Here is a 288,358-nt window from a genome sequence, read left to right as displayed (position 1 = left end):
GCAGAGCAAAACCAGCAGGTGCGGTAGACAAGCAGAGCAGAGCAATACCCGCAGACGCGGTGAGCAAGCAGAGCAGAGCAAAACCACAGGTGCGGTGAACAAGCAGAGCAGAGCAAAACCGCAGGTGCGGTGAACAAGCAGAGCAGAGAAAATCCACAGGTACGGTGAACAAGCAGAGCAGAGCAAAACCGCAGGTACGGTGAACAAGCAGAGCAGAGTGAAACCGCAGGTGCAGTAAACAAGCAAAGCAGAGCAAAACCGCAGGTACGGTGAACAAACAGAACTAGATACCCACACAATGAAGTAGCGAGTGCACACAAAACTCACAAACAGAAGTTCAGAGACAATGAGATGGAGTTAGGTGCAGGTTCAGACACTGCAGGAAAAGGGAAGGTTCGGACATAGAGACAAACAGGTAACGGGCTAGGACACAGTTCAGACAGGGACTGAACCAGGAACAAGATACAGGAATGAGCCTGGGAACTCAGCCCCCAGGGTGGCAGAGACAGACTAGAAGTCACAGATACAGGTAACAGTCCTGGGTATACAGCCCCCAGGGGTGGAACAGACAAGATACAGGACAGGACCTGGCAACTCAGTTGCAAGGAACACACTGAAGAAAAGTGTTGCTCAGGCACCCCCAACTGGGTGGAGGGGGGTTAAGTATCCAGTGACTCACAGCAATAGGCTGCGGAGGCATTAGGAGTGCGCACACAGTAACTATAAGAATCAGGCAGTAGCCGCGCTGCCGCCCTAAGCAATCAGACAAGAGACACAGCAGATACTGGAGCAAAGTGTGCAGCCTGGATTGATAGGTAAGATGGTGGTCTTGCATGGTGGGAGGTGGTAAGCCATGCCAGCACGCCGCCAGGGATGTTACATATTGCAGTTGCTATGCGCTGTAGTGGTGAGTGGTGATAGCAGTAGTGTTGATATCTTTTCAGGGGTTTTCTCATTTTCTCTTCTGGCTTCACTTCCTGGGGTTCTTGCAGAGATACTCAACTGGATCTCAACAGTATTCCTGGCCCTCAAGGGCTCGCCTAGTTGGGCAGCTTGTGCCAAGTGCGTCTGTGGCTGCGCCTTCGCTGGTTTGGTGCCAGTCTTGCTGGGTCCCTCTGAAAAGAGCATAACAGCCAGCCCTGACCTTTACCTGTCTACTATTGTGACTATTTATGGCCAGCCCTGACCTCTGCCTGTCTACCATTGTAATTGAACAAGGCCATTCCTGACCTCTGACTGGTTACCATTGTGATTAAACTTCATTATGACCTTTGTCTACAACTGTGATTGTGACGCGCCCCCAGGGCCGTGGGGTACTCAGCAGCCAGGCCTCCAATAGCCGGGGAATATCACGGTGGCTCAGGGCCATGGCCCAGGGTGGTCACTCAAAAGGGGAAATATATAGGGGATTTGGGAAAGTTCGTGACGCCACCCGTGGTGTCTGGTGAGGATCACCAACGCTGCAACAGTCCTCTGAGGCAGATGTTAGGGCAGCTTGTGATGGAATGGCTCCCCACAGGTGGAGCAGGCCTAAGGGCAGTGAAGTGAGGGAGAGTGGGTTGCGCTGGGCGTTGTAGTGTGTAACGGGTCTGGGAGGCGGAACCTCTGGGCTACTATACAAGGGAGCGGTCCTTGTAAGGGAGCGGGTGGCGACCAGGCAGGCAGTCACAGCAGGTGACCGGGACAGTCTCTGGGTGTACGGGCAGGAGGTCACGGCAAGTGATCAGGGCAGTCTCTGGAAGAACGGGCAGGAGGTCACGGCAAGTGACCGGGGCAGTCTCTAGGTAAAGGGTAGGTACGACCTGTGATGGCTGAACCTCCAGGTAGGCTAGCAAGGCAGATGGAGGATGTGTGCTCCCAGGTGAGCAAGCGAGAGTCTCAGGAATAGCAGGTGGTCACAGCACGTGACGGCGGAGCCTCCAGGTAGGCAAGCAGGCAGGTAGCGGAGAAGCGCTCCCAGGTGAGCGGGCAAGAGTCTCTGGAATAGCTGGTGGTCCCAGCACGTGACAGCGGAGCCCCCGGGCAGGCAAGCAGGCAGGTAGCGGAGAAGTGCTTCCAGGTGAGCGGGCAAGAGTCTCTGGAATAGCTGGTGGTCACAGCACGTGACAGCGGAGCCTCCGGGCAGGCAAGCAGGCAGGTAGCGGAGAAGCGCTCCCAGGTGAGCGGGCAAGCTGGTCCATAGACAGACTGACCGGAGTTGTGAGGCAGACCGTCGGACCTCAGGCAAGCTGGCAGGTAGCTGATGTGCGCTCCCAGGTGAGCGGGCAAGTTGGTCCTTAGACAGACTGACCGGAGTTGTAAGGCAGACCGTCGGACCTCAGGCAAGCTGGCAGGTAGCTGATGTGCGCTCCCAGGTGAGCGGGCAAGTTGGTCCTTAGACAGACTGACCGGAGTTGTAAGGCAGACCGTCGGACCTCAGGCAGGCAGGCAGGTAACAGGAAATCAGGCAGGATTAGGACAGCAAGCTGGCAGGAATCTGGCAGGTAACTGGCAGGTAACTGGCAACGGGACCTGAGGGCTGAAGCAGAGTAGAACGGTGCAACAACATTGCTCGGGCACCTCCATTTTGGAGGAGGTGCCTTATATATCGTAAAGTCCTCCGGCCATTGGCCGGGGACTCTTTAGGACGGCGCGCGCGGCCCCTTTAAGAGGGAGGGAGGGCGCGCGCGCGCGCCCTAAGCACAGTGGCCGGGAAGGAGCGCGCGCTGCCAGCAGAGCGGGAGAGGGACTCCGGGCACGGAGCAGAGCGGTGAGGGGAATAGCGTCCCTGCCTAGCAGAGGGCAGGGACGCCGGCACTACATAGTGCAGGGGGAACAATGGCGCCGATGAAACAATGGACAGAGGCAATACAGTGCAGTCATCCAAGGTTTTACTCACAATTCTTCAGACAGTCCACAGGTGCACCGTACAGGTGCAGGCCTCCCACGTCGCGCTGCGTTCACCGGGCAGGGGTTCAATCCTTCCTCAGGCAATTTGGGAATACCTGGCAGAACCCCACTTTCTCGTGTTCCTATTTTGACCGTCTTCACACTAGGTCCTTCTCCCTCCTGCTCTGCACTGCCCACTCTCAATCCTGGTCGGGTGCTCTGAAGTCCTTCCTGTACGTCGGATCCGGGACCTACTTGACCCTCCTGGGGATTAGAATGCTACGGGTGCCGTCCTGCACGCGCCGTACCCCCTGGGATCCTTTCTAGAATGGAGCCTACTCCCTGCTCCCATCCTGGGCCTCCTGACTTGGCCCTACTTGCGGAACAGATCTCCTAATGAGACTCTGCTCCCAGACTGTTCTTCTGAACTGTCCCGAGCTGTTCTTCTGAACTGCTCCCTACTACTGAACTGCCACCCTAAGATGGCTTCCCTATTTTATACTCCTACTAAAGTGCTCCCTCTAACTACTTCCTCCACCCACACCCACTACTGGTTCCCCCTACCTTTGGGTCCCCCCCCACTCCAGCCAGGGTCAGGGCTCAGCAGCTGCGCTCTGCATGTTGCCCCTCCAGCCAGCCTGGAGTAGTGTAGTGTTGGATGCAGGTGTTTGGGGTTCCGTGCAGCACTCCCATCTTACCTGAGAGAAGGGAGACACCACACCTCTGGGTGAGGTGCAGTACCTCTGTGGTGACTGAACTCTCAGGGGCGCCACAATTGTTTTCTGCCAGCTCTGACTCCTGCCTGTGTGGCGCCCCTGCGGGTCCAGTTGCCACAGAGGTAATGCATCTCACCCAGAGGTGTGGTACCCCACTCTCAGGTAAGGAGGGAGTACTACCCGGGACCCACACACCCACATCCAATACACTCCACTTCAGTAGGGAAGGGTGAGATTGCTCCTAAGGGAGAGTACAGTCCCTTTTCCCTAGCTGGAGGGTGGAACTAGGTAGAGGAGGTAGGTGGAGGAAGAAGTTCAGTGGAGCACAGAGGGTAGGAGTATAAAAGAGAGTGTGGAAGGTTCTAGAGTCAGTCAGAGTTCTGAGTTCTGAGGAGTTAGAGTTCAGAGAGAGAGCGGGGAGCAGGAGCTCAGGAGGAGCTCTGCTCAGGAGGAGTGGAGGAAGGAGCAGGGCCCAGTGAGAGAGGCTTAGGAGAAGGAAAGAGAGAAGAGAGGAGCCGTGAGAAGGGCTCCAGGAGGAACAGAGGGGATCCCAAGGGCACGGTGAGTGCAGAGGTCACCCGTGCACCCAAATTCACGGTGACGTGGAGGGATCAGGCCGCAGAAGGGTACCGGCCGCTAACTAGTGGAGAACAACCAGGCTCAGCTAGACAACCGGAGGCTGCTGCATTTTCAATTCGCTGCAGCCAACATCCACAATTACATCGCCGAAAAGGTGGCCGCATAGGGTCCAGGGGACGGTACGTCGCCCGACAAGGCCCGAGGCCATTGGCTTGGGGCACTGATTGTGAGGCGCAGGGCAGGAGGGTGAGAGCCAGTGCAGTGAGACGACCGGGAAAGGTACATAGAACGGGGTCCCGTTTAAGTACTCCTGAGATCTTGTGCATACCCAGGATCAAAACTAGAGGGGGGCAAGCCATGGTCACAGATACCGAAGAGAAATATATATATAGTACAATGCAAAGATTTCACTTCTTACATTACATGAGTGATATCTATTGTAAATTCCACAATAACTCAGAAACCGGCGAACCGCTCCACACAGTATACTGGCCGACATAAAATGCCCCATACAGGATACTGGTCCCCATATAACGCTCCATACAGGATACTGGCCCCCATATAACGCTCCATACAGAATACTGGCCCCCATATAACGCTCCATACAGAATACTGGCTCCCATATAACGCTCCATACAGGATACTGGCCCCCATATAACGCTCCATACAGAATACTGGCTCCCATATAACGCTCCATACAGGATACTGGCTCCCATATAACGCTCCATGCAGGATACTGGCCCCCATATAACGCTCCATGCAGGATACTGGCCCCCATATAACGCTCCATACAGAATACTGGCCCCCATATAACGCTCCATACAGGATACTGGCCCCATATAATGCTCCATACAGAATGCTGGCCCCCATATAACGCTCCATACAGGATACTGGCCCCCATATAACGCTCCATACAGAATACTGGCTCCCATATAACGCTCCATACAGGATACTGGCTCCCATATAACGCTCCATGCAGGATACTGGCCCCCATATAACGCTCCATGCAGGATACTGGCCCCCATATAACGCTCCATACAGAATACTGGCCCCCATATAACGCTCCATACGGAATACTGGCCCCCATATAACATTCCATACAGGATACTAGCCCCCATATAACGCTCCATACGGAATACTGGCCCCCATATAACAATCCATACAGGATACTGGCCCCCATATAATGCTCCATGCAGGATATTGGCCCCCATATAACGCTCCATACAGAATACTGGCCCCCATATAACGCTCCATACAGAATACTGGCCCCCATATAACGCTCCATGCCGGCTGTTCCCCACACATAATGCCTCATGCAGGCTGTCCCCCCCCACATAATGCCCCACACAGGCTGTTCCCCCCACATAATGCCCCACGCAGGCTGTTCCCCCCACATAATGCCCCATGCAGGCTGTTCCCCCCCATATAATGCCCCATGTAGGATGTCACCCCACCTTATAATGCCCCATGCAGGATGACACACACACACCCTCCCTTATAATGCCCCATGCAGGATGTCACCCCTCCCCTTATAATGCCCCATGCAGGATGTCACACACACACCCTCCCTTATAATGCCCCATGCAGAATGTCACACACCCCCTCCCTTATAATGCCCCATGCAGGATGTCACCCCCCCTTATAATGCCCCATGCAGGATGTCACACCCCCCCTCCATTATAATGCCCCATGCTGGATGTCACACACCCCCTCCCTTATAATGCCCCATGCAGGATGTCACATGCCCCCCTCCCTTATAATGCCCCATGCAGGATGTCACACACCCTCCTCCCTTATAATGCCCCATGCAGGATGTCACGCACCCCTCCTCCCTTATAATTCCCTATGCAGGATGTCACACCCCCCCTCCCTTATAATGCCCTATACAGGATGTCACCCCCCCCCTTATAATGCCCCATGCAGGTTGTCACACACCCCCACCTCACCCCCCTCCCTTATACTGCCACAGACCTCCATACAATAAAAAAAAATCAAATACTCACCTCACATTTCACCTGCTGCCGCTGCTCCGGACTCCAGCATCTTTGGTCTCATCCCGCTTTGCGCTGTGACTGCTCAGGAGAGAGCGCGGTGTAAAGACGTCACCGTGCCCTCTGACCTGAGACGTCACAGTGCAGTAGCCGCGGAGGATGCAGGAGCTGCTGCGGAGGCACGGGGAGAGGTAAGTATTGTGCAGGTGCCGGGGCCCTGAGCAAGCGGGGGGTAGCGGGCGCCGACGGTGAGGGGCCCCCCCGCCTGCTCAGGGCCCCGGCATTTGCCCGGGTGCGCCGGGTGCTGACGCCTGCCCTGTTGTGCGGCTTGCATGCCTGTTTCTAGGGGGGGGCAGCTGCCCCACGGTGGGTATGCCCATGCCTGAGATACTTGAGAGACTGCTGAACCCCTACCCCGGAGGATACAGGACGACGTGGGAGGTTACACACTGGCGCTGGTAACCTGGAGTCTGAACAACTGTGAGTAAAACCTGAAGACTTCACCCCACCGTGTCATGGAATTATTGCTGCACCATCACCAGCCCTGCACTACACCGCACCAGCAACATCTACCTCATAAAACCCCTATATCCTTCCCTGGAGCTTAGTTCTGCCTGTGGAGAGCTGAACCAACTCTGCTGCGTCACCATCAGCTCCAGTGGATCTGCACCGCAACGGTGGCCCCATATAGCCGCATACCACAGGTGGCGTCACGTACATTATCTCTAAAAACGTTATTCCCTTTTACTTAACCCCTTTAATTGACCGTCCTGGGTCACGGACCGGGTCACGGCCACCGTGACATCCCCCAGCACCGACCGGCCCGGCACCGAGTACCCCACGGCCCAGGGGGCACGTCACTTGCCTTATATTGTCACTGACTTCTGCCTGTCTACCATTGTAAATGAATCTGGCCAGCCATGACATCTGACTGGTTACCATTGTGACTGAACGCCACCCTGACCTCTGCCTATCTACTAATGTGACTGTTCTCTGCCAGCCCTGACCCCTGCCTACCTTATATTGTGACTGGTGTTTGCCAGCCATAACCTCTACCGGTCTATTGGACTCATCTAGACTTGGCTTTTGCCTGTCTATCATTGTAATTTAATGTGGCCAGACCAGACCTCTGTCTGTCTACCATTGTAATTGAACTTCACCCTCACCTCTGTGATCTCACTTGGTTAGTCCTTATCTCTACTTTCCCAAGTACGATTTTTTTGCCTACAGATTTAATATCACAAATCTTGGTCTCCAGTCCATGACTGTCAGTAATTGCTAACAGAGAGATTTGTGGGAATCCCAACCTGGGGATAACTCTGTGGCAAAGTCCATACCTCATTGTGGTGGCTCAAGGGGTGGTTCGAAACTGACTCATTGATGACTCATGAGATCGGTGGTACACGGACACTCAGCACCCCCCATTGATTAGCTGAAATGATGGTGTATGGGGAGCTAAGCAAAGCTCAGGTGTGTCCCGTCCTGGACATCATTTATATTTGGCCACTGCTGGAATGAATTTCAGCTAACAGATCATGAATAGTGATGAGCGAGTATGTTCTGTTAACCCTTTCGGCGAGCATGCTCGGGTGTTCGCCGAGTATCTTCAGCGTGCTCGGGTGTTATGTTTTAGTCGTGCGGTGTGCATGATTTGCGACTGTTTGACAGCTTTAATACATGTGAGGAATGCCTAAGAAATAGGCATTCCTCACATGTATTAAAGCTGTCAAACAGTCGCAAATCATGCACATAGCGCGACTCAAAAATAACATCCAAGCATGCTGAAGATACTCGGGAAATACCCGAGCATGCTCGTAAATCTCGAGTAATGAGCATGCTCGCTCATCACTAATCATGAATCCTGGATTACCCCTTTAAGGGTAAAGTTTACACATTTATGTGTTGCATTTTATTAACCTGTTTGCAATGGTTGTGGCTGAAACACCTGCACTCAATAACCAGCAGGAATAGTTGAATACTTTTAGTCATATAGAGTAAATGCTTAGGCAGCAATATGCCACATCCTGCAGCCAACGAGATATTACGGGAACTTGGCTGCCCACTGTTGATTTACACAGCACGCCAGGCAGCGCCTATTGGACACGTGCATATAAAATCCTAAACGTCTACAATGTAAAGGATTCATGCGCTGGAGGCGGCGGCGCTTTATGCATTAAAATGTAAAATGTATCCTCTGTATTCGCATTTTAACATTTCAAATATTATCTTTCCATGGTCATAGATGAGCAGAGTGCAGTGTAATATATCATCTCAGATAGACGAAAGGTTAAGTCAACCTTGCCAAAATTGTATTACGCCGCACTTTCCTGGGCTTCAATGGACACAAGCTGCATTGTGCATTCCTATCTGGGATCTTATTGTAAAGTTTTAATGCCTTCAAGCTTTCAACTCTTCACATACAGATTCAAGTAAAGAGTGGAAAATTAATTTTTGCTGCATTTTCTCAGTTCAAAGTATAGGTATACGAAGAACGTAATGTTCATTATGTAAAAGAGGAATATTCTGCCGGGCATTGAATTTTTACTTTTTTTTTTTTGGACTGGTTGTGATTATAGATGGAAGTTTCTGAGTTAAAGAACTTCTGCTACAATTATTTTTGTGTCCAAGATATTCTCCATTGGACCAATTAACATCAACTGCCTTGAGTATACTATTTTAATTAAAAAGTATTTGGAATACACCAGACACTATTATTGTTACAATTTGTATTTTGTATGGGTGATTGACTAAAAAGCTAATTACCACTAGTCTAATCAGTAAAACCTAAAGTGATCATAGCTAATCACTGAAGAAAGTAGCACAGTTTTTCTGCAGTGGCCACTGCTGGAGAAAAGTGGTATTGCATGGCACTTATACAAATAACTGGGCAACCATGGTCACCATGAGTCCTATTTTCAAGGCTCCCTTCCACAAAAAGAATTACTCAATCAGGAGAACACAGAATTTTCAGCCTTTACATGAACGGTCTATTGATCTCAATGCAAAGTGTGTAATACTTAATTTTCACTCTTTGGGTGCTGTAGGGAATTGATCATGCAGCCATGGACCTTCACAGATTACAGATCAGCTCTGGTGATCACGTTATTGGAGGATAGAGATGACCGAATCAATCCAAGGCAAATCAAACTCACTTTGAATTTCACTAAAATTGGATTCGCTTAAAGGGGTTGTCCACTACTTTTACATTGACCCCCGCCGATCAGCTGTTATGGGTGCCGGCGGCGGCGGCCACCAGCCGGAAGTGCTCACCTGTGGCGCTCCACCGTCAAGTGGTAGTGGCCGCCACGGTGTACTACACATCCGCCTCCTATTCAATTGAATGGGAGGCATATGTGCAGTACACCGCGGAGGCCACTACCACTTGACGGCGTAGCCCCGCAGGTGAGCACTTCCGGCCGCCGGAACCGATAACAGCTGATCGGCGGGGGTACCGCCTGCGGGACCCCAGCCGATCATACATTGATGCCCTATCCCATGGATAGAGCATCAATGTAAAAGTAGTGGACAACTTCTTTAAATCAATATTTGCCTTCTCCTCTGCCCTCATTTCCTCCACAAAGCTCTCTATCCGGTCCTCATAGTTCTTTAACATCTACAGGTCTTCTGTATTCTTCATAAGTCCGTCCGGTCTTTGGGGCTTCAGAAGACCTCACAACAACATGATGACATGACATTTCAAGGTCTAGCCATCACTGAAGACAAGGAAAAATCATATGGGACCTGTGAAGAAGACCACAAACCAGTCCTTAACTGTGAGGACCAGGAGAGAAGATGCACCGAGAAGGTGAGCACACAGTATCTTTATTATTTTTAACATTTTTTTACTCTACATTTATTATGCTCGAGAAGCCGCAGAACATACTAAGGTAAATTCAGAATAAATTGACACTGGGATTTACTATTCCCTTGTCAAAAGGCTGTGTCCCGATACAGTCTGGCACTGATAGTGCTGATTGGACAAGGTCAGAAGGTGTAGGAACACAGCCTTAAAAAAAATTCCAGGAGGAATAACATAGGAAAGACACAATGTAGAGTTCTACGAAAATATGTTCCAGGGTTGTTTCATGCAGAATACTTATCCAGAGAGCACAGAGATGATTTTGGTCTTCAGTCCTAAATAAGAACACACGTTAATGGTGGAAAATGTTACAAGACGCTCCACTCGGTACTTGTTCTTACATAAAAAGTATCACCCCGTCCCCAAACCTTGATCATTTCCAGTTAACTATTGCCCAAAGGTTCCTTAATGCTTTGCAGAGCTTAGTAATACACCTGGCTCCATTGGGGCTCCGATACCTTCTACCCTGATAGTTATGTCCAAACTCATGCACTATTGTTGTCGGAGGGATATCTTTCCATGGGCACAATAAATTATAGGATTTCTGGCACTTTCACTGCGATTAGTCCAAAAGACTAGAATGGGGGATTTGTCCTTAGAGAATAACAAAGTCTTCTAACTTTAAAAAAATATTGAAAAACAATCAATAGTCTTGAAAGAAAAATCACCAAACCCAAAACGGTTATTGAGAAGTCAGCATTCAATAACTGTTAAATCCATAGCACCAACAACTTACTGGCTCTAAAATTACCGCGGGGAGATAAGATAGCAGTCCCGTTACCTTATCTCTCCACCAGTACATTTTTATACAGATGATGAATGATCGAGATCGTGACCTGCCAAGCTAGTGTCCAAGAAATGTAGTGAGTTACGAGAAATTTCCCAAGCAAGTGCAATGTATCAAACCTACAGTGCCGTAAGATATAAAAATCTCAGCAGATAGCATGGCCGAAATTTAAGACTTTTAGCATTGGTTATTGTTGTCGTGATCGGATAACATGAGGTTCAGCTTAAAGGAGAGAAAAAAATCCATAGAGAAGTAACGCTAAAAGTATACTGGGCGATAAAAAAAAAGCAGCCGGAACAGCAGTATACCTTCCAATATTTACATAGCAAAACTTAAAATTGAAATAGCAAGGAACGCCCCCAATACTCCCACTTATGGGTATGGTTTTGTGAAGCCACTTTTATTTCTGGCCCGGTTCAGAGGAGCAAAATCGTAATTGTTGACAATTATGCAACAATACAGTACAGGTCGTGTGTTTGGTAATGGGTAGCGAAGAGCAAATTGACTTAAAAATAATTCATTTTGAATTTCGCAAAATTAGTGTATTCAGGCATATACATATTTTTGACCGAAAATGGAGGGAAAGAGGGTTAAAAAAAAATCTAAAAAATGTATACTCACCTTGCCCTAGCCCTCATCTGTCCAGCCACGAAGCCCCTCTCTGCTCCAGTCCAATCTTCAGGCATGCATTCCGGTTTGGCGTGCTACATCCCGGCATCTTTGGCCCCATTCGTACTTATATAGTCACTGAGTAGTTCCTCACACAATGTTTTGAAAAGTCGAAGATGCCAGGACGTGGCAGTCTAGACTGGAGATTGGGAACAGGTGAGATCTGGGCTGAGATGTGTATAATTTTTTTTCAACCTATACTACTAATAATGTATAATATGTCATATTCAATTGGCAGCAAATTTGATGCAAAACTAATTTTCTGGTCAAATTTGAGTGGATTTGTTGATTTGAAACTTGGCCTCTACTTCAATTTTCCTTGATTCTTCTTTCCACGGCATAGAAGTATTGCCACAAAGGAAGAAGGACTCTTATTTATAGGCAACAACAACTTTCCACATACAAGAGATGAACTCTGCCGACAAAAATATAGAGGGTGTCTTGTTGGTTTTAAGTTTTTTGCCCCCTTTTCTTTATGTAATATTCTGTTATTTTTGCTAATTGTTCCTAAAGTTCTTGACCAGAAGCCTTGACTCAAGTCCACTTAAACATAACTGCCAATAGTCCCAATATTACAATGTCCAAAAGTTTTATGAGGGCATTCTTGAGCAATGGGGGGGGGGATGCGATTGTGGGTGAAGCTTAATTTTCCCGAATTATGACGTGTAATTGTTGTAAGTATATCTAAGGCATAGCTGAAAAGAAAAGGAAACTTTACAATGCTAAAAGCCCAAGTTTATAATTTTTGAAGGTCCTAAGTAGAAATTAACAAATTGATGCAATGTGAGTCAAATCTGTGTCAATTTTTAAGGAATTTGCAGAACCCATTGGAACAATTTGTATGACACATTAAAAATGCTGCTGCAGTTTTACACATTGCAGAAGATTAATCAGCTATAGAAGGCTCACATGACCTCAGATGTGGCCATGCTGGCTTCTCCATAATGCCTCGCAGCTCTCATATCACAGCACATAGCACAACCAATAAAGACGGAATATCAGAGCCAGTAAAAAAGCCAAGGCAGGGAGTGCATCAGCCATTTTGTGGTGAATCTGGATAGTGAAAGTGCGTCACAACTCAAAGCTTAGCCATAAAGAGAAGGAAAGAAAGCCATAAAACACTGAAGAAACATTACATATAGTGTGTGACAGCACAGCAGTGATAAGTGACTACCATGGATACAATGGATATGTGGAGGTAAATTAGAGCACTTGCAATTCACAGCAAATCGAGCCAATGCAAATCAACATTTAAAAATGTGAAAAATTAGCTGGAACCTGGCAAATTCAGATTTCCAAAGACGCGCTCACCTCTAGTACTAAGCAACAATAAATTCCAAATACTGAATTTCCAGATACCAGAAAAAAATTTGCAAAAAATTTTGATTGACACAAGTGCTACCTGTTTATAAAAAAATAAAAAGCTATGAACACATACAGCATTTGTCAGGAGCGTAAAAATTTTTTGGCTAATCCGACTGACAACAGCAGCTGGTCCCTATTGTACGAGTGTCAGGATAAGAGCAGTTTTTACAAATGTTCCTCATTGTTTACCCAACACGTTATTATACCTTATGCCTCATTAATATCTTTTCTACGAGGCTGCAAATTTATTACATATAATGCTAGAGGGAATAACATCAAGAAAAGGACATGAGTAAACTTGTTACTAGCAAACTACGGAGCGCTCAATGTCAAGCAGCAGCTGTTAAAGCCAACATGATTATTAGGTAGTCTGAAAACAAAATAAAACCCTAAGGCTCAAATTCAACAAGACTGGCATTTTGTACTTTAATTTTCATAAAAGGTTTGCTACAGTAAGATGCACCAAATTTATTAACAGTCGTGCGCCTCTTTGGGAATTTGGTGCATTATTCAGCTCCCATGTGCCATCACCAGTAATGTTACTCTAGTCAGAGACAGGAGTACGTGGAGTTTGTGTAATAATTTATGTAATGTTTTTGGCATAATTAAAATGAATTTGTTGAGTCGGCTTCTAAACTTTGCCCATTTTTCAAAAACTTAGCAGAGCTGGCCAATACTGGCATAAAAATGTCAAAATTCACAATGTTTTTTAAGTAATTATGAGTTGTACAAAAAAAAAAAAATTGACATTTTACATTGTTTCACGTCAGAATTCTGGAAAACCTGTTTGATGAATTGGCCGCTAAATCGCCAAATTCAAAATTTGAGGTTCATCTTATTCTTCACTGTTTTTGGAGAAAATTTTGGCAAGTTGGAGGGATTTCAAAGTCAAAATGAAACAATGGATTTCACTATTTTGAGCTTGAAGGCTGCCAAAAAAAAAAATAACGCTTAGGGTGATTTTTACAGATAAGCGAATGCAAATCAAATTTGGGTCAAATTTTTAGGAATTCTCTGAATCCAGCAAATTCAAACAAATTGCAATTGGCTTCACATGATTCACCTGAAATGGCCACCACTATTTTACCCATTGGAGAAGATTACATCAGCCAGGTAAAAGTCACATGACATCAAGTGCTGCCAGCCAGGGTTCAAGCATGGCCGGACATGGTTCCCCATAATGCCTTGCAGCTATCACAGCACATGAAGGAGCTCAGCCAATGAGGAGGGACTATAACAGCCTGTATAAAAGCCGAGGCAGGGAAAGCAGAGGCTATTTTGACGTAAATTTGGATAGTGAGAGAATGTCACGACTTAGCAATATAGATAAGGAGAATAAGCCTTAAAACACTGAATAAACTGTACAGATAGTGTGTGACAGCGCAACAGTAAAGACGATTTGTGTATAGTATGTGGGTTTGCTTCTCTTTGTCTTGGAAAAATTGTACTTGAAAGACGTGTTTCCAGTGATGTGTCACTTACTGGGCTGCTTGCTGTCATTTCGATACAATGACAGTTTTCTCTGCTGCAGATCTTGGAATGCTGAGCCCTATATAACTCCGCCCACACCACTGATTGGCAGCTTTCTGTGAACACTGCATATTGACAACAAGTTCTTAACCAGTAGTGGGGGCGTGGCTACACAGAGCAGGAGGACCAGGAGGCACGAGACACCTAGTCCTATAGTGATAATCTCCTGCTAATAAAACACTGATTTATTTAAACAGCAAAACACAGCTCAGTAAGTGACACATCACTGGAATCAGGGTCTCAGCCCCTACATCATGCGGCTGTCACATTACTTAGTAAATACCTTCAGACAGATTTCCTTTAAAAATTCCAAAATAGGGTTACTTATGTGTCCAGGGAGACCTGCCACATTCTCCTTTACTGTCTGTGACTGTACGACACATATAGAGCTCAATTCAGTGAGCTCCCCCTAGTGGCGTCTTTAGACAGCAAGAATAGGGGATAACTTCCTAATCGCTGGGACATCATCAATATGGACAATTTGAGGGCTCTGGAATTACTTGTGTGAATGGAGCAGTGATCGATTATGCCATTTCATTCATCCTAATAGCAGTGCCAAAGACTAGCCGAGTATAGTGGTCCCATTGAGAAAGAATGGAGCGGATGAACGCATGATTGACCTTCGTTCCATTCACACGGGGTTCTTCAGAGCCCCAGTTCTCTGAATCTGTGGATGGTCCCAGCAATCGGACCCCCAGCGATCAGGAAGTTATCCCCTGTTCTAAGAATATAGGATAACTTCCATTCTCGAGAATACCCCTTTAAGTGTGTAGGAGCTCTATTTAATTTTAGATGTAAAAATGAGTGACCCCCTTCATTGACAGCAAGTGTAGCTCTTGAATATGTCAAGATATAGTGATTAGTGGTGAGCGAGTATGTCTCATTAACCCTTTCGGTGAGCATGCTCTGGTGCTCGCCGAGTATTTTGGCGTGCTCTGCATTTTTTTTTCTGACGCCGAGGCTGCAAGTGTCAGGGGGCTGTTAGACAGCTGTTACACATGCAGGGATTGCATGTCAGGCAATCCCTGCATGTGTCACAGCTGTCTAACAGCCGTGACAATTGCAGCCTCGGCGACAGTAAAAGAAATGCCGAGAACGCCAAAATACTGCTCGCCGAAAGGGTTAATGAGAAATACTCGCTCAACACTAACAGTGATGCAAAAAGTTAAATAACTTTTCAAATAAACTTCATTTAAAGAGAAAAAAAATGGTTTTGCCACAAGGAGAAGTAATTATTATTAGTCTGTGTCATCACATTGATAGTCAACTGCGGGGATCCCAATTAAATAAAGTGGTTGCACCCGGTGTTGCAAGGGGGTCTCCTGGCTAGGGAACCCCATCATATATGGAGAGTTGTCTCTTCGATCAGATGGTCTGCCGTGGTCCTATAGGTCAATCGATGACCTGTAAAGTCGTACCCGTAATCTGTCATGTAAACACTCTCACTTATTTATTATCCCTCACACTCTTATTCTTCATGTCTCGCCCAATATATCGCTGCACCGTCGGGTGGTTTTTCCTTGTCTACTTGATATAATAAGTTTTTCTATTTACCGACGCCTCGAAACAAATGTTGTTTTTGTGATCCCATAACAAATGCAGGCGACTTAGAGGGAAAACGTCTTGTGTTGCCACTTCCGTAAGTCTTCGCTACATTAATCAGTCGCCAATGGAAGCTGACGGCGAGCGACTTCCTGCAAATGCTGATGAATCCTTTTGTATTTCTATATCCAGGCATAATGCCGGCAATAAGAGCGTGTGCGCTGGAACCAGTCTGTCATCGCAAGCCGTTAGTTTTAAAATACTATACAGGGGAGTCCATATTTTCTGTCTTCCGCAGACGGAACGCGCAGTTCTGGGCACGATACTCTGCGTATATTAACATTGCTTATATACTGTAACTATATCTCCAGTAGTTACCGGGACCCCAGCAAATAATGTGCTGCAGTAGTGACGGCCATTTACAAAGGGGTGCTGACAAGGGTTGATGGGAAGCCGTTTAAAAAGTAAATTAGAAGTTTTGCGCCTCCGGTCACCGTCCATTTTCCTATAAAATTCTGTACAAACCTTTATTCTAATGAGACGGAACTTTCCAGGGAAAATATCTGCACCGATAAAGATCTTACTGTGACTTCATCTACAGCTGCGGTTCCCCATTATACCACTCACTGCTGTGTTTTATTTGTTTTGTTTTTTTAAATATTCGATTTATTATTTCTGTGTTTTATTTATTTTATTTTTTTTAAATATTCGATTTATTTATTTTTTTTCTTTACATTTTTTTTTTTTTTTTTACTTTATTATTTTATCTTTAGTGCTACTTTATTCATTAGTTCATACTTTATTATTGCGTGTTGATGTGTCAATAAAATTAATGTTTTATCACTAGATTATCAATACATGACTAGGTGTCTGGTGCCTCCTAGTTCAACCCAATGTCCAATTTCCACCACAGATTAACAGCTCTCTGACAATATACATTGTACGCAGAAAGCTGCCAATCAGTGGTGTGAGCGGGATTATACTCAGCATTTTAAGCACTGCTACATCTGCAACAGAGAAAACTATGATTGTATCAAAATGACAGCAAGCAGCCCACTAAGTGATACATCGCTAGAATCCGGGTCTATGTCCCTATATTATGCTGCTCTCAAATTATTCTGCTGACAGATCCCTTTATAACTGCTCTTTAGAGGAATAGGATATGATTTGTATTTACAGAGAAGCTGGAAAATATTCACCTGTGCAATATCTGTACATGACTAACCTTATTCTTAATAATATTTTTTTTACTTAATTTTAATTATTTTTTTATTAATATGATTTTTTAAGTTATTGTAAAATGTTATCTATATTTTTTTTTGTGTATTAGTTTTTCATTATTAAACTTTTTACTCTTTGTTTATTTCATTTTTTTTATATATTTTATGTATAATAGTAATATAATAATTGCAAAGGTGTGAAATTGCACAAACTGTGTTACTTTTTTGAGGATTGGAAGTGGTCTAGGGGAAAGCTTTTAAAAAGATTATCTTGTACAATGCATGTACATGATTGTGAAGAATATTCTAGAATAATCACATGTGCCCTGGTTGTCAGGTTTCCAGGCACAGCGTAACCCGACTCCCAGCTGTAAGAGAGAAGGGAGGGGGGACTTCAGTGCAAGTGTCCCTCTGCAGCTGTGAGCTGAGCTGACCGGCAGGCCCCCCGCAGTGATCCTTTCCTTTGTTCAGTAACATGTGCTGTTTTGTTAAGGTACTATATTTCAATACCGAGTTGTGGGAGAACTATATGTCCCAGCTCTTCCCAAAATGGATTTTCTAGCTCAGGAGGACATAGCGAATGCCAGACTGCATCCTAGCCCAATCTAGCGTGTAGTGATGAGGAGATACATGTCCTAGCCTTTTGGAACCTCGTAGGACAAGTGTGTTTGGTATCAACACGTAGCAGGGGCCCGGCTGGGTCCGTTGACACCAGAATCGGTTCCCTGGGACCTTCCAGTAAAGAGGTATGGCCCACTTTAGTTCTTGGAGTCTCTTAGCTAAGAAAGAACAGGGGTGGAGATTTGGGCTTGAGCCGGGGGCCGGTAGTGGGAGTTCCCAGAGAGTTTGATGGTCTCTGTAGCTAAAGCCAATTGTCTTTTCCCTGGAAAGCTAGTGACATCAAGACGTGTGGGAGAAGTCCAGCAACCAAGCAGGGCCCAAAACCTTTCCCATGTGGCTGCCCATCCCCCGAGACATGCTTTCCATCTACTCATAACTGACTTTAAGATCTGTTATGCTTGATGTACCATGCTTTTGTATTTGTAACTTTGACCACTGTATATGTATAACCTTGTGTATATAGTAGATTGTTTAGTGAGCCCTTATGGCGATTAAATATATCATTTTATCTTGGGCTGTTCTTGTATCACGATCCGCGAACCCTACGTCTGTTGTTCAGTCCAACGAATGCGCTACCGGGCTGGTTTCTAATCAAAAAAAGTATACAAGCCGTCCCACCAGCGGCAAGGTGACCCTAAATTGGGACGGTACCTATACTGCCTATATTAAAAACCTTACTGTATATCAAAGTTGAAGTAATGCATATAAAAGGGTAGACAAATAGGACCGGGTCCCAACTCCAGACCACCTAGGGCCGTGGTAAGCTACATATATACCAATCAGCTCAACAAAGGGCATGCCACACCCTTAAATTGCACAGAATGCAAACAAGTCAAAAAACCAGACAATGTGAACTGAGGTCTAAGATGGCAGACATACAAGAAACAGAGGCATGTTCACACTAGCAAAAAAGAAGCAAGACAAAAATATATCTCATACCCTACCATAATTATATATAAATGTAAAGCAAAGTTGCATAATAAATATAGGGTACTTAGTGAACTATTTTTGATCAAAAAAAGTATACAAGCCGTCCCACCAGCGGCAAGGTGACCCTAAATTGGGACGCTACCTATACTGCCTATATTAAAAACCTTACTGTATATCAAAGTTGAAGTAATGCATATAAAAGGGTAGACAAATAGGACCGGGTCCCAACTCCAGACCACCTAGGGCCGTGGTAAGCTACATATATACCAATCAGCTCAACAAAGGGCATGCCACACCCTTAAATTGCACAGAATGCAAACAAGTCAAAAAACCAGACAATGTGAACTGAGGTCTAAGATGGCAGACATACAAGAAACAGAGGCATGTTCACACTAGCAAAAAAGAAGCAAGACAAAAATATATCTCATACCCTACCATAATTATATATAAATGTAAAGCAAAGTTGCATAATAAATATAGGGTACTTAGTGAACTATTTTTGATCAAAAAAAGTATACAAGCCGTCCCACCAGCGGCAAGGTGACCCTAAATTGGGACGGTACCTATACTGCCTATATTAAAAACCTTACTGTATATCAAAGTTGAAGTAATGCATATAAAAGGGTAGACAAATAGGACCGGGTCCCAACTCCAGACCACCTAGGGCCGTGGTAAGCTACATATATACCAATCAGCTCAACAAAGGGCATGCCACACCCTTAAATTGCACAGAATGCAAACAAGTCAAAAAACCAGACAATGTGAACTGAGGTCTAAGATGGCAGACATACAAGAAACAGAGGCATGTTCACACTAGCAAAAAAGAAGCAAGACAAAAATATATCTCATACCCTACCATAATTATATATAAATGTAAAGCAAAGTTGCATAATAAATATAGGGTACTTAGTGAACTATTTTTGATCAAAAAAAGTATACAAGCCGTCCCACCAGCGGCAAGGTGACCCTAAATTGGGACGGTACCTATACTGCCTATATTAAAAACCTTACTGTATATCAAAGTTGAAGTAATGCATATAAAAGGGTAGACAAATAGGACCGGGTCCCAACTCCAGACCACCTAGGGCCGTGGTAAGCTACATATATACCAATCAGCTCAACAAAGGGCATGCCACACCCTTAAATTGCACAGAATGCAAACAAGTCAAAAAACCAGACAATGTGAACTGAGGTCTAAGATGGCAGACATACAAGAAACAGAGGCATGTTCACACTAGCAAAAAAGAAGCAAGACAAAAATATATCTCATACCCTACCATAATTATATATAAATGTAAAGCAAAGTTGCATAATAAATATAGGGTACTTAGTGAACTATTTTTGATCAAAAAAAGTATACAAGCCGTCCCACCAGCGGCAAGGTGACCCTAAATTGGGACGGTACCTATACTGCCTATATTAAAAACCTTACTGTATATCAAAGTTGAAGTAATGCATATAAAAGGGTAGACAAATCTGACCGGGTCCCAACTCCAGACCACCTAGGGCCGTGGTAAGCTACATATATACCAATCAGCTCAACAAAGGGCATGCCACACCCTTAAATTGCACAGAATGCAAACAAGTCAAAAAACCAGACAATGTGAACTGAGGTCTAAGATGGCAGACATACAAGAAACAGAGGCATGTTCACACTAGCAAAAAAGAAGCAAGACAAAAATATATCTCATACCCTACCATAATTATATATAAATGTAAAGCAAAGTTGCATAATAAATATAGGGTACTTAGTGAACTATTTTTGATCAAAAAAAGTATACAAGCCGTCCCACCAGCGGCAAGGTGACCCTAAATTGGGACGGTACCTATACTGCCTATATTAAAAACCTTACTGTATATCAAAGTTGAAGTAATGCATATAAAAGGGTAGACAAATAGGACCGGGTCCCAACTCCAGACCACCTAGGGCCGTGGTAAGCTACATATATACCAATCAGCTCAACAAAGGGCATGCCACACCCTTAAATTGCACAGAATGCAAACAAGTCAAAAAACCAGACAATGTGAACTGAGGTCTAAGATGGCAGACATACAAGAAACAGAGGCATGTTCACACTAGCAAAAAAGAAGCAAGACAAAAATATATCTCATACCCTACCATAATTATATATAAATGTAAAGCAAAGTTGCATAATAAATATAGGGTACTTAGTGAACTATTTTTGATCAAAAAAAGTATACAAGCCGTCCCACCAGCGGCAAGGTGACCCTAAATTGGGACGGTACCTATACTGCCTATATTAAAAACCTTACTGTATATCAAAGTTGAAGTAATGCATATAAAAGGGTAGACAAATAGGACCGGGTCCCAACTCCAGACCACCTAGGGCCGTGGTAAGCTACATATATACCAATCAGCTCAACAAAGGGCATGCCACACCCTTAAATTGCACAGAATGCAAACAAGTAAAAAAACCAGACAATGTGAACTGAGGTCTAAGATGGCAGACATACAAGAAACAGAGGCATGTTCACACTAGCAAAAAAGAAGCAAGACAAAAATATATCTCATACCCTACCATAATTATATATAAATGTAAAGCAAAGTTGCATAATAAATATAGGGTACTTAGTGAACTATTTTTGATCAAAAAAAGTATACAAGCCGTCCCACCAGCGGCAAGGTGACCCTAAATTGGGACGGTACCTATACTGCCTATATTAAAAACCTTACTGTATATCAAAGTTGAAGTAATGCATATAAAAGGGTAGACAAATAGGACCGGGTCCCAACTCCAGACCACCTAGGGCCGTGGTAAGCTACATATATACCAATCAGCTCAACAAAGGGCATGCCACACCCTTAAATTGCACAGAATGCAAACAAGTCAAAAAACCAGACAATGTGAACTGAGGTCTAAGATGGCAGACATACAAGAAACAGAGGCATGTTCACACTAGCAAAAAAGAAGCAAGACAAAAATATATCTCATACCCTACCATAATTATATATAAATGTAAAGCAAAGTTGCATAATAAATATAGGGTACTTAGTGAACTATTTTTGATCAAAAAAAGTATACAAGCCGTCCCACCAGCGGCAAGGTGACCCTAAATTGGGACGGTACCTATACTGCCTATATTAAAAACCTTACTGTATATCAAAGTTGAAGTAATGCATATAAAAGGGTAGACAAATAGGACCGGGTCCCAACTCCAGACCACCTAGGGCCGTGGTAAGCTACATATATACCAATCAGCTCAACAAAGGGCATGCCACACCCTTAAATTGCACAGAATGCAAACAAGTCAAAAAACCAGACAATGTGAACTGAGGTCTAAGATGGCAGACATACAAGAAACAGAGGCATGTTCACACTAGCAAAAAAGAAGCAAGACAAAAATATATCTCATACCCTACCATAATTATATATAAATGTAAAGCAAAGTTGCATAATAAATATAGGGTACTTAGTGAACTATTTTTGATCAAAAAAAGTATACAAGCCGTCCCACCAGCGGCAAGGTGACCCTAAATTGGGACTGTACCTATACTGCCTATATTAAAAACCTTACTGTACATCAAAGTTGAAGTAATGCATATAAAAGGGTAGACAAATAGGACCGGGTCCCAACTCCAGACCACCTAGGGCCGTGGTAAGCTACATATATACCAATCAGCTCAACAAAGGGCATGCCACACCCTTAAATTGCACAGAATGCAAACAAGTCAAAAAACCAGACAATGTGAACTGAGGTCTAAGATGGCAGACATACAAGAAACAGAGGCATGTTCACACTAGCAAAAAAGAAGCAAGACAAAAATATATCTCATACCCTACCATAATTATATATAAATGTAAAGCAAAGTTGCATAATAAATATAGGGTACTTAGTGAACTATTTTTGATCAAAAAAAGTATACAAGCCGTCCCACCAGCGGCAAGGTGACCCTAAATTGGGACGGTACCTATACTGCCTATATTAAAAACCTTACTGTATATCAAAGTTGAAGTAATGCATATAAAAGGGTAGACAAATAGGACCGGGTCCCAACTCCAGACCACCTAGGGCCGTGGTAAGCTACATATATACCAATCAGCTCAACAAAGGGCATGCCACACCCTTAAATTGCACAGAATGCAAACAAGTCAAAAAACCAGACAATGTGAACTGAGGTCTAAGATGGCAGACATACAAGAAACAGAGGCATGTTCACACTAGCAAAAAAGAAGCAAGACAAAAATATATCTCATACCCTACCATAATTATATATAAATGTAAAGCAAAGTTGCATAATAAATATAGGGTACTTAGTGAACTATTTTTGATCAAAAAAAGTATACAAGCCGTCCCACCAGCGGCAAGGTGACCCTAAATTGGGACGGTACCTATACTGCCTATATTAAAAACCTTACTGTATATCAAAGTTGAAGTAATGCATATAAAAGGGTAGACAAATAGGACCGGGTCCCAACTCCAGACCACCTAGGGCCGTGGTAAGCTACATATATACCAATCAGCTCAACAAAGGGCATGCCACACCCTTAAATTGCACAGAATGCAAACAAGTCAAAAAACCAGACAATGTGAACTGAGGTCTAAGATGGCAGACATACAAGAAACAGAGGCATGTTCACACTAGCAAAAAAGAAGCAAGACAAAAATATATCTCATACCCTACCATAATTATATATAAATGTAAAGCAAAGTTGCATAATAAATATAGGGTACTTAGTGAACTATTTTTGATCAAAAAAAGTATACAAGCCGTCCCACCAGCGGAAAGGTGACCCTAAATTGGGACGGTACCTATACTGCCTATATTAAAAACCTTACTGTATATCAAAGTTGAAGTAATGCATATAAAAGGGTAGACAAATAGGACCGGGTCCCAACTCCAGACCACCTAGGGCCGTGGTAAGCTACATATATACCAATCAGCTCAACAAAGGGCATGCCACACCCTTAAATTGCACAGAATGCAAACAAGTCAAAAAACCAGACAATGTGAACTGAGGTCTAAGATGGCAGACATACAAGAAACAGAGGCATGTTCACACTAGCAAAAAAGAAGCAAGACAAAAATATATCTCATACCCTACCATAATTATATATAAATGTAAAGCAAAGTTGCATAATAAATATAGGGTACTTAGTGAACTATTTTTGATCAAAAAAAGTATACAAGCCATCCCACCAGCGGCAAGGTGACCCTAAATTGGGACGGTACCTATACTGCCTATATTAAAAACCTTACTGTATATCAAAGTTGAAGTAATGCATATAAAAGGGTAGACAAATAGGACCGGGTCCCAACTCCAGACCACCTAGGGCCGTGGTAAGCTACATATATACCAATCAGCTCAACAAAGGGCATGCCACACCCTTAAATTGCACAGAATGCAAACAAGTCAAAAAACCAGACAATGTGAACTGAGGTCTAAGATGGCAGACATACAAGAAACAGAGGCATGTTCACACTAGCAAAAAAGAAGCAAGACAAAAATATATCTCATACCCTACCATAATTATATATAAATGTAAAGCAAAGTTGCATAATAAATATAGGGTACTTAGTGAACTATTTTTGATCAAAAAAAGTATACAAGCCGTCCCACCAGCGGCAAGGTGACCCTAAATTGGGACGGTACCTATACTGCCTATATTAAAAACCTTACTGTATATCAAAGTTGAAGTAATGCATATAAAAGGGTAGACAAATAGGACCGGGTCCCAACTCCAGACCACCTAGGGCCGTGGTAAGCTATATATATACCAATCAGCTCAACAAAGGGCATGCCACACCCTTAAATTGCACAGAATGCAAACAAGTCAAAAAACCAGACAATGTGAACTGAGGTCTAAGATGGCAGACATACAAGAAACAGAGGCATGTTCACACTAGCAAAAAAGAAGCAAGACAAAAATATATCTCATACCCTACCATAATTATATATAAATGTAAAGCAAAGTTGCATAATAAATATAGGGTACTTAGTGAACTATTTTTGATCAAAAAAAGTATACAAGCCGTCCCACCAGCGGCAAGGTGACCCTAAATTGGGACGGTACCTATACTGCCTATATTAAAAACCTTACTGTATATCAAAGTTGAAGTAATGCATATAAAAGGGTAGACAAATAGGACCGGGTCCCAACTCCAGACCACCTAGGGCCGTGGTAAGCTACATATATACCAATCAGCTCAACAAAGGGCATGCCACACCCTTAAATTGCACAGAATGCAAACAAGTCAAAAAACCAGACAATGTGAACTGAGGTCTAAGATGGCAGACATACAAGAAACAGAGGCATGTTCACACTAGCAAAAAAGAAGCAAGACAAAAATATATCTCATACCCTACCATAATTATATATAAATGTAAAGCAAAGTTGCATAATAAATATAGGGTACTTAGTGAACTATTTTTGATCAAAAAAAGTATACAAGCCGTCCCACCAGCGGCAAGGTGACCCTAAATTGGGACGGTACCTATACTGCCTATATTAAAAACCTTACTGTATATCAAAGTTGAAGTAATGCATATAAAAGGGTAGACAAATAGGACCGGGTCCCAACTCCAGACCACCTAGGGCCGTGGTAAGCTACATATATACCAATCAGCTCAACAAAGGGCATGCCACACCCTTAAATTGCACAGAATGCAAACAAGTCAAAAAACCAGACAATGTGAACTGAGGTCTAAGATGGCAGACATACAAGAAACAGAGGCATGTTCACACTAGCAAAAAAGAAGCAAGACAAAAATATATCTCATACCCTACCATAATTATATATAAATGTAAAGCAAAGTTGCATAATAAATATAGGGTACTTAGTGAACTATTTTTGATCAAAAAAAGTATACAAGCCGTCCCACCAGCGGCAAGGTGACCCTAAATTGGGACGGTACCTATACTGCCTATATTAAAAACCTTACTGTATATCAAAGTTGAAGTAATGCATATAAAAGGGTAGACAAATAGGACCGGGTCCCAACTCCAGACCACCTAGGGCCGTGGTAAGCTACATATATACCAATCAGCTCAACAAAGGGCATGCCACACCCTTAAATTGCACAGAATGCAAACAAGTCAAAAAACCAGACAATGTGAACTGAGGTCTAAGATGGCAGACATACAAGAAACAGAGGCATGTTCACACTAGCAAAAAAGAAGCAAGACAAAAATATATCTCATACCCTACCATAATTATATATAAATGTAAAGCAAAGTTGCATAATAAATATAGGGTACTTAGTGAACTATTTTTGATCAAAAAAAGTATACAAGCCGTCCCACCAGCGGCAAGGTGACCCTAAATTGGGACGGTACCTATACTGCCTATATTAAAAACCTTACTGTATATCAAAGTTGAAGTAATGCATATAAAAGGGTAGACAAATAGGACCGGGTCCCAACTCCAGACCACCTAGGGCCGTGGTAAGCTACATATATACCAATCAGCTCAACAAAGGGCCCGATATAAGTCTGTTATATCAAATAGAAACTGGTGGCAGCTCTATGAAGGCCAACAAGGCTCTGCTTCACTGGAGTAGTGAAAGAGCCGCTCAGCATGTCAGGAGTGTGGGAGAGTGTGGGGCCACGTCAGTGACGCGCCCCCTGGGCCAGTGCTGTAGTGCGGCGCACGTGTGCGCAGGGGAATACCCGGATCCGGATCCGATGGGGGTAGTAGTCTCCGAGTGGCGGGGACCCGGTCCGTGCCCAGGGTGGTCAAACTAAGTGTGTGGCAGTCTTTGTAGATGTTGTTTAAGTGTCGACTACGCCACCCGTTGATTTGCGGTCGCAAGGCCGCCGCTGCAGAACAGTCCGCTGAGGCCGGTGGTATGTGTGCAGCAATGGTGGTATAACCCCCAACGGGAGAGGTATGGCCTCAGGGCAGCTGGTGCGGGTGAAGGGAGTGATAGAAAGGGCGTCCCGGTACCTTTATTGCTGGTAGTGCGATGGAACACAGAGACTGATTGCAGTTTTCAATGCTTTACTCACAGATGTTATCAGTGTCAGTCCTGCAGGTGATGACGACCCGAGCCGTGCTGCGTCCACCAGGTACGGGGCTCGACCAACCCCCAGGCAGTTCCAGAGTGTGACCTTGAACTCCTTTCTCCGTTCCTTTCTCTGGCCGTCCCCACTAGGGACCCACCCATGTCCAGCTTCCTCGGGCCTTCTGGTGGCGAAACCTATCTCCGGTTTCCCTGACCCTATGTGGCGTGCCTTCGTGGTGAGTGTAGTGAGTGGTCGCGCCAAGACGTGGCCACGACCTCCGGTTCCTGGCTGAGGATAAGTGGCCTCCACCAGTTCGGGATCCGGTACCCTGATCTGCCAACCCTTCACCCGCTGACTCCTAGCGTGTTCGGGTTCCCTCTTCCTTCATGTCTCTGGGCCTTTCTCCAGGTTCCATTCTTTCCTTGTTCCTTGTTCCTTTCCTCTTGTCTTTCTCTCTCTTGCTCCCTTCAGGAGCAGCACCCAGACAGGGCTGCTGCTCCCTGTCACTACTCTTCTCCTCTTCTTCTGTCTGACTGAACTCCTAAGATGGTGCCCACCTTTTATACTCCCTCTGACACCCGAGCCCAGGTGACTAGCCACCAATTGGCTCCTTCCTATGCCCAGAGTCCCTCCCCTCTCTGCTCCTGCACCACTGGGATATTCCTCCCCCCCTCCCACTCCAGCAAGGGACAGACGCTGTCGTACCTGCACATCTATCTGGTGGGAGTACCGTTGATCTGTCCCCCGGAAATGGGATGTATGTGGTGCATGCAGCTAACTGAGTTCTAGTCCACACTCCATCCTTACCCGGGAGTGGAATACCACACCTCTGGTTCGAGGTGCAATACCCCTGTAGCAGCCGAGCCCTCGGGGTGCTACATTCCCCCCTGGTAAACCACAGCACGTCCTCGGGCTGAAATAGAGTAAAAACAATTTTTAAAGTGTACGTACACATAAAACACTATGTAAAACTTTGGCATCATATCAAATTTCACATTAAGGCATTCTCAAATAAAACATTCTTGAATTCTCGGGTTCTTGGGATCTTGGGATCTGGCCACTCTCAGTCTTCGGCCAGGTAGAGGGAAGGGATGACCGCTCTCAGTCCTCGGTCAGGTTAGGGATTAGGGCAAAAATAGGCAACAGTTCTCTTTCTGTCCCAACGGGGACCACACTCTTAGTGGAACAGTCCCACAACAGTCCTTATACCCGGTCGGGTAACTATTTACATCTCCTCTTTTACCGTTTACGATTAACGGTGTGCTCCACATGCTCCTTTCTCTTCCTCAGGTTCAGACCCGTCCGGGCCCTCTTTCTCCTCCTCCTCCTGGTACGATTGCTCCTCTTCTTCCTTGACCCGGTGGATATGAAGGGCGTACCACCCCTTCACTCCCTTATGCCTGGTATAGGTGACGGTATCTCCAGGCACCAGGTCCCGTCCACTGTGCCCCTCCGGTAGGTGGGACTCTACGTCGCTCCTGTTTACAAACACCTGGCTTATGGTCTTCGGGTTTTGGATGATGCCCCAGCCACATGCCATGTGAAACTTAACAACAGTCCCGGTGACTCGGGGACCGTGAACTGTACGGGGGGGGTCTTGACGGGTCCTTGTCTTCTGCTCCACGTTTTTAATGTGGAGCCACTCCTCCTTCACTTTCCTCTCTCTCCGCTCCCGCTCAAACGTTGCCAGTTGTTGGCGGCAGGTCTCATAGCGCCAGGCGGCGCCCGCCCGGGTCTCCTGAGTGAACCCCATCAGGTCTTCTCCAGTGGGGTCCCCCTCGAATTGGCGTCTTCCAGCGGGGGTGAAGAGAGGTCCACGGGCTCCGGAGCTGGGATTAATGGTTCATCTGAGGCCCTTGCTCCTACGGGGTGACTCTTCCTGGAGCGGGGGTTGGTGTACTCAGGCGGCCAGACGAATGGTGTCCCATCCGGGCAGGTGTGCTGCCATACAGGTCTTTCCCCAATGATGGCACGACTGGGGGCCCCGGCTGGGGTGCAGCGCCCGCGGGCACTCGGCCTTTTAACCAGGCCGGTGACTTTCTGATCGTGCCCGGTGTTGGGGAGCACGGTTCAGGGCGAGGCTCCGCTGCAGAGCTTGCTGCTGGAGGGCTGACTACTGGTGGTGGAGGTACGGTGGGCGGTGCGGCACCCAGAGCTTCGGGTCCCGCAGCGGGAGGTAGGGGCAGGTCCGCGGCCTCAGGGCCCGGAGTAACGGCGTTCCCCTTACTTGTCGTTGCGGCCTCCCCCGCGGCGTCGTCCCCGGCCTCCGGTCCGCTTCTGCTGCCTCTCGGGATCGACGCGGTGCTGGATGGTGGCTGCACCTCCGGTTGGCAGGTCAGCGTGCGCCGGGTCAACTCCTCCTTCCACCAGGCGAGCACGTCTCGTTGCGCCCAGATCATCCTCCTGTTCAGCTCTTCCAGCGCGGCCTGCGCGTACTCCGGTTCTTCCTTCTGGAGCACCTCTAGCAGCTCTGCAATCTGGTATGGCGGCTGTGGCGGTGAAGCTCTCCTCCGTATCCGACATCCTCCTCCCCCCTAGTGGACCGTGGCCTACCTTGTGATGATCCTCTTCCGTAGGCCGCGGCTCCGCAGTGGATCGTCAGGGTTGAGGACCTTCCGTCGCGCTCCTGTGACGTCGGCGTCACTGGGCTCCTTCCAGGACCTTACGCAACGTCCGGACGTGAGGCGGGGCTTCAGTTCTCGCGGGCTTTCTGAGTCCACACCCCTCTTCTTCCCGCGCGGCGTCCTCAAGATGGCGCATAATGGCGGGAAAACTCCACGGATGGCGGGAAGAAGGCAGAAGATGGCGTCGGATGGCGGGAATCGGCTCCGGATGGCGGGAAACGACTCCGGACGGCGGGAAACTTCACCACAGGTAAGTAAAAAGTCTCTTTTTCAGGCACGCAGTACCCGGTGGTTACGGGCACGAGATCCTGCCGACTACGCCAAAGTTGACGCGCCCCCTGGGCCAGTGCTGTAGTGCGGCGCACGTGTGCGCGGGGGAATACCCGGAGCCGGATCCGATGGGGGTAGTAGTCTCCGAGTGGCGGGGACCCGGTCCGTGCCCAGGGTGGTCAAACTAAGTGTGTGGCAGTCTTTGTAGATGTTGTTTAAGTGTCGACTACACCACCCGTTGATTTGCGGTCGCAAGGCCACCGCTGCAGAACAGTCCGCTGAGGCCGGTGGTATGTGTGCAGCAATGGTGGTATAACCCCCAACGGGAGAGGTATGGCCTCAGGGCAGCTGGTGCGGGTGAAGGGAGTGATAGAAAGGGCGTCCCGGTACCTTTAGTGCTGGTAGTGCGATGGAACACAGAGACTGATTGCAGTTTTCAATGCTTTACTCACAGATGTTATCAGTGTCAGTCCTGCAGGTGATGACGACCCGAGCCGTGCTGCGTCCACCAGGTACGGGGCTCGACCAACCCCCAGGCAGTTCCAGAGTGTGACCTTGAACTCCTTTCTCCGTTCCTTTCTCTGGCCGTCCCTACTGGGGACCCACCCATGTCCAGCTTCCTCGGGCCTTCTGGTGGCGAAACCTATCTCCGGTTTCCCTGACCCTATGTGGCGTGCCTTCGTGGTGAGTGTAGTGAGTGGTCGCGCCAAGACGTGGCCACGACCTCCGGTTCCTGGCTGAGGATAAGTGGCCTCCACCAGTTCGGGATCCGGTACCCTGATCTGCCAACCCTTCACCCGCTGACTCCTAGCGTGTTCGGGTTCCCTCTTCCTTCATGTCTCTGGGCCTTTCTCCAGGTTCCATTCTTTCCTTGTTCCTTGTTCCTTTCCTCTTGTCTTTCTCTCTCTTGCTCCCTTCAGGAGCAGCACCCAGACAGGGCTGCTGCTCCCTGTCACTACTCTTCTCCTCTTCTTCTGTCTGACTGAACTCCTAAGATGGTGCCCACCTTTTATACTCCCTCTGACACCCGAGCCCAGGTGACTAGCCACCAATGGGCTCCTTCCTATGCCCAGAGTCCCTCCCCTCTCTGCTCCTGCACCACTGGGATATTTCTCCCCCCCTCCCACTCCAGCCAGGGACAGACGCTGTCGTACCTGCACATCTATCTGGTGGGAGTACCGTTGATCTGTCCCCCGGAAATGGGATGTATGTGGTGCATGCAGCTAACTGAGTTCTAGTCCACACTCCATCCTTACCCGGGAGTGGAATACCACATCTCTGGTTCGAGGTGCAATACCCCTGTAGCAGCCGAGCCCTCGGGGTGCTACATTAGCATCTGAGTTGACCACCTAGTCCCACTCCCTGGTGCCTCTCTGTACTCGTGTGGACAGGAGGTGACGGTGTAGAACTGTGCTGTTCTGACCTTATGCGTCCTTGAGGGGGTGCGGAATGTCACGTTGGTGCAAAGGGTAGATCCGTATCACGTGCTTCGTCTGGCGTAGTGTGACATCAGGCGAAAGGCGGGGTGTGGATCCACTGGAAGCAGCGACGAAAGCTGGATTCTGTGGGGTCCCCCTGGTCTTCACAATGATTATTCTGTGTTTTACTTTTTTTTCATTGCTTCTTTATTTTATAGCTTTACAATATCTAAGCAGTTTCCTATTTTATATGATATGCTTCTTTTTTTAGAGATATGATCTAGGCGGTAACTTTAAAAAGATCACAGTGTATAACAAATGCAGATTACTGTTTATCATTTTTTTACCTTTTTTATTGATACTTTACTCTATATTAATACAACCTTTACAAAGTTACATATTTCACAAAATGCATCTTTTTCAAGGTTTGATCTGGTCTAGGAGGACGTGTTAGTAGATTGCCCCGTGACTGATTTACAATAGGGTAAATTTAAGCAGCGGTGTGACGTAGGAGTTAACTATGTGTCTCTGGGACCTGGTGGTGGAATGGTGGTGCCAAAAAGACCAGGCTAAGGTATTTACAGATGTGAAAAAAAAGGTTAAAGTAATGTTTGTCTGCAAATGTGAATAGTGCAACAGAAGAATCCTGGTTATTTTTCAAGATGATTAAGTTTTTCAGGGCAGATTTTCACCCCCCTTAAATAGACTAAAATGATAACTAAACATGATAGTAGCTAGCTCATGCTTGCTGCCATTAACAAATAATAGATAATTTAAGATTCCACCAAAGGAAAAGGATAAGTAGCAAGCGACTGAACTTTAGGATACTGCTAGCAAGAATGGATAATTAGCAAGTGACTGTAATGTAAGAAGCCAATATTAGGAATGGATAATTATTAAATTGTTGTTCTATCGGATGGCACCAACAACACTGTTGGATTCAAGTTTGTCCTGTGATTCTGTGGAAACCTGCTTTAAGCGCTGCCAGCATGCTGTCTTATTATATTAAGTAAATAGCGGCCAATGTGTCTGGTATTTATATAAAGATTAAGGTATTTATATAAGGATTATATGAGGACACTCACTGGTACTAATAATAAGTAGAGATGAGTGAATCCAGTCAATGAAAATCAAATTTGTGTTGATTTTTATGAAAGTCAAATGTCCTGGAGAATAAGAACAATTTTGCGATTTGTTTTGTGGAAATCACCGAAAAAAATATGTTTCCATTTTACACATGACAGAAGATCGCATCAGCTACAGAAGGCTGACATAACCTTAGGCTCAACCGTGTGGAGTTCCCCATAATGCTTTGCATCATATCACATGGTATAGCACAGCCAATCAGGAGAAACTATCATAGCCTGTATAATAACCGAGGTAGGGAATGCAGCAGCCATTTTAGGGTGAATTAGGATAGTGCAAGGACGTCAGCTCAGAAATAGAGATAGAAAGAGAAAGTCTTAAAACATTGAATGAGTACTCCAGACAGTAATTTTGTGTGCAATGGTAACAGTGAAGAAGATGAGAGTAATAGCCTTTGAATAATACAAAGATTCAATTGATAGGGGGAGAGAGAGATAGAAGAGGTGCCAGCAGCAGAAGCAGATCTGTCCTGCTGCATGTGAATTATAATTGCACATTTTTTAATTCTTCATGGACTAGAAAGCAGCAGCAAGTCACAAAAAAAAATAATCTGAAATTAGTATCAGTCAGAAACAGTTTACTTGCTTGTTCAAAGAACTGTACTGAATTTTTGCATTTCTTGTGCAATCCGCTTTCTGAGAGAGCAAATAATTAGTTTTTTAAAAATTCTAAAGAAAATTCCACAAACTCAAGATAATTTACTGTGAAAAAATCTACGCGTTACAAACAAATCTTTTTTTGCACTTCTGTTATACTAGTCAAATTTTAAATCCATAAACACCACAACAATACGGCATACCAAACAGCGTCCTGTTGCAGGTGTTAGCTTTTTTGTACATGTATCTAACTAGCATTTCTTGTTATGTTCTTTTTGGCAAGTGTTGAATAATAGGTTGAAAAGATTGTCAAAATGTACAAAATGGATGGCAAAAGAAAAAGCTAAGAATGTGGGGGCCGATAGGAGCAGCAGAAGCAGTGGCACCAACTGTCCGGGCAATAGTGCTACCAAACACAGGTCCGAATTTGTCTCTTTTGCAAAATTTGGAATATTTTGTGAATCAATTCTCTGCAAGTCAAATTTTTTTTGAAAAATTTGTGCAGACGTCTTAAACCTGAATTTTGCTCGTCTATAGTAGTAAGTAATAATGCATTATCTGTTTCTAGGACTGCGATTGCTGCCTTGTAGTGATGATCGAGCATGCTCGTTGCTCGAGATTTACGAGCATGCTCAGGTGATTACCTAATATCTTCAGCATGCTCGGGCTTTAAGTTTTCGTCGCTCCGTGAACATGATTTGTGACTGTTTGACAGCTTTAATACATGTGAGGAATGCCTGTTTTTCCACCATTCCTCACATGTATTAAAGCTGTCAAACAGTCGCAAATCATGTTCATGGAGCGTCGAAAACTTAAAGCCCGAGCACGCTGAAGATAATAGGTACTCGCCCGAGCATGCTCGTAAATCTCGAGCAACGAGCATGCTTGATCATAACTACTGCCTTGTCAAAACTTTGCTCAGTCAGCTTTATCAGTCAAGTTTCTTAACAGAAAGAAAAGCAGACAAACTTGCTTTCTATACTAAATTGCCTAAAGATTGCTTTATACTGTTCACACAGTGCCAAAGTGTCCTGAAAATGTTGTGCTTCCACTACATCAAGTGCACATAACAAAAAGGAACCCATAATGTGGCCACAATAAACAAAATAGTGCCATACATTACCTAAAGATTGAGGAGCATAGCCCGGATAAGTAGTACAGGACAAACTTGAATTCATCAGTTTTGTTGGTGCTATCTTATAGAACAGTAGTTTAACAATTATCCATTCCTGTTAGTGGCATCTTACATTCGCTTGCTAATTATCCATTCCTGCTAGTGGTATCTTACATTTCAGTCACTTGCTAATTATCCCTTTCTATTGATGATATCTTATATTATCTATTATTTCCATTGGCAACTTCCTTTACTGTAGCTTGTTAATTATAAATTCCTATTAGTAGTATATGATAAGCCACTTGCTAATTATCCATTCATGTTCGTGGTATCTTGTAGGTAGCAGCTTACACGACAGTCACTTACTAATTATCTATTCCTGTTAATGTTAACTAATGAATAATTAACAAGTTATAGTCACTTGCCAATCAGCTATTCTTGCTAGTGGTATGTTACATTTCAGTCACTTACTAATTATTATTTTTTATTGATGGAATCTTACGATATCTGCTATTTTTAGTGGCAACGTCCATTACAGTAACTTGTTAATTATCCATTTATGTTAGTAGTAGTTTACATTACAGTCACTTGCTAATTATGTATTCTTATCAGTGGAGACTTATATTACAGTCACTTACTAATTATTCATCTTTTTTTATATTATAGATAGGGATGAGAAGTTCGAGTTCTTCGGATTCGACCACCGAACTTTAGTCCACAGTTCGATTCGGCTACCAGAACTGTACCCGAACTTGAATCCAAACCCGAACCCCATAGAAAACAATTAGTACCCATACTTTGGAGCTGGAAAACCACTCTCTCTCCTCCCCAAACTGTAAAACAGACTTCCTAGAGAAGTCCTTGTTCAGAGTTCAGCATTGGATACTAGGTGTCCAGTACGAACCCCGAACTTTACAGTTTCGATCATCTCTAATTACCGACTCTTGTTAAATATTGTTTCCTGTTATAGTTAACTTTTATTGAAATCACTTGCTAATTATCCATTCTTGTTAGTGTCAGCTTACATTACAGTCATTTATCATTTATACATTCTTGCTAGGATAGCTTATATTGCAGTCTTATTAATTATCCATTACTGTTAGTGGCAGCTTTCTTTATAGTGAACTACTAATTATTTATTCCTGTTTGTGGTAGTTTACTTTACAGTCACTTGATTATTATCTATGCCTATTAGTGGCAGTTTTTATTATGATTACTTAATAATTAACCTTATTATTATTGCATTAGTGTCACTTGCTAACTACCCATTCCTGTTAGTGGCAGAGTACATTTTCTATTCTTTTTTAGTGGTAGCTTACGTTACAGTCACACAGAGAGATGAGCTTGATTCCAATTTGCTTCGAATTTGATAAAAAAATCTGATTCAACATTTTGCTTAATTCTTTTTAGGGTCGAGTATGGGTTAAAAAAAAAGAAACATTATACTTACTTTGCCTCAACTGTATTTGTGCCTCAGCTCCCCACCTAGTTCTCTGCCAGCTCGCTTCCTTCTCACTTTTTTAACTTCACTCTTTGGAGGCTCTGGTTCTCACTATGCCTTATGTCACGGCATGACGTCATATGAGTACTAGTGACCGCCATAGGCTCCAAAGAGTGAAAAAGACTGAAGGCAGAAGAGAAGATGGAAGCTAGAGGGAAGAAGCAAGATGGCAGAGGACTATGTGGGGAGCTGCAGTGCCAGGAGAGGTAAGGAGCAAAGTGAGTATTATATTTTTTGCTTTTTTAATCCCTCGTTAATTATGCTCTTGGGTCTCGAGAAACCTCAGAGCTTAATAAATGATTATTACAAGTAATTCTATTCATTCATCTCCAGTCACTTGCTAATTATCCTTTGATGTTTCTGGCAATCTGTTACAGTCAATCTCTAATTTTTTTTCACATGAAACCGTTCATCATCCAAAACTATTGTGTGAATAAATCAAACTATATTATACAGTGCTTTGAGAAAATATTCACCCTCTTGCCGTTTTTTGTGTTTGCTACCTCACAACCTGGAATTTCACTATTTTTCTGAGGGTTGCATTAGTTCCATGTAAATCCCACATCCTGCCACTGGGATTTTTGCCCAATCCTCAAGCCAAAACTGCTCCAGCTACTTCAAGCTAGATGGTTTCCTCTGGTGAACAGCAATCTTTAAGTCTGACCACAAATTCTCAATTGGATTAAGGTCTGGACTTTGAATAGGCCACGCCAAAACATTTACACATTTCCCCTTAAACCACTTAAGTGTTGCTTTAGCAGTATGCTTTGGGTCATTGTCTTGTTGGAAGATGAACCTCCATCCCAGTCTGACATTACTGTCAAACTGAAACAGATTTTGCTCAAGAATATCCCTGTATTTCGCATCATCCATCTTCCCCTCAACTCAAACCATTTTCCCTGTTCCTGCTGCCGAAAAACATCCCCACAACATGATGCTGTCACCACCATGTTTCACTGTGGGGATTGTGTTTTTGGGGTGATGATGACCTGGATGGCCAACGGTTCAATTTTGGTCTCATCTGACTACAGCACCTTCCTCCATACATTTACGGAGTTTCCCACATGTCTTTTGGCAAACTCAAAACGAGCCTTACAATTTTTGTGTGTAAGTAAAAGTTTTTTTCTGCCCACTCTTCCATAAAGGCCATTTATATGGAGTGTACGGCATATTGTGGTCGTATGGACAGATACTCCAGTCCCTGTTTGGAAACTCTGCAGCTCCTTCAGGGTTACCTTTGGTCTCTGTGTTGCCTCTCTGATTAATACTTTCCTTGCCCGGGCTGAGAATTTTCATGGGCGCCCTCTCTTGGCAGGTTGTTGTGGTACCATGTTCTTTCAATTTGATGATAATGGATTTGATGGTGCTCTGGGGGATCATCAGAAATTGGGATTTTTTTTATAACCCAACCCTGACTTGTGCTTCTCAACAACTTAGTCCCTGACTTGTTTGGCAATCTCCTTGGTCTTCATGGTGTTATTTAGAGATCACCTTGGTCTTCATGGTGCTGTTTGGAGATCTGCTTGGTCTTCATGGTGTTGTTTGGAGATCTCTTTGGTCTTCATGGTGTTGTTTGCAGATCTCCTTGGTCTTCATGGTGCTGTTTGGAGATCTGCTTGGTCTTCATGGTGTTGTTTGGAGATCTCCTTGATCTTCATGGTGTTGTTGGCAGATATCCTTGATCTTCATGGTGTTGTTTGGATAGCCGTGCCTCTTGTTTAATAGGTGTTGCAGCCTCTGTGACCTTTCAGAAAAGGTAAAGTGTGTATACTGGCAGCCATGTGACACTTAGATTGCACACAGGGGGACATCCTGTCACTAAGCATGGGATTTATGAAGGGAATTACTTGCACCAGAAATTTTTAGGGGCTTCATAGCAAAATGGGTGAAGACATATGCACATGCCAATTTTTAGTTATTTGATCCCATAAATTTAATTTATGCCTATATTTTTCTCACTTCACCAACTTAGACTATTCAGTGCTGATTAGTGTTGAGCGAGCACTAAAATGCTCAGGTGCTCGAAGCTCGGGCTGAGCTCACCGTGATACTCGGGTGCTCGACCCGAGCAACGAGCCCAATGTTAGTCTATGGGAGACCCGAGCATTTTTGTGGCGGCATCCCCGGAAGGCTGTAGAAAGTCTAAAAAGTGCCCAAAACGATAGTGACAGTGCTCAAATGACATGGGGACAGCATGGGGATCGCCCCAGGAAGCATAACTGACCCCCAGGTCACTGCTGTCAACAACGTGGTCAGAGGTATTAAGCCACTTTTACGGGCTCACAATAAAACGTTCAAAAACGAAACTGAAACTGCTTTCCTGTGAAATATGTTAAGGAACATCCTTTCCAGGGTAAAGACTTGTGCATAAGGTAAAAACAAAAATACTCCTCCACACCTTGGGCTATGTTCACAAGTAGCATTTTTTATGCGTTTTTGCACTTTTGTATTGCTTTCAACCGTGACAAATGCAGTCACCGGAAAATGTCATTTTAACATTTTACAACCTTATCTGCCCATGTGCTGTGTGACACATGCATACAGTGCTGAAAAGACATGGGAACAGCATGGGGAAGACCCCTGGAAGCATCTCTGACACCCAGGTCACTGCCTAAAAGTGTGCCCATCAGAAGTGATTCTTGCCGCATCAGACTTGCAAGTCCTTGTCCCAGGGCAGTGTTCAATTGTACCTCCCCCATTCCTTGCAATGCAAGCGCAAGTATGCAGCCTGCCACCCACCCACCCACAGGCTGCAATACCATACTGCTTGCTTGCACTTGAAATTGGGCCTTTTAGGCATGTGGAGGCGGAATCTGGCCATGGGGTGGCCGGGTGTCCATAAACGGTCCCCAGCCGCCCCTATTTGTCCCGGTAATCTTCCCCACACTTTTCTTAGACTGGCCTGCTTTAGGGCAGCATTGGCCGAGCCCACCAGACAACCAGACTCCTCCGATGGGCCCTGGCTTATCCATCAGGGGAGTTGAGAGTGCCAAGGTGAGGAGCATGATGATAATGATAGAAGTTAGCATCTGCTTTGTTTTCTTTGAATGCAAGAGTAAATGTGCAGCCTAAGACCCACCCACCCCCAGGCTGCAATACCATACTGCTAGCTTGCTTGCACTTGAAATTGGGCCTTTTAGGCACGTGGAGGCGGAATCTGGCCACCAAGTCATGGCTGCGTCGACGGCCTGGTATCCATACTCAGTCCCCAGCCGCCAGGCGACCGGGTGTCCACGCTTGGTCCCCAGCCGCCAGGGGGCGGCCGGGTGTCCATACTCGGTCCCCAGCCGCCAGGGGGCCGGGCGTCCACGCTTGTTCCCCAGCCGCTAGAGGGAGGCCGGGTGTCCATAAACGGTCCCCAGGCACTCCTATTTGTCCCGGTAACCTTCCCCACACTTTTCTTAGCCTTGCCTGCTTTAGGGCAGCATTGGCCGAGCCCACCAGACAACCAGACTCCTCCGGTGGGCCCTGGCTTCTACATCAGGGGAGTTGAGAGTGCCAAGGTGAGGAGCATGATGATAATGATAGAAGTTAGCATCTGCTTTGTTTTCTTTGAATGCAAGAGTAAATGTGCAGCCTAAGACCCACCCACCCCCAGGCTGCAATACCATACTGCTAGCTTGCTTGCACTTGAAATTGGGCCTTTTAGGCATGTGGAGGCGGAATCTGGCCACCACGTCATGGCTGTGTCGGCGGCCTGGTATGCATACTCAGTCCCCAGCGGCCCGGCGGCCGGGTATCCACGCTTGGTCCCCAGCCGCCAGGGGGTGGCCGGGTGCCCATACTCGGTCCCCAGCCGCCCCGCGGCCGGGTGTCCACACTCGGTCCCCAGCCGCCAGGGGGCCGTGTGTGCACGCTTGGTCCCCAGTCGCCAGCGGGCGGCCGGGTGTCCATAAATGGTCCCCAGCCGCCCCTATTTGAAGGACAGCCTAACCACAAACACGTGGACAAGTGAATGCGGCCAGGGATGGTCCATCTCACTGACGCCTTCACACTGGGTTAATATTGTGAAAGCCGGGACACAGTTGGACACTGGGATGCAACACGTCTTCCAGACATAGAGGATTACGGGTCCTGGGTCAATCAGGCTTCAACACAAAGTTCAGAAGGTAGACAGCAGCAGTGGTCGGCCTCCTACACAACGAGTAAATTATTCATGATCATGAGACCATCCATCTCCTTAGCTTTCTGTTCCTTGGAATGCAAGCACATGTATGTAGTAGCGGCTAAGCCTGAGGTGTTCAGCGTTTTGGCGCATATCCTACCTCCTCCGAGGATTGCTGGATGTTTTCCTGCTACTATCCCAGTTCTATGACTCCCGTTAAAACAAAGCTTCAGGTGATGAATGATGGATGAGGTGGTGGCAAAGGAGAAAGACCAGGAGGAACAGGGACCATTCACATCAATATCAGGCCAGTAAACCACACATGTCTTGTAGGATTTGTTTCTGTACCAAAAGGAGCGGTTCGGCTACACAGTTATAGGGCGTACAGTGAGTGCAATGCCTACCAAAAATTTCGAGGCACTCCAATGCCCCTTGGAAGTGACATGGAGGTCAGAGGGCCTTAACTAAACCATTTTTTCCCTTTATAGCAACTGGGTCTCCTGTACACTGTTGGCCTAAGCAGTGAATGGAAGGCTTTCCAAAAATTATGAGGAACTGCAATGCCCCTTGAAACAGTCGTGGATTACAGCGTACTAAAAACCTTCTACCCATTATTGGGGAGTGGGTCTCCCTTTGTGTTCGCCTATGCATTGAAAAGCAAAAGCTGACTATAATTAGGAGGAAATGCAATGCCCGTTGGAAGAGTCGTGGAGGTTAGAGTTAATTAAAAACAACATTTCAATGCCCGTTGGAAGAGCTGTGGAGTTCAGAGTAGTTTAACAAGACGGTTTTAATGCCCCTTGGAAGAGTGGTGGAGGTCACAGTAGCTTAACAAGACGGTTTTAATGCCCCTTGGAAGAGTGGTGGAGGTCGCAGTAGCTTAACAAGATGATTTTAACGCCCCTTGGAAGAGTGGTGGATGTCGCAGTAGCTTAACAAGATGATTTTAATGCCCCTTGGAAGAGTGGTGGAGGTCGCAGTAGCTTAACAAGACAATTTTAATGCCCCTTGGAAGAGTGGTGGAGGTCGCAGTAGCTTAACAAGACGGTTTTCATGCCCCTTGGAAGAGTGGTGGAGGTCGCAGTAGCTTAACAAGACTATTTTAATGCCCCTTGGAAGAGTGGTGGAGGTCGCAGTAGCTTAACAAGACGATTTTAATGCCCCTTGGAAGAGTGGTGGAGGTTGCAGTAGCTAAACAAGACGATTTTAATACCCCTTGGAAGAGTGGTGGAGGTCGCAGTAGCTTAATAAGACGATTTTAATGCCCCTTGAAAGAGTGGTGGAGGTCGCAGTAGCTTAACAAGATGATTTTAATGCCCCTTGGAAGAGCGGTGGAGGTCGCAGTAGCTTAACAAGACGGTTATAATGCCCCTTGGAAGTGTGGTGGAGGACGCAGAAGCTTTACAAGACGGTTTTAATGCCCCTTGGGAAAGTGGTGGAGGTCGCAGTGGAATAAAAAGACAATATCATTGCCCCTTGGTAGAGTGGTGGAGGTCGCAGTAGCTTAACAAGACGGTTTTAATACCCCTTGGAAGAATGGTGGAGGTCGCAGTAGCTTAACAAGACGATTTTAATGCCCCTTGGAAGAGTGATGGAGGTCGCAGTAGCTTAACAAGACGGTTTTAATGCCCCTTGGAAAAGTGGTGGAGGTCGCAGTGGAATAAAAAGACAATATCAATGCCCCTTGGAAGAGTGGTGGAGGTCGCAGTAGCTTAACAAGATGATTTTAATGCACATTGGAAGAGTGGTGGAGGTCGCAGTAGCTTAACAAGACAGTTTTAATGCCCCTTGGAAAAGTGGTGGAGGTCGCAGTGGAATAAAAAGACAATCTCAGTGCCCCTTGGAAGAGTGGTGGAGGTCGCAGTAGCTTAACAAGACGGTTTTAACGCCCCTTGGAAGAGTGGTGGAGGTCGCAGTAGCTTAACAAGACGGTTTTAATGCCCCTTGGAAGAGTGGTGGAGGTCGCAGTAGCTTAACAAGACGGTTTTAATGCCCCTTGGAAGAGTGATGGAGGTCGCAGTAGCTTAACAAGACGATTTTATTGCCCCTTACAAGAGCCATGCAGTACATCATATTAAAAACATTATTCCCATTATTGGGGAGTGGGTCTCCCATAGTCTTTGCCTATGCCTTCGAAGCAAAAGCTGCCAAATATTAGGAAGGAGGAACTTGCAATGCCCCTTACAAGAGCCATGCAGTACAGCATTTTAAAAACATTATTCCATTATTGGGGTGTGGGTCTCCCATAGTCTTTGCCTATGCCTTCCAAGCAAAAGCTGCCAAAAATTAGGATGGAGGAACTTGCAATGCTGGCAACACGGACCACGGTCACCCTGGTGGTATAGTGGTGGTGGAGGCTGAGTATAAGGAGAAGAGCAAAAAACAGCCGATATGAGGAAGCGTATACCCATGTGTGGGTGTGAAGCTGTACATGGGAATATACCTTCCGAAATAACACAGTGGATTTGACTTTATGTTACTCTGCTGTCATTTGGTGGTGATGAGAAGTCTGGCCCAACCCAGCCCTTGTTCATTTTGATAAGGGTCAGCTTGTCAGCATTGTCAGTTGACAGGCGAGTGCACTTATCAGTTATAATTCCCCCAGCGGCACTATAAACACGCTCCGATAACACGCTAGCGGCAGGGCAGGCCAGGACCTCCAAGGTGTACAGAGCGAGTTCATTCCAAGTGTCCAGCTTGGATACCCAATAATTAAAAGGCACAGAAGAATCACGGAGGACGCTGGTACGGTCAGCAAGGTACTCCCTCACCATCTTTTGAAACTTTCCACTCCTTGTGAGAGTACCCCGCGCCTCAGGGCCTGTAAGCTGGGCGGGTCTCAGAAAACTGTCCCAGAATGTTGACAGTGTTCCCCTGCCTCTGCTGGATTGGAGTTGCGTCTATCTCGCATGTAGGCCTTGGTTGGTCAACGAACTGTGACCTCTGCCGCTAGGGTGTTCAGATGGGAATTTCTTTAACAGTTCTGCAGCAAGGGCCTTCTGGTACTGCCACATTTTTGTAGACCTCTCCACCTCAGGAATAAGAGAGTGAAAGTTCTCCTTGTAGCGGGGGTCTAAAAGTGTCACCAACCAGTAATGACTGTCACCCAACATTTTGACAACGTGAGGGTCACGGTTAAGGCAGCGTAACATAAAGTCAGCCATGCGTGCCAGCCTGGTAATGGGCAAGACTTCCGTGTCCTCACCAAGATGACGACTGTTAGGCGTCAGTCTGTGGCTGGATTCAAAATGGGTACAGGATATTGTGTGGTCTTCCATTTCAGTCCAGCCAGGGCTGATGCTGCTCAGCATACTCGTCAGCCCCAACGCCTAGCTGGTCCACAAGACATACAGATTGTCTACTGTGTATTGGTACCTAGCAATGTTAAGCATGGGTTGCAGAGGGAGATAGGGCGTTTGGAGTCTAAGTCCAGGATTCGCCGCACTGAGCATGCCCGTGACCTGGCGGATCGTGATTGGTGGCTTGGCACCCACCTGACTCGGTGACCTGGCACCGCCTGATTGGTCCACGGGTAGCGTCACCAATGGCGCGTCGGTGGGCAGGGCTTAGTCTTTAAAAGGCCCGCCCACAAACATTGCGGCGCGCTCTGATCATTGAGCAAGTGTTGCTGTGTGTGGACGACTGTGATCCACGTAGTTTCTATCAGGCAGGCTAGTTCCATAGAGGCAGGCTAGTTCCATAGAGGCAGGTAGTTTCGTCTAGCAGTCTAGCTCTGCCAAAGGGGTCGTCTAACACCCCGAGCAGCCTGCAGACTTCCTATCCACGGCTATCGCCTGTCAGCCACGTGGAGTTGTACCCTTCAGTCCGGTAGCACGACGGCTGGATGCACGTGCACCCGTCGGTGTAGTCACACACGCATCCTAGCGCCGCCACTGTAGTCCCTGTGAGGTAACAGGAGTACAGATAGTTTTTCTCCGCCTATCTCTCGTGCTGCTAACAGAGATAGAGCGAACCGCTATACCCGTTCCTATGTGCAGTAACACGGAAGGGTTTACCATTTAAGTTGGTTGCTTTACTTTGCACCCAGAAAGTGTTCGGCAGCAGTCCTCCAGGCTGCATCGCGGACCCCGGGGTCGGTTGCGTTCCATTATAATAAAGTTGTCTGCAACCGCCCTCCTAACAGTATCAGAGCGCCAGGGTCTTGCCGAACATGGCCGACAACCAGCAATTGCTGCAGTATATACGGCGAATTGAGGCCAGACTTAAGTCTCTGGAACAGGCTGTCCCGATCGCTGATATCACTGCAGTAGCTACCCAGGCGGCTTCTTTAGCAGCCAATATTATTAACTCGGCTGTGGTGAATACTGCAACCACTGCAAGTGCGCCATTACCCCGTTTTGCTCTCCCGGAAAAATTTTCTGGGGACAGTAAATTTTGCAGGGGTTTTATTAATTTATGCTCCATTCACTTGGAGATGATGGAAGCACGGTTCCCCTCCGAAAGAGCCAAAGTGGGTTATGTCATCTCATTACTCTCCCACAGGGCTCTGGAGTGGGCTACTCCTCTATGGGAGCGGAATGATCTGGTTGTAGCAAATGCGGGTCTTTTCCTTAAGACCCTAAAAAGTATATTCCTTGGTCCTCAGGTCACGCATGATACAGCTCTTAAGCTTCTTACGTTGATTCAGGGTTCGGCCATCGCCAGCCACTATGCCATCCAGTTTAGAACCCTAGCGGCTGAACTGGATTGGTCTGAGAGGTCGCTTATCCCGGTGTTCTGGAGGGCTCTGGCTAGTCATGTTAAAAATGCTCTATCTACCAGAGAGATCCCAACCTCCCTGGAGGAGTTAATAGCTCTCGCTAGCCGTAGAGACTTGCGTCATGCAGAACACAAGTTAGAGCTGGAGGTCGCCAGACCTCAGTATCGGTTGGCACCATCCTTCTCTAGACCCATTTCCAAACCCGAGACTCCCGACCAAGAGCCTGAGGCTATGGATATATCTCGAACTGAGTCTAACTCTTCTCGTTCCCGACCTATTCATCTCTTGGGAGTCCCCCGTTAATAAGGGTTCCAAGCAGTCGGGTAAACGAGTTGGTCTTACCACCGTTGGAGGAGGTGTATTAAATTCTGGGACTTCTTCCTCCAAATTATTATATAATGTGTCATTGTCCTTTGGTACATCTGCAGTTACTGCCAAGGCGTGGGTGGACTCTGGTGCTGATGGCAATTTTTTATCTTCTACGTTTGCCCAGAGGCATGCCATCCCTTTAGAGTTACTGTCAAGACCCATGAACATTTATGTTGTCAATGGTTCATTCCTGGACGCGCAAATCACCCACCAGTCGATTCCCCTCATCTTCAGGGCCACTGGGAGGTCATCTCATTTCCTATTATTCCTGGTGGATTAGACGAGGTGTTATTGGGTCTCCCCTGATTACGTTGTCATACTCCACACATTGACTGGCATACGGGGGAGATTTCTTCCTGGAGTGAGAATTGTGCGTCTCAGTGTATTGTCGCAGTTGCAGTCACCCGGAGGGTAGTCTCTGATCCCTCTACCGTTGTGGCTTCCGGTACAGATTCTTTGTCTGTTCCCGGGACCCGGGTCTTGTCAGACTATGTCAAAAGGAACTCTCAGGTAGAGAGGGTGGCTGCTATGTCCTCTAACCAGGTTCCATCGGGGAGGACGTTTGTTTCCTCTAATCTACAGAATATGGTGCTCTCCTGGGCTCATGGCCCTAAGATCGGAGCTCATCTGGGGGTCAAATGTACCACTAAGTCCCTTCAACGGTCCTATTGGTGGCACCGGTGGCGCCAGGACGTTAAGGACTTTGTCCTCGCGTGTTCCGTCAGTGCGGGAGATAAATCTTTCTGCCAAAGTACGGCGGGTCAACCCCATCTGTCATCTGTGACGGATTCCACACAGAGAGAGTCGGTTGTCACCTCTCGTCGTCCTGCACCCCGCTTTAAAAAAGGGTATCCTGTACACCGGAGGGGTCACGGTTCTGTGAATCCCCTCTGTGACCCAGTGGACCATATTTTTGCCCCCCTGCTCATGGAGGAAAATGAGCGTCAAGTGGAGGGGCAATAATGTTAGGCGTCGGTCTGTGGCTGGATTCGAAATGGGTCCAGGATCTTCTGTGGTCTCCCATTTTGGTCTAGCCAGGGCTGATGCTGCACAGCATCATCATCAGCCCCAACGCCTAGCTGGTCCATGAGACGTACAGATTGTCTCCTGGGTATTGGTACCTAGCAATGTTAAGCATGGGTTGCAGAGGGAGACAGGGCGTTTGGAGTCTAAGTCCAGGATTTGCCGCACTGAGCATGCCCGTGACCTGGCGGATCGTGATTGGTGGTTTGGCACCCACCTGTCTCGGTGACCTGGCATCGCCTGATTGGTCCACGGGTGGCGTCACCAATGGCGCGTCGGTGGGCAGAGCTTTGTCTTTAAAAGGCCCACCCACAAACATGGCAGCGTGCTCTGATCATTGAGCAAGTGTTGCTGTGTGTGGACGACTGTGATCCACGTAGTTTCTGTCAGGCAGGCTAGTTCCATAGAGGCAGGCTAGTTCCATAGAGGCAGGTAGTTTCGTCTAGCAGTCTGGCTCTGCCAAAGGGGTCGTCTAACACCCCGAGCAGCCTGCAGACGTCCTATCCACGGCTATCGCCTGTCAGCCACGTGGAGTTGTACCCTTCAGTCCGGTAGTACGCCGGCTGGAGACACGTGTACCCGTCGGCGTAGTCACACACGCATCCTAGCGCTGCCACTGTAGTCCCTGTGAGGTAACAGGACTATAGATAGTTTTTCTCCGCCTATCTCTCGTGCTGCTAATGGAGATAGAGCGAACCGCTATACCCGTTCCTGTGTGCAGTAACACGGAAGGGTTTACCATTTAAGTTGGTTGCTTTACTTTCCACCCGGAAAGTGTTCAGCAGCAGTCCTCCAGGCTGCATCGCGGACCCCGGGGTCGGTTGCGTTCCATTATAATAAAGTTGTCTGCAACCGCCCTCCTAACAACGAGTGACCATGCTCTCCTCCTCCTCCTCCCCCCTGTCCTCTGGCCACCAACGCTGAACCGGCGGTATGACAGTTGTACAGGTACTACCGTCTACAGCGTATGATACCAGCTCCTGTACTTCCTCCTCCTCCTCCTCCTTTCCCTCATTTTCCCCCAATGCACGTTGGGATGAGATGAGGCTGGGCTGTGTGTAATCGCCCATTACGGCTTCTTGATCCATCTCATCATACTCTGGCTGCAATGCCTCCTCTTTAATTCTCTGCAGAGAGCGTTGCAAAAGACAGACAAGTGGGATGCTGACTAGAGATGAGCGTTGTTCTACTCGAACTGTTCGCCAATTTCAAATTCGAGCTGTTTTGGGCGGTGTTCGAGCCGTTCGGCGAACACGAACAATTTGAGAAAAATTCGGCTGTTCGAGGTTATGTTCGATAACTGTTCGTGCACCAAAATCATAACTGGATTTTTTCTCAGTAATGATGAAAATTAATGTTAATACGCAGTTTGAGTGTACAGCGGGGCGGGGGGAGGGGCAGGGGATGGATCTCTGCAGGAACAATGAAGATCTCCATTTTTTTTTCTCTTTCCCGCATTTGCAGTGGGGAGGTGCAATCTGTCAGCCTATCAGCAGCGCACACACGGAGCGAAGTGCTTTTTTTCACACAAGCAAGGGCATGTGTCATTGGCAGTGTATGTCACATGTCCTTGCCCTATAAGACCAAGCCATTTTCCCCGTCGCCCCCATTTTCTCACTGCTGCAGCTGCGTGTTAGACGGCACCGCTGTTGCTGTGTGCGCTATACCTTGTTAATTTCAAGCCAATTTTCGCACAAATATACAGATAGCTTGGGAGTAGGGAATAGTTGTGATTGCAGTCCTTTTAAGGACTAGGTTACAGCATTTCCTACGACTTTTATCAGGGAGGTCTGTGCTCTTAAATAGATAGGTTGTGGGAGTAAAGACTAATTGTAATTGGAGTCCTTTTCAGGACTAGGTTACATGAGTTCCTATCAGTTTTTGCCAGGCAGGTCTGTGCCAGTGCTGTGCAAGTTTTTTTCACAACATTTGGCTGAATCTAGCAAAGCTAATCCTTTTTGGCCTATTGCAGAGTGTGTTAGTCAGTGGAGTAGCCTATCTGTGTTGCAAGATATAACACCTGTGTATAGAATACCAATTTTTTTACTGCACCTAGTGAAGTAAAATCTTTTGGGCATAGCATCATTCTATTAGTCCATCTATACTGACCTCCATCAGGTTGCAAACTGAATATAATTTTTTTCTGCATCTAGCTCTGAAAAAATAGTTGGGCTTCTAGCGGTGTGTGTGACTTGGTCTATTAGTCCATCTATACTGACCTCCATCAGGTTGCAAATTAAAAATAATTTTTTTCTGCATCTAGCTCTGAAAAAATATTTGGGCTTCTAGCAGTGTGTGGGACTTGGTCTATTAGTCCATCTATACTGACCTCCATCAGGTTGCAAATTAAAAATAATTTTTTTCTTCATTTAGCTCTGAAAAAATATTTGGGCTTCTAGCAGTGTGTGGGACTATTTGTATTAGTCCATCTATACTGACCTCCATCAGGCTGCAAATTCAAAATAATTTTTTTCTGCATCTAACCCAGCCAATAGTTTTGGCCTAATACCACAGTTTGGCCACTCAGCTCTGCTCGGTTACCATCCATTGTTTTTTTGTGCAAACAACTCCAGAGTTGTGAATTAGTTAACCACCAAAATGAGTGGAAAAAGGCCTGCTGCTGGTGGAAAGGGGAATAGGCGTGTTGGGAAGGGGAAAAAAGGTTGTGTCCGTGGGGTAGGTGCAGAAGAAAGACCATCTTCCAGCCAAACTAAAATGTCTACTTCTTTTAGCGGACAATGTGATAAGATCCCTTTCTTACGGCCACGCCAATCGCTACAAATTCCAGATGAGGCACAAAAACAGCAGGTGCTTCAACGGATATCAAGTGCTCCTTTAAGTGGGCTCTCCTCCACATCAACTTCAACATCACAAATACTCCAGTCCTCAAAGGTGTCACCCAAATCGCACTTGCTTCCTCACAGCTCCCAAATCTCCAGCTGCCCGTCTGAGTATGAGGTAGAACAGATGGTTGAGTCTGCAGAGCTGTTTACTCATACTATAGCCTGGGAATCAGAGGTCGACTCCAGCGCTTCTGTGAATCCAGACGAGGAAATGATCTGCACTGATGCCCAGAATCTTTATGAGTCGGATCCAGGACCAGACGCAGAAGGTTCTGACCATAATGTAGACCCTCATTCCCAAACTGTAACTCCTGTTGGTGGAGACAATGAGGAAGACGATGATAAGACTCAAATACCTGATTGGAGCGACAACTTTAGTTTTTTGTCAGGGCAGGAACAGGTTGGCTCTGAGGACGACGGGTGTGATAACGCACAGGGTGATGATGATGAGGTCGGAGATCCCACTTACTGTCAACCCACAGTCAGCCAAGAGATGAGGTCAGCAGAGGAGGTGGAGGAAGATGCTAGTGACGACGAGGTCAGGTTGCGCCTTCCTGGACAGAGACGTAGTACTGGAAGCACGTCAACAACTGCATCCTCAAACACAACTCTGCCTCTCACCACAAGTCGTGGTGGCTCTTCAGGTCGCATGGGTGCTAAGCCTTGCATAGCCTGGGCATTTTTTCAGATCCATAAAGATGACCCAACTCGTGTTATCTGTAATATTTGTCAGCAAAAGCTAAGTAGAGGCCAAAAAATACATAGTTTGAGTACTTCATGCATGAACCGGCACATGGACATGAAGCATAAGTTGCAGTGGGAAGCTCAGTGTGCTACAATGCGGCCTAGCCGGCAGGGCCAATCACCGTCTGCCATATCTTGTGCATCCGCGGCCTCTTCATCCTCTGTGACTGGGGGGACAGCAGTCACACCTGTTTTGGGGCGCAGACCTGCCACCTCTTTACCCGCAACAGCCAGCGTGATTGGCAGGTCATCATTTTCTTTGGAGGTGGTAACACCAGCTGGTGTTGAGCGCTGTCCGACATCGATAGCACCACCTTTGGATCAAGGCAACCTAACATGTCCGCCTGCATCTTCCTCACAGACCGGCAGTTTGCCGGGGACACCCTTATCAACCCCGTCTAAGCACAATAGCCAGCCCTCGGTCCCTCAGATGTGGACAAGTAAAAGACCATTTCCTCCTAGCCATGAGAAAGCTAAGAGGTTGAATTTCACCATCTGCAAGCTCTTGGCTACAGAAATGCTGCCTTTCCGCCTGGTGGACACAGAGGATTTTCGAGACCTTATGTCCGTCGCAGTGCCTGAGTACCAGATGCCCAGTCGGCACTACTTCTCAAAGAAAGGTGTGCCTGCGCTCCACCAGCATGTCGCACACAACATCACCGCTTCTTTGAGAAACTCTGTGTGTGACAGGGTGCATTTCACCACAGACACTTGGACGAGTAGGCATGGACAGGGGCGTTACATGTCGCTGACTGGGCACTGGGTAACTATGGTGACAGCAGGACAAGGGGCTGCTGTCCAAGTCTTGCCGTCCCCACGAGTTGTGCGTCAATCCTCTTTATGTCAAAGTTCCTCCACTGCTTCTGCCTCCTCAACCTCCTCTCGGTCTTCCACCTGCACCCAAAGCCTGTCTGGTCATGCCACAAGCTTTCTAACTGCGCAGAAGGGATCCTGCACACCTCCTTACTATGCTGGCAGTAGGGCTCAACGTCATCAGGCGGTTTTTACATTGAAATGTCTGGGAAATGTGAGTCACACAGCTGAGGAGTTGTGGTCAGCTCTGGAGAACCAATTTCATGAATGGTTGTCTCCACTGGACCTGAAACCAGGGAAGGCCGTGTGCGACAATGCTGCAAACCTGGGTGCGGCCCTTCGCCGGGGCAATGTCACACACGTGCCTTGTATGGCTCACGTGTTGAACCTGGTTGTCCAGCAATTTTTAGCCCACTATCCCAGACTAGGTGGCCTTCTGCAGAGGGCACGGTCGCTGTGTGCTCACTTCTGCCGTTCGCATCCCGCAGCTCAGCGACTTACATCTCTACAGAAGTCGTTGGGCCTGCCACTTCACCGGCTAAAATGCGATGTGCCTACCCGGTGGAATTCAACTCTGCACATGTTGCAGCGACTGTGGCAGCACCGACAAGCCCTGGTGCAATACGTTCTGACGTATAGCCTGGGCCAACGAGATTCAGAGGTGGGGCAAATCACGCTGGAGGAGTGGTCTCAGATCAGGGACCTATTCACCCTTCTGCACAGTTTTGAAATGGCGACGAAGATGTTTAGTGCTGACGATGCCATTATCAGCATGACTATTCCGGTGATTTACATGCTGGAGCACATGTTAAACAGAATTCAGAGTCAGGTGGTGGCACAAGAGGAGGTGGAGGAAGTAGAGGAGGAGGAGTTGTATGCGGAAGGGCTAACATCTGCAAGGTCCAGACGGTCGGCAGCACCAAGGCGGCAGGCATGTGAGGGTGGGGGAGATGGTTTTACCAGGGCGCATGGTAGCAGCCAAACTAGTGAGGAAGGTGCAGGAGCCCAGGAAGAAGTGGAGGACGAACTGATGGAAGACTCATCAGATGAGGGAGACCTTGATCACATTTCTGTTCTGCGAGGTTGGGGGGAGAGGACAGAGGAAGGAAGCATGATTGTTACCTCGCCACCAACACAACAGGGACTTGGTGCTCCTGGATGCGCAACACACATGAGTGCCTTCTTGCTGCACTACCTGCAACATGACCCTCGAATTGTGAGAATTAGAAATAATCCTGACTACTGGGTTGCCACACTGTTAGATCCCCGGTACAAAAGTAAATTTGCAGAAATTATTCCTGCCATAGAAAGGGATGCACGCATGCAGGAGTATCAGCAGAGACTGTTGCAGAATCTTACATGTGCTTTTCCACAAAATACCAGTGGTGCACGTAGTGAATCTCACAGTTCCAACTTGCCAACCGTGGGACCGTCAAGTGTTCAGCACTCAAACCGTAACAGAACCACAGTATCTGCTGGTAACATCAATTTTGCGGAATCATTTCACCACTTTTTTAGCCCATCCTTTGCAAGGCCACAGGAGACAAGAAGTCTGACACATAGTCAACGCCTAGAGACGATGGTACAGGAGTATCTCCAAGTAAACATTGAAGCCACGACTGTGTCACTGGACCCTTGCTCTTTTTGGGCTTCCAATCTGGATAAATGGCCGGAGCTAGCCACTTACGCCTTGGAGATCTTGTCATGCCCCGCAGCCAGCGTTCTGTCTGAACGTGTGTTCAGCGCTGCTGGTGGTGTGCTGACAGATAAGCGCACGCGGCTCTCCACTGATAATGTAGACAGACTCACGTTCATAAAGATGAACAAATCATGGATCCGAAACGACTTTTCTACCCCTGTGTCATCCTGGGGAGAGTAAAAGCTTGATGATTGGTTAAAATCACCCTACCAACCGTTTTAAGCTTTCAAATTACTAATCATGTTTATCTGTATCTTGACTGGAAAATAATTTGGGCTTTGTAGCAGTGTGCAGCACTGATCCTATTAGGCCATCTATACTAAAGCTTCACCAGATTTAAAATTAAAAATAATTTTTAGCTGCATCTAGCCCGGAAAATAATTTTGGGGCTCCGAGATGCGCAAGACACATAAGTGCCTTCTTGCTGCACTACCTGCAGCATGACCCTCATATTGTCAGAATTCGAAGTAATCATGACTACTGGGTTGCCACACTCTTAGATCCCCCAAACTTTTCGATCAACCTTTTCATTTTAATAAAGACCAAAAAAATGGTCATTTTTGAAATTATAAGCATTAGCAGGTTGTTAGAAACTGAAATCAAACAGTTTTCAACTCAAAACTTTATTCTAGGTGATGTTACATTTTCACATAGGACCCCTTGTTCGAAAGGAGCTTCTGAACTCTCTTGTCCATTGAATTTGTCAGGTTTTGGATGGTTTCTGCTTCAATTGTTTTGCATGAGGACAGAATACCCTCCCAGAGCTGTTGCTTAGATGTGAACTGCCTCCCGCCATCATAGACACTCCTTTTAATGATGCTCCAAAGGTTCTGAATGGGGTAGAGGTCAGGGGAGCATGGGGGTCACACCATAAGTTTGTCCCCTTTTATGCCCATATCAGCCAGAGATGCAGATGTTTTATGTGCAGCATGAGATGGTGCATTATCATGCAGAAAAATGATCTTGCTGTGAAATACACGGTTCTTCTTCTTGAACCATGGCAGGAAGTGCTGTTTGAGAAAATCCACATACATTATGGAGTTCATCTTTAGCGCCTTCAGGGATCCTAAAGGGGCCGACAATCTCTCTCCCCATGATTCCAGCCCAAAACATTACTCCACCTCCTCCTTGTTGGCGCTGTAGCCGTGTTTGCGTGGGGTGTCCATCAACCAGCCATCCTCCACTCCATCCATCTGGACCATCGAGCGCTGCACGGCACTCATCCGTGAACAAAACAGTTTTGAAATCAGTCTTCATGTAATGTTTGGCCCACTGGAGCCGTTTCTGCTTGTGTGAAGTGGATAGAGGAGGTCGACAGGATGGCGCATGCACAGCTGCAAACCTCTGAAGGACCCTGCATCTTGTTGTTCGGGGGACGTTGGAGGCACAAGCAGCTTCAAAAACTTGTCTGCTGCTATGACAAGGCTTTTTTGCCGCTGCTCTTTCAACCTGACGTAATTGCCTGTAGGAAAGAGTCCTCAATTTGCCCTTATCAGCACGCACACGTGTGTACTGTGAATCAGCAACATACTTCTTGATTGCCAAGACACTTCATCCTGATGATCGCACAATGTTGATTGTAGTCATGCCTTGACCTAAACACTCCACAATTTGTTGCTTCTCAGCAGCCGACACATCCTTTTTCTTTCCCATTTTGGCAGAAAATGTAGGCTGCTTAATAAGGTGAGAGAGCCTTCTTAAGTAGTCTTGCCTTTCATTGGACACACCTGCCAAACTAATTAGCACAGGTGTCTGCAATTGCTTACAGTGATATAAAGAGCCCTGACACACATCACCATCAATGAGTTTAACTGACAAACAAACAAATTCTTCCCTTATCACTCCTAAACACTTTTTGTATAATAATTTGGAACGCAGTGTACATGTGCTTTTCCACAAAACACCAGTGGTTCACGTAGTGAATCTTACTTACAGTTCTAACTTGCCAACCGTGGTCTGTATGGAGTTGTTCAATAAAGGGCCCAAAATTAAGATAACATAGATGGGAGAGGTCTCTATGAATAGGAATTCCTAAGTATTTGATACCATGTGAGGGCCAGGCAAAGGGAAAGTTGGACTGGATGGAATCCTATATGGATTTGGGGAGGGAGACATCGAGGGCCTCAGACTTCGCTGCATTGATTTTAAAATTTGACCATGTAACAAAGTGATCTATTTCAGCCATAACAGCAGGGATGGATATATGTGATTGAGTGATATATACTAGGACATCATCAGCAAATAGAGAGCACTTGTACTCGGTGCCTCCCACCTCAATCCACCTAATATTGGGGTTATGGCGAATTGATGAGAGCAGGTGCTCCATCACTAGGATGTATAAGAGAGGGGACAGAGGACATCCCTGCCTTGTCCCATTGGTGATTGTGAAAGGTGATGAAAATGTTCTGACGCACCCCCTGGGCCTTGGGACACCCGGAGCCGGACCCTTTTTGGTGGATGCTGGTGGTTGTAGTCTTCGTGGCGGCGACCCAGTTCCGTGGCTCAGGGCGGTCAAACCAGTGGCGGAACTATTTATGTGGTTTTGATGTTTAAATGTCCGACTACGCCACCCGTGGATTGCGGTCAGAGTGAACCGCCGCTACAGGGCAAACCACTGAGGCTGGTGTTGTGGGTGCAGCAGAGCGTAGCATAACTCCCCACGGGAGGAGTATAGCCTCAGGGCAGTGTATGCGGAGGATGGGGGTGATGGTGCAGGGCAGCAGCAGTAACAACACGGAGTCAGTGATGCAGTTCAGGGCCTTTACTCACAGTTCTTATTATCCAGACCACGTCTGCAGGTAACGGCTGCCCACGTCGTACTGTGCTCACCAGGTGAGGGGCTCAGACAACTCCCAGATAACTTTGGAGCACTTCACAGGACCCCTTTGTGTGTCCTTTGTCTGGCCTTTCTTACCAACACTTCTGTCCGGCTGCCTCGGGCCTCCTCTTGGTAAACTTGGCGCCAGTTTCCCTGACCCTATGTGGTGCCTTCCTAGCGGGTGTAGCGAGGGGCTGCGCCACATAAAATGTCACAGCCTCCTGTTTCTAGCTGAGGGTCGTTTCCTGCCACGACTAGTTTCGGGGACCGGTCTCCCCCTTTGGCCTGACCCCTCCACGCAGGTGGATTCGGGCGTGCGGTGGCGACTCGCCCGTCCGCACCCCTGAGATCCCTTCGTTCCTCGTTCCTGGAGCCTTCTCCGCTCCTCTTCCTTCCTTCTCCCTCTTCCAGGCCTGGGCCTCTGTTACTAGGCCCGCCTCCGGAGCAGAGCTCATGCAGAGCCCCTGCTCCCTGCCACTTCTGCTCAGACTTCTCTGCACTGAACTAAGATGGTGCCCACCTTTTATACTCCCTTCTCAATGCACCCAGGAACTGCTTCCTCCCTGCTCCTGCACTACAGGGTTCCCCTTCCTCAGTGTTCCCTCCCCCCACTCCAGCCAGGGACAGGGACTGTCGTGCCCATCTCAGGGGCATATTGGTCGCCCTGCCCCACGGCAATGTGGTGTAATGCATGCAGGTGTCGGGTCCTGATCCACACTACATCCTTACCTGAGAGTGAGATATCACACCTCTGGGTGAGGTGCAATACCTCTGTAGCAACCGAGCCCTCAGGGTGCTACAGTTCCATTTATCTTCAGCCTAGGTGACGTATTGCGATACAGGGCCGTGATTTTGGCTATCAAAGGGTCCCCTAGACCCCTACCCCAAGCTTTTTAAGAGAATCATATATGGCGTGCCAGGAGACTCTATGGAATGCTTTCTCAGCATCCAACAAGAGTATCTAATTACAAATTTTTAACTGCATCTAGCCCAGGAAATACTTTGTGCCTAGTAGCAGGGTCTGCTAGTCAGCGGATTATCCCGGCTGTTAAGCAAGCTACACCACCTGTAGTTTGGACACTTCATTTTTTCAAAGGAAATGCTTCGGGACCACGGGATACTCAGTGAAGAGCATCAGGAGGCACCCCAAGGCATAGGGGCTGGGACTGGCAGTAGGATGCCTTGCGGTGGACAGCCGAGCTCGATCCTTATAAAAGCTTTTTAACTGCAGCAGCTTTAGTGGACGCTACTGGAGCTGGAATTACGCGGCTGCTGGCATGAGACTTGCCCTCCAATAGATCCTTGTAAATGGATTTAAAGTGTATTCATTCAAATTAGAGAGACAATTTAAATTAAAAAGCTTAGAGCTGCCTCCACCACAGGGGGGCTCGCTCGACCCACCAGCGGACAGGCACCAGTATTGGGAGAGGGGGGCTGGCCATCAGGGTTCACCGCGGCTCTGGCACAAACCCGGCGACACGGAGGTGGCACGGGCAGGAGCGGACTGGCCGTGTCGGCTTCTCACTTTTTGGATTTTAGAAGGGCATGACATGCCTATATCTGTGTCTCCCCCTCCTTTTACTCCTCCACCTCTTTTATTTTCGCATGACTATATGTACTTGTCACTTTTCCATGTGTTAGTTATGTCTTCTGAGCAGTTTGTCAGCTTTTGGACACCTTTGAAGGTGTTTTCTATGTGTTTCTATGTGTTTTTGTTTGCCTGCCATTGGTTTTAACGGTGTTCGAAGGTGTTCGACGAACAGTTCGACGAACAGTTCGGCGAACACACGGGTGTTCGACGAACCGAACCGAACTCGAACACTACGGGGGTGGCTCAACACTAATGCTGACACTAATGATGGCGTCATCGCCACTCACCATCTTGGTGGACTCCTCAAAGTTTGTCAGGATGGTACATATGTCAGACATCCAGGTCCACTCCTGCGGTCTTATGTGTGGAGTCTGACCTGAATATCGATGGCCTTGTTGCAGCTGGTACTCCACAACTGCTCTCTTCTTCTCACAAATCCTTTGCAACATATGGAGGGTTGAGTTCCAATGTGTGGGGACATCACACACCAGTCGGTGTGCCGGAAGCTGCAAACACTGCTGCAACACAGCAAGGGTGGCGGAAGCTGTAGCCGACTTCCGAAAGTGAGCTGACTGGCGGCGTACTTTGACGAGCAGATCTGGCAACTCGGGGTACGGTTTAAGAAACAGCTGAACCACGAGGTTAAGCACATGAGCCACGCATGGTACGTGTGTGATCTCGCCTCGCCTCAGAGCTGCCACCAGGTTACGAACATTGTTAAACACGACCATGCCTGGATGTAGGTTCAGCGGTCTCAGTCACAGATCTGCCTGCTCTTTCACAGCTGTCCACAACTCACAAGCAGTGTGAGGTTTATCACCTAAGCTTATGAGTTTCAGCACAGCCTGTTGCCGCTTGGCTGAGGCAGTACTGCTATGCTTCCAGCTTGTAACTGATGTGGTGATATCTGAGATGGAGGCTGAACATGAGGAGGAGGAGGAGGATGATGCGCAGGAGCTGTACACTGTGGGGGCAACTCTGACTGACATAGGGCCCGCAATCCTCGGTGTGGGGAGGATGTGTTCCGTCCCAAGTTCCGACTGGGTCCCGGCTTCCACTATGTTTGCCCAGTGTGCCGTCAGGGAGATGTACCGTCCCTGGCCACAAGCACTTGTCCACATGTCCGTTGTCAGGTGGACTCTCCCAATTACTGCGTTGTTGAGGGCACGGCAGATGTTTTGGGACACGTGCTTGTGTAGTGCGGGGATGGCACACCGGGCAAAATAGTGTCGGCTGGGGACCTAGTACCGAGGGACGGCCACCGCCATAAGGTTGCGGAAGGATTCCGTCTCCACCAGCCTAAAAAGCAGTCATGAAATATGCGAATTTAGGACTGTGGCCTGTGGGGCGTTGGCTGCGAATTTGCGCTTTCGTTCAAAGGCCTGGGATATGGACAATTGAACGCTGTGGTGGGACGTGGACGTGGACGTTGATGCTGTTTCTTGAGAAACTGCCATAACAAGTGAAGACTGAGAGGAGGGGTCGTCTTTGCATGCAGTATGGACAGGAGATTGCCTTGCACGCACAACAGGGGGTTCTCTTACATGCACAACAGCGGAAGAAGCAGTGGTGACACCCGTTGACACTGGTCGCGGACCCTGGGGTTCGCCCTACAAAGTCGGGTGCTTTGCTGACATGTGCCTGATCATGCTGGTGGTGGTCAGGCTGGTAGTTTTGTCACCCCTGCTGATGCTGGCATGGCAGGTGGTACAAATGCCCTTTTTGTGGTTATCAGCAGAGTCTTTAAAAAAATTCCAGACTCTGGAAGACAAACCGGTTGTACTGGCAACGTCCCTCGTGTTGGTGTTACGGGGAACTGTTGCCCGGCTTCTGTGTGCGGCCACCACACTGCTTCTTCCTGCCTGTTGGGGTACTCTGCCTCCCTCCTCCTGTGTGCTGCTGGCCTCGCTCTGCGTGTCCTCCTGCCACATTGGGTCAGTTACTAGATCATACACCACCTCCTCCTCTTCCACTTGCGCACCACGATCCTCCTCCTCACTTCATGGCAATTGTGTCTCGTCATCGTCCACCTTTTGTGACAAATTGCCAGCGTCGACTTCCTGTGGCCATGGCTGTTCAAATATTTGGGCATCGCTACATGGGATTTCCTCTTCCACCACTTCAAACGGAGCAGGCGAGGGGCACAAATATGGAAATGGACCAGTGAACAGCTCTTCAGAGTGTCCAACTGTGGAATCAGTTGCTGTCTGACGACACTCGGCATGGTGGGAGGAAGGAGCATCAGGGTGAGGAGGAGTATGCGGTCGAGACTCACGGCTACTAAAACTTGACCGTGTGGAAGACAGACCAGAGGTGGTGGTGCCCAGGTAACTGGAAGTATTATCTGCTAACCAATTAATAACCTGTTCACACTGATCATTTCGCAATACTGGTGTTGCAGTGTGCTTCCCTAGTAATTTGGTCAAGAAGTGGGAGCGAGAAGATGTGGCTGTTGGTTGTGGCACATTTTCACCTTGGCCACTGCCCCGTCCTCTACACGCACCATCACCAGAACGTCCTGTTCCACGTCCCTTGCCATGTGCCTTGCCCATTGCAAATGAAGTAAAATAGCTTACACTCGCACTATCAATGGAAAAAGGGTAATAAAAAGGAGATTAGAACCATGGAAGATGAAAACCACAGTTCTATTTTTCTGGCCTACACCAGAATCTTTTAAACAGATATATTTGTGTCTGAACAGTCAGGGATCAAATTGAATAAAATAAAAAAGCGGTCTATAGGGCGCTAAAAGAATGAACACTAGAGGTGAAAAAAATTTTAGGGCTAAAATATAAATTTAATGAGCCCTTTCCTTTAATGGAAAGGGATTCATTAAATTTATTTTTTAGCCCTAAAAAAAAATTTTCACCTCTAGTATTCATTCTTTTAGCGCCCTATAGACCGCTTTTTTATTTTATTCAATTTGGACCATTTTCAGTCCCCCTTTGGGGGTTAGCGGCAGGAGCAGCTTCTAGTTAATCATTCTCAAATCCCCCCACTATAAAATTCCCCTTTGGCTCCTCAACTCAGGACCTGCGGTTGGGGGCTGCACTCTCCTACCTTTCAGGACCTGCGGTGATGCACATCTGATCCTGAGTCACGTGATCTGTGGGCGGACACGTGGCCTGCAATTTTGGAACCTGGAAGTGGTGAGCTCGAGCGGCGGTCTGCAGCACACGGCACGTGGTGTGCCAAGCTACCTATACCTTGCGGTGAGACGTGCCTGCTCATTCCATCCTCACACTAACACCGGAGTTGTGCAGGAGTGCACAACTCCAATAGGTGAGTGGCCTTTTGGCTTTTTCCGTCACATCTACCTATCAGGTCCTTCACATAGCGAGCTTTTTCTCCCTTTCTCTTCCTGAACAGTCAGGGAGACACTATTACTGTTTTTATAATGTAAAAAAGGCCAAAAGCAGGATAATACAGGGATTTGAACCGTGGAACTGCAAAACCAAACTTCTAGTTATCTGGCCTACACCAGAATATTTTAAACAGATATATTTGTGTCTGAACAGTCAGGGAGACACTATTACTGTTTTTTTTATGTAAAAAAGGCCAAAAGCTGGATAATACAGAGATTTGAACTGTGGAACTGCAAAACCATAGTTATAGTTATGTGGCCTACACCAGAATATTTTAAACAGATATATTGGTGTCTGAACAGTCACAGACACACTCAATTTTTTTTTTGGGGGCGGGGGATACCAAAAGGTTAATAAGACGCGTATTTGTACAATCTGACTGAGGAAAAAAAATAAATACAGGATTTAGATGAAAAAAAATGGATTTTTCCTGGCCCCTGAGACCGAGGGATAAGTCTAGCAATTTGACCAGCAGGAGCACACAGGACTGTAATGCACTGTTTGTTGGTATAACCACTGCGTCTCCTATACAGTCTGCCTGCCTGCCTGATATCTGGGATGGATATTAGTCCTGAGAAGGACTGTTTGTTTGATTTGGCAACCTTTAGAGACCCTACACTAACTATTTCGCACTATATATCTCTCCCTAACTCAGCAGCACTCTCCCTACATTGTCTGATCCCGGGCGACTGTGTCCAAGATGGCGGCGCCCAGTTTTAAATACTCGAGGTGACGCTGTGCGGCCAGCCAATCACTGCAATGCCCACAAACAACATGGCTGCAGCATTCCAGTGACTGGCTGGCAATCCCTGCATGTTCATTGGCTCTGTAAAGAGCGCCAAACATGCAGGGCGGAGACCCGAGCTCCCACCCAAGTAACCCGGAAATGCTCGGTGCTCACCGAACATCCCGAGTAGTGAGATGCTCGGGCGAGCACCGAGCAGTGTCGAGCATGCTCGCTCAACACTTGTGCTGATGCATCACACACACATCGGATTACAAAAATATTTACACACAGGTTGTAATGTAACTAAACAGGTAAAAAGCCAAGGGGGTGAATACTTTCGCAAGCCACTGTGTATCAAACTAGACCATATAGTTCCTCCATTCTATTATTCACCTAAAACCTAATATCATACAATGTTTTTGCAGCTTTTCCAATATCAAAGTTAAAATAAAATCCATCTGACCTGCATATTGATTCATTATATTTGTTCTTCTTTTTCTTAAGTTTCATAGTTTTTGTGCTAAGTAGTCCAAAATTAGGTAGAATTACCCAATTGAAGAAATGATAGAAATTGTTGTGCTGGTATATGAGACACATGACAAGAGAGGTCATCAATGCATATGCCAGAGAATTTATCTCCTATTTATGTTATTAGTTTTCCTTATAAGACAGATGGATATTACAGATGAGAAAATCTTTTCAAGGAGAACTGAATTTGCAGCAAATTTTACAAAAAAGAATAAAATTCTCCAGAATTCATTTTTTTAGCGATTTGCTTTGTGCAAATTCAGCACAATATCTGCCACTGCAGCCAGTCCTCTGGTACTTTTGCACCTCTTCTAGCACTCTTTTTCCTAATCTTCACTCAGCGCTGTGTTTCTGGCACCAAGTAGGTATCAGACGTCATGATCCACGTCATTTAAGGGATAACGTTTCTTCTTGTGGAGACTGACATGCCTGGCATGCCAATGTAAGGAGGCTTATAAGCCATATAATGCTCTTTTGGGAAGTTAAGTAAGTAAATTGCCTCTTTGTAACATCCCTGGTGGCGTGCTGGCATGGCTTACCACCTCCCACCATGCAAGACCGCCATCTTACCTATCAATCCAGGCTGCACACTTTGCTCCAGTACCTGCTGTGTCTCTTGTCTGATTACTTAGGGCGGCGGCGCGGCTACTGCCTGATTCTTATAGTTACTGTGTGCGCACTCCTAATGCCTCCCCAGCCTATTGCTGTGAGTCACTGGATACTTAAACCCCCTCCACCCAGTAGGCGGTGCCTGAGCAACACTTGCAATTAGTGTGTTCTGTGCAACTGAGTTGCCAGGTCCTGTCCTGTATCTTGTCTGTTCCGCCACCCTGGGGGCTGTATACCCAGGCCTGTTGCCTGTATCTGTTACTTCTAGTCTGTTTCCGCCACCCTGGGGGCTGAGTTCCCAGGCTCGTTCCTGTATCTTGTTCCTGGTTCAGTTCCTGTCTGAACAGTTTCCTAGCCCGTTACCTGTTTGTCTCTATGTCCGAACCATCCCTTTTCCTGCAGTGTCTGAACCTGCACCTAACTCCAACTCGTTGTCTCTGTACTTCTGTTTGTGAGTTTTGTGTCCACTCGCTACTTCATTGTAAGTACCTTGTGTGTATCTGGTTCTGCTTGTCTCATTTCCCTGCCTCCGTATCTACCTCCTGAGTTCTAACTATCTTCCTGTATTTTCCAGTCTGTTCCATGTGAACAGAGCCCTGTCCTGTCTGCCTGCACCTTCTGCTCTGTTCTGCTCTGCTTGTTCACCGCACCTGTGGGTTTTGTTCTGCTATGCTCTGCTTGTTCACCACACCTGCGGTTCCGCTCTGCTCTGCTTGTTCACCGCACCTGCGGTTCCGCTCTGCTCTGCTTGTTCACCGCACCTGCGGTTCCGCTCTGCTCTGCTTATTCACCGCACCTGCGGTTCCGCTCTGCTCTGCTTGTTCACCGCACCTGCGGTTCCGCTCTGCTCTGCTTGTTCACCGCACATGCAGTTCCGCTCTGCTCTGCTAGTTCACCGCACCTGCGGTTCCGCTCTGCTCTGCTAGTTCACTGCACCTGCAGTTCCGCTCTGCTAGTTCACCGCACCTGCGGTTCCGCTCTGCTCTGCTAGTTCACCGCACCTGCGGTTTTGCTCCGCTCTGCTTGTTCACTGCACCTGCAGTTTTGCTCCGCTCTGCTTGTTCACCGTACCTTTAGTTTTGCTCCGCTCTGCTTGTTCACCGTACCTTTGGTTTTGCTCCGCTCTGCTTGTTCACCGTACCTTTGGTTTTGCTCCGCTCTGCTTGTTCACCGCACCTGCGGTTTTGCTCCGCTCTGCTTGTTCACCGCACTTGCGGTTTTGCTCCGCTCTGCTTGTTCACCGCACCTGCGGTTTTGCTCTGCTCTGCTTGTTCACCGCACCTGTGGTTCCGCTCTGCTCTGCTTGTTCACCGCACCTGCGGTTCCGCTCTGCTCTGCTTGTTCACCGCACCTGCAGTTCCGCTCTGCTCTGCTAGTTCACTGCACCTGCAGTTCCGCTCTGCTCTGCTAGTTCACCGCACCTGCAGTTCCGCTCTGCTAGTTCACCGTACCTGCGGTTCCGCTCTGCTCTGCTAGTTCACAGCACCTGCGGTTTTGCTCCGCTCTGCTTGTTCACTGCACCTGCAGTTTTGCTCCTCTCTGCTTGTTCACCGTACCTTTAGTTTTGCTCCGCTCTGCTTGTTCACCGTACCTTTGGTTTTGCTCCGCTCTGCTTGTTCACCGTACCTTTGGTTTTGCTCCGCTCTGCTTGTTCACCGCACCTTTGGTTTTGCTCCACTCTGCTTGTTCACCGCACTTGCGGTTTTGCTCTGCTCTGCTTGTTCACCGCACCTGCGGTTTTGCTCTGCTCTGCTTGTTCACCGCACCTGCGGTTTTGCTCCGCTCTGCTTGTTCACCGCACCTGCGGTTTTGCTCCGCTCTGCTTGTTCAGCGCACCTGCGGTTTTGCTCCGCTCTGCTTGTTCACCGCACCTGTGGTTTTGCTCTGCTCTTCTTGTTCACCGCACCTGCGGTTTTGCTCCGCTCTGCTTGTTCACCGCACCGGCGGTTTCGCTCCGCTCTGCTTGCTCACCGCACCGGCGGTTTCGCTCTGCTCTGCTTCTTCACCGCATTGGTGGTTTTGCTCTGCTATGCTTGTTCACCGCATCTGTGGTTTCGCCCTGCTCTGCTTGTTCACTGCATCTGCGGCTCCATTCCTGTGTCCCAGTCTGTACTGGTCCCTATCCTGCCTGCATTCCTACCTGCCAGTGCCCGCCTGTCTGCATGCCAGCTGTGCCTGCCAGTGGCCACCTGTCTGCATGCCAGCCGTGCCTGCCAGTGCCCACCTGTCTGCATACCAGTCGTGCCTGCCAATACCCACCTGTCTTCATACCAGCCGTGCCTGCCAGTACCCACCTGTCTGTATGCCAGCCTAACCTACCTGTTCCTGCATTCCCCGGTGTGGGTCAACAGCTGTGACCGGGGTCTGACCGCACTTGCGGTTTTGCTCCGCTCTGCTTGTTCAACACACCTGCGGTTTTGCTCTGCTCTGCTTGTTCACCGCACCTGCGGTTTTGCTGCGCTCTGCTTGTTCACCGCACCTGCGGTTTTGCTCCGCTCTGCTTGTTCACCGCACCGGCGGTTTCGCTCCGCTCTGCTTGGTCACCACACCGGCGGTTTCGCTCTGCTCTGCTTCTTCACCGCATTGGTAGTTTTGCTCTGCTATGCTTGTTCACCGCATCTGTGGTTTCGCCCTGCTCTGCTTGTTCACTGCATCTGCGGCTCCATTCCTGTGTCCCAGTCTGTACTGGTCCCTATCCTGCCTGCGTTCCTACCTGCCAGTGCCCGCCTGTCTGCATGCCAGCCGTGCCTGCCAGTGGCCACCTGTCTGCATGCCAGCCGTGCCTGCCAGTGCCCACCTGTCTGCATACCAGTCGTGCCTGCCAATACCCACCTGTCTTCATAGCAGCCGTGCCTGCCAGTACCCACCTGTCTGTATGCCAGCCTAACCTGCCTGTTCCTGCATTCCCCGGTGTGGGTCAACAGCTGTGACCGGGGTCTGACCTGGAGTAGCACCTGGTCCCTCTGCTCGGTTCCTCCCTGGTTCACGGAGTCAACTGAGCCGCCGTGTGACCTTGGTCGGACCGAGTTGATACTAAATTACGCCCCTCCAGGCACTCCTCGGTTCATGGTCCAGTGGGATCACTAACCACGCTCACGCCAGTTAGTCCGGGCGTGAGCGTAACAATCTTCAGAGAGGAAGTGGACATGAACTCTAGTGCCACCTATTGGAATTAGCAATCATAAAAGTCAATATTGACATAGGTTTCTGACAGGGATCTAAGGGATAACGTTTCTCCTTGTGGAGAGTGATGTTCCTAGCATGCCAGTATAAGGAGACATATAAGCCACTCTCATACAGCCAAATCACATCTCATGCTTTGCACTGACATTCCAAAACACTGTGTCTGCAAATTGAGATTCTGGCTTGGCTATTATCCTAAATCATCTGCCAAGGCTCGATAAAGGGTCAATAATGACTTTTAGGATTGATATTTCCAAAAACTGAAAGTAGAGTTCAAGTCCTCCTCCTTTCCGAAGAGGCAATTTGCAGAATCACATCATGACACATGTCACCGGAGGCCTAGTCAGCCCCCTCGGAGAATTCATTGCATGACATCACGATGTAAGTCACCCAATGCGGTGGCAAGGCTTTGGGCAGCGTACACAACATTATGATATAATGCCATTGTGGAGTCGGAGGTGGACTTGGCACCGGAAGCCCCGTGGAAGAAGATGTGAGAGGATGCATGGACACCTGATGGTGAGTTGTGGCGGTGGGACATAAGCAGCAAGGTATTTTTTTTTCAACCCTTTGTTTATTATGTTGTGTTGTCCGGAAAGACCTCAGAGTATAATAAGAAACATCCAAATTACTTAAAATACCTTTGACGTGAATCAAATTTCCCTGCCAGATTCGAACGATCTGCAAAATTCGACTCTCAACAAATTCGCTAAACCCTAATGGATATTCTATACTTTACAAAAAAAAAGCCTCGTTCAATTGACCTGCACATTAAAAGTATATGACTTTTTCGAGATTTCTAGTTACTTGTTTCCTTGTTAGTTCACACATCAGCTTAGTCGGCAATCTTCGTAATAAGTATCCAAAAAGCTGCATTAGCAGGAAAACATTTATGTAATGAAGAAGGGTGGTTTGTGCGAGGATTGAGCGCTAATGGCCGGGATCCATCTGCGTTAAGCTAATAAGTATAAGACAACAGCAGGGGAGGGCACACAGACATCGTGATGAATCACCTTCTACTTCCTTATCTTTTGAGTTCTCCATCTGAGACGATGGCCTGTTTTGCTTAATCAACATATTTTTGCCTATTAGACTTACCTGTGCTGACGTTTCGATCTTTATGATTTTCTTGCTTAATAGAACAGAGACTGACTTTTATGCTCTGTTTTTTTTTTATGGCTGGTCTGAGAAAGCTCTTAATTTTGTTAAGTTGCAGAGGAATTACCAGGTTCACCTTGTGAAGTGGACAATACTAAGCCCCAGATGCAGGTAGGAACACGTACCCCGGGCGTTGGTGTAGCGGGCAGGATGGCAGGTGGGGAGCGAGGACGTGGCACATTCAGGAATCTTGGAAGCAGCAGAACGGATAAAGTTGAAGTCACCAAGGATTGAAGCAAGATGGTGTGCACAGAAGGTGGAGTACACCGAACTAAAGTTTTAAATCTCAATCCTAAGACACAGGTGAGTGACCTAATGGGCCTTAGATAGGATCATGGAGATGACGTCACAGAGCCTGCAAAACCTGATGTGGAGCACAACAGTGGGCAGCGGCTGAGGTGAAGGAAGCAGAGCCTGGGATACCTGAGACAGGTGTGTAATAGGAATCAATAAGTGTTAATATTATGTTATTATTAATATTATGGTGCTCCAAAAAGTTTATTTGATAGTTTTTGTTCGCCTCTGAATTGTCCAAGATCCTCATCATGAGTGATATGTAAAACTATCTGCCATTTTTTTTAACTTAAAGAGGTGGTCCACAACTTTTACATTGATGGCCTATCCTTAGGATAAGTCATCAATGTCTGATCTGCCGGGGTCCGACACCCGGCACCCCGCCGATCAGCTGTTATCGGTGTCAGCGGTGGCCGCTGCCCGGAAGTATTTACTTGCAGTGCTGGCCATCTACTTGTAGTGGCTGCCGCAGGGTACTGCACATCCGCCTCCTATTGATTTGAATGGGGGGTGGATGTGCAGTACAAAGGCCAGGAAACTACAAGTAGATGGCCAGCTCCTCAAGTTAGTACTTCCGGAGAGCGGCTGCCGATGCAGACACCGGTAACATCCCATCGGTGGGGGTGCTGGACCCCGGCCAATCAAACATTGATGACCTATCCTAAGGATAAGCCATCAATGTAAAAGTTGTGGACAACCTCTTTAAGTCAAATGGTGAAAACTTGTACAAATTTATCCTTTACCACTTTTTTTTTTCTACACATATTCAAGATGACCAACTTGATTTCTCGATAATCTGTCAGGAGATGTTTATGCTATAGACTTTTATATGTGGTGAACCTTGTGGTTGTGGGTTTTGTCACCATGTCATGATGATAATGCCTTTTTTTTACTTGTAAGAAACTGAAGTCCTTCACAGAAATTCAAAGAAAAGGTAAGAGTGGACACATCTGTCCTAGACAAGAAAATAATCTAATTAGTAGTTCATCTATGTCTTTGTTGCCTTTTGGACTAATATTCTATGTTGATCCGATTGGTGTAGATAATTTTATATTGGAACAAAGCTGTGCATTGACTTCTGTCAATCTATTGTAGCACCCTGAGGATTCGGCTGCTACAGGGGTATTGCACCTCAACCCAGAGGTGTGATATTCCACTCCCGGGTAAGGATGGAGTGTGGAACTGAGCTCAGAAAGCTGCATGCACTACACACATCCCATTTCCGAGGAGCAGGCCGACGGTACTCCCACTTAGAAATGTGCAGGTACGACCGAGTCTGTTCCTGGCTGGAGTGGGAGGGGGGTGGTACATCCCAGTGGTGTAGGGGCAGATAGGGGGAGCAGCCTGGGTAAAGTTAGGAGCTCATTGGGTGCTGGTCACCTGAGCTCACACATAGAGGGAGTACATAAGGTGGGCACCATCTAAGAACAGGGTCAGTCTGTGAGAAAGCAGTCAGAGGAAGAGAGCAGAGCAGCCCCAGAGAGAGTGAGAGTGGAGCAAGAAAGACCCAGAGGGGAAAACAAGAAGGAACTCTGAGAACCCACATACAAACCCAGGGTGAAGAGTTGGCAAAAGGGTACCGGATCCCAAACTGGTAGGGGCTAAAGCACACCTCAGCCAGAGACCGGAGGCCGTGGGCAGGATCTGCCACGGCCACCCACCACATCTACCCTGAAGGCAAACCACATGTAGGGTCAGGGAACCCAAGGCCAAGGGTCTCCCAACAGAAGGCCCGAGGGAGCTGGACCTAGGTGGATCCCTGGTGGGGACGGCCAGAAGAAAGGACAAGAAAGAGGGCTCAGGGACACGCTCCGGACTTGCTTGGGGGTTGGCTGAATCCAGGACCTGGTGGACGCAGCACGGCTCGGGTGGTCACTTGAAGCTGGAGTGACCGGAACATCAGCAGTAAGTAAATACCCTAAACTGCACAACCCGACTCTGTCTTTAATTACCATCTATGCTGCACCACCACAACCCCCATCCTCTGCACCTGACCCCCTGAGGCCATACCCCTCCCGTTGGGGGTTATACTATCAAAAGCTGCACCAACACCATCAGCCTCAGCGGACCCTGCTGCAGCGGCGGCCGTAGTGACCGCAATACAACGGGTGGCGTAGTCGACATAAAGAACTTTATAACATCTGTAGGACTGCCACATACTCTGAGCTTGACACCCTGGGCACGGACCGGGTCACAGCCACTCGGAGACTACAACCCCCATCTGATCCGGCTCCGGGTATTCCCCTAAAGAATATGGCCCAGGGGGCGCGTCACTATCAGTGAGGGTTATGGTTATGACGCGCCCCCTGGGACATATTCCTTTTTGAGGGGAATACCCGGCACCGGATCAGATGGGGGGTTGTAGTCTCCGAGCGGCTGTGACCCGGCCCGTGCCCAGGGCGTCAAACTCAGTGTTGTGGCAGTCCTACAGATGTTATTAAGAGTTCTTTGGTGTCGACTACGCCACCCGTTGTGATGCGGTCACTGTGGCCGCCGCTGCAGCAGGGTCCGCTGAGGCTGATGGTGGGTGCGCAGCTTGGTGGGATAACCCCCAACGGGAGGGGTATAGCCTCAGGGAGGACAGGTGCAGAGGATGGGGGTTGTGGTGGTGCAGTGCAGACGGCAATGAAGACAGAGTCGGGTTGTGCAGTTAAGGGTGTTTACTTACTGCAGATGTAGTACTGGTCACTCCAGCTTCAAGTGACCACCCGAGCCGTGCTGCGTCCACCAGGTCCTGGATCCAGCCAACCCCCAAACAAGTCCGGAGCGTGGCCCTGAGCTCTCCTTCTGTCCCGTTCTCTGGCCGTCCCCACCAGTGATCCACCTAGGTCCAGCTCCCTCGGGCCTTCTGTTGGGACACCCTTGGCCTTGGGTTCCCTGACCCTTCATGTGGTGTGCCTTCGGGGTGGATGTGATGGGTGACCGTGACAAACGCTGCCCACGGTCTCCGGTCTCTGGCTGGGGAGTGTTTTTACCCCCACCAGCTTGGGTTCCGGTACCCTGTGCCGACTCCTCACCCGGTGCTTTAATTTGGGTTCTTGGGTCCTCTCTGTTTTCCCCTCTGGGTACTCCTTCTCTTCTCCTCTCTCACTCTGGGTCTCTCTCTTGCTGCAGGCTGACTTCCTCTCTCTGCTTGCTGTCTGCTCCTCTGCAGCTGTCTTGCTGTCTCCAACTGACTTGTTCTCTGCATCTGACCCTGTTCTTAGTTGGTGCCCACCTTATATACACCCTCTATGTGTGAGCTCAGGTGACCAGCACCCAATGAGCTCCTATCTTTACCCAGGCTGCTCCCCCTATCTGCCCCTACACTACATGGGATGTACCACCCCCCTCCCACTCCAGCCAGGAACAGACTCGGTTGTACCTGCACATTTCTAAGTGGGAGTACCGTCGGTCTGCTCCTCGGAAATGGGATGTGTGTAGTGCATGCAGCCTACCGAGCTCAGTTCCACTCTCCATCCTTATCCGGGAGTGGAATATCACACCTCTGGGTTGAGGTGCAATACCCCTGTAGCAGCCGAATCCTCAGGGTGCTACATTCCCCCCTGGTAAATCACAGCACGTCCTCGGGCTGTAAGACATAAAACAACACCAAAACATACAAAATTTTCATATAAACATATAAAACATATAAAACATTATATATATATAAAACTTTTCATATAAACATTCTCGTCGTCTCTTGTTTCAGGTTCCTCCTCCGAACACTATGCAACGTGTGTCCGGGAAAAGTGCGACAGTCTCTTAGAAAAACTGGTTTTCCTATAAAACCGGTAGGGGGCGCTTTAGGAAGCGCAACTATATACAGGGGAGTTGGCCGCTCTCAGTCCTCGGCCAGGTAGAGGGAAGGGAATGGCTGCTCACAGTCCTCAGCCTGGTAAAGGATTAAGGGGTTAACGGGTAAACAGTTCACTCAGCTGGTCCCAACGGGGACTATATATATGTATCAACAGTCTCTTTGGTACCCGGTCGGGTAACTATTTACATCAACTGCTCTGCCGCACTCAACGGCGTCTTCCTCCTGCTCTTTGCTTATAGCTGGTTGTTACTTCAGACCCGTCCGGGTCCTCTTGCTCCTCCTCTTCGCACCGCAGCTCCTCCTCCGTCAGGCGGTGTACGTGGAGGGCGTAAGGTCCTTTGGCACACTTGTGCCGGGTGAAGGTGACCTCGTCTCCTACGTAGAGGTCACGGCCTTTGTGACCTTCCGGCAGGTGGGACTCGACGTCTCTGCGGGTCACAAAAACGTCACCGCGGTTGTTACGGTCCCGAATAAAGCCCCACCCATGCTGCGGGTTGAACTTTATCACCGTCCCGATGGTGCGGGGACAGTGTGCTGCACGGGGGTTCCTCCTAGTCCGGCTCTTCTGCTCCGCGCTCCGGATTTGGGCCTGTTGTTCTCTGACCCGCCTCTCCTCCCGTTCTCTGGCAAACTCTGCTAGCTGCTGACGACAGCACTCAGTACGCTCAGCGGCGACTGCCCGAGTTTCTCCGGTGAACCCCATCAAATCTTCTCCCGTGGGGTCCCACTCGAATTGGGCTTCTTCTAAAGGAGGCGAGACCCGTGCCACTGGCTTCGGAGCCGGAATCAGGGGTTCATCCAGGGGTCTTAGTCTCTGCTGCCGTTCCAGCTCATGGTATCCTTCGGGCCAGATGAAGGGCCGCCCGTCCGGCCATGTGAGCTGGCTGAACAAGTCCTCCCCCAGGTGTGGCACCCTTGGTTTTACGGGCGCGGGCGCGGTGGTGGTGGCGCCCGGGTTGCCCAGGCCTTGCGGCCAGGCCTGGGGCACCTGGAAGGTGAAGGGCACCGTTAATACGGCGGCGCCCTGGGCTACCTGGCCTTGCGACCAGGCCGGAGGCTCCGCGGAGGTAGGGGGCGCTGTTGGTGATGCGGCGCCCGGGGGTACTAGGCCTTGCGACCAGGCTGGTGGTATTTCCTGCTTTGTCACGCTCCGGGTCGAGGCGCGTGACGTCACAGGGGTCGCTGCGGCGGCTTCCGGTCGGGGCCTAGTCCATAGCGGTGACATGGCGGCTACGGGCACGGCAGGGGGACTTTCGGGCTCTGCGACGGGGAGCTGGGGCAGGTGGGCGGTTTCACGGCTTGGGGTATAGGCGTCCCCTTTACCTGCCTCCACTCGTTCGGCTCCCTTTTCAGCGCCGTCTCCGGCCTTGGGTCCTCCCGCGCCATCCTCAGAGGCGGTCTGTTTCCTCTTCCAGGGTAGCGTGCTCCGTTGACTGGTCTCAGCTTGCTGGGCCATCTCTCGGCTCCATTCCGCCAATATCTCGCGCTGTACCCGGGCCATCCTCCGTGCGAGGCCCTCCAGGGCAGTCTGTGCACACTCCCGGTCTCGGGGGAGCTGTGCAAGGACCTCCACTAGGCCTAGTGGGGTCGTGGTGTCTAGCAGGCTCCTGACCAACGGGTCGGTGCTGCTCTGCTCTCCCTCCAGCAGGCTCCTGGCCAGCGGGCCGGTGCTGCTCTGCTCTCCTTCCTCGATCTTTAGCAGACTCCTGGCCAGCGGGCCGGTGCTGTTCTGCTTTCTCTCCATATCCGGGTAAGCTCCTCCGCTACTCCTCGTTAGACTTCTTGCCTCCGGGTGCGCTCGCTCCAGACTGCTCCAGGCGGCACCCATCTTCGTTCTTTTCTTTCGTCCCCTCCCACTTAGAGGGCGGTCCCGGGGCAACTCGGTGACTGTCAGCTCCAGGGGGAGTTCTTTCACGCTGACAGACACCTCCAGCATCACAGTCTCTGTTGGTGGGGGCGGTTTCCACTTTTGGCGCCATTTTCTGTCCTGGCCCACGATGGGAGGCGGCCTCCTGCCCTCCTTTGGCACGCCCATAATGGCGTCCGCTGCTCTTCCAAGGCGGGAAATCTTCGGATTTGGCGGGAAGCGTCGCCCAGTGGCGGGAAACTCTGCAGATGGCGGGAACAAGCTGGAAATGGCGGACAATCGGCGGGAAACGACCTGTGATGGGGTCCGATGGCGTGGACCCTCCGGAACCGGCGGGAGACTTCTTTCTGAGGTAAACTTGCACTTTTCTTCAGGCACGCAGTACCCGGGTGTTGCGGGCACGTAATCCTGCCGACTACGCCAAAGTTGACGCGCCCCCTGGGACATATTCCTTTTTGAGGGGAATACCCGGCACCGGATCAGATGGGGGGTTGTAGTCTCCGAGCGGCTGTGACCCGGCCCGTGCCCAGGGCGTCAAACTCAGTGTTGTGGCAGTCCTACAGATGTTATTAAGAGTTCTTTGGTGTCGACTACGCCACCCGTTGTGATGCGGTCACTGTGGCCGCCGCTGCAGCAGGGTCCGCTGAGGCTGATGGTGGGTGCGCAGCTTGGTGGGATAACCCCCAACGGGAGGGGTATAGCCTCAGGGAGGACAGGTGCAGAGGATGGGGGTTGTGGTGGTGCAGTGCAGACGGCAATGAAGACAGAGTCGGGTTGTGCAGTTAAGGGTGTTTACTTACTGCAGATGTAGTACTGGTCACTCCAGCTTCAAGTGACCACCTGAGCCGTGCTGCGTCCACCAGGTCCTGGATCCAGCCAACCCCCAAACAAGTCCGGAGCGTGGCCCTGAGCTCTCCTTCTGTCCCGTTCTCTGGCCGTCCCCACCAGTGATCCACCTAGGTCCAGCTCCCTCGGGCCTTCTGTTGGGACACCCTTGGCCTTGGGTTCCCTGACCCTTCATGTGGTGTGCCTTCGGGGTGGATGTGATGGGTGACCGTGACAAACGCTGCCCACGGTCTCCGGTCTCTGGCTGGGGAGTGTTTTTACCCCCACCAGCTTGGGTTCCGGTACCCTGTGCCGACTCCTCACCCGGTGCTTTAATTTGGGTTCTTGGGTCCTCTCTGTTTTCCCCTCTGGGTACTCCTTCTCTTCTCCTCTCTCACTCTGGGTCTCTCTCTTGCTGCAGGCTGACTTCCTCTCTCTGCTTGCTGTCTGCTCCTCTGCAGCTGTCTTGCTGTCTCCAACTGACTTGTTCTCTGCATCTGACCCTGTTCTTAGTTGGTGCCCACCTTATATACACCCTCTATGTGTGAGCTCAGGTGACCAGCACCCAATGAGCTCCTATCTTTACCCAGGCTGCTCCCCCTATCTGCCCCTACACTACATGGGATGTACCACCCCCCTCCCACTCCAGCCAGGAACAGACTCGGTTGTACCTGCACATTTCTAAGTGGGAGTACCGTCGGTCTGCTCCTCGGAAATGGGATGTGTGTAGTGCATGCAGCCTACCGAGCTCAGTTCCACTCTCCATCCTTATCCGGGAGTGGAATATCACACCTCTGGGTTGAGGTGCAATACCCCTGTAGCAGCCGAATCCTCAGGGTGCTACAGTTACATGGAAAGAAAAAAATGGGATTTGAACAGAAGCTAATCTCAAAATGGACGAATTTGTAGAAGCACTTGTAAGAGTCAATCAGAAGTTTTCACACCATCCATCTTCCATACCTCTAAATGCCCCTTCAAGCATATTGTTGCTGGGACTCTGTCTAATGATGAAGCACCCCAGAATCACACAAAAGATCTTCTACAAGTTCTAGGTTCCAGCAATACTTTGACAATTTGCCATCTCTGCTGGTAGCCACCCCTTTGGCATGTCTAATATCTAATCTACATATATATTCTCTTTTCCTCTCCATTTCTGTATATATTATTTTTTCCTTTATAACTATACTGAGTGGGTGAGTTCTTTCTGGAATGGACCTGGAGAGCTGTGATCACCCAACCAGATGGCTCCTGCTTGCTGATCCTCCCTTCTCATTGCGCAGCATCACACCTAAAAATTGCAGCTAAAATAAGATCACCTGGTTAAGTGGATTCACTAAGTGTTTGCAGCATGGATTGGAGGAGTTGATGTGGTGGAGCTGGACTAGACTGCATGTTGAACAGCAAGAGTAGAGATGAATATGCAGGTTGGTGTGTCTTGGTATTAAGACTTTTATTGTCCCTGTGCACTGTCTGCCCGCAGCTTCCAGTACCTCTGCTATCTACTTCCCAGTTTCCTGTGTGCCTGCAGCCTCCAGTACCTCTGCTATCTACTTCCCAGTTACCTGTCTGCCCGCAGCCTCCAGTACCTCTGCCATCTACTTCCCGGTTTCCTGTCTGCCCGAAGCTTCCAGTACCTCTGCTATCTACTTCCCGGTTTGCTGTCTGCCCACAGCCTCCAGTACTTCTGCTATCTACTTCCCGGTTTCCAGTCTGCCCGCAGCCTCCAGTACCTCTGCTATCCACTTCCCAGTTTCCTGTCTGCTCGCAGCTTCCAGTACCTCTGCTATCTACTTCCCGGTTTCCTGTCTGCCCGCAGCCTCAAGTACCTCTGCTATCTACTTCTCGGTTTCCTGTCTGCCCGCAGCCTCCAGTACTTCTGCTATCTACTTGACTGTTTCCTGTCTGCCTGCAGCCTCCAGTACCTCTGCTATCTACTTCCTGGTTTCCTGTTTGCTCGCAGCTTCCAGTACCTCTGCTATCTACTTCCTGGTTTCCTGTCTGCCTGCAGCCTCCAGTACCTCTGCTACCTACTTCCCAGTTTCCTGCCTGCCGCAGCCTCAGGTACTTCTGCTATCTACTTCCCGGTTTCCTGTCTGACTGCAGTCTCCAGTACATCTGCTACCTACTTACCAGTTTCCTGTGTGCCTGCAGCCTCCAGTACCTCTGCTACCTACTTCCCGGTTTCCTGTCTGCCCGCAGCCTCCAGTACCTCAGCTATCTAATAGTGTTGAGCCACCCCCGTAGTGTTCGGGTTTGGTTCGGTTCGTCAAACGCCGGCATGTTCGTCGAACACTGTCGAACACCATTAAAACCAATGGCAGGCAAGCAAAAACACATTGAAACACATAGAAAACACCTTCAAAGGTGTCCAAAAGCTGACAAACTGCTCAGAATAGAATAGAAAAGAAAAGAGCATCACGCATAGATTAGATAGATAGAAACATGTCAGTCACATATATAAGAAGTACAGTGATAGTGTTGATTACTGTACTTGTCATTTAGTGTTAAAATAAAGGATTTATTAAAAAAAAATTGGCGTGGGGTTCCCCGTAATTTTAGTCTCTAGCGGAGGTTAAGCAGACGGCTGGGGCAGATGTTTGAAGCCTGTGAAGGGGGTAATACCCACGGAGCTTCCCAGGCTACTAATATCAGCCCCCAGCTGAATACCTAGCTTTTACTAGCTATTAAAATGGGGGACCCCCCAAAAAATGACGTGGGGTCCCCCCTATTTTAATAGCTAGAAAAGGCTAGGCAGACAGCTGGGGGCTGATATTAAGAGCCCAGGAAGGGTGCCATGAATATTGGCCCCCTACCAGGCTAGAAACACCAGCCGTCAGCCGCCCCAGAAATGGCGCATCCATAGGATGCGCCAATTCTGTCACTTAGCCTCGCTCTTCCCACTGCCCTGTAGCGGTGGTAGTGGGGTAATAGGGCTGGGGTTGATGTCAGCTTATAATGCCAGCTGACATCAAGCCCAGGTTAGTAATGGAGAGGCGTCTATAAGACACCCCCATTACTAACCCCATAGTCAAAGTTAAAAAAAACACACAAACACCCAGAATAAAGTCCTTTAATTGAAATAAAGACACAATTTTTTATTGTTCTAAATTAAACTTTACTTACCATCACGCCCATTCCAGCTGAAGCCAACGATCTCCTGCAATAAAAGTAAAATAATAAAGCAACATCATCCTTACCTTCCCATGGTTCCCAGGACGGCTTCAGCTCTGCTACATTCACATGACAGGCTGGATCGCAGCAGAACGCTGCCATCCAGCCTGTCATGCCGCAGACACTGAGAAGCACAGGCATGCTTGCGCTCCTCAGTGTCTCGCTGTGACCGCATCCAGATGAGCCGAGTTCATGTCCAATGAACTCAGCTCACCTCATGCACTTCACTGACAGCATGAGAGAATTCTCCTGCGCATGCGGTGCCAGCAAATGACGTCACCGCTTGAGCAGGAGAATTCTCCCATGCTGGGACGGCATTGAGATGGCAGGCTGGACAGTAGCAGAACGGTAGCCAATTCATGGCACCCTTCCTTGGTTATTAATATCAGCCCCCAGCTGTCTGCCTAGCCTTTGCTAGCTATTAAAATAGGGGGTACCCCACGTCATTTTTTTTAATAGCTAGTAAAGGCTAGGTATTCAGCTGGGGGCTGATATTAGTAGCATGGGAAGCTCCGTGGGTATTACCCCCTTCCCAGGCTTCAAACATCTGCCCCAGCTGTCTGCTTAACCTCCGCTAGAGACTAAAATTACGGGGAACCCTACGCCAATTTTTTTTTTAATAAATTCTTTATTTTAACACTAAATGACAAGTACAGTAATCAACACTGTCACTGTACTTCATATATATGTGACTGACATGTTTCTATCTATCTAATCTATGTGTGATGCTCTATTCTTTCTGTTCTAAATTGTCAGGTACCGGTGTATGCCGCTGATGAATTGCCGGCTTTTCATGTTTCACTGTGAGCACTGTTCCCATCGATTTGGGCAATCACTGTAATGCCACAACCACCATGCCTGTGACATTACAGTGAGTGGCAGACAATCCCTGCATGATTGGTGCTCTAAATAGCGCCAAACATGCAGGATGGGGACCCGAGCTCCCGCCCGAGCATCGCGCAAGTACTCGGCGAGCTCCGAGCATCTCGAGTACTGAGATGCTCGGGCGAGTACCGAGCAGTGGCGAGCATGCTCGCTCATCACTAATTTACAGTATTACTGTGAAAAAATCCAGTTACGCTTTTGGTGCACGAACAGTTATCGAACATAACCTCGAGCAGCCGAATTTTTTGCAAATTGTTCGAGTTCGTCGAATGACTCGAACACCGCCCAAAACAGCTCGAATTTGAGATTGGCGAACAGTTCGAGGCGAACACCGCTCATGTCTACTATCTACTTCCCGGTTTGCTGTCTGCCCGCAGCCTCCAGTACTTCTGCTATCTACTTCCCGGTTTCCTGTCTGCCTGCGGTCTCCAGTACCTCTGCTATCCACTTCCCGGTTTCCTGTCTGCCTGCGGTCTCCAGTACATCTGTTACCTACTTCCCAGTTTCCTGTGTGCCTGCAGCCTCCAGTACCTCTGCTACCTACTTCCCGGTTTCCGGTCTGCCCGCAGCCTCCAGTACCTCTGCTATCTACTTCCCGGTTTCCGGTCTGCCCGCAGCCTCCAGTACCTCTGCTATCTACTTCCCGGTTTCCTGTCTGCCCGCAGCCTCCAGTACCTCTGCTATCTACTTCCCGGTTTCCTGTCTGCCTGCGGTCTCCAGTACATCTGTTACCTACTTCCCAGTTTCCTGTGTGCCTGCAGCCTCCAGTACCTCTGCTATCTACTTCCCGGTTTCCTGTCTGCCCGCAGCCTCCAGTACCTCTGCTATCTACTTCCCGGTTTCCTGTCTGCCTGCAGCCTCCAGTACCTCTGCTATCTACTTCCCGGTTTCCTGTCTGCCCGCAGCCTCCAGTACCTCTGCTACCTACTTCCCGGTTTCCTGTCTGCCTGCGGTCTCCAGTACCTCTGCTATCTGCTTCCCAGTTTCCTGTCTGCCCGTAGCTTCTAGTACCTCTGCCATCTGCTAGCCGGTCTCCTGTCTCTTTGCGGTCTCCAGTACCTCTGCTATCTGCTTCCCGGTCTCCTTTCTGCCTGAGGTTTCCAGTATCTATGCTACCTGCTTTCCAGTCTCCTGTTTGCCTGCAGCCTCCAGTGCTTCTACAACATGTTTCTCATATGCCTGCTGCACTGATACCTGTGTGCCCACCTGGCTTTGATGATTCACCTTGTCAGGTGAGCCAAAACATGACACATAGGTCAGCAGAGATGAGTGTGTGGACAATAGTTAGAATCATTAGAGACGAGTGGACAGGAAGGTACCTTTTTGCAGTAGAGATGAGTGTGTGGACAGAACATTGGGTTAGCAGAGATGGCAGCTGGTTGTAGTAGAGCTGGATAGGCCTACAGTACTCAGGAATAGCAGAGCTGAGACAGTAGTCAGGCACCTGGTAATAGTAGAGCCAAACCTGTGTTTAGCACTCATGAGCAGCTTATCTGAATAAACAATTGGGTACCTGACTGGAGCAGAGCTGAGTGAGAAAAGTGGCTAGACTCCTGGAAACACAAGGTAGCAGCGGACACTTGCTTCCTTAATAGCGAGGAGGGGAATAGTTGCCTGAGCTAGCATTAAAAGTCCTTTAGATGATGACATCAAAAGGGCGTGCCAAGTTACTATAAAATCCCAATGTGCACTAGCACTGAGGAAGCTGGCTGTAGGGGGAAGAGAAAGCAGAGCCCAGTAGTGAAGTTGGGACAGGTGAGGAACAGCAGCTTTAAAAACTTTTTTTTTTCTTGAAGAGTCTTCAAAATCAATGGAGTTAGGTGGGTTACCATCTCATCAACCTATATTGGGTGTCTTGGCAAAGAAACTTTTTTCCACTGAGGAGTTAAGGTAATTGCAAGGTCCTTCAAATGACATCATTATGAAATTAATTGCAAGCTACAATAAATAAACAGGAACGTCTCCATTCAAAAATGGTCACTTTCAAAAGAAGATCATGCAGGCCAAGTGAGAATATCACAGAGGGGAAAAAAAAATCTCTAAAAAGCTGGCTTTATTGAATGGCCGTTTATTGCATATACTGTTCTTTTTTTCTTTTAGTCAAGCTATCCATTATCATCTCTTCTGCAAGCAGAAAATTGTATGTTGTGCACCTTTTATTTCTACCTCCTGTTTTCTAATAGCCTTCTCGATTGAGTCAGTACATAAAGTATTTTTCTCTAAGCAGAAATGTCAAGGATATCGTGAACATGGGTGAAGTGGTGACATTTGCTGGCAGTAAATGTATCAGCTCAAGTTGAGAACTTGTAAGGTTTTGTATTGTAAATATCCAAAATTATTCTCTGAGAATAATGTTTTTCTCGTAGATGTTTGATCATTGAATTATGTCGCTAGGATCGTCCCTTCCAAATAGAATCATTACAAGAGCAGACAATGTTCTCCTTGCATTTTTTTTTAGTTGACCTTTCCAATAAATTAGGTTAGAATAAGATACTTTTGCTTAAAAAAAAAAAGTTTACTTATACCAATATTGGTCTAAAAATAAATTTTTTGAAACTTTTGCAATAGTCTTTAACCTATGATTGTAAAGCTTTAGCAAAACCAGAACTTCCAGAATCCATGAACTTTGGTATCTCTGGCATGACACATCTAGTTGATGGCTCTTCCATTAGCCTGGAATCCATCAACCTCCACTCCAACCAACCGGCATAACGTACTGTGAAATTATATCAAAGTATTTGGCATATACGGCTGTCTTTTTTTTCTGTGATGTTTTTTGAATTTTAGGTCCTTTTTGGTGAGTTGATTTTGATTTTAGTGCAGGGACTCGCAAGACAATGAGAACCCTTGACGTAGGTTTCACGCTTGCCTATTTTGGCCAAACTGTCGAATGGAACTTGGTGCATTTTTTGTTTCATCTTTTTATTGCGCTTTTTTTTTTTTTTTTTCATTTTTATGAAAGCTGTAGCCAGGCCTTTTAGTATTTGGAAGAATTTGGCGTGACCATCTCTGCGGAATGTACTTCCATAGTGCTAGCCAGCCCACCTTATCTAGTAGTATGGGCATCACTAATAGGCTGTCACCCAGACACTCTGCATTACACTTATCTGTGTGACAGGCGTCCTATACAAGTCTTATCCACGTGTATGTATAACACCATACACCTACCCGTCCAAGAATGGTCAGTGGGTGAGTGGTTGTGTCTAGATATGAGCGAACCCAACCCAAACTGTTAAGGTTGGGATCCGTACTGGACATAGTGTCTGGTGCTGATCTCCGAACACGGACTTCTCCTGGAGGTCCGTCTTACAGTTCGTGAGTTCAGGGAGGAGAGAGAGATTTTCCAGCTCCAAAGTTTGGGTCCCCATTGATTTCTATGGGTTCCGATTCAAGTTCAGATACAGTTCCGGTACCCGAACCGAACTTTGGACTAAAGTTCAGTCTAACCTGACGAACCCTAACTTACACGAGTCAGCTCATCCCTAGTTGGGTCATCAGTATTATCCACATGTGCTGCCTCCATTTTTATCATGGGGGTCTGCTTCTTATTGCAGTGCATTAGTATTATAACCTGGTGTTGGAAAATACGACGCCTTTTATTCTCTTATATTTTTACATATTTTGAAATTAAGCCTTAAAGGGTCATTCTCATCTGCTATTTACAAGCTCATATAGAAGGGATGGTCAGAGACCCCCACACTTTGCTGAAGACATTTATTTTCTTGGATTTTCCCTTGAATGGTGACAAAAGTCACTTCTCTTTAAAAACTGTCAATAAGTTTTCATACCTCCACCTGTCTTTTATCATTTTTATAGTGCTAAGATAAAGGGTTTACTTGATTCTACATCTCCTCCCTGCTGTTTCCCTCTGCTTTTGTATACCTCATGGTAGCCTGGCATGCACCTATGATGTCACACACTAAGGCCCTATTGGCAAGCTCAGTTGGCGATGTAGTTAAGTATTCAGGTAGGTTGACATCTATCCCACTACTTCACCACTGGTCTCTGCTTTTCTTTACAAGTGTACGACGGGATATACCCAGCTCTGCTACACCCCCCTGGACTCTGCTATTTTCCTATAAGTGTGCCATCTGAGAAACCAAGCTTTGCTACATCACTGGGCTCTGCTACATTACCATGAATGTGTCTTAACATAGCTAGCTCTGCATACTGCGGTAATCAGCTAGATTACCACAATTGTATTTCCTGAAATATTCAGCTCTGCTGTATTGCTGACGTCTGCTACATCACCACAAGCGTGTTTCCTGATAAACTCAGCTCTGTTACATGACTGGGCTCTGCTACATTACAATGAATGTGTTTTAATATACCTAGCTCTGCATACTTCGGTAATCTGCTACATGACCACAAGCGTGTTTATTTATTTACCGGTATTTTTTATTTTACTCACTTATATAGCGCCATTAATTGCACAACGCTTTGCAGACATTATGGGAACTGTTCCCATTGGCGGTCAGAATCTAAATTCCCTATCATTATGTCTTTGGAATGTTTTTCTGATAAACTCAGCTCTGCTACATCGCTGGGCTCTGCTACTTCACTACAGATGAGCATCCAGTCATCTAAAGCTTTGCTGTTCTGCTTCTCAACTACTTCACTGAGTCTAATTCACTGTCCGCAACTTAAGCCTCCATTGCTCCAGAGGCCATCCAGCCTCTACAGCCTCCATTGCTCTGGCTGGTTCTCCTCGCTGCATGAATATAGTCTGTCAGTGCTGCATCATTCCAGCGGACCAAAGGATTAACCTTACTTGGTGAGTTATTATTGACTTCATAGGTGTAGTGCCATTTCCTGAGAAAACGAGCACTCAACAGCCTCCTATCTCAAGCAATAACCCTTTCGCTCTCCAAGATTGTCCTTCCTTATCTTTACTTTTGGCTAGACATATCTCGAGTTGTAGTAAAAGACGACCCATCTTTAATAAATATTTAGTGATACTCAGTCAGGAGACGTTTATGCCTATTGAAGGTTTTGCAAACTAGTTGCAACATTGTGTTGAAACCGTATAGTAAAAAATTAGACAGTAGGAAAGAATTGTCTAACCTTGACCCCCTTTTATTATCTGCCTACTCTTTATAACATACTGTCTGCAACATGTACTTTCACCCAGCGCACAAACCCTGCCAAACATTCCCAGTGACCGGAGGAGGAATAATAAAGATTTACTGCTGCAATATTAAAATAAGCAGAGGCCATAACATCGATGCCTCCGAGTTACTAGTTTCATCATGTGCTGAGTGAAGGCTGCCGGTAAATCTATATGTGACAGTTCACGGCCGCGCGTTACATGTCTATATGTAAAACATCGCATAGAAATAGGCCTGGGGTGCAAAGCAAAATAATCAGCAAGGTTGGATATTCAAAGTCTGACTTTCCGTGATGGATCTGTTTCCTGGCTGTTGTGTGGAAAACGCTAAATGAAATGTAGTCACACGCCATTAATCTGCAGCTTCACGTGCGCCCTGATGGCACGGATAGGATACCATGTTTCTTTATTCGGGACCTCACTTCCAACTTAAGATCACCGATAAAATAAACATTCACATAAATAGTCCATCGACTGATTGTTCTCCTTGATTTACACGTAAAAAACCCCAAAAAAACAAAGTGCATTTTCATCCATAATTTCTCTTAAATTTTGGAAAAAAATTGTAATAAAAAAAATGCACACTCCTCGCAATGTTCAACCAAGATATTTGGGTATGACAAAGGAAGAAACTGTATCCTCAATACAAAGACAATCAAAAGTGCAAAATGGAGATCTGTCAGTCACATGGATCTTTCTGCGACAGACAAGCCAAGTTTTGGCACCGATCGTCGCCTATAATTTTCTGTTTTAGATAATAATTTGACAAATTGTGGCACGAGAAAGCGCTGCAATGTGCTGCAAAAAAAAAAAGAAGAAAAGTGGCACAAAGAAGAGCAAACAAAAAAAAAGGTGCTGTAAAGTTTGACAAAGTTTGACAACAGTGAAAGGTACAAGAACTGTATTGTCCACTATCAACCACTTTGATAAATTTGATACATGTTCCCCCAAAATTTGATTCCCCGTTTATAACAATACTGCAAAGCCCACAAGTGCTCTGAAAAGATGATGCTGTGCGCCTCCTTTCAACAAAAACAAAACAGCCTTTCCAATGTTAAAGTGACCACACTTATGGCTAGGGGTAAACGGATGTTAGCTATTTACTACTGATGTGCCGTCACTCACTCTCTGTTCAATTTATTCAGTGTTTTATAGCTCTCTCCTATCTCAAAGCTGTGAGCAGTGATGTTCTCTCACTATCCAGATTCACTACAAAATGACTGCTGCATTCCCTACTTGTGCTTTTATACCGGCTTTGATAGTCCCTCTTGATCGCCTATGCCATGTGGTAGCTGCAAAGCATTATAAGAAAGCCTGCCCCGCCACACATGAGATGTGTGGCTGATGTAATCTTCTTTAATGTCTAAAAGGGCAGTAGCAATTTTCTTTAGCAAGTTGCGCAAAGTGAAATTTTTAAAATTTGCTGGGTTAAAAGATTCCTAAAAACACCACATGGAATCGATGTGTTCTAGTGATAATAACTAGTGATGAGCGAGCACTAAAATACTCGGGTACTCGTTGCTCGAGTTCAGCAAATTGGAAATCTTGAATGCTCAACCAGATCAACGAGCCCCATTTTTACGGCAGCCCCTCTCCCCCCAGCGGTCTGCAGAGTCCTAAAAACTGCCAAATCGATGGGAACAGTGCTCAAATGACATGGGGACAGCATGGGGAAGACCCCTGGAAGCATTTCTGACTCCCAGGTCACTGCTGTCAACAATGTTGTCAGAGTATTGCGCCACTTTTACGGACTCACAATAAAACATACAAAATCAAAATCAAAATGGATTTTCCTGGGAAAAATGTAAAGGAACATCCTTTCCAAGGTAATGACTTATATATAAGGCAAAATAAATAACCAAAAACAAAAATGCTCCTCCACACCTTGGGCTATGTTTACACGTAGCGTTTTTGATGCGTTTTTGCATTGCTTTCAACTGTGAAAAATACATATACCGGTAAATGTCATTTTAACATTTTACAACCTTATCTTCCCATGTTGTGTGTGAGACATCATCAGACACATCTAGTAATGAGCACGCATACTCGCAAGTACTCGCCCGAGCATCTCAGTACTCAAGGAAGGAAATTGCCAGTACAACTGTTAGGTCTTCCCAAGTCTGGTTGTTTTTTAAAGGCTCTGCCAATAACCCCAAAAAGGCCATTTGCACCACCTGCCAGGCTAGCATCAGCAGGGGTGGCAAAACGACCAGCCTGACCACCACCAGCATGATCAGGCACATGGCAGCAAAGCACCTGACTTTGTGGGCAGAACCACAGGGTTCAGGAACAGTGTCTGCAGGTGGCACCACTGCTTATTCTGCTGTTGAGCATGCAAGCCAATCCCCTGTCCATGGTGCATGCAAAGATGCCTCCTGCCCTGCACCTGTCGTTGCACACTCTCAAGAAGCAGCATCAGGAAGCACGTCCACGTCCTTGCACAGTGCAGCGTTCAGTTGTCCATACCCCAGTCCCTGGAATGCAAGTGCAAATACGCAGCCAATGCCTCACAGGCCACACTACTAAACTCCTACATTTCACGACTGCTTGTGCTCGAAATGTTGGCTTTTAGGCTCGCGGAGACCGAAGCATTCCGCAACCTGATGGCGGCGGCCATCCCTAGATACTCGGTCCCCACCCGCCACTATTTCTCTCGGTGTGCCATCCCCGCATTACACAAGCACATGTCCCAAAACATTAGCCGTGCCCTCAACAAAGCAGTTACTGGGAAAGTCCACCTAACCACCAACACGTGGACAAGTGCTTGTTGGCAGGGACGGTACATCTCGCTGACGGCACACTGGGTTAACATAGTGGAAGCCCGAACCCAGTCGGACCTTGGGACGGAACACTTCCTCCTGACGCCAAGCATTGCAAGCCCTAGGTCAATCATGGTTGCCCCCACAGTCTATAGCTCCTGCACCTCATCCTCCTCAGCCTCGTCCTCCTCTTCAGCCTCATCTCTGAGCTGACCACATCAGTCACAAGCTGGAAGCACTGCAGCACTACCCCGGCCAAGTGGCAACAGGCTGTGCTGAAGCTAATATGCTTAGGTGACAAACCGCACAATGCTGAAGAGTTGTGGACAGATCTGAAAGCCAGGCATGGTCATGTGTGCCAATGGCCGGAACCTGGTGGCGTCTCTGAGGCGAGGCGAGCTCACACACGTACTATGCCTGGCCCATGTGCTTAACCTCGTGGTTCAGCGGTTTCTCAAATCCTACCCAGAGCTGCCAGATCTGCTTGTTAAAGTACACTGCCTGTGTGCCCATTTTAGAAAGTCACCTACAGCTTCCGCCGCCCTTGCCATGTTTCTGCAGCGTTTGCATCTTCCGGCTCACAGACTGGTGTGTGATGTCCCCACGCATTGGAACTCTACACTGCAGATGTTGGGAAGGATTTGTGACCAGAAGAGGGCAGTTGTTGACTACCAGCATCAACAAGCCTTCGGTATTCAGTTCAGACTCCACACATAAGACCTCAGGAGTGGACATGGATGTCAGACATATGTACCATCCTCCAAAACTTTGGGGACTCCGCGAAGATGGTGAGCGGCGATGACACCATAATTAGCATCACCATCCCGCTTCTCTGTCTTCTGAGCATGATGAGATGAAGCAAGTAACCGTACAGGGTGATTACACACAGCCCAGGCTCATCTCATCCCAACATGGATTGGGTGGCAATGAGGAAGAGGAGGAGGAAGAGGAAGAACAGGAGCTAGTTTCATGCACTATAGACGGTACTACCTGCACAACTGTCATACTGTCTTTTCAGCGTGGATGGCCAGAGGACAGAGAGGAGGAGGAGGAGAGCATGGTCAGTCATCCTCTTGGTGAGGACATGGAAGTCTTGCCTGTTAACAGTCTGGCACGCATGGCTCAGTTTATGTTATGCTGCATTTCCCATGACCCTCGCCTTCTCAAAATTTTGTGACAGGTCTGCAAAAATGGGGCTATACCAGAAGGCCCTTGTTGCGTAACTAAAAAAAAAAAAAAATCCCATCTGAAAATGCTGGTGGCAGAGGACACTGTTCGTTGGACAACCAGGGAGTACAGGCGAGAGAGACACAACTTCAATCCAGCAGACAGGGGACCAATCAGGCGGTGTCATGTCACCGGATCAGCTGACACCAAATCACCAATCACGGTCCGCCATGTCACGGGCATGCTCAGCGCAGTGCACCCTGGACTTAGGCTGTAACAGCCCTGTTCCTTCCCGCAGCCGATGCTTAGTGCTACTAGGAACAAAGACCCAAGAGACAGCATGTACATCTTGTGCACTAGTTAGGCAATGGAACTGATGGTGATGCTGAGCAGTGTCTGCCCTGGCTGTAGCTGAATGGGAGACCAAAGAATCCACTGATGATTCTAACCCAATTTCAGATCCAGCACATGCCTGATGCCTAACACCCATGTGTGGGTGTGAAGAGGTGCATGGGAATACACCTCCCAAAAAAAGACACTGTATTTGAGTTTATGTTATGCTGCTATCATTCGGTGGTGTTGAGAAGTCTGTCCCAATCCAGCCCTTGTTCATTTTTATAAGAGTCAGCCTGTCAGCATTTTCAGTTGACAGGTGGAAGCGCCTATCGGTTATAATTCCCCCTGCGGGACTAAAAACCCACTCTGACAAAATGCTAGAGGCAGAGCAGGCCAGGACCTCCAAGGCATAGAGAGCCAGTTCATGCCATGTGTCCAGCTTGGATACCCAATAATTATAGGGCACAGAGGATGTTTGTACTCCTTCAGCATCCTCGTAAAATTATCCATCCTTGTGTGACTACCCTGCACATCAGGGCCTGTGCGATGGGAGGGTCTGAAAAAACTGTTCCAGAACCTTGACAGTGTTCCCCTGCCTCTGCTGGATTGTATTTGTGTCTCTACCACCTGTACTCCTTGGTTTTCAAAGGAGGTGCAACCACTGCCATCAGCATTTCAGATGGGATTTTTTTTAATAATTCCGCAACAAGTGCCTTCTGTTACTGCCCCATTTTATTAGACCTGTCCGCTGCAGGAATAAGAGATAGAATGTTCTCTTAGTAGCATGAGTCTACAAGTGTCACCAACCAGTAATGACTGTCACCCAAAATTTTGAGAACATGAAGGTTACGGGAAAGGCAGCGTAACATAAACTCCTCACCAAGAGGAAGACTGACCATGCTCTCCTCCTCATCCTCCTCCTCCCTCTCCTCAAGCCATCCACGCTGAACAGACGATGTGACAGTTGTGTGGGTAGTACCGGCTATAGCGCAGGAAACTAGCTGTTGTTCTTCCTCCTCCTCTTCCTCGTTGTCACCCAATCCATGTTGGGATGAGATGAGGCTGGGCTGTGTGGAATCACCCTGTATAGTTCCTTGCTCCATCTCATCGTGCTCCGCCTGCAAAGCATTCTCTTTAATTGTGAGCAGCGATCGTTTCAGAAGACAGAGAAGCGGGATGGTGACACTAATTATGGTGTCATCTTGGTGGAGTCCTCAAATCTTTAGAGGATGGCACAGATGTCTGACGGCTCTTATGTATGGAGGCTGACCTGAATACCGACGGACGTATTGAAGATGGTACTGAACAACTGCCCTGTGCTGCTCACAAATCCTTCCCAACATCTTCAAGGTTGAGTTTCAATGCGTGGGGACATCGCACACCAGTCAGTGAGCTGGAAGCTGCAAATGCTGCTGAATCATGACAAGGGTGGCTGAAGCTGGAGCTGAATTTCTAAAATGGGCACACACGCGGCGTACTTTGACAAGCAAATCGGGCAGATCTGGGTAGATTTTGAGAAACCGCGGAACCACGAGGTTAAGCACATGGGCCAGGCATGGTACATGTGTGAGCCCGACTTGCTTCAAAGCGGCTACCAGGTTCTGGCCATTGTCACACATGGCCATGCCTGGCTATAGGTTCAGCGGTGTGAGCCACAGATCTGCCTGCTCTTTCAGAGCTGTCCACAACTCTTCAGTGGTATGCGTTTTGTCACCTAAGCATATTAGCTTCAGCACAGCCTGTTGCCGCTTGGCCGAGGCAGTGCTGCAGTGCTTCCAGCTTCTGATTGATGTGGGCATTTCGAATATGGAGGCTGAAGTGGAGGAGGTGGAGGAGGAGGTGCAGGAGCAGGACCTGTAGAATGTGGGGGAAACCCTGATTGACCCAGGGCCAGCTATCCTCGGTGTCAGGAGGACATTTTTCGTCCCAAGGTCTGACTGATTCCCGGCTTCCACTATATTAACCCAGTGTGCCGTCAGCAAGATGTACCATCCCAGTCCACAAGCATTTGTCAACGTGTCCATGGTTAGGTGGACCTTCTCAGTAACTGCGTTGTTGAGTGCACGGGTAATGTACTGGGACACTTGCTTGTGTAATACGGAGACGGCACACCGGGAGAAATAGTGGCGGCTGTGGACAAAGCACCGAGGGATGGCCACCGCCATCAGGTTGCAGAAAACTTCCATCTCAACGAACCTAAAAGGCAATATTTCGAACACAAGCATTTGCGAAATGTGTGAATTTAGTAGTGTGGCCTGTGGGTCTTTGGCTGCGTATTTGCGCTTGTATTCCAAGGACTGGGGTAGAGACAACTGAATGCTGCGCTGGGACAAGGACGTATACATGGTTGCTGATGGTGCTAGTTGAGAGTGTGCAACAACAGGTGCAGGGCAGGAGGCATCTTTCCATGCACCGTGGACAGGGGATTGGTGTGCACGCCTAACAGCGGAACAAGCAGTGGTGTCACCCGCAGACACCCTTTCTGGACCCTGGCGTTCAGCCCACTTAGTCGGGTGCTTTGTTGTCATGTGCCTGATCATGCTGGTGGTGGTCAGACTGCTAGTTTTGCTATCCCTGCTGATGCTGGCCTGGCAGAGGGTGCAAATGACCTTTTTGGGGTTATCTGCAGAGTCTTCAATAAAAGAACTAGACTCAGGAAGACCTAACAGTTATACTGGCAACTAGAGATGAGCGTTGTTCTACTCGAACTGTTCGCCAATCTCAAATTCGAGCTGTTTTGGGCGGTGTTCGAGCCGTTCGGCGAACACGAACAATTTGAGAAAAATTCGGCAGTTCGAGGTTATGTTCGATAACTGTTCGTGCACCAAAATCATAACTGGATTTTTTCTCAGTAATGATGAAAATTAATGTTAATACGCAGTTTGAGTGTACAGCGGGGCGGGGGGAGGGGCAGGGGATGGATCTCTGCAGGAACAATGAAGATCTCCATTTTTTTTTCTCTTTCCCGCATTTACAGTGGGGAGGTGCAATCTGTCAGCCTATCAGCAGCGCACACACGGAGCGAAGTGCTTTTTTTCACACAAGCAAGGGCATGTGTCATTGGCAGTGTATGTCACATGTCCTTGCCCTATAAGACCAAGCCATTTTCCCCGTCGCCACCATTTTCTCACTGCTGCAGCTGCGTGTTAGACGGCACCGCTGTTGCTGTGTGCGCTATACCTTGTTAATTTCAAGCCAATTTTCGCACAAATATACAGATAGCTTGGGAGTAGGGAATAGTTGTGATTGCAGTCCTTTTAAGGACTAGGTTACAGCATTTCCTACGACTTTTATCAGGCAGGTCTGTGCTCTTAAATAGATAGGTTGTGGGAGTAAAGACTAATTGTAATTGGAGTCCTTTTCAGGACTAGGTTACATCAGTTCCTATCAGTTTTTGCCAGGCAGGTCTGTGCCAGTGCTGTGCAAGTTTTTTTCACAGCATTTGGCTGAATCTAGCAAAGCTAATCCTTTTTGGCCTATTGCAGAGTGTGTTAGTCAGTGGAGTAGCCTATCTGTGTTGCAAGATATACCACCTGTGTATAGAATACCAATTTTTTTACTGCACCTAGTGAAGTAAAATCTTTTGGGCATAGCATCATTCTATTAGTCCATCTATACTGACCTCCATCAGGTTGCAAACTGAATCTAATTTTTTTCTGCATCTAGCTCTGAAAAAATATTGGGCTTCTAGCTGTGTGTGGGTCTTGTTTTATTAATCCATCTATACTGACCTCCATCAGGTTGCAAACTGAATCTAATTTTTTTCTGCATCTAGCTCTGAAAAAATATTGGGCTTCTAGCTGTGTGTGGGTCTTGTTTTATTAATCCATCTATACTGACCTCCATCAGGTTGCAAACTGAATCTAATTTTTTTCTGCATCTAGCTCTGAAAAAATATTGGGCTTCTAGCTGTGTGTGGGTCTTGTTCTATTAATCCATCTATACTGACCTCCATCAGGTTGCAAACTGAATATAATTTTTTTCTGCATCTAGCTCTGAAAAAATATTGGGCCTTCTAGCAGTGTGTGGGACTTGTTCTATTAGTCCACCTATACTGACCTCCATCAGGTTGCAAACTGAATATATTTTTTTCTGCATCTACCTCTGAAAAAATATTGGGCTTCTAGCTGTATGTGGGTCTTGTTCTATTAATCCATCTATACTGACCTCCATCAGGTTGCAAACTGAATATAATTTTTTTCTGCATCTAGCTCTGAAAAAATATTGGGCCTTCTAGCAGTGTGTGGGACTTGTTCTATTAGTCCACCTATACTGACCTCCATCAGGTTGCAAACTGAATATATTTTTTTCTGCATCTACCTCTGAAAAAATATTGGGCTTCTAGCTGTGTGTGGGTCTTGTTCTATTAATCCATCTATACTGACCTCCATCAGGTTGCAAACTGAATATAATTTTTTTCTGCATCTAGCTCTGAAAAAATATTGGGCCTTCTAGCAGTGTGTGGGACTTGTTCTATTAGTCCACCTATACTGACCTCCATCAGGTTGCAAACTGAATATATTTTTTTCTGCATCTACCTCTGAAAAAATATTGGGCTTCTAGCTGTGTGTGGGACTTGTTGTATTAGTCCATCTATACTGACCTCCATCAGGTTGCAAACTGAATCTAATTTTTTTCTGCATCTAGCTCTGAAAAAATATTGGGCTTCTAGCTGTGTGTGGGTCTTGTTCTATTAATCCATCTATACTGACCTCCATCAGGTTGCAAACTGAATCTAATTTTTTTCTGCATCTAGCTCTGAAAAAATATTGGGCTTCTAGCTGTGTGTGGGTCTTGTTCTATTAATCCATCTATACTGACCTCCATCAGGTTGCAAACTGAATCTAATTTTTTTCTGCATCTAGCTCTGAAAAAATATTGGGCTTCTAGCTGTGTGTGGGTCTTGTTCTATTAATCCATCTATACTGACCTCCATCAGGTTGCAAACTGAATCTAATTTTTTTCTGCATCTAGCTCTGAAAAAATATTGGGCTTCTAGCTGTGTGTGGGTCTTGTTTTATTAATCCATCTATACTGACCTCCATCAGGTTGCAAACTGAATCTAATTTTTTTCTGCATCTAGCTCTGAAAAAATATTGGGCTTCTAGCTGTGTGTGGGTCTTGTTCTATTAATCCATCTATACTGACCTCCATCAGGTTGCAAACTGAATATAATTTTTTTCTGCATCTAGCTCTGAAAAAATATTGGGCCTTCTAGCAGTGTGTGGGACTTGTTCTATTAGTCCACCTATACTGACCTCCATCAGGTTGCAAACTGAATATATTTTTTTCTGCATCTACCTCTGAAAAAATATTGGGCTTCTAGCTGTATGTGGGTCTTGTTCTATTAATCCATCTATACTGACCTCAATCAGGTTGCAAACTGAATATAATTTTTTTCTGCATCTAGCTCTGAAAAAATATTGGGCCTTCTAGCAGTGTGTGGGACTTGTTCTATTAGTCCACCTATACTGACCTCCATCAGGTTGCAAACTGAATATATTTTTTTCTGCATCTACCTCTGAAAAAATATTGGGCTTCTAGCTGTGTGTGGGTCTTGTTCTATTAATCCATCTATACTGACCTCCATCAGGTTGCAAACTGAATATAATTTTTTTCTGCATCTAGCTCTGAAAAAATATTGGGCCTTCTAGCAGTGTGTGGGACTTGTTCTATTAGTCCACCTATACTGACCTCCATCAGGTTGCAAACTGAATATATTTTTTTCTGCATCTACCTCTGAAAAAATATTGGGCTTCTAGCTGTGTGTGGGACTTGTTGTATTAGTCCATCTATACTGACCTCCATCAGGTTGCAAACTGAATCTAATTTTTTTCTGCATCTAGCTCTGAAAAAATATTGGGCTTCTAGCTGTGTGTGGGTCTTGTTCTATTAATCCATCTATACTGACCTCCATCAGGTTGCAAACTGAATCTAATTTTTTTCTGCATCTAGCTCTGAAAAAATATTGGGCTTCTAGCTGTGTGTGGGTCTTGTTCTATTAATCCATCTATACTGACCTCCATCAGGTTGCAAACTGAATCTAATTTTTTTCTGCATCTAGCTCTGAAAAAATATTGGGCTTCTAGCTGTGTGTGGGTCTTGTTCTATTAATCCATCTATACTGACCTCCATCAGGTTGCAAACTGAATCTAATTTTTTTCTGCATCTAGCTCTGAAAAAATATTGGGCTTCTAGCTGTGTGTGGGTCTTGTTCTATTAATCCATCTATACTGACCTCCATCAGGTTGCAAACTGAATATAATTTTTTTCTGCATCTAGCTCTGAAAAAATATTGGGCCTTCTAGCAGTGTGTGGGACTTGTTCTATTAGTCCACCTATACTGACCTCCATCAGGTTGCAAACTGAATATATTTTTTTCTGCATCTACCTCTGAAAAAATATTGGGCTTCTAGCTGTATGTGGGTCTTGTTCTATTAATCCATCTATACTGACCTCCATCAGGTTGCAAACTGAATATAATTTTTTTCTGCATCTAGCTCTGAAAAAATATTGGGCCTTCTAGCAGTGTGTGGGACTTGTTCTATTAGTCCACCTATACTGACCTCCATCAGGTTGCAAACTGAATATATTTTTTTCTGCATCTACCTCTGAAAAAATATTGGGCTTCTAGCTGTGTGTGGGTCTTGTTCTATTAATCCATCTATGCTGACCTCCATCAGGTTGCAAACTGAATATAATTTTTTTCTGCATCTAGCTCTGAAAAAATATTGGGCCTTCTAGCAGTGTGTGGGACTTGTTCTATTAGTCCACCTATACTGACCTCCATCAGGTTGCAAACTGAATATATTTTTTTCTGCATCTACCTCTGAAAAAATATTGGGCTTCTAGCTGTGTGTGGGACTTGTTGTATTAGTCCATCTATACTGACCTCCATCAGGTTGCAAACTGAATCTAATTTTTTTCTGCATCTAGCTCTGAAAAAATATTGGGCTTCTAGCTGTGTGTGGGTCTTGTTCTATTAATCCATCTATACTGACCTCCATCAGGTTGCAAACTGAATCTAATTTTTTTCTGCATCTAGCTCTGAAAAAATATTGGGCTTCTAGCTGTGTGTGGGTCTTGTTCTATTAATCCATCTATACTGACCTCCATCAGGTTGCAAACTGAATCTAATTTTTTTCTGCATCTAGCTCTGAAAAAATATTGGGCTTCTAGCTGTGTGTGGGTCTTGTTCTATTAATCCATCTATACTGACCTCCATCAGGTTGCAAACTGAATATAATTTTTTTCTGCATCTAGCTCTGAAAACATATTGGGCCTTCTAGCAGTGTGTGGGACTTGTTCTATTAGTCCACCTATACTGACCTCCATCAGGTTGCAAACTGAATATATTTTTTTCTGCATCTACCTCTGAAAAAATATTGGGCTTCTAGCTGTGTGTGGGACTTGTTGTATTAGTCCATCTATACTGACCTCCATCAGGTTGCAAACTGAATCTAATTTTTTTCTGCATCTAGCTCTGAAAAAATATTGGGCTTCTAGCTGTGTGTGGGTCTTGTTCTATTAATCCATCTATACTGACCTCCATCAGGTTGCAAATTGAATATAATTTTTTCTGCATCTAACCTAGCCAATAGTTTTGGCCTAATACCACAGTTTGGCCACTCAGCTCTGCTCGGTTACCATCCATTGTTTTTTTGTGCAAACAACTCCAGAGTTGTGAATTAGTTAACCACCAAAATGAGTGGAAAAAGGCCTGCTGCTGGTGGAAAGGGGAATAGGCGTGTTGGGAAGGGGAAAAAAGTTGTGTCCGTGGGGTAGGTGTTAAAGCAACAGTAACATCTGCAGAAGAAAGACCATCTTCCAGCCAAACTAAAATGTCTACTTCTTTTAGCGGACAATGTGATAAGATCCCTTTCTTACGGCCACGCCAATCGCTACAAATTCCAGATGAGGCACAAAAACAGCAGGTGCTTCAACGGATATCAAGTGCTCCTTTAAGTGTGCTCTCCTCCACATCAACTTCAACATCACAAATACTCCAGTCCTCAAATGTGTCACCCAAATCGCACTTGCTTCCTCACAGCTCCCAAATCTCCAGCTGCCCGTCTGAGTATGAGGTAGAACAGATGGTTGAGTCTGCAGTGCTGTTTACTCATACTATAGCCTGGGAATCAGAGGTCGACTCCAGCGCTTCTGTGAATCCAGACGAGGAAATGATCTGCACTGATGCCCAGAATCTTTATGAGTCGGATCCAGGACCAGACGCAGAAGGTTCTGACCATAATGTAGACCCTCATTCCCAAACTGTAACTCCTGTTGGTGGAGACAATGAGGAAGACGATGATAAGACTCAAATACCTGATTGGAGCGACAACTTTAGTTTTTTGTCAGGGCAGGAACAGGTTGGCTCTGAGGACGACGGGTGTGATAACACACAGGGTGATGATGATGAGGTTGGAGATCCCACTTACTGTCAACCCACAGTCAGCCAAGAGATGAGGTCAGCAGAGGAGGTGGAGGAAGATGCTAGTGACGACAAGGTCAGGTTGCGCCTTCCTGGACAGAGACGTAGTACTGGAAGCACGTCAACAACTGCATCCTCAAACACAACTCTGCCTCTCACCACAAGTCGTGGTGGCTCTTCAGGTCGCATGGGTGCTAAGCCTTGCATAGCCTGGGCATTTTTTCAGATCGATAAAGATGACCCAACTCGTGTTATCTGTAACATTTGTCAGCAAAAACTAAGTAGAGGCCAAAAAATACAGAGTTTGAGTACTTCATGCATGAACCGGCACATGGACATGAAGTATAAGTTGCAGTGGGAAGCTCAGTGTGCTACAATGCGGCCTAGCCGGCCGGGCCAACCACCGTCTGCCATATCTTGTGCATCCGCGGCCTCTTCATCCTCTGTGACTGGGGGGACAGCAGTCACACCTGTTTTGGGGCGCAGACCTGCCACCTCTTTACCCGCAACAGCCAGCGTGATTGGCAGGTCATCATTTTCTTTGGAGGTGGTAACACCAGCTGGTGTTGAGCGCTGTCCGACATCGATAGCACCACCTTTGGATCAAGGCAACCTAACATGTCCGCCTGCATCTTCCTCACAGACCGGCAGTTTGCCGGGGACACCCTTATCAACCCCGTCTAAGCACAATAGCCAGCCCTCGGTCCCTCAGATGTGGACAAGTAAAAGACAATTTCCTCCTAGCCATGAGAAAGCTAAGAGGTTGAATTTCACCATCTGCAAGCTCTTGGCTACAGAAATGCTGCCTTTCTGCCTGGTGGACACAGAGGATTTTCGAGACCTTATGTCCGTCGCAGTGCCCCAGTACCAGATGCCCAGTCGGCACTACTTCTCAAAGAAAGGTGTGCCTGCGCTCCACCAGCATGTCGCACACAACATCACCGCTTCTTTGAGAAACTCTGTGTGTGACAGGGTGCATTTCACCACAGACACTTGGACGAGTAGGCATGGACAGGGGCGTTACATGTCGCTGACTGGGCACTGGGTAACTATGGTGACAGCAGGACAAGGGGCTGCTGTCCAAGTCTTGCCGTCCCCACGAGTTGTGCGTCAATCCTCTTTATGTCAAAGTTCCTCCACTGCTTCTGCCTCCTCAACCTCCTCTCGGTCTTCCACCTGCACCCAAAGCCTGTCTGGTCATGCCACAAGCTTTCTAACTGCGCAGAAGGGATCCTGCACACCTCCTTACTATGCTGGCAGTAGGGCTCAACGTCATCAGGCGGTTTTTACATTGAAATGTCTGGGAAATGTGAGTCACACAGCTGAGGAGTTGTGGTCAGCTCTGGAGAACCAATTTCATGAATGGTTGTCTCCACTGGACCTGAAACCAGGGAAGGCCGTGTGCGACAATGCTGCAAACCTGGGTGCGGCCCTTCGCCGGGGCAATGTCACACACGTGCCTTGTATGGCTCACGTGTTGAACCTGGTTGTCCAGCAATTTTTAGCCCACTATCCCAGACTAGATGGCCTTCTGCAGAGGGCACGGTCGCTGTGTGCTCACTTCCGCCGTTCGCATCCCGCAGCTCAGCGACTTACATCTCTACAGAAGTCGTTGGGCCTGTCACTTCACCGGCTAAAATACGATGTGCCTACCCGGTGGAATTCAACTCTGCACATGTTGCAGCGACTGTGGCAGCACCGACAAGCCCTGGTGCAATACGTTCTGACGTATAGCCTGGGCCAACGAGATTCAGAGGTGGGGCAAATCACGCTGGAGGAGTGGTCTCAGATCAGGGACCTATGCACCCTTCTGCACAGTTTTGAAATGGCGACGAAGATGTTTAGTGCTGACGATGCCATTATCAGCATGACTATTCCGGTGATTTACATGCTGGAGCACATGTTAAACAGAATTCGGAGTCAGGTGGTGGCACAAGAGGAGGTGGAGGAAGTAGAGGAGGAGGAGTTGTATGCGGAAGGGCTAACATCTGCAAGGTCCAGACGGTCGGCAGCACCAAGGCGGCAGGCATGTGAGGGTGGGGGAGATGGTTTTACCAGGGCGCATGGTAGCAGCCAAACTAGTGAGGAAGGTGCAGGTGTGACACCCCAGGGGTCTGGTTGCCACAGTGATAGAGATATTATGTCTGAGAGCAGGTGGGAGGTCCTTTGGTCAGGGATCCTGTGCATGCCACACCTCCTGCCCAGTCTTGGGAGGGGAAGAACTTCCCCTGTATAAACCCGGGGCTGAGGCAGGGTGAGTCAGACAAGGAGAGTGGAGAAAAGAAGCAGCATAGGAAACAGCAGAGTTACAAGGAGTCAGGGGCTGGCAGCTACAGAGCTCGCCCTGACTAAGAAGATTCTTTACCGGACCCGGAGTCCGAGGCTGTGGGGACTAAATCCTCCCCAGCAGCAGAATCCGTCGGGCAGGGGATTTCAGGTCCTCTGGCCCAGAAGCCTGAAGGCACGGTCACACGCGTGGGACCAGCACCGCCATCGTGGAGCGGAAGCCATTAGAAGGCCCCGAGTCACCGGCCATACGGGTGAGCACCACACGGTACACTCAGGGACGTGGGCTACTTACATCAGCTTCTAGCAAGGTAGCCAGAAGAGTACAGTCAGTTTGGGAGGCCTACAACTACGCCTGGCCAGGGGAGATCCCATCTGCTCAAAGACTGACCAGGCCCCGTTTGCTAGCAAGTACTCCGGGAGGGTCTGTCGTTGTTACCAGTAAAGACCCTGAACTACACCGTACCGTCTCTGAGTGGTTCCTGCTACCCCCATCATCCACGTCGGCTGCCCTGAGGCCATACCCCTCCCGTTGGGGGTTATACTATCACGCTGCACAATCCTACCACCGGCCTCAGCGGTCTGCCCTGCAGCAGCAGCTTCCTGGCTGCACTCAACGGGTGGCGTAGTCATCAACTATTTACTACTAATAGACTGCCGTCTAGTTTGACTCCCTGGGCACGGACCGGGTCACCGCCACGAGATTACAACCCTCCACGGATCCGGCTCCGGGTAAGCTCCCGCGTGCGCACCGCAGCGCGACACAGGCCCAGGGGCGCGTCAACTTTGGCGTAGTCGGCAGGATTTCGTGCCCGCAACCACCGGGTACTGCGTGCCTGAAAAGCAAAGACTGTTCAAACTTACCAGTGGTGAAGGTTTCCCGCCATCTGGCGCCATCTTCTACCTTCTTCCCGCCATCTGCGAAGTTTTCCCGCCATCCGGCACCATCTTCGACCTTCTTCCCGCCATCCGTGGAGTTTTCCCGCCATTGGACGCCATCTTGAGGACGCCGCGCGGGAAGAAGAGGGGCGTGGACTCCGAAAGCGCGCGAGAACTGAAGCCCCGCCTCACGTCCGGACGTTGCGTAAGGTCCTGGAAGGAGCCCAGCAGACGCCGACGTCACAGGAGCGCGACGGAAGGTCCTCAACCCTGACGATCCACTGCGGAGCCGCGGCCTACGGAAGAGGATCATCGCAAGGTAGGCCACGGTCCACTAGGGGGGAGGAAGATGTCGGATACGGAGGAGAGCTTCACTGCCTCAACCCCCGCCAGCGCTACCGCTGCTGCAGTTATGCCCTTCACCATGCCCTATATCCCGGGAGCAGCTTGGCTACCCCAGTACTCAGGGGAGTCACATACCCTGCATGACTTTAGAGAAAAGCTGGATAGCCTCTTCCAGGTGTACCCCCTCACAGAAGAGCAAAAAGTGAGCATCCTGGTGGCCCAACTAACCGGGGCAGCCAAAAGGGAAGTAAAATCCTGGCCACCTGGGAGGAAGACTGTCGCAGGGATACTAACCCGGCTGAAGGACACCTTTGATACCCGCACCTCAGCCGAGATTAAGCTTAGATTCTACGGGTGCAAGCAGCGAGCGCATGAGAGTATAAGGGACTATGCACTAAACCTACAAGAGGCCCTGAGGGCCATAAAGCAGACCGACCCTGATGGGGTGGGAAACGAGGACAGGCTGTTGACTGAACAATTTATAGAGGGTTTATATTGCAATGCCCACCGAACCCAGTTGCGGGCAATGGCCTTACAGGATCCCCATCTGGACTTTGCACAGTTCAAGGACAGAGCCATCCGGGTGCTCCGAGAACTGGCACCAGGTGGCGTTGTGACCCACAGACGCCCCACTACCACTTACTACCAGGAGGCGGCGCCCTTGTCAGCAGGGCCTGTGGGAGCTGATGCGCAGGCTTTGGACAATGACCCGGCTCCAGACCTACACCATCAGGTCCAAGAGCTAGCTAAGAGCGTTGCTGCGCTAACCCGAACTGTGCAGTCTTTACAGGTTTCCACCCCAGGGAAGATCCAGCTGGCATCCGGACCGGAGGACATCCCGTGGCGTCGACCAAGGAGGACCCCACCGGCCAGAGGAAGACCCAGTGACCGATACAGTGAGGACGGACGACCCATCTGCCGCCGCTGCAATCAACCCGGACATATGGCAAGGTACTGTTCTTTAAACGGGCACAACCTGGGGTAGAGGGCCAACCCCCAGGAAAAAGATCACCAGGCCCATCGAACTGGCGCGACAGATATGTGGGAGGACGTCCAGTCTTGCCTGTGGTACTGGATGGCATTCCCATGAGTGCCCTACTGGACACCGGGTCACAGGTCACCACCATCCCGTACGTGCTCTTCAAGCAGTACTGGAATGACTCGGATATTACCCGCTACCCCGACGACGACTTGAGTATCATCGCCAGCAATGGTCAGCCCGTGCCACAGATCGGATTTAAAGAGGTGACCATCAAAATTGGTAGAGTCGAACTGGCCGCACAGGGACTGATCATTGTAGATATCGATAAACATGAGAGTCACCCAAAAATAACTCTAGGAACTAATGTAATTGAAAATTGTCTTGCAGAGGTGATTTTCCTTTTACAGCAGGTTGCCAAGAATGCCAGCTCCGGCGAGCAGCGGGTGCTCCAGAAAGAGATCCGGGCACTGATGCAACGGCAACAAGTGGAACTCTCCGGCGGTGAGATTGGTAGCGTAAGAATGTGTGACCCTTTTCCTATTGCCATGCCCCCAAAAAGTGAAATGATGATTTGGTGCCGGGCAGCTATTGGTCTGAGAGGTAGAGATTACCAGGCAATGGTAGAACCAGTTTACTCAGACAGTAGGCCCACCATTTTGACAGCACGGGGGGTGGTCAATGTACGCCATGGGAGGGTGCCCATTCGCATAATAAATATCGGGGAGAGGGAAGTGTACCTGCCCCGGTATGCCACGCTAGCCAAATTATATACCACTAATCAAAGTTCTATACAATCTGTGGAACCCTTGCCTCCATCTCACCCGGAGGAAGGTAACGGCTCTAAGAAAGACATGGAGGACTGGTGTCAGCAACTACATTTGGGTACTGACTCCACTCCCTCACATCAGAAACAAGGAGTCTATCGGGTGGTTCAAGAGTATGAGAGAGTGTTTAGTAAACACCCGTTAGACTTCGGGCGAGTCAAGGGGGTAGAACATCGCATCCCCACGGGAGATCATCCTCCCATAAAAGAGAGGTATCGACCCGTACCCCCTGCACATTACCAACACGCCAAGGGGATGCTTAGAGATATGAAGGAGGCTGGGGTAATCCGGGATAGTTGTAGCCCCTGGGCAGCCCCATTAGTTTTAGTCAAAAAGAAAGACAACACCATGAGGATGTGTGTAGATTACCGGAAAATCAACCGTATCACACACAAGGATGCGTACCCCTTACCAAGGATAGAGGAGTCATTGGCTGCTTTAAGATCTGCTAACTTCTTCTCTACCTTGGATCTCACTAGCGGGTACTGGCAGGTTCCTGTAGCAGAGGCGGACCGGGAGAAGACCGCATTCACCACCCCGATGGGACTTAGCGAGTTCACCTGCATGCCGTTCGGACTCTGCAACGCACCAGGAACCTTCCAACGCCTAATGGAGTGTTGTCTGGGCCACAGAAACTTCGAGACGGTCCTGTTGTACCTGGACGATGTCATCGTATATTCCAAGACGTATGAGGACCACCTGAAACACCTGGCGGAAGTGTTCGAGGCTCTGGCGAGTTACGGCCTAAAGGTGAAACCCTCCAAGTGTCACCTCCTGAAACCAAAGGTGCAGTACCTGGGACACGTGGTGAGCGCTGACGGAGTGGCTCCCGACCCCGATAAGATCACCGCAATTAAGGGATGGCCAAGCCCCTCCAGCGTAAAAGAAGTGCGGCAGTTCCTCGGGTTGGTAGGCTACTACCGAAGGTTTATTCCCGGTTTCACCAAAAAGGCATCACCTATGCAGGACCTCCTGATAGGCCAGTCCCGGAAGGCCAAGAACCAGAAGCCGCCCTTCAAATGGGAAGAGCTGGAAGAAGAGTCCTTCCGCCAGCTGAAGATGGCCCTCACGGGGGACGAAATCCTGGCGTACCCGGATTATAGCCAGCCCTTTATCCTCTACACCGACGCCAGTAACATCGGGCTAGGAGCCGTACTGTCCCAGATCCAGCAGGGGAAGGAACGAGTAATCGCCTACGCCAGCCGAAAACTGCGACCCACCGAAAGGAACCCCGAGAATTACAGCTCATTTAAGTTAGAGTTCCTGGCCGTAGTATGGGCAATCACTGAGCGCTTTAAGCATTACCTCGCTTCTTCCCGGTTCACCGTGTACACGGATAACAACCCGCTGACACACCTGGACACGGCAAGACTCGGTGCCCTGGAGCAGAGGTGGATGGCCCGTCTGTCCAACTACGAGTTCACAATTAAATACCGGGCAGGACGCTCCAATACCAACGCGGACGCCCTGTCCAGGATGCCCAACCTGCCGGACGGAGGAGAAGATCCGGAGGGACTGGAAGAAGTTGAACTCCCTGCGTTCCACCGTCATGGGACTATTCAGTATTCCCACCAGGTAAGGAGTAAGCAGGCTGCTACGTTGAACCCCTTACCCCACTACAACTGGGCGGAAACGCAAGACAGCGACCCTGCCGTCCGACTGGTGAAGGAGATGCTGACTCGGCCGGAGGCTCGCCTTGAACCAGACGCTCCGGAGGAAGCCAAACAACTATGGGCAGAGAAGAGTCGACTGTTCCTTTACAAAGGGAAGTTGTGCCGCAGAATGGTTAACTCCCGGACGCATGAATTACTCTGGCAAGTAGTGGTGCCACGAAGAGACGCAGCCATGGTGATGGAGGCATACCACGACGGAGCTGGACACTTTGGGTGGAAAAAGCTGGAGTTCCTGCTGCGCGAGCGGTTCCACTGGGTAGGCATGAGGGGAACCATCGAGAAGTGGTGCAGAGATTGTGGCCCGTGCAACCTGAGAAGGAAGGACCGAGCCAGCCAGAAGACTCCCCTGCAGTCCATCGTCACCCGGCAACCGTTGGAACTGGTAGCCTTGGATCATGTAAAACTGACCCCAAGCAGAAGTGGCTACGTCTACGCGTTAACCATCGTGGATCATTACTCCCGGTTCTTGGTTGTCGTCCCCGTCAAGGACTTAACGGCTCAAACAGCAGCTAGAGCCTTCCAGCAGCACTTCTGCCGTCCACACGGGTACCCGGACCAAGTGCTGACGGACCAGGGACCTGCCTTTGAAGCGGAGGTCTTTCAGGAATTCTGCAATCTGTATGGCTGCCGGAAGATAAGGACGACACCCTACCATCCGCAGACTAATGGACTTTGTGAAAAAATGAACCAGGTGGTAATGGATCTTCTAAGAACGTTGCCCCTGGAAGAACGCAGTCTGTGGCCTGAAAAGTTGCCCGATCTGGTGGACCTATACAACCACATCCCGGTAGGTTCCACCAACTGTACCCCGGCTTACCTAATGAGGGCAAGACCTGGTAAGTTACCTGTTGACCTGGAAATGGGAGTCCTGACCCCCGAGGACACTTCACCAGAAACAGACTGGGACACCGAGAGGCAGCAGCAGTACCGGAGAGTACAGGAGAGCGTGGAGCGAAGTCTCTGTCAGGCTAGGGAAAGACAAGAGAAAACTTACAACCAGTATGCTCCCGCTGTTCCCCTGGTACCCGGAGAGCAGGTCTTGAAGAGGCAGAGACGGCTCCACAAGTTGGACGACCAGTGGGAGAAGGACCCGTACACCGTACTGCCCTCAAGCCACGAGAACCCGAAGGTCTGTACCATCAGTAAAGACGGAGGGGAAACCACAGCCATTGTATCCCGGGACCACCTGAAGAAGTGTCCCGAACAACTGAGGAACCCTGAAGAGGAACAAGAAGACCATCGACCCGTGGAAGAAAGGGAAGATATGGTTAGTACCGTGCTCGGGGACTTTCCTCAGTCTTGGACTCAAGTCAATGGTGCAGTTGTGGTACCCGTACTCACCTTCCTCCAACCATCATCCCAAGAACCTACGGAGCAACGGGTAGAGCTGGAAGAACAGCCGGTCCAGGAGGCAGAAGACTCCACACAAGCAGAACAGGAGAATCAACCCTCTGCTTATAGTGAGCCTGCCGTACCCCTAGTGAGACAAAGAGCGGGTAGACAGCTGCCCAGTTTACCCTTGACAGCTCCTACACCCTGTAGTTCAGGGCCAGACAGTCAGCTCCGTAGGTCCACTCGGGCCACTAGAGGCCAGTTACCCGCACGCTGGAGAATTTAAAGTGTATAAATTGTTTTATCTATGTTTTTCTGTGTCTTGTTGCTTGTGTATAATTTTGTGTTTCTAGTTATTTTTAGGAAACCTTGGTGGATTTACCGGGAATCCTTGTATATAGTTGGAGCGTAACCCAGGATGGACTAGAGACTGTTAAGGACTCGGGGTAGGACAGACCCCTACCTGGTTACGTCTCCCTGTGTTGGTGAAATGGACACCTTTGCTTTTCTTCAAAGACTGCATCCGGTTGCGGACACGCCGTAACCATCTTACGTGTTTTTCTTATAGTATTGTTATTGTTATACTTTGTTATGTTTTTCTAAATGTGTTTAGTCCCGGAGTACTAAATTTCACTAGGGGGGAATGTGACACCCCAGGGGTCTGGTTGCCACAGTGATAGAGATATTATGTCTGAGAGCAGGTGGGAGGTCCTTTGGTCAGGGATCCTGTGCATGCCACACCTCCTGCCCAGTCTTGGGAGGGGAAGAACTTCCCCTGTATAAACCCGGGGCTGAGGCAGGGTGAGTCAGACAAGGAGAGTGGAGAAGAGAAGCAGCATAGGAAACAGCAGAGTTACAAGGAGTCAGGGGCTGGCAGCTACAGAGCTCGCCCTGACTAAGAAGATTCTTTACCGGACCCGGAGTCCGAGGCTGTGGGGACTAAATCCTCCCCAGCAGCAGAATCCGTCGGGCAGGGGATTTCAGGTCCTCTGGCCCAGAAGCCTGAAGGCACGGTCACACGCGTGGGACCAGCACCGCCATCGTGGAGCGGAAGCCATTAGAAGGCCCCGAGTCACCGGCCATACGGGTGAGCACCACACGGTACACTCAGGGACGTGGGCTACTTACATCAGCTTCTAGCAAGGTAGCCAGAAGAGTACAGTCAGTTTGGGAGGCCTACAACTACGCCTGGCCAGGGGAGATCCCATCTGCTCAAAGACTGACCAGGCCCCGTTTGCTAGCAAGTACTCCGGGAGGGTCTGTCGTTGTTACCAGTAAAGACCCTGAACTACACCGTACCGTCTCTGAGTGGTTCCTGCTACCCCCATCATCCACGTCGGCTGCCCTGAGGCCATACCCCTCCCGTTGGGGGTTATACTATCACGCTGCACAATCCTACCACCGGCCTCAGCGGTCTGCCCTGCAGCAGCAGCTTCCTGTCTGCACTCAACGGGTGGCGTAGTCATCAACTATTTACTACTAATAGACTGCCGTCTAGTTTGACTCCCTGGGCACGGACCGGGTCACCGCCACGAGATTACAACCCTCCACGGATCCGGCTCCGGGTAAGCTCCCGCGTGCACACCGCAGCGCGACACAGGCCCAGGGGCGCGTCACAGGAGCCCAGGAAGAAGTGGAGGACGAACTGATGGAAGACTCATCAGATGAGGGAGACCTTGATCACATTTCTGTTGTGCGAGGTTGGGGGGAGAGGACAGAGGAAGGAAGCATGATTGTTACCTCGCCACCAACACAACAGGGACTTGGTGCTCCTGGATGCGCAACACACATGAGTGCCTTCTTGCTGCACTACCTGCAACATGACCCTCGAATTGTGAGAATTAGAAATAATCCTGACTACTGGGTTGCCACACTGTTAGATCCCCGGTACAAAAGTAAATTTGCAAAAATTATTCCTGCCATAGAAAGGGATGCACGCATGCAGGAGTATCAGCAGAGACTGTTGCAGAATCTTACATGTGCTTTTCCACAAAATACCAGTGGTGCACGTAGTGAATCTCACAGTTCCAACTTGCCAACCGTGGGACCGTCAAGTGTTCAGCACTCAAACCGTAACAGAACCACAGTATCTGCTGGTAACATCAATTTTGCGGAAACATTTCACCACTTTTTTAGCCCATCCTTTGCAAGGCCACAGGAGACAAGAAGTCTGACACATAGTCAACGCCTAGAGACGATGGTACAGGAGTATCTCCAAGTAAACATTGAAGCCACGACTGTGTCACTGGACCCTTGCTCTTTTTGGGCTTCCAATCTGGATAAATGGCCGGAGCTAGCCACTTACGCCTTGGAGATCTTGTCATGCCCCGCAGCCAGCGTTCTGTCTGAACGTGTGTTCAGCGCTGCTGGTGGTGTGCTGACAGATAAGCGCACGCGGCTCTCCACTGATAATGTAGACAGACTCACGTTCATAAAGATGAACAAATCATGGATCCGAAACGACTTTTCTACCCCTGTGTCATCCTGGGGAGAGTAAAAGCTTGATGATTGGTTAAAATCACCCTACCAACCGTTTTAAGCTTTCAAATTACTAATCATGTTTATCTGTATCTTGACTGGAAAATAATTTGGGCTTTGTAGCAGTGTGCAGCACTGATCCTATTAGGCCATCTATACTAAAGCTTCACCAGATTTAAAATTAAAAATAATTTTTAGCTGCATCTAGCCCGGAAAATAATTTTGGGTCTCCGAGATGCGCAAGACACATAAGTGCCTTCTTGCTGCACTACCTGCAGCATGACCCTCATATTGTCAGAATTCGAAGTAATCATGACTACTGGGTTGCCACACTCTTAGATCCCCCAAACTTTTCGATCAACCTTTTCATTTTAATAAAGACCAAAAAAATGGTCATTTTTGAAATTATAAGCATTAGCAGGTTGTTAGAAACTGAAATCAAACAGTTTTCAACTCAAAACTTTATTCTAGGTGATGTTACATTTTCACATAGGACCCCTTGTTCGAAAGGAGCTTCTGAACTCTCTCGTCCATTGAATTTGTCAGGTTTTGGATGGTTTCTGCTTCAATTGTTTTGCATGAGGACAGAATACCCTCCCAGAGCTGTTGCTTAGATGTGAACTGCCTCCCGCCATCATAGACACTCCTTTTAATGATGCTCCAAAGGTTCTGAATGGGGTAGAGGTCAGGGGAGCATGGGGGTCACACCATAAGTTTGTCCCCTTTTATGCCCATATCAGCCAGAGATGCAGATGTTTTATGTGCAGCATGAGATGGTGCATTATCATGCAGAAAAATGATCTTGCTGTGAAATACACGGTTCTTCTTCTTGAACCATGGCAGGAAGTGCTGTTTGAGAAAATCCACATACATTATGGAGTTCATCTTTAGCGCCTTCAGGGATCCTAAAGGGGCCGACAATCTCTCTCCCCATGATTCCAGCCCAAAACATTACTCCACCTACTCCTTGTTGGCGCTGTAGCCGTGTTTGCGTGGGGTGTCCATCAACCAGCCATCCTCCACTCCATCCATCTGGACCATCGAGCGCTGCACGGCACTCATCCGTGAACAAAACTGTTTTGAAATCAGTCTTCATGTAATGTTTGGCCCACTGGAGCCGTTTCTGCTTGTGTGAAGTGGATAGAGGAGGTCGACAGGATGGCGTATGCACAGCTGCAAACCTCTGAAGGACCCTGCATCTTGTTGTTGGGGGGACGTTGGAGGCACAAGCAGCTTCAAAAACTTGTCTGCTGCTATGACAAGGCTTTTTGGCCGCTGCTCTTTCAACCTGACGTAATTGCCTGTAGGAAAGAGTCCTCAATTTGCCCTTATCAGCACGCACACGTGTGTACTGTGAATCAGCTACATACTTCTTGATTGCCAAGACACTTCATCCTGATCATCGCACAATGTTGATTGTAGTCATGCCTTGACCTAAACACTCCACAATTTGTTGCTTCTCAGCAGCCGACACATCCTTTTTCTTTCCCATTTTGGCAGAAAATGTAGGCTGCTTAATAATGTGAGAGAGCCTTCTTAAGTAGTCTTGCCTTTCATTGGACACACCTGCCAAACTAATTAGCACAGGTGTCTGCAATTGCTTACAGTGATATAAAGAGCCCTGACACACATCACCATCAATGAGTTTAACTGACAAACAAACAAATTCTTCCCTTATCACTCCTAAACACTTTTTGTATAATAATTTTGAACGCAGTGTACATGTGCTTTTCCACAAAACACCAGTGGTTCACGTAGTGAATCTTACAGTTCTAACTTGCCAACCGTGGTCTGTATGGAGTTGTTCAATAAAGGGCCCAAAATTAAGATAACATAGATGGGAGAGGTCTCTATGAATAGGAATTCCTAAGTATTTGATACCCTGTGAGGGCCAGGCAAAGGGAAAGTTGGACTGGATGGAATCCTATATGGATTTGGGGAGGGAGACATCGAGGGCCTCAGACTTCGCTGCATTGATTTTAAAATTTTACCATGTAACAAAGTGATCTATTTCAGCCATAACAGCAGGGATGGATATATGTGATTGAGTGATATATACTAGAACATCATCAGCAAATAGAGAGCACTTGTACTCGGTGCCTCCCACCTCAATCCACCTAATATTGGGGTTATGGCGAATTGATGAGAGCAGGTGCTCCGTCACTAGGATGTATAAGAGAGGGGACAGAGGACATCCCTGTCTTGTCCCATTGGTGATTGTGAAAGGTGATGAAAATGTTCTGACGCACCCCCTGGGCCTTGGGACACCCGGAGCCGGACCCTTTTTGGTGGATGCTGGTGGTTGTAGTCTTCGTGGCGGTGACCCGGTTCCGTGGCTCAGGGCGGTCAAACCAGTGGCGGAACTATTTATGTGGTTTTGATGTTTAAATGTCCGACTACGCCACCCGTGGATTGCGGTCAGAGTGAACCGCCGCTACAGGGCAGACCGCTGAGGCTGGTGTTGTGGGTGCAGCAGAGCGTAGCATAACTCGCCCGTCCGCACCCCTGGGATCCCTTCATTCCTCGTTCCTGGAGCCTTCTCCGCTCCTCTTCCTTCCTTCTCCCTCTTCCAGGCCTGGGCCTCTGTTACTAGGCCCGCCTCCGGAGCAGAGCTCATGCAGAGCCCCTGCTCCCTGCCACTTCTGCTCAGACTTCTCTGCACTGAACTAAGATGGTGCCCACCTTTTATACTCCCTTCTCAATGCACCCAGGAACTGCTTCCTCCCTGCTCCTGCACTACAGGGTTCCCCTTCCTCAGTGTTCCCTCCCCCCACTCCAGCCAGGGACAGGGACTGTCGTGCCCATCTCAGGGGCATATTGGTCGCCCTGCCCCACGGCAATGTGGTGTAATGCATGCAGGTGTCGGGTCCTGATCCACACTCCATCCTTACCTGAGAGTGAGATATCACACCTCTGGGTGAGGTGCAATACGTCTGTAGCAACCGAGCCCTCAGGGTGCTACAGTTCCATTTATCTTCAGCCTAGGTGACGTATTGCGATACAGGGCCATGATTTTGGCTATAAAAGGGTCCCCTAGACCCCTACCCCAAGCTTTTTAAGAGAATCATATATGGCGTGCCAGGAGACTCTATGGAATGCTTTCTCAGCATCCAACGAGAGTATCTAATTACAAATTTTTAACTGCATCTAGCCCAGGAAATACTTTGTGCCTAGTAGCAGTGTCTGCTAGTCAGCGGATTATCCCGGCTGTTAAGCAAGCTGCACCACCTGTAGTTTAGACACTTAATTTTTTCAAAGGAAATGCTTCGGGACCATGGGATACTTAGTGAAGAGCATCAGGAGGCACCCCAAGGCATAGGGGCTGGGACTGGCAGTAGGATGCCTTGCGGTGGACAGCCGAGCTCGATCCTTATAAAAGCTTTTTAACTGCAGCAGCTTTAGTGGACGCTACTGGAGCTGGAATTACCGCGGCTGCTGGCATGAGACTTGCCCTCCAATAGATCCTTGTAAATGGATTTAAAGTGTATTCATTCAAATTAGAGAGACAATTTAAATTAAAAAGCTTAGAGCTGCCTCCACCACAGGGGGGCTCGCTCGACCCACCAGCGGACAGGCACCAGTATTGGGAGAGGGGGGCTGGCCGTCAGGGTTCACCGCGGCTCTGGCACAAACCCGGCGACACGGAGGTGGCACGGGCAGGAGCGGACTGGCCGTGTCGGCTTCTCACTTTTTGGATTTTAGAAGGGCATGACATGCCTATATCTGTTTCTCCCCCTCCTTTTACTCCTCCACCTCTTTTATTTTCGCATGACTATATGTACTTGTCACTTTTCCATGTGTTAGTTATGTCTTCTGAGCAGTTTGTCAGCTTTTGGACACCTTTGAAGGTGTTTTCTATGTGTTTCTATGTGTTTTTGTTTGCCTGCCATTGCTTTTAACGGTGTTCGAAGGTGTTCGACAAACAGTTCGACGAACAGTTCGGCGAACACACGGGTGTTCGACGAACCGAACCGAACTCGAACACTACGGTGGTGGCTCAACACTACTGGCAACTTCCGTCGTGTTGGTGTTCCGGGGAGAGGTTGCCCTCCTCTTGTCTGTGGCCACCACACTGCTTGTTCCTGCCAGTTGTGGTGCTCTGCCTCCGTCCCCCTGTGCGCTGCTGTCCTTGCTGTGCAGGTTGGGTCAGTGACTTCAACGTTCACCACCTCGTCTTACACTTCCGCACCCTGGTCCTCTTCCTGACTTTCTGGCAATTGTGTCTCATCATCATCATCCACCTCTTGTGACAGTAATTGCACTTTCCCATCATCGCCTTCATGTGGCTGCTCAAATATCTGGGCATCGCTACACGTGTTCTCCTCTTGCCCCGCTTGAAGCTGGCTGGGCGAGAGGCCCAAATCTATAAATGGAAAAGTGAACAGCTCTTCTGAGTGTCCAAGTGTAGGATCAGTTGTCTCTGGGTACTCGGCATGGTAGGAGGAAGGAGGATCAGGGTGAGGAATATGCGGTCCAGACTCATTGCTACTGAGATTTGACCGTGTGGAAGACAGGGTGGTGGTGGTAGTGGCAACGTGACTGGAAGCATTATCTGCTATCCAACCAACAACCTTGACACTGCTCTAGGTTAGATAGTGTTTTTCTGTGGTCCCCTATTAATTGGGACAGGAAGGTCGAGCGAGAAGATGTGAGTGTTTGTTGTGGCACAAATTCAGATTGCCCACGGCCTCAGCCTCTGCATGCACCATCAGCATCACATCCACTTCCTCGTCCCTTGCCACGCGCCTTGCCCGTCCCTTGCCACGCGTCTTGCCCATTTTAAATTGAAGACAATATTTTCCACGGTCGCTACAAATGGTTGGATTTGCACCGCAGTTATGTGTTATACGTCTGACGGACGCTAACGGCTTTAAAAACAGGCTTGTAGTTTCCTATTATTCACAGCGATCACGTGTGAATAGCTTCGCTGGCACACTGCTACAAACTTTAAATGGAAGACGATATTTTCCACGCTCGCTACAAATCGCTGGTTTTGTACCGCAGGTTTATGCGATATGTCTGACGGACGCCCACGGCTTTAAATAGCGGGCTTGTAGTTTCCTATTATTTACAGCGACCACGTGTGAATAGCTTCACTGACACACTGCAACAAACTGTAAATGAAGGATAATATTTTTCACATTCACTACAAATTTCTAGATTTTTATCCCTCTAATATGGGATCACGTCTGATGATGGAAATGATCTGGCTATATTCTGCAGTACTAACAAGCAAATGAAGCAGCAAAATGGTGTACTCTGGATTGCTTTTTAAGCAAATAATCAGGATTAAGATAAAAAAAAATTAGCCCTGGCCCCTGATATCTGGGGCTATGCCTACGGATGTCTGTAACAGCAGCAGACAGAACATGTAATGGACCCTCTTGTGCTATATATGACGCGCCCCCTGGGTCGTGGGGTACTCGGTGCCGGGCCAGCCGTTGCTTAGGGAGATGTCACAGTGGCGGTGACCCGGTTCGTGACCCAGGGCGGTCAATCAAAAGGGAATATTTACAGGGGATTATAGTTTATATACAAAGTTCATGACGCCACCTGTGGAATGCGGCTAAAGGGAGCCGCCGCTGCGGAGCAGGTCCTCTGGAGCTGATGTTAGTGCAGCAAAGCTGGTGTGGCTCTCCACAGGAAGAGCTTAGCTCCAGGGCAGTGTAGATGTTAAAGATGGTATAGGTGATGCTGGGCGTTGTAGTGCAGGGGTGATGGCGCAGATACTGTATTAATCACAGAGACCGTGGGGTGCAGTCTTCCGAGTTTACTCACAGTTATTAAGTTTCTCAGGTTACAGGTTCCGGACTACAACCTCCCACGTTGTGCTGCGTTCACCAGGCCGGGGTTCAGCAATCCCCTCAGGTGGTTCAAGAGTGCCTGACAGGACCCTTTTCTGTGTGCCTTCCTCAGTCGTCTTCCTGCGCTGGCTCTCGCCCTCCTGCCCTGTGCCTCGCATTCAGTGTCCCAATCCGGTAGCCTGCAGTCCCCTGGACCCTCTGTAGCCACCTTCTCAGCGATATAATTGCGGATGTGGCCACTGCACCTTACAAGTACAGCAGCCTCCGGCTCCTAACTGAGCCTTGTAGTTCTCCACTAGTTTAGGGGCCGGTCCCCTCTGCAGCTCGATCGCTCCACCGCCTGGCAGATTCGGGCGTACGGGTGGCCTCCAGCACTGCCCGTACCCCTGGGATCCCTTCTGTTCCTGGAGCCTTTCTCCTGCTCCCTCTCCTCTCTCAGTCCTGGGCCTCTCACTAGGCCCGCCTCCGGAGCAGAGCTCCTGCAGAGCCTCTGCTCCCCTCACTTTCCTCCTCTGACTGGCTTGTCTTTCTAAGATGGCGCCCCTTTTTATACAGCTTCCTTTCATGTGCTCCCCTGAACTACGTCCTCCACCCACACCCACTACATGGTTCACCCTCACTTAGTTCCCCTCCACTCCAGCCAGGGACCAGGGACTGTGCTCTACCTTAGGAGCAATCTCACCCTGCCCTGCTGAAGTGGACGTGTTGGATGCAGGTGTTAGGGTCCCGGGGCACACTCTATCCTTACCTGAGAGTGGGATACCACACCTCTGGGTGAGATGCAGTACCTCTGCGGCGACTGAACCTGCAGGGGCGCCACAAACCCCCTTGGTAAAACACAGCACGTCTGCGGGCGGGAACAGAGTAAAAACAGGGTATATTACAGACATGCAAATTTTAGAATGCATTCACTTAGAAGACATTAAACAAACTTTTTCTTCCCTTTATGGGAGGCACATTACTTGAACATTACTGGTTTATTTATCAAAACATTATAAGAATTTTTAAATAACATTTTTTTCTTCACTTATAAAACATTTTTAAACAGGTTACAGCACGATCTGCAACCAGGTGTTCTTTTTCTTTATTAAGGTGCAAACTAGCAAACTTGAGTATGAGGTACCCGCCCGAAAGCCCTCAACGTAGGCCCTGGGCATGGCTGCAGGGCATAGATGATCCAGGTGTGGACCACGTCTTCGGCCACGCCAAACGGGTTTTTGTTCTGAGGTCTGCTTTGTATATATAAAACCAATAAGGGGCACTTTAAGAAGCGCAACTATTTACAATGGAGAGTTTTTAGCTGCTCACCGTTCACAGGCTATATGTCCTTGTACCTTTACCGGGTACACTAAACAAATAAGCAAAAACTCTTTAAACACACAAAAGGATTATTTCTATACCCTTCTGGGTAACTTATATACAGTTCCATCTACTATGCTTTAGTAGTGGTGTCCCCGCCGGGGAAACACCTCATTTTTGCGGGCTGACCCAGCCGGGTCATCAGCCCTTGACTGCGGGGCCAGGTCCTCTTCCTCCTCGACCACTCTGTACACCTGGAGGGCGTACCACCCGCGCTCCCCCTTGTGTCGAGTGAAAGTGACACGATCACCGGGGTAGAGGTTCCTGTCGGGATGTCCTTGCTCAAGATGGGACTTGACATCACGCCGGTTCACAAATACATCCCGGGCTATATGTGGATCTCTTATGAAGCCCCATCCGGTTTCCAGGTCAAACTTGACTATAAGCCCCTCCACACGGGGACTGGGCTTGACAGATCCTGTCTTCCGGGCTTGAGCTTTGGCTGACATATTCAGAGCCTCCATTTGCTCCCAGCGCACCCGCCGGGTGTGCCGCTCCCTTTCCAGCTGCAGGAGTATACCTCCCTACTGATGGCTTGGGCCTTGGTCTCCCACGGGAACCCCATAAGATTCCCCTCCCGGTTGTCCCACCGATATTCTTCTCCTCTTTGGCAGGCAACCGGGGGTGCTGGTGTAGGTATTATAGGGGGTCCCTGCTGGTCCTCGACTTTGTCGGACCAGTTGTAGGTGGTCCAGTGCAGTATAGATGTTAAAGATGGTATAGGTGATGCTGGGTGTTGTAGTGCAGGGTTGATGGCGCAGATATTAATCACAGAGACCGTGGGGTGCAGTCTTCCGAGTTTACTCACAGTTATTAAGTTTCTCAGGTTACAGGTTCCGGACTACAACCTCCCACGTTGTGCTGCGTTCACCAGGCAGGGGTTCAGCAATCCCTCAGGTGGTTCAAGAGTGCCTGACAGGACCCTTTTCTGTGTGCCTTCCTCAGTCGTCTTCCTGCGCTGGCTCTCACCCTTCTGCCCTGCGCCTCACAGTCAGTGTCCCAATCCGGTAGCCTCGGGTCTTTTCGGGCGACCTGCAGTCCCCTGGACCCTCTGTGGCCACCTTCTCAGCGATATAATTGCGGATGTGGCCACTGCACCTTACAGGTACAGCAGCCTCCGGTTCAAGCTGAGCCTTGTAGTTCTCCACTAGCTTAGGGACCAGTCCCCTTTGCAGCTCGATCCCTCCACCGCCTGGCGGATTCGGGCGTACGGGTGGCCTCTAGCACTGCCCGTACCCCTGGGATCCCTTCTGTTCCTGGAGCCTTTCTCCTGCTCCCTCTCCTCTCTCAGTCCAGGGCCTCTCACTAGACCCGCCTCCGGAGCAGAGATCCTGCAGAGCCTCTGCTCCCCTCACTTTCCTCCTCTGACTGGCTTGTCTTTCAAAGATGGCTCCCCTTTTTTTACAGCTTCCTTTCATGTGCTCCCCTGAACTTCGTCCTCCACCCACACCCACTACATGGTTCCCCCTCACTTGGTTCCCCTCCACTCCAGCCAGGGACCAGGGACTGTGCTCTCCCTTAGGAGCAATCTCACCCTGCCCTGCTGAAGTGGACGTGTTGGATGTAGGTGTTAGGGTCCCGGGCAGTACTCTATCCTTACCTGAGAGGGGGATACCACACCTCTGGGGGAGATGCAGTACCTCTGTGGCGACTGAACCCGCAGGGGCGCCATATATACACTGCCACAAACCCTGCCTGCCTGCCTGCCTAACTCCTGCTATCAGGATTAATATATGCAGCTTGATTACTCCTCAAAAGGACTGTTAGTTCAGATCGATATATATAGGTGCATCTCACTAAATTAGAATATCATCAAAAAGTTAATTTATTTCAGTTCTTAAATACAAAAAGTGAAACTCATATATTATATAGAGTCATTACACACAGAGTGATCGATTTCAAGTGTTTATTTCTGTTAATGTCGATGATTATGGCTTACAGCCAATGAAAACACAAAAGTCATTATCTCATAAAATTAAAATAATTAACAAAAAACACCTGTAAAGGCTTCCAAAGCATTTAAAAAGGTCCCTTAGTCTGTTTCAGTAGGCTCCACAATCATAGGGAAGACTGCTGACTTGACAGATGTCCAGAAGACAGTCATTGACACGCTCCACAAGGTCCCAGAGCTCCAATTTTCATTTGGAAATCAAGGTCCCCGAGTCTGGAGGAAGAGTGGAGAGGCCACAATCCAAGCTGCTTGAGGTCTAGTGTGAAGTCTCCACAATCAGAGATGGTTTGGGGAGCCATGTCAACTGCTGGTGTAGGTCCACTGTGTTTTATCAAGACCAAAGTCAGCGCAGCCGTCTACCAAGAAATTTTAGAGCACTTCATGCTTCCAGCAGGACTTGGCCCCTGTCCACACGGCCAAAAGTACCAATACCTAGTTTACACACAACAGTATCACTGTGCTTGATTGCCAGTGTGGCACCCTGCTGTTCACAGGTACCACAGGACCCAAAAGGGTTCATGGATGGACTTCTCCACAAGAGGCCCTCACTACATGCAGACACCTCCATGCTTCCACCTCATACCACCAGAGGGAGCCCGGATAGGGATATATATACTGGAGAGTGGAGTTAGGCAGTCAGTTTAGTCAGTGTGCTGCCACTGAGAGAAGTGAAGACTCAGCACATCTGCTGCTGAATTGAGGGCCCTGAGTTTGGCCAGAGGCAAAGAGGAGAGGAGAGAGGAGTTGAGGGGGCAGAGGAGCATCATAGGCTTACCCCAAGACACAAACCGGATACCGGGTCCGCACCTACAGGGTCCTTTATACCCAGTAGGGATCACCGGCATACCAGGAGGACTACAAGTCCCTGGTCGACCTGAAGCTAAACCAGGGATAGTGGTTGCCAGAAAAAGATCCTACTACCAAGCGACAGGTGAAGGAACAGCACAACACAGAAGCTAGGCCCAGTTGCCGGCTGGCCAGGAGCTTAGAGAGAGGGAGACATGGACCAGGAGGCCTTATACCCGCTCACTGGGGTGAAGTCCTGAAGTGTACCCTTCCTACCGAGTACCCTGAACCGTACCTGACATCCGCACCAGTAAAGGTACTGAAGTGAATCCCCTGTCTCTGTCAGTTACTCCTGCTGCGCCATCTCTCCTGCATACAAGCCCCAGCATCACCACCATTTGCACCTACACTGCCCCGGGGGCCTGCTCCGCCTGTGGGGAGCAGAAACATGCCAGCTGCCATCCCATCACCCCCCGGAGGTCTGCAGCAGCGCCGGTAACCATTACCGGAAACCACTGGTGGCGTCACGATACAAACTGTACACTAAAACCCCTTTGTAAAGAGAGACCCAGAGTACGGGCCCGGGAGCCGACTGCCGTGACCTCCTAAACAAGGTAAAAGGCCCGGTTACCGAGTCCCCTATATTCCCCTGGGTGACACAGCAGCAAACTCGCCTGACCTTAACCCCATAGAGAATCTATTATAGAGAATCTATGGGGTATTGTCAAGAGGAAGATGAGGGACCCCAGACCCAACAATGCAGACGAGCTGAAGGCTGCTATCAAAGCAACCTGGGCTTCCATAACACCTCAGCAGGGCCACAGGCTGATCCCTCCATGCCACATTGCCGCTTTGATGCAGTAACTGATGCAAAGGAGCCCGACTAAGTATTGAGGGCATTTACTGAACAGACATTTCAGTAGGCCAACATTTCTGATTATAAAATCATTTTTCAAGCTGTTGTTATAAAGTACTAGCTATTGAACCCGTTCTACGCCCAGGTGGTGAACATTTTTATTGGTATATGGTCTCCCATGTTGGTATGTGCTGCCCCCTTCCTGGTATTTGTGCTGCCCCCACCATCCTATCCCAGTATGCGTGGCACCCCTCATCCCCAATCCCAGTATGCGTGGCTCCCCTCATCCCCAATCCCGGTATGCGTGGCTCCCCTCATCCCCAATCCCGGTATGCGTGCCAATCCTCATCCCCAATCCCGGTATGCGTGGCTCCCCTCATCCCCAATCCCGGTATGCATGGCACCCCTCATACCCAATCCTGGTATGCATGACTCCCTCATCCCCAATCCTGGTATGCATGACTCCCTCATCCCTATTCTGGTATGCGTGGCACCCCTCATCCACAATCCCGGCATGCGTGGCACCCCTCATCCCCAATCCCGGTATGTGTGGCACCCCTCATCCCTATTCTGGTATGCGTGGCACCCCTCATCCCTATTCTGGTATGCGTGGCACCCCTCATCCACAATCCCGGTATGCATGGCACCCCTCATCCACAATCCCAGTATGCATGGCACCCCTCATCCCCAATCCCGGTATGCGTGGCACCCCTCATCCCCAATCCCGGTATGCGTGGCACCCCTCATCCCCAATCCCGGTATGTGTGGCACCCCTCATCCCCAATCCTGGTATGTGTGGCACCCCTCATCCCCAATCCCGGTATGCGTGGCACCCCTCATCCCCAATCCCGGTAGGCGTGGCACCCCTCATCCCCAATCCTGGTATGCGTGGCCCCCCCTCATCCCTATTCTGGTATGCGTGGCACCTTTCATCCCCATTATGGTATGCGTGGCCCCCCTCATCCCTATCCTGGTATGCGTGGCACCACTCATCCCCAATCCTGGTATGCATGGCACCCCTCATCCCCAATCCTGGTATGCGTGGCACCCCTCATCCCCAATCCTGGCATGCGTGGCACACCTCATCCCCAATCCTGGTATGCGTGGCACCCCTCATCCCTATTCTGGTATGCATCGCACCCCTCATCCCCAATCCTGGTATGCATGGCACCCCTCATCCCCAATCCTTGTATGCGTGTCACCCCTCATCCCCAATCCCGGTATGCGTGGCACCCCTCATCCCCATTCTGGTATGCATGGCTCCCCTCATCCCTATTCTGGTATGAATGGCTCCCCTCATCCCGGTATGCGTGGCACCCCTCACCCCCCCACTATACACACATCCCCCAAAAAATAAACAGTTATACTCACCTTTCTTCTCTGTACTCCAGCGCTGCAGCGTCCTGTTCTGCCGGAGGCCGGGGGAGGAGTGCGGCGACAGAGCACCGCGCTGTCCGGCGCCATTTTGCTGAAGACACACTGTAAATGTGTCTTCAGTAAAATGGCGCCGGATAGCGCTATGCGCACGCGCTGATCCGACGTCTCACTCCGCCCCCGGTCTCCGCTGAAGAGAGGCGCCGCGGCAACTCTCTTCCCGGTCAGGCAAGTATGTAAGTATGGCGCCGGAGAACGCAGTGTGCGTTGAGTGCCTGCACATACCGCGATCTCCGACGCCATACACCTCCTCTTACCTGTAACGGCTGGATGCGGTCTTCTGTCTGCATGCGCAGTCTATCGAGGCTTCGGACAGAGACCCGCATCCCCGCTTATATTATAGATTCTAATTTACTGAGATAATGACTTTTGTGTTTTCATTGGCTGTAAGCCATAATCATCAACATTAACAGAAATAAACACGTGAAATAGATCACTCTGTGTGTAATGACTCTATATAATAGATCCCTCTGCGTGTAATGACTCTATATAATAGATCCCTCTGTGTGTAATGACTCTATATAATAGATCACTCTGTGTGTAATGACTCTATATAATAGATCCCTCTGTGTGTAATGACTCTATATAATAGATCCCTCTGTGTGTAATGACTCTATATAATAGATCCCTCTGTGTGTAATGACTCTATATAATAGATCCCTCTGTGTGTAATGACTCTATATAATAGATCCCTCTGTATGTAACGACTCTATATAATAGATCCCTCTGTGTGTAATGACTCTATATAATAGATCACTCTGTGTGTAACGACTCTATATAATAGATCCATCTGCGTGTAATGACTCTATATAATAGATCCCTCTGTGTGTAATGACTCTATATAATAGATCACTCTGCGTGTAATGACTGTATATAATAGATCCCTCTGTGTGTAATGACTCTATATAATAGATCACTCTGCGTGTAATGACTCTATATAATAGATCACTCTGTGTGTAATGACTCTATATAATAGATCACTCTGTGTGTAATGACTCTATATAATAGATCACTCTGTGTGTAATGACTCTATATAATAGATCACTCTGTGTGTAATGACTCTATATAATAGATCACTCTGTGTGTAATGACTCTATATAATAGATCACTCTGTGTGTAATGACTCTATATAATAGATCACTCTGTGTGTAATGACTCTATATAATAGATCCCTCTGCGTGTAATGACTCTATATAATAGATCCCTCTGTGTGTAATGACTCTATATAATAGATCACTCTGTGTGTAATGACTCTATATAATAGATCACTCTGTGTGTAATGACTCTATATAATAGATCACTCTGTGTGTAATGACTCTACATAATAGATCACTCTGTGTGTAATGACTCTATATAATAGATCACTCTGTGTGTAATGACTCTATATAATAGATCACTCTGTGTGTAATGACTCTATATAATAGATCCCTCTGCGTGTAATGACTCTATATAATAGATCCCTCTGTGTGTAATGACTCTATATAATAGATCCATCTGCGTGTAATGACTCTATATAATAGATCCCTCTGTGTGTAACGACTCTATATAATAGATCACTCTGCGTGTAATGACTGTATATAATAGATCCCTCTGTGTGTAATGACTCTATATAATAGATCACTCTGCGTGTAATGACTCTATATAATAGATCACTCTGTGTGTAATGACTCTATATAATAGATCACTCTGTGTGTAATGACTCTATATAATAGATCCCTCTGTGTGTAATGACTCTATATAATAGATCCCTCTGTGTGTAATGACTCTATATAATAGATCCCTCTGTGTGTAATGACTCTATATAATAGATCCCTCTGTGTGTAATGACTCTATATAATAGATCCCTCTGTGTGTAATGACTCTATATAATAGATCACTCTGTGTGTAATGACTCTATATAATAGATCCCTCTGTGTGTAATGACTCTACATAATAGATCCCTCTGTGTGTAATGACTCTATATAATAGATCCCTCTGTGTGTAATGAATCTATATAATAGATCCCTCTGCGTGTAATGAATGTATATAACAGATCCCTCTGTGTGTAATGACTCTATATAATAGATCCCTCTGCGTGTAATGACTCTATATAATAGATCCCTCTGTGTGTAATAACTCTATATAATAGATCCCTCTGTGTGTAATGACTCTATATAATAGATCACTCTATGTGTAATGACTCTATATAATAGATCCCTCTGTGTAATGACTCTATATAATATAAGAGCTTCACTTTTTGTATTGAATAACTGAAATAAATTAACTTTTAGATGATATTCTAATTTAGTGAGATGCAGCTGTATATACTCCTGGAATACCACTACCTATACGTAACTATTACACCTCCAATTCGGTCCCTCACACAGCAGCACCTCTCTCTACTCTGCCTGTTTCCGGAGTGACTGTGATGAGCATGGCGGTGCCAGGTCTGATATAGAGCTGATGATGCTGTGCGGCCAGCCAATCACTGTAATGCCACAACCAACATGGCTACGGCATTACAGTGAGTGGCAGGCAATCCCTGCATGTTTATTGGCTCTCTAAAGAGCGCCAAACATGCAGGGAGGAGATCGGAGCTCCCGCCGATCAACCCCGGAAATACTTGCCGAGCGCTGAGTATGTTGAGCACAGTGATGCTCGGACGAGTACCGAGCAGTGGCGAGCACGCTCGCTCATCACTAATAATAACCCCTTTCAAAAAACATTTTAAAAGAGTATCCTTCTCTCTGGAGGACTCGGCTTGACTATACATTTCATGGAAAGATCTGTAATCGTCATTGAAACTGAGTAATACCTTGTGTGTCCTGTGGTGGTGCTGTAGGGAAATTGTCCCACACTGATTAGAACAGATCACTAGGGATGCCAGTAGCAGGACACTCTGTGATCTGATAATATATTCAGGGGACCCTTCTGCTCAAAGTGAACAACCATTTTAACATTGCTGATATTTTTTGTTGGTTTCTCTTTAAGGGTATGTGCACACGATGCAGAAATGCTCAGGATTTTTTCCTGAGCGTTTCTGCATCTCTCTGGCAGGAAAAAACGCATGCGGATTGTACATGCGGTTTCCTGCCAGGGACATGCGGAAATGAAGCGGTCTTCACTTTCATTTCCGCATGCGGGTTGACAAGCGCTTCCCAAGCGATTTTAGCATCACTTGGAAAGTGCTTGTCAACTTCACACTATATAAATCCATGCAACCGGCATGGATTTATATAGTGTGTGAATGTCAAAAAATAAAAAATAAATCTATACGTTACCATCTGATGGCCCCCGGTGTCCTGCTTCATCGGTCCCGGCTGCCGGCAGTGAAGACTGTAGGACCTTCCGACGTCAGCGTCACGTGACCCGTCACATGACTCTGGCCTCAGCGAAGGTCCTTCATTCAACCGCGAAGTGCGCGGGAAGCCGGCAGGACGCAGCGCGGGCCGTCAGAAGGTGAGAATATATATATTTTTTATTTTATTCTTTTTTTTTTAATGGTACCTGGGTCTGGATGAGAGTCCTCTCCTCCACACCCGGGTACCATCCGCACATTAGACCGCATGAAAAGCGCATCAACATATACAGTGATGCAGATTCCATGCGGTCTAATGCAAGTCAATGGCGGCAAAAGAGCAGCGTTTCCGCAAAATTAATTGACATGCTGCGGATTTTTGACCGCAGCGTTTACGCTGCGGAAAAATCCGCATCATGGGCACAGCACATGCGGATTTCCATTGGGGAACATTGCTGCCCTTCTACCATGCGTTTTTCATGCGTTTCCGCGGCATTTACGCAACTGCAAAAACGCCGCGGAAACGCATGAAAAACGCATCGTGTGAACTCAGCCTAACTCAGCAAACTTAGCCGAGAACTAAAAGCTAATTTCAAGTCATACATTAAAACAAAAACAATCATTGCCGCATCTTATGTTCCAGATTTCTCTAGAGTTTGACACATTCATTAAGCCCGGAAGATCGGCATTAAATACGTTTCTTTTAAGATTGCATTGCTAGAGAACAGCGGGGGAGTTTTCGTTCAAAGCAGGAGCCCCATGGATGTGCCGGGGTCCTCTCTTAACGTCTGTTCTGCAGCATAAAACGCTACAGTTTATCTCATAGTTGCAGTCGGGAAGCTCATGTAATGTACAGTGTGGGCACATATATATATATATATATATATACATATATATAAATATATATATAAATACAAATATACAATATAAATGAATATGTGAGTAATATATATATATATATATATATATATATATATATATACTGTATATTCATTCAATGGGAATGAGCTAATCGATTTGATACGAATGGAATTCATATCGAATTTTGGCAAAATTTGCTTGACAGGGTGAATTCGAACAATTCGCAATTGGATTCACAAACAAATGGAATCCACAAAAAAAATGTATGTTATCATTTTGCATAAAGCAGAATATTGCATCAGCCACAGAAGGCTCACATGATCCCAGAAGCGGCCGCAGGACCTTCCACATAATTCAATGCAGCTATCACATAATACAGCACAGATAATCAAGAGTATAAAAGCCGAGACAGGGAATGCAGCGGCCATTTTAAGATGAATCTGGATAGTGAGAGGATGTCACAGCTCAGAGACATGGTCGAAACCGCCGCCACTGAACAAGACACAGAAGTACAAGGTGTTCAGAGACACGGCCAAGGTGAGAAGGCGCCGAGCCCAAACACCACTGAGCAAGACATAGAAGTACAAGGTGTTCAGAGACATGGCCGAGGAGAGGAGGCCGAGCCCGACCACCACTGAGCAACACACAGAAGTACAAGGTGTTCAGTGCTCACAGACACGGCCAAGGTGAGGAGGCCGAGCCCGACCACCACTGAGCAAGACACAGAAGTACAAGGTGCTCAATGCTGAGAGACACAGCTGAGGTGAGGAGGTTGAGCCCGACCACCACTGAGCAAGACACAGAAGTACAAGGTGCTCAGAGACATGGCTAAGGTGAAGAGGCTGAGCCCGACCACCACTGAGCAAGACACAGAAGTGCAACGTGTTCAGTGCTCAGAGAGATGGCTGAGGTGAGGGGGCTGAACCCGACCACCACTGAGCAAGACATAAAAGTACAAGGTGTTCAGTGCTCAGAGACACGGTCGAGGTGAAGAGGCCGAGCCCGACCACCACTGAGCAACACACAGAAGTGCAAGGTGTTCAGTGCTCAGAGACACTGCCAAGGTGAGGAGGCTGAGCCCGACCACCACTGAGCAAGACACAGAAGTACAAGGTGTTCAGTGCTCAGAGACAAGGCCGAGGTGAGGAGGCTGACCCCGACCACCACTGAGCAACACACAGAAGTATAAGGTGTTCAGTGCTCAGAGACACCCTGAGGTGAGGAGGCAGAGCCCAACCACCACTGAGCAAGAAACAGAAGTACAAGGTGTTCAGAGACACGGCCGAGGAGAGGAGGCCGAGCCCGACCACCACTGAGCAAGACACAGAAGTACAAGGTGTTCAGAGACACGGCCTAGGTGAGGAGGCTGAGCCCGACCACCACTGAGCAAGACACAGGAGTACAAGGTGCTCAGTGCTCAGAGACATGGTCGAGGTGTGGAGGCTGAGCCCGACCACCACTGAGCAAGACACAGAAGTACAAGGTGTTCAGTGCTCAGAGACATGGTCGAGGTGTGGAGGCTGAGCCCGACCACCACTGAGCAAGACACAGAAGTACAAGGTGTTCAGTGCTCAGAGACAAGGTCGAGGTGTGGAGGCCGAGCCCGACCACCACTGAGCAAGACACAGAAGTACAAGGTGTTCAGTGCTCAGAGACATGGTGGAGGTGTGGAGGCCGAGCCCGACCACCACTGAGCAACACACAGAAGTATAAGGTGTTCAGTGCTCAGAGACACCCTGAGGTGAGGAGGCAGAGCCCAACCACCACTGAGCAAGAAACAGAAGTACAAGGTGTTCAGTGCTCAGAGACATGGTGGAGGTGTGGAGGCCGAGCCCAACCACTAGGGGCATAACAATCGTGGTCGCAGAAGTCACAACCGAGTCCAGGCCCTTGCGGTTGGAGGCCCGCTGAAGATAGCAGAAACTGGATGGGGGGGCCCTGGTCCAAATCTTGCATCGGGGCCCATCAGACTCTAGTTACGCCACTGTCGACCACCACTGAGCAAGACATAGAAGGTGAAACATCAAGTCTGGGCCAAGAAATATCTGACACAAATCATTCACAGGGGACGCAATATTCATGAAATCACATCCACTTTGCTTGGACAGTTAAATGCAGCAGAATTTACACTACCGTTCAAAAGTTTGGGGTCACCCAGACAATTTAGTGTTTTCCATGAAAACTCATACTTTTATTTATCTAATGAGTTGCAAAATGATTAGGAAATATCGTCCAGACATTGACAAGGTTAGAAATAACGATTTTTATTTGAAAGAATAATTTTCTCTTCAGACTTTGCTTTGGTCACAGAATGCTCATTTTGCAGCAATTCCAGCATTGCAGACCTTTGGCATTCTAGCTGTTAATTTGCTGAGGTAATCTTAAGACATTTCCCCCCATGCTTCCTGAAGCCCCTCCACAAGTTGGATTGGCTTGATGGGCACTTTTTGCGGTCCATACGGTCAAGCTGCTCCCACAACAGCTCAATGGGGTTGAGATCTGGTGACGGCGCTGGCCACTCCATTACAGATTGAATACCAGCTGCCTGCTTCTTCCCTAAATAGTTCATGCATAATTTGGAGGTGTGCTTTGGTCATTGTCCTGTTGTAGGATGAAATTGGCTCCAATCAAGCGCTGTCCACAGGGTATGGCATGGCGTTGCAAAATGGAGTGATAGCCTTCCTTATTCAAAATCCCATTTACCTTGTACAAATCTCCCACTTTACCAGCACCAAAGCAACCCCAGATCATCACATTACCTCCACCATGCTTGACAGGTGGCATCAGGAACTCTTCCAGCATCTTTTCAGTTGTTTTGCGTCTCACAAATGTTCTTCTTTGTGATCCAAACACCTCAAACTTTGATTCGTCTGTCCATAAAACTTTTTTCCAATCTTCCTCTGTCCAATGTCTGTGTTCTTTCGCCCATATTAATCTTTTCCTTTTATTAGCCAGTCTCAGATATGGCTTTTTCTTTGCCACTTTGCCCTGAAGGCCAGCATCCCGGAGTCGCCTCTTCACTGTAGACGGTGACACTGGCATTTTGCGTGCACTATTTAATGAAGCTGCCAGTTGAGGAGCTGTGAGGCATCGATTTCTCACACTAGGGACTGTAATGTCCTTGTCTTGTTGCTCAATTGTGCAGCGGGGCCTCCCACTTCTCTTTCTACTCTGGTTAGAGCCTGTTTGTGCTCTCCTCTGAAGGGAGTAGTACACACCATTGTAGGAAATCTTCAGTTTCTTGGCAACTTCTCGCATGGAATAGCTTTCATTTCTAAGAACAAGAATAGTCTGTCGAGTTTCACATGAAAGTTCTCTTTTTCTGGCCATTTTGAAAGTTTCATAGAACAAACAAATGTAATGCTCCAGATTCTCAACTAGCTCAAAGGAAGGTCCATTTTATAGCTTCTCAAATCAGCCAAACCGTTTTCAGCTGGGCTAACATACTTGTGCCAGGGTTTTCTAGGGTTTCCTAAACATTCATTAGCCTTCTTACACAGCTAGCAAACACTATGTACCATTAAAACACTGGAGTGGTGGTTGTTGGAAATGGGCCTCTATACACCTATGTAGATATTGCAATAAAAACAAGACGTTTGCAGCTGGAATAGTCATTTACCACATTAACAATGTATAGAGTGGATTTTTGATTAATTTAATGTGCTTTTCTTTCAAAAATAATGAAATTTCTAAATGATTCCAAACTTTTGAACGGTTGTGTATGTACAAAAAAGCAGCAGAAAAAAACACAGCATTTATGCTTTATGTGAACACGGCCTAAATTTCTTTTCTCTATAGGTTTCTACATGAAAGCTGAAAAAAACACAAGGAAAAAAAAACGCTATTGCATTTTTAAGCACAGAATCAAAGCTTTTCTGTATTATTAAAAAAGCATTAGAAACGCATATTCACATCAGCACCAAAATTGCATCAAATAAGGGGGAACACGCTCAAAAGAAACGCAGCAAACGCAATAATCAGAGAAGATTGTTACTGCGTCATGTGGTGAAGACACCTGCAGAAAACGGGCAGAAAAAAAAGCAGCTGAAAAAACACAGCATTTATGCTACGTGTGAACATGGCCTCATCGTAACATTTTTATTCCATTTTTTATGGGTTTAATAGAGGAAAAATATCAATTATGCCATTTTTTTGCCATTTACTCATCACCATAAATAATCTGATTGCTGTATTGTGTGGATCATTATGATTACAGGGACATCAGATATATCTGGTATTTGCGGATTTGTGATGATTATTATTATTATTTTATTTATTTTTTTTTTTTTTAAAAAAGGTCAATACAATTGACATTATTGTAAGTGTTTTTCATTATTTTTTTGTAATTTTATAGGAAGAAAAAAAAAACCAGAATCCAGGGACATAGAAATACACTGCTATGTATGTATCAGTAAAATTTGCCTGTGGAGTCAGAGCCTGCAATATAGATCAAGTACACAAAATTCTCCTAGTGACATCACTGGAACCTGTGGCTCAATCACTTTAGCTCCTTCCTGTAATGTCGAAGGTTGTGCGCTCGAGTACATTTTTATAATTGCTTTTTATTATTTTTAGTAGTTATACAGGAGCAAATATATCTGACTTTTTGTCCACCTGTAGTATACAGAGAACATAGAAATACACTGTTATATACAATGTAGAGTGGGCACGGAAAGTACACTCCCTGACAGAAGTTCTGTCACTTATCCATGTTATGTAAATAAAAGCTTATAACCTGACGTTAAATTCATCCATTGGTTTTATAAATTACTCTTTTGAAAGCTGAAACCCTCACAAATTTGGTTTCGGTTAAGAAAATAATTTGGCATCAATGCTGAACTATTGATCATTTAATGAACACAGAATGGTCAGATTTTGGCAAGACAAATGTTTTGTTGCCTACAGAAAGTAATGTGATATTCAAACAAATAATTATCTTAAAATACAAATATATGTTGCATAACATTGGTGAATGAAGTTGTGGTGCTATTAGAATCATATTTAGTGTTGAGCGATACCTTCCGATATCAGGAAATATCGTATCGGATTGGATCGGACCGATACCCAAAAAGTATCGGATATCGCCGATTCCGATACCGGAAACCAATGCAAGTCAATGGGACACAAATATCGGAATGAAAATAAACCCTTTCTTTCCTTGTAGGTTAATTCTACATGAAGTAAAACAACTAAGAATAATGTAGAATGTATTATGCGAAAAGCCGGCAATTCATCAGCGGCATACACCGGTACCCGACAATTTAGAACAGAAAGAATAGAGCATCACACATAGATTAGATAGATAGAAACATGTCAGTCACATATATATGAAGTACAGTGACAGTGTTGCTTACTGTACTTGTCATTTAGTGTTAAAATAAAGGATTTATTTAAAAAAAAATTGGCGTGGGGTTCCCCTTAATTTTAGTCTCTAGCGGAGGTTAAGCAGACGGCTGGGGCAGATGTTTGAAGCCTGGGAAGGGGGTAATACCCACGGAGCTTCCCAGGCTACTAATATGAGCCCCCAGCGGAATACCTAGCCTTTACTAGCTATTAAAATGGGGGACCCCCTCAAAAAAATGACGTGGGGTCCCCCCTAATTTAATAGCTAGCAAAGGCTAGGCAGACAGCTGGGGGCTGACATTAATAGCCCAGGAAGGGTGCCATGAATATTGGCCCCCTCCCAGGCTAGAAACACCAGCCGTCAGCCGCCCCAGAAATGGCGCATCCATAGGATGCGCCAATTCTGGCACTTAGCCTCGCTCTTCCCACTGCCCTGTAGCGGTGGCAGTGGGGTAATAGGGCTGGGGTTGATGCCAGCTTATAATGCCAGCTGACATCAAGCCCAGGTTAGTAATGGAGAGGCGTCTATAAGACACCCCCATTACTAACCCCATAGTCAAAGTTAAAAAAAAAACACAAACACCCAGAATAAAGTCCTTTAATTGAAATAAAGACACAATTCTTTATTGTTCTAAATTAAACCATACTTACCATCACGCCCATTCCAGCTGAAGCCAACGATCTCCTGCAATAAAAGTAAAATAATAAAGCAACCTCATCCTTACCTTTCCATGGTTCCCAGGACAGCTTCAGCTCTGCTACATCGAGATGACAGGCTGGACCGCAGGAGAACGCTGCCATCCAGCCTGTCATGCCGCAGACACTGAGAAGCGCAGGCATGCTTGCGCTCCTCAGTGTCTCTCTGTGACGGCATAAAGATGAGCCGAGGTCATGTCCAATGAACTCAGCTCACCTCATGCACGTCACTGACAGCATGGGAGAATTCTCCTGCACTCAGCGCTTCAGCGTGAGAATTTTCCCACGCTGTCAGTGACGTGAATGAGGTGAGCTGAGTTCATTGGACATGACCTCGGCTCATCTTTATGCCGTCACAGAGAGACACTGAGGAGCGCAAGCATGCCTGCGCTTCTCAGTGTCTGCGGGATGACAGGCTGGATGGCAGCTTTCTGCTGCGGTCCAGCCTGTCATCTCGATGTAGCAGAGCTGAAGCCATCCTGGGAACCATGGAAAGGTAAGGATGATGTTGCTTTATTATTTTTCTTTTATTGCAGGAGATCGTTGGCTTCAGCTGGAATGGGCGTGATGGTAAGTATGGTTTAATTTAGAACAATAAAGAATTGTGTGTTTATTTCAATTAAAGGACTTTATTCTGGGTGTTGTGTTTTTTTTAAATACTTTACTAGAAATTTATGGTGGTCATGTCTAATATTGGCGTGACCCCATGAATTTCGGGCTTAGGGCCAGCTGATAATGCCAAGCTGGCCCTAACCCCTTTATAACCCAGTGAGCCACCGCACCAGGGCCCTGGATGAGTTGGGTACAGCGCCAGAAGATGGCGCTTCTATGAACGCGCCATTTTCCGGGGCGGCTGCGGACTGCAATTTGCAGTGGGTGGGGCCCAGAAAGCTTGGGCCTCCCTGCGCTGTGGATTCCAGCCCCCATCTGCCTAGTTATACCTGGCTGGACACAAAAATAGGGCGAAGCCCCACGTATTTTTTTTTAAATTATTTCATGAAATTCATGAAATAATTAAGAAAAAAAGGGCTTCCCTATATTGTTGTGTCCGGCCAGGTACAAATAGGCAGCTGGTGGTTGGGGGCAGCCCGTTCCTGCCTGCTGAATTTCCTGAAATAATGAAAAAAAATTGACGTGGGGCTTCGCCCTATATTTGTGTCCAGCCAGGTACAGCAGGCAGGAACGGGCTGCGCCCAACCACCAGCTGCCTATTTGTACCTGGCCGGACACAACAATATAGGGAAGCCCTTTTTTTCTTTATTATTTCATGAATTTCATGAAATAATTAAAAAAAAAATACGTGGGGCTTCGCCCTATTTTTGTGTCCAGCCAGGTATAACTAGGCAGATGGGGGCTGGAATCCACAGCGCAGGGAGGCCCAAGCTTTCTGGGCCCCACCCGCTGCAAATTGCAGTCCGCAGCCGCCCCGGAAAATGGCGCGTTCATAGAAGCTGGATGCTGTACCTGGCTGGCATACAAAAATATGGCAAAGCCCACGTCAAAATTTTTGGGAAAAATTAATTAAAAAATAAATAATAATTTAGGGACTGCATCTTTATTAACTCCTCAAATGTCATTTAGTGTTAAAATAAAGGATTTATTTAAAAAAAAATTGGCGTGGGATCCCCCATAATTTTAGGCTCTAGCGGAGGTTAAGCAGACGGCTGGGGCAGATGTTTGAAGCCTGGGAAGTGGGTAATACCCACGGAGCTTCCCAGACTACTAATATCAACCCCCAGCTGAATACCTAGCCTTTAATAGCTATTAAAATGGGGGACCCCCCCAAAAAATGACGTGGGGTACCCCCTATTTAATAGCTAGCAAAGGCTAGGCGGACAGCTGGGGGCTGATATTAATAGCCCAGGAAGGGTGCCATGAATATTGGCCCCCTCCCAGGCTAGAAACACCAGCCGTCAGCCGCCCCAGAAATGGCGCATCCATAGGATGCGCCAATTCTGGCACTTAGCCTCGCTCTTCCACGCTGCCCTGGTGCGGTGGCAGGGGGTAATAGTGGTGGGGTTCATGTCAGCGCCAGCTGCCATGAAGCCCTGGTTAGTAATGATGGGCGTCTATAAGACACCCCCATTACTAACCTACAAAGTGTTAAATAGAAAAAACACACTACACCCAGAAAAAAATAATTTATTTGAAATAAAACACACAATTTTATTTAATTCTTAGTTTACTAAAAAAAAATAGTTACCTGTCCACGTTCCTGCGCTGATCTCCCATGCACAGCTGTCACATCTGGAGATGGTGACAGCTGTGCATGGCTGCTGTAAGCTCACGCTGCCGGGAACACGTCCGCTCCCGGCAGCGTGAGCCACTGACTGAGGTCACCGGAGTGCATTCCGGCAGCGCAGCTCCGGAGACCTCCTTTACGGCACTGCTGTACCGTGGGAATTTCTCACGATACAGCAGGGCCGTAAAGGAGCTAACCGGAGCAGCGCTGCCTGAACTCCAGCGAACCCGCTTATGCAATGACGGGGCTGCTTTACGGCCCCGTCATTCTAGCGGCGGCAGCGGTTCAGAGCGGTCACATTCTATGTGGCTGCTCTAAACTGGAGATCATCGTGGGACACTCGTGGACTACTACGGAGGGGTAAGGATAAGGTTGTGGTTTATTATTTTATATTTTATTACAGGAGATCGATGGCTTCGGGGAATTAGGTGTAGTTTTTTATTTTTTACTTTATTTTAGGTGGCGATCGGCGGGGACAGGTAATGTATAAACTAATTTATTTTAGGTAACCACTGGCCACCAATGACATGTATTTAAAATTTATTGGGGACACAGTAGGGCAATTTAAATAGCAGGATCAGGCTGATGGGAACTACTGCTCCCATCGAGCTGATCCTGCTGGCACGAGTGGATGGGGGACAGACATAGGCCGATGGAAGTAGTAGTGTCACATCGGCCTATGTCTGCCTGCACGCACACACCCGCACACATCGCACAGACACCGCACGCACAGACACCCCGCACACACTCGCAGACACACGCACAGACACCCACACACACCAATCATGACGGGCTGATCGTCCGGGAGGTGAGGCTGACCTGTGCGGCCGTGGGAAAGTTCATGTGAGTTCATGCAATGCAGTCAAGCATGAACTCACGTGAACCCTCTGAGGGCACCGCGGCGACTTCAAATGAACAGCTGATCAGCATCACCTGATACCTCAGCCGTTCATTTGAAATAACCGGCGGGAAAGCGCAGCACAGAACGGGAAAGCCGGCGGTGAAGTCTTTTCACTGCTGGCTTCCCCGCCCGGGTCCTTCGCTCCCCGCTCCTTGGTGCTGCGCTCCCCGCCCGGTCCTAACTTACGATCGGGATGGGAGGTGGCGAGGGGAGCGGAGGATCGGGGTGGTAGGCTGCGGGGAAGCAGTATGGGGCTGTGTGATTGTTTAAAAGCCGGCGGCTTTTTACCGCCCGCCGGCTTTTAACGATCAGGAGAATTCTCCCACGCTGGGATGGCATTCTGATGACAGGCTGAATCTCAGCTGAGCGCTGCCATCCAGCTTGTCATCCTTCAGAGACACTGCAGAGCGCAGGCATTATGGGAACTTCCGATTCCGGTATTCGATATTGTAAAAGTATCGGAATTAAGTATCGGAATTCCGATACCGCGAATATCGGCCGATACCCGATATTTCAGTATCGGAATGCTCAACACTAGTCATATTTAATATTTTTTGTGACTTCCATGAGCTTGAAGGACGGCATCCATGCGGTTCAACAATGATTCATACAATTTATTAATGAAGTCATCAGGAATAGCTGAGAATGCTGTCTTACATGCCTCCCAGAGGTCATCTAGACTCTTTGGTTTTGTCTTCCAAGCTTCCTCTTTCATCCTACCCCAAACATGCTGAATGATGTTCATGTCTGGTGACGGGGCCGGCCAGTCCTTGAGCACCTTGATCTTTTTTGCCTGGAGGAACTGTGTTGTAGAGATGGATGTATGAGATGGAGCACCATCCTGCTGCAGAATTTGACCCCTTTTATGATTTGGAATGTAAGAGGTAGCTAATACTTCTTGATATTTTAGGCTATTGATATTGCCTTCCACCTTGCAAATGTTTCGCACACCCCCATACTGAATGTAACCCCAGACCATGATCTTTCCACCACCAAATGTAACTGTTTTCTGGGTGTATTTTAGATCCATACGGGCTCCAGTAGGTCTCCTGCAGCATTTCCGGTGGCTGTGTGGTGTAATTCTACTAAAGATTCATCAGAGAAATCCACCTTCTGACACTTTTCCAGCGTCCATCTGTTTAGCAGGCTGTGGGACTTTGCAAATGCCACACGGTTTTTTATTTGCCTTTTGTTTAGTGCTGGCTTCTGGGCACTGATTTGACCATGGAGGCCATTTCGAGACAGAATCCTACAAACTGTTCTAGTTGACACAGGGACTTGAGGTGACCAGGCCTGTTGGAGCTCTGCTGCAGTGGAAGAGGGGCTTGCTTTGGATTTTCTAACCAACAAACGTTCCTCCTGAGCAGTTGTCTTGCGGGGTCTGCCGGACCTGGGCTTGTCAAACACATCTCCAGTCTCTTCAAATCTTTTTTTAATTCTTTGTACTTGACGCTGAGACACATTAAAGGTGCCAGCCACCTCTGCAGTGGATATGGCCTTCAGCCTCTTGATAATCAAGGATTTGGTCGCAGGGTGGATTTTTGCCATGTTGTCAGAGCTCAAGTTGCAGTTAAAGTGAAGGTCTGGGGTGCTGAGTTTCTATTTATACACACCCACTAATTAACCGATCATTTACTGAGCACTGGTGAGGATGTAAACTAGGATTGGGTGCATTATATGACCAGGTGACAAACTTTTGTCTTGCCAAAATCTGACCATTCTGTGTTCATTAAATGATCAATATTTCAGCATTGATGCCAATTTATTTTCTTAACCGAAACCAAATTTGGGAGGGTTTCAGCTTTCAAAAGAGTAATTTATAAAACCAATGGATGAATTTAACGTCCGGTTATAAGCTTTTATTTACATAACATGGATAAGCGACATAACTTCTGTCAGGGAGTGTATTCAGACCCCTTTAAATTTTTCACTCTTTGTTTCATTGCAGCCATTTGGTAAATTCTAAAAAGTTCTTTTTTTTACTCATTAAAGTCCACTCTGCACCCCATCTTGACTGAAAAAAAAACAGAAATGTAGAAATTTTTGCAAATTTCTTAAAAAAGAAAAACTGAAATATCACATGGACATAAGTATTCAGACCCTTTGCTCAGTATTGAGTAGAAGCCCCCTTTTGAGCTAGTACAGCCATGAGTCTTCTTGGGAATGATGCAACAAGTTTTTCACCCCTGGATTTGGGGATCCTCTGCCATTCTTCCTTGCAGATCCTCTCCAGTTCCGTCAGGTTGGATGGTGAACGTTGGTGGACAGCCATTTTCAGGTCTCTCCAGAGATGCTCAATTGGGTTTAGGTCAGGGCTCTGGCTGGGCCAGTCAAGAATGGTCACAGAGTTGTTCTGAAGCCACTCCTTTGTTATTTTAGCTGTGTGCTTAGGGTCATTGTCTTTTTGGAAGGTGAACCTTTGGCCAAGTCTGAGGTCCAGAGCACTCTGGAAGAGGTTTTCATCCAGAATATCTCTGTACTTGGCCGCATTCATGTTTCCTTCAATTGCAACCAGTCGTCCTGTCCCTGCAGCGGAAAAACACCCCCATAGCATGATGCTGCCACCACCATGTTTCACTGTTGGGATTGTATTGGGCAGGTGATGAGCAGTGCCTGGTTTTCTCCACACATACCGCTTAGAATTATCACCAAAAAGTTCTATCTTCGTCTCATCAGACAAGAGAATCTTATTTCTCATAGTCTGGGAGTCCTTCATGTGTTTTTGGCAAACTCTATGCGGGCTTTCATATGTCTTGCACTGAGGAGAGGCTTCCGTCGGGCCACTCTGTCATAAAGGCCCGACTGGTGGAGGGCTGCAGTGATAGTTGACTTTGTGGAACTTTTTCCCATCTCCCTACTACATCTCTAGAACTCAGTCACAGTGATCTTGGGGTTCTTCTTTACCTCTCTCACCAAGGCTCTTCTCCCTCGATTGCTCAGTTTGGCTGGATGGCCAGGTCTAGGAAGACTTCTGGTAGTCCCAAGCTTCTTCCATTTAAGCATTATGGAGGCCACTGTGCTCTTAGCAACCTTGAGTAATGCAGAAATTCTTTTGTAACCTTGGCCAGATCTGTGCCTTGCCACAATTCTGTCTCTGAGCTCCTTGAGCAGTTCCTTTGAGCTCATGATTGTCATTTGGTCTGACATGCACTGTGAGCTGTGAGGTCTTATATAGACAGGTGTGCGCCTTTCCAAATCAAGTCCTATCAGTTTAATTAAACACAGCTGGACTCCAATGAAGGAGTAGAACCATCTCAAGGAGGATCACAAGGTAATGGACAGCATGTGACTTAGATATGAGTGTCTGATCAAAGGGTCTGAATACTTATGACCATTTGATATTTTAGTTTTTCTTTTTTAATAAATTTGCAAAAATTTCTACATTTCTGTTTTTTTTCAGTCAAGATGGGGTGCAGAGTGTACTTTAATGAGGAAAAAAATGAACTTTTTAGAATTTACCAAATGGCTGCAATGAAACAAAGAGTGAAAACTTAAAGGGGTCTGAATACTTTCCGTACGTACTGTATCTCTATGTACATGTGTAATCTGCAACAGGGTTCACTATCTGCAATCGAGCTCAAGATTTACAAATTTTCCTATCTACAGTATATCATTGTGGGCTTTGGATCATCACTATAGCTATCGCCTGCAAACATGGTGTAGTGAGTTCAAGACTGAAGGAGACCCGCCAAGAAGTGAGCGATTTAGTTTATGTAAGAGCAGAGACGCGGCGCCGCCCCTGAAGAGGAAGAGGAGCTACGATGAAGATGTTGGAGAGGTGAGTATTAGAAGTGTGAACAAAACCGGGACAGCAGGACTGAGTCCTCCAGTCCTGCTGAGTCCGAGACCTTTGGGAGCTATGCTGTTACTGAGAAGTAGGGCGATCACGATATATATTACTATATTGTCACTGGTTATTTTTATAGAACTGTATTTTGTACTTTGATGTTTGGTTCTTATTCTCACTGTAACCGATGAAAAGATTGAAAAATTTACATTTTTTCAATTAGTTGCAAGATAATTCTGCTTGCAGTGTGTATAGACATTCCACATATAGAAAGGATTACATATCTAACAACAAAGCTATTCTATTATTATTAAGGAAGGTGGGGACCAGGGTATAGATAGGCAGGGAAACCCCCCAAAAACGTGGGGTCACGTCAATAAATAAAAATTACAATGCAAAAATTGCAATGATTTTGCCTCCTGCTCCTCCTATTGCTTGTTATGTGGCAGAGCGGCCCCCATGACCATAGTCCACCTGGCAGAAGGGGACATGTTGCCGTCAGATACTCTCAGTACTAACGGGATCACATTACAGCCTAGAGGAAAGATATTAAAAATGGCTTTCTCTTGTTTAATCGGCACATAAGGGACATTATGATATTGTTGTAATACTTTATATTGATGTGTTGGTTTCTATAGGAAATAATAACCCGAGTTGTGACAAATCTGACAAAACAAAATGCTTTTTCTTCAAAGCCGATATTTGGTTTTACGGAATCATCTGCACATTGTTTTCGGATGACGGCGATAATGGGACCGGCACTTACTGCAAAATGCAGATCGTACGTAGTCAAGAATACAGGATCCAAGAAGCTTTTAAAAGTTTCGCTCCCATTAGAAGTTTGATACATTCGATTTCTGTGTCGCCGACAGGAATAAAAATAACACCGTCTTAATGTAACAATAATTTTCTTCCTCCGTACTTAAAATGATCAGAAACCGGAATTATTTTTATATGACTTAATGAAGAGGAAGAAAGACTGAAACCTTTCCCTTGAGAATTATTCCTAACACCCACACACGTTTTTAAGTTAATGGAGATTTTCAGGACCTCCCCTCCCCCTCATTCCCATGAGTCTATGTGTGCAGATAGCTTATAATCTTTAAGGTGGGCTTCTGCTTATTCCCAGGAGCCGAACAGAACATATCGAGCTGTTGTGCAAAGAGGAAGGGAAAAGGGGAAATAACTTGGGATGTGCGAATGATTCACCTTGCCATGAATACAGTAAAATGATGACAAGCTGGATTCTTTTTAGAACCCGGAAACTGTTAAAAAAAAAAAAAAGATGATACTCACCTGTCTTTGGCCCACCGCTGATCTGCCCTCCACTCACTTTGTACTGGGCTTTGATTGAGTAAGCCTCACTGATGGTAATGAAGTTCATAATGTCCCACGACACTGAGTCAGATTGTTTCTCTTTGGCATCTTCCTTTCTTCGGTGTCTTCCAGGGAACGGCTGCGCTGTCTCACCTCACACGTAATTGAATGGAGCTCATTGATGTGCTTTACAAGACATGTTTTAGAGACCCACATGCTAATTGGCGTGCACCATGTCACATGTGTCCTAGTTGGACCACCCCAGAGGAGCAAAAGAGGAGCGATTGGAGGACTGGGTGGCAAAGGGATAGTAGGGAGTACAATAAGTGGTGAGCTTAATACTTTATTGCCTTTTTATTACCCTCAGAATCCAGCAAAATGGATGGATGGGTTCATGCCCATCAAATCTGCCAACAATTTTGATTAATTAAATTTTGTATTTTGGGGGGAAAGTCATAGAAAAATCGAATCACTTTGTTCTTCTCTAACCGAAATACCTTAACATTAGAAATGGGAGAATTGATTTTCAGGATCCCAGTCCAGCAGTCAGGTCAGTATTCTGTGACGTCTGGATGGGAGCCCTGCACATCGCCCTTTATATGGCGTCATACCTGGCTTTTCTTTTGATCGGTGGGGCTGGCGTGACATCATCATTGCAGAATGACGTACATACAATAACATGACAGACCGAAAACTCAAAAGAAAAACCGGGAAGGATGGCAAATAAATGGTAATTCTCCCATCGCTACTGAAATCTGGAATCTGCTCACTTTCTACCAGCAGCTTTTCTATGCATGGCGGGAAGCCGCACGTAGCGATCTATACATGGCAGGAGGCCGCACATAGCCATCTATACAGGCCGGGAGGCCGCACGTAGCCATCTATACAAAGCGGGAGGCCGCACATAGCCATCTATACACAGCAGGAGACCGCACGTAGCCATCTATACACAGCAGGAGGCCGCACGTAGCCATCTATACACAGCAGGAGGCCGCACGTAGCCATCTATACACAGCGGGAGGCCACACGTAGCCATCTACACACAGCAGGAGGCCGCACGTAGCCATCTATACCCAGCGGAAGGCCGCACATAGCCATCTATACATGGCGGGAAGCCACACGTAGCCATCTATACATGGCAGGAGGCCGCACATAGCCATCTATACACAGCAGGAGGCCGTACTGCGCCATCTTTATACGCCGGGAGGCCACACGTAGCCATCAATACACGGCGGGAGGCTGCACGTAGCCATCTAAGCACGACGGGAGGCCGCACGTAGCCATCTATACACAGCAGGAGGCCGCACGTAGACATCTATACACAGCAGGAGGCCGCACGTAGCCATTTATACATGGCGGGAGGCCGCACGTAGCCATCTATACACAGCGGGAAGCCGCATGTAGCCATCTATAAACGGCGGGAAGCCGCACGTAGCCATTCATACATGGTGGGAGGCCGCACATAGCCATCTATACACAGCGGGAAGCCGCACGTAGCCATCTATACACGGCGGGAGGCCGCACGTAGCCATCTATACACAGCAGGAAGCCGCACGTAGCCATCTATACACAGCATGGGGCCGCATGGTGCCATCTATACCCAGCGGGAGGTCGCACGTAGCCATCTATACACAGCAGGAGGCCGCACGTAGCCATCTATACACAGCGGGAGACAGCACGTAACCATCTATATACAGCAGGAGGCCGCACGTAGCCATCTATACACAACAGGATGCCGCACGGCGCCATTTATACATGGCGGGAGGCCGCACATAGCCATTTATACATGGCGGGAGGCCACACATAGCCATCTATACACGGCGGGAAGCCGCATGTAGCCATATATACACGGCGGGAAGCCGCATGTAGCCATCTATACACGGCGGGAGGCTACACGTAGCCATCTATGCATGGTGGGAGGCTACACGTAGCCATCTATACATGGCGGGAGGCCGCACGTAGCCATCCATACACGGCAGGAGGCCGCACGTAGCCATCTATACACAGTGGGAGACAGCACGTAACCATCTATATACAGCAGGAGGCCGCACGTAGCCATCTATACACAACAGGATGCCGCACGGCGCCATTTATACATGGCGGGAGGCCGCACGTAGCCATTTATACATGGCGGGAGGCCGCACATAGCCATCTATACACGGCGGGAAGCCGCATGTAGCCATATATACACGGCGGGAAGCCGCACGTAGCCATCTATACACGACGGGAGGCTATACGTAGCCATCTATACATGGCGGGAGGCTACACATAGCCATCTATACATGGCGGGAGGCCGCACGTAGCCATCCATACACGGCAGGAGGCCGCACGTAGCCATCTATACACAGCGGGAAGCCGCACGTAGCCATCTATACACGGCGGGAAGCCGCACGTAGCCATCTATACACGGCGGGAGGCCGCACATAGCCATCTATACACGGCGGGAGGCCGCACATGGCTCTCTATACCCGGCGGGAGGTCGCTCGTAGCCATCTATACCCAGCGGGAGGCCGCACATAGCCATCTATACACGGCAGGAGGCCGCACGTAGCCATCTATGCGCAGCGGGAGGCCGCACGTAGCCATTTATACCCGGTGGGAGGCCGCACGGCGCCATCCATACACGGCGGGAGGCCGCATGGCACCATTTTTACACGGCAAAGGCCGCACGGCGCCATCTATACATGGCGGGAGGCTGCACGGCGCCGTCTATACACGGCGGGAGGCCGCACGTAGCCATCTATGCACGTCAAAGGCCGCACGGCGCCATCTATACATGGCGGGAGGCTGCACGGTGCCATCTATACACGGCGGGAGGCTGCACGACGCCATCTATACACGGCAGGGGGCCGCACGTAGCCATCTATGCACGGCGAGAGGTCGCACGGTGCCATCTATACCTAGCGGGGGGCCACACGTAGCCATTTATACACGGCGGGAGGCCGCACGTAGCGATCTATGCACGGCGGGAGGCCGCACGGTGCCATCTATACACAACGGGGGAGGCCGCACGTAGCCATCTATACGCGGCGGGAGGCCGCACATAGCCATCTATACACGGCGGGAGGCCGCACATGGCTATCTATACCCGGCGGGAGGTCGCTCGTAGCCATCTATACCCAGCGGGAGGCCGCACATAGCCATCTATACACGGCAGGAGGCCGCACGTAGCCATCTATGCGCAGCGGGAGGCCGCACGTAGCCATTTATACCCGGTGGGAGGCCGCACGGCGCCATCCATACACGGCGGGAGGCCGCATGGCACCATTTTTACACGGCAAAGGCCGCACGGCGCCATCTATACATGGCGGGAGGCTGCACGGCGCCGTCTATACACGGCAGGAGGCCGCACGTAGCCATCTATGCACGTCAAAGGCCGCACGGCGCCATCTATACATGGCGGGAGGCTGCACGGTGCCATCTATACACGGCGGGAGGCTGCACGACGCCATCTATACACGGCAGGGGGCCGCACGTAGCCATCTATGCACGGCGAGAGGTCGCACGGTGCCATCTATACCTAGCGGGGGGCCACACATAGCCATCTATACACGGCGGGAGGCCGCACGTAGCGATCTATGCACGGCGGGAGGCCGCACGGTGCCATCTATACACAACGGGGGGGGCCGCACGTAGCCATCTATACACGGCGGGGGGCCGCACGTAGCCATCTATACATGGCAGGAGGCTGCACGTAGCCATCTATACGTGGCGGGAGGCCGCACATAGCCATCTATACACGGCGGGAGGCCGCACGTAGCCATCTACACGGCGGGAGGCTGCACGGTGCCATCTATAGACGGCGGGAGGCCGCACATAGCCATCTATGCACGTCAAAGGCCGCACGGCGCCATCTATACATGGCGGTAGGCTGCACAGCGCCATCTATACACGGCGGGAGGCTGCAAGGCGCCATCTATACACGGCAGGGGGCCGCAAGTAGCCATCTATGCACGGCGAGAGGCCGCACGGTGCCATCTATACACGACGGGAGGCCGCACGTAGCCATCTATACACGGCGGGAGGCCGCACGTAGCCATCTATACACGGCGGGGGGCACACGTAGCCATCCATACATGGCACCCCCCAGATACAGCGAGAGGCCGCACAGCGCCCCCCAGATACAGCCGTATAAAAGCTATGAAAAGTTTTATCTCCACACACCATGCTAAACAATATTCTTCAAATCTAGTCCTCCATGCTGCCAGCCATGGACCATTGGACCACATGCTATCATCATACTATATGTAATTGCAGAGACTTAAGAAACTGATTCTTACTCAAACTCCACCATCGTAGACAATAAAAGCTGCAGGGTAGGAATGCTTCCAGCCAGACTTTTCCCTTTATTGAAAGCTGCCTCATTGTCCTCCAAATGAGCACAATAGCGAAATAACGTTTTCCTCTTTTTTTTCAATCAGTTGTCAAAGAATTACCTTGCCTTTAAATATGCCTTTTAGAGGTATGTGTGTTTTCCTGAGAAAATTACTTCTGGAAATGAGAATATACGCTTACCGACCCTGCCCTTAACAGGGAGATGTCATTTACGGTGAGTTATGTTTCAATTACTTCAGCGCTAGAGCATTTTTGTGGAGGACAGACATTATGTCACAGGATGCATAACACAAAAAAGAAAAGCATAAAGGAAAAAAAAATGAACATCTCCCATCTACTCATCCAATCATTGGCTCCATATTGAATCATTTAAATAAAATAATGGAAAATGTAAATTGCTACAATGCAATGGACAGGGTGAATATTTTTAACAGGTCCTTGTCCTATTGTTTCTGATTATGCAGTTGAAGAATAATACTCAGCGGTGCGACTTTCTGTGCTCTTCCAACTGCTGACAAGTTTCATGGATGATCTGGAAGCTGGATGGCACATGCGCAATCAAAGAGTAAGATGCATTACAGCATATGAAAAAGCAACATACTGGCCTACTACTAGATAGATAGATAGATAGATAGATAGATAGATAGACAGTCACGCACAGTGTGGAAAAGACAAAGTGCAACATGAAGGTTTGAGGTGAGGGTAGCCCAAACGCTTGGGAAAGGGGGAGTGGAGACCCCTAGGCAGATCTAATATCACCCTACCTGTCTTACCATCCCTATAAAGTTTCCGCATCTATCGTCGAACAGGAAAACTAATCCCTGTATATCCTTAGAGCTAGGCCATAGATAGGGAGAGGGGGGAGAGCACTGGTCAGTTCCCACTATAAATTAAGGACAAAAAGGGAGACAAACAAAGGGGGAAAAACTTAGCTTGAGCAGACACCAGAGAGATAACACCAAACGTCCTCCAAGGGCACCAGAGAGAAGCTATCTGACTGCTATTGCTCCAAGCCTTCACAAGTGAAAAAGAGAATATCACCGGGGACTACCTGAAGCAGACTGAGAGTTTATAAACACCCAGACCAGGGTGTGTCAATCAGAGCAGGAGGGAGGTTGCCACTGGGTCCAAAAGTCAGAAGGATTAAGAAGGCATCTGCAATAATGCCAAATGCAGTGACCCTCTGCAGCCAGATCCAGAGTGACTGTCTGTTACATCAGACACACCTGTGACATAGATAGACAAATAGTTATTGTATATAGATTGACATAAGGGCTGGCTGGCACATTTTAAGCAGGGAGGAAATAACTAAGCACCAGCCCATGAGTAGGGGTCCATCCTTAACCTGTTTAACTCTTGCTGCGACACAAAGATGACGGTGGCTGGTGTTGCTTTCACATTGGCATTGCAGAAGTACATATAATACTTGATACCTGATTGAGCTGTTTTAAAAATGTTTCTACATTTACACTGTAAGCAAAGCAAGCTAAGAACATAGATTCAGTGACCAAACCAAGCTTATGACATACAGCAACCAAACCAAATTTATTACATAGATACAGTAACCAACCCAAGATAACAACATAGATACAGTAACCAAACCAAGATTACAACATAGATGTGATAAGCAAGCTTAGTACATTCAGTAGATAAGATAAATAAACTAAGATGACAACATACTGTAGCATTAGCGTCTCTGCCTCCTGCCGGGCAGAGACGCCGTTCCCCTCACCACTGCGGTCCAGGTCCAGCGTCTTCCTGCTCCCCTGCTGCTGTGGCGCACACCGCGTGCAGCCTCCTGGGCACTCTGCTTAGGGCGCGCGCTCTCTCCCTCTTAAAGGGGCCGCGTGCGCCATCCTAAAAAGTCCCTGGCCAATGGCCGGAGGACTTCTCCTATATAAGGCACCTCCTCCAAAATGGAGGTGTCTGTGCAAGGTTGTTGTTCCGTGTGCTAACACTTGCTTCAGCCCTCAGGTTCCGCTGCCTGTCAGTCCTGCCCGCCAGTCTGTCTACAGTCCAGCCCACCAGTCTGTCTACAGCCCAGCCCGCCACTCTGTCTATAGTTCTGCCCGCCAGTCTGCCAGTTACCTGCCAGTTACCTGCCGTGCCCACCGGCCTGTCTACCTGGAGCACCTGCCAGTTACCTGCCGTGTCCACCAGCCTGCCAACCCGGAGCACCTGCCAGTTACCTGCCATGCCCGCCAGCCTGTCTTCCTGGAGTACCTGCCAGTTACCTGCTGTTCCCGCCAGCCCGCCAACACGGAGTACCTGCCAAGTAACCTGTCGTGCCCGCCTGCTTGCCTACCCGGAGCGCCAGTCTGGCTATTAGCCGTACTTGCCTGCTTATCTACCTGGACGACCCGTCAGCCTGCCTGCCGTGCTCATCCGCTGTACTGGTCGTCTGACCCATGGGAGTCGCCTGCTCTCACACAAGGTCGGTCCCAGAGTGGCACCTGGTTCACCTGCTCGGTCCATCCCTGGTTCACGGAGTCGACTAAGCCGCCATGTGACCTGGGTCGGGCCGAGTAGGCACTTAGTCACACCCCTCTGGTCCCTCCTTGCACCGAAGCACAGAGGTTCCACCACCCGGACCCATAGCACATAGATACGGTATCAGAATTATGCTTTTTACATACATATGGTAAGCAAAACAAACTTACTACATATATACGGTGTGAGAACCAAGCTAACTGTATAGATACGGTAACCAAACTAAGGTTACAACATAGATATGGTAACCAAAGAAAGCTTACTTTGTAGGTATATTATCAAGCTGAGCTTACAACATAAGTATGATAAAAAAAAGTTTGCTTTTTACATATGGTAACAGAATCAAGTTTGCTGCAAACATATTGTAACATCAGCGTGTAGTATTATAAAAAAAAAGTATCTAGCAAAGAAATTGCATGCTGTCCTCTTAGATTTGTTATATTCATCAAACAGCAGGCGTTTTACTGACAGAAAACTATGAATGCTACAGTTATGTAGTATGTTCGGTTACTTTGCACTGCTTTTCGAAAATATTATTAAAAATCCATTTCTCCCCTGCCCCCAAAAGAGAAATAAAAAAATTGATTCTAAAATAAATGTGAAGTATTGATGGAACCTAATGGCAGGCACATGCACATACACAATCTACACTTGCTTCTGTCAGAATAAATATTTGCAACTCCATTGTAAAATAAAATGCATCAAAAACAGTACAGAATTAACATGCAGTTACTTCCCCTTATTTCTAGTCTCCCTAGATACAAATCTAGCCTAAGGGGCTTTTCACATTATATCACAGCATATATTGTGTAATGGCAGTACATTTGAAATCCACAAAAGGGGCATGAAAAGGCTCAGAGCAACCATAGGTACTAATGGTCAGACGTAGTACAACTTGTGCGGAGCTGACGTTTCACCATCCTTACTCCGGGTGTTGAATGCCGTCTTCCACTCGTCTCCCTGGCGGATCCCGACCAAATTGTACGCCCCACGAAGATCAAGCTTGGTGAAGATCTTAGCGCCTTTAAGGCGGTTAAACAGCTCCAAGATGAGAGGCAGGGGGTACTTATTTTTGATGGTAATCTGATTAAGACCCCTGTAATCAATACAAGGACGTAGAGAGCCGTCTTTCTTCTTGACGAAGAAGAATCCTGCTCCAGCCAGAGAGGTGGATTTCTGGATAAATCCCCTAGCAAGATTTTCTTCTATGTACTCAGACATGGCCCGGGCCTCAGCCAGCGACAAGGAGTAGATTCGCCCACGAGGAGGCAAAGCACCAGGTACCAGGTCGATGGGGCAATCATACGGCCTATGAGGTAGTAGTGTCTCCGCTTCCTTTTTGTCAAAGACATCCGCATAGGAGCAGTAGGGTGCCGGCAGACCAGGTAGATTAGCCGGAGTAGACGGGGGTCGAGCAGGACAAACCGGAACCAGGCAGGACTCATGGCATTCCTGACCCCAACGGATCACTTCACCAGACCTCCAATTCAGGATGGGCTCATGTCTTTGTAACCAGGGTAGATCATGCAAGAGAGGGTGAGAGAGACCGGACAGCACATGAAAGGAGATCTCCAAGTGCAGCATTCCCACCTGAAGGGTTACAGGCTCAGTGACGAGCAAGATGGTTTCCAAAAGAAGCCTCCCATCCACGGAGGCAACCACCAACGGTTCAGCCAGACGTATGGTAGGAATCTGATACCACTCCACAACAGCCTGTTGAATGAGATTCCCAGCTGCTCTGGAATCCAGATGGGCAGTCTCGAAGAAGCGGGTCTCACCACTGGAAATAGAAACAGACAGAGTCAAGGACGGAGAGGATTTACTCTTGCCTAGGATGACCTCTCCAAACGGTCCTAGACACTGGAGTTTCCCGGCCTCACCGGGCAGGAACGGATCAGATGCTCTATACTGCCACAGTAGAAGCAACTCCCCTCGGGTGGGCACGTCTCCAGGCGAGACTTGACCATCTTGGTTTGGTCAATTTGCATTAGCTCAGGCGAACATGCCCGGGGAATTGCTGGTTGCGAGGCTGGCCTTTGGAATGTGGGAGCGAGACGCGGAAATCTTCTCTCCAGGGTAGTCTCCTTAGCACGTTCCAGAAAACGGATGTCAATCCGGGTAGCTAATGACACCAGGTCGTCCAGGGTGGAAGGGATGTCACTACCGGCTAGCTCATCCTTGATCCTTCCGGAAAGACCCTCCCAAAAGGCGGACACCAGGGCCTCGTTGTTCCAGGCAAGTTCAGATGCGAGGATTCGGAAACGTATGGCATACTGGCCCACAGTGAGCCTCCCTTGGCGGAAATGGAGAAGTGAGGAGACAGTAGAAGATTTTTGTCCAGGCTCATTGAAGACCTTCCGGAAGGCAGTGAGGAAAGTCAGAAGATCGGACACCAGGGGATCCCCTCTTTCCCACAGAGGGCTTAGCCATGCCAATGCCTCCTGAGGTGAGACATGATGAATGCCACCTTGGCCTGGTCAGAGGTGAACTGGTGTGCAAGGAGTTCAATGTTAAGCGTGCACTGATTTATGAAGCCCGGACATAAGACGTGGAGGCGCAGAGAGCCGGGGTCCAAAGCCAGGTGCCACAGCGCCACTGGGTGGAGGTGCCGCAGGAGTGGGTGCAGATCAGCTAGAGATGGACACAGACGGGGTGGACAGCGTGTCCAGGAGGGAGTTGACAGTCCACAGATAGGACAGGATAGTTTCCTGTTGGGATCCCTGTCGTGATACCTCCTGGTACAGGTCAGAGAGTGAAGGAGCCTGGGGGCCACCAGGTTCCATGGCCTGTGCAAACTGTTACGGGTCCGAGTGGTGGAACCTCTGTGCTTCGGTGCAAGGAGGGACCAGAGGGGCATGACTAAGTGCCTACTCGGCCTGACCCAGGTCACACGACGGATTAGTCGACTCCATGAACCAGGGAGGGATCGGGCAGGTGAACCAGGTGCCACTCTGGGACTGACCTTGTGTGAGAGCAGGCGACGCCCACGGGTCAGATGACAGGAGCTGACCAGTACAGCGGATGAGCACAGCAGGCAGGCTGACGGGTGGTCCAGGTAGATAAGGTACGGCTAATAGCCAGACAGACTAGGCAAGCAGGCGGGCACGACAGGTTACTTGGCAGGTACTCCGGGTTGGCGGGCTGGCGGGAACGGCAGGTAACTGGCAGGTGCTCCGGGTTGGCAGGCTGGCGGGCACAGCAGGTAACTAGCAGGTGCTCCAGGTAGACAGGCTGGCGGGCATGGCAGGTAGCTGGCTCTTCCCCTCACCTCTCCGCTCCGTGCCCGGCGTCCTCCTCCCGCTCTGCTGGCAGCGTGCGCTGCTTCCCGGCCACTGTGCTTAGGGCGTGCGCGCGCGCGCTCCCCCTCTCTTAAAGGGGCCGCGCGCGTCGTCCTAAGGAGTCCCCGGCCAATGGCCGGAGGACCTCACCATATATAAGGCACCTCCTCCAAAATGGAGGTGCCCGAGCAAAGTTGTTGCATAGCCTATCACTCTGCTTCAGCCCTCAGGTCCCGTTACCAGATACCTGCCAGTTAGTTTCCAGTTACCTGCCAGATTCCTGCTTGATACCTGCCTGATACTTGTCTATCTACTTGCATTCCTGCGGTCCGACAGTCTGCCTACCAGCTCTGCCAGTCTGTCTATGGATCTGATTGCCCGCTCACCTGGGAGCGCTCATCTGCTACCTGCATGCTAGCCTACCTCGAGGCTCTGCCGTCTCGTGCTGTGACCACCTGCCTGTCCAGAGACTCTTACCCGCTCACCTGGGAGCGCTCATCTCCTACCTGTCTGCTAACCTACCTGGAGGCTCTGCCGTCACGTGCTGTGACCACCTGCCTGTCCAGAGACTCTCACCCGCTCACCTGGGAGAGTCCGCCTGCTACCTGCCTGCTAGCCTACCTGGAGGCTCTGCCGTCACGTGTTGTGACCACCTGCCTGTCCAGAGACTCTTACCCGCTCACCTGGGAGCGTCCGCCTTCTACCTGCCTGCTAGCCTACCTGGAGGCTCTGCCGTCACCTGCTGTGACCACCTGCATGTCCAGAGACTCTTGCCCGCTCACCTGGGAGCGTCCACCTGCTACCTGCCTGCTAGCCTACCTGGAGGCTTAGCCATCACTTGCTGTGACCACCTGCCTGTCCAGAGACTCTTGCCCGCTCACCTGGGAGCGTCCACCTGCTACCCGCCTGCTAGCCTATCTGGAGGCTTAGCCGTCACTTGCCGTGACCACCCGCCTGTCAAGAGACTGTTCCCGTCACTTGCCATGACCTCCTGCCCTTCTACCCAGAGACTGTCCCCGTCACTTGCCGTGACCTCCTGCCCTTCGACCCAGAGACTGTCCCCGTCACTTGCCGTGACCTCCTGCCCTTCTACCCAGAGACTGTCCCCGTCACTTGCCGTGACTACCTGCCCGCCTACCCTGGGAGCCACCCGCTTCCTTACAAGGACTGCCCCTTTGTATCGTTGCTCAGAGGTTCCACCTCCCAGACCCGTTACAGTTTGCTCGGGCCATGGAACCCGGTGGCACCCAAGCTCCCTCGCTCTCGGACCTATGTCATGAACTGTCCCATCAGAGGTCCCAACAGGAGTCCATCCTGAGTCATCTGTGGAATGTCAACTCTCGCCTGGACACTCTGACTACTCCACCAGCAACCACCGCTAGTGTCATGACTCGCAGCCCGACAGCGCCGCTGTCCACCAATACCATGGCATCCTGCCCCAGACCCCGGCTTTCTGCACCTCCTCACTTCGGAGGCGACCCCGCTCAAGCTCGGGGCTTCATAAACCAGTGCACCCTGCACTTTGAACTCCTGTCCCACCAGTTTATCTCCGACCGGGCCAAAGTAGACTTCATCATGTCCCATCTCACGGGGGAGGCACTGGCTTGGCTAAATCCTCTATGGGAAAGAGGAGACCCCCCTGGTGTCCAACCTGCCAGCCTTTCTCACGGCTTTCCGGAAAGTCTTCGACGAACCCGGACGGAAGACCTCATCCGCATCATCTCTGCTACGCCTCCATCAAGGAGATCTCACCGTGGGCCAATATGCCATACGGTTCCGTACCCTTGCTTCGGAGCTGGCCTGGGATAACGACGCCCTGGTGTCTGTCTTTTGGGAGGGTCTGTCTGGCCGTTTTAAAGATGAACTCGCTGGTCGGGACATTCCTACCACTCTCGACGACTTAATAACTCTTGCCACCTGGATTGACATCCAGTTCCAGGAACGCGCCAAAGAGGTCACCCGTGAGAGGAGGTTTCCACGTCTAGCCCCTACTTTTCAGAAATCCGTCACTTCTCCCGCTACTCCCCAAGCGCACTCACCCGAGCCTATGCAGGTCGACCAGACCAAGATGGTCAAGACCCGTCAAGAGTTACGACGAGCCGAGGGGAGCTGTTTCTACTGTGGCAGTAAGGAGCACCGGATCCGATCCTGCCCAGAGAGGTCGGGAAACGCCTGTGTCTAGGATCGCTCAGAGAGGTCGTCCTAGACAAGAGTAAACCCTCTCCATCTCTGTTGCTGTCGGTCTCTATCATCTGCGGGGAGAACCGTTATTTTGAACTAGCCCAACTTGACTCTGGAGCTGCCGGAAATCTCATTTCTCAGTCCCTGGTAGAGAAATACCGCATTCCCACCAAACCTATGGCTGTACCCTTATCTGTCGCTGCCGTGGATGGGGGCCTCTTACTACATCCCATCCAACTCATCACCGAATCCATAACCCTGCAGGTGGGAATGCTGCACTCTGAGAGCATCTTCTTCCATGTTCTGCCTGGACTCTCTCACGCCCTCTTGCTAGGCCTACCTTGGCTTCAGAAACATGCACCCGTGCTTGATTGGCAGACCGAAGAAGTCCTTCGCTGGGGACAGGACTGCCATAAGACTTGTTTAGTTCCCGTCCATCCTGTCCGTCCTTCTCCTACCCCAGCCAATCTACCTGGTCTTCCGGTTCCCTATTGGTCTTATGCGGACGTCTTTAATAAAAAGGAGGCAGAGACATTACCCCCTCATAGACCATACGACTGCCCAATCGACCTGATGCCCGGCGCTACTCCTCACCGTGGGCGTATTTACCCTTTGTCCGCTGCTGAGACCCGGTCCATGTCTGAATATATTGAGGAGAATCTGGCCCGGGGATTTATCCGGAAATCGACCTCCCCGGCGGGAGCAGGCTTCTTCTTCGTCAAAAAGAAGGACGGCTCACTCCGTCCATGTATAGACTATAGAGGCCATAACCAGATCACGGTTATGGGGGTATGTTACAAATAACTAGATTAATTTGATGACCTTTAGGGTCAGACAGGATTTATTAGGACTTGGGATAGCCTGTGGCAGGATGCCCAGCATATGGCATTACACCTATGAAAGACAAAATATTCTCACTATGATCGTGCTCTTTCCTTGCGCATAATGCATAACTTTTCAACATACATGATGTGACCTTTAGCCTTTGGTATGAGGGCATCACCCTGCTCATCATGGCTTTGTCTGCTTTGTGCAATGTGCATCTATGCACAAGCTGCAGCGTTTGGGTTACCAGCTGCATCGTCTGGGTTACCATGGGAAGGATGCGATCCTCCCCCTCACTTCCTGTATGCTCTCCTGCACATGTGCAATGCATAGCACTTCCAGGTTTGGGGGTCACGCCACGTTGCTGCATTGTATGGTTTGGAGTGGCCGCATATCAGCTGCTGAAATGGTAATTAGGTTCTTGATTATATATAACAGCGTCATCTTACCTGTGCCCTATAGGCCCCTGATGTAGTGGCGACACGCGTTGGGCACTGAATGCCCGCCTGCATCATCCCAGCATAGGATTTTGTGCTCAGGGAGGTGATTGATCGTAGCGCTATTATGTGCTGGAGGGATACTTACAGCATGAAAGGGTTTTGTATTTATTTATACCCTGAATAGTACTTTTTGTGGTATGTGAGTATATAGTATTTGTCAGCTCAGATATTCTATATGGGCTTCATTTATGTTTGGGACTTTTTGTATTTTTCAATATATACTCTGCTGTAGTAGGTACATACTGTCCTCTTCATCTTTCTGAACTATAGTACACCTCCTTGAATACTAATGTCAGGCAGTCATAACTAATATGCATGTGTACGATGTTGATCACCAGGGATAATACTGGCACTTGTTGTGTTATGGTACTGCTTGTTCTGTTGTAACTAGGGATGTTTTTTTGGAGCAGGTGGGCTTCAAATTAGTGGGTAACCCCACTATATTGATTTTACTTGTGTTTTAGCTATTTGGGTTTTTTGACGTTGTTTGTATGTATTTATATTTGTAATGAATAAAATTTATTGTAACTTATTATAACGTATGATAATTTATTGAAGTATTGTTGGGTGATCACTGCTTCATAGCACACCTCTTTTCCTTTTTTCACGTGTATTTATGTGGTGTGCAGCATGTTGATCCCCTTTTTGATTTGGATGGTGCCCTCCATAGTTTAGTGTTTATTGAACAATAAATACCCCCTTCCGCTCATTCCGGAATTATTTGACCGTCTCAGGGGGGCTAGAATCTTCACCAAGCTGGACCTCCGTGGGGCGTATAACCTGGTACGTATCCGTCAGGGGGATGAATGGAAGATGGCATTCAACACCCGGGACGGCCACTATGAATATCTGGTAATGCCCTTCGGTCTCTGTAACGCTCCCGCCGTCTTTCAAGAGTTGGTCAATGACATCTTCCGGGACCTTCTCTACTCCTGCGTAGTGGTGTACCTGGACGACATCTTGGTCTTCTCTCCGGATCTTCTCACTCACCGGAGGGATGTTCGTCAGGTCCTGCTCAGGCTCAGGCAGAACCACCTCTACGCTAAATATGAGAAGTGCCTCTTGAGCAGACCTCGCTTCCGTTCTTGGGCTACATAATCTCTCAGACCGGCCTACGAATGGATCCTGAGAAACTGTCTGCCATCCAGAAGTGGCCCCGACCAGAGGGGTTGAAGGCTATTCAGCGGTTCCTGGGCTTCGCCAACTACTACCGTCTCTTCATTCCGCACTTCTCTTCCCGGACTGCTCCAATCTCTGCGCTCACCCGTAAGGGCACTAATCCCAGATAATGGCCGCCCGAAGCAGAGGAAGCCTTTCTTTCCTTAAAACAGGCTTTCTCTTCCGCCCCGGTGCTGCATCGTCCGGACGGCAACAAACAATTCTTCCTGGAAGTGGACGCCTCCTCCTCTGGAGCCGGAGCAGTACTTACCCAAAAGTCTTCTTCCGAAAGAATGGTAACTTGCGGCTTCTTCTCCAAACTCTTCTCCCCTTCTGAGCGCAATTATTCTATAGGAGACCGAGAGTTATTGGCCATTAAGCTGGCACTGCAGGAGTGGCGTTACCTGCTCGAGGGGGCTCTTCACCCGGTAATTATTTACACGGACCACAAGAACTTGGCTTACCTCCAGAGCGCCCAGAGACTTAACCCGCGCCAAGCCCGGTGGTCCTTGTTTTTTGCCCGCTTTGATTTCGTTCTTCATTTTCGCCCGGCAGACAAAAACATCAAAGCTGATGCCTTGTCCCGATCCTTCCTGGTGTCTGATCTAGAGGAGGAGCCTAAGCATATCATTGATCCCGCCAGAGTAATGCAGGTGGCCCCCGTGAATCTAAATCGTCTCCCTCCCGGTAAGACGTTCGTAACAGTACCTGATCGGAAGAAGATCCTACACTGGGGTCACTCGTCTAAGCTAGCTGGCCACGCCGGTCAGAAAAAGACCCTCCAGCTTATTACCCGGCATTACTGGTGGCCTACCCTGCACAAGGACGTAATAGACTTTGTTTCAGCCTGTGTCCTGCGCCCGCAACAAGGTTCCGAGACATCTGCCAGCCGGTCGCCTCCTTCCTCTTCCAGTACCTGCTGCCCCGTGGCAGCATATAGCTATGGACTTTATAACGGATCTCCCTGTCTCTGCCGGTTGTACGGTCATTTGGGTGGTCGCTGACCGCTTTTCCAAGATGGCTCACTTCATTCCCCTGCCGGGCCTCCCGTCTGCACCCGAGCTGGCTAAAGACTTTATCCGCCACATCTTCCGTCTCCATGGCCTGCCCCTCCACATCGTGTCGGATCGTGGGGTTCAGTTCACCTCACGCTTCTGGAGAGCCACATGTAAGCTGCTGGACGTCACCCTGGACTTCTCCTCCGCCTACCACCCACAGTCCAATGGTCAAGTGGAGCGGATCAATCAGATCCTGACCAGTTACCTCCGGCACTTCGTTAATGCCCACCATTCGGACTGGGTGGATCTCCTACCATGGGCCGAGTTCTCTTACAATAATCACGAGAGCGAATCTTCCTCCAAATCCCCGTTTTATGTAGTCTTCGGTCAGCATCCTCGGATCCCATTTCCCGTCTCCACCTCGGTGGACAATCCGGTTGCGGAATCTCTCGTTAGCGAATTCTCCTCCATTTGGGAGAGTACTCGATCCGCACTCCTTCAGTCGTCCGAGCGGATGAAAAGACACGCTGACAAAAAACGCCTGGATCCTCCACAATTCCGTCCTGGACATAAAGTCTGGCTCTCGTCCAAGTATGTCCGGCTCAAGATTCCTTCCTACAAGTTAGGGCCTCGGTTCATCGGCCCACTGGAAGTTATCAAACAAATCAACCCAGTGGCCTATAAATTGAAACTCCCGGCCAACTTGCGGATCCCTAACTCCTTCCATGTATCTCTCCTCAAACCCGTGGTACTTAACTCTTTTTCCAAGTCTACAGGTACGCCTCCTGCTCCGGTTTCCGCTGAAAACGAGTTTGAGGTAGAGAACATTCTGGCCACCAAAAGGGTAAGAGGAAAGACCTTTTTTCTAGTGGATTGTAAGGGGTTTGGTCCTGAGGAGAGAACATGGGAGCCCCGGGAGAACATCCATGCCCCTCTCATCCTTGATAAATTTCTGTCTGGCCTAAAAAAGGGGGGGCCTAAAGGGGGGGGTACTGTAGCATCGGCGTCCCTGCCTCCTGCTAGGCAGGGACGCTGTTCCCCTCACCTCTCCGCTCCGTGCCCGGCGTCCTCCTCCCGCTCTGCTGGCAGCGCGCGCTGCTTCCCGGCCACTGTGCTTAGGGCGCGCGCGCTCCCCCTCTCTTAAAGGGGCCGCGCGCGTCGTCCTAAGGAGTCCCCGGCCAATGCCCGGAGGACCTCACCATATATAATACCAGTACCAGTGCTATGGAAGACTTCCTGCCTGGTGCTGGTTCCCAAGACTACCTTCCCGGCTTCCCCGAGGGACTATAGACCGGTGGCCTTAACATCGCATGCGATGAAGTCCTTTGAGAGAATAGTACTTGCTCACTTGTGTCCGAGGGTGATGGCGCATACTGATGCTCTTCAGTTTGCGTACCGGCAGGGACTGGGGGTGGACGATGCTGTAGCGTCTCTGCTACAAACAGTACATTCCTTTTTGGACAATGATGGAACCACAGTGCGTGCTTTGTTCTTTGATTTCTCTAGTGCGTTCAACACATTACAGCCACTCTTACTGCGTGGAAAGTTGATTAAAATGGCGGTGGATGAGGGACTTGTGAATTGGATAATTGACTATCTGTCGGATAGGCCACAGTTTGTTAGGTGGGGGACGGCTACATCAGATAGTGTACTGAGCAGTGTCGGAGCCCCGCAGGGAACAGTGCTGTCGCCATTCCTCTTTACATTGTACACAGCTGACTTTCAGTATAAATCAGACCGTTGTCACCTCCAGAAGTACTCGGATGACTCTGTGATAGTTGGCGGTATTGGGAAGGACCAGGATGAAGAGGAATATAGAAGGGTGGTTGCGGACTTTGTAGTATGGTGCCAGGCTAACCATCTAGAACTAAATGTTAAGAAAACCAGGGAGTTGGTGATGAGCTATGGAAGGTGCAAGAAGGTATGCCTACCTGTTACCATTGACGGTCAGGATGTGGAGATGGTGGACAGTTTCAAATATTTGGGGGTTTACCTGGATAGCAAGCTAGACTGGAAGTGCCACATGGAGAAGGTCTACAAGAAGGGGATGAGTAGATTGTACTTCCTAAGGAAGTTAAGGTCTTTTAATGTGTGTGGCAAAATGCTTGAGGTGTTCTACCAATCCATTGTGGCTAGTGCCACCTTTGCGGCAATAATTTGCTGGGGTAACAGTGTGCGTGTTGCTGACGCCAACAAGCTCAACAAACTTATAAAGAAGGCTAGCGCGACGGTGGGCCTACAGCTTGGGACTTTTGAAGAGGTGGTAGAGGATAGGATTAAGAAGAAGTGCAGAGCTATAATGGGCAACAACACACACCCGCTTTATGAACTGTTTGCGAAACAGAAGAGCACATTCAGCAATCGCCTAATACAACTAAGGTGTAAAAAGGAAAAATACAGGAGATCGTTTGTTCCAACAGCTATGGGGGTGTTTAACAAATGTCTGAAAAGCAATGTCTAAAGCATTCCAAATGTTATGTTATCATATGTGTCATGTTCGAGATCTGTGTTCTGCTGCTGTGATACCGCAATTTCCTCCGGGATAAATAAAGTATATCTTATCTTATCTTATCTTATCTTATAAGGCACCTCCTCCAAAATGGAGGTGCCCGAGCAATGTTGTTGCATAGCCTATCACTCTGCTTCAGCCCTCAGGTCCCGTTACCAGATACCTGCCAGTTACCTGCCAGATTCCTGCTTGATACCTGCCTGATACTTGTCTATCTACTTGCATTCCTGCGGTCCGACAGTCTGCCTACCAGGTCTGCCAGTCTGTCTATGGATCTGATTGCCCGCTCACCTGGGAGCGCTCATCTGCTACCTGCCTGCTAGCCTACCTGGAGGCTCTGCCGTCTCGTGCTGTGACTACCTGCCTGTCCAGAGACTCTTACCCGCTCACCTGGGAGCGCTCATCTGCTACCTGCCTGCTAGCCTACCTGGAGGCTCTGCCGTCACGTGCTGTGACCACCTGCCTGTCCAGAGACTCTTACCCGCTCACCTGGGAGCGTCCGCCTGCTACCTGCCTGCTAGCCTATCTGGAGGCTCTGCCGTCACGTGCTGTGACCACCTGCCTGTCCAGAGACTCTTACCCGCTCACCTGGGAGCGTCCGCCTGCTACCTGCCTGCTAGCCTACCTGGAGGCTCTGCCGTCACCTGCTGTGACTACCTGCCTGTCCAGAGACTCTTGCCCGCTCACCTGGGAGCGTCCACCTGCTACCTGCCTGCTAGCCTACCTGGAGGTTTAGCCATCACTTGCTGTGACCACCTGCCTGTCCAGAGACTCTTACCCGCTCACCTGGGAGCGTCCGCCTGCTACCTGCCTGCTAGCCTACCTGGAGGCTCTGCCGTCACCTGCTGTGACCACCTGCCTGTCCAGAGACTCTTGCCCGCTCACCTGGGAGCGTCCACCTGCTACCTGCCTGCTAGCCTACCTGGAGGCTTAGCCATCACTTGCTGTGACCACCTGCCTGTCCAGAGGCTCTTGCCCGCTCACCTGGGAGCGTCCACCTGCTACCCACCTGCTAGCCTATCTGGAGGCTTAGCCGTCACTTGCCGTGACCACCCGCCTGTCAAGAGACTGTTCCCGTCACTTGCCGTGACCTCCTGCCCTTCTACCCAGAGACTGTCCCCGTCACTTGCCGTGACCTCCTGCCCTTCTACCCAGAGACTGTCCCCGTCACTTGCCGTGACCTCCTGCCCTTCTACCCAGAGACTGTCCCCGTCACTTGCCGTGACTACCTGCCCGCCTACCCTGGGAGCCACCCGCTTCCTTACAAGGACTGCCCCTTTGTATCGTTGCTCAGAGATTCCACCTCCCAGACCCGTTACAACTTGGTTCTGTTCCCATATCTATATAGTAAGCCAGGTTCTCTTCCTGTATCTATGCAGTAAGCTCGGTTCTGTTCCTATATCCATGTAGTAAACTCAGTTCTGATATCACATCTATGTCGTAACCTTTTCTTAGTTACCGAATCTCCTTAGTGAGCTTGGTTTGTCTACTGTATAGTAATTTGATTTGGTCTATGTAGTAAGATTGTTTCTGTTCCAATATTTATATGGTAAGCCTGGTTCTGATATCATATCTGTGCAGTAGGCTTGGTTTAGCTATCATATCTCTGTTGTATGTGTAATGAGAGTGGTTGAACCATTGCACCATCATCCGAGGAGAGCCTGGAGGGGTGTGAATAGGAGTTACAGCAAGACTGCGTGACAGCTAGCCCCCAAGGGACAGAAGGCTGGAACATTTTAGTTTTCGCTCATCCCTACTCTATGTCCCACTGCTTGCCAACACTTTATCAAGGAAAACACCCGGGAAAGATCATGCAGATCCCCCAGCTGGTACAGATTTGTCAGGAGAACACAGTTGGCCACCTCCAATCGTCAGGACAATTGCACAGTTGACTGACGAGTGATGGATGAGGCCACGGCTGTTTACACTACTAGGCCAGTTATTGAGGAGCTCACAGTGAGTGTATAGTATACAGTTCATACAGGTGCATCTCACTAAATAAGAATATCATCAAAAAGTTAATTTATTTCAGTTCTTCAATACAAAAAGTGAAACTCATATATTATATAGAGTCATTACACACAGAGGGATCTATTATATAGAGTCATTACACACAGAGGGATCTATTATATAGAGTCATTACACACAGAGGGATCTATTATATAGAGTCATTACACACAGAGGGATCTATTATATAGAGTCATTACACACAGAGGGATCTATTATATAGAGTCATTACACACAGAGGGATCTATTATATAGAGTCATTACACACAGAGGGATCTATTATATAGAGTCATTACACACAGAGGGATCTATTATATAGAGTCATTACACACAGAGGGATCTATTATATAGAGTCATTACACACAGAGGGATCTATTATATAGAGTCATTACACACAGAGGGATCTATTATATAGAGTCATTACACACAGAGGGATCTATTATATAGAGTCATTGCACACAGAGTGATCCATTTCAGGTGTTTATTTCTGTTAATGTTGATGATTATGGCTTACAGTCAATGAAAACACAAAAGTCATTATCTCAGTAAATTAGAATACTTTATAACAACAGCTTGAAAAATGTTTCTAAAATCAAAAATGTCCTACTGAAATGTCTGTTCAGTAAATGCCTCAATACTTGGTCGGGCTCCTTTTGCATCAATTACTGCATCAATGCGGCAATGTGGCATGGAGGCGATCAGCCTGTGGCCCTGCTGAGGTGTTATGGAAGCCCAGGTGGCTTTGATAGCAGCCTTCAGCTCGTCTGCATTGTTTGCTCTGGGGTCTCTCATCTTCCTCTTGACAATACCCCATAGATTCTCTATAATAGATTCTCTATGGGGTTAAGGTCAGGCGAGTTTGCGGCCAATCAAGCACAGTGATACTGTTGTTTATAAACCTGGTATTGGTACTTTTGGCAGTGTGGACAGGGGCCAAGTCCTGCTGGAGAATGACATTTCCATCTCCATAAAGCTTGTCGGCAGAGGGAAGCATGAAGGGCTGTAAAATGTCCTGGTAGACGGCTGCGCTGACTTTGGTCTTGATAAAACACAGTGGACCTACACCAGCAGATGACATGGCTACCCAAACCATCACTGATTGTGGAGATTTCACACTAGACCTCCAGCAGCTTGGATTGTGGCCCCTCCACTCTTCCTGCAGACTCTGGGACCTTGTGGAGTGTGTCAATGATTGCCTTCTGGACATCTGTCAAGTCAGCAGTCTTCCCCATGATTGTGGAGCCTGCTGAAACAGACTAAGGGACCTTTTTAAACACTTAGGAAGCCTTTGCAGGTGTTTTTTGTTAATTATTTTAATTTACTGAGATAATGACTTTTGTGTTTTCATTGGCTGTAAGCCATAATCATCAACATTAACAGAAATAAACACTTGAAATAGATCACTCTGTTTGTAATGACTCTATATAATATAGGAGTTTCACGTTTTTTTTGTTGAAGAACTGAAATAAATTAACTTTTTGATGATATTTTAATTTAGTGAGATGCATCTGTACATCCGATTCCAATGCATGAAATACTTGTATATACAGTGAGGAAAATAAGTATTTGATACTCTGCCGATTTTACGGCCTGTAGGTCTGTCATTTTTATCGTAGGTCACTTCATCTGTGAGAGACAGAATCTTAAAAAATTATTTTTACATAATCAATTTGCATTTTATTGCTTGAAATAAATATTTGATACAATAGAAAAACAGAACTTAATATTTGGTCCAGAAACCTTTGTTTGCAATTACAGAGGTCAGACGTTTCCTGTAGTTCTTGACCAGGTTTGCACACACTGCAGCAGGGAGTTATGCCCACTCTTCCATACAAATTTTCTACAGAACTTTCAGTTTTCGGGCCTGTCGTTGGGCAACATTGAGCTTCAACTCCCTACAAAGACTTTGTTTTGGGTTCAGGTCTGGTGACTGGCTAGGCCACTTACTGACCTTGAAATGCTTTCTCTTTAGTTGCTCTCGCTGTGTCTTTCCAGTTCATTGTCATGCTGGAAGACCCAGCTACGACCCATTTTCAATGCTCTTACAGAGGTAAGGAGGTTGTTGGCCAAAATCTTGAGATACATGACCTCATTCATCCTTCCTTCAATACGGTGCAGTGGTCATGTTCCCTTTACAGAGAAGCACCCCCAAAGTATAATGTTTACCTTACCATGCTTCAGGGTTGGGACAGTGTTCTTGAGGTTCTACTTATTTTTCTTCTTCCTCCAAATACGGCGAGTGGAGTTGATGGCAATAAGTTCTATTTTGGTCTCATCTGACCACATGACCTTCTCCCATGTCTCCTCTGGATCATCCAGATGGTCATTGGCGAACTTCAAACAGGCCTGGACATGTGCTGGCGTGAGCAGGAGGACCTTGCGTGCCCTGTAGGATTTTAATCCATGATGGTGTAGTGTGTTACTAATGGTAATGTTTGAGACTGTGGTCCCAGCTCTCTTTAGGTCATTGACCAGGTCCTCCTGTGTAGTTCTGGGCTGATTCCTGACCTTTATCAGAATCATCCTTACCTCACGATGCGAGATCTTGCATGGAGCTCAAGACTGAGGACGATTGACAGTCATCTTGTGTTTCTTCCATTTTCTAATAATTGTGCTAACAGTTGTTGCCTTCTCACCAAGCTGCTTGCCTATTGTCCGGTAGCCCATCCCAGCCTTGTGCAGGTCTACAATTTTGTCCCTGGTGTCCTTAGACAGCTCTTTGGTCTTGGCCATGGTGGAGAGGTTGGAGTGTGATTGATTGAGTGTTGAGTGTATGGACAGATGTCTTTTATATAGGTAATGAGATCAAACAGGTGCAATTAATACAGGTAATGAGTGCAGAGTAGGAGGGCTTTTTAAAGAAAAACTAACAGGTCTGTGAGAGCCAGAATTCTTTCTGGTTGGTAGTTGATCAAAAGCTTATTTCATACAATAAAATGCAATTTAATTATTTAAAAATCATACAATATGATTTTCTGGATTTTATTTTTGGATTCTGTCTCTCACAGTTAATGTGTACCTACGATAAAAATTGCAGACCTCTCCATTCTTTGTAGGTGGGAAAACTTGCAAAATCGGCAGTGTATCAAATACTTATTTTCCCCACTGTATATACCCTGGTACAGTCACTGTCAAACTCCACAGAAACAAACGGAACTAGCTGCCACCACCAATCGTATATACAGGCAGATTGGATACCCATTACAGGCAGCGTATTTCTTCAGGAATGCGATTTACAGAGGAAAAGGAATGAAGCTATTAAATTTTATATAGCTAATCCAAAACGTAGGCAGTGTTTATAAAAATATGCAAAGATAATACAACATGGGAACAAAACAATACAGTATATACAATTACATAAAATAAGTATATACATTTACATAAAATAAAAAGGATAAGCAGAAGAAAAGAGCTAAACCTGAAATTATGAAGTTTGTAGTAGAGGGAAGCACTCTTTTTTGTGGAAAAGGACAGAACCACAGTGCACTGTGTCTTCCAGGACTAACACTAGTTTGACATTTGCTTTTATTAACACAAGTCATGCTCACATCTTTTATGGTGTCCACAACTTTCACACTATCTTCACCCCTGGAGGTCCTAGGTGGGAGATATTACAATCACGATTTTACCTTTCTATAGATAGGAAACATGGATATTGTCATCCATCTGACCAATATCAACTTGGAGTTGTTGCCGCAACCACCCAGCAATGTAAGACAATGCGTTATGTTCACCACTTCGTCACAACATCGAAAATATATCTCTCATATCTATCACATATATGTCTTTCATAGAAACCCAATATTTAGAACTTGTAAAGTAGAACAATGGAGTTTAAAGTAGTCTGCTTGCCTTTCTGGTAACACTGAGGCTAAGGTCATACATCTGTCACCTCCCTCATTCTTCTGCAAGCTGAGGATGGAATTTCTCTCTGTGATCTAGCAGATGACCAACATTAATTACCTGTTTACAGGAGGAAGTGGGGTAGGCGGTCCCAGCTAAAAATAAGGGTCATCTGGAGGTCATAGCCTTGCTTCAATAATAACTATGAACTATAAAATGGCTTATAGATTTTACAATAAAATATATGACAGTTTGGTTACCATATTTACACATTAAATTAGGTTTAGTTACATTATCTATGTACTAAATATGTTTTGGTTACTGTATCTGCATAGTAGCCCTGGTTTGATTACTGTATCTGTGTAATAAGTTTGGTTTAGCTACTGTGTCTGCATAGTTGGTTACCATATATATAATAAGCTAGATTCCGTTCTGTATATTTATGCTAAACATGTTTTGATTACTGTATTTGTGAAGTAAGCTTGGTTTGGTTACATATCTGCACAGTAAACTTGGTTTAGTCACTGTATCTGCATGGTAAGCTTTGCTGGTTAACATATTTGCGTAATAAGCTTGGTTTAGCTACCATATTTATATATTAAGCTAGATTTGGTTTCCATATTGTTACGGGGATACCTCAACAGAGAGTGGTCTCCTCTATTTCAGGGGTCAGAAGATCGCAGCATTTGGCTACACGCATGCCTGCACTGATTGGATCTACCTTACTTTTCAGTTAGCTGAGCTGTCCCTAGTTCTTTTGTTGAAAGGGTTAGGCAGTTCTGTTTGTCTCCTAAAGCTTTCCATCCTGGGTTATCTCAGCAGTTCTAATTTCTCCACTCCCCTATGGTATAAGTACTCACCTCCTAGCTTGGGTTGTTACCACTGATAGCTTTCTATATCTTGGTTTTGGTTTGGAAGTGTGAGCTGTGGAAAGAGAAGCCGTCGAGGAGTCTTTTCCTGTTTGGAAGTTTTTTGGTGTCTTCCTTTTCTTTATCTCCTCTTTGGTTTATCTAATCCTTCCTTTCGCTTTACATCTTTCTTTAAACAAAGACTTACCGGGTATCAGATTGGTCTACCTCCCACCCATGTAATCTTTGACCATTAGGCATGGATCACTATTCTTTAGTAAGTTTCTACCTGTTACATGACTAGTTAGACTATTTAGCAGCTACCAAGAGCATGAGCACTTTACAACTAGTCACTTTCTTAAAGGGCCGGTATAACCCTTCATCATATGAGCACTTTGTTCACATTAATATAGTCATCTAGACATGCTATTAGGCATTTTCTAACAGATAGACTGCCATCATGCTGTAGGCCCATGGCAATGTAAATAAGCTAGATGCATTACATTATCATATATAGGGGCACTTGTTTGCACTTTAAACTATGCTTTTTTTTAAAAACTAAATGATTATCTACATGTAAGCTTAGGAGCATTTTTCACTGTAGGCCATTCCTTTAAGCATTCTGTTTATGGGTGTTATCTAAATAGATATAATATGCATCTTTCAAATGGGGTTTTCACTGCCTAAATTCATTACTGTATAATACGATCAAACAGGATTGTGTTTTATTTGCTTGTCACGCTATTATATTATATTTTTGAGCTCTAGCCTTTCTCCTCTTTTCACTAGCATTTATTTCCTGATTTTAATTGTTTTTTAACATGAAAAAAAAAAATTAGCTTTTATAATCTATTTATGTGTCACTTCTAGGGGCGACCTTATACCTGGTAAGTCTTTGATTAAACACTTGCTAAAGAAAAGTGCTACTTCAATGTACTAAAAGGGACAAATTTTGATATAAAATAATAAATCTTTACATCTACTACTTTCTGTAGTTGAGTGATTGCTGTTTCTTTTACCCTTGTCTGTTTCCTTTTGGGTTTAGATCTTAGAGCAGGACAAGTGTTCCTTCTGCCTCGCGCACTAGCCAGGGCCGTGCTTAGGGTGAGACAGAGTTAGGAACGTGATCGCCGCACGGGGTGAAAGAACCCATCTAGGGACGTCAGTGAGCTCAGGGTTGCACATGGCAAGTTTCTGGGGTTGTCCCTCTTATCTTTTCCTAGTGACAGTGCTCCCTTTCCCATCTGTCTCACTCCTTGGTGGAGCGTGGCATCCAGGGACTACCCCGGAGTAGTGCAAGTTGTCTGCCGGCAACTAAGTCTCACTTCGCCATCAGAGGGCAGGTGAATACCTGGTAGGCACTAGGCCCCGCCCCTCCGGGGAAAGTCTCATCCTTCACGCAGAGGGACTACACCTGCCAGTGTGATTAATATCCACGCAGAGGGTCTACACCTGCCAGCAGGACCCATATCTAGGTAAACTGGTTTTGTTACTGTATCTGTGTATTAAGATCGGTTTAGTTACTGTACCTATGTAATAAGCTTGATTTTGTTATCTTTCCATGCAATAAGCTTGGTTTAGTTACTGTATTTATGTAAGAAGCTTTTACTATCAACAAAATCAGGTAGGAAGAATTGCTTATGCATGTGTGTTCCCAATGTGAAAGCAACACCAGCTGCAGTCTTGCAATTCTTGTGCGGCAGCCAGCGATAAGCAGAGATAAACTGGCTCCTACTCATGAGCCAGTGCTGTGTGTTTGTCCTTTTGGCTAATTCTTGCCAGACCCTGCACGTGATTCCTATGATGGCAGGGAGTGCACTTACGCATCGTCCTCTTGCAGCTTGCTCGGCGTTTTGTATGGATAATAATAGTGGTTGCTCAGATCCAGAGGTTCACATAGGGCTTATGGCTGCATAAACTAGGCTGTCATTGAGCCCCTGGATCCGGACGTCCGATGATATCTGAGCGCACTATATCAGCACCTAAATCTGAACTAGGGACTGGGGGGCGCCCCTAGATAGTCTATGGTATATGTGTTTTTGGCGCGGTTTTCTCTGTCGCACAGCTTTTCCTCCTCTCGGCTGTTATTTTCACTCTGACATATATAGCCGTCATCAGTCAGCGAGCGTGCTCAGCGAGGCTGTTTGGTAATTCAGACCTTTTATTCAGGTTATCATTACGTACTAAAGAGGAAAATATGTGTTTGCTAAATGAGCTCCCTGTGAATGTGTTCTGCTCGCTCGTCTCACAGTCTGGGTTTTGGCTGATGGACTGTGCGGTCAGCTATATTTCCAGCATCCACATGAACCCAGGACATAATGGCGGGGAACAGTCCATCAGCTGAAAATAAACCAATAAACGCGGAAAGGGAGAATCAATGGAACGGCATGCTAGGCAGAGCGGACAGCTCCTATGTGGGAGATGATAATTACAGCCTGTTATATTACTAGGCTATATAACGCATCAAGAAAGCTTTCAGAATAGATGTGCTAACAGGATATGTTTATCAATTAACAGAATGCAAAGGGAATAAACAAAAGAGAAATGGAACTCTCATCAACATTTGGGGACCGCCGCACTTTTTCTCATCCCATCTCCATACAGTACCGTATTCATAAGGAGAATTGTGTGGACAGAAAGATGGCGCAGAGGCTAGCATTGTTGCATGCCCTATTCTCTAAGGATTATTATATTACAGTATATACAGTGCCCAGATAGTACATTCATAGTGTACAGGTAATATATACAGCACCCAGAAAGTGCATGCGGTGCCGAGATAGTACAGATAGTGCCCAGATAATATATGTAGGGCCCAGAAAGCTCATATAGTGGCCAGAGTACGTACACAGTGCTGAGACATTATATATAGTGCCAAGATAGTACATTCATAGTGTACAGATAATATATACAGCACATAGAAAGTGCGTGCAGTGCCGAGATTACAGTACAGACCAAAAGTTTGGACACACCTCATTTAAAGATTTTTCTGTATTTTCATGACTATGAAAATTGTACATTCACACTGAAGGCATCAAAACTATGAATTAACACATGTGAAATTATATACTTAACAAAAAAGTGTGAAACAACTGAAAATATGTCTTATATTCTAGGTTCTTCACAGTAGCCACCTTTTGCTTTGATGACTACTTTGCACAATCTTAGTATTCTCTTTATGAGCTTCAAGAGGTAGTCACCGGAAATGGTTTTCACTTCACAGGTGTGCCCTGTCAGGTTTAATAAGTGGGATTTCTTGCCTTATAAATGGGGTTGGGACCATCAGTTGTGTTGTGCAGAAGTCTGGTGGATACACAGCTGATAGTCCTACTGAATAGACTGTTAGAATTTGTATTATGGCAAGAAAAAAGCAGCCAAGTAAAGAAAAACGAGTGGCCATCATTACTTTAAGAAATGAAGGTCAGTCAGTCTGAAAAATTGGGCAAACTTTGAAAGAGTCCCCAAATGCATTTGCAAAAACCATCAAGCGCTACAAAGAAACTGGCTCACATGAGGACTGCCCCAGGAAAGGAAGACCAAGAGTCACCTCTGCTTCTGAGGATAAGTTTATCCGAGTCACCAGCCTCAGAAATCGCAGGTTAACTGCAGCTCAGATTAGAGACCAGGTCAATGCCACACAGAGTTCTAGCAGCAGACACATCTCTACAACAACTGTTAAGAGGAGACTTTGTGCAGCAGGCCTTCATGGTAAAATAGCTGCTAGGAAACCACTGCTAAGGACAGGCAACAAGCAGAAGAGACTTGTTTGAGCTAAAGAACGCAAGGAATGGACATTAGACCAGTGGAAATCTGTGCTTTGGTCTGATGAGTCCAAATTTGAGATCTTTGGTTCCAACCACCGTGTCTTTGTGCGACGCAGAAAAGGTGAACGGATGGACTCTACATGCCTGGTTCCCACCGTGAAGCATGGACGAGGAGGTGTGATGGTGTGGGGGTGCTTTGCTGGTGACACTGTTGGGGATTTATTCAAAATTGAAGGCATACTGATCCAGCATGGCTACCACAGCATCTTGCAGCGGCATGCTATTCCATCCGGTTTGCGTTTAGTTGGACCATCATTTATTTTTCAACAGGACAATGACCCCAAACACACCTCCAGGCTGTGTAAGGGCTATTTGACCAAGAGGGAGAGTGATGGGGTGCTACGCCAGATGACCTGGCCTCCACAGTCACCAGACCTGAACCCAATCGAGATGGTTTGGGGTGAGCAGGACCGTAGAGTGAAGGCAAAAGGGCCAACAAGTGCTAAGCATCTCTGGGAACTCCTTCAAGATTGTTGGAAGACCATTTCCGGTGACTACCTCTTGAAGCTCATCAAGAGAATGCCAAGAGTGTGCAAAGCAGTCATCAAAGCAAAAGGTGGCTACTTTGAAGAACCTAGAATATAAGACATATTTTCAGTTGTTTCACACTTTTTTGTTAAGTATATAATTCCACATGTGTTAATTCATAGTTTTGATGCCTTCAGTGTGAACGTACAATTTTCATAGTCATGAAAATACAGAAAAATCTTTGAATGAGAAGGTGTGTCCAAACTTTTTGGTCTGTACTGTATGTAGCGCTCAGAAAGCTCATATAGAGGCCACAGTACATACAAAGTGCTGAGATATTATATATAGTGCCAAGATAGTACATTCATAGTGTACAGCGAATAAATACAGCACAAAGAAAGTGCGTGCTGTGCCGAGATAGTACAGATAGTGCCCAGATAATATATAATATATATCATGCCCAGATAATAAATGCAGCACCCAGAAAGTTCATGAGTTGCTCAGATAATATATACAGTGCCAAAATAGTACATGCAATGCCCAGATAATATATACGGTGTCCAGAAAGCACATATTGTGCCCAGATAATATATAGAGCACCCAGAAAGTATGTGCAGTGCCCAGATAATATACGGTATACAGTGTCCAGATATTATATGTATAGGCCAGAAATATATACAGTGCCAAAATAGTACATGCAATGCCCAGACATTTGCAGTGCCCAAAAAGCCGAGATATTGCATGTAGGGCCCAGATATTGTATACAGTGCTCATATATTATATACAGTGCCCAGACAGAACATACACAGTGCCCAAATAATACATAAAATGTCCGGATAACATATGAAGTGCCCATATAGAAGATGCATGTTCAAATAGAATATACATTGCCTAGATAGTATTGTACATATAGTTCCCAAAAAGTACATGTGCTGTCCAGATAAAAAATTCAATGTCCATATAGTACATAGATTGCCCAAATAGTACATACATTGTTCAGGTAATACATTTTGTGCTCCAATAGTAAACACAGTGCACAATGAGAACATAAAGTCCCCAGACAGAGGATACACAGTGTTCAGATAGTTCAGTGTTAAGATAGTTCAGATAAAGCACACTGTGTCCAGACTGAATATACATAGTGCTTTGATACTGCATCCAGTGCCCAGACTGAATATACACAGTGCCCAGATAGTACATAGAGTGCCCAGATAGTACATACACAGTACCCTGATAGCATATAAAATGCCTAGATAATACATACTGTACCCATATAGTACTGTAAATGCAATGTCCTAATAAAACATAGAGACCACAAATAGCACATTCAGAGCACAGCTAAGGAGCCAGACGGCGCACAGCGAGACGGATGGGAAGGGAAGCATTGCAACTAGGGAAAAATTAAAGAGGCACCCCTGAATCTTGCCCTGTGCAACCCTCAGCTCCCTGACGTTCCTAGATGGGTTCTTTCACTTTCCTAATCCCTGTCTTCTAAGCACGGCCCTGGCTAGTGCATGGGGCAGGAGGAGCACTAGTCCTGCTCTATTATATATTAAAAAAGGGAGACAGACAAGGGTAAAGAAAACAGCAATCAGTCAGTGCACCCAGATTAAGGAAAGCTATATAACAGGAGAAGAACGGTGAGGCAAAGCAAAAAGGGAGATAAGGAGAAGGAAACCATCAGACAAACTTCCAAACAGCAACCTCCAGAGACAACTCTTAAATGGCTTCTCTTTCCACAGCTCACAACTCCCAAACCAACTCCAAGGTATAGCAAGCTAACACTGGCAACGACCCAAGCTAAGAGGTGAGTATTTATACCAGAGGGGAGTGGATAAATCAGAACAGCTTTGATAACTCAGCATGGAGAGCTTTAGGAGACAAACAGAACCATTTAACTCTTGCAACAACAGGGCAAGGGAAATCTGCACATCTAACTAGAAGGCAAAGCAGATCCAACCTGTGCAGGTACACGTGTAGCCAGACACGGCAATCTTCTGACCCCTTTCTGTCGCAGTATCCCCGTGACACATAGTTTGCTTCTAGATAACCCCTAGAGCCAAAGAGTGTCCACCTGGTGCAATAATTTGTAATCATAGCACCATATTGCACCCCAAGGTGCCTTGTTCCTCACATATATTTTTGGATATAGCCAAAAATACATTGCATGCAATGTGCGTCTAGTAGTCCATTGACCAGATATGGTGGTCTCATGCAGAAAGTTTGCCTGATTTGCACACTGCCCTAGGCCAGTTTCACAAACATACATAGGTGTTCAAGGTCAAGGACCAGCTGCAGGGCTCATGACTTGAACTCAAGAGCATTAGATATGCCTTTGAGGGTGTTGAGTTGGGGTCAGGAGACCTGTGGCTGGTCTGAACATCACTGTCCGTTTTCATTCTTGGAAGAGTGAGACCAGAGTAAGGTTTAGAGCGACTTTTTCTGGCAGCATCCAGTAATATTAGTAATGTCTCATTGACATTACTAGCTAAAGAACATAAGGTCTACCAACTGTACTTGATCATTGGGCATTCACTATGGCCAACCTTTAATGCCAGTATCAGCCATGCTTCATCCATATAACTCAAATTTCCTATTGCCGTTACCTGCAGGATTTTTTTCCAGACAGTAAACTTTGCAGTGTTCTCGACTGAACTTCAGGTATTTCCATATATTCCTCAGTATTTTTTCGTCTACAAATAATCAAAGGATTCCACCAAGTAACGTCTCCCTCCGAACCCCTCCTAATCGGGGTCCACAAACGACGACGGCATTTCAACTAGGTTGTGTTTGCAAGAATCTGATCGACTCCTATTTGACCCAGTTCTCCTGATTGCTCTTGCATTACGTTCTCAGTTCTGCTGCATTTCTGTTCCTAAGCATTAGGATACTACAATTATACCACATACCCGGTTCTGCTGTATCACTATTCCTAAATCTTAGCTCCTCTGTCTACTCGATCTGCACCACACACCCGTCTCTGCTACATCACTGTTTCAAAACTTTAGCTTCTCTAACAACTCTCCCGACTACTGCAATGGTACCAGTGAAGGACACAGACAGAAGAGAAGAACAATATATGGGCCCATTGCAGTCTAATGCCTCATCATAATGCCTCATCATAATGCCTCATCATAATGTACCATTTCACCTGCTTTTGCGGTGAACGTGATCTCCTTTACTTCTTGGGCCCCTGTGTGATCAATGATATGTCCTTTTTCCAAACAAGTTTATTAACTTTTTTCTCAAATTTTTAACAAACACACAATGAAGGAGAGGAAAAAGAGAAGGGAAAAAGAGAGGAACATTTTGGTTTCTATGCTTTATTGGGGGGATAAGACTAGGAAGGGGGACAGGATAGAGGTTAAAGGGAAGGGAAGAGGGGGTAAAAGGAGGTTATTGGAGTACCCATAATAAACTTAAGGGTCCTTTCATAATATTTAAGGTATTAAGTTTCACAAGTCACTTTATAAAAGTCATAGGTATATAACAGTGTTTCATTAACATGCTATCAAAGTAGACAACAGGTTTATAGATGTTTGTTAGTGCGAAAGAGCTTAGGGCTTAGAAAGAGCAGAGTTTAATAGTAAATTCATGAAATTTGATTGATCCCGGGTTTCCATCTTTTATAATATGGATCATAATAGTTGTTTGAGATGGCATGCCTTCTTTCATATGAATTTTGAAGTGTAATTTTGACCAATGATATGCCCGCCCCTGAACTGTATGACATTCCTGACTCTACTACATCACTGTTCCTAAACCTTAGTTCAAGAATCAAATTGAATTTGCTTCAAATTTGACAAAAAAAAGAGGTATATTCAGCGTAAAGAAGAACAATGAGTCCTGGAAGTGATGATCCGGCTCTGATCTCATCATCATTACGTCTGTCTGGGATCACATGAAGAGACAGAAGGATCTGCACAAACCTCATACACAGAAGACCTGGCATCAATCTTTCAAGATGTTTAGAACAAGCTCCTGCTGGGCTCCTTCTAGAATTGTGTGCAAGTGACGAGTGTACCTAGAAGAAATGATGAAGGTGATGGGTGGTGGTCGAAATATTGATGTAATTTATAATTATCTTTTGTTCTTTCACTTTGCATTTTGTTAATTGATAGCAATAAACTGTTAAAGGGGTGGTTTGAAATACAAATTAATTTTCATCCTAAATCCCAATCTATTCAATACTGTAATGCACACGCCCGGACTGACTGGCGTGTGCGTGTTTAGTGGTTCCACTGTGCCATGAACCGGAGAGTGTCTGGAGGGGCGTAACTAAGTATCTGCCCGATCCGACCAAGGTCGCACGACGGCATACGACGCCAGTGCACCAGGGAGGAACCGAGCAGAGGGACCAGGGTCTACTCCAGGTCAGACTCCGGACACGGCTTTTGACCCACACCGGGGAATACAAGAACAGGCAGACTAGAGCGCAGGCTGGGTAGGGTCCAGCACAGACTGGGAGACAAATTCGAAGCCGCAGATGCGGTAAACAAACAGAGCAAAGCGAAACCGCAGGTGCGGTAGTCAAGGCCGAGCAGAGCAGGACCGCAGACGCGGTAGACAAGGCAGAGCAGAGCAGTACCGCAGACGCGGTAGACAAGGCTGAGCAGAGCAGAACCGCAGACGCGGTAGACAAGGCTGAGCAGAGCGAAAACGCATGCGCGGTAGACAAAGCTGAGCAAAGCGAAACCGCAGACGCGGTGGACAGGGCTGAGCGAAGGGAAACCACAGACGTGGTGGACAGGGCAGAGCAAAGCGAAACCGCAGAAGCGGTGAACAGGGCAGAGCAAAGCGAAACCGCAGAAGCGGTGAACAGGGCAGAGCAAAGCGAAACCGCAGACGCGGTGGACAGGGCTGAGCAAAGCGAAACCGCAGACGCGGTGGACAGGGCTGAGCAAAGCGAAACCGCAGACGCGGTGGACAGGGCTGAGCAAAGCGAAACCGCAGACGCGGTGGACAGGGCTGAGCAAAGCGAAACCGCAGACGCGGTGGACAGGGCTGAGCAAAGCGAAACCGCAGACTCGGTGGACAGGGCTGAGCAAAGCGAAACCGCAGACGCGGTGGACAGGGCTGAGCAAAGCGAAACCGCAGACGCGGTGGACAGGGCTGAGCAAAGCGAAACCGCAGACGCGGTGGACAGGGCTGAGCAAAGCGAAACCGCAGACGCGGTGGACAGGGCTGAGCAAAGCGAAACCGCAGACGCGGTGGACAGGACTGAGCAAAGCGAAACGGCAGACGCGGTGGACAGGGCTGAGCAAAGCGAAACCGCAGACGCGGTGGACAGGGCTGAGCAAAGCGAAACCGCAGATGTGGTGGACAGGGCTGAGCAAAGCAAAACCGCAGATGCAGTGGAAAGGGCTGAGCAAAGCGAAACCGCAGATTTGGTGGACAGGGCTGAGCAAAGCGAAACCGCAGACGCGGTGGACAGGGCTGAGCAAAGCGAAACCGCAGACGCGGTGGGCAGGGCTGAGCAAAGCAAAACCGCAGATGCAGTGGAAAGGGCTGAGCAAAGCGAAACCGCAGACATGGTGGACAGGGCTGAGCAAAGCGAAACCGCAGACGCGGTGGACAGGGCTGAGCAAAGCGAAACCGCAGACGCGGTGGGCAGGGCTGAGCAAAGCAAAACCGCAGACGCGGTGGGCAGGGCTGAGCAAAGCAAAACCGCAGACGCGGTGGGCAGGGCTGAGCAAGGCGAAACCGCAGACGCGGTGGGCAGGGCTGAGCAAAGCGAAACCGCAGACGCGGTGGGCAGGGCTGAGCAAAGCGAAACCGCAGACGCGGTGGGCAGGGCTGAGCAAAGCGAAACCGCAGACGCGGTGGACATGGCTGAGCAAGCAAGAACTGCCGAAGCGGCAAGCAAGGCAGAGTGGAGGGGACAGGGCTCAGTTCACACGGAACAGACAGGAAGGGAAAGGCAGAACCAGATACCCACAGGCTGCTTGCAGAGAAGTAGCGAGTGGACCACAAACTCACAAACGGAAGTACAGTGACAACGAGCAGGAGTTAGGTACAAGTTCAGACTCTGCAGAAAAAGGGAAGGTACAGACATAGAGAAAAACAAAACAGGCTAGGAGAGTATTCAGACAAGAACAGACACAGCAGCAAGATACAGGAGCGGGTCTAGGTATGCGGCCCCTAGAAGGTGGAACGAACAGGCAGGAGCGAGTTCACACAGGCCTGGAAATACAGCCTCCAGGATAGGCAGAAGACAACAGGCTAGAAGATAATACAGACAGGACACAGTTCAGACACGGGAACTGATATCGAAGACAGGAAACATAAACGGGACCTGGCATATCAGTGACCAAAAGCCAACTGACAGAACACAATGCTCAGGCAGGGATTCATTGGAGCAGCTGGGTTAAATACCAGATGACAGACAGCAATAGGCTGAGGACGCACAAGGGGTGTGCCTGCAGCAGGTCCAAAAAGCAGGAAGTGATCGGGCGCCGCCCTTAAGCAGCAGACACAGAGGCAAGCAGACAGCATGGAAGGAAGCCAGGCTAGCAGACTGGACTGGAGATCAAGTGCGCGCTCTTGCACAGTGGGAGATGGACCACTATGCAAGGACGCCGCCAGGTATGTTACAAATACCATAATCTAATCTAAACTATTTTCTAATATATTTTAATTAAAAGTTTCCTATCCTTCCTTAATGTAGCACTATTGCCGGTGCCTCTGCACAGTGTCCCCTTCCTTGTCCATGCAGGAACGCCAGCTTACTCACTGTCCTGGTCCCCGGCATTGGTCCCTTGTGGGCTCCTGCTGCTTCCTATGCATGCCGCACTGTGTCTCAGCGGCATGCCTAGTATGTGTGCGCGCTCCACTGTTCTTAAAGGGACAGCTGGGAGGCATTTACTTAATGTGATCACCTGCAAGGTGTCTCCCAGCCAATAGCTGGAAGACATCTTGTATAAAAGGCACCCTCCCCAATAGGGAGGTGTCTGAGCAACCCCTATAGTTATGTTAGGTGGTTTGGTGTGCAGCTGTATATTGTCAGGTCCCCCGTCCATAGTTTTCTAATGTTATCCCATATTCTGTTATTATGTGCTTTGCAGAAGGACCCAACAAGAGTGGCACCAAACCAGCAAAGGCGCAGCCACAGACGCACTTAGCGCAAGCTGCCCAGTTAGGCAAGTCCTTGAGGGCCGGGAATACTCTTTACCCAGCTCCCAGTGAATGGAAGGGGGACTTTGACAGAGCCCTTCCCAGACCCACTGTCACTGGAAAGCTGGCGTCTGGTGAAACTGCTGGCGCCTAGTCAACAACCAGGAGAGTACCTCTGCAAGAACCCCAGGAAGTGTAACCAGAAGAGAAAATGAGAAAACCCCTGAAAAGATAGCAACACACTGCTGGCACCACTTACCACCACCACAGCACATAGGAACTGCAATAAACAGCAAAGCACCAAGCAAGGAGCAGGATTAAATTGTCCGCCTAATGATCAGGTGCTGATTACCTCCCAATCATCCCTAGACAGCCACTCCCTGCTAGTTTGAACAGCAGAATGGACAAAATCCCACCACTGCATAGTGTCAGACACAGGCGCATTATGCGTTGCCTGGCAACTGAAGAAATTAGTGAGATATTCGGCGTCCCTTGTCCTCACACATTCTACAGCACCAGAACGTGATGCTCCATAAGATTGGGACAGTCTCCATGCACGCATATTAGCTCCACCTCCAGAGTCAGGACAATGGTGGCACCTGTAACCAGAGTAGCTTAGCACCGGACCTGCTCCATTCCCAGGTGGGAGCACAGAATCACAATTCCTAACACCTGTGTCCCATTAGTCCAGTATAGGTAGTCCATGTTCCTTTGACCATTTCGGCAGTGTCCGTATCCTGAAAACGCATCAGTGGTAGCTGTCTGCTACCCTTGGGCTGAATGTCCAGGCCTGAACCCTGAATCTGTAACAGCGTCCACGGTATCTGTACCCTGTGGCCGCGTCGGCGGTACCAGAGCTGTTACCCGAGACCTGTGAGTCTAAACCTGTCCCAGAGCCATCCTGTCTGCACAGTCTGAACCTGTCCCAATGGCCATCCTGTCCTCAAAGTTCTCTGGTTCCGGTGCTGCCAGTATCTGAATGTTTTCCCTATTTGAGTCAGATGAGCAGTAATGAGCTAGCAAAAGAGCGCACTGTCAGTGCGCATTATAACACAAATACTCATTGTGGAGAAACTAGCAACACCCCTGCAAGTACCATTATTTGTGAGGAAAGCCCTGGTTTCTGCACGACATGTATTTGACAATGTGCATTGACAGTGCACCCTGTTGCGGGCTTGTTACAGCTGATCTGAGATGACGAAAGAGCGCACTGTTATTGTTCACATTGCACAGTACACATCCCGCAAGGACTAGCCCAGCCCCTTACATGAGCGTCACTAATGAGGACAGGTAATAACTTGCTAAAATGGGAATGATTCTCTAATTTATTATCTGAAAGTAAGTTGTTGTTAGCCTCACCTAAAGCCTAAAGTTCGGGTGGGAACACAGACCCCCGGAGTTGGTGCAGCAGGAAGGAAGGCACGTGGTGAGCAACGATTTGGCACATGTAGGAAACTCAGGCCCAGTGGTACGGGTGAAGTGGATCAAAGCATGGATAAATGCAATATGAACTGGGTCCAGAAGTAAATTGTTTGCTGCAACTGGCGAGTTAATGAAGAGACGGCAGAATGACGGTTAATCTGCTGAGCTATAGGTATACAGGATCAAGGAGCTGGAACACAAATGGTGGGGTACACCAAACACAGGACATTAGAGTCTTAATCCTAAGACACAGCTGAGCATCTTAGGGGGCTTTAAATAGGCCTAGGGCAGTGATGGCGAACCTTTTAGAGACCGAGTGCCCAAATTGCAATCCAAAACCCACTTATTTATCGCCAAGTGCCAACACAGCAATTTAACCTAAATATTGAGGTTTTAGTTTAGAAACAAACAACTGATACAAAGAGCAGGCGAGCGCAGTATAGAGCAGCCACAGACAGGAGCAGGGGTATGAGACTGCAGAAATAAAGAATGTGCTCACCCCCATCTTAGTATATGCCCCCATCCTTGTATATATGCTGCCCCCATCCTTGTATATACAGTACAGACCGAAAGTTTGGACACACCTTCTCATTTAAAGATTTTTCTGTATTTTCATGACTATGAAAATTGTACATTCACACTGAAGGCATCAAAACTATGAATTAACACATGTGGAATTATATACTTAACAAAAAAGTGTGAAACAACTGAAAATATGTCTTATATTCTAGGTTCTTCAAAGTAGCCACCTTTTGCTTTGATGACTGCTTTGCACACTCTTGGCATTCTCTTGATGAGCTTCAAGAGGTAGTCACTGGAAATGGTTTTCACTTCACAGGTGTGCCCTGTCAGGTTTAATAAGTGGGATTTCTTGCCTTATAAATGGGGTTGGGACCATCAGTTGTGTTGTGCAGAAGTCAGGTGGAGACACAGCTGATAGTCCTACTGAATAGACTGTTAGATTTTGTATTATAGCAAGAAAAAAGCATCTAAGTAAAGAAAAACGAGTGGCCATCAATACTTTAAGAAATGAAGGTCAGTCAGTCTGAAAAATTGGGAAAACTTTGAAAGTGTCCCCAAGTGCAGTTGCAAAAACCATCAAGCGCTACAAAGAAACTGGCTCACATGAGGACGGCCCAAGGAAAGGAAGACCAAGAGTCACCTCTGCTTCTGAGGATAAGTTTATCCGAGTCATCAGCCTCAGAAATCGCAGGTTAACAGCAGCTCAGATTAGAGACCAGGTCAATGCCACACAGAGTTCTAGCAGCAGACACATCTCTTCAACAACTGTTAAGAGGAGACTTTGTGCAGCAGGCCTTCATGGTAAAATAGCTGCTAGGAAACCACAGCTAAGAACAGGCAACAAGCAGAAGAGACTTGTTTGGGCTAAAGAACACAAGGAATGGACATTAGACTAGTGGAAATCTGTGCTTTGGTCTGATGAGTCCAAATTTGAGATCTTTGGTTCCAACCACCGTGTCTTTGTGCGACGCAAAAAAGGTGAACAGATGGACTCTACATGCCTGGTTCCCACCGTGAAGCATGGAGGAGGAGGTGTGATGGTGTGGGGGTGCTTTGCTGGTGACACTGTTGGGGATTTATTCAAAATTGAAGGCATACTGAACCAGCATGGCTACCACGGCATCTTGCAGCGGCATGCTATTCCATCCGGTTTGCGTTTAGTTGGACCATCATTTATTTTTCAACAGGACAATGACCCCAAACACACCTCCAGGCTGTGAAGGACTATTTGCCCAAGAAGGAGAGTTATGGGGTGCTACGCCAGATGACCTGAACCCAATCGAGATGGTTTAGGGTGATCTGGACCGCAGAGTGAAGGCAAAAGGGCCAACAAGTGCTAAGCATCTCTCGGAACCCCTTCAAGATTGTTGGAAGACGATTTCCGGTGACTGCATCTTGAATCTCATCAAGAGAATGCCAAGAGTGTGCAAAGCAGTCATCAAAGCAAAAGGTGGCTGCTTTGAAGAACCTAGAATATAAGATATATTTTCAGTGGTTTCACACTTTTTTGTTAAGTATATAATTCCACATGTGTTAATTCATAGTTTTGATGCCTTCAGTGTGAATGTACAATTTCCATAGTCAAGAAAATACAGAAAAATCGTTAAATGAGGATTTTGGTCTGTACTGTATGCTGCCCCCATCCTTGAATATATGCTAACCTCCCCCATCCTTGTGTATATGCTGATCTCCCTCATCCTTGTATATATGCTGCCCTCCCCCATCCTTGTATATATTCTGCCCTACCCTCATCCTTGTATATATGCTGGCCTCCCCCCATCCTTGTATATATGCTGCCCTCCCCCCATCCATGTATATATGCTGCCCCCATCCTTGTATATATGCTGCCCTCCCCCATCCTGGTATATATGCTGCCCTCCCCCATCCTTGTGTATATGCTGCCCTCTCCATCCTAGTAAATATGCTGCCCTCCCCCATCGTTGTATATATGCTGCCCTACCCTCATCCTTGTACATATGCTTCCCTCCCCATCCTTGTATAAATGCTGCCCTCCCCCATCCTTGTGAATATGCTGCCATCCCCCAGTCCATGTATATATGCTGCCCTACCCCATCCTTGTATATATACTGCCCCCATCCTTTTATATATGCTGCCCTCCCCATCCTTGTATATATGCTGCATTCTCCCCATCCTTGTATATATGCTGCCCTCCCACCATCCTTGTGAATATGCTGCCCTCCCCCATCCTTGTATATATGCTTCCCTCCTCCTTCCTTGTATATAAGCTGCCCTCCCCATCCTTGTATATATGCTGCCCTCCCACATCCTTGTATATATGCTGCCTTCCCCATCCTTGTATATATGCTGCCCTCCCCCATCCTTGTATATATGCTGCCCTCCCTTCATCTTTGTATATATGCTGCCCCCATTCTTGTATATATGCTCCCTTCCCCATCCTTGTATATATGCTGCCTTCCCCCATCCTTGTATATATGCTGCCCTCCCACCATCCTATTATATATGCTGCCCTCCCCATCCTTGTATATATGCTCCCTCCCCCAGTCCATGTATATATGCTGCCCTCCCCATCCTTGTATATAAGCTGCCCTCTCCCATTCTTGTATATATGCTGCCCTCCCCCAATCCTTATATATATGCTGCCTTCCCCCATCCTTGTATATATGCAGCCCTCCCGTCATCCTTGTTTATATACTGCCCCATCCTTGTAAATATGCTGCCCTCCCTCCATCCTTGTATATATGCTGCCCTCCCTTCATCCTTGTTTATATGCTGCCCCCATCCTTGTAAATATGCTGCCCTCCCCATCCTTGTAGATATGCTGCCCTCCCACCATCCTTGTATATATGCTGCCCTCCCACCATCCTTGTATATATGCTGCCCTCTCCCATCTTTGCACATATGCTGCACCAATCCTTTTATATATGCGGCCATCCCCCAATCCATGTTTAAATGCTGCCCTCCCCCATCCTTGTATATATGCTGCCCTCCCCCATCCTTGTATATATGCTGCCCTCCCCCCATCCTTGTATATATACTGCCCTCCCCCATCCTTTTATATATACTGCCCTCCCCCATCTTTGTATATATGCTGCCCCAATCCTTGTATAAATGCGGCCCTCCCACCATCCTTGCATATATGCTGCCCTCCCACCATCCTTTTATATATGCTGCCCTCTCCCATCCTTGTATATATGCTGCCCTCTCCCATCTTTGTATATATGCTGCCCCAATCCTTGTATATATGCGGCCGTCCCCCAATCCTTGTATATAGGCTGCCCTCCCCAATCCATGTATATATGCTGCCCCCCAATCCTTGTATATATGCTGCCCTCCTTCATCCTTTTATATATGCTGCCCTCCCCCATCCTTGTATATATGCTGCCCTCTCCCATCTTTGTATATATGCTGCCCCAATCCTTGTATATATGCGGCCGTCCCCCAATCCTTGTATATAGGCTGCCCTCCCCAATCCATGTATATATGCATGCTCCCCCATCCTTGTATATATGCTGCCCTCCTTCATCCTTGTATATATGCTGCCCTCCCCATCCTTGTATATATACTGCCCTCCCCCATCCTTTTATATACACTGCCCTCCCCCATCTTTGTATATATGCTGCCGCAATCCTTGTATATATGCGGCCCTCCCCCTATCCTTGTATATATGCTGCTCTCCCCCATTCTTGTATGTATGCTGCCCTCCCCCATCCTTGTATATATCCTGCCCTCCCCCATCCTTGTATATAAGCTGCCCTACCCCATCCTTGTATATATGCTGCCCTCCCCTATCCTTGTATATATGCTGCCCTCCCCTATCCTTGTATATATGCTGCCTTCCCCCCATCCTTGTATATATGCTGCCCTCCCCCATCCTTGTATATATGCTGCCCTCCCCCATCCTTGTATATAAGCTGCCATCCCCCATCCTTGTATATATGCTTCCCTCCCCTATACTTGTATATATGCTGCCTTCTCCCCATCCTTGTATATATGCTGCCCTCCCCCCATCCTTGTATATATGCTGCCCTCCCTTCATCCTTGTATATATGCTGCCCCCATCCTTGTATATATGCTGCCCTCCTCATCCTTGTTTATGTGCTGCCTTCCCCCCATCCTTGTATATATGCTGCCCTCCCCCAATCCATGTATATTTGCTGCCCCCCCATCCTTGTATATATGCTGCCCTCCTTCATCCTTGTATATATGCTGCCCTCCCCCCATCCTTCTATATATACTGCCCTCCCCCATCCTTTTATATATACTGCCCTCCCCCATCTTTATATATATGCTGCCCCAATCCTTGTTTATATGCTGCCCTCCCGCTATCCTTGTATATATGCTGCCCTCCCCGATCCTTGTATATATGCTGCCCTCCCCCATCCTTGTATATATGCTGCCCTCCCCCATCCTTGTATATAAGCTGCCATGCCATCCCCCATCCTTGTATATATGCTGCCCTCCCCTATCCTTGTATATATGCTGCCCTCCCCTATCCTTGTATATATGCTGCCTTCCCCCCATCCTTGTTTATATGCTGCCCTCCCCCCATCCTTGTATATATGCTGCCCTCCCTTCATCCTTGTATATATGCTGCCCCCATCCTTGTATATATGCTGCCCTCCCCATCCTTGTTTATATGCTACCTTCCCCCCATCCTTGTATATATGCTGCCCTCCCACCATCCTTGCATATATGCTGCCCTCCCACCATCCTTGTATATATGCTTCCCTCTCCCATCTTTGTATATATGCAGCCCCAATCCTTGTATATATGCAGCCGTTCCCAAATCCTTGTATATAGGCTGCCCTCCCCCAATCCATGTATATATGCTGCCCCCCCATCCTTGTATATATGCTGCCCTCCCCCCATCCTTGTATATATACTGCCCTCCCCCATCCTTTTATATATACTGCCCTCCCCCATCTTTGTATATATGCTGCCCCAATCCTTGTATATATGCGGCCCCCCCTATCCTTGTATATATGCTGCCCTCCCCCCATCCTTGTATATATGCTGCCCTCCCCCATCCTTGTATATATGCTGCCTTCGCCCCATCCTTGTACATATGCTGCCCTCCCCCATCCTTGTATATATGCTGCCCTCCCCCAGTCTTGTATATATGTTGCCCTCCCCATCCTTATATATATGCTACCCTCCCCCCTCCTTGTATATAAGCTACCCTCCCCCATCCTTGTATATATGCTGCCCTCTCCCATCCTTGTATATATGCTGCCCTCTCCCATCCTTGTATATATGCTGCCTTCCCCCCATCCTTGTATTTATGCTGCCCTCCCCATCCTTGTTTATATGCTTCCCTCCCCCCATTCTTGTATATATGCTGCCCTCACCCATCTTTGTATATATTCTAACTTCCCCCCATCCTTGTATATATGCTTCCCTCCCCCCATCCTTGTATATATGCTGCCCTCCCCCATCCTTGTATATATGCTGCCTTCCCTCAATCCATGTATATATACTCCCCCCCAGTCCATGTATATATGCTCCCCCCAGTCCATGTATATATGTCCACCTCAGTCCATGTATATATGCTCCCACCAGTCCATGTATATATGCTCCCCCCAGTCCATGTATATATGCTCCCCCCAGTCCATGTATATATGCTCACCCCTGTCCATGTATATATGCTCCCCCCAGTCAATGTATATATGCTCCCCCCCAGTCCATGTATATATGCTCGCTCCAGTCCATGTATACTGTATATGTGTGGCGCCCCTGAGGGTTCGGTCGCCACAGAGGTATTGCATCTCATCCAGAGATGTGGTACCTCACCTTCAGGTAAGGAAGGAGTATGGCTCATGACCCTAACACTACAACCACTACACCACATTTCCGGGGGACAGGGCGAGATTGCTCCTACGGGAGAACACAGTCCTTGGTCCCTGGCTGGAGTGGGGAGGAACCACTTAGAAAGGGGAAACTATGTAGTGGATGGGTGGAGGACGTAGATCCTGGGAGCACTGGAGTAGGAGTATAAGTATGGGAGCCATCTTAGATCAAGAGAGTCCTGACAGAGAGTTCCCGTCCAGACTGACTGAGGTGAAGACAGGGAGCAGGGTCTCTGTATGAGCTCTGCTCCACAGGCGGGCCTAGTCAGGAGGCCTGAGCCTGAGAGGAGTGGGAGCAGGAAGGCTCCAGAAACAGAAGAGACCCCAGGGGTACGGGCCATGCAGCTAGCCACCCGTACGCCCGCCGCTACTAGAAAGTAGAGGGGTCAGGCCAGAAAAAGGGAACCGGTCCCTCAACTAGCACGGAGCTAAAAGGCCCAACTAGGAAACCGGAGGCTGCAGCACTTCAAGTACCGCAGGCCACAAGTCCACACCAGTACACTATGAAGGTAGCCGCATAGGACCCAGGGGACGGAACACACGTCGCCCGCCAAGGCCCGAGGATACCGGATAGAAGTGCCACTGGGTGTGAGGTGCAGGGAGCAGGCCAGAGAGAGGACACACAGAAGGGGGTCCTGTAAAATGCTCCGGAGTTACCTGAGGGTCGGCTGAACCCCTCACTGCGTGAACACAGGACACTGTGGGCCTTGTACTGGCGCCTGTAACTGGAACTGTTATAATCGTGAGTAAAGACCCTGGGACTGCACTATCTGACTCCGTGTTATTACTGACTACCTGCACCATAACCACCATCATCTATACACGCTGCCCTGGAGCTACACTCTTCCTGTGTGGAGTTACACTACCTTAGCTGCCATACCACCAGCTTCAGAGGATGGTTCCTATTGACCACATTCCACAGGTGGCATAGTCGGACATTAAACACCTTTACACATAGACTACCCTTGGTTTGACTGCCCTGGGTCACGGACCGGGTCGCCGCCACGGTGACTACAACCCCCAGCGTCTACAGGCCCGGATCCGGGTACCCCACGGCCCAGGGAGCGCGTCATATGCTCCCCCCCAGTCCATGTATATATGCTCCCCCCAGTCCATGTATATATGCTCCCCCCAGTCCATGTATATATGCTCACCCCCAGTCCATGTATATATGCTCCCCCAAGTCCATGTATATATGCTCCCCCCCCAGCCTGCTAGCGCCGCTGTTCATCGCATATTAAAAAAAAAACCATAATATACACTCCTACTCACCTTCTGTAGCCGGCAGCTGACTCCAGCGTCCTAGCGACGGGGGCGCATGACGTCACTGCCATGCGCATGACGTCACTGCCATGCGCCCTGTCGCGTGTACGCTGACGTCAGCTACCTCTGATTGGCCAGCAGCGTGTATTGCGGTGCACAGGCCTGGCAAGTTTGTGTGCTGCAATACACTTCAGCTAGATGTGTGTCCGAGAACGCACATCTAGTTGAAGTAGCGGGGCTGGCATCGGCACTCGGCGGGCTCAGAGTTCTCACCCGCCGGGCCTGATCCAGTAGTGCTAGTGCTGCAGCAATGGTGTGCGTGCCTACCGGGAGGGCTCTGCGTGCCCTCTCTAGCACGCGTGCCATAGGTTCGCCAGCACTGGCCTAGGGAGATTATGTCATCAAACCATGCTGGGCAACTTTCAAAACCCAATGTGGAGCACAGCAGAGAACAGTGGGCCCAGGGGAACGAAGCGGAGTCTAGCATACCCAGGACAGATTGTGATGAGAAAGTGACCTACATTCTCATAGAGCATCCCACCTTAAATTTTGGGTCAAAACTTAAAATCCTCTTTGATGGTCGTGATGACTGTCCTGTTGGAATGGACTATCTGATTTCATTGACTGGTCCTTCATTATTATTATTACTTATTTTTATAACAAAAAAATATTCTGCATCACTTCATTGGGGCTCATGATCTAAATTCCAAATGATCTCATTAGTATAAGGATTTCTGGAGGTACCTAAAAGAAATAATAGCAGAAATGTGACAAGACAATATATACAAAGTCTACAAAGGAAACACTTAATATGTTCCTCCTCCAAGGTCTCCGTTGATACGTCGATCATGTGCACATCTCGGTAGATCTGTGTAGACGCGATGTTATTGGTGCCAATCACCACCAAATAAGCCGCACAGGCCAGGACTCCGTCTATAAGCAATGGAGGTCCAGCATACGATTACGCACGTCTGCTTAGTTCATTCTCTAAGGCACCAATGAAGATAGCCGAGTTCCACTATGCAACTTTTGGCAATAACGTAAGGAAGGAATGGAGTAAAGGCGTGTATTCTCCTCCATTCCATTCAGACAGGGTTCTCCAGAGCCTCATTCTCTGGACTGATGGGGGTCCCAGTGGTCCGACCCCACAGAGATCAATAAATTATTCTCTATTCTATTCATAGGAGATAACTTAAAACTTGGCAAAATTTCTTTAAATCCAAACTTCCCTGACCTCATCTTGACTTCTGCACATTCAGATTAAAAAAAAATTTAATCATCCCGTCCCACGAAATAATTGAGAATTTTTCAATGGAAGTTGAGCTTTAATGATATTGTTATTACAACCATTTTATTTTTCTATTCACATCGTGTGGTTCAATGGAAAACAAAAACTCACAAATATGAAATAATTTTTCAGAAATTTCAGGGTCAAATATCAAGAAAGCTCACAAAGCCCCGGAATGATTCGGCCTCCTTGAAACACATTAATGTGCTGAACTGCTACTAACAATCTTCTCTGTTGTTTGACAATGCCACCGTTTTCGGAATGTAGAACAAAAGCCAGCGAAGCAGGAATGATTTTTATGTGGCTTTTGAAATAATGAATGAAATCTCAATGTTGTTTTTGTCCCTTCCTGTCTGTTGTAATGTAAAACAAATCAGTATCTTTCCGAGGATGATATAATGCACAGCTCCAACCCGCTGATTTGTTTTTCTTTCTTCGCACAGAGTTTTCTAAAAGTTTTGAAAAACTGAAATATTTTTGGGTCCAATGCAAAATCCGTAACAGGACCCTTCCCCGATCATGTTTTGATATGCCACCCAAGTGGCAGATGGACCACTGTTTGCCATTGGCCCCAGGATCTGGGCTACATCTGCCATTTTCCAATGTAGCTACATAGCTGATGGCATCTCTGTCTACCGACACATTATGTATAACTAAACGGATTTTCAGAATAGGAGACTGATGCTTACAATGATTGCAATGATTGGGCATTGTCTATGAAAAAGGAGGCATGCTTTTGAAAATACAAATTTTGCACATCACCTTATGCTCCACAAAGTTGGCTACTTTGACCTCGATTCAGGCTGTTTCATCAAGATATGACACTAATGATTACATATAACTGGACATGGTCTACTAAAAAGAATGCATGTTTTTTTAAGATACAAATTTGACACATCAATTTAGGTTCTACAATCCTCAAACTCTCTGAAAATAAAAAGTTTAGAAAAGTTGCCTACTTTGACAAAAAACTCAGGCCTCGATTCAGGCTGTTTTTTTGGCATATGAAACTGATGATTAGACATGATTGGGAATGGTCTACTAAAAGGAAAGTTTTTGAAAATACAAATTTGACACATCAATTTAGGCTCTACAATCCTCAAACTCTCAGAAAATAAAAAGTTAAGAAAAGTTGGCTACTTTGACAAAAACTCAAGCCCTGATTGGTCAAGTTGTTTGCCCGTAAAACACTTTGAAATGTCTCAAAATTTTTGAGCCATTGGGAGTTGCACAAAAATGTTATGACTTTTGGCATTTTTAGGACAGTCCCTGACTGGAGTCACTAACAGAATCTTCTGAGAAAAAAGTCGCTGCATGCTGCGATTTCACTCCGAAATTGTGTGGGAGTGAGAAAAAGAGTGGATGCCATAAAAAGCCATAGTATAACATCTGATTTTATGGATACATTACAATTATGTAAATTATTAATATTTACTGAATAAAAAAAATGGATTGTACACAGATGACAAGAGAGAAAAGATCCTCCCAATTTTCTAGATGAAAATCGGACTGATTTTTAATACGCTTGTGTGATCCCAGCCTTAGGCACATTTTACTCCAGCGCACCCTTCATCAATACTGGGGAGCACAACCCCAGTCTTAATGAATCGGGACCTCAGATTTATCCACCGGATGATGAATCATGACTCCTATGATCTAATAGTTAAATTGTGAATCATCTCATAAGAATCAAACCCTAGTGGACCAGACCCAAAGTCAACGGGTAATAGAGTTGTCCCATGCAGAACCTTTAGGACTCATCCTTGTGTCAGACCGAACCACCATACTGAGGGGGCATGAGTTCTGCACTTTACTGGTGACAGATTTTCTCCCAAATGAACAGGATATTTTGTTATCAAAAATCCCTGATCCTTCTTTTTTCCCCGATATCTGACACTAGGAGAAAGTTGGCACCATCCCATGCGCATAAAATGATGATTGAATGGCAACAGGGAAATTGGTTGGTTTGGCAGACATTAATGTAATGTACAGTACAGACCAAAAGTTTGGACACACGTCCTTTAAAGATTTTTCTGTATTTTCATGACTATGAAAATTGTACATTCACACTGAAGGCATCAAAACTATGAATTAACACATGTGGAATTATATACTTAACAAAAAAGTGTGAAACAACTGAAAATATGTCTTATATTCAAGGTTCTTCAAAGTAGCCACCTTTTGCTTTGATGACTGCTTTGCACACTCTTGGCATTCTCTTGATGAGCTTCAAGAGGTAGTCACCGGAAATGGTCTTCCAACAATCTTGAAGGAGTTCCCAGAGATGCTTAACACTTGTTGGCCCTTTTGCCTTCACTCTGCGGTCCAGCTCACCCCAAACCATCTCGATTGGGTTCAGGTCTGGTGACTGTGGAGGCCAGGTCATCTGGCGTAGCACCCCATCACCCTCCTTCTTGGTCAAATAGCCCTTACACAGCCTGAAGTTGTGTTTGGGGTCATTGTCCTGTTGAAAAATAAATGATGGTCAAACTAAACACAAACAGGATGGAATAGCATGCCGCTGCAAGATGCTGTGGTAGCCATGCTGGTTCAGTATGCCTTCAATTTTGAATAAATCCCCAAGAGTGTCACCAGCAAAGCACCCCCACACCATCACACCTCCTCCTCCATGCTTCACGGTGGGAACCAGGCATGTAGAGTCCTTCCGTTCACCTTTTCTGCGTCGCACAAAGACACGGTGGTTGGAACCAAAGATCTCAAATTTGGACTCATCAGACCAAAGCACAGATTTCCGCTGGTCTAATGTCCATTCCTTATGATCTTTAGCCCAAACAAGTCTCTTCTGCTTGTTGCCTGTCCTTAGCAGTGGTTTCCTAGTGGTTATTTTACCATGAAGGCCTGCTGCACAAAGTCTCCTCTTAACAGTTGTTGAAGAGACGTGTCTGCTGCTAGAACTCTGTGTGGCATTGACCTGGTCTCTAATCTGAGCTGCTGTTAACCAGTGATTTCTGAGGCTGGTGACTCGGATAAACTTATCCTCAGAAGCAGAGGTGACTTGGTCTTCCTTTCCTGGGGCGGTCCTCATGTGAGCCAGTTTCTTTGTAGCCTTTGTTGGTTTTTGCAACTGCACTTGGGGACACTTTTAAAGTTTGCCCAATTTTTCGGACTGACTGACCTTCATTTCTTAAAGTAATGATGGCCACTTGTTTTCTTTACTTAGCTGCTTTTTTCTTGCCATAATACAAATTCTAACAGTCTATTCAGTAGGACTATCAGCTGTGTATCCACCTGACTTCTGCACAACACAACTGATGGTCCCAACCCCATTTATAAGGCAAGAAATCCCACTTATTAAACTTGACAGGGCACACCTGTGAAGTGACCACAGTCACCAGACCTGAACCCAATCGAGATGGTTTGGGGTGAGCTGGACCGCAGAGTGAAGGCAAAAGGGCCAACAAGTGTTAAGCATCTCTGGGAACTCCTTCAAGATTGTTGGAAGACCATTTCCGGTGACTACCTCTTGAAGCTCATCAAGAGAATGCCAAGAGTGTGCAAATCAGTCATCAAAACAAAAGGTGGCTACTTTGAAGAACCTAGAATATAAGACATATTTTCAGTTGTTTCACACTTTTTTGTTAAGTATATAATTCCACATGTGTTAATTCATAGTTTTGATGCCTTCAGTTTGGATGTACAATTTTCAAAGTCATGAAAATACAGAAAAATCTTTAAATGAGAAGGTGTGTCCAAACTTTTGGTCTGTACTGTATATGGCCACCATAAGGCCTTGTTCACACTTGCGTGGCCATTGTGCATTTACCAAGGGTGGTGTGTTTTTCATCCATTTGTGTTCCGTGGGTTTAGTTTTACCATCCGTGTGTTATCCATTTTCAATGTACACTAAACAATAAAAAAGGCCAGTTTTATCCCCACCCATCTCAAGGAAGGTCACATGAAGGGTGAAATACCTCAAGAGGGAGTTTTCTAGGCTTTCCAGAACAACTGGTTCATAAAAAATGGACAGCTCACAACCGACATTGGTGCTGTCAACATATTCACTCAAATGGACAAATCTTCGGAGAGTGCTAGAACTTTAGCTGGATTTTACAATCCTAAAGGTGATGGGCACCTGTACTGTCAATGATGGATGTAACCGAATGGTCAAGCTCAATAATTGGGAGGGTTTCCGTAACTACGCATATGGAGGCATGCTCCACACCAGCTACAATGTCCCCGTGTTTGCCCGCTGTCTAGTCATGGTGGCCTGTGGTTTGTTCGTGGGAAAACCCTTATATCTGATAACAAGGAAAAGAAAAGCAGGAGTGAATTGCTGGAAGCAAAGATTCAGGAGGGACCTGTGTGAGTTCCCTGAGGTTCGTTCTTTTCTCCCTTCTTCAACTTTTGGCGAGAAAGAGTAATTAAATTAAATTAACTGAATCCATCGTGTGTCTCTGCATCGTCTATCGTCTTCTTAACAGGCCCTGGATAGATTTGGAGTAGTTGGCAGGATCAGACCTAGATGCAAATATTATTTAGGGTGAATATTATTTGCATCAAATTGTACAAAAAAATTTGTCTCACCAATATCCAAGTTTTTTACAATTTAATTCTGGAAAATCCAGCATAAATGAGGCCTTTACTTGTTCCTCCTTGTACCTTTCCCTGTTTCTCCAATCAATTCTTCTATCTTCTTTTTTCTGTCTTGTATCCTCTACTGTATATTATTTCTTCTATCTTCTTTGCTGTTGGGTCTTCCATTCATCCGGCCTCAAGCTGTCATGTCATTGACATGGATAGCGCTCCACATGATCCAATATGTTGCGACACACCTCAATTACATGTATCGTGGCTCTAAAGAGGACTTGGTGCCTAGTGTACTGATGACCTGGCCGGAAGGAAGATAGAAGAGAGAAGACAGAGGAGCGGATTGGAGAACCATCAGTGGGTTGACCGATACGGGGAACACTGAGGAGAGGTGAGTATAAGGTTTTTTTTATATATATATTCCTTTCCCACAGATTCAAGTCGCATAAAATATATTCAATACAAATAACATTTTCCACTGGAGTTGGGAGCATCTGCCCGAATCTAATTTTGTGAGATTCACTCAGCTCTAATGGACACTGAAAGAAGTACTATCAACAATCGTGTTATTCTTATGGTGGAAGCGATGGCCAACGTGCTCAAGTTTGAGGGTGAAAATATGTTGTTTACAGACAATGTGTGACCCACCTTGTATCAGGTCCCAGAGGTCTACTGGATAGCCTTCATCTCCCTGAGAGGGGATGTTCTCTGGGCAACTAATGGGAGACCTACCAAGCAACATTCAACCTTGGAAGCCATCAGACCGAGGCTAGATATATGGGTGCTCTGATATTGAAATGGACCTGTACAAAACGTTTTCTACTAGAAATCAAAGTGAGAGGGAGAATCTTGTGCAGTTAATTGGCTTACAAATTCTGATGGCTTGCATCTGCTCCACAACCACTTCATCAAACAGGTGTTTGGAGGCTCCAAGATTGAAGCTTTTGAAACTGCAAAGAGAAGGACACGTTGCTACTTATGTCTGTCCAAAGGGTAGAGAGTAGAGATGAGCGAATAAATGACTGAAATTGAATTTTACTCAAAGTTTACAAAAATCTGCATTTATCAAAATACGGATTTTTTTTGTAATTCGCTATCTCGCAGATTCAGTAAAATGTTGGCCACTCGCTGACATTTTTCTTAACTGTAAAGGGCCTTTAAAAGGTTAAAAAAAAAATCTTTATGCTCACATCACCTTTATACTCACATCAGACCCTATGTAAGTCCAGATCTCTGTACAGTGGAGAGAGAGAAAGTTTGGGTCCCCGTTGTTTTCAATGGGGGTTCTGATTCAAGTTCGGGTACAGTTTTTGGTACCCAAGCCAAACTTTGGAATAAAGTTTGGGCCAGGTACCAGAACCAGAAGTTCCACACATCCTTTCATCCCTTCTCAGAAGGTTTCCTAGAGGCCCCAAAGTCATTCAACTTTTCTTTTGATGTTGTGCAATAAATAAAGCCACTTCACCAGGAGCAAGTGCTGAAATAAAGCGAGCGGAAGCCTTCTTATGCATTGTCTGCATTGCCGGTTACACAGGTATGTTACATTTATTCACCGTAGAAATATATACATTTTCTTTTTCATTTTGACATGTTTGGGAAATGATTACTTCTAAATAATAGGTTTGATAATCCGCCAAGAGCCATTCTCCGGGAAGTAACTACATCCCCTATTGTGTTTATTGGTTATTGTGATGGGTATAAAGCTGTTCCCACTGCTCGGAGGGGCCTCATAGTCAGCTGGAAAATATTACAAATTATAACACCTGAAAGCCTTTCACTTGTCAACCTGTCCTCATTCTCCGCTGACATCATCCATTAAAGTGGGAATGAAGGGAACTTAGGGGGATATAAATAAACGCCTGTTCTGCTTCTTCTGCTCGAGGATGAACTGTGAATATTCCGGTGCTACGAGCGCAGCGAACACTTCAACAACGCCCCCATCTTACCAACATCTCCCCTATACATTAAGGCTGGTCATGCTACTGAACATAGAGGAGCCAAAAAGTAAATAGGGGCCATTAGAACCTTTTAAAGAGAAGCCATCATTATTTTCTGTACGCAATACATATCAAAATAAAAAACTTTGTAATAAATCTTATCAGAGAAAATATTTTCGTTCTCCTCCTGGACTGTTCTTTCAGTGAATAGACATTTTCCCATTACTGAGATAGGAGATGACAGTTGGTGCTCAAAGTTCGATGGAACTTGCTGTAGAATGTCTGAGTCTGTCTTTAGCCCCTCCCTTCTTGATGTCTGTATCTGCCTGTAGCTCCTCCTCTTTCTATAGAATTTTACAAGCACCAATTGTTACTTCCTATCTCAGTAATGGGAAATTCTATCTTCACTGAATACCAAATTTTACCGATCTTACCCCAGAATTGTGAGCGAATGTTAAGTCCGGATGGAGAAAGAAGCAGATTTTTCTGATAAGATATTATAAAGTTGCTTACTTTCATGAATACTATTCATTTATTAAATATAAATTTAAAACATAATAATTATTTAAGATCTTTTACAAAATGGATCTGTTATGTCTGTCTTCAAGAAAAGAAGCCATTGCACCAATTTGAGTTTTTCTCCCTGATATTCCTGCCGATCAAGTGATGTCCCAGTTCAGCTACCTTGACTTCCTTCGAGGTGGAGTACATTCTACTCCTCCTTATCTTCTGGCTTCCCGGCTTCAGTAATGGGCAGGATATCAAAAGTCACATCAAGTACATTAAGCAGCGGATTCTCCGGAGGGGAAGCTGGGCATCCTAGGTGCTTGGATATTGTCATCACTGTACTATGCCTGCATAGTAAAAATTGCCACAACCATCCATAGGTATGCGGGGGTAATTGTGCAGTCATCAGTCATTCATTACCCAGTTTCTCTAGATGTTGCTGCCGGTGACTAGAAACTGGTGGATCAGGCAAAATTCGAATTCGCTTGTCTGTGTAGCTTTTCCGGATAAAATCGATTCATGGAGAATTTATTCTCAGAGTATTTAATGTCCCTTATTTTGCTCTGTAGCCTCTCACAACACTGCTCACCTCTCCGGCTCCTCCACTCCTCTCCATCACCTGTCCAGTCCCCTATGCATCTTCAGATTGATGTCACTCACCCTGAAATTTCGTGACTTCTCACACTGGACCAGGACTTCCGGCTTTGATGGGGCATGGAAGGGTTCTGCGCATACACGCGCAGGGTCACAGCACATGCCGTGACGTCATGACACCGTTCCCTTTCATGCAAAACCTTCCTAGGCCCTCATCAAAGCCGGAAGTTCTGCCCCAGTGTGAGAGGTATGGAGATGTCTGCACAAACGGAGTTCATTTGAAGATGGGTCATGGACCGGATAAGTGATGCAGAGGGGCAGGAGAAGTGAGCCTAAGGATTTAAAAAAAAACAATCATGGACCGGATAAGTGATGCAGAGGTGCGGCAGAGGTGAGCCTAAGTATTTTAAAAAAAATATTTTGATGGCCTTGTACAGCTCAGAAAAATGGTCATGTTTCTGAATCTGTGTTGAAGTGAATTACAAAAAAATCAGCATTTTGGCAAATATGGATTTTTATAAAATTCGAGTAAAAGTCAATTCCTTTCAAATTTTTTCACTCATCTCTACCAGTGGCATCATTTTTTTTCCCTAGAGGCTATTTATTTTATGCCAAAGTGCAGCTCAATTCAATGTGTTGCGGTCCCTGCCGGGTACTACAGAACAATTCCAAAGGTTTACAGGGGCAACAGAGCTTCAGAAATGGGAAGTCAGAGCTGGGCCATTAGTTAAGCAATGATTTGTGATTCATGGAGCAGTCAATAGTCGACCCTGATAATGGATTCTAAACCAGCCATTTACTACTGCAGAGGAGAGTATGAAGCATTACTTGTCTCCTCTCAACTCTGTGGTTTGCCTTCCCTTAAAAGATGCCAGTTTGACACAAAGGCCCAAAGGGAAACAAGGGAGAGGATTATAAACACATCCAAACCCATATGCCAAATCCTAAACACATCCCTGTCTAGATTTTTACAAGACTGCTCAAGAACTTTGTTAGTCTTTTCACTAGCCACTTAAGAGGTCTCAGGGAACGCTTTGGTCTTCATCCTTCCAAACATGTACAGGAGTCTGGCTTTGCGGAAACAGCCCCTGAGTTGTGACCACGGAGTAGCTTCTGGCCAGTGTAGCAAGTTGGCAGAAGGATGATTAACAAGATGGGTCAAGACCATAGGGACTGAACCAATGACAGAAACAACACATAAGGACATGGTCAGGAACATATTTGGGGTCGAATGGAATTGGAAGTAAAATCAGAAGGCTATGGAAGAGTCTCACAGTCCAGGGTCCAGACCAAGCAGCCATTCAAAAGGTTGAACAGAAGAACAGTAATAAACAAGCCGGCTAGGTATAATATCTATCAGGATATGTTGCACCATGAGCAGCAATGAAACACAATAAATGGCACTGGACAGGTGTCACATTGTTATTTAAATAGGACGCCCAACACCTCTATTGGCCACCAAACCCTTCCTCGGAAATTGGTCTGGTAACCAGCCGCAGCCATTGGCCAATCGGCAAGACCTAATTTAAATAGGTAAGAAGTTTAGTAATATCTGGGCAGTGATTATGCCGCTGAGAAGGATTAACCGAAGGAAGAAATTATGGGGACTCAGCTGGGTAGAATACGCACTTCCAAGAATAAAAGGAAGACAGTAATGAATGACGAGCTATGTAGCTAATACGCCACTGAGAGATGATGTCAGAGCAGCGTCACTTTACATCAGAGACAAATGGTGCAGGAGTGAGGTGAGCGGAGTGTGTAACCTTGATTATCTCCAAATCAGGACCTTTATTATTAGTATCAGAAATAGGACCAGTTCCAAATATAATGCTAAATACCATGGGTAGACTCGTAATTCATTTTAGCATATTTTTTCTTAATTTCCACTGCCTTAATATGAGAACTTGGCCTAAAGCTGAATTTGCTGCCTTCTTTGATAACACATACATTTAAAAACATGAAAGAAACTTTTTGAAACAATACAATTTGTAGCCATTGACATGAAGGACTGGGTCATTTCTCCTCTCACATATTATATTTGCTGCTCAAAGTATAAAATAAAATAGCCATGTAATAGCAAAAAAACACATATATCTTCATAAATTCTGCATAAGCCAATATGATTATGTAATTTTTTTATATTTACCCGTTTAAAGAACCTTTCACAGCTCCAAAAATATATAAAAAATTACACTAAATGTACTTAAATAGTTGAGTCAAGGTTTTCTGGCAAGTTACTCAAAAATGACCTTGTTAGCTTCCAGGTACTGGCGGCTTTGGTTAATGGTCCCAAAGAGGTTTTCCACAACTTTCAACTGTTCTGGGTGGCATACCGTCATACATATGCAGCACAGTGTCAAGTGTTTTAAAGATACCTGGGTGTTTTTCTCACCACTTTTCCAGGGTTTTCGCTTCAGAAACCGTTGGCAGTTTCTTAATTGTTGAGTGCAAACGAAGAAAAAACAACAGGAAATCGCCAGTATAAAAGAGGAACTAAAAGTATCTAAAAATGCTAAAAAGAAAAACACTAGTGGTCAAAAACGACAAACAAGTACTCCGAAAGCATCAAAAAGGTAGGTACAAAAAACCCTGCTTGTTAGGAATAAAAGCAACGGTGATTCTTAAAACGTCTTTGTTAGTGATGAGCGAGCACTAAAATGCTCGGGTGCTCATTGCTCGGGTCGAGCAAGTTGGAATGTTCGAGTGCTCGGACCGAGTAACGAGCCCAATGTAAGTCTATGGGAAACTCGGGCATTTTTCGGTGGCTCCCCCCCGGCGGCCAGCAGAGGGCCTAAAAATTGCCCAAATCGAGTGCTCAAATGACATTTGAACAGCATGGGGAAGACCCCTGGAAGCATTTCTGACTCCCAGGTCACTGCTGTCAGCAAGGTTGTCAGAGTATTACGCCACTTTTACAGACTCACAGTAAAACATATAAAAACGAAACCCAAATGGATTTTCCTGGGAAAAATGTTAAGGAACATCCTTTCCAGGGTAATGACTTGTATATAAGGCAAAATAAATAACCAAAACCAAAAATACTCCACCACACCTTGGGCTATGTTCACACATAGCATTTTTTATGTGTTTTTGCACTTTTGCATTGCTTTCAATGGTGAAAAATGCATTCACCAGGAAATGTCATTTTAACATTTTACTACCTTATCTGGCCATGTGGTGTGTGACACATCATCAGACACATCCTGTTTCATTTATGAAGGAGGGTCTCTGAAAATCAGAAACACTATTTTTATAGGGCCATCAGGTGACCCTTACTATTCTTAAAGGGCCAGCAGTTGGCTATGCTTTGCTGTTCACAATATTAAAGAGTGTGTCTCCTATGTGTTATTGGGTATGCAGTGACTGCAAGGGCTGACAAAAATTTGGACGCACCCTAATACCCCTTTGAAGAGACATAGAGGAGGCTCTCAGTAAAAGAAAGTTCCCATTATGAAGGAGTGGGTCTCCTATAGTGGTAATGACCATGCAGTGACAGCAAGGGCTGCCAAAGTTTTGGACAAATCCCAATACCAATTTAAAGACACATAGAGCTGAGCCACAGTAACGACATGTTCCCATTAGAAAGGAGTGAGTCTCCCATACTGTTTGCCTATGCAGTGAATGCAACGGCTGCCAAAAATTTGAAGGAACTCCAAAGTCCCTTGCAAGAGATGTAGATATGATGATATGGTAGATATTGTGGTGATATGGTGGTGGAGGATGAGGATGAGGAGAAGGAGGACGTCAAAAGCAAGTAGACAAAATCAGGAAGCTTATACCCATGTCTGGGTGTGAAGACAGAGGTGCATGCGAATAGAATTAGACCTCTCACTGTATTTGAGTTTATGCTACGCTGCTACCATTCGGTGGTATTGAGAAGTCTGGCCCAATCCAGCCCTTGTTCATTTTTATAAGTGTCAGCCTGTCAGCATTTTCAGTTGATAGGCGGATGCGCATATCGGCTATAATTCCACCAGCGGCACTAAAAACACTCTCTGACAAAACGCTAGCGGCAGGGCAGGCCAGGACCTCCAAGGCGTAGAGAGCCGGTTCATGCCACGTGTCCAGCTTGGATACCCAATAATTATAAGGCACAGAGGAATCAAGGAGGATGTTGGTACGGTCGGCAAAGAACTCACTCAGCATTTTCCGAAACTTTTCCCTCCTTGGGAGAGTACTCCGCGCCTCAGGGTTTGTGCGATTGGAGGGTCTGAGAAAACTATCCCAGAACTTTGACAGTGTTCCCCTGCCTCTGCTGGATTGCATTTGTGTCTCTCTCTCCTGTACTACTTGGTTGTCCAACGAACTGTGACCTCTGCTGCCAGTGTTTTCAGATGGGAATTTTTTTAATAATTCGAGCAACAAGGGCATTCTGGTACTGATCCATTTTATTAGGCCTGTCCGGAAGCGGAATAAGAGACAGCCAGTTCTCCTTATAGCGTGGGTCTAAAAGCGTCATCAACCAGTAATGACTGTCACCCAAAATTTGGACAACGCGAGGGTCACGGGAAAGGCAGCATAACATAAACTCAGCCATGTGTGCCAGACTGCAAAAAGGCAAGACTTCCATGTCCTCACCAAGAGGACGACTGACCATGCTCTCCTCCTCACCCTCCTCCTCCTCTTCCTCCTCCTCCCTGTCCTCCGGCCATCCGCGCTGAACAGACGGTATGACAGTTGTGCAGGTACCGTCTATAGTGGAGAAAACTAGCTCCTGTTCGCCCTCCTCCTCATTGTCACCCAATCCACATTGGAATGAGATGAGGCTGGGCCGTGTGGAATTACCCTGTATGATTCCTTGCTCCATCTCATCGTGCTTTTTCTGCAATGCATCCTCTTTAATTTTGCGGTGGAGCTACACTCCTAAGCTCCAGGCCTTCTTGGGTATGGTCCTTGACCGGGTTGAGACATACGTTAACTCCAACCTGTCCCTCGACTCAAGGCCAGGGTATGAGGGCCGTGTCTCCATCCGCTGCAGGTTCACCCAGAAGCCATGTTCAGGGATGGAGATCACAATCAAAGAACCATGTGTCCAAGATGGCTGTTTATTAAATATGAAATATTAAGTGTAACTAAATGTGCGTCCTCCACCCTCACCCACTACATGGTTCCCCTTATCTCTTGGTTCCCCAGTCTCCCATTTTCCAGTAGGGGCAGCACACTAGTGCCTACTAGCCCCCTCTGGTGGAAGATGTGTGGTGTTGGATGTGGAGGTGGGATCCTGACCATTGCTCCGTTCTTACCTCGAAGGAGGAACACCACACCCCATTAAAGAGGTGCAGCATCCCTGTGGCGGTCGAACCCTCAGGGGCGCCACACTGTTTTACACTCCCCCTGTGCTGTCTGAGTAGTATTACGCCCATGGAAGACCCCAGGTCTTCACAATCTCTTTTGCGAAAAATTTGGTGGGTACGCAGTCGTCAAAAAATTTAGTTTGGACAAATCCTTAGAGATATGTTTTTCCTGAAATATTTTTTTGCATCCTTCTGATTGGACAGTGATTAGCTTGGAGAGTTTTTCATCAGGAGCCGCTTCAAAGAATTAACATGTATTGTTTTTTCTACCACCAGACGTTTTTCAAAATCAGAAGAAAAAAAAGGAACATATGGAAAGTAAAGTGGTCTTACAATAGAAATGAATAAGAAGAGACTTTCAAATATTTTTGGAGTGATTTATCAGGCATTTTTTTCCCCACTGCAAAAAACCTCTACCTTAGGTATGTATAGAGACCCCTGTAGGTGCAGCCGTGTTTAAACTGAAAAATTGTTTTGTTTTTCAGTAAAGCAGGGTGCCGACACTTTTTCCGAATGCACCTCTAGCAAACAAAAGTCGCTGCATATGTCACTGCAGTTACCTGTCAAGGAACGCAGGCAGAAAATGCACTTCGTAGTCATGAGCAAAAATGAGGGAATAATTCAATTTGACTCAAAGTTCAAGAAAAAATTTGGATTTGCGAGAATCAAAATTTTTCCAATTTTTTTCACATAAATTTAGCAAAATTGTAGCCAGCTGGCTACCCTCTTACTGGATGGAAATGGGAATAGAAATAGTTCAGAAAATAAAACAAACTATACTTAATTCTCTCCAGCCTTCACCTTTGCCACGAGGCTCTTGGTCCGGTGCTCACAGTTCCGGTCCAGTCTGTAGTCACACCAGATCTTTGATCTTCTTCACAAGTTGTGACGAAGCCTACACATTGTTGTAGGTGCCAAATACCAGACAGTACCAGTGAAGAAGACTGAAGACCTTCTGTGACTGAAGACCGGACTGGAACTGTGAGGGCCGTGCTGCACAAAAAATGTGAGACCGGGTGAATACTATTATTTTTTTTTTATCCTTCGTTTATTATGCTATAGGGATCCCAAGGCAAAAAAGGCACATTTGATTTGTAACAAATAAATTTGATGAAAATTACATTTTTTTCTAAATTGTTTATCCATTTTCCATATCGCAAAAAAAACATTAAATTGAAAAAAACTAATACTAATACTCTCTTTGGAAAATAAAAGTTGTTTTGTTCTTTTTTTGTTGGCTTGGGTTTTTTACACTGCACACTTAATACAACTAAAATAAAGCTGTAACAATGATTTGATAATCCACGAAAAAAAGGAGGCAAAAACAATTTTGGCAGACCGAAAAAAAAAAAAATTGGAGCCGGTATACCAGGTCATGCAAACTTGCAATACATTTGTGCAGTCATTTGGGTAAAAAAACACTCTAGTGATCATGAGGTTCTGATTGGGGACTTGAAGGGGCCGAGAATGATAAAGGGATTATGTCTTACTCTTTAGGTTCTTTATATGCCCCCAAAGGTCTTGACTTTGACTTATATAAAATAGTGTATTACCACTAGTGTTGAGCGAACATGCTCGACACTGCTCGGTACTCGCCCGAGCATCACGCTACTCGGGATGTTCGGCGAGCACCGAGCATTTCCGGGTTACTTGGGCGGGAGCTCGGGTCTCCGCCCTGCATGTTTGGCGCTCTTTACAGAGCCAATGAACATGCAGGGATTGCCAGCCAGTCACTGTAATGCCGCAGCCATGTTGTTTGTAGGCATTACAGTGATTGGCTGGCCGCACAGCGTCACCTCAAGTATTTAAAACCGGGCGCCGCCATCTTGGACACAGTCGCTCCGGATCAGACAGTGTAGGGACAGCGCTGCTGATTTAGGGAGAGATATATCCTGCAAAATAGTTAGTGTAGGGTCTGTAAAGGCTGCCAGATCAAACAAACAGTCCTTCTCAGGACTAATATCCATCCCAGGCATATCAGGCAGGCAGGCAGGCTGTATAGGAGACGCAGTGGTTATACCAGCAAACGCTGTATTACAGTCCTGTGTGCTGCTCCTGTTGCTGAAATTGCTGGACTTAGCTCCAGGTCCCGGGGGCCAGGAAAAATCCTTTTTTTAAATCTAAATCCTCTTTTTTTTTTCCTCCTTCACAATGTACAAATACCCATCTTATTAACCTTTTGGTGCCCCCCCCCCCCAAAAAAAAGTGTGCCTCTGATTTTTCAGACACAAATATATCTGTTGAAAATAGTCTGGTGTAGGCCAGAGAAATAGAAGTGTGGTTTTGCAGTTCTATGGGCCATTTGTATCTAAAAAAAACAGTTTGAGTGCGTCGCTCACTGTTCAGCCGCAAATATATATATTTAAAAAAGTCTGGTATACACCAGTAAATTATTACTGTGGTTTTGCTGTTCCACGGTAAAACATCTCTATTATCCTGTTTTTGGCATTTTTTGCTGTATAAAAATAATAATAGTGTCTCCCTGGTTTTTCAGACACAAATATATCTGTTGAAAATAGTCTGGTGTAGGCCAGAGAGACAGAAGTGTGCTTTTGCTGTTCCACGGTAAAAAATCTCTATTATCCTGCTTTTTGCATTTTTTGCTGTAAAAAAAAAAATAATAGTGTCTCCCTGATTTTTCAGACACAGATATATCTGTTGAAAATAGTCTGGTGTAGGCCCGAGAAATACAAGTGTGGTTTTGCAGTTCCACGGTACAATCCTCTGTATTATCCACTTTTGGGCCATTTGTATCTAAAAAAAACAGTTTGAGTGTGTCGCTCACTGTTCAGCCGCAAATATATATATATTTTAAAAAGCCTGGTATACACCAGTAAATTATAACTGTGGTTTTGCTGTTCCACGGTAAAAAAAATCTCTATTATCCTGCTTTTGGCATTTTTTGCCGTAAAAAATAAATAGTGTCTCCTGATTGTTCAGACACAAATATATCTGTTGAAAATAGTCTGGTGTAGGCCCGAGAAATACAAGTGTGGTTTTGCAGTTCCACGGTTCAAACCTCTGTATTATCCACTTTTGGGCCATTTGTATCTAAAAAAAACAGTTTGAGTGTGTCGCTCACTGTTCAGCCGCAAATATATATATATTTTAAAAAGTCTGGTATACACCAGTAAATTATAACTGTGGTTTTGCTGTTCCACGGTAAAACATCTCTATTATCCTGCTTTTGGCATTTTTTGCCGTAAAAAATAAATAGTGTCTCCTGATTGTTCAGACACAAATATATCTGTTGAAAATAGTCTGGTGTAGGCCCGAGAAATACAAGTGTGGCTTTGCAGTTTCACGGTTCAAACCTCTGTATTATCCACTTTTGGGCCATTTGTATCTAAAAAAAACAGTTTGAGTGTGTCGTTCACTGTTCAGCCGCAAATATCTCTATTTAAAAAAGTGTGGTATACCCCAGTAAACAATAACTGTGGTTTTGCCATCCCACAGTAAAAAATCTCTATTATTCAGCTTTTGGTAGTTTTTCCGTAAAGAAAAACAGTAGTGTCTCCTGACTGTTGTGACACAAAAATATATCTGTTGAAAATAGTCTTGTGTAGGCCCGACATCCCAGTGTGGTTTCGCAGTTCCACGGGTCAAATCGCTGTACTATCCAGTTTTGGGCCTTTGGTATCTAAAAAAAAGCAGTTTGAGTGTGTCGCTCACTGTTCAGCCGCAAATATCTCTATTTAAAAAAGTGTGGTATACCCCAGTAAACAATAACTGTGGTTTTCCTCTTCCACGGTTCTAATCTACTCTTAATTACCCTTTTTCCATTGATAGTGCAAGTGTAAGCTATTTTACTTAATTTACAATGGGCAAGGCGCGTGGCAAGGGACGTGGAAGGGAACGTTCTGGTGATGGTTCGTGCAGAGGACGGGGCCGTGGCCAAGGTGAAAATGTGCCACAACCAACAGCCACATCTTCTCGCTCCCACTTCTTGACCGAATTACTAGGGAAGCACAGAACAACACCAGTATTGAGAACTGATCAGTGTGAACAGGTTATTAATTGGATAGCAGACAATACTTCCAGTTACCTGGGCACCACCACCTCCGGTCTGTCTTCCACACGGTCAACTCTTAGTAGCCGTGAGTCTCGACCGCATACTCCTCCTCACCCTGATGCTCCTTCCTCCCACCATGCCGAGTGTCGTCAGACAGCAAGTGATCCCACACTTGGACACTCTGAAGAGCTGTTCACTGGTCCATTTCCATATTTGGGCCCCTCGCCTGATAAGCTTGAAGTGGTGGAAGAGGAGATCCCATGTTGCGATGCCCAAATATTTGAACTGCCACGGCCACAGGAAGTCGACGTTGGCAATCTGTCACAAGAGGTGGACGATGACGAGACACAATTGCCAGGAAGTGAGGAGGAGGATCGTGGTGCGCAAGTGGAAGAGGAGGAGGTGGTGGATGATCTAGTAACTGACCCAACGTGGAAGGAGGACATGCAGAGTGAGGCCAGCAGCACACAGGGGGAGGGAGGCAGAGTACCCCAACAGGCATGAAGAAGCAATTTGGTGGCTGCAGACAGAAGGCAGGCAACCGTTCCCCGTAACACCAACACGAGGGACGTTGCCAGTACAAGCGGTAGGTCTTCCAGAGTCTGGAATTTTTTTAAAGACTCTGCTGATAACCCCAAAAAGGCCATATGTTCCACCTGCCATGCCAGCATCAGCAGGGGTGACAAAACTACCAGCCTGACCACCACCAGCATGATCAGGCACATGGCAGCAAAGCACCCGACTTTGTGGGGCGAAACCCAGGGTCCACGACCAGTGTCAACGGGTGTCACCACTGCTTCTTCCGCTGTTGTGCATGTAAGAGAACCCCCTGTTGTGCGTGCAAGGCAATCTCCTGTCCATACTGCATGCAAAGACGACCCCTCCTCTCAGTCTTCACTTGTTATGGCAGTTTCTCAAGAAACAGCATCAACGTCCACGTCCACGTCCCACCGCAGCGTTCAATTGTCCATATCCCAGACCTTTGAACGAAAGCGGAAATTCGCAGCTAACGCCCCACAGGCCACAGTCCTAAATTCGCACATTTCACGATTGCTTGCATTGGAAATGCTGCCTTTTAGGCTGGTGGAGACGGAATCCTTCCGCAATCTTATGGCGGTGACCGTCCCTCGGTCCCCAGCCGACACTATTTTGCCCGGTGTGCCATCCCCGCACTACACAAGCACATGTCCCAAAGCATCTGCCGTGCCCTCAACAACGCAGTTAATGGGAGAGTCCACCTGACAACGGACATGTGGACAAGTGCTTGTGGCCAGGGACGGTACATCGCTCTGACTGCACACTGGGTAAACATAGTGGAAGCCGGGACCCAGTCGGACCTTGGGACGGAACACATCCTCCCCACACCGAGGATTGCGGGCTGTAGCGTCGGCGTCCCTGCCTCCTGCTAGGCAGGGACACTGTTCCCCTCACCTCTCCGCTCCGTGCCCGGCGTCTTCCTCCCGCTCTGCTGGCAGCGCGCGGTCCTCCCCGGTCACTGTGCTTAGGGCGCGCTCCCCCTCTCTTAAAGGGGCCGCGCGTGCCGCCTTAAGGAGTCCCCGGCCAATGGCCGGAGGACCTCTCCATATATAAGGCACCTCCTCCAAGATGGAGGTGCCCGAGCAATGTTGTTGCAAAGCCTTCACTCTGCTTCAGCCCTCAGGTCCCGTTACCAGTTACCTGCCAGTCACCTGCCAGATTCCTGCTTGTTACCTGCCAGTCACCTGCCAGATTCCTGCCTGTTACCTGCCAGTCACCTGCCAGATACCTGCTTGATACCTGCCTGATATCCGCTTACCTGCTTGCAAGCCTGCGGTCCGACGGTCTGCTTTCCGACACCTGTCAGTCTGTCTATGGACGAGCCTGTCCACTCACCTGGGAGCGCTCACCTGCTACCTGCCTGCTAGCCTACCTGGAGGCTCCGCCGTCACTTGCCGTGACCACCTGCCTGTCCAGAGACTCTTGCCCGCTCACCTGGGAGCATCCACCTGCTACCTGTCTGCTAGTCTACCTGGAGGTTCTGCCGTCACTTGCCGTAACCACCTGCCTGTCCAGAGACTCTCGCCCGCTCACCTGGGAGCGCTCACCAGCCACCTGCCTGCTGTCCTTCTACCCAGAGACTGTCCCTGTCACTTGCTGTGACTACCTGCCCTTCTACCCAGAGACTGTCCCTGTCACTTGCCGTGACTACCTGCCCTTCTACCCAGAGACTGTCCCTGTCACTTGCCGTGATTACCTGCCCGCCTTCCCTGGGTGTCACCCACTTCCTTACAAGGACTGCCCCTTTGTATAGTTGCTCTGTGGTTCCACCTCCCAGACCCGTTACAGTTTGCTTGGGCCATGGAACCCGGTGGCACCCAAGCTCCCTCGCTCTCGGACCTATGTCATGAACTGTCCCGGCAGAGGTCCCAACAGGAGTCCATCCTGAGTCACCTGCGGAATGTCAACTCTCGCCTGGACACTCTGACTGCTGCACCAGCAACCACCGCTAGTGTCATGACTCGCAACCCGGCAGCGACGCTGCCCACCAATACCATGGTATCCTGCCCCGGACCCCGGCTTTCTGCACCTCCTCGCTTTGGAGGCGATCCCGCTCAAGCTCGGGGCTTCATAAACCAGTGCACCCTGCACTTTGAACTCCTGTCCCACCAGTTTATCTCCGACCGGGCCAAAGTAGCCTTCTTTATGTCCCATCTCACGGGGGAGGCACTGGCTTGGCTAAATCCTCTATGGGAGAGAGGAGACCCCATGGTGTCCGACCTGCCAGCCTTTCTCACGGCTTTCCGGAAAGTCTTCGACGAACCCGGACGGAAGACCTCATCCGCATCATCTCTGCTACGCCTCCATCAAGGAAATCTCACCGTGGGTCAATATGCCATACGGTTCCGTACCCTTGCTTCTGAGCTGGCCTGGGATAACGACGCCCTGGTGTCTGTCTTCTGGGAGGGTCTGTCCGGCCGTATTAACCCCTTAAGCCCCGCGGGTGGTTTGCACGTTAATGACCGGGCCAATTTTTACAATTCTGACCACTGTCACTTTATGAGGTAATTACTCTGGAACGCTTCAACGGATCCCCCTGATTCTGAGAATGTTTTTTCATGACATATTGTACTTCATGATTGTGGAAAAATTTCTTCGATATCACTTGCGTTTATTTGTGAAAAAAATGGAAATTTGGCAAAAATTTTGAAAATTTTGCAATTTTCAAAATTTGAATTTTTAAGCCCTGAAATCAGTGCGATATGTCACACAAAAAAAATAATAAATAACATTTCCCACATGTCTACTTTACATCAGCACAATTTTGGAACCAAAATTTTTTTTTGTTAGGGAGCTATAAGGGTTAAAAGTTGACCAGCGATTTCTCATTTTTCCAACAACATTTACAAAACCATTTTTTTAGGGACCACATCACATTTGAAGTCACTTGGAGAGGTCTTTTTGACAGAAAATACCCAAAAGTGACACCATTCTAAAAACTGCACCCCTCAAGGTGCTCAAAACCACATTCAAGAACTTTATTAACCCTTCAGGTGCTTCACAGGAATTTTTTGAATGTGGAAGAAAAAAATGAACATTTAACTTTTTTCACAAAAATGTTACTTTAGACCCAAATTTTTTATTTTCACAGGGGTAACAAGAAAAAATGGACCCCAAAATTTGTTGTGCAATTTCCCCTGGGCACGCAGATACCCAATATTTGGGGAAAAAACACTGTTTGGGCGCACGGCAGGGCTCGGAAGGGAAGGAGCGCCATTTGACTTTTTGATTGTAAAATTTGCTTGAATTATTAGCGGACGCCATGTTGTGTTTGGAGAGCCCCTGTGTGCCCAAACTTTGGAGCTCCCCCACAAGTGACCCCATTTTGGAAACTAGACCCCCAAAGGCACCTTTCTAGATGCATAGTGAGCACTTGGAACCCCCAGGTGCTTCACAAATTGATTCGTAAAAATGAAAAAGTGAAAAAAAAAACACTTTTTCATTTTTACGAATCAATTTGTGAAGCACCTAGGGGTTCCAAGTGCTCACTATGCATCTAGATAGGTGCCTTGGGGGGGTCTAGTTTCCAAAATGGGGTCACTTGTGGGGGAGCTCCAATGTTTGGGCACACAGGGACTCTCTAAATGCAACATGGTATCCGCTAACAAATTGAATGGAAAATCGGCTCAAATTGTTAGCGGACACCACATTGCGTTTGGAGAGCCCCTCTTTGCCCAAACTTTGGAGCTCCCCCACAATTGACCCCATTTTGGAAACTAGACCCCCCAAGGCACCTTTCTAGATGCATAGTGAGCACTTGGAACCCCCAGGTGCTTCACAAATTGATTCGTAAAAATGAAAAAGTGAAAAAAAAAACACTTTTTCATTTTTACGAATCAATTTGTGAAGCACCTAGGGGTTCCAAGTGCTCACTAAGCATCTAGATAGGTGCCTTGGGGGGTCTAGTTTCCAAAATGGGGTCACTTGTGGGGGAGCTCCAATGTTTGGGCACACAGGGACTTTCTAAATGCAACATGGTATCCGCTAACAAATTGAATGGAAAATCGGCTCAAATTGTTAGCGGACACCACATTGCGTTTGGAGAGCCCATCTGTGCCCAAACTTTGGAGCTCCCCCATAAGTGACCCCATTTTGGAAACTAGACCCCCCAAGGCACCTTTCTAGATGCATAGTGAGCACTTGGAACCCCAAGGTGCTTCACAAATTGATTCGTAAAAATGAAAAAGTGAAAAAAAAACACTTTTTCATTTTTATGAATCAATTTGTGAAACACCTGGGGTTCCAAGTGCTCACTATGCATCTAGATAGGTGCCTTGGGGGGTCTAGTTTCCAAAATGGGGTCACTTGTGGGGGAGCTCCAATGTTTGGGCACACAGGGGCTCTCCAAACGCAACATGGCGTCCGCTAACAATTTGAGCCGATTTTCCATTCAATTTGTTAGCGGACACCATGTCGCGTTTGGAGAGCCCGTGATGTGCCTAAACAGTGGAGCTCCCCCACAAGTGTCCCCATTTTGGAAACTATACCCCTCAAGGATTTTATTAAGGTGTATAGTGAACATTTTGAATCCAGAGGTACGGCACAGAATTTGTTTACATTAGGTCATCATATTGAATAAGTTGTCATTATTCTTGAGCGCAAGTGCTCGCTACTTGAATTTGCATCGGGTACTCAGGTATGCACCATGTACAGCGTGTGCTCGAGTGACATGCTCGAGTCCCTGCTCCGCATGTTTCACGGTTATTAGACACCCAAAAAAAAACATGCGGGGATCGCTCGTGCATGGCAGGCAATCCCCGTAAAGTTTTTTGGCCGCGAAGCATATGGGGCAGAGACTCGAGCATGTCACTCAAATACCCACGATACTCAATGCATACCAGAGCACCCGATGCAAACTTAAGTAGCGAGCACTTGCGCTCAACACTAGTCGCCATATCGTCATCTTTTTTTCTTACTTTTGAAAAAAATCCCAACCCCAGCCCTGACCCTAGCACAACCCTAGCCCTAGCACAACCCTAGCCCTAGCACAACCCTAGCCCCAGCACAACCCTAGCCCCAGCACAACCCTAGCCCCAGCACAACCCTAGCCCCAAACCCAGCCCTAACCCTAGCCCAATCCTAAGCCAAGAGTTTATTTTTGACGCCGTTCCTTGTGCGGTATAAGTGATTAGACGACTTTATTCTTCGGGTCGGTGTGATTACAGCAATACCAGAATCATATGGGGTTTTATGACTGACAGCTGTCACACACTAAAAGACGCATTTTTTGTAAAATCTAGTTTTTGCATCGCCATATTTTGAGAGCTATAATTTTTCCAGATTTTGGCAGACAGTCATGTGACCTCTCGTTTTTTGCGGGATGACTTGACGTTGTTATTGGTGCCATTTTCAGGCACGTGACATTTTTTGATCGCTTTCTATTCCGATTTTTGGGAGGCAGAATAAACAAAAACCAACAATTCAGGAATTGTTTTTTTTTTTTTTTTTATTCTGTTCCGCGTGTGGTAAAATTGATGAGGTAGCTTTATTCTTCAGTACGTTTACAGCGGTACCACATTTGTATCATTTTTCTATGTTTTGGCGCTTATACACAATAAAAGCTATTTTATAGAAAAAAATATTTTTTAGCATCGCTTTATTCTGAGAGCTATAACTTTTTTATTTTTTGGCTGATGGAGCTGTATGGCAGCTTGTTTTTTGCGGGACGAGATGACGTTTTCAGCGGTATCATTTTTATTTATATGCGTCTTTTTGATCGCGTGTTATTCCACTTTTTGTTTGGCGGTATGGTGATAAAGCATTGTTTTTTGCTTCGTTTTTTTTTTTTTTTTTTTACCGTATTCACTGAAGGGGTTAACTAGTGGGACAGTTTTATAGGTCAGGTTGTTCCGGACGCGGCGATACCAAATATGTGTACTTTTATTGTTTTTTTTTTATTTTTTTATAATAATATTTATTGATGGGTACATTATATTTTTATTTTTGGTGTATTATTTTTTTTATTTTTTTATAATATTTTTGCACATTTTTTTTTTTTTCCACTTTCACACAGTTTATACACTTTATTACTTTGTCCCACTCTGGGACTTTCACTTTTTTTTTTCTGATCGCCTGCATGGCACAGGAATGAAGCACCATCCCTATGCCATGAAGGCTGTCAGAAGTGCACAGTGTGAAGATTGCTTGGAGATGCACTGCGCATGCCCAAGCAATCTTCCTGCTCTCTGGTGACCTGGATGTTGTCATGACGACATCGGGTCGTCATGGCAACACCCGGGAAGCCTTTGCAGACTGCGCTGGAAGCCGGAAGAGGAGGTGAGTATCGCCGATCACCTCCCCTTGCCCCCGCAATGCCGCGATCGACTTCGATCGACTTCGATCGCAGCATCGCGGGGGTTAATGTGCTGGGAGCGGTGCAGGACCGCTCCCTGCACATAGTACCGGGTGTCAGCTGTGACAATCAGCTGACACCCGGCGGCGATCGCGCCCGCACAGCCTGTGTGCGCGCGCGATCGCCATGACGTACTAATACGGGTCTGGCTCTTAAGTCCCAGGGCACAGACGCGTATTAGTACGTCAGATGTTATTAAGGGGTTAAAGATGAACTCGCCGGTCGGGACATTCCTACCACTCTCGACGACTTAATAACACTTGCCACCCGGATTGACATCCGGTTCCAGGAGCGCGCCAAAGAGATCACCCGTGAGAGGAGGTTTCCACGTCTAGCCCCTACCTTCCTGAAACCCGTCACTCCCTCCGTTACTCCCCAGGCACACTCACCTGAGCCTATGCAGGTCGACCAGACCAAGATGGTCAAAACCCGTCAAGACTTACGCCGTGCCGAGGGGAGCTGCTTCTACTGTGGCAGTAAGGAGCACCGGATCCGTTCCTGCCCAGAGAGGTCGGGAAACGCCTGTGTCTAGGATCGCTCAGAGAGGTCGCCCTAGACAAAAGTAAACCCTCTCCATCCCTGATGCTGTCAGTCTCTATCATCTGCGGAGAGAACCGCTATTTTGAACTGGCTCAACTTGACTCAGGAGCTGCTGGAAATCTCATCTCTCAATCCCTGGTAGAAAAATACCGCATTCCCACCAAACCTCTGGCCGTACCTTTATCTGTCGCCGCCGTGGATGGGGGCATCTTACCACATCCCATCCAACTCCTCACCGAATCTCTAACTCTACAGGTGGGAATGCTGCATTCTGAGAGCATCTCCTTTCATTTTCTGCCTGGACTCTCTCACGTACTCTTACTAGGCCTACCTTGGCTCCAGAAACATGCACCCGTGCTTGACTGGCAGACCGGAGAAGTCCTTCGCTGGGGACAGGACTGCCATAAGACTTGTCTAGTTCCCGTTCATCCTGCTCGTCCTTCTCCTACCCCAGTCAATCTACCCGGTCTACCGGTTCCCTATTGGTCTTATGCGGATGTCTTCAATAAAAAAGAAGCAGAGACATTACCCCCTCATAGACCATACGACTGCCCGATCGACCTGATACCCGGCTCTACTCCTCCCCGTGGGCGTATCTACCCTTTGTCCGCTGCAGAGACCCGGTCCATGTCAGAATATATTGAGGAGAATCTGGCCCGGGGATTTATCCGGAAATCTACCTCCCTGGCGGGAGCAGGCTTCTTCTTCGTAAAAAAAAGGACGGCTCACTCCGTCCATGTATAGATTATAGAGGCCTTAACCAGATTACAGTGAAGAATAAATACCCCCTCCCGCTCATTCCTGAATTATTTGACCGTCTGAGGGGGGCTAGAATCTTCACCAAACTGGATCTCCGTGGGGTGTATAACCTGGTCCGTATCCGTCAGGGGGATGAGTGGAAGACGGCATTCAACACCCGGGACGGCCACTATGAGTACCTTGTAATGCCCTTCGGTCTCTGTAACGCTTCTGCCGTCTTTCAAGAGTTGGTCAATGACATCTTCCGTGACCTTCTCTACTCCTGCGTCGTGGTGTACCTGGACGACATCTTGGTCTTCTCTCCGGACCTTCCTACTCACCAGAGGGATGTTCGTCAGGTCCTGCTCAGGCTCAGGCAGAACCACCTCTACACTAAATATGAGAAGTGCATCTTTGAGCAGACCTCTCTTCCATTTCTGGGCTACATAATCTCTCAGACCGGCCTACAAATGGATCCTGAGAAACTGTCTGCCATCCAGAAGTGGCCCCGACCAGAGGGGTTGAAGGCTATTCAGAGGTTCCTGGGCTTCGCCAACTATTACCGCCTCTTCATACTGCACTTCTCCTCCCGGACTGCCCCTATCTCTGCGCTCACCCGTAAGGGTACTAATCCCAGAGAATGGCCGCCCGAAGCAGAGGAAGCCTTTCTTTCCTTAAAACAGGCTTTCTCCTCCGCCCCGATGCTGCATCGTCCGGACGGCAGCAAACAATTCTTCCTAGAAGTTGACGCTTCCTCCTCCGGAGCCGGGGCGGTACTTACCCAAAAATCATCTTCCGGAAGAATGGTAACCTGCGGCTTTTTCTCCAAACTCTTCTCCTCTTCTGAGCGCAATTATTCTATAGGAGACTGAGAATTATTGGCCATTAAGCTGGCACTGGAGGAGTGGCGTTACCTGCTCGAGGGGGCTCTTCACCCGGTAATAATTTACACAGACCACAAGAACTTGGCCTATCTCCAGAGACACCTGCCAGCCGGTCGCCTCCTTCCTCTTCCAGTACCTGCTGCCCCCTGGCAGCATATAGCTATGGACTTCATAACAGATCTCCCTGTCTCTGCCGGTTGTACGGTCATTTGGGTGGTCGCTGACCGCTTTTCCAAAATGGCTCATTTCATTCCCCTGCCAGGCCTCCCGTCTGCACCCGAGCTGGCTAAAGACGTTATCCGCCACATCTTCCGTCTCCATTGCCTGCACCTCCACATCGTGTCGGATCGTGGGGTTCAGTTCACCTCACGCTTCTGGAGAGCCACATGTAAGCTGCTAGACGTCAACCTGGACTTCTACTCCGCTTACCACCCACAATCCAATGGTCAAGTGGAGCGGATCAATCAGATCCTGACCAGTTACCTCCGGCACTTCGTTAATGCCCACCATTCAGACTGGGTGGATCTCCTACCATGGGCCGAGTTCTCTTACAATAATCACGAGAGCGAATCTTCCTCCAAATCCCCGTTTTTTGTAGTCTTCGGTCAGCATCCTCGGATCCCATTTCCCGTCTCCACCTCGGTGGACAATCCAGCTGCGGAATCTCTCGTTAGCAAATTTTCCTCCATTTGGGAGAGTACTCGATCCGCACTCCTTCAGTCGTCCGAGCGGATGAAAAAACACGCTGACAAAAAACGCCTGGATCCTCCACAATTCCATCCTGGAGATAAAGTCTGGCTCTCGTCCAAGTATGACCGGCTCAAGATTCCTTCCTACAAGTTAGGGCCTCGGTTCATCGGCCTACTGGAGGTTATCAAACAGATCAACCCGGTGGCCTATAAATTGAAACTCCCGGCCAACTTGCGGGTCCCTAACTCCTTCCATGTATCTCTCCTCAAACGCGTGGTACTTAACTCTTTTTCCAAGTCTACAGGTACGCCTCCTGCTCCGGTTTCCGCTGAAAACGAGTTTGAGGTAGAGAACATTCTGGCCACCAAAAGGGTAAGAGGAAAGACATTTTTTTTAGTAGATTGAAAGGGGTTTGGTCCTGAGGAGAGAACGTGGGAGCCCCGGGAGAACATTCATGCCCCTCTCATCCATGGAAAATTTCTGTCTGGCCTAAAAAAGGGGGGGCCTAAAGGGGGGGGTACTGTAGCGTCGGCGTCCCTGCCTCCTGCTAGGCAGGGACGCTCTTCCCCTCACCTCTCCGCTCCGTGCCCGGCGTCTTCTTCCTGCTCTGCTGGCAGCGCGCGCTCATCCCCGGTCACTGTGCTTAGGGCGCGCGCGCGTTCCCCCTCTCTTAAAGGGGCCGCGCGCGCCGCCCTAAGGAGTCCCCGGCCAATGGCCGGAGGACTTCTCCATATATAAGGCACCTCCTCCAAGATGGAGGTGCCCGAGCAATGTTGTTGCAAAGCCTTCACTCTGCTTCAGCCCTCAGGTCCCGTTACCAGTTACCTGCCAGTCACCTGCCAGATTCCTGCTTGTTACCTGCCAGTCACCTGCCAGATTCCTGCCTGTTACGTGCCAGTCACCTGCCAGATACCTGCTTGAAACCTGCCTGATATCCGCTTACCTGCTTGCAAGCCTGCGGTCCGACGGTCTGCTTTCCGACACCTGTCAGTCTGTCTATGGACCAGCCTGTCCGCTCACCTGGGAGCGCTCACCTGCTACCTGCCTGCTAGCCTACCTGGAGGCTCCGCCGTCACCTGCCGTGACCACCTGCCTGTCCAGAGACTCTTGCCCGCTCACCTGGGAGCATCCACCTGCTACCTGTCTGCTAGTCTACCTGGAGTTTCTGCCGTCACTTGCCGTGACCACCTGCCTGTCCAGAGACTCTCGCCCGCTCACCTGGGAGCGTTTACCAGCCACCTGCCTGCTGTCCTTCTACCCAGAGACTGTCCCTGTCACTTGCCGTGACTACCTGCCCTTCTACCCAGAGACTGTCCCTGTCACTTGCCGTGACTACCTGCCCTTCTACCCAGAGACTGTCCCTGTCACTTGCCGTGACTACCTGCCCGCCTTCCCTGGGTGTCACCCGCTTCCTTACAAGGACTGCCCCTTTGTATAGTTGCTCTGTGGTTCCACCTCCCAGACCCATTACACGGGCCCTATGTCAGTCAGAGTTGCCCCCACAGTGTACAGCTCCTGCGTATCCTCCTCCTCCTCCTCCTCCTCATGTTCAGCCTCCATCTCAGATATCACCACATCAGTTACAAGCTGGAAGCATTGCAGTACTGCCTCCGCCAAGCGGCAACAGGCTGTGCTGAAACTCATAAGCTTAGGTGATAAACCTCACACTGCTTGTGAGTTGTGGACAGCTGTGAAAGAGCAGGCAGATCTGTGGCTGAGACCGCTGAACCTACATCCCGGCATGGTCGTGTGTGACAATGGCCGTAACCTGGTGGCGGCTCTGAGGCGAGGTGAGATCACACACGTACCATGCCTGGCTCATGTGCTTAACCTCGTGGTTCAGCGGTTTCTTAAATCGTACACCGAGTTGCCAGATCTGCTCGTGAAAGTACGCCGCCTGTCAGCTCATTTTCGCAAGTCGGCTACAGCTTCCGCCGCCCTTGCTGTGTTGCAGCAGCGTTTGCAGCTTCCGGCACACCGACTGGTGTGTGATGTCCCCACACATTGGAACTCTACCCTCCACATGTTGCAAGGATTTGTGAGCAGAAGAGAGCAGTTGTGGAGTACCAGCTGCAACAAGGCCGTCGATATTCAGGTCAGACTCCACACATAAGACCTCAGGAGTGGACCTGGATGTCTGACATATGTACCATCCTGACAAACTTTGAGGAGGCCACCAAGATGGTGAGTGGCGATGACGCCATCATTAGTGTCAGCATCCCACTTGTCTGTCTTTTGCAACGCTGTCTGCAGAGAATTAAAGAGGAGGCATTGCAGCCAGAGTATGATGAGATGGATCAAGAAGCCGTAGCGGGCGATTACACACAGCCCAGCCTCATCTCATCCCAACGTGCATTGGGGGACAATGAGGGAGAGGAGGAGGAGGAGGAGGAAGAACAGGAGCTGCTATCATGCATTGTAGACGGTAGTACCTGTACAAGTGTCATACCGTCGGTTCAGCGTGGGTGGCCTGAGGACAGGGGGGAGGAGGAAGAGGAGGAGGAGAGCATGGTCAGTCGTCATCTTGGTGAGGACATGGAAATCTTGCCCGTTACCAGTCTGGCACGCATGGCTGACTTTATGTTACACTGCCTTAACCGTGACCCTCGCATTGTCAAAATGTTGGGTGACAGTCATTACTGGTTGGTGACACTTGTAGACCCCTGCTACAAGGAAACTTTCACTCTCTTATTCCTGAGGTGGAGAGGTCTACAAAAATGGGGCAATACCAGAAGGCCCTTGCTGCAGAACTCTTAAAAAAATTCCCATCTGAATACGCTAGCGGCAGAGGTCACAGTTCGTTACCCAACCAAGGCGTACAGGCGAGAGAGATGCAACTCCAATCCAGCAGAGGCAGGGGAACACTGTCAACGTTCTGGGACAGTTTTCTGACACCTGCCCAGCTTACAGGCCCTGAGGCGCGGGGTACTCTCACAAGGAGTGGAAAGTTTCAAAAGATGGTGAGGGAGTACCTTGCCGATCGTACCAGCGTCCTCCGTGATTCCTCTGTGCCTTTTAATTATTGGGTATCCAAGCTGGACACTTGGAATGAACTCGCTCTGCAAGCCTTGGAGGTCCTGGCCTGCCCTGCCACTAGCGTGTTATCGGAGCGTGTTTTTAGTGCCGCTGGGGGAATTATTACTGATAAGCGCACTCGCCTGTCAACTGACAATGCTGACAAGCTGACCCTTATCAAAATGAACAAGGGCTGGATTGTGCCAGACTTCTCATCACCACCAAATGACAGCAGAGTAACATAAAGTCAAATCCACTGTGTTATTTCGGGAGGTGTATTCACATGCACCGCTTCACACCCACACATGGGTATACGCTTCCTCGTTTCGGCTGTTTAATCTTCTTCTCCTTATCCTCAGCCTCCATCACCACTATACCACCAGGGTGCCAGCATTGCAAGTTCCTCCGTCCTAATTTTTGGCAGGTTTTGCTGGGAAAGCATAAGCAAATACCATGGGACACCCACTCCCCAATAATGGGACTTATGTTTGTAATATGCTGTACTGCATGGCTCTTGTAAGGGGCATTGCAAGTTGCTCCGTCCTAATTTTTGGCAGCTTTTGCTGGGAAAGCATAAGCAAATACTATGGGAGACCCACTCCCCAATAATGGGACTTATGTTTGTAATATGCTGTACTGCATGGCTCTTGTAAGGGGCATTGCAAGTTGCTCCGTCCTAATTTTTGACAGCTTTTGCTTGCAAGGCATAAGCAAATACTATGGGACACCCACTCCCCAATAATGGGACTTATGTTTGTAATATGCTGTACTGCATGTGACGCGCCCCCTGGGCCGTGTGTACACGTGTGTGGGATACCCGGTGCCGGGTCTCTGGGGTCTGTAGTCTCCTTGGCGGTGACCCAGTCACGTGGCTCAGGCTGGTCAAACCAGTGGCAGTCTTTCTTAGGTTTTGAGGTTAATTGTCCGACTGCGCCACTCGTGGATTGCGGTCAGGGAGTACCACCGCTGCGAGGCAGACCGCTGAGGCTGGTGTTGTGTGCGCAGCATAGAATGGGATAACTCCCCTCGGGAGGAGTATAGCCTCAGGGCAGTGAGTGTGGATGATGGGGGTGATGGTGCACGAGCGCAGCAGGAACGACTCAGAGTCTTTGCAGTGCAGTTCAGGGTCCTTACTGATGATTATAAGGTAGACCCTCCCGGGAGTACTGGCAAGCATAAGAGGCCTGGTCAGTCTGTGAGCAAGCAGGAGTTCCCCTGGCCAGGTGGAGTTGTAGGCCTCCCCGTCTGTCTGCACTCTTCCTGGCTACCTTTCTGTAAGCGGGTAGAAGTAGCCCACGTCCCTGAGTGTACCGTGTAGTGCTCACCCGTATGGCTGGTGACTTGGGGCCTTCTGTTAGCCTCCGCTCCACGACGGCGGTGCTGGTCCCTTGCATGTGACTGAGCCTCTGGGCTTCTATGGCCAGAGGACCTGAAATCCCCTGCCGGCTGGTTTCTGCTGCTGGATATATAAGTCCTCACAGCCTCGGACTCCTGTGTCCGGTTCCTATTGTCTTCTGCCAGGGCGAGCTCTGCTCAGCTTCCAGCCCCTGGTCTTTAGCTCCTAGCTCCTACAGAGCTCCTTGCTGTTACTTTCCCTTGCTCTCACTCTGACTCTGACTGTTCTCTGACTCACTCAACCCCGCCCCAGATCCAGTTTATAAGGGCAGAATTCTCCCCTCCCAGGACTGGGGCAGGAGGATGTTGCATGTTTAAGGGATCCTGACCAGGAAACCTCCCACTTGCTCTCCGACGTAATATCTCTATTACTGTGGTGACCAGACCCCTGGGGTGCCACACATGGCTCTTGTAAGGGGCATTGCAGTTCCTCATAATTTTTGGAAAGCCTTCCATTCACTGCTTAGGCCAACAGTGCACGGGAGACACAGTTGCTATAAATCTATAAAAAGGTTTAGTTAACGCCCTCTGACCTCCATGTCATTTCCAAGGGGCATTGGAGTGGCTCGAAATTTTTGGTAGGCATTGCACTCACTGTATGCCCCATAACTGTGTAGCCGAACCGCTCCTTTTGTTACAGAAACATATCCTGCAAGACATATCTGGTTGACTGGCCTGATATTGATGTGAATGGTCCCTGTTCCTCCTGCTCTTTCTCCTTTGCCACCACCTCATCCATCATTTATCACCTGAAGCTTTGCTTTAACGGGAGTCATAGAACTGGGATAGTAGCAGGAAAACATCCAGCAATCCTCGGAGGAGGTAGGATATGCGCCAAAACGCAGACCACCTCAGGCCTAGCCGCTACTACATACATGCGCTTGCATTCCAAGAAAACAAAGCAGATGCTAACTTCTATCATCATCATCATGCTCCTCACCTAGGCACTCTCAACTCCCCTGATGGAGAAGCCAGGGCCCACCGGAGGAGTCTGGTTCCCTGGTGGGCTCGTCCAATGCTGCCCTAAAGCAGGCCAGGCTAAGAAAAGTGTGGGGGAAGGTGACAGGAGAAATCAGGGCGGCTGGGGACCGAGTATGGACACCTGGCCGCCACCTGGCGGCTGGGGACCGAGCGTAAACACCCGGCCGCCAGGCGGCTGGGGACAGAGTATGGATACCTCGCTGCCGAAGCGGCCATGAGGTAGTGGCCAGCTTCGGCCTCCTCCAAACTAAAAGGCCCCATTTCAAGTGAAAGCTAGCAGTATGGTATTGCAGCCTGCGGGTGGGTGGGTGGTTGGCTACATATTTTCGCTTGCATTGCAAGGAATGGGGGAGGTACAATTGAACACTGCCCTGGGACAAGGACTTGCACGGGGATAGTTGCAAGTCTGCATCTTCTGATGCGGCAAGGATCACTTCTGATGGGCACACTTTTAGACAGTGACCTGGGGGTCAGAGATGCTTCCAGGGGTCTTCCCCATGCTGATCCCTTGTCTTTTCAGCACTGTATGCATGTGTCACACAGCACATGGCCAGATAAGGTTGTAAAATGTTAAAATGACATTTCCCGGTGAACGCATTTGTCACGGTTGAAAGCAATACAAAAGTGCAAAAACGCATGAAAAATGCTACTTGTGAACATAGCCCAAGGTGTGGAGGAGTATTTTTGTTTTTGGTTATTTATTTTACCGTATACACAAGTTTTTACCCTGGAAAGGAAATTCCTTAACATATTTCACAGGAAAACCGTTTCAGTTTAGTTTTTGAACGTTTTATTGTGAGCCCGCAAAAGTGGCTTAATACCTCTGACCACGTTGTTGACAGCAGTGACCTGGGGGTCAGAAATGCTTCCAGGGGCGATCCCCATGCTGCCCCCATGTCTTTTGAGCACTGTCACTATCGTTTTGGGCACTTTTTAGGCTTTCTACAGACTGCCGGGGGTGCTGCCGCAAAAATGCTCGGGTCTCTCATAGACTAACATTGGGCTCGTTGCTCGGGTCAAGCACCCGAGTATCACGGTAAGCTCGGCCCGAGCTTCGAGCACCCGAGCATTTTAGTGATCGCTCAACACTATCAGTCGACATCTTGGTGAGGACACGGAAGTCTTGCCCGTTACCAGTCTGGCACCCATGGCTGACTTTATGTTACGCTGCCTTAACCGTGACCCTCGCATTGTCAAAATGTTGGGTGACAGTCATTGCTGGTTGATGACACTTTTAGACCCCCTCTACAAGGAGAACTTTCACTCTCTTATTCCTGAGTTGGAGAGGTCTATAAAAATGGGGCAGTACCAGAAGGCCCTTGCTGCAGAACTCTTAAAAAAATTCCCATCTGAACACGGTAGCGGCAGAGGTCACAGTTCTCTGCCCAACTAAGGCATACAGGCGAGAGAGACGCAACTCCAATCCAGCAGAGGCAGGGGAACACTGTCAATGTTCTAGGACAGTTTTCTGAGACCCGCCCAGCTTACAGGCCCTGAGGCGCAGGGCACTCTCACAAGGAGTGGAAAGTTTCAAAAGATGGTGAGGGAGTACCAGCGTCCTCCGTGATTCCTCTGTGCCTTTTAATTATTGGGTATCCAAGCTGGACACTTGGAATGAACTCACTCTGTATGCCTTGGAGGTCCTGGCCTGCCCTGCCGCTAGCGTGTTATCGGAGCGTGTTTTTAGTGCCGCTGGGGGAATTATAACTGATAAGCACACTCGCCTGTCAACTGACAATGCTGACAAGCTGACCCTTATCAAAATGAACAAGGGCTGGATTGTGCCAGACTTCTCATCACCACCAAATGACAGCAGAGTAACATAAAGTCAAATCCACTGTGTTATTTCGGGAGGTGTATTCCCATGCATCGCTTCACACCCACACATGGGTATACGCTTCCTCATTTCGGCTGTTTTTTGCTCTTCTCCTTATCCTCAGCCTCCACGACCACTATACCACCAGGGTGACCGTGGTCCATGTTGCCAGCATTGCAAGTTCCTCTGTCCTAATTTTTGGCAGCTTTTGCTTGGAAGGCATAGGCAAAGACTATGGGAGACCCACTCCCCAATAATGGGAATAATGTTTTTAATATGCTATACTGCATGGCTCTTGTAAGGGGCATTAAAATCGTCTTGTTAAGCTACTGTGACCTCCACGTCTCTTCCAAGGGTCGTTAATATTGTCTTTTTATTCCACTGCGACCTCCACCACTCTTCCAAGGGGCATTAAAAGCGTCTTGTTAAGCTACTGTGACCTCCACGTCTCTTCCACAGGGCGTTGATATTGTCTTTATATTCCACTGTAACCTCCACCACTCTTCCAAGGTGCATTGATATTGTCTTTTTATTCCACTGCGACCTCCACCACTCTTCCAAGGGGCATTAAAACCGTCTTGTTAAGCTACTGTGACCTCCACGTCTTTTCCACGGGGCATTGATATTGTTTTTTTATTCCACTGTAACCTCCACCACTCTTCCAAGGGGCATTAAAACTGTCTTGTTAAACCACTCTGATCTCCACGTTTCTTCCAAGGGGCATTAAAACCATCTTGTTAAGCTACTGTGACCTCCACATCTCTTCCAATGGGCATTAAAACTGTCTTGTTAAACCACTCTGAACTCCACGTCTCTTCTAAGGGGCATTAAAACCTTCTTGTTAAACCACTCTGAACTCCACAGCTCTTCCAAGGGGCATTGACATGTTGTTTTTAATTACCTCTAACCTCCACGACTCTTGCAACGGGCATTGCATTTCCTCCTAATTTTTGTCAGCTTTTGCTTTTCAATGCATAGGCGAACACTAAGGGAGACCCACTCCCCAATAATGGGTAGAAGGTTTTTAATACGCTGTAATCCACGTCTGTTTCAAGGGGCATTGCAGTGCCTAATAATTTTTGGAAAGCCTTCCATTCCCTGCTTAGGCCAACAGTGTACAGGAGACCCAGTTGCTATAAATGGAAAAAACGGTTTAGTTAAGGCCCTCTGACCTCCATGTCACTTCCAAGGGGCATTGGAGTGCCTCGAAATTTTTGGTAGGCATTGCATTCACTGTATGCCTTATAACTGTGTAGCTGAACCGCTCCTTTTGGTACAGAAACATATCCTACAAGACATGTGTGGTTGGCTGGCCTGATATTGATGTGAATGGTCCCTGTTCCTCCTGCTCTTTCTCCTTTGCCACCACCTCATCCATCATTCATCACCTGAAGCTTTGTTTTAACGGGAGTCATAGAACTGGGATAGTAGCAGGAAAACATCCAGCAATTCTCGAAGGAGGTAGAATATGCGCCAAAACGCTGACCACCTCAGGCCTAGCTGCTACTACATACATGCGCTTGCATTCCAAGGAACAGAAAGCTAAGGAGGTGGATGGCCTCATGATCATGAATAATTTACTCGTTGTGTAGGAGGCCGACCACTGCTGCTGTCTACCTTCTGAACTTTGTGTTGAAGCCTGATTGACCCAGGACCCGCAATCCTCGATGTCTGGAGGACGTGTTTCATCCCAGAGTCCAACTGTGTCCCGGCTTCCACAATATTAACCCAGTGTGAAAGCGTCAGTGAGATGGACCATTCCTGGCCACATTCACTTGTCCACGTGTTTGTGGTTAGGCTGTCCTTCCCACTAAATGCATTGGGGAGGGCACAGGTAATGTTTTGGTATGCGCGCTTGTGTATAAGGCGCACCGGGACAAATAGGGGTGGCTGGGGACCGTTTATGAACACCCGGCCACCCCCACGCAGCTGGAGACTGTGTGTGGGCACCCGGCCGCCCCCTGGCGGTTGGGGACCAAGCGTGGACACCCGGCCGCCGAGCGGCTGGGGACTGAGTATGAATACCAGGCTACCGACGCAGCCATGACGTGGTGGCCAGATTCCACCTCCACATGCCTAAAAGGCCCAATTTCAAGTGCAAGCAAGCTAGCAGTATGGTATTGCAGCCTGGGGGTGGGTGGGTGGCAGGCTGCATACTTGCGCTTGTATTGCAAGTTATGGGGGAGGTACAATTGAACACTGCCCTGGGACAAGGACTTGCACGGGGATAGTTGCAAGTCTGCATCTTCTGATGCGGCAAGGATCACTTCTGATGGGCACACTTTTAGGCAGTGACCTGGGTGTCAGAGATGCATGCTGTTCCCATGTCTTTTTAGCACTGTATGTGACGCGCCCCCTGGGCCATGTTCAAGGGATACCCGGAGCCGGATCTAGATAGGGGTAGTAGTCCTTGTGGCGGTGACCCGGTCCGTGCCCAGGGTGGTCAAACTAAGTGTGTGGCAGTCTTGGTAGATGTTGTTTCAGTGTCGACTACGCCACCCGTTGATTTGCGGTCACAAGGCCGCCGCTGCAGAACAGTCCGCTGAGGCCGGTAGTATGTGTGCAGCAATGGTGGTATAACCCCCAACGGGAGGGGTATGGCCTCAGGGCAGCTGGTGCGGATGATGGAGGTAGTGATAGTGCAGAAAGGAGAGTCAGAGACGTGAGATGCAGTTTCAGGGTTTTTACTCACTGATGTTGCTTTAGTCACTTCGGCCGGGAGTGACCACCCGAGCCGTACTGCATTCACCAGGTGCGGGACTCGGCTAACCCCCAGGCAGTTCCGGAGCGTGGTCCTGAGCTTCCCTCTAACTCTCTTTCTCCTGGCCGTCCCCACCAGGGATCCACCTTTGTCCGGTTCCCTTGGGCCTTCTACGGTAAAACCTTCTCTGGTTTTCCTGACCCTACTCTTGGTGTACCTTCCTGGTGGATGTGGTGAGGGTCGTGGCAAAACTTGACCACGACCTCCGGTTCCTGGTTAAGGGTTACTTTTGCCTCCGCCAGCTTGGGATCCGGTGCCCTCTTCTGCCAACCCTTCACCCTTTTGGCTTAATTCTGGGATCTTAGGGTTCCCTCTTTTCTGCGTCTCTGGGCCTTCCTTCTTCCTCTCCACTACAAGCCTGGCCCTGGAGCTGGGCCCAGCCGGAGCCACAGCTCCTAGTCAGCCCTCCTGGCTGAACTCTCCTTCAGCTTCTCCTCAGACTGACTGACTGACCCTGTCCTAAGATGGTGCCCACCATATATACTCCCTCTATGTGTGAGCCCAGGTGACCAGCACCCAATGGGCTCCTAGCTTTACCCAGAGTACTCCCCCTATCTGCCCCTACACTACTGGGATGTTCCACCCCCCCTCCCACTCCAGCCAGGGACAGACGCTGTCGTACCTGCACATTTACTTGGTGGGAGTACCGTAGTTCTGTCCCCCGGAAATGGGATGTATGTAGTGCATGCAGCCTACTGAGCTCAGTCCCACACTCCATCCTTACCCGGGAGTGGAATACCACACCTCTGGAGTGAGGTGCAATACCCCTGTAGCAGCCGAGTCCTCAGGGTGCTACATATGCATGTGTCACACAGCACATGGCCAGATAAGGTTGTTGAAATGTTAAAATGACATTTCCCGGTGAATGCATTTGTCACGGTTGAAAGCAATACAAACGTGCAAAAACGCATAAAAAATGCTACTTGTGAACATAGCCCAAGGTATGGAGGAGTATTTTTGTTTTTGGTTATTTATTTTACCTTATACACAAGTCTTTACCCTGGAAAGGATGTTCCTTAACCCCTTTCCGACCTGGTCAGTAATAGTACGCACCAGGTCGGGAAGACCGGTTCAGCGGGGGCTCCGGCGGTGAGCCCGCACTGAAGCGAGCACATGTCAGCTGATTATTGGAATCGCAATCCACCCGCGGCTGTTAACATGTTAAATCTCTGACAGTGGCATTTAACTCGCGCTTCCGGGAGTCCTAAGCCCCGCCCATCAGTGACCCCGTCACGTGATCGCGGGTCGCCAATGGGTGGGCATGACAACTCGGGGTCTGCAGCAGACGCCTGTGGTTGTCATGTCTCAATTGCTATGAGCGCCACCTAGTGGTCAGCGCTCATAGCAAGTGAGCATTTCTCCTGCATACAAGCGATCTGCTCAGACAACTGCTGCTTCTAGTCTCCTCTGGAGACTATAGAAGCAAGCAGAAAGTGTAAAAAAAAAGTTTTTAAAAAAATAAAAAAAATAAAAAATATATAAAAGTTTAAGTCACCCCCCTTTCGCCCCATTCAAAATAAAATATATATATATAAAAAAAAAAACACATACACATATTTGGTATCGCCGCGTTCAGAATCGCCCGATCTATCAATATAAAAGAAGAACTAATACAATCAGTAAACGGCGTAACGAGAAAAAAATTTTAAACGTCAGAATTAAGTTTTTTTGGTCGCTACAACTTTGCAATAAAATGCAATAACGGGCGATCAAAACATCGGATCTACCCCAAAATGGTATCAATAAAAACGTCAGCCCGGCACGCAAAAAATAAGCCCTCACCTGGCCCCAGATCCCGAAAAATGGAGAAGCTAAGGGTCTCGGAAAATGGCGTCATTTTTTTTTGTTTTTTTAGCAATCTTTGGATTTTTTTTTCACCACTTAAATAAAAAAGAACCTATACATGTTTGGTGTCTATGAACTCGTAACGACCTGGAAAATAATGATGGCAGGTCAGTTTTAGCAATCTGTGAATGTGGTAAAAAAAGGACCCAAAAAACAACTGCGGAATTGCATTTTTTTTGCAGTTTCTCTGCACTTGGAATTTTTTTCCCATTTTCCAGCACACGATATGGTAAAACCAGTGATGGTGTTTAAAAGTACAACTCGTCCCGCAAAAAATAAGCCCTCACATGGCCATATTGAATGAAAATTAAAAAAGTTCTGGCTCTGGGAAGAAGGGGAGCAAAAAAGGAAAACACAAAAACAGAAAGACCCATGGTCGTTAAGGGGTTAACATATTTCACAGGAAAGCACTTTCACTTTCGTTTTTGAACGTTTTATTGTGAGCCTGTAAAAGTGGCTTAATACCTCTGACCACGTTGTTGACAGCAGTGACCTGGGGGTCAGAAATGCTTCAAGGGGCGATCCCCATGCTGTCCCCATGTCATTTGAGCACTGTCACTATCGTTTTGGGCACTTTTTAGGCTTTCTACAGACTGCCGGGGGAGCCGCCGCAAAAATGTTCGGGTCTCCCATAGACTAACATTGGGCTCGTTGCTCGGGTCGAGCACCTGAGTATCACAGTGAGCTCGGCCCGAGCTTCGAGCACCTGAGCATTTTAGTGCTCGCTCAACACTAATTACCACCAAGTTTTACTTTACGGAGATTTTAAAAGTTTTTGGAGGAAAATATGTTCAATTAACATCCATTAAAAGGGTGTCCCATAAACTTAAAGCAAGGGATAGGTGATAATGAAATACTCGTTTAGAATTGAATCGCTGGGATCAGATATGATCCCAATAACGAGATGTAAAATGTCTACTTGTGAGTGAAGTGGTAGTGAGCATGTGCGACCACCGGTTTGTTTATTGTCTTCAGGAGTAGCGGTCGCTCGTGCTCACTACTGCTCAAGGAGACTTTTGGCCTTTTGTTCGGTGGGCATCTCAGCAGCTGGACCCTCAAAGATCAAACGTTTATCATCTGTTTTGTGGATGTGGAATAAATGTTTATGGGACAACCCCTTTAATTTTTAGTCTCTAGTATATCTTTCTTCTACATTGAGAAGCTTCTTTTTGAACTGACCTTTACGGAATTTAAGTAAAATGTTCTTAAAAACTCCAGAGGGGCTGTGAATTCACTCCAAGAATTTATTTAATCTGCTCCGTTTACAGTGTGTATATGATGCATCGATTTCGCTCGGGTGTTGGGCTCTCAATTCTCAGAACCAAAAAAAAAAGGTTTCCCATTACAGACGGACTTTGATTTTCTTGCCATTTCTGCTCTTGTTGTCAGCGTTTAATCTCCTCCTGAAGCCGCGGCAGTTAACAGATCACGGTCTGTGGATCCCAGAGCTGTCTAATCGTGGACTCCAATAATTCCTCCGCTTGGTTCATCTCTTATAACAAAGACTTCAGTGCTGAGAAGTGATAAAGATTAGGAAGAAATTGGAGTACGGGAAAAACAAGATACGGAGGTCAATATTTCACATGATCAAAAATAGTTTTGAAAAAAAAAAAATTCAAAGAGAGCAAATTTTATAAAATCAAGTAAAAAAGAATTAGATATAAAAATAATATAAAATAGTAAAACAAAATGCAATAAAGTAAAACAAATAATAAAAGAGTACAGTGAAACAAATAAATTGAATTAAAAAGAAAAATCTAAGTTTGAGGAAATAGTAAAGATTAGGAAAGCTATTAGATGCAAATAATTTGATTTGAACTTTTGAAAATTCGTTCTAATCGGCGAATTTGAACAATTTGCAATTTGCTTCATGGCTATTGCCAAAAATGCCGCCGCCATTTTACACGAGGTTGCATCAGCCACAGAAGGCTCACATGACCTTTGGCGCGGTTGGACAGGCTTCCCCATAATGCCTTGCAGCTATCACATCAATTGGAATATAAGCAGGAGGGATTATCATAGCCTGTATAAAAGCTGTGGCAAGGAATGCAGCAGCCATTTTAGGAAGAATCTGGATAGGTAGAGAATGTTTAACATAGTTTAGCCATAGAGAAAGCGACAGAAAGCCATATGGCTATAAGCAGCAATAGTGAAGAACATTAATGTAGTCTGTTAAGAAAAGAGAATGATACAGATATTCAATTGATAGGGATAAGAGAAAGAGAGTGGGCAGCAGCAGTAACTGAACACCAGGGTGATCAAAAAGTGCATAATAATAATAAACACACAATTTTTATGCAGAAACAACCAAGCCAACATAAATTGCTCAAAAAATAAAAAAAATCTAAAGTCAGTGTCTGCCAGAAAGTGTGTGTGCCGCAAACTACTTTAATGAGTTTTGCACACCTTTATCAGTCTAATTTGATGTCCATAAACACCATACTATGGCGAATTGCCTCTGCTGTTTTTTGGGAGTGTGCCAAGCCTTTCTTCTTCATTCTGGGAAGGAGGGAATAATTGTGTTAAAGTAATGCAATTTTTTAAAAATACAGATATTGAACTGCTTTAGTCACATGTGTCCCAAAAGAAATTGTATAACGCTAGACACTTTGTAATCAATATACAACCAAAATCCCTATCAGTCAATCAATCTGCTGAATGATATAAAGAGATTCCAGCTTGGTATAAAAGATAATGTTTATTGAATCAATGAATTTAAAAACAGAAAGAGATAAAAAAAAGACAGGGCAAAAACTCCAACAAAGGGGGAGATACCGACATAATAAAAAATAAATGAAATAATATGGTGGCATATCCAAGATGTATGCAGTACTTTGGATACTAATAAAAGTAATCATGTGGCAGTTTTTTTTATAAATCATATAGACTCTAAATGCTACAATAACCATAAGTAAGACGTTGGGTGAGAAGGAGACAACTGTTGGTGCAATTGTAAGAAAATGGAAGAAATACAAAATGACTGTCAATCGACATTGATCTGGGGCACCATGCAAAATCTCACCTCGTGGGGTATCCTTGATCATGAGGAAGGTGAGAGATCAGCCTAAAACTACACGGGGGAACTTGTAAATGATCTCAAGGCAGCTGGGACCATAGTCACCAAGAAAACCATTGGTAACACATTACGCCTTAATGGTTTAAAATCCTGCAGTGTCCGCAAGGTCCTCCTGCTCAAGAAGGCACATGTGCAGGCCCGTCTGAAGTTTGCCAATGAACATCTGGATGATTCTGTGAGTTACATGCTGTGGTCAGTTAAGACAAAAATTGAGCTCTTTGGCATTAACTCAACTCACAGTGTTTGGAGGAAGAAGAAGAATGAGTACAACCCTAAGATCATTGTCCAAACCGTGAAGCATGGTGGGGGAAACATTATACTTTTGGGGGTGCTTTCCTGCAAAGGGGACATAATGACTGCACCGTACTGAAGGGAACATGGATGGGGTCATGTTTCGCAAGATTTTGGCCAACAACCTCCTTCCCTCAGTAAGAGCATTGAAGATGGGTCGTGGCTGGGTCTTCCCGCAAGACAATAACCCAAAACATACAGCCAAGGCAACAAAGGAGTGGCACAAAAAGAAGCACAGTAAGGTCATGGAGTGGCCTACCAAGTCTCTAGACCTTCACCCCATAGAAAACTTATGGAAGGAGTTGAAGCTCCAAGTTTCCAAGCAGCAGCCTCAAAATCTTAATGATTTAGAGATGATCTGCAAAGAGGAGTGGACCAAAATTCCTCCTGACATGCGCGCAAACCTCATCATCAACTACAAAAAACGTCTGACTGCTGTGCTTGCCAACAATGGTTTTGCCATCAAATATTAAGTGTTGTTTGCCAGAGGGATCAAATACTTATTTCTCACTGCAAAATGCAAAACAAATTATCTAATTTATACAATGTGATTTTCTTGATTTTTGGGGGGGATATTCTATCTCTCAATGTTAAAATTAACCTACCCTTAAAATTATAGACTGTTCATGTCTTTGTCAGTGGGCAAACTTACAAAAACAGCAAGGGATCAAATACTTATTTTCCCCAATGTATAAAGGCATTAATAAAGTGCAAGTGCGATCAAAATCAAGTCAGGGTAAGAGTCCCATTATTCAAATGATATTGGTGCATAGAAGTTACCAACTAGACAACAGAAACATCATAGATAGCAGCATATCCGCAATGGTGAATGATAAGAGGTATATTAGCTGAAATAGATAACCAGAGGAGAAGAAAGTGCAAGTGCCGTGTGTCTCTAACCCAACGCCGTTTTGCTTTTCGCTTCTTCCAGAGTTTCGCTTCTTCCTGGTTCTGCCCCAGTAGCAAAAAGCAAATCTTTTGCAGCATGCAAGCTCTGCAGGGCAAAAATAAACCAAATAAAGCGTACCAGCTCACATAGACAAGGAACTACAGCTCTCCATCAACACATTAAGAAGCATCTCCTGCCCATGTTGAAAATGCAAGCTGACTTGTAATCAGAACAAGCCTTAAGTTGTCTTCCGCCACCTTCTTCACACGCTGGTCATTCTGGTAGTCAAACCATATCTTCAAGTAGTACCTTACTGGAACCATCATCATTATCATCCAATGCTTGTCGTATTCTTACTACTTCTCCATTACCGTCGCACCACTAGATACTCATCACTAGTTGTGCGGCAAAGAAATAGGCTGACACATCTAATATGCCAACTGAACTCCCACCTGATCAAGCAGCTACTGCTGCAGTTGATGCCATACTGTCTAGTGAAGTCTGACTTTTGAGAAATGATAGCGCGTGCTCAGCCTCCATGGAAAATACAAAGCCGCTATTATTTCTCGCAGGAAGGGTTGACCGCTCTGTGGTCTCACGCGTAGGAAATTGTGGGCACTTCACCGTAGACATGTGGAGCTGCAATTATGGACATGGACAATACACTGGCCAAATGCTTTGAATTGCAGGAATTCACCATTGCCACCATGGTAGATTGTGAAGATTTCATGGTTGGCTGCTAGGTCTGTTTCTGATGACAGCATTTCACCTCCTTTTACACCTTCTCCGCATTCTCCTCCATGGACATAACAACCATTAGTAACAATAACAGGGCAGAAAGAATAAAATAAAGGAAAAGCTGATGAAACTTTCCCAGACTTGCTTTATTTGGACATGGTTTTCTCTTCTATGGGAGAGCGTGAGAATTTAATACTCAACAGGACTCGATGGACAGCACACCAAGCAAAGCCATCAGTTTATTAAGTGGTTATCAAACAAATCAACATGACAGTCCTCTGACTTTTCCTTCTTGTAAACTTAAGCAAAGCTAAACTGTTTTACAACATGTGATCATGAGCGACAAAGGCCATATATACTCTGCATCAAGCAGCAAATCTTATGCTGGAATATTGGATGGCTCCCCATCAACTGCATGTCACAAGACGTTTTTTGCAAACATCGCTGACTGTCATGGTGGCATCAGGATCTGTGGAATATCTAGGCTTTGGCACTTTCCCTTGTAACTTCACTAATGGCTGTAATCAGCGCAGGGAGGCACGGGCATCACACAAAGACTTGTAGCTCCTAGACAGGTTACCAAAAATTAAATCTCTGCTGGGCTAGGTTGTTAATACTCCTTGGTCACATGATGTGGGAGAACCAGTCATATATTCTCGCCCCTTATATATTTGTGCTGGACCATTCAGGCAGTGCCAGCTATAGCTTGTCTAAATCTGGTCTGGAGAGGTGGAGGTATCCAAGCATTTATGGTGATTGCTCTGTGAGAGTTGTGTGCTGTTTTTGGTGAAAACCTTTTCCTTCTTGTCAGGGATGCCAACACAGCGATGACACCGTGGGGATCACGCGATATCTCACCGTGCCGTCAAGCTGTCAGTATTTTGTTCGGAATCGAGAGCACGCAATCCAAACTACTCGCTACGTGGATATCGACAAGCGACCAGTGAGAGTATGGCTTCACACCTCTGGGTTCCAAAGCCTGGAATCCGGGTTTATGCCCTCCATACTGTTACTTTCAGCTTCACGATAGCCCAATTATTATTATTCTCTGCCACCACCGGCCGAGTTTGAAATATAATACAGGTCTGGCCAGACACCTGCGTTTTGGTAGCGTATATGGCTTCGGAGAAGGGAACGATTACAGAACAAAAGAAACAGAATTATTACATTTTATATTTAATCCAAAAGGGAGGCAGTGTTTAAGAAAAAATATATAAAAAGGATGTTACAAAGGAGACATTAGAATACATAAGCAATTACATAAAATAAACAGGATAAAAGAAGACAACTTACACTATACAGTTCGCAAGGACTTATCAGCAATGGTGGAGGAGGGGCTCCCCAGTTAATTTGAGCGTTATCGAATGCGATCCATTGCTTATAATCCTTATACCCCCCTGGCAATAAGTGCTCTTCTAATGTCCATGGGTTCTCATATACCTAAGGGGAGATCTGTCCACACGCCCCTTGTGGTGACATCATGTGGGCTGGTCTCCAGCCTGTACATTTTTATTAAAAACACCAACTTCTGTAATAACTCATCACTCGTTGATTGCAGAAGCTTGCAAACGATGCCATTTTTTCCCTTATGATTTTATCTTCAGTTTGAGACCACACATCACATAGCTACAGTCTACTATTCTGGTGTTTTTGCGCTACAGCTCTCTGATATGGCTTGCAACAATGAAAAACTATGTATGCATTCCTTGGCTGTTTCTGTCACTAGAAATATGGGTCCCATTATTGTCAGACGCATGGAACTTACAATATTTCATATTTCGTTTCATAGTTGGATTGACTGGAGATTTCTTTGTTAAGCTCGGGAAAGCAACTTTCCCAGTTACAAGCAAATTAGTGCAATCCTGCCAGTAATTACCCCCATGCGTGTGCCAGGGACAAGAGGCTTGCTTCTTAACGAAGTTATAACACTCCTTGGCTGGCATTTGTTTGTGTAAGCTATTTCTTAGGCATGTGTTAATTGGGGCTTTTGTGCTGAGCAGAAGGGGAATAAGGGAGGGGGGTGAACATCTATGTCAGGCAAATATGGAAGAACATTTTCCTGACATTAATATTTCCCTGACACTTCCCATTTGGTATTTCATGTGATTTCTTTACCTCATTGGCTTCTTACTCTTGTTCCCTACTGTTTATTCCTGTCTGAGTTCTGTGTGACTAAGCTTCTGATTTTCCTTGTAAGTCTTTTCTGTGCTTACCCTTTCACTCCTGCCCCCTTTTCCTGGGTGGTGGAGAGGTCAGATTAGTTTGGTGCAGGAGAACAGCGAGGTATAAGAACCAAGCATCCCCATCATATGGGGTAATCTTGGGGACAGGGATAGCCTAGGGTCCCTTCAGCTTGAGGGACTAAACTAGAGCCCACAGTCCTTGCTACCCTACAATCATATCGTGACACTGCAACTGAGCAATAGAATGGTCTGCAAAAATAGAATTGTCTGCCAAGGCGACGCCTCATTTATGACATTTCTACAATATGGAATTCTACTCTGCATATGTATTACATCTGTCAGAGGCCACAGACTCAAAAAGGCTGCACTAGGCAGAGGTTGAGATTAGTCAGAGGTTGCAGCATTATGTTCAGACATTAATGTGACAATATCTTGGAGCATCTGTATGGGCAGTGAAAGTGGTGTCTGATTATACCATACAGAAGGCAAAATGGAATGTGGGTTACTTTGAAATCTGCCATTGTAGCTGATTCCATTGTGTCACATGCTGAAGCCCTTTGGAGAGGCTACTAAAGTTGTCATGAATGATGTCATCCCCCTCATAATTATATTGAGAAAAAACACCAGGATTCTGCAGAGGAATTCGGATGAATAGCAACTTCTACATGTTCATCACAACTCTGCCATTGTTGGGGACCCACAGGAGCAATGTCACATGCAGCATGATGAATAGAAGATGGAGCAGCAGGTAGATGTGGAGGGGGGAATTTAGTTATCCCAAGCACAGGTAGGGAACAAGGCTGACAGTCATTGTGAAAATTGTTAATGATGATGATGACCCTGGCTATGATGACCAAATGTTGCAGCAGTGTACAGAAAGAGAAACAATGGGGCCTTAGTTGCGGTGGTGAGCATGGAAAACTGTATGCTGGATTGCTTGTGAAATGACTATTGGGTAGCTATGTTTTTAGACCATCTTGCTTTAACAGCAAAATGTGTGAATTTTTTATTTTTTTCAGGCTTCTGACAGGGAAATGAAATTGGTGTACTACCAGGATAAGCTGTTGACGCGCCCCCTGGGCCATGTGTGGGGGAATACCTGGAGCCGGATCACTGTGTAATGTCGAGGGTTGTAGTCTCCGTGGCGGCGACCCGGTCCCAGGGCTCAGGGTGGTGAAACCAGTGGCGGATCTGTTTATTTGGTTTTTAATGTTTAAATGTCCAACTACGCCACCCGTGGATTGCGATCACTGAGAACCGCCACTGCGGGGCAGACCGCTGAGGCTGATGTTGTGTGCGCAGCAGAGGGTAGTATAACTCCCCACGGGAGGAGTATAGCCTCAGGGCAACGTGAGTAGATGGTGAGGGTTGTGGTGTCTGGGCACAGCAGAAATGACTCAGAGTCCGTGCAGTGCAGTTCAGGGTCTTTACTGTTGGTAATGAAGAAGGCCCTGCCGGGAGTACTGGCTAACATTAGAAGCCTGGTCAGTCTGTGAGCAAACAAGAGTCCCCCTGGCCAGGTGGAGGTGTAGGTCTTCCCGTCTGACTGCACTCTTCCTGGCTACCCTGCTGTAGTCGTGTAGTAGCCCACGTCCCTGAGTGTACCGTGTGGTGCTCACCCGTATGGCTGGTGACTTGGGGCCTTTGGTACCTTCCGCTCCTCGATGGCGGTGCCGGTCCCTTGCGTGTGACTGAGGCTCCGGGCTTTCTATGGCCAGAGGACCTGAAATCCCCTGCCAGGTGGTTTCTGCTGCTGGATGTGGATATCCTCACAGCCTCGGACTCCGGTGTCCGGTTCTCTGCATTTCGGCTGCTCGTCTCTGCTCTGCTCTGCACTTCTCTGCTAACCCCGCCCCAGATCCAGTTGATAAAGGGCAGGTTCCTCCCCTCCCTGGACTGGGGCAGGAGGCGTTGCATGCAATAGTGCTCCTGACCAGGAAAACCCATGCTCGCTCTCAGACATGGTATTTCTACCACTGTGGCAACCAGACCCCCTGTTCAATAAAAACTTCACTGAGCAGACTCCAAGTAGCCACACGGCTGACCAGGAGACTCCTTTACACTCCCCACACAGGCAACGCTCCCCAGCCTGTGCCAACGTCAGACCTACAAAAAGTTACCGAGGGCAGTAGCAGTGATAATAGTATATACAATATGATGCCGCTGCATTAACCTGACGCACTTCATCAAACACTGATGCATCGGCTGTACAGTCATGGCCAAAAGTATTGAGAATGAGACAAATAGTAATTTTTCCAAAGTTTACTGCTTCATTTTTTGTAATGGCAATTTGCATATACTCCTGAATGTCAAAGAGTGATCAGCTTAACAGCAATTACTGTACTTGCAAAGTCAATATTTGCCCAGAAAATGAACTTTAACCCCAAAACACATTTCAACATCATTGCAGTCCTGCCTTAAAAGGAGCAGCTAACATTGTTTTAGTGATTGATCCATTAACACAGGTGTGGGTGTTGATGAGGACAGGGCTGGCGATCAATCAGTCATGATTAAGTAAGAATGACATCACTGGACACTTTAAAAGGAGGCTGGTTCTTGGTATCATTGTTTCTCTTCAGTTAACCATGTTTATCTCTAAAGAAACACGTGCAGCCATCATTGCACTGCACAAAAATGGCCTAACAGGGAAGAGTATCGCAGCTACAAAGATTGCACCTCAGTCAACAATCTATCGCATCATCAAGAACTTCAAGGAGAGAGATTCCATTGTTGTCAAAAAGGCTCCAGGGCACCCAAGAAAGACCAGCAAGCGCCAGGACCGTATCTTAAAACTGTTTCAGCTGCGGGATGGGACTACCAGCAGTGCCGAGCTTGCTCAGGAATGGCAGCAGGCTGGTGTGAGTGCTTCTGCACGCACTGTGAGGCGGAGACTCTTTGAGCAAGGGCTGGTTTCAAGGAGGGCAGCAAAGAAGCCTCTTCTCTCCTGAAAAAACATCAGGGACCAACTGATATTCTGCAAAAGGTACAGGGAGTGGACTGCTGAGGACTGGGGCAAAGTCATTTTCTCTGATGAATCCCCTTTTCGATTGTTTGGGACATCTGGAAAACAGCTTATTCGGAGAAGAAGAGGTGAGCGCTACCACCAGTCTTGTCTCATGCCAACTGTAAAGCATCCTGAAACCATTCATGTGTGGGGTTGCTTCTCAGCCAAGGGAATCGGCTCACTCACAGTCTTGCCTAAAAACACAGCCATGAATAAAGAATGGTACCAGAATGTCCTCCAAGAGCAACTTCTCCCAACCGTCCAAGAGCAGTTTGGCGCCCAAAAATGCCTTTTCCAGCATGATGGAGCACCTTGCCATAAAGCAAAGGTGATAACTAAATGGCTCATGGAACAAAACATAGAGATTTTGGGTCCATGGCCTGGAAACTCCCCAGATCTTAATCCCATTGAGAACTTGTGGTCAATCATCAAGAGACGGGTGGACAAACAAAAACCAACAAATTCTGGCAAAATGCAAGCATTGATTATGCAAGAATGGACTGCTATCAGTCAGGATTTGGTCCAAAAGTTGATTGAGAGCATGCCAGGGAGAATTACAGAGGTCTTGAAGAAGAAGGGGCAACACTGCAAATATTGACTTGCTGTATTAACTCATTCTAACTGTCAATATAACCTATTGGTACTCATTATATGATTGCAATTATATTTCTGTATGTGATTTAAACATCAGACAAACACTAATAAAAACCAGAGGCCAGCAGATCATGTGAAAATATAATTTTGGTGTCATTCTCAAAACTTTTGGCCATGACTGTACAGCCTGGTTCAGCTGTACCTAGACTGTGCCTTGATCCAATGTACTTCTGGCTCAGCAGACTGGACAAGTAGAAAGAAGTGGAGAAGTTGGTAATTTGCGTTCTGTCTCGCCCATCCTCCAATGTCTTGTCAGAGAGGGTATACAGTGCGGCCGGTAGTTTTGCCACACTCAAGCAAACCAGGTAAACTTTATATTTATCAAAATGAAGTCGGTATGGATCAGTGCAGAAAATGGAAATTTTTTGCAACACGAATTTCAAAAGATTTGTTCATCTCTCAAGAAACAGAAGAAAGAATGAAAGAAAGTAAAATAAAGAACCAGCCAGCTTTTGCAGGGAAGGTGCACAGCCTTTTGGTAGTCAGAGAGATGAAATGGAGATGCACCTACAACTATAAACCCTATTCTTTCTATAGAGTATTCCGCTCTTGTATAAGCTCCATCTTTGTCACTTCTTGTTCTCAGACCCATATTAATCTCTCCTGGGTTATACAAACCCAACGCGAGCGGCGAGAGATCTGCCAGGGAAAAGGTTATGTTTGCTAAGAAGCATCTGAACATAATAAGTACCTCTCGGAGTCTGATCCAGCAGATTCTTAAAAGCAGCAGCCAGAATCCACTTTCAAAAAAAATAAATAAATAAAAAGGAGGAAAAAGATAAAACGTGGGCATTTTATTTTGTGTAGCGGCAGCACTCTGTACTGAAAGCGCGACAGCGGGCACAGCATCTTGCCCCAGAAATAAAACACTTGACAATGGCATTCAGAAATGTAAAGAGATAAGGAAAACCTTCTCTGCTTCTGGAATAACAAACACCGGAGATCCATCATTACCCACGGTTTAAGTCACTTTTTATTCTTTTTATTTCATTTTTTTTTTTTTTTTTTTTTCAAAAATTTTTCCTTTTTTTTTTCCAGCTTGAAAGTTGAGTTTCGCATACAAAAGATATAATGGCCAGGTAACCGTGAATTCGTCTCTCAGCCTTTTCTTTGTTGAAGAATTTCATGACACAGAGATGTATCACAGGCAAACCATGAATTACGGAATGTAAGCCATGGACGCGAGCGGCGCTTACATAAGAACAAAACCGGTATTTTATTCATGGTGACAACAAAAATAGACTTTCGGGGGTTGAGGAGGAGAGGGGCGAAACGTACTGGATATCAAGACATGTGTAGGGCAAGGATGAAGGGCGCACATTCACAGATGGAGCAAAACAGCAAGATATCCAGTTGTTAAAGGAATTGTTTTTTTTTTTTTTTTTTACACGTTTAACCCCTTAAGGACTAAGAAATTTTTCATTTTTGCACTTTCATTTTTTTCCCTCCCTTTGTTCCAAAACAACATTTTTATTTTTCCATGGAAATAGCCATATGTGGGTTTGATTTTTTTTGTTTTTTTTTATGGTGGGAACAAGTTGAGTTTTTCACATCACCATACAATCTACTTGGAAATGGGTAAAAAAAAATTCAAAGTGGGGTGAAATGGTCCAAAAAAAAACCCCCACAATTACGACAATATTTTTTGGGATTTTCTTATTATAGCATTTATTGTATCGTAAAAATGACCTGATAATAGGATTTTTCTTTAAATGATTTCATAAGTTAAAAAACTGACGACTTTTTTAAAGAAAAAATATATTTTTTTAAATATTATTTCTAACGTACATAACTTTTTTTTTGGGGGGTCCGTAGAGCTGGGTGAGGTCTTGTTCTTTGTGTGGCGAGCTGGCATTTTTATTGATACCATTTTGGGATAAATACAATATTTTGATGGCTTTTATTGCATTTTTTAAGAGAGGTGCTGCTACTGAAAACCGGCAATTCAATCGTTTACTTTCTTTTTTCTTTATGATGTTTACCATATAGGTTAATTGATTTTATAATTGGATATCAAATAAGATTTTTTTTTAGAAATTTATACTAGGGAAAAAGGGGTGATTCAATTTTTCTCTTTTTTTTTTTTTTTTTTTAATAAACTGTGTTTAAAAAAAATGTTTTTATGTCCCCCTGGGGGGACTTGAACTTGTAACCCTTTGATTGTTTGTTCTATACATTGTATTTCTATAGTATTGCAGTATATACTGTAAATTATGTTCGTCTATGAAGCCTAGCTTATAGCAGTACCAAGATGGCAGCTCCAGATCCCACTCCACACATGTGGACCCCAGCGCAGAGGTACAGATATGTCCATTTCCCTGGGAATGTTAAGAGGATCCCTCACTAGAACGACACCCAACAGTACCATTTTGCAGGACCTTTCTGGATTGTGGAGGGTGACAAGGCTTATTCAAATTTGCATAAAATTGGAATGAGGGCAGAGTTTAAAGTTTCCCGTAATCTAATATTCAGATGTTGAGTGTTGTGGAGAAGCTCATTTGTTCTTTGTCTATATATAGCTTAAAAAATCCAAAACAGCATATAAATACAAGAGTCATTCAGTAAGTACCTAACTAACAATATGTAATACCGCCAATAAATAATGCCGTCAATATCATAAAACACAAAAATAACAGTAGCAGCTACAAGACAGTGCTTAGGTAAATGCTGGTAAAAGTGTTCAAATAGGTTATTAAAAACACATCCGGTGTCAAAAAATGATGTTATTTGTATGCCAAATAAGTAAAAAGTACCATACAATGTCTAAAAAAACAGAACTGTCATACACTGTGCAAATAATAGCAACAAACAGTGACCATATAACAGCTCCATGTGTAAAGTAATTCAATACCCAAATAATGGGGACATATGCGTCCAAATAAATAGTAGTACCATACAATGTCTAGGTAAATATTCTACCACCATATAGTGAATAATAATAACAACATCCAGTGTCCAAATAGGCAATCTAAAACCTGCATGGTGTCCAAATAATAGTATCTTTAAACAAATACAGTATTACCGTACAGTGAATAAATAATAGCAATATACAGTGTGACCAATATAACGGCTCCATTTGTAGAATAAGTGAATAACCATGGCTGCCTACATAATAGTGTCATATGCTCATTTGCTTGCCAAGTAACAATCTTCTGTGGTTACAATGCTATACATTTGCTGCCACCAGTATAAACTGCAAAAATCATATACCGGAGAGTGACTAAGTAACAGTGCCACAAAATACACAGAGTACCGCCATACAGTGCTCAAATAATAGCATTGCACAATGAGCATGCAATAGATCCTCCTCAAGGAGGAGGGGAAGACGTAAAAGCATGAGAAGAAAACTTACTAGTTGTCAGGCTCACTAGGTGAGGTGGATCCTCAAAGCCCAAGGTCCGGTTGGCACATGGACCACGGGTGTCGGTGCAGCAGGCAGATGAAAAACCTGGGAAGTAGGTAGGAGAGGTACTGGAAGCTGCAGACAAACATGAGACATCCTGGAGACTGCAGAAAGGTAGCAGAGGTACTGGAAGCCGCAGGCAGGCCGGAGATGTCCGGGAGACCACAGACAGGTATTAGAGGTCCTGAAAACATGAAACAGGTAGTAGAGGTACTGGAAGCTGCAGGCAAACAGGAGACATCCTGGAGACTGCAAAAAGGTAGCAGAGATACTTGAAACCATAAACAGGTAGCAGAAGCACTGGAAGCTGCAGGCAGACCGGAGACATCTGGGAGATCACAGACAGGTATTAGAAGTCCGGGAAGATAGGGAACATGTAGCAGTGATACTGAAAGTAGCAGGCAGACCAGAGACTTCCAGAAGACCACAGCAGAGGCACTGGAAGCAGAGACAGACCAGAGATGTCTGGAATACAGCAGAAAGTTAGCAGAGGTCCTTGAAAATTGGGAGCAGGTTGTGGTGCACCAACCAACTGAGAGAATTAATACCAAGGCACAGGTGTGTATCTTGGTAGGCCTTATTTAGGCCAAGGTAGATGATCACATGGGAGCATGCCGGGCTACTTGTATAGCCTGATGTGGAGCAACAGAAAGTTTAACAGACCAGGGTGATGGGGACAGAACCCAAACCAGGGACAGGTGTGTAACACTACAGCTGTACTGTATGCAGTCTTCTCCTCGTCTTTATGAGGCAGTTTGGCTCAGTTGGCCATAAGAGGACAGCAGCAACATCATATATTTAATTGCTGGACCTGATCGGATGCTTCTTTTTCTCAGTTCTCCTATCCGGCTGTGATTTCAAAAACTAATTTGGCAAAACTGGTAAACTCCAGTCCTGCAAATCTGACCCCTGAAAATGCCACCCCCGTGGATCCCACCCCTGAAAACTCCACCTCCGCTGTTCCCACCCACTGGTTACATTGCTGACCATGGTCTGCTAATTTTGTGATTTTTCTGGATAATTCTTTGGAATTAGAACACTTCAAGGACACAAACTTGGGACTTTCTAGTAACCAGTTTGAAACCCCCTTTCATACCTCCCTACATTTATTGACAGTAAAAGCCAATGTAACTTGATTGTTCCCTACCACCCAAGACTCAGCTGATCCATAACAAAGGGTTCATTATAGGAAGGAATAATCTTGTCAATAGCCTATCTGCATGCCATAAAAATACCCAAAATCCATCCCTATTGTTAAGATCGCTCAACAGTAGAGATGAGCGTTGTTCGACTCGAACTGTTCGCCAATCTCAAATTCGAGCTGTTTTGGGCGGTGTTCGAGCCGTTCGGCGAACACGAACGATTTGAAAAAAATTCGGCTGTTCGAGGTTATGTTCGATAACTGTTCGTGCACCAAAATCATAACTGGATTTTTTTCTCAGTAATGCTGAAAATTAATGTTAATATGCAGTTTGAGTGTACAGCGGGGCGGGGGGAGGGGCAGGGGATGGATCTCTGCAGGAACAATGAAGATCTCCATTTTTTTTTCTCTTTCCCGCATTTGCAGTGGGGAGGTGCAATCTGTCAGCCTATCAGCAGCGCACACACGGAGCGAAGTGCTTTTTTTCACAAAAGCAAGGGCATGTGTCATTGGCAGTGTATGTCACATGTCCTTGCCCTATAAGACCCAGCCATTTTCCCCGTCGCCACCATTTTCTCACTGCTGCAGCTGCGTGTTAGACGGCACCGCTGTTGCTGTGTGCGCTATACCTTGTTAATTTCAAGCCAATTTTCGCACAAATCTACAGATAGCTTGGGAGTAGGGAATAGTTGTGATTGCAGTCCTTTTAAGGACTAGGTTACAGCATTTCCTACGACTTTTATCAGGCAGGTCTGTGCTCTTAAATAGATAGGTTGGGAGTAAAGACTAATTGTAATTGCAGTCCTTTTCAGGACTAAGTTACATCAGTTCCTATCAGTTTTTGCCAGGCAGGTCTGTGCCAGTGCTGTGCAAGTTTTTTTCACAGCATTTGGCTAAATCTAGCAAAGCTAATCCTTTTTGGCTTATTGCAGAGTGTGTTAGTCAGTGGAGTAGCCTATCTGTGTTGCAAGCTACACCACCTGTGTATAGAATATCAATTTTTTTACTGCACCTAGTGAAGTAAAACCTTTTGGGCATAGCATCATTCTATTAGTCCATCTATACTGACCTCCACCAGGTTGCAAATTGAATATAATTTTTTTCTGCATCTAGCTCTGAAAAAATATTTGGGCTTCTAGCAGTGTGTGGGACTTGTTCTATTAGTCCATCTATACTGACCTCCATCAGGTTGCAAATTCAATATAATTTTTTTCTGCATCTAGCTCTGAAAAAATATTTGGGCTTCTAGCAGTGTGTGGGACTTGTTCTATTAGTCCATCTATACTGACCTCCACCAGGTTGTAAATTGAATATAATTTTTTTCTGCATCTAGCTCTGAAAAAATATTTGGGCTTCTAGCAGTGTGTGGGACTTGTTCTATTAGTCCATCTATACTGACCTCCACCAGGTTGTAAATTGAATATAATTTTTTTCTGCATCTAGCTCTGAAAAAATATTTGGGCTTCTAGCAGTGTGTGGGACTTGTTCTATTAGTCCATCTATACTGACCTCCATCAGGTTGCAAATTGAATATAATTTTTTTCTGCATCTAGCTCTGAAAAAATATTTGGGCTTCTAGCAGTGTGTGGGACTTGTTCTATTAGTCCATCTATACTGACCTCCACCAGGTTGCACATTGAATATAATTTTTTTCTGCATCTAGCTCTGAAAAAATATTTGGGATTCTAGCAGTGTGTGGGACTTGGTCTATTAGTCCATCTATACTGACCTCCATCAGGTTGCAAATTAAAAATAATTTTTATCTGCATCTAGCTCTGAAAAAATATTTGGGCTTCTAGCAGTGTGTGGGACTTGGTCTATTAGTCAATCTATACTGACCTCCATCAGGTTGCAAATTAAAAATAATTTTTATCTGCATCTAGCTCTGAAAAAATATTTGGGCTTCTAGCAGTCTGTGGGACTTGGTCTATTAGTCCATCTATACTGACCTCCATCAGGTTGCAAATTAAAAATAATTTTTATCTGCATCTAGCGCTGAAAAAATATTTGGGCTTCTAGCAGTGTGTGGGACTTGTTCTATTAGTCCATCTATACTGACCTCCATCAAGTTGCAAATTGAATATAATTTTTTTCTGCATCTAGCTTTGAAAAAATATTTGGGCTTCTAGCAGTGTGTGGGACTTGGTCTATTAGTCCATCTATACTGACCTTCATCAGGTTGCAAATTAAAAATAATTTTTATCTGCATCTAGCTCTGAAAAAATATTTGGGCTTCTAGCAGTGTGTGGGACTTGTTCTATTAGTCCATCTATACTGACCTCCATCAGGTTGCAAATTGAATATAATTTTTTTCTGCATCTAGCTCTGAAAAAATATTTGGCCTTCTAGCAGTGTGTGGGACTTGGTCTATTAGTCCATGTATACTGACCTCCATCAGGTTGCAAATTCAATATAATTTTTTTCTGCATCTAACCCATCAGCTTGGCCTAATAACACAGTTTGGCCACTCAGCTCTGCTCGGTTCCCATCCATTGTTTTTTTGTGCAAACAACTCCAGAGTTGTGAATTAGTTAACCACCAAAATGAGTGGAAAAAGGCCTGCTGCTGGTGGAAAGGGGAATAGGCGTGTTGGGAAGGGGAAAAAAGGTTGTGTCCGTGGGGTAGGTGTTAAAGCAACAGTAACATCTGCAGAAGAAAGACCATCTTCCAGCCAAACTAAAATGTCTATGTGGCACCCCAGGGGTCTGGTTTCCACAGTAATAGCAATATTATGTCTGAGAGCAGGTGGGAGGTCTCTTGGTCAGGAATCCTATGCATGCCACACCTCCTGCCCAGTCCTGGGAGGGGAAGAACTTCCCCTATATAAAACTGGGGCTGAGGCAGGGTTAGTTAGTTAAGAAGGAGAGTTAAGAAGAGAAGCAGCTATAGGAAAGAGAGATCAGGAGCTCTGGGGAAGTCGTGCTAAAAGGAATCAGGGGCTGGCAGCTGAAGAGCTCGCCCTGATTGAAGAGTTACCACCGGACCCGGAGTCCGAGGCTGTGGGGACTAATCCTTACCCAGCAGCAGAAACCGACCGGCAGGGGATTTCAGGTCCTCTGGCCAAGAAACCCGAAGGCACGGTCACACGCGTGGGACCAGCACCGCCATCGTGGAGCGGAAGCCACTAGAAGGCCCCGAGTCACCGGCCATACGGGTGAGCACCACACGGTACACTCAGGGACGTGGGCTACTTTTACCCGCCTCTAGCAAGGTAGCCAGAAGAGTACAATTAGTTGGGGAGGCCTACAACTCCGCCTGGCCAGGGGAAATCCCATCTGCTCAAAGACTGACCAGGCCCCGATCGCTAGCCAGTACTCCGGGAGGGTCTATCTTTATTACAGTAAAGACCCTGAAATACACCGCATCGTCTCTGAGTGGTTCCTGCTACCCCCATCATCCACGTCGGCTGCCCTGAGGCCATACCCCTCCCGTTGGGGGTTATACCATCTACGCTGCACAATCGTACCACCGGCCTCAGCGGTCTGCCCTGCAGCAGCAGCTCCATAGCTGCATTCAACGGGTGGCGTAGTCGTCCAACATCTACTGCTACTACTCAGCCACACAGTTTGACTCCCTGGGCACGGACCGGGTCACCGCCACAAGACTACTACCCCCAACAGGCCCGGCTCCGGGTAGTCCCCGCGTGCGCAACGCTACACCAAGTAGGCCCAGGGGCGCGTCAACTTTTGGCATAGTCGGCAGGATTTCGTGCTCGCAACCACCGGGTTCTGCGTGCCTGAAAGAGACTGTTCAAACTTACCAGTGGTGAAGATTCCCGCCATCCGTGGAGGTTTCCCGCCATCCGGCGCCATCTTCTACCTTCTTCCCGCCATCCGCGAAGTTTTCCCGCCATCCGGCGCCATCTTCTGCCTTCTTCCCGCCATCCGTGGAGTTTTCCCGCCGTTGGACGCCATCTTGAAGATGCCGCGCGGGAAGAAGAGGGGCGTGGACTCCGAAAGCGCGCGAGAACTGAAGCCCCGCCTCACGTCCGGACGTTGCGTAAGGTCCTGGAAGGAGCCCAGCAGACGTCGACGTCACAGGAGCGCGACGGAAGGTCCTCAACCCTGACGATCCACTGCGGAGCCGCGGCCTACGGAAGAGGATCATCGCAAGGTAGGCCACGGTCCACTAAGGGGGGGAGAAAGATGTCGGATACGGAGGAGAGCTTCACTGCCTCAACCCCCGCCGGCGCCACCGCTGCTGCAGTCATGCCTTTCACCATGCCCTATATCCCGGGAGCAGCCTGGCTACCCCAGTACTCAGGGGAGTCACATACCCTGAATGACTTTAGAGAAAAGCTGGATAGCCTCTTCCAGGTGTACCCCCTCACAGAAGAGCAAAAAGTGAGCATCCTGGTGGCCCAACTAACAGGGGCAGCCCAAAGGGAGGTAAAGTCCTGGCCACTTGGGAGGAGGAGGACTGTCGCAGGGATACTAACCCGGCTGAGGGACACCTTTGATACCCGCATCTCAGCCGAGATTAAGCTTAGATTCTATGGGTGCAAGCAGCGAGCACATGAGAGTATAAGGGACTATGCACTAAACCTACAAGAGGCCCTGAGAGCCATTAAGCAGACCGACCCTGACGGCGTGGGAAACGAGGACAGGCTGTTGACCGAACAATTTATAGAGGGACTATATTGCAATGCCCACCGAACCCAGTTGCAGGCAATGGCCTTACAGGATCCTCATCTGGACTTTGCACAGTTCAAGGACAGAGCCATCCGGGTGCTCCGAGAACCGGCACCGGATGGCGTTGTGACCCACAGGCGCCCTACTACCGCTTACCACCAGGAGGCGGCGCCCTTGTCGGCAGGGCCTGTGGGGGCTGATGCGCAGGCTTTGAACAATGACCCGGCTCCGGACCTGCACCATCAGGTCCAAGAGCTAGCTAAAAGCGTTGCTGCGCTAACCCGAACTGTGCAGTCTTTACAGGTTTCCACTCCAGGGAAGATCCAGCTGGCATCCGGACCGGAGGACATCCCATGGCGTCGATCAAGGAGGACCCCACCGGCCAGAGGAAGACCCAGCGACCGGTACAACGAGGACGGACAACCTATCTGCCGCCGCTGCAATCAACCCGGACATATGGCAAGGTACTGTCCTTTAAACTGGCACAACCTGGGGTAGAGGGCCAACCCCCAGGAAAAAGATCACCAGGCCCATCGAACTGGGGCGACAAATATGTGGGAGGACGTCCAGTCTTGCCTGTGGTACTGGATGGCATCCCTATGAGTGCCCTACTGGACACCGGGTCACAGGTCACCACCATCCCGTACGTGCTCTTCAAGCAGTACTGGAATGACTCGGATATAACCCGCTATCCAGACGACGACTTGAGTATCATCGCCAGTAATGGTCAGCCCGTGCCACAGATCTGATTTAAAGAAATGACCATTAAAATTGGTAGAGTCGAACTGGCAGCACAGGGACTGATCATTGTAGACATTGACAAGCGCGAGAGTCACCCAAAGATAACTCTAGGAACTAATGTGATTGAAAATTGTCTTGCAGAGGTGATTTTCATTTTACAGCAGGTTGCCAAGAACGCCAGCTCCGGCCAGCAGCGAGTGCTCCAGAAAGAGATCCGGGCACTGATGCGACGGCAACAGGTGGAACTCTCCGGTGGTGAGATTGGTAGCGTAAGAATGTGTGACCCTTTCCCTATTGCCATGCCCCCGAAAAGTGAAATGATGATTTGGTGCCGGGCAGCTATTGGTCTGAGAGGTAGAGATTACCAGGCCATGGTAGAACCAGTCTACTCAGACAGTAGGCCCACCATTTTGACAGCACGGGGGGTAGTTGATGTACGCCATGGGAGGGTGCCCGTTCGTATAATAAATATCGGGAAAAGGGAAGTATACCTGCCCCGGTATGCTACGCTAGCCAAATTATATACTATCAACCAAAATTCTATACAGTCTGTGGAACCCTTGCCTCCATCTCACCCGGAGGAAGGTAACGGCTCTACGAAAATAATGGAGGATTGGTGTCAGCAACTACATTTGGGTACTGACTCCACTCCCTCCCACCAGAAACAGGGAGTCTACCGGGTGGTTCGAGAGTACGAGAGAGTGTTTAGTAAACACCCGTTAGACTTCGGGCGAGTCAAGGGGGTAGAACACCACATCCCCACGGGAGACCATCCTCCCATAAAAGAGAGGTATCGACCCGTACCCCCTGCACACTACCAACACGCCAAGGGGATGCTTAGAGACATGAAGGAGGCTGGGGTAATCAGGGATAGCTGTAGCCCCTGGGCAGCTCCACTAGTCTTGGTCAAAAAGAAAGACAACACCATGAGAATGTGTGTAGATTACCGGAAAATTAACCGTATCACACACAAAGATGCGTACCCCTTACCAAGAATAGAGGAGTCTTTGGCTGCTTTAAAATCTGCTAACTTCTTCTCCACCTTGGATCTCACTAGCGGGTACTGGCAGGTTCCTGTAGCAGAGGCGGACCGGGAGAAGACCGCATTCACCACCCCGATGGGACTTAGCGAGTTTACCTGCATGCCGTTCGGACTCTGCAACGCACCAGGAACCTTCCAGCGATTGATGGAATGCTGTCTGGGACACCGAAACTTTGAGACGGTCCTGTTATACCTGGACGATGTCATCGTCTATTCCAAGACCTACGAGGACCACCTGAAACACCTGGCGGAAGTGTTCGAAGCTCTGGCAAGTTACGGCCTAAAGGTGAAACCCTCCAAGTGTCACCTCCTGAAGCCAAAGGTGCAGTACCTGGGACACGTGGTGAGTGCTGACGGAGTGGCTCCCGACCCTGATAAGATCACCGCAATTAAGGAATGGCCAAGCCCCTCCAGCGTAAAGGAAGTGAGGCAGTTCCTCGGGTTGGTAGGCTACTACCGAAGGTTCATTCCCGGTTTCACCAAAAAGGCAGCTCCTATGCAGGACCTCCTGATAGGCCAGTCCAGGAAGGCCAAGAACCAGAAGCCACCCTTCAGATGGGAGAAGCTGGAAGAAGAGTCCTTCCGCCAGCTGAAGATGGCCCTCACGGGGGATGAAATCCTGGCGTACCCTGATTATAGCCAGCCCTTTATCCTCTACACCGACGCCAGTAACATCGGGCTAGGAGCCGTACTGTCCCAGATCCAGCAGGGGAAGGAACGGGTAATTGCTTACGCCAGCCGAAAACTGCGACCCACCGAAAGAAACCCTGAGAATTACAGCTCATTTAAGCTAGAGTTCCTGGCAGTGGTGTGGGCAGTCACCGAACGCTTTAAGCACTACCTCGCTGCTTCCCGGTTCACCGTGTACACGGATAACAACCCGTTGACACACCTGGACACTGCAAGACTCGGTGCCCTAGAGCAGAGATGGATGGCCCGCTTGTCCAACTATGAGTTTACAATCAAATACCGGGCAGGACGCTCCAATACCAACGCGGACGCCCTGTCCAGGATGCCGAACCTACCGGACGTAGGGGAAGATTCAGAGGAACTGGAAGAAGTTGAACTCCCCGCGTTCCACCGTCATGGGACTATCCAGTATTCCCACCGTGTAAGGAGTAAGCAATCCGCTACGTTCAACCCATTACCTCATTACAACTGGGCGGAGACGCAAGACAGTGACCCTGCCGTCCGACTGGTAAAGGAGATGCTGACTCGGCCAGATGCACGCCTTGACCCAGACGCTCCGGAGGAAGCCAAGCAACTGTGGGCTGAGAAGAGTCGACTGTTCCTTTACAAGGGGAAGTTGTGCCGCAGAATGGTTAACTCCCGGACGCATGAACTAATCTGGCAAGTAGTGGTGCCAAGAAGAGACGCAGCTATGGTGATGGAGGCATACCACGACGGAGCTGGGCACTTCTGATGGAAGAAGCTGGAGTTCCTGCTGCGCGGGCGGTTCCATTGGGTAGGCATGAGAGGAACCATCGAGAGGTGGTGCAGAGACTGTGGCCCATGCAACCTAAGAAGGAGGGACCGTGCCAGCCAGAAGACTCCCCTGCAGTCCATCATCACCAGACAGCCGTTGGAACTGGTAGCCTTGGATCATGTAAAACTGACCCCAAGCAGAAGTGGCTACGTCTACGCGTTAACCATCGTGGATCACTACTCCCGGTTCTTGGTTGTCGTCCCCGTCAAGGACTTAACGGCTCAAACAGCAGCTAGAGCCTTCCAGCAGCACTTCTGCCGTCCGCACGGATACCCGGAGCAGGTGCTGACGGACCAGGGACCTGCCTTTGAAGCGGAAGTCTTCCAGGAGTTCTGCACCCTGTATGGCTGCCGGAAGATAAGAACAACACCCTATCACCCGCAAACTAATGGACTTTGTGAGAAAATGAACCAGGTGGTGATAGATCTTCTGAAAACATTGCCCCTGGAAGAACGTAGTCTGTGGCCTGAAAAGCTGCCCGACCTGGTGGACCTATACAACCACATCCCTGTAGGTTCCACCAACTGTACCCCGGCTTACCTAATGAGGGCAAGACCTGGTAAGCTTCCTGTTGATCTGGAGATGGGAGTCCTGACACCCGAGGACACTTCACCAGAAGCAGACTGGGACACAGAGAGGCAGCAGCAGTACCGGAAAGTACAGGAGAGCGTGGAGCGAAGTCTCTGTCAATCTAGGGAAAGACAAGAGAAAACTTACAACCAGTATGCTCCCGCTGTTCCCCTGGTGCCCGGAGAGCAGGTCTTGAAGAGGAAAAGATGGCTCCACAAGTTGGACGACCAGTGGGAGAAGGACCCGTACACCGTACTGCCCTCAAGCCACGACAACCCAAAGATCTGTACAATCAGTAAAGACGGAGGGGAAACCACAGCCATTGTATCCCGGGATCACCTGAAGAAGTGTCCCGAACAGCTACGGAACCCTGAAGAGGAACAAGAAGACCCTCGACCCGTAGAGGAAAGGGAAGATATGGTTAGTACTGTGCTCGGAGACTTCCCTCGGTCTTGGACTCAAGTCAATGGTGCTGTTGTGGTACCCGTCCTCACGTTCCTCCAACCAGCATCCCAAGTGCCTACGGAGACACAGGTAGAGCTGGAAGAACAGCCGGTCCAGGAGGCAGAAGACCCCACACAAGCAGACCAGGAGAATCAACCCTCTGCTTATAGTGAGCCTGCCATACCCCTAGTGAGCCAAAGAGTCCGTAGACGGCTGTCCAGTTTACCCTTGACAGCTCCTATACCCTGTAGCTCAGGACCAGTCAGCCAGCTCCGTAGGTCCACTAGGGTCACTAGAGGCCAGTTGCCCATACGGTGGAGGATCTAAATGTTCAAGCTATTTTATTAATGTTTACCTGTTTATTGTTGCTTGTGTATAATTATGTGTTTCTAGTTATTTGGAGGAGTCTTTGGTGGATTTACCGGGAATCCTTTGTGCATATAGTTGGAGCGTAACCCAGGACGGACTAAAAGACTGATAAGGACTCGGGGCAGGACAGACCCCTACCTGGTTACGTCTCCCTGTTTTGGTGAAATGGACCCCCTTGTTTTCTCAAAAACTGCACCCGGTTGCGGACATGCCGTGACCATCCTAATGTGTTTTTCTCTATTGTACTGTTTCTGTTTTACTTGTTATGTTTTACAAAAGTATGTTTAGTCCCGGAGTACTAAATTTCACTAGGGGGGAATGTGGCACCCCAGGGGTCTGGTTTCCACAGTAATAGCAATATTATGTCTGAGAGCAGGTGGGAGGTCTCTTGGTCAGGAATCCTATGCATGCCACACCTCCTGCCCAGTCCTGGGAGGGGAAGAACTTCCCCTATATAAAACTGGGGCTGAGGCAGGGTTAGTTAGTTAAGAAGGAGAGTTAAGAAGAGAAGCAGCTATAGGAAAGAGAGATCAGGAGCTCTGGGGAAGTCGTGCTAAAAGGAATCAGGGGCTGGCAGCTGAAGAGCTCGCCCTGATTGAAGAGTTACCACCGGACCCGGAGTCCGAGGCTGTGGGGACTAATCCTTACCCAGCAGCAGAAACCGACCGGCAGGGGATTTCAGGTCCTCTGGCCAAGAAACCCGAAGGCACGGTCAAACGCGTGGGACCAGCACCGCCATCGTGGAGCGGAAGCCACTAGAAGGCCCCGAGTCACCGGCCATACGGGTGAGCACCACACGGTACACTCAGGGACGTGGGCTACTTTTACCCGCCTCTAGCAAGGTAGCCAGAAGAGTACAATTAGTTGGGGAGGCCTACAACTCCGCCTGGCCAGGGGAAATCCCATCTGCTCAAAGACTGACCAGGCCCCGATCGCTAGCCAGTACTCCGGGAGGGTCTATCTTTATCACCAGTAAAGACCCTGAACTACACCGCATCATCTCTGAGTGGTTCCTGCTACCCCCATCATCCACATCGGCTGCCCTGAGGCCATACCCCTCCCGTTGGGGGTTATACCATCTACGCTGCACAATCGTACCACCGGCCTCAGCGGTCTGCCCTGCAGCAGCAGCTCCATAGCTGCATTCAACGGGTGGCGTAGTCGTCCAACATCTACTGCTACTACTCAGCCACACAGTTTGACTCCCTGGGCACGGACCGGGTCACCGCCACAAGACTACTACCCCCAACAGGCCCGGCTCCGGGTAGTCCCCGCGTGCGCAACGCTACACCAAGTAGGCCCAGGGGCGCGTCATCTACTTCTTTTAGCGGACAATGTGATAAGATCCCTTTCTTACGGCCACGCCAATCGCTACAAATTCCAGATGAGGCACAAAAACAGCAGATGCTTCAACGGATATCAAGTGCTCCTTTAAGTGGGCTCTCCTCCACATCAACTTCAACATCACAAATACTCCAGTCCTCAGAGGTGTCACCCCAATCGCACTTGCTTCCTCACAGCTCCCAAATCTCCAGCTGCCCGTCTGAGTATGAGGTAGAACAGATGGTTGAGTCTGCAGAGCTGTTTAGTCATACTATAGCCTGGGAATCAGAGGTCGGCTCCAGAGCTTCTGTGAATCCAGATGAGGAAATGATCTGCACTGATGCCCAGAATCTTTCTGAGTCGGATCCAGGACCAGACGCTGAAGGTTCTGACCATAATGTAGACCCTCATTCCCAAACTGTAACTCCTGTTGGTGGAGACAATGAGGAAGACGATGATGAGACTCAAATACCTGATTGGAGCGACAACTTTAGTTTTTTGTAAGGGCAGGAACAGGTTGGCTCTGAGGACGACGGGTGTAATAACACACAGGGTGATGATGATGAGGTTGGAGATCCCACTTACTGTCAACCCACAGTCAGCCAAGAGATGAGGTCAGCAGAGGAGGTGGAAGAGAATGCTAGTGACGATGAGGTCAGGTTGCGCCTTCCTGGACAGAGACGTAGTACTGGAAGCACGTCAACAACTGCATCCTCAAACACAACTCTGCCTCTCACCACAAGTCGTGGTGGCTCTTCAGGTCGCATGGGTGCTAAGCCTTGCATAGCCTGGGCATTTTTTCAGATCGATAAAGATGACCCAACTTGTGTTATCTGTAACATTTGTCAGCAAAAGCTAAGTAGAGGCCAAAAAATACATAGTTTGAGTACTTCATGCATTAACCGGCACATGGACATGAAGCATAAGTTGCAGTGGGAAGCTTACTGTGCTACAATGCGGCCTAGCCGGCCGGGCCAACCACCGTCTGCCACATCTTGTGCATCCGCGGCCTCTTCATCCTCTGTGACTGGGGGGACAGCAGTCAAACCTGTTTTGGGACGCAGACCTGCCACCTCTTTACCCTCAACAGCCAGCGTGATTGGCAGGTCATCATTTTCTTTGGAGGTGGTAACACCAGCTGGTGTTGAGCGCTGTCCGACATCGATAGCACCACCTTTGGATCAAGGCAACCTAACATGTCCGCCTGCATCTTCCTCACAGACCGGCAGTTTGCCGGGGACACCCTTATCAACCCCATCTAAGCACAACAGTATGGCTCACGTGTTGAACCTCTTTGTCCAGCAATTTTTAGCCCACTATCTCGGACTAGATGGCCTTCTGCATAGGGCACGGTCGCTGTGTTCTCACTTCCGCCGTTCGCATCCCGCAGCTCAGCGACTTACATCTCTACAGAAGTCGTTGGGCCTGCCACTTCACCGGCTAAAATGCGATGTGCCTACCCGGTGGAATTCAACTCTGCACATGTTGCAGCGACTGTGGCAGCACCGACAAGCCCTGGTGCAATATGTTCTGACGTATAGCCTGGGCCAACGAGATCCAGAGGTGGGGCAAATCACGCTGGAGGAGTGGTCTCAGATCAGGGACCTACGCACCCTTCTGCACAGTTTTGAAATGGCGACGAAGATGTTTATTGCTGACGATGCCATTATCAGCATGACTATTCCGGTGATTTACATGCTGGAGCACATGTTAAACAGAATTCGGAGTCAGGTGGTGGCACAAGAGGAGGTGGAGGAAGTAGAGGAGGAGGAGTTGTATGCGGAAGGGCTAACATCTGCAAGGTCCAGACGGTCGGCAGCACCAAGGCGGCAGGCATGTGAGGGTGGGGGAGATGGTTTTACCAGGGCGCATGGTAGCAGCCAAACTAGTGAGGAAGGTGCAGGAGCCCAGGAAGAAGTGGAGGATGAACTGATGGAAGACTCATCAGATGAGGGAGACCTTGATCACATTTCTGTTGTGCGAGGTTGGGGGGAGAGGACAGAGGAAGGAAGCATGATTGTTATCTCGCCACCAACACAACAGGGACTTGGTGCTCATGGATGCGCAAGACACATGAGTGCCTTCTTGCTGCACTACCTGCAACATGACCCTCGAATTGTGAGAATTAGAAATAATCCTGACTACTGGGTTGCTACACTGTTAGATCCCCGGTACAAAAGTAAATTTGCAGAAATTATTCCTGCCATAGAAAGGGATGCACGCATGCAGGAGTATCAGCAGAGACTGTTGCAGAATCTTACATGTGCTTTTCCACAAAACACTAGTGGTGCACGTAGTGAATCTCACAGTTCCAACTTGCCAACCGTGGGACCGTCGAGTGTTCAGCACTCAAACCGTAACAGAAACACAGTATCTGCTGGTAACATCAATTTTGCGGAATCATTTCACCACTTTTTTAGCCCATCCTTTGCAAGGCCACAGGAGACAAGAAGTCTGACACATAGTCAACGCCTAGAGACGATGGTACAGTAGTATCTCCAAGTAAACATTGAAGCCATGACTGTGTCACTGGACCCTTGCTCTTTTTGGGCTTCCAATCTGGATAAATGGCCGGAGCTAGCCACTTACGCCTTGGAGATCTTGTCATGCCCCGCAGCCAGCGTTCTGTCTGAACGTGTGTTCAGCGCTGCTGGTGATGTGCTGACAGATAAGCGCACGCGGCTCTCCACTGATAATGTAGACAGACTCACGTTCATAAAGATGAACAAATCATGGATTCGAAACGACTTTTCTACCCCTGTGTCATCCTGGGGAGAGTAAAAGCTTGGTGATTGGTTAAAATCACCTCACCAACCGTTTTAAGCTTTCAAATTACTAATCATGTTTATCTGTATCTTGGCTGGAAAATAATTTGGGCTTTGTAGCAGTGTGCAGTACTGATTCTATTAGGCTATCTATACTAAGCTCCACCAGATTTAAAATTACTAATCATGTTTATCTGTATCTTGGCTGGAAAATAATTTGGGCTTTGTAGCAGTGTGCAGTACTGATTCTATTAGGCCATCTATACTAAGCTCCACCAGATTTAAAATTGCTAATCATGTTTATCTGTATCTTGGCTGAAAAATAATATGGGCTTTGTAGCAGTGTGCAATACTGATTCTATTAGGCCATCTATACTAAGCTCCACCAGATTTAAAATTAATAATAATTTTTAGCTTCATCTAGCCCGGAAAATAATTTTGGGGCTCCGAGATGCGCAAGACACATAAGTGTCTTCTTGCTCCACTACCTGCAACATGACCCTCAGATTGTCAGAATTCGAAGTAATCCTGACTACTGGGTTGCCACACTCTTAGATTCCCCACACTCTTCGATCAACCTTTTCATTTTAATAAAGACCAAAAAAATGGTCATTTTTGAAATTATAAGCATTAGCAGGTTACTAGAAACTGGAATCAAACAGTTTTCAACTCAAAACTTTATTCTAGGTGATGTTACATTTGTACATAGGACCCCTTGTTCGAAAGGAGCTTCTGAACTCTCTCGTCCATTGAATTTGTCAGGTTTTGGATGGTTTCTGCTTCAATTGTTTTGCATAAGGACAGAATACCCTCCCAGAGCTGTTGCTTAGATGTGAACTGCCTCCCGCCATCATAGACACTCCTTTTGATGATGCTCCAGAGGTTCTGAATGGGGTAGAGGTCAGGGGAGCATGGGGGTCACACCATAAGTTTGTCCCCTTTTATGCCCATATCAGCCAGAGATGCAGATGTGTTATGTGCAGCATGAGACGGTGCATTATCATGCATGAAAATGATCTTGCTGTGGAATACACGGTTCTTCTTCTTGAACCATGGCAGGAAGTGCTGTTTGAGAAACTCCACATACATTATGGAGTTCATCTTTACCCCTTCAGGGATCCTAAAGGGGCCGACAATCTCTCCCCATGATTCCAGCCCAAAACATTACTCCACTTCCTCCTTGTTAGCGCTGTAGCCGTGTTTGCGTGGGGTGTGCATCAACCAGCCATCCTCCACTCCATCCATCTGGACCATCGAGCGTTGCACGGCACTCATCCGTGAACAAAACAGTTTTGAAATCAGTCTTCATGTATTGTTTGGCCCACTGGAGCCGTTTCTGCTTGTGTGCAGTGGATAGAGGAGGTCGACAGGATGGCGTACGCACAGCTGCAAACCTCTGAAAGACCCTGCATCTTGTTCTTCGGGGGACGTTGGAGGCACCAGCAGCTTCAAAAACTTGTCTGCTGCTATGACAAGGCTTTTTTGCCGCTGCTCTTTTAACCTGACGTAATTGCCTGTAGGAAAGAGTCCTCAATTTGCCCTTATCAGCACGCACACGTGTGTACTGTGAATCAGCTACATACTTCTTGATTGCCAAGACACTTCATCCTGATCATCGCACAATGTTGATTGTAGTCATGCATTGACCTAAACACTCCACAATTTGTTGCTTCTCAGCAGCCGACACATCCTCTTTCTTTCCCATTTTGGCAGAAAATGTAGGCTGCTTAATAATGTGGGACAGCCTTCTTAAGTAGTCTTGCCTTTCATTGGACACACCTGCCAAACTAATTAGCACAGGTGTCTGCAATTGCTTACAGTGATATGAAGAGCCCTGACACACATCACCATCAATGAGTTTAACTGACAAACAAATTCTTCCCTTATCACTCCTAAACACTTTTTGCATAATAATTTGGAACACAGTGTACATGTGCTTTTCCACAAAACACCAGTGGTTCACGTAGTGAATTTTACAGTTCTAATTTGCCAACCGTGGTCTGTATGGAGTTGTTCAATAAAGGGCCCAAAATTAAGATAACATAGATGGGAGAGGTCTCTATGAATAGGAATTCCTAAGTATTTGATACCCTGTGAGGGCCAGGCAAAGGGAAAGTTGGACTGGATGGAATCCTGTATGGATTTGGGGAGGGAGACATCGAGGGCCTCAGACTTCGCTGCATTGATTTTAAAATTTGACCATGTAACAAAGTGATCTATTTCAGCCATAACAGCAGGGATGGATATATGTGATTGAGTGATATATACTAGAACATCATCAGCAAATAGAGAGCACTTGTACTCGGTGCCTCCCACCTCAATCCACCTAATATTGGGGTTATGGCGAATTGATGAGAGCAGGTGCTCCGTCACTAGGATGTATAAGAGAGGGGACAGAGGACATCCCTGCCTTGTCCCATTGGTGATTATGAAAGGTGATGAAAATGTTCTGACGCGCCCCCTGGGCCTTGGGACACCCGGAGCCGGACCCTTTTTGGTGGATGCTGGTGGTTGTAGTCTCCGTGGCGGCGACCCGGTTCCATGGCTCAGGGCGGTCAAACCAGTGGCGGAACTATTTATGTGGTTTTGTGTTAAAACGTCCGACTACGCCACCCATGGATTGCGGTCAGAGTGAACCGCCGCTGCAGGGCAGACCGCTGAGGCTGGTGTTGTGGGTGCAGCAGAGCGTAGCATAACTCCCCACGGAAGGAGTATAGCCTTAGGGCAGTGTATGCGGAGGATGGGGGTGATGGTGCAGGACAGCAGCAGTAACAACACGGAGTCAGTGATGCAGTCCAGGGCCTTTACTCACAGTTCTTATTATCCAGACCACTTCTGCAGGTAACGGCTGCCCACGTCGTACTGTGTTCACCAGGTGAGGGGCTCAGACAACTCCCAGATAACTTTGGAGCGCTTCACAGGACCCCCTTTGTGTGTCCTTTGTCTGGCCTTTCTTACCAACTCTTCTGTCCGGCTGCCTCGGGCCTCCTCTTGGTAAACTTGGCGCCAGTTTCCCTGACCCAATGTGGTGCCTTCCTAGCGGGTGTAGCGAGGGGCTGCGCCACATAAAATGTCACAGCCTCCGGTTTCTAGCTGATGGTCGTTTCCCGCCTCCACTAGTTTCGGGGACCGGTCTCCCCGTTTGGCCTGACCCCTCCACGCAGGTGGATTCGGGCATGCGGTGGCGAGTCGCCCGTCCGCACCCCTGGGATCCCTTCGTTCCTCGTTCCTGGAGCCTTCTCTGCTCCTCTTCCTTCCTTCTCCCTCTTCCAGGCCTGGGCCTCTGTTACTAGGCCCGCCTCCGGAGCAGAGCTCATGCAGAGCCCCTGCTCCCTGTCACTTCTGCTCAGACTTCTCTGCACTGAACTAAGATGGTGCCCACCTTTTATACTCCCTTCTCAATGCACCCAGGAACTGCTTCCTCCCTGCTCCTGCACTACAGGGTCCCCCTTCCTCAGTGTTCCCTCCCCCCACTCCAGCCAGGGACAGGGACTGTCGTGCCCATCTCAGGGGCATATTGGTCGCCCTGCCCCACGGCAATGTGGTGTAATGCATGCAGGTGTCGGGTCCTGATCCACACTCCATCCTTACCTGAGAGTGAGATATCACACCTCTGGGTGAGGTGCAATACCTCTGTAGCAACCGAGCCCTCAGGGTGCTACAGTTCCATTTATCTTCAGCCTAGGTGACGTATTGCAATACAGGGCCGTGATTTTGGCTATAAAAGGGTCCCCTAGACAACTACCCCAAGCTTTTTAAGAGAATAATATATGGCGTGCCAGGAGACGCTATGGAATGCTTTCTCAGCATCCAACGAGAGTATCTAATTACAAATTTTTAACTGCATCTAGCCCAGGAAATACTTTGTGCCTAGTAGCAGTGTCTGCTAGTCAGCGGATTATCCCGGCTGTTAAGCAAGCTACACCACCTGTAGTTTGGACACTTAATTTTTTCAAAGGAAATGCTTCGGGACCACGGGATACTCAATGAAGAGCATCAGGAGGCATCCTAAGGCATAGGGGCTGGGACTGGCGGTAGGATGCCTTGCGGTGGACAGCCAAGCTCGATCCTTATAAAAGCTTTTTAACTGCAGCAGCTTTAGTGGACGCTACTGGAGCTGGAATTACGCGGCTGCTGGCATGAGACTTGCCCTCCAATAGATCCTTGTAAAAGGATTTAAAGTGTATTCATTCAAATTAGAGAGACAATTTAAATGAAAAAGCTTAGAGCTGCCTCCACCACAGGGGGCTCGCTCGACCCACCAGCGGACAGGCACCAGTATTGGGAGAGGGGGGCTGGCCATCAGGGTCCACCGTGGCTCTGGCACAAACCCGGCGACACGGAGGTGGCACGGGCAGGAACGGACTGGCCGTGTCGGCTTCTTACTTTTTGGATTTTAGAAGGGCATGACATGCCTATATCTGTGTCTCCCCCTCCTTTTACTCCTCCACCTCTTTTCTTTTCGCATGACTATATGTACTTGTCACTTTTCCATGTGTTAGTTATGTCTTCTGAGCAGTTTGTCAGCTTTTGGACACCTTTGAAGGTGTTTTCTATGTGTTTCTATGTGTTTTTGTTTGCCTGCCATTGGTTTTAACGGTGTTCGAAGGTGTTCGACGAACAGTTCGACTAACAGTTCGGCGAACATACGGGTGTTCGACGAACCGAACCGAACTCGAACACTACGGGGGTGGCTCAACACTACTCAACAGGACATATCCTGCTTGCTGATGGTTTCCATTTAACAGCAGCTCATTTTATACAATATATAGAGTAAAAACAATTACGGAAACATGTGAATACAACAATGAGGATATTACTAAAAAGAATTTGAAACACTGCCTTTAGATGTATCAGAGCTGAGTTTGTTATTTAGCGCCGCTTCTGTATTATCTGGCGGTCACCTCCGGTAGTCGGACTTGTTGTTAGGCAGCTCATTAAACACTCTATGAATACTTACGCAGCTGATATTTTATTAAGTCTGAATTTTCATGTCATGTCCTTGACTAAGTGCGTTTTGGCGGGCGAATGACGAGGTGGAGTGCAGCCTGGACGTCCGCTGTTTACACAAGGTTGTCCTAAATATTGATTTTCTGTCATCCACTGAATGGGAGTTTTATTAAAATGTAGTATTCCAAATAATTAGGATTTTCTATCAGACTCCGGTGTCCGACCTCCTCTCCCGTTCCTTCTTACTTCTTCGGAAGAATTGATATAATATTTGCATCTCATGCTATGGAGAAAAGTTCATAAGAATCATCCACAGGTACTGCACCATCTGCACCAGAGTGGTCACTCTAACCCTGCCCGAAAGTAAGCACCATCTCCAACCTATGCTGTAGAGCATGATGAAGTTCTCACAGCTGGTAAATACTTTATAGCTAATTATGCATGGTATGACGGTATTACTGGTGGGCAGCATGTTTGTGTCATTTGTAAAGTATATTGTACTATTTGAGCACAGTGTGGTGGCTTAATTTTAGGACTGTTTAATGGTATTATTTATGTGATGTATGGAGGAATCATGTATGCATTGAATGGTGGTAAAATTTGGTAGAATTATTTGTATGTAGTATTATTTGAGAACTATATATTGGTATTATTTGGAAACAGTATTGTAATATGGTCTTTGAAGAGTATGGAGTTGCTTTGGGAATCTCTATCATAGTTACATACATTACCTAGTTTATAAGGCCGAAAAAAGACAAGCGTCCATCCAGTTCAGCCTATTTCTTGTGCACTGCAGCTATTCCGCAGCGTTGATCCAGGGAGAGGCAAAAAAAACCCATGCGGTATAGGCCAATTTACATCATTGAGGAAAAATTCACTTCCCGACTCCAATCTGGTAGTCAGATTAAATCCCTGGATTAATTAACTATCACTAAGCATAAGATGTAATTTTATTGTTCTCAAGAAAGGCGTCCAGGCCTCTCTTGAACTCATTAAGTGAGTTGGACATCACCACTTCCTCTCCCAGAGAGTTCCAGAGTCTCACGGCTCTGACCATAAAGAATTCCCTTCTATGCTGGTGCAGGAACCTCCTTTCCTCCAGACGCATTATGAATGTAATATATGCTGTACTTTGTATGTCGGTATTATTTGGGCACTATATGAGGTGGCAATTGGGGCATTTTATAGAGTCTGCTGACAATCTCCTCAGCAGCCTCACCTTAAGTTCACATCTTCTGGGTCATTCCCAGTGCAGAATACTGTCTCTCATGCCTGTCCCACTTTCTCCTTGTCATCGCTCTTGAAAACTTTTGCTTGCAGTCTTGTACACTCCAGCAGGTTACTGATTCAGTCCCTCACACTAAGGCACCGGTCTCCTAGCCTTTTGTGACATGGCTCTCCCCTTCGCTAACAGGCATCAGCACTCAGATTTCTTTGGCATGGATTCTCCTTGCTCCTTGTGGGCAGCTAATCTTTGTCTATCTGGTGGATGCACTCTTCACTCCTATCAATAAGACCTCTTTGGTTGCATTTCTCAAGCTCTCTCTATAGTGATGGTCCTTTCATGCAGGTAGGCTAGCTCCGTTATATGGGACAAACTAAATTGATAGCAGTACACACTGGGCACTTACAATATCCCAAAGGCAGCAGACCACATATAGTGCTACTCACCCTCACTTCTAGCTAGCTATGATGCAGAAACTTTGCTGTCTCGCACTGCTTCTACTCATTCTTCCAATCAATCCTTCAACATATTCCTGTCCTCTACTTGCAGGAAACAGGAATCTTTTATGCTCTGTCTTTTTCCCATATAGTTTGTGAATGTTGCGGGCTCACCTAATTAGTTGGATTCTCTAAGCTATAGGTCATGGTAGGTAAGCAACTGGACAGCATGTGGAAGAGTGAAGACCAATACACCAGGATATGTAGGGATGACAGATGGATAAGTGGAACTTAATGCACTAGAAGCAGTAGAACAAAATATGCCAACAGCACTGGAACAGCAGAGATGTGTAGGCAATCTGGAACCTTGTTGCAGGAGAGCAGAAGCAGATAGGAACAACAGACTTGAGCATGCAATAGCATTAGGAATAGCAGAAAACCATTGATTACCAGGTAACAGAAAAGATGGACTGAGTTTGTAGCTGTGGCTAGTTGCTGAATATCAGTCTGGAGCAGATGAACAGATAACCTGACATCGGATTTGAGCAGAACCAAACAGGCAGTGTGGTTTAACTTCAGGAAAACATGTGACAGCAGAGTGTACTACTACTACCACCTCAATACTCAGACGGCGAGAAGCCACCCGAGTCAGCGATAAAAGGCTTTGGATGATTAAAATATTAGATTCTGGCACAGACTAGCAGAGAAGGAGCCATCCATACCGGAAGGAAGATGGTGAGTATATATTCTGATGTTGATTCCAAGCTGCCCTCTGATCCAGGCGTGTCACCAATAACCTAAGATATTAACATTTTACCGACGTAGTGCAACTCTGGTTCCTAATTATTGGCACTTCAGATCTCCAGGGTTCCTATTGGGCACTGACTGGTGTTTTTCTATCACTAGTCATGTAATTAACTCCTGCATCCCTCATATAATTGCATAGTGTTATCAACAGTACCTGGCTAACGATATATAGCAGGGCAATATTCAACATATAATAACATATAGCACATCATTAGCATAAAGTTATTTGCATAGAAATAAGGCAACTTAGGTAAATAAATGGCACCTCCATCACAATAACGGCAAAGGATGGAACAGTACTTGATAGTCCAGGAGACAACAGCAGGGTACTGCTGGAATGAGTCCATCATTTTTTCCAGAGGGTTGTTGTAGACCTACAGTATCCCTGGCCCTATTATAGGCTGTCAACATGGTGACGTAGAAAGAGTTTTTGTCACTGAGGCGTAAAGTAGACCTGTGACCATTAGAGATGGACGGATTTCCCAAAATACGTTTTGGGCAGATTCACTCGATTTGGCAAAAAGATTCTATGTGGTTAGAATAGACTTGGTCCAAATCGAAAGACATTAAAAGATGTTTATTCTGCTCTGAAGCCCATTACGGGACTAAAAAATTATACTCATAAACCTTATCCATGTGCATTTATGACACTAGACAGCCCTTCCCCCCATGAATGGTCGGGGTGTGAGTGGTTGTTTCATCAGTATTTTACACCGGTGCTGCCTCCGCCTTCATCATGGAGGCTGTTGCATCCTGTAGAGCAATTCTACTGTGACCGAGTGTTGTGATGTTTTCTCTACATAGTCGATTGACAACTTCTCAGTGTTCCTCCTTCCTGTTGCTGCTCCATCTCCACCAACCCAACCTGGCTGAGAGCTGTGGATTGTACTGATAAGTGAGAGTGTCGCGCCCAGGGGATGGGGACGACTCAGTACCCGGGCCTTTGCCTGGTTTTGGGGATGTCGCGGTGGTCGGCTCCCGAGCCCATACCCTGGGGTCACTCTTGAAAAAGGGTAATAGGAACTTGGATAGAAAATAAAACTAAAATAAATAGTTTGTGACGTCACCTGTGGTATCTGGTAAGGATTACCAGCGCTGCTGCAGACCTCCGGGGGCGTTGGGATGGCAGCTGAGGTGTTTTTGCTCCCCACAGGTGGAGCGGGCCCCCGGGGCAGTGTGGAGTTTGATGGTGGGTGGTGTTGGGACTTTTAGTGCAGGCGGGATGGATGGCGCAGCTGAAATAATTGACTGAGGCAGTACAGTGCAGTCATCCGAGTTTTACTCACAGTTCTTGTACACGGTTCTCAGGTACACTGTACGGGTGTCAGCCTCCGCGTCGCACTGCCTCTACCAGACCAGGGGTTCAGCTCTTCCTCAGATATGTCAGGCGCACTTGACGGATCCCCGCTTTCTTTATGTTCCTAACTAGACCGACTTCCCACGCTGGGTCTTCTCCCTCCTGCCCTGCGCTTCCCACACACAGTCCCGATCGAGTGCTCTGAAGTCCCTCTGGGCAACCTGGAGTTCCCGGACCTGCTTGATCCTCACGGTGACTTGGATGAAACTGTGGCGACTGCCCTATAAAAGTCAGAAGCCTCCGGTTTTTCCAGCCGAAACCTGCAGTAACACGGTTGGTCCAGGGGCCGGTCCCCTTCTTGCGGCCTGATCCCTCTGACACCGGGCAGATTCGGGGCGTACGGGTGCCATCCTGCACACGCTGTACCCCCTGGGATCCCTTCTATAGAACGGAGCCTTACTCCTCTGCTCCCCTCCTGGGCCTCTATTGCTAGGCCCCACTTGTGGAGCAGAGCTCCTGAAGAGACTCTGTTCCCTGACTGTTCTCCACTGACTGACTTGCCACCTTAAGATGGCTTCCCTTTATATTCCTCCTACTATGGTGCTCCCCTTCTCTACATCCTCCACCCACACCCACTACTGGTTCCCCCTACCTTTGGTTCCCCCCACTCCAGCCAGGGACAGGGCTCACAGGAAATGTAACAGTGGGGAAGGGCGTAGCCTTCCCTTGGCACTGAGATAGTTAAAGGAAGTGTTCCTGAAGTCAGACCTCTCTGAACTGTTGGTAGACCAAGCTAAGGGGTTAGCCTTAGTGGTCCAGTCAGTAGAATAGAGGGGGAACTTAGTGCCCTGATCAAGCCTTGAGTGATATAGAGCTTGTTCCTGGCATAATTCCTTGTGGGCTGCAGTACCTGTAAACAGCAACAAGATGCCACTGTCCTGGGTGCAGATGTCAGGTTGAGTCTGCTAGCAGTGTTACAGACAGTGATAAGTTAATGCTGTGTGATGACAGCTCACTGAGGGTGGGCACATTAGGAAAATCTCTGTTTAGTTTCAAGAATCAGGAAGTGATTCTTCAGTAAGAGATAGGACAGTGAATTGTACGGGCAGCTAATATACAGTACAGACCAAAAGTTTGGACACACCTTCTCATTTAAAGATTTTTCTGTATTTTCATGACAATGAAAATTGTACATTCACACTGAAGGCATCAAAACTATGAATTAACACATGTGGAATTATATACTTAACAAAAAAAGTGTGAAACAACTGAAAATATGTCTTATATTCTAGGTTCTTCAAACTAGCCACCTTTTGCTTTGTTGACTGCTTTGCACACTCTTGGCATTCTCTTGATGAGCTTCAAGAGGTAGTCACCGGAAATGGTCTTCCAACAATCTTGAAGGAGTTCCCAGAGATGCTTAGCACTTGTTGGCCCTTTTGCCTTCACTCTGCGGTCCAGCTCACCCCAAACCATCTCGATTGGGTTCAGGTCTGGTGACTGTGGAGGCCAGGTCATCTGGCGTAGCACCCCATCACTCTCCTTCTTGGCCAAATAGCCCTTACACAGCCTGGAGGTGTGTTTGGGGTCATTGTCCTGTTGAAAAATAAATGATGGTCCAACTAAACGCAAACCAGATGGAATAGCATGCCGCTGCAAGATGCTGTGGTAGCCATGCTGGTACAGTATGCCTTCAATTTTGAATAAATCCCCAACAGTGTCACCAGCAAAGCACCCCCACACCATCACACCTCCTCCTCCATGCTTCACGGTGGGAACCAGGCATGTAGAGTCCATCCGTTCACCTTTTCTGTGTCGCACAAAGACAAGTTGGTTGGAACTAAAGATCTCAAATTTGGGCTCATCAGACCAAAGCACAGATTTCCACTGGTCTAATGTCCATTCCTTGTGTTCTTTAGCCCAAACAAGTCTCTTCTGCTTGTTGCCTGTCCTTAGCAGTGGTTTCCTAGCAGCTATTTTACCATGAAGGCCTGCTGCACAAAGTCTCCTCTTAACAGTTGTTGTAGAGATGTGTCTGCTGCTAGAACTCTGTGTGGCATTGACCTGGTCTCTAATCTGAGCTGCTGTTAACCTGCGATTTCTGAGGCTGGTGACTCGGATAAACTTATCCTCAGAAGCAGAGGTGACTCTTGGTCTTCCTTTCCTTGGGCATTCCTCATGTGAGCCAGTTTCTTTGTAGCGCTTGATGGTTTTTGCAACTGCACTTGGGGACACATTCAAAGTTTGCCCAATTTTTCGGACTGACTGACCTTCATTTCTTAAAGTAATGATGGCCACTCGTTTTTCTTTACTTAGAATTTGTATTATGGCAAGAAAAAAGCAGCTAACAGTCTATTCAGTAGGACTATCAGCTGTGCATCCACCAGACTTCTGCACAACACAACTGATGGTCCCAACCCCAATTATAAGGCAAGAAATCCCACTTATTAAACCTAACAGGGCACACCTGTGAAGTGAAAACCATTTCCGGTGACTACCTCTTCAAGCTCATCAAGAGAATGCCCAGAGTGTGCAAAGCAGTCATCAAAGCAAAAGGTGGCTACTTTGAAGAACCTAGAATATAAGACATATTTTCAGTTGTTTCACACTTTTTAGTTAAGCATATAATTCCACATGTGTTAATTCATAGTTTTGATGTCTTCAGTGTGAATGTACAATTTTCAAAGTCATGAAAATACAGAAAAATCTTTAAATGAGAAGGTGTGTCCAAACTTTTGGTCTGTACTGTATGTGGCTGCTAGGGTAGACGGGAGCTCCATACCCTCAGACAGTGGGATCACCAGTGTGAAAGTCTCCCTACGCAAGAGCAAGAGTCCTGTTAGCCGGCCGCCCGGGGCACTTCTAGTCTGCAGGAAGCAGAGGAAGATAAATAGGACTCCAGGCTAAGACGTGGGGGAGAGATATCGGATCCAGATCACTGTTGGTATTGCGGAAGAGTCTCTTGGGCCAGAGATTAGAGTCACAGGGATGCTTCACTTAAAGAGGGAACCAGGGCTGAAGGAGTTGCCAGCGCCTGTGAGAGAGATGATAACCTGTCTGGCCTTATCCATTATATCTGCCTGTAAATATTGTGTATATTCCTCTTCCCCAAGTAAAGTTCAAGTTCTGGTTAAGAACCTCGTGTTCTCTGAATTTATTGCTGCCTTGGTCCCAGAAGAGAAATGCCTGGAGACAGCCTCGATCGGATGGCTTGAAGTAAGTGAAGAGCACCACATACACAGCCACACTTCAGAGGGAGGACACGTATTGTCTGTAGGGTGCCAGAGCGAGAGGGGGCTACAGCTCGCCCACGACTACCTCGCTGGGGCACCTTACATTTGGCGTAGTCAGCAGGATGCGAGCTCCTCGCATGAAGAAAGTGGGGAAGAGCCGACGCAGAACACTGAGGAGAAAGTGTTGGAAGGCATGCGGCCCAAGATGGCGGCCCGAAGCATGGATTCCAAAATGGTGACAATGGCAGTAAAGTCTGGGAGAAGAACCGCTTATCGTGGGAGTGGACGGCGCCCCTACGAGTTCCGGCCCAAAGAAGGATGGGCCCAGCAGTGAAGATGCATCCCAGGATGAGACGTCCAGTGAGGAAGAGGGCGCGGCATAAAGTGAAGTCCGGCCCCGTGAGTATCAGCGCGCACAGAGAAGGGGCGCGGCTGAAGGCGGAGGCGGAGGCGAGGCCTCCCAGGAAGAGGGCCCCGCAAGAGAGTTTCTGGCAGCTGGTGGCGGAGGCCATTGACACCCCTTCGGCGAAGAGTTACTCCGAGCTCGGGAGTCTGGGGTGGACTACCAGCAACCCCCCGATGACGCCATGAGAGCAGCGGCGATGGACTGACACCTTCCTCAGAGGCTGGCTGGAAGGGTCCAACGCGGCACGGAGAGAGTCGGTGGAGGACTCCCAGACTCAGGGACGAGTCCTTGAGTTTCATATCCGTGAGGGGTACGGATTCCTGGAGGAAGAGTGGACCGGGCACGAGGTGTTCGTTACGCGGGAGGTTATCAAACGCGACTACTTTCCTGACCGTCTCCACAATCTACATGTGGGGGACATAGTCCACTTCGTAAAATGCAAATGTTCCAGGGGGTGGTACGCGGCTGCGCTCACCCTTCCGTACAAGTGGGAGGATGTCCTTGAGAAGGACAGGGAAGTCTTCCAGCGAAGGGCCAAGAGGGAGGCTAAGCAGCGCTTGGCTAGGGAAGCGCCGAAAGGCTTTCTGTCCCCACCTAAGGCCAGTGCTCCACCAGCAGAGGAGCCTAGGAGGCGGCAGTGGGGAGAAATTGTAAGCGACGAGGAGGAGGATGTCGCAAGTGACAAGGAAGCTGATTTCCTTAGTGAGGTGCCAGAGAAGGAGTCGGCACCACAACACCCAGGAGGGGCTGAGGCAGTTGAGCAAGGGACTGCCAGACAGACTCAGGCTGGTGCCAGTCAGGAGGTTCATCATTTTTCTGTGACCAGCTACGGCCCTACCCAGGTCGGCTGTGGCAGTGCTACGTCCTCGGACGAGGACCCCGGGCCTAGCAGATACCCCGATCAGCCGTGGAAATGGAGGAAGCCACCTTCGTCTGCAGCATGGGCCGCCTTCATGAAGGAGCGACGGGAGGCCCGGAAGAAGTGAGTAGGCTAAAAGGTCCGTTGACCTTTCACCTCTTCTCCTACTAGGACCCACCGGAATGTGGTCCTGTTCCTGGGACTGTTTCCCAATGGGGGCGGAGTGCCCCATGTTGAAATAAGTTAAAAAGAATATATATATGGAGGACTGTTCCCCTACCTCCCAGGCCAGGAAGGCCTTAAGCAGCACCAAAGTTGTGTGCCCAGGAGAGCTGCTCTTTTTGTTTTTACTTTTTATTTTTCTTTTGTTGCGCTTGTTGCGCCTTTTTCTGCTGGAATTTAAAATGCTGAGGCACACCTTGAGGATGGACATCCTCCAAATCTAAGAGACTTGCAGCCTAGCTGGAAGAACCGGTGACCCCTGCTAGGGCTAAAAAGAAGAAAGAGACTCACAGGTTGTTACCCGTGACTGTGTGCCTCAGAATGCAGCCCTTGAAGGAGATTGGGGGCTATTGAGGTGTTGGCCTGTCTTAAAAATATGGACATGGACACTGTGTTTCCAGGGTCCTTACCAAGAAGGACCGGTACTCCCGAGAAAGTTTTGAGAAGTTGATAATGGACTGTCCTGAGCTGCTGTTCCGGGGCCCTTAACCGAGAAGGGCTGGTCTCCCATTCAAGAAGACGTTTTCCAGGACCAGTCATTTACTAAAATGTTTTAGTAGATCTAGTAAAGTGATATAATGTCATAGCTGCTGATCTGCGTTGATTGTTTAGTGTGGTCGGGGACGACCAACATTAAAGTGTCGGGGAATGTAACAGTGGGGAAGGGCGTAGCCTTCCCTTGGCACTGAGATAGTTAAAGGAAGTGTTCCTGAAGTCAGACCTCTCTGAACTGTTGGTAGACCAAGCTAAGGGGTTAGCCTTAGTGGTCCAGTCAGTAGAATAGAGGGGGAACTTAGTGCCCTGATCAAGCCTTGAGTCATATAGAGCTTGTTCCTGGCATAATTCCTTGTGGGCAGCAGTACCTGTAAACAGCCACAAGATGCCACTGTCCTGGGTGCAGATGTCAGGTTGAGTCTGCTGGCAGTGTTACAGACAGTGATGAGTTAATGCTGTGTGATGACAGCTCACTGAGGGTGGGCACATTAGGAAAATCTCTGTTCAGTTTCAAGAATTAGGAAGTGATTCTTCAGTAAGAGATAGGACAGTGAATTGCACGGGCAGCTAATATATGTGGCTGCTAGGGTAGACGGGAGCTCCATACCCTCAGACAGTGGGATCACCAGTGTGAAAGTCTCCCTATGCAAGAGCAAGAGTCCTGTTAGCCGGCCGGAGAAACTCATCAAAGGTAGTGAGGACCCGGGGCACTTCTAGTCTGCAGGAAGCAGAGGAAGATAAATAGGACTCCAGGCTAAGACGTGGGGGAGAGATATCGGATCCAGATCACTGTTGGTATTGCGGAAGAGTTTCTTGGACCAGAGATTAGAGTCACAGGGATGCTTCACTTAAAGAGGGAACCAGGGCTGAAGGAGTTGCCAGCGCCTGTGAGAGAGATGATAACCTGTCGGGCCTTATCCATTATATCTGCCTGTAAATAATGTATATATTCCTCTTCCCCAAGTAAAGTTCAAGTTCTGGTTAAGAACCTCGTGTCCTCTGAATTTATTGCTGCCCTGGTCCCTGAAGAGAAATGCCTGGAGACAGCCTCGATCGGATGGCTTGAAGTACGTGAAGAGCACCACATACACAGCCACACTTCAGAGGGAGGACACGTATTGTCTTTAGGGTGCCAGAGCGAGAGGGGGCTACAGCTCGCCCACGACTACCTCGCTGGGGCACCTTACAGAAACACATTGCATCTTGCCCTTCCAGCCGGCCTGGATCAGTGTAGTGTTGAATGTGGGTGTTGGGGTTTCGGGCAGCACTCCCTCCTTACCTGAGAGAAGGAGACACCATACCTCTGGGTGAGGTGCAGTACCTCTGTGGCGACTGAACCCTCAGGGGCGCCACATGAGATCTCAGCAGCAGCAGGGACACTAAGTAACTTGTAATCAGCTCAAGTGGGTGGACATTTAACAGCAGCAGGGAGAAGGGACACTGAGGAGCTGAGAATTATGCTCATTGGCTGGAGATTCAACAGCAAGAAGGGACACTGAAAAGCTGCCAGTCAAGATAGGTGAGTGGAAATACATCATCAGCGACAGAGAGGAGGGACACTGAGGAGCTGTCATTCAGGCTAGGTAGGCATGGATATTCAGCAGAGAGGAGGGACACTGAGGAGCTGTCATTCAGGGTAGGTGGGAGCGGAGATTCAGCAGCAGCAGGGAGGAAGGACACTGAGGAGCTGCCAATCAAGCTAGGTGACTGGAAATTCATCATCAGTGACAGAGAGGAGGGGCACTGACGAGCTGTCATTCGGGCTAGGTGGATGCAGAGATTCAGCAGCAGCAGAGAGGAGGGACACTGAGGAGCTGTAATTCAGGCTAGGTGGGCATGGAGATTCAGCAGCAGCAGAGAGGAGGGACACTGAGGAGCTGTCATTCAGGCTAGATGGGCGCATAGATTCAGCAGCAGCAGAGAGGAGGGACACTGAGGAGCTGTCATTCAGGCTAGATGGGCGCATAGATTCAGCAGCAGCAGAGAGGAGGGACACTGAGGAGCTGTCATTCAGGCTAGGTGGGCGCATAGATTCAGCAGCAGCAGAGAGGAGGGACACTGAGGAGCTGTCATTCAGGCTAGGTGGGCGCATAGATTCAGCAGCAGCAGAGAGGAGGGACACTGACTAGCTGTCATTCAAGCTGGTTGAGCGCGTAGATTCAGCAGCAGCAGAGAGGAGGAACACTGAAAAGCTTGTCAACCTGGCTAGGTGGGCAGAGACTCAGTATAAACTTTAAAAAAATGATTATACAGCCATTCTGATACATATTTACAAAGTAAATACATCAGCCTCTTCAGGTTTGAAAGATCTATTTAATAATTTATTAAGTTTGTATTGTGAAACCTTATGACATATCTGTTTTAAGTGGATCTCACAGTGGGGAAAAGTGTCTAGTAATGTACTCGGCTACAACATAAGAAGATTTTAATTATTGTTAGTGTAATTATTTTAATTAATTTAATTATTTGCAATCTCTGTGCAGCACAATGCAGCCATATTAACCTCACCCGTCCCAGCGTCCTTTCATACAGAGCGATGCTTTTCCCCAGATCAGTCTCCTAGGCACGAGCAGGCCACTGCATTGCTCATCTACTGCCACCTGCTGGTCATCCAATGAAATAGACACAGTTTTATCAAAGCTAATTAGCATAAGTCGATCTGCTCTGCAATAAACGTTGGACTTTGGGGAGGTTTTATAATTGCATTTGTTATTATGTCGTAAATTTTGGATTAATCTGAGTCTTCATATTGAATATCTGGAGCCGGTTCGGAGTTCTAGGTCGAGCCGCGCCAAATAAAATACGCGAGAATGATTTGTTCACTATTGATCAACAACTCAGGTTAAATTGACGGGAATAAAAGTGTTGTAAAAATGATCGGCAAGAAAGCCTTTTCATCTACATTTTTAATTTTGCACTTAGGGAATATTTATGCTGTGGAAGCAGTGAGCAATACGCAAGAATATATAGGAGAATATTCAGATGCACTTCATAGTTTGCAGATCCGCAGGGGGCGCAGGAGTCTGGGGGTATGGAGAAAGTTACATTTCAACACTTCTAAGAAAGATGCAAGTTCAACTATCCAAAAAACACAAGGATAAGGATAAGGATGTAGTTGAACCGATCTGGTCATTTTACTGCTTCTCAGAATTTGTGCATTGAGATAACTAAGTAATTACAAAACTTGAGTATATCCAGCAGTCCTATGTAAGACAACAGAAAACACACCATAACCAAGGCCTCTTATATATATAGGTTATAATTAGGCATACCTCTCAACCATCACAGATCCCGAGGGGCAGTCAGCTGTCTCAAAAGTACCTGGAGGTCCGAACATAGGTACAATGATGGAGCAGGAGACCATTAGATCCCTGCAAGGAACTTCAGGTCAAGAGACTGGCAGCAGAGACCAGCTCAGAGGAGCAAGACGCACAGGCAAGAAGGATGCTGGAGTGGAGCCTTCATACTTTGTTTTGGGGTAAACCATAGGGGGAATCATAATGTGTGCGGGAGACAGAGGGAGGCATCATACTGTGTGCGTCAAGGTTGTGGGGGGGGGCTGATGGTGCATCATACTGTGTGTGGGGGGCTTTGGAGACATTATACTGTGTGTGGAGGGCAGTAAGAGTACCATACTATATGGGGGGACTGTGGGGCATCATGCTGCATATGAGGGTCTCTGGGGGTATAATACAGTGTGGGGACTTGTGTGGGTATCATACTGTGTGTATGGAGTTGTGGGGGTATCATACTGTGTGTATGGCGTTGTGGGGGTATCATACTGTGTGTATGGAGTTGTGGGGGTATCATACTGTGTGTATGGCGTTGTGGGGGTATCATACTGTGTGTATGGAGTTGTGGGGGTATCATACTGTGTGAGGGTGGTGGAGGTTATGCTACTGTGAGAGGGGCTGTGGGGACATTATAGTGTGTAGGAAGCTGTGGGGTTCATACGATATGGGGGACATCATAATCTGTGGGAGATTGTGCGGGCATCATACTGTGCGTAGAGGAAAACAGGGGACATCTTTACTGTGTATGGATGGATGTGGGGGTATCACTTAAATATATAAATTGACTCTTCAGAGAGGAAGAGGACTTGAACTCTAGTACCACCTCCTGGAAGAAGCAATCCTACAAATCAAAACCGACCCTTTAACAAGCCTTGCAATAAGATTTTGGATAAAAGCCAAACCAAAATCCCAATTATCAGATATGGTGTTTCGGGGTATTGTCCCTCGTCAGTGCAAAGTATGAGATCAGATTTAGCTAGGTGAGAGGCTAAGAATGGGATATAAGCGGTAAGATTTCTCCTTGCGGAGAGTGATATACCAGGTCTGGCACGCCAGTATGAGGAGACTTTTAAGAACGCCTTGCATGCTCCTCTCAGAAATTAAATATTCATATTGTCTCTTCAGAGAGGAAGAGGACTTGAACTTCCGCAAGGAGAAACCTTGCCCCTTAGATCTCATACTTTGCACTGATGTTGAGAAATAACCCCAAACACTGTGTCTGTAAATTGGGATTCTGGTTTGGTTTTTATTCTAAGTCATATTGCAAGACTCGTTAAAGGGTTGATATTGATTTGTAATTTTGCTACCTCTCTGAAGAGGAGCATGCAAGGCGTTTAAGTCTCCTCATACTGGCATGCCAAACAAGGCTTGTCAATTTCCACAAAGAGAATCCTTACCTCTTGGACATGGCTAGGGATTTATGTCTATGATTTTTTTTTATTTTGATGCTATGCAACTTAAGGTAAGCAAAAAAAAAACTGCACGTGTTTGGACCAAAACTTGATTGCCTATGTGAATGCTTCCTAAGGCCTAATGCCTACTAGAGTGAGTGAATTGCTTCAATATACAGAAAATAAAATGCAGTAGCAGACTGCAGTATAAGAGTAGCATGTACCGCTATCAATATGGACTGTTGGAACATGTAAGAAAAACACACATGCACATTTCTAATATTTTTTTAACAAAATTCAACTACTTTACAAAAAAAAAAAAAGATGTAACAAGAAATGCCAAATAGGAACACATTCAAATAGCAAACACCTTGTAAGGATGTAAAATTTGGCTATGAAGACAAATGTACAAAAAAAATTAGTTTGACACAGAACAGTTGTAAGTAAGACAATAAAAACAAAAATTACAACCCCGATCAGAAAAGAGGATTACAGAAGAAATACAGAAATTCAGTTCAGTTACTTGTGAATGTAGATTTTTTTCTATACCATAAATTGTGCTGCCGTGCTGTTGATTTAATTAGCATGAAGAATAAAAATAATTCTGTAATTATAATTCAAATGTAGGAGGACAAATTTTAGCACAACAACATTGATGATTAATTAAATTGTGCAAGACTATAAAAAATGACTATAATTCTATGTACAAGAATATAACTACTATAATACTGCTCCTATGTACAAGAATATAACTACTATAATACGGCCCATATGTACAAGAATATAACTACTATAATACTGCTCCTATGTACAAGAATATAACTACTATAATACTACCCCTATGTATAAGTATATAACTACTATAATACTGCCCCCTATGTACAAGAATATGACTACTATAATACTGCTCCCTATGTACAAGAATATAACTACTATAATACTGCCCCTATGTACAAGAATATAACTACTATAATACTGCCCCCTATGAACAAGAATATAACTACTATAATACTGCTCCTATGTACAAGAATATAACAACTATAATACTGCTCCTATGTACAAGAATATAACTACTATAATACTGCCCCTATGTACAAGAATATAACTACTATAATACTGCTCCCTATATACAAGAATATAACTACTAGAATACTGCTCCCTATGCACAAGAATATAACTACTATACTACTGCTCCCTATGTACAAGAATATAACTATTATAATACTGCCCCCTATGTACAAGAATATAACTACTATAATACTGCCCCTATAAACAAGAATATAACTACTATACTACTGCTCCCTATGTACAAGAATATAACTATTATAATACTGCCCCCTATGTACAAGAATATAACTACTATAATACTGCCCCTATATACAAGAATATAACTACTATACTACTGCCCCTATGTACAAGAATATAACTACTATAATACTGCCGCCTATGTACAAGAATATAACTACTATACTACTTCTCCCTATGTACAAGAATATAACTATTATAATACTACCCCTATGTACAAGAATATAACTACTATAATACTGCCCCTATATACAAGAATATAACTACTATACTACTGCCCCCTATGTACAAGAATATAACTACTATAATACTGCCGCCTATGTACAAGAATATAACTACTATAATACTGCAACATGTACAAGAATATAACTACTATAATACTGCCCCCTTTGTACAAGAATATAACTACTATAATACTGCCCCCTATGTACATGAATATAACTACTATAATACTGCCCCATGTACAAGAATATAACTACTATAATACTGCCCCCTTTGTACAAGAATATAACTACTATAATTACTATAACACTGCCCCCTATATACAAGAATATAACTACTATAATACTGCCCCATGTACAAGAATATAACTACTATAATACTGCCCCCTTTGTACAAGAATATAACTACTATAATTACTATAATACTGCCCCCTATGTACAAGAATATAACTACTATAATACTGCCCATATGTAAAAGTATATAACTACTATAATACTTCCCCCTTTGGACAAAAATATAACTACTATAATTACTATACTACTGTTCCCTATGTACAAGAATATAACTACTATAATACTGCCCATATGTACAAGTATATAACTACTATAATACTACCCCTTTGGACAAGAATATAACTACTATAATTACTATAATACTGCCCCCTATGTACAAGAATATAACTACTATAATACTGCCCTTATGTACAAGAATATATCTACTATAAAACTGCTCCTATGTACAAGAACATAACTACTATAATACTGCCCCCTATGTACAAGAACATAACTACTATAATACTGCCCCCTATGTACAAGAATATAACTACCATAATACAGCCCCCTATGTACAAGAACATAATTACTATAATACTGCTCCTATGTACAAGAATAAAACTACTATAATGCTGCCCCTATGTACAAGAATATAACTACTATACTACTGCTCCTATGTACAAGAATATAACTACTCTAATTACTATAATACTGCCCCCTATGTACAAGAATATAACTACTATAATACTGCTCCTATGTACAAGAATATAACTACTATAATACTGCTCCTATGTATAAGAATATATCTACTATAATACTGCTCCTATGTACAAGAATATAACTACTATAATACTGCTCCTATGTACAAGAATATAACTACTATAATACTGCCCCCTATGTACAAGAATATAATTACTATAATACTGCCCCCTATGTACAAGAATATAACTACCATAATACAGCCCCCTATGGACAAGAACATAATAAGTATAATACTGCTCCTATGTACAAGAATATAACTACTATAATACTGGCCCCTATGTACAAGAATATAACTACTATAGTACTACTCCCTATGTAAAGGAATATAACTACTATAATACTGCTCCCTATGTACAAGAATATTACTACTATAATACTGCTCCTATGTACAAGAATATAACTACTATAATACTGCCCCTATGTGCAAGAATATAACTACTATAATACTGCTCCCTATGTACAAGAATATAACTACTATAATACTGCTCCCTATGTACAAGAATATAACTACTATAATACTGCCCCCTATGTACAAGAATATAACTACTATAATACTGCCCCCTATGTACAAGAATATAACTACTATAATACTGCCCCCTATGTACAAGAATATAACTACTATAATACTGCTCCCTATGTACAAGAATATAACTACTATAATACTGCCCCCTATGTACAAGAATATAACTACTATAATACTACTCCCTATGTAAAAGGATATAACTACTATAATACTGCTCCCTATGTACAAGAATATAACTACTATAATATTGCTCCTATGTATAAGAATATAACTACTATAATATTGCCCCTATGTACAAGAATATAACTACTATAATACTGCCCCTATGTACAAGCATATAACTACTATAATACTGCCCCCTATGTGCAAGAATATAACTACTATAATACTGCTCCTATGTACAAGAATATAACTACTATAATACTGGCCCTATGTACAAGAATATAACTACTATAATACCGCTCGTATGTACAAGAATAAAACTGCTATAATACTGCTCCTATGTACAAGAATATAACTACTATAATACTGTCCCTATGTACAAGAATATAACTACTATAATACTGCTCCTATGTACAAGAATATATCTACTATAATTACTATAATACTGCCCCCTATGTACAAGAATATAACTACTATAATACTGCTCGTATGTACAAAAATATAACTACTATAATACTATCCCTATGTACAAGAATATAACTATTATAATACTGTCCCTATGTACAAGAATATAACTACTATAATACTGTCACTATGTACAAGAATATAACTATTATAATACTGTCCCTATGTACAAGAATATAACTACTATAATACTGCTATTATGTACAAGAATATAACTACTATAATACTGCCCCCTATGTATAAGCATATAACTACTTAAATACTGCCCCTGTGGACAAGAATATTTCTACTATAATACTGGTCCTATGTACAAGAATATAACTACTATAATACTTCCCTCTATGTACAAGAATATAACTACTATAATACTGCCCCCTATGTACAAGAATATAGCTACTATAATACAGCTTCCTATGTACAAGAACATAATTACTATAATAATGCTCCTATGTACAAGAATATAACTACTATAATACTGCTCCCTATATACAAGAATATTTCTACTATAATACTGCTCCTGTGTACAAAAATATAACTACTATAATACTGCTCCTACGTACAAGAATATAACTACTATAATACTGCCCCCTATGTACAAGAATATAACTACTATAACACTGTTCCTATGTACAAGAATATAACTACTATAATACTGCCCCCTATGTACAAGAATATAACTACTATAATACTGCCTTCTATGTGCAAGAATATTTCTACTATAATACTGCCCCCTATGTACAAGAACATAACTACTATAACACTGTTCCTATGTACAAAAGTAAAACTACTATAATGCTGCCCCCTATGTACAAGAATATAACTACGATAATACTGCCCTGTATGTGCAAGAATATAACTACTATAATACTGCTCCTATGTACAAGAATATAACTACTGTAATACTGCCCCCTATGTACAAGAATATAACTACTATAATACTGCCCTCTATGTGCAAGAATATAACTACTATAATACTGCCCCCTATGTACAAGAATATAACTACTATAATACTGCTCCTATGTACAAGAATATAACTACTATAACAGTGCTCCTATGTACAAAAATATAACTACTATAATACTGCTCCCAATGTACAAGAATATAACTACTATAATACTGCCCCCTATGTACAAGAATATAACTACTATAATACTGCTCCTATGTACAAGAATATAACTACTATAATACTGCTCCTATGTACAAGAATATAACTACTATAATACTGCTCCTATGTACAAGAATATAACAACTATAATACTGCTCCTATATATAAGAATATAACTACTATAATACTGTCCGCTATGTACAAGAATATAACTACTATAATACTGCCCTTATGTACAAGAATATAACTACTATAATACTGCTCCTATGTACAAGAATATAACTACTATAATACTGCTCCTATGTACAAGAATATAACTACTATAATACTGCCCCCTATGTACAAGAATATAACTACTATAATAGTGCTCCTATGTACAAAAATATAACTACTATAATACTGCTCCCAATGTACAAGAATATAACTACTATAATACTGCTCCTATGTACAAGAATATAGCTAATATAATACTGCCCCCTATGTACAAGAATATAACTACTATAATACTGCTCCTATGTACAATAATATAACTACTATAATACTGCTCCTATGTACAAGAATATAACTACTATAATACTGCTCCTATGTACAAGAATATAACAACTATAATACTGCTCCTATATATAAGAATATAACTACTATAATACTGCTCCTATGTACAAGAATATAACTACTATAATACTGCTCCTATGTACAAGAATATAACTACTATAATACTGCTCCTATGTACAAGAATATAACAACTATAATACTGCTCCTATATATAAGAATATAACTACTATAATACTGCTCCTATGTACAAGAATATAACTACTATAATACTGCTCCTATGTACAAGAATATAACTACTATAATACTGCCCCTATGTACAAGAATATAACTACTATAATACTGCTCCTATGTACAAGAATATAACTACTATAATACTGCTCCTATGTACAAGAATATAACTACTATAATACTGCTCCTATGTACAAGAATATAACAACTATAATACTGCTCCTATATACAAGAATATAACTACTATAATACTGCCCTTATGTACAAGAATATAACTACTATACTACTGCTCCTATGTACAAGAATATAACTACTCTAATTACTATAATACTGCCCCCTATGTACAAGAATATAACTACTATAATACTGCTCCTATGTACAAGAATATAACTACTATAATACTGCTCCTATGTATAAGAATATATCTACTATAATACTGCTCCTATGTACAAGAATATAACTACTATAATACTGCTCCTATGTACAAGAATATAACTACTATAATACTGCCCCCTATGTACAAGAATATAATTACTATAATACTGCCCCCTATGTACAAGAATATAACTACCATAATACAGCCCCCTATGGACAAGAACATAATAAGTATAATACTGCTCCTATGTACAAGAATATAACTACTATAATACTGGCCCCTATGTACAAGAATATAACTACTATAGTACTACTCCCTATGTAAAGGAATATAACTACTATAATACTGCTCCCTATGTACAAGAATATAACTACTATAATACTGCTCCTATGTACAAGAATATAACTACTATAATACTGCCCCTATGTGCAAGAATATAACTACTATAATACTGCTCCCTATGTACAAGAATATAACTACTATAATACTGCTCCCTATGTACAAGAATATAACTACTATAATACTGCCCCCTATGTACAAGAATATAACTACTATAATACTGCCCCCTATGTACAAGAATATAACTACTATAATACTGCCCCCTATGTACAAGAATATAACTACTATAATACTGCTCCCTATGTACAAGAATATAACTACTATAATACTGCCCCCTATGTACAAGAATATAACTACTATAATACTACTCCCTATGTAAAAGGATATAACTACTATAATACTGCTCCCTATGTACAAGAATATAACTACTATAATATTGCTCCCATGTATAAGAATATAACTACTATAATATTGCCCCTATGTACAAGAATATAACTACTATAATACTGCCCCTATGTACAAGCATATAACTACTATAATACTGCCCCCTATGTGCAAGAATATAACTACTATAATACTGCTCCTATGTACAAGAATATAACTACTATAATACTGGCCCTATGTACAAGAATATAACTACTATAATACCGCTCCTATGTACAAGAATAAAACTGCTATAATACTGCTCCTATGTACAAGAATATAACTACTATAATACTGTCCCTATGTACAAGAATATAACTACTATAATACTGCTCCTATGTACAAGAATATATCTACTATAATTACTATAATACTGCCCCCTATGTACAAGAATATAACTACTATAATACTGCTCGTATGTACAAGAATATAACTACTATAATACTATCCCTATGTACAAGAATATAACTATTATAATACTGTCCCTATGTACAAGAATATAACTACTATAATACTGTCACTATGTACAAGAATATAACTATTATAATACTGTCCCTATGTACAAGAATATAACTACTATAATACTGCTATTATGTACAAGAATATAACTACTATAATACTGCCCCCTATGTATAAGCATATAACTACTTAAATACTGCCCCTGTGGACAAGAATATTTCTACTATAATACTGGTCCTATGTACAAGAATATAACTACTATAATACTTCCCTCTATGTACAGGAATATAACTACTATAATACTGCCCCCTATGTACAAGAATATAGCTACTATAATACAGCTTCCTATGTACAAGAACATAATTACTATAATAATGCTCCTATGTACAAGAATATAACTACTATAATACTGCTCCCTATATACAAGAATATTTCTACTATAATACTGCTCCTGTGTACAAAAATATAACTACTATAATACTGCTCCTACGTACAAGAATATAACTACTATAATACTGCCCCCTATGTACAAGAATATAACTACTATAACACTGTTCCTATGTACAAGAATATAACTACTATAATACTGCCCCCTATGTACAAGAATATAACTACTATAATACTGCCTTCTATGTGCAAGAATATTTCTACTATAATACTGCACCCTATGTACAAGAACATAACTACTATAACACTGTTCCTATGTACAAAAGTAAAACTACTATAATGCTGCCCCCTATGTACAAGAATATAACTACGATAATACTGCCCTGTATGTGCAAGAATATAACTACTATAATACTGCTCCTATGTACAAGAATATAACTACTGTAATACTGCCCCCTATGTACAAGAATATAACTACTATAATACTGCCCTCTATGTGCAAGAATATAACTACTATAATACTGCCCCCTATGTACAAGAATATAACTACTATAATACTGCTCCTATGTACAAGAATATAACTACTATAATAGTGCTCCTATGTACAAAAATATAACTACTATAATACTGCTCCCAATGTACAAGAATATAACTACTATAATACTGCCCCCTATGTACAAGAATATAACTACTATAATACTGCTCCTATGTACAAGAATATAACTACTATAATACTGCTCCTATGTACAAGAATATAACTACTATAATACTGCTCCTATGTACAAGAATATAACAACTATAATACTGCTCCTATATATAAGAATATAACTACTATAATACTGTCCGCTATGTACAAGAATATAACTACTATAATACTGCCCTTATGTACAAGAATATAACTACTATAATACTGCTCCTATGTACAAGAATATAACTACTATAATACTGCTCCTATGTACAAGAATATAACTACTATAATACTGCCCCCTATGTACAAGAATATAACTACTATAATAGTGCTCCTATGTACAAAAATATAACTACAATAATACTGCTCCCAATGTACAAGAATATAACTACTATAATACTGCTCCTATGTACAAGAATATAGCTAATATAATACTGCCCCCTATGTACAAGAATATAACTACTATAATACTGCTCCTATGTACAAGAATATAACTACTATAATACTTCTCCTATGTACAAGAATATAACTACTATAATACTGCTCCTATGTACAAGAATATAACAACTATAATACTGCTCCTATATATAAGAATATAACTACTATAATACTGCTCCTATGTACAAGAATATAACTACTATAATACTGCTCCTATGTACAAGAATATAACTACTATAATACTGCTCCTATGTACAAGAATATAACAACTATAATACTGCTCCTATATATAAGAATATAACTACTATAATACTGCTCCTATGTACAAGAATATAACTACTATAATACTGCTCCTATGTACAAGAATATAACTACTATAATACTGCCCCTATGTACAAGAATATAACTACTATAATACTGCTCCTATGTACAAGAATATAACTACTATAATACTGCTCCTATGTACAAGAATATAACTACTATAATACTGCTCCTATGTACAAGAATATAACAACTATAATACTGCTCCTATATACAAGAATATAACTACTATAATACTGCCCTTATGTACAAGAATATAACTACTATAATACTGCTCCTATGTACAAGAATATAACTACTAAAATACTGCCCCTATGTACAAGAATATAACTACTATAATACTGCTCCTATGTACAAGAATATAACTACTATAATACTGCCACCTATGTACAAGAATATAACTACTATAATACTGCTCCTATGTACAAGAATATAACTACTATAATACTGCTCCTATGTACAAGAATATAACAACTATAATACTGCTCCTATATACAAGAATATAACTACTATAATACTGCCCTTATGTACAAGAATATAACTACTATAATACTGCTCCTATGTACAAGAATATAACTACTATAATACTGCCCCCTATGTACAGGAATAAATATTAACTTCTAGGTGACAGCTCTATTTATTTCCCTTATCCATGGCCTCCTCTGCAGTTATACTTCACAATACAATATAAAATCCCTGTAATGTTTTCCCTGCTGTCCCTGCAGCTGCCCCTCCCCCTCCTGCACATTCTATGTTGCTTCTCGGCTCTTCTCTCAGTGCAGTACAATGAATGTTTCATCAAAATATCAAAGTCTGCGAACATGGAGGAGTTTGTCAAGGATGCAAGACTATGAAATAGTAAAACACAGACTGCGCCTGTGAAGTGAGGATGTGCAGCTATGGAGCGATGAGCGAGCTGCACCGGCCGCAGCTTCAATCAGCGATTTCTGTTATCGCCGGATTCTTCTAAAGTTCGTTACAGGAATGTTATAAGATCTCCCGTCATAAATATTACATGTCCCAACTTTTATTTTCTGAGGGAAGTTGTCCTCTCTTCTGTATGTTCTGTGGCATCGCCCCAGGCAGAACAACGTGAGCATTATGGCAGATTTACTTGAGTTTTGTCAGTATGTGTGTTGTGCCTCATAGATAATGACATTGCAGAGCTGCGTTTGCCACAGAAGCTTTTGATATTTGTTTAAGAATTGTGATAACTATCAGATAAAGTTTTCATTAAATACTACCCATATTCCAGATAATATTACCAAGAGGTTGGATAGATGATAGATAGATAGATAGATAGATAGATAGATAGATTCCAACGTCCCAGATTCAGCAGGACTGTCCCAATTTGAGAGGGAGGGAGGTCCCGCTGTCCCAGCAGGTCAGAGCTTTGTTCTGACTTCTATTCACTCTCTCTGTTCAATATCTTCTCTCCAGCATCTTCATCGCTCCATAGTTCCCCATCCTCTGGGTGGAGGTGATATTCTCTGCTCATACTTATAATTAATTAAACAATTATTTTCTTGAGATCTTATCTCTCCAGGAATCAAACCCACAACATGTATCACTGCAGTCATCAGTTAAACCTATGAGCCACACCCTGCAAAAATAAGGATAAAAAAATTTTGTATATTTGAAGCTGCATTTCAGGCTCTGACCCCACAGTCAGATTAAACTGGTACATAGAGATACATCTGTACATAGCTGTGTATTTCTATGTTCCTGTATTGTAGAGGGAGAATAAAAGTCAGATTTTTTTTCTTCCTAGAAAATTGCTAAAAAATTATGAAACCCAATTACAGAAATGTAAGTTTTAATGTGGTCTTTAACCCCTTTACCCCCGAGGGTGGTTTGCACGTTAATGACCAGGCCAATTTTTACAATTCTGACCACTGTCACTTTATGAGGTAATTACTCTGGAACGCTTCAACGGATCCCCCTGATTCTGAGACTGTTTTTTCATGACATATTGTACTTCATGATAGTGGTAAAATTTCTTCAATATCACTTGCGTTTATTTGTGAAAAAAACGGAAATTTGTCAAAAATTTTGAAAATTTTGCAATTTTCAAAATTTGAATTTTTATGCCCTTAAATCAGAGAGATATGTCACACAAAATAGTTAATAAATAACATTTCCCACATGTTTACTTGGCATCAGCACAATTTTGGAACCAAAATTTTTTTTGCTAGGGAGCTATAAGGGTTAAAAGTTGACCAGCGATTTCTCATTTTTCCAACAAAATTTACAATACCATTTTTTTAGGGACCACATCACATTTGAAGTCACTTTGAGAGGTCTTTATGACAGAAAATACCCAAAAGTGACACCATTCTAAAAACTGCACCCCTCAAGGTGCTCAAAACCACATTCAAGAACTTTATTAACCATTCAGGTGCTTCACAGGAATTTTTGGAATGTGGAAGAAAAAAATTAACATTTAACTTTTTTCACAAAAATGTTACTTTAGACCCAATTTTTTTATTTTCGCAGGGGTAACAAGAAAAAATGGACCCCAAAATTTGTTGTGCAATTTCCCCTGGGCACGCAGATACCCCATATGTGGGGAAAAAACACTGTTTGGGCGCACGGCAGGGCTCGGAAGGGAAGGAGCGCCATTTGACTTTTTGATTGTAAAATTTGCTTGAATAATTAGCGGACGCCATGTTGCGTTTGGTGAGCCCCTGTGTGCCTAAACATTGGAGCTACCCCACAAGTGACCCCATTTTGGAAACTAGACCCCCAAGGCACCTATCTAGATGCATAGTGAGCACTTGGAACCCCCAGGTGCTTCACAAATTAATCCGTAAAAATAAAAAATAAAAAATTTTTTATTTTTATGGATTAATTTGTGAAGCACCTGGGGGTTCAAAGTGCTCACTATGCATCTAGATAGGTGCCTTGGGGGTCTAGTTTCCAAAATGGGGTCACTTGTGGGGGAGCTCCAATATTTAGGCACACAGGGGCTCTCCAAACGCGACATGGTGTCCGCTAACAAATTGAATGGAAAATCGTCTCAAATTGCTGCTTTTTTTCTGCACATTTTCTGCAGGTGTCCACACCACATGACACAATAAAATCTTCACTGAATATTGTATTTTTGCTGCATTTCTTGTATGCATGTTCCCCATTATTTCACGTGTTCTGTATAGTACAGAAAAAAATTGATGGGGGAAGGAGGGAGATGACTGAACTTCTTGTCATGCCATGGGAGTGGGGAAAAAGGAGAGGCATAGTTGTTTTTTTATCATTTCTGTTAGTGCAAAAGAAAACATTATTAAATGCTACATTATTAATATATGCAAACCACAAAGGGGGCATTATTAATATATGGGACCCATAAATGGAGGCATCATTAATATACAGGGGGGCACAATGGGGAATGAGTAGAGATGAGCCGATCAGGCAAAACTGGAATTCACCTGTTCACGTGGTTTTTACCAGGGAAGTTAATATCTGCGAATTTAATGTCCCTTATGCTCTGGAGGTCTCTCTAGAGTATAATAAACGTAATATTTTAAAAATATGATAAAAATCCTTATGCTCACCTCGCCATTCACTGGCCCCTCTGCTCCTCGCCGCCACCCATCTGGTTCTTGCCCCCTCTACGGATAGGTATGAGCAGCGCTGAAATCCTTGTGCACTGGGAGGGTTCTGCGCATGCGCCCGCAAAGACCGAAGATGCGATGTGGGCTGGACGAGTTGCGGTAATGAGCAGAAGGGTTAATAGGTGAATATTATTTGTTTTAACATTCTGATGGCCTCTTTTGCCGAATCAACCAGGAAGCGAATTATAAAAAAATCCGCATTTTGGCGAATGCGGATTTTTATAAACTTTGAGAATAATTCAACTTAGTCGCCCATCTCTAGTGATCAACCATAGATGTCTGTGTTACTTTCTTCAGAGACGAGTAATGGCTGGAAGAAGTCATAGCGGTCTGCGCCGGGCGAAGAAGAAAAACAAAAATCAAAGAGCTCAGTTGGAGACGTGACTGGATTGCCGTGCACCCTAAACACTTACAGTAATACACAGGAGCTCTGTAGATAATATATCTGTCACTAGATGGTCACAGTGTGGGGGTAATATTAGTTTTCATACCATGTTTTTAGTTAATGATCAGCATGGTGGTATTATTCGGTTACTATTATGGTCACGTTGTGGCGGCATTATTTTGCCCTTGTATATTGGTATTATTGCTGGTAATCTTTGGTCATGGTGGTCGTGGTGGGGTGGTATTGGCATAGTGTTATAATTAGTGTTGAGCCACCCCCGTAGTGTTCGAGTTCGGTTCGGTTCGTCGAACACCCGTGTGTTCGCCGAACTGTTCGTCGAACTGTTCGTCGAACACCTTCGAACACCGTTAAAACCAATGGCAGGCAAACAAAAACACATAGAAACACATAGAAAACACCTTCAAAGGTGTCCAAAAGCTGACAAACTGCTCAGAAGACACAACTAACACATGGAAAAGTGACAAGTACATATAGTCATGCGAAAAGAAAAGAGGTGGAGGAGTAAAAGGAGGGGGAGACACAGATATAGGCATGTCATGCCCTTCTAAAATCCAAAAAGTGAGAAGCCGAGACGGCCAGTCCGCTCCTGCCCGTGCCACCTCCGTGTCGCCGGGTTTGTGCCAGAGCCGTGGTGAACCCTGACGGCCAGCCCCCCTCTCCCAATACTGGTGCCTGTCCGCTGGTGGGTCGAGAGAGCCCCCCTGTGGTGGAGGCAGCTCTAAGCTTTTTAATTTAAATTGTCCCTCTAATTTGAATGAATACACTTTAAATCCATTTACAAGGATCTATTGGAGGGCAAGTCTCATGCCAGCAGCCGCGTAATTCCAGCTCCAGTAGCGTCCACTAAAGCTGCTGCAGTTAAAAAGCTTTTATAAGGATCGAGCTCGGCTGTCCACCGCAAGGCATCCTAGTGCCAGTCCCAGCCCCTATGCCTTGGGGTGCCTCCTGATGCTCTTCACTGAGTATCCTGTGGTCCCGAAGCATTTCCTTTGAAAAAATTAAGTGTCCAAACTACAGGTGGTGTAGCTTGCTTAACAGCCGGGATAATCCGCTGACTAGCAGACACTGCTACTAGGCACAAAGTATTTCCTGGGCTAGATGCAGTTAAAAATTTGTAAGTAGATACTCTCGTTGGATGCTGAGAAAGCATTCCATAGAGTCTCCTGGCACGCCATATATGATTCTCTTAAAAAGCTTGGGGTAGGGGTCTAGGGGACCCTTTTATAGCCAAAATCACGGCCCTGTATCACAATACGTCACCTAGGCTGAAGATAAATGGAACTGTAGCACCGAGGGCTCGGTTGCTACAGACGTATTGCACCTCACCCAGAGGTGTGAAATCTCACTCTCAGATAAGGATGGAGTGTGGATCAGGACCCGACACCTGCATGCATTACACCACATTGCCGTGGGGCAGGGCGACCAATATGCCCCTGAGATGGGCACGACAGTCCCTGTCCCTGGCTGGAGTGGGGGGAGGGAACACTGAGGAAGGGGAACCCTGCAGTGCAGGAGCAGGGAGGAAGCAGTTCCTGGGTGCATTGAGAAGGGAGTATAAAAGGTGGGCACCATCTTAGTTCAGTGCAGAGAAGTCTGAGCAGAAGTGGCAGGGAGCAGGGGCTCTGCATGAGCTCTGCTCCGGAGGCGGACCTAGTAACAGAGGCCCAGGCCTGCAAGAGGGAGAAGGAAGGAAGAGGAGCGGAGAAGGCTCCAGGAACGAGGAATGAAGGGATCCCAGGGGTGCGGACGGGCGAGTCGCCACCGCACGCCCGAATCCACCTGCGTGGAGGGGTCAGGCCAAAGGGGGAGACCGGTCCCCGAACTAGTGGAGGCAGGAAACGACCCTCAGCTAGAAACCGGAGGCTCTGACATTTTATGTGGCGCAGCCCCTTGCTCCACCTGCTAGGAAGGCACCACATAGGGTCAGGGAAACTGGCGCCAAGTTTACCAAGAGGAGGCCCGAGGCAGCCGGACAGAAGTGTTGGTAAGAAAGGCCAGACAAAGGACACACAAAGGGGGTCCTGTGAAGCGCTCCAAAGTTATCTGGGAGTTGTCTGAGCCCCTCACCTGGTGAGCACAGTACGACGTGGGCAGCCGTTACCTGCAGACGTGGTCTGGATAATAAGAACTGTGAGTAAAGGCCCTGAACTGCATCACTGACTCCGTGTCGTTACTGCTGCTGCCCTGCACCATCACCCCCATCCTCCGCATACACTGCCCTGAGGCTATACTCCTCCCGTGGGGAGTTATGCTACGCTCTGCTGCACCCACAACACCAGCCTTAGCGGTCTGCCCTGTAGCGGCGGTTCACTCTGACCGCAATCCACGGGTGGCGTAGTCGGACATTTAAACATCAAAACCACATAAATAGTTCCGCCACTGGTTTGACCGCCCTGAGCCACGGAACCGGATCGCCGCCACGAAGACTACAACCACCAGCATCCACCAAAAAGGGTCCGGCTCCGGGTGTCCCAAGGCCCAGGGGGTGCGTCAGAACATTTTCATCACCTTTCACAATCACCAATGGGACAAGGCAGGGATGTCCTCTGTCCCCTCTCTTATACATCCTAGTGACGGAGCACCTGCTCTCATCAATTCGCCATAACCCCAATATTAGGTGGATTGAGGTGGGAGGCACCGAGTACAAGTGCTCTCTATTTGCTGATGATGTCCTAGTATATATCACTCAATCACATATATCCATCCCTGCTGTTATGGCTGAAATAGATCACTTTGTTACATGGTAAAATTTTAAAATCAATGCAGCGAAGTCTGAGGCCCTCGATGTCTCCCTCCCTAAATCCATATAGGATTCCATCCAGTCCAACTTTCCCTTTGCCTGGCCCTCACAGGGTATCAAATACTTAGGAATTCCTATTCATAGAGACCTCTCCCATCTATGTTATCTTAATTTTGGGCCCTTTATTGAACAATTCCATACAGACCACGGTTGGCAAGTTAGAACTGTAAGATTCACTACGTGAACCACTGGTGTTTTGTGGAAAAGCACATGTACACCGCGTTCCAAATTATTATGCAAAAAGTGTTTAGGAGTGATAAGGGAAGAATTTGTTTGTTTGTCAGTTAAACTCATTGATGGTGATGTGTGTCAGGGCTCTTTATATCACTGTAAGCAATTGCAGACACCTGTGCTAATTAGTTTGGCAGGTGTGTCCAATGAAAGGCAAGACTACTTAAGAAGGCTGTCCCACATTATTAAGCAGCCTACATTTTCTGCCAAAATGGGAAAGAAAAAGGATGTGTCGGCTGCTGAGAAGCAACAAATTGTGGAGTGTTTAGGTCAAGGCATGACTACAATCAACATTGTGCGATGATCAGGATGAAGTGTCTTGGCAATCAAGAAGTATGTAGCTGATTCACAGTACACACGTGTGCGTGCTGATAAGGGCAAATTGAGGACTCTTTCCTACAGGCAATTACGTCAGGTTGAAAGAGCAGCGGCAAAAAAGCCTTGTCATAGCAGCAGACAAGTTTTTGAAGCTGCTTGTGCCTCCAACGTCCCCCGAACAACAAGATGCAGGGTCCTTCAGAGGTTTGCAGCTGTGCATACGCCATCCTGTCGACCTCCTCTATCCACTTCACACAAGCAGAAACGGCTCCAGTGGGCCAAACATTACATGAAGACTGATTTCAAAACTGTTTTGTTCACGGATGAGTGCCGTGCAGCGCTCGATGGTCCAGATGAATGGAGTGGAGGATGGCTGGTTGATGGACACCCCACACAAACACGGCTACAGCGCCAACAAGGAGGAGGTGGAGTAATGTTTTGGGCTGGAATCATGGGGAGAGAGATTGTCGGCCCCTTTAGGATCCCTGAAGGCGCTAAAGATGAACTCCATAATGTATGTGGATTTTCTCAAACAGCACTTCCTGCCATGGTTCAAGAAGAAGAACCGTGTATTTCACAGCAAGATCATTTTTCTGCATGATAATGCACCATCTCATGCTGCACATAAAACATCTGCATCTCTGGCTGATATGGGCATAAAAGGGGACAAACTTATGGTGTGACCCCCATGCTCCCCTGACCTCTACCCCATTCAGAACCTTTGGAGCATCATTAAAAGGAGTGTCTATGATGGCGGGAGGCAGTTCACATCTAAGCAACAGCTCTGGGAGGGTATTCTGTCCTCATGCAAAACAATTGAAGCAGAAACCATCCAAAACCTGACAAATTCAATGGACGAGAGAGTTCAGAAGCTCCTTTCGAACAAGGGGTCCTATGTGAAAATGTAACATCACCTAGAATAAAGTTTTGAGTTGAAAACTGTTTGATTTCAGTTTCTAACAACCTGCTAATGCTTATAATTTCAAAAATGACCATTTTTTTGGTCTTTATTAAAATGAAAAGGTTGATCGAAAAGTTTGGGGGATCTAAGAGTGTGGCAACCCAGTAGTCATGATTACTTCGAATTCTGACAATATGAGGGTCATGCTGCAGGTAGTGCAGCAAGAAGGCACTTATGTGTCTTGCGCATCTCGGAGCCCCAAAATTATTTTCCGGGCTAGATGCAGCTAAAAATTATTTTTAATTTTAAATCTGGTGAAGCTTATTATAGATGGCCTAATAGGATCAGTGCTGCACACTGCTACAAAGCCCAAATTATTTTCCAGTCAAGATACAGATAAACATGATTAGTAATTTGAAAGCTTAAAACGGTTGGTAGGGTGATTTTAACCAATCATCAAGCTTTTACTCTCCCCAGGATGACACAGGGGTAGAAAAGTCGTTTCGGATCCATGATTTGTTCATCTTTATAAACGTGAGTCTGTCTACATTATTAGTGGAGAGCCGCGTGCGCTTATCTGTCAGCACACCACCAGCAGCGCTGAACACACGTTCAGACAGAACGCTGGCTGCGGGGCATGACAAGATCTCCAAGGCGTAAGTGGCTAGCTCCGGCCATTTATCCAGATTGGAAGCCCAAAAAGAGCAAGGGTCCAGTGACACAGTCGTGGCTTCAATGTTTACTTGGAGATACTCCTGTACCATCGTCTCTAGGCGTTGACTATGTGTCAGACTTCTTGTCTCCTGTGGCCTTGCAAAGGATGGGCTAAAAAAGTGGTGAAATGATTCCGCAAAATTGATGTTACCAGCAGATACTGTGGTTCTGTTACGGTTTGAGTGCTGAACACTTGACGGTCCCACGGTTGGCAAGTTGGAACTGTGAGATTCACTACGTGCACCACTGGTATTTTGTGGAAAAGCACATGTAAGATTCTGCAACAGTCTCTGCTGATACTCCTGCATGCGTGCATCCCTTTCTATGGCAGGAATAATTTCTGCAAATTTACTTTTGTACCGGGGATCTAACAGTGTGGCAACCCAGTAGTCAGGATTATTTCTAATTCTCACAATTCGAGGGTCATGTTGCAGGTAGTGCAGCAAGAAGGCACTCATGTGTGTTGCGCATCCAGGAGCACCAAGTCCCTGTTGTGTTGGTGGCGAGGTAACAATCATGCTTCCTTCCTCTGTCCTCTCCCCCCAACCTCGCACAACAGAAATGTGATCAAGGTCTCCCTCATCTGATGAGTCTTCCATCAGTTCGTCCTCCACTTCTTCCTGGGCTCCTGCACCTTCCTCACTAGTTTGGCTGCTACCATGCGCCCTGGTAAAATCATCTCCCCCACCCTCACATGCCTGCCGCCTTGGTGCTGCCGACCGTCTGGACCTTGCAGATGTTAGCCCTTCCGCATACAACTCCTCCTCCTCTACTTCCTCCACCTCCTCTTGTGCCACCACCTGACTCCGAATTCTGTTTAACATGTGCTCCAGCATGTAAATCACCGGAATAGTCATGCTGATAATGGCATCGTCAGCACTAAACATCTTCGTCGCCATTTCAAAACTGTGCAGAAGGGTGCATAGGTCCCTGATCTGAGACCACTCCTCCAGCGTGATTTGCCCCACCTCTGAATCTCGTTGGCCCAGGCTATACGTCAGAACGTATTGCACCAGGGCTTGTCGGTGCTGCCACAGTCGCTGCAACATGTGCAGAGTTGAATTCCACCGGGTAGGCACATCGCATTTTAGCCGGTGAAGTGGCAGGCCCAACGACTTCTGTAGAGATGTAAGTCGCTGAGCTGCGGGATGCGAACGGCGGAAGTGAGCACACAGCGACCGTGCCCTCTGCAGAAGGCCATCTAGTCTGGGATAGTGGGCTAAAAATTGCTGGACAACCAGGTTCAACACGTGAGCCATACAAGGCACGTGTGTGACATTGCCCCGGCGAAGGGCCGCACCCAGGTTTGCAGCATTGTCGCACACGGCCTTCCCTGGTTTCAGGTCCAGTGGAGACAACCATTCATGAAATTGGTTCTCCAGAGCTGACCACAACTCCTCAGCTGTGTGACTCACATTTCCCAGACATTTCAATGTAAAAACCGCCTGATGACGTTGAGCCCTACTGCCAGCATAGTAAGGAGGTGTGCAGGATCCCTTCTGCGCAGTTAGAAAGCTTGTGGCATGACCAGACAGGCTTTGGGTGCAGGTGGAAGACCGAGAGGAGGTTGAGGAGACAGAAACAGTGGAGGAACTTTGACATAAAGAGGATTGACGCACAACTCGTGGGGACGGCAAGACTTGGACAGCAGCTCCTTGTCCTGCTGTCACCATAGTTACCCAGTGCCCAGTCAGCGACATGTAACGCCCCTGTCCATGCCTACTCGTCCAAGTGTCTGTGGTGAAATGCACCCTGTCACACACAGAGTTTCTCAAAGAAGCGGTGATGTTGTGTGCGACATGCTGGTGGAGCGCAGGCACACCTTTCTTTGAGAAGTAGTGCCGACTGGGCATCTGGTACTGGGGCACTGCGACGGACATAAGGTCTCGAAAATCCTCTGTGTCCACCAGGCGGAAAGGCAGCATTTCTGTAGCCAAGAGCTTGCAGATGGTGAAATTCAACCTCTTAGCTTTCTCATGGCTAGGAGGAAATGGTCTTTTACTTGTCCATATCTGAGGGACCGAGGGCTGGCTATTGTGCTTAGACGGGGTTGATAAGGGTGTCCCCGGCAAACTGCCGGTCTGTGAGGAAGATGCAGGCGGACATGTTAGGTTGCCTTGATCCAAAGGTGGTGCTATCGATGTCGGACAGCGCTCAAGACCAGCTGGTGTTACCACCT

Source organism: Phyllobates terribilis, unplaced genomic scaffold, assembly GCF_046119375.1.
Source record: "Phyllobates terribilis strain yellow unplaced genomic scaffold, ASM4611937v1 Scaffold_2__4_contigs__length_985480577, whole genome shotgun sequence".
Lineage (NCBI taxonomy): Eukaryota > Metazoa > Chordata > Amphibia > Anura > Dendrobatidae > Phyllobates > Phyllobates terribilis.
Note: the sequence above shows the minus strand (reverse complement) of the source record.